Source organism: Molothrus aeneus, chromosome 14 (genome assembly GCF_037042795.1).
Source record: "Molothrus aeneus isolate 106 chromosome 14, BPBGC_Maene_1.0, whole genome shotgun sequence".
In the NCBI taxonomy this organism is placed as follows: Eukaryota; Metazoa; Chordata; class Aves; order Passeriformes; family Icteridae; genus Molothrus; species Molothrus aeneus.
The window spans coordinates 1,550,450-1,836,552 of NC_089659.1; the positions used below are offsets into that span (position 1 = coordinate 1,550,450).

Below are 286,103 nucleotides of genomic sequence, written 5' to 3' on the forward strand. Positions count from 1 at the left end.
GATCCCAGTGCTGGGGTGCTGAGATGTGGGATTTGCCTGAGCCAGGAAGGCTGTTCCTGTGAGCTGATGAGGAAAGCTGCTGAGAAATGGAATCAGGGCTCCTTCAGAGCCTGGGAGGTTACAGAGCTCCAGAAACACAGCCCAGAGCTGATGTGCACTTCAGATCTCTGGACCAGCCAGATATCTCCATATAGAATCCACATGGACATATCTCCACCTGGAATCAGTCCCCTGGGAAGGGCTCAGCCCCGCTCCCAGAGGATCCTGTGCTCAGAGGGACCCAGCTGGGGGTGGCAGGAGCTGGGACAGTGTGCTTGTCCCCAGCACTGCAGTTTCCCTCAGGCTGCCCTGTCCCTCTCAGTCAGGAGCTCTTGGCAGCGCTCACTCACTCACTCACTCACTCACCCTGTCACAGGGGGCTTTCCCATCTGGGGTCAAAGCAGCCAGCACTGCAATCCCCAGGAGATGGGGAGTGTTTGGGGCTGGTTGCACCAGTATGGAACTGGGCAGGGAGGGCTGGGAGCTCTGTGCACACCCTAGGGGCTGAGGAGGGCTGGATCCAACGTCTCCCAGGGCCCTGCAGCCCTGAGCCAGCCCTGCTGCTGCTGGCAGTGATCCCTGTGCTTGCCTCTGTCCCCAGCTATGGGTGAACCAGGAGGATGGCGTGGAGGAGGGAACCAGCGAGGTGCAGAACGGGCACCTGGACCCCAGCGCTGACTGCCTGTGCCTGGGCAGGACCGTGCAGAACCGCGACCAGATGAGAGCCAACGTCATCAACGAGATCATGAGCACCGAGCGCCACTACATCAAACACCTCAAGGACATCTGTGAGGTACCTGGGGCTGGGGAGCCTCTGGGGGCTGGCCTGGGGCTGTTCCTACTGCATCAAACACCTCAGGGACATCTGTGAGGTACCTGGGGCTGGGGCACCCCTGGGGGCTGGCCTGGGGCTGTTCCTCTGCATCAAACACTTCAGGGACATCTGTGAGGTACCTGGGGCTGGGGCACCCCTGGGGGCTGGCCTGGGGCTGTTCCTACTGCATCAAACACCTCAGGGACATCTGTGAGGTACCTGGGGCTGGGGAGCCTCTGGGGGCTGGCCTGGGGCTGTTCCTACTGCATCAAACACCTCAGGGACATCTGTGAGGTACCTGGGGCTGGGGCACCCCTGGGGGCTGGCCTGGGGCTGTTCCTCTGCATCAAACACCTCAGGGACATCTGTGAGGTACCTGGGGCTGGGGCACACCTGCCCATGGTGAGGGGCTGGCAAGGGCTGAGCCTGGGTTTGTCCCTGGGTGATTTGGGAACAAGCTGAAGTGTCTGAGGACTGTGTCTAACGGAGGAGCAGCATCTGTCAATATGTATTGACAGTTCTGAGAATTTCCTGCTGGATCTGATAATTCCTTTAGTTTGTATTAACCAAAAGTGCAATTTCCTGACCTTTATTCCATAGCTCTTTGACTAAAACATGATGAGGTTCAGATCCTTCAAGCAGCCCTCTTAATTAAAACCCAATGCCATCTACTTTTGAACTTGTGATTGAGGAAATTAGGTTGTAATTAAACCAATCAGTTACCCATGTCATCTGTGCCTTTCATGTCGGGTTCACAATTTCCCCTGGCTCAGGATGGCCCCCATTTGCCTTTTTTATGGCGAGACTGAGGGCAAAACATTTCCACCATGGGAAATGAAGAAGGGAACCAGCAAGCAATGGACTGCAGTGACTGACCCACAAATCCCCAACTTGGTTCTTGTTCATTAGGGTACAATTAACCCCTACAACCCCTTAGGTTCAGGATTAGTGCCCTGAGCTGACCCCAAGGTGCAGAGCCTGTGGTGCTGGGTGTCTGGGAAGGGGAACACGTGGCTGTGCCAGAGTTGGGCACTGTGTGTGGAGATGTCCTTATCACTGAGAGGCAGAAGTTTGTGAGCCCTGAAATCAAAGTCTGGGGATGGCTTTCAGCTCATCCCTCGCAATGTTTAGGATTTAGTGAGCCTGTGCCCAGTCAATGTGGTGAAGCCCCTTGGGGATGGTGCTTAGAGGAATGTCTTCCTCCATTCATCCTTGCTGCTTTTCTCCCAGCAAGGCAGAGCAGCCATCCAAAAAGCATCTATGACACTTTTCAAATATGGAAGAGCCTTGGGATTTCAATTTGGAAACAAATGAGCTTAATTTCAATGTGCTATTTCAGTCAGAGAGCTTTGCATTGGAGAAGGGAAGACTGCAGACACTTCTCCACATTTTGTTTCTTTTCCTGCATTTGCACTTTTCTGTTGGAAACGAAAACAAAAGAAACAAAAATAAACCTTAACTTGCATCTCCAGCCATGTCACCATGTTTCTGCCAATTGGGATTCTCAGGAGGTGCAGACAGGTTCAGCTGCAGTGGGGGAACACTGATTTACTGCCCCTAATGATGTATCCCAGACAGGAGAGATCCAGAAAGCTCTGCTCTCTCTTTGCTCTGTGTGATGCAGACTGGGATTGAGGGGATAAATCTTACCTGCAGGTAGAGCATCAGGAAATGATTCAGCTAAGCAGGGAGGAGGGCTGAAATGGGCATTCTCATCTGTGCAACGATGGGCTGTGCCTTGCTGGAGAGAGGCTCATGATGCTCACTTTAATCCCAGCAATCCCTCTGCTGGGGAAGGCTCCCTGAGCTCTGTCAGCTGGGGGCTGGAACAGCAGGGTGTGAGCAGGGCTGGGCTGGGAGAGCTGGGCTGGGAGAGATGGGCTGGGCTGACTGGGAGAGATGGGCTGGATGATGGATGGATGGATGATGGATGGATGGATGGATGGATGATGGATGGATGGATGGATGGATGGATGGATGGATGGATGGATGGATGGATGGATGGATGGATGGATGGATGGAGGGATGGATGGATGGATGGATGGATGGATGGATGGATGGATGGATGGATGGATGGATGGATGGATGGATGGATGGATGGATGGATGGAGGGATGGACGATGGATGGATGGATGGATGGATGATGGATGGATGGATGGAGGGATGGATGGATGGATGGATGGATGGATGGATGGATGGATGGATGGATGGATGGTTAAACAGACTGACCACCTCTCCTGGCTGTCTCTAAGCCCACTGTGGGGTGAAGAATACTTAGCACTTAACCTCCTGCAAGTCCTGCCCAACTTTGGCCTATACTTCAGGGACTACATGGAAAAGTACTTTAAAGAGAGACAGTTTGGCAGCTATTTTTAGATATTCATTGAGCAAAACACTCTCCAACATCTGCTCATCAGTCAGCTCTCCCTTCTCTGAGCAAACCTGACAGGATGAGCAGGAGGAAGGATGACATTGTTTTATGTAACAGAAGTAAATTTACTGGAAAAACTCTGCAGCAGCCTCCTCTGCTGAGTGTTATGGATGAATCTTGAGTCTCCTTTTCCTGTCTTGTCCTGGAAACCACCTTCAAACGCACAGAGAGGATGAGGCTTGGGAACTCCTCACATTCCTTTATTCTCCTTGTGCTTTCAGAGGTGCCTGCACAGAAATGTGCTGCTTCAGCTCCTCCAGACATGTGATTCCAGAGAAATGATGAAGCAGCACAGGGAGGATGGGAATAGTGAGGATGGGAATTGCAGCCAGTGGCAGCCCTGAGGCTGGGAGACATTCCTGTGTCCAGGAGGGGAGGGATGTCACAGAGCACAGGGAGGGGACACTGCCCCATGGCCGCAGGGAGAGCTTTTTCCTGGCTTTTTCCTGGCTTATTCCTTGGGTTTTTTCCCAAGCTATTCTGAGATCATCAGCTAAACAGGAAAATCTGCCTGGAGAGATGCTCTGTGTCATTTCTCCCCAGTCTGGATTTTGGTTTGCCCTGTGACCATCCTGCAGTGTGGGAAGCAGCCTGCTCCCATTCCTCGTGGCCTTGGAAAATCAGAGGGGGAAACCCAGGGAAATGAGTCATCAAGGAGCTCCTGGGGGAAGAGAGGCCTAGATTAGGAAGTGTAGAAGGTGTTCCATAACCCAAACTTCTCTGCTGAAAAGCCAGGAAACTCAGGGTGACGGCATCTTCCGAGCTGAGCTGCACATGGCAGAGGTTGGGTCCAGGCCAGGTCGGCCAGAGTTGCATTTCTCATTCATGTTTGAAGTTGTCCCTGCCAGGAGCCACATGGTGAGTCTGAAGGACAGTTCATTGCAGGGTTCCAGTGTTCATTGTGGCCCCGCAGCTGCATGTCACCAGCTGGCAGTGTGACTAAGCATCCCGAGTTCCCAAATTTAGCCATTCCACTGGAGCTGCTGGCGTTTTCTTCCCCTCGTTTTTTCTCCTTCCTGTGTAATAAAGGCAAGCAAAGTGAGCACAGTCATCTCCTGATGACCCCTGTCTTGTTTCTTTCCAGTCAGGATGCTGCTAAAGAGACCAGGCCAGTTGCAACATCTGAGATGTGGCCTTGCAAAGTTTCTAGCCTAAATCATTCTGGTTGGACTTGATAATCCTAAAGGTCTTTTCCAATGTTAAAAATTCTGTGATTCAGTGATGATCATCCTGACAGGTGAAGTGTGGGAGGATGAGGGGATTTGCTCAGAATCTTCCCACCCTCCAGCACATCAGCTGCAAACTTGTTGGGGATGCACTCCATCCCCTCATCCAGGTGGTTGATAAAGATACTAAACAGAACTTGCTGATGGTACCAAACAGCTTCCTTGTCCTGATTACTGATCTGAAAGGAGAAATCAGAGCAGGCTCAAACAGCCCCTCACAGCTTTCTGTGGAGGCTGAGCCACTGGAAGGATGGGGAAGCAGCAGTGCTTGTAGGAGACCTGGGTAGGAGGTGTTGGGGCAGTGGGGTTTGCAGGAGCACTGAGCTCCCCTCCTTGGGGCTGTCCCCTGGCTGTGGCTGCTCTCTGCAAATCTTCTTTTCTCACTCTCACAGGGTTACTTAAAGCAGTGCCGGAAGAGGAGGGACATGTTCAGTGATGAGCAGCTGAAAATCATCTTTGGGAACATTGAAGACATCTACAGATTTCAGATGGGCTTCGTGCGGGACCTGGAGAAGCAGTACAACAACGAGGACCCCCACCTCAGTGAGATTGGGCCCTGCTTCCTGGAACACGTGAGTGCACTGCCACTGTCCCTCAGGCCTGGGCTGGGAGGGAGGGAGGGAAAACCCCAAAGGCAGGAACCTCTTCTGGTAACAGATCAGGGGCTGCTCCATGTGCTGTGGGAGATACAGAGGAGGGAGAGCTTGGATATGCAGTTGGATAACCCCCAGTACATCTGAGTCACATGGATGAGAAGATACTGGAGGATTTTGCCTGGCCCATCCTACTGTTCCATAAACCACCTCCTGCAAGAGCTGATAAATTGGCCAATGTTGCAAATATGGCAGGAAATGTCAAACAAATGCCAGCCCTGGAGCTGGAGGCTTTCCTGGAGGGAGAGGGGAGCAGCTCCTGTGCCGTGTCAGGACAACAGTTCACTGCTTATCAGAGAAACTCCTGATAACATTCCTGAAACTTCAGCAGGACATCCCCAAAGAGTTTCACAGCATCTTTTAAACATCCCTGGGTCTCTCACTGGGCTTTCCCCTGAGAAGGTGCATGAGGTGTTAACATGGCTGGTTCTTATCAGAGCCTGCAGAAAGCAGCATCACATTCCACCTCTGTGCTGGGGAGATGTAGGAAATCTTGATGAGAATCAGTAACTCAGATGTCATGACTTGAGGCTGTGCTGTCAATTCATTGATAGTGACAATAGCAAGAATTGCTGCTGAGATTTGGAGGAAGATCTGACACTTGCCTGTCACCAGACAGGGGCTGAGAGCTGGCTGATAAACTCCTGATAAATTGTCCCTGCTTAGCCATTTGGGAAACCGAGGGGTGAGGATGTTTAGATCCTGCTTAGAGATCTCCAAAGCATCTTGTTCCTCATTTTCTTCAGGAAGAGAGAGCTGTCAGTGCATGGCTGGGTCAGCTGTGGGGATGGGAAGGACACTGGATCCTGTTCCCAGAGAAGCAGCTTGTTTGGACCCTCAGGGATTGAGAAGTAATTGCTGGGCAGGCATTTGGCTAAATAGAATCTGTCCTTTTATCGGAAGGCATAATGGAACTGGCTGGTTTGCAGCACCTGCCTTTGACCTGGGCTGTCTCAGAGTTAATTTGTGGTGCTGGGCTGTGCCCATCTCCTTCCCAGTGAAATCCTCCTCTGCCCTTTCATTGCCTCGTCTGCATGGCCCAGATGAATCAAGCCCAAGTTAAAGGTGACACTCTGTGGTTAGTGAAGGCAGAAAAAGGACATTCCAACAAAATAGACACCAGAAGGCTTGTTGGACCAGTCCAAAAGGTGGAGGAGCACATGTGTCAGTGGGGTTTTTGTTTGTTTTCAGTGTTTTCTGGGGCTCAGTTCCTGGGGAAATCCATGCAGTGCCTTGGGTTCCCCATTGGTAAAGGCAATTTCAAACATCCCCAGCTCCCAGACACTTGCCAGGTGCTTCAGGCTCAGGGAAAGAGCTCTAGGAATAACAAGGTTGTCCTCTTGTCTTACCAAAAGCCAGAGCTCTGCTGGGTTGTGCCTTTCAACCCTCCCTGCAGGATTTGAAGCTGAGAGCAAGCACAGCTCTGTGCAGGGCTCACATTGACACACCTGTACCTGCAGAGACCTTGGGCTTGTGTCAGAGTGCAGGTCCCTCTCTGCACTCCCTCCTTTCCCAGCACCTCTTCCAAGCAGGAGGAGCACTGTAGGATCTGTCCTTCCTCCTGCTTGGGCTGTGCTTGGAAATTCAGACTGGTTTGGCTTGGAAGGGTTGGGTTGGGAAGATCATTTTGTTCCAGACCCTGCTGTGGGCAGGACACCTTTACAGACCAGAATGCTCCAAGCTCATCCTTGAACACTTTCAGGGATGGGACTGCCATAGCTTCTCTGGGAATTCCATCCCAGGGCCTCCCCACCCTCCCAGGAGGAGTTTCTCCCAGTATCCCTGTCATGGTGGGCATTGTTCAGAGTGCTGTGACCTTCCTGAAGAAGGGTCTTGAAAAAGACACCTGGGGGGCACAGGCATGTCTGTGCTCACACTGGGTGATTTCAGCTCTTCTGGGATCCAGGAGACACAGAAGGAGAGTTGGGGTCTTTGTGTGGGGCTCCAAGGAGAGCCTTTATTGAGCTTCTTCCTTGAAGGGTTCAGAGTCACTGAGGCAGGGAAAGCAAGGGTTTATATAGGGATCTTGAGGGGCAGGACAGAACACCAGGGCCAATGGGATACATTGAATCTGCATGTCACAGCAAGGGAAAAGGCTGGGAGAAGCCTTTTTCTCACCCTAGTGGCCTGAAGGGTTCTCCCTCCAGGGGAGAGTTGTGGTTCCTTTCCCTGTTGGCCCACCAGCCCCACAGGTCCCACAGAACCCTGCCCTTCCCAGCCCTGGTGTGGCATTGATCAGCCAGGTCTCTGCCTGACCCATCCTCCTCCTCCTGCCCTCACAGCAAGACGGCTTCTGGATCTACTCTGAGTACTGTAACAACCACCTGGACGCGTGCATGGAGCTCTCCAAGCTGATGAAGGACAGCAGGTACCAGCACTTCTTCGAGGCGTGCCGCCTGCTGCAGCAGATGATCGACATCGCCATCGACGGCTTCCTGCTCACCCCCGTGCAGAAGATCTGCAAGTACCCCCTGCAGCTGGCAGAGCTGCTCAAGTACACGGCCCAGGAGCACAGGTACCTGCAGCACGGGGCCAGGGCTGTGCCCTGCAGGGAGGGCTGGGGGTCTGTCCAGGGCTGGGGATCTGTGCAGGGCTGGGGATCTGTCCAGAGCTGGGCATCTGTCCAGGGCTGTGCCCTGCAGGGAGGGCTGGGGGATCTGTCCAGGGCTGGGGATCTGTGCAGGGCTGGGGATCTGTCCAGAGCTGGGCATCTGTCCAGGGCTGTGCCCTGCAGGGAGGGCTGGGGGATCTGTCCAGGGCTGGGGATCTGTCTAGGGCTGTGCCCTGCAGGGAGGGCTGGGGGTCTGTCCAGGGCTGGGGGATCTGCCCAGGGCTGGGGGATCTGTCCAGGGCTGGGGATCTGTCTAGGGCTGTGCCCTGCAGGGAGAGCTGGGGGATCTGTCCAGGGCTGGGGATCTGTCTAGGGCTGTGCCCTGCAGGGAGAGCTGGGGGATCTGTCCAGGGCTGGGGATCTGTCTAGGGCTGTGCCCTGCAGGGAGAGCTGGGGGATCTGTCCAGGGCTGGGGATCTGTCTAGGGCTGTGCCCTGCAGGGAGAGCTGGGGGATCTGTCCAGGGCTGGGGATCTGTCTAGGGCTGTGCCCTGCAGGGAGAGCTGGGGGATCTGTCCAGGGCTGGGGATCTGTCTAGGGCTGTGCCCTGCAGGGAGAGCTGGGGGATCTGTCCAGGGCTGGGGATCTGTCTAGGGCTGTGCCCTGCAGGGAGAGCTGGGGGATCTGTCCAGGGCTGCTGCCCTGCAGGGCTGGGGATCTGTCCAGGGCTGGGGGATCTGTCCAGGGCTGCTGCCCTGCAGGGCTGGGGGATCTGTCCAGGGCTGGGGATCTGTCCAGGGCTCCTTCCTTACACAGGGATTGGGGTTTCTGTCCAGGGCTGCTGCCCTGCAGGGAGGGCTGGGGGATCTGTCCAGGGCTGGGGATCTGTCCAGAGCTGGGGATCTGTCCAGGGCTGGGGATCTGTCCAGAGCTGGGGATCTGTCCAGGGCTGTGCCCTGCAGGGAGGGCTGGGGATCTGTCCTGGGCTGGGGGATCTGCCCAGGGCTGGGGGATCTGTCCAGGGCTGGGGATCTGTCTAGGGCTGTGCCCTGCAGGGCTGGGGATCTGTCCAGAGCTGGGGGATCTGTCCAGGGCTGGGGGATCTGTCCAGGGCTCCTTCCTTACACAGGGATTGGGGTTTCTGTCCAGGGCTGGGGGACGGACCTGTCCAGGGCTGCTTCCCTACACAGGGCTGGGGGTTTCTCTCCAGAGCTGCTGCCCTGCAGGGCTTGGGGTTTCTGTCCAGGGCTCCTTCCCACCCACAGGTTGGAGTTTTCTGCCCAGTGCTCCTTCCCTACACAGAGCTTGGGGTTTCTTTCCTAAAAGGGGTTGGGTTTTTCTGTCCAGTGCTCCTTCCCTACCCAGGGGTTGGAGTTTTCTGCCCAGTGCTCCTTCCCCACAAAGGGCTTGGGGTTTTCTGTCCAGTGCTCCTTTCCTACACAGGGGCTGTGGTTTCTGTCCAGGGCTCCTGGCCACCCAAGGGTTGGGGTTTTCTCCCCAGTGCTCCTTCCCAACAGAGCTTGGGGTTTTCTGTCCACTGCTCTGTCCATCCCAGGGCTTGGGGTCCAGCTCTCGTCCCTGTGACATCCTGGATAAACAGGAGCAGGACAAAGGGTTAGCAGACAGTTCAGTCTTCTCCAAGCAGCAATTCTCGATGGAGACACACTCAGCCCTGTTCTAATCAGACATGTGAACTAATTACCCTTGGATGTACTTTCTGATGCTACCAGTTACACTGGAAACATTACCTAATTAGCATTCAGTGGTCTGAGAGGATCCTTCCCTGCTCCCAGGGAGACCCTGGGCATACAGTGAGTACAGGGCCAGGGTCTGCAGCTGGAGCCTGATGTGGGGAGAGCTCCAAACCTGCTCAGCTTTTCAGCCCAGTCTCATCTCTGGTTTTGCTGTGGAGTTTAGGTTCAGAGGAGCACCCGCAGTTTGATTGCTTCCCAAAATTTCCAGCATCTCTTTTGCTGCTGCTGAGGACAATCAGCCTTGGCTGCCTGACAGTGTGAATCAGGAGCAGTGCCTGTGATACCACTTGGGATTTACTGCTGTGAAAATAAGGTGAAAGAAAAATCAGGCCCTGTGAGAGCAGATTTGTTCCTGCCCTGCCAATTTTCTTACTTTTTCCAAAACCCATTTAAAAGCAAGTGAGAACAGAAAAGACCAGTGATGTTTCAGAAACTTTTACAAGTGTTTGATGGCTTGTTTTTCCCAGGCCCAGAGCAGGAGTGGGATGGGAGCAGAGATGCATTGATCTGCTTTAACCTGACCCACAAGTCTGAGTGACTCAGGGAAGCCAAATGCCCCTAATCACCAATTTGGACAAGCCTTTGGCTTCAGATCCAATTCCTGCTTTTCCAAAGACCAAATCAAACTTGGAAAGGACTGGTGGGAACCTCAGGCTATCAGAAGGCAGCTCTGGGATCCCACAGGTTGTGGGTTTCCCCTTCAGCAGCCACAGGAGGACCCACAGCACTGGCTGGGGGCTCAGATGTGGCTTCCCACCAAGAGGGTGTTTAAAATGACCCTCTGTGAGTTATTTGGGAGCCACAGCAAAGGGGATGTGGGCAGTGTGATAACACCAGGGTTGGGTTATTTTGGGAGCACATTTCTGTTCCCTTAGGGATGTTCTAAACTCACCATGTCGTTAAGGAATCACACAGAGTCGTGTTCTGAGGAGCCCTGGGAGCTCTCCTGTGGTCAGCAGCTCTTGGGTGACTCAGCCTGAGGGCTCTGTGGCACTGGATTGCCATGGACACTCCATTTCTCCTGTTCCTCTGTGCTCTGGGAAGGGAGGGCAGGGGGAGGTTTGCTCACCTTGCATTAGGAGGAGTAACCCCTGAAGCTCTGACAGCACAGGGAGGAGCCCTGTGGCTGCACAGTGGTGCCAAATCCCAGCCCTGGAGTGAGGCAAAACATGGGAAAACATAGGATCCCAGGGAAAGCAGGGATGTGAGCTTCATCTAACAGAGGAACGTGTCCTCTTTTTCTTTGTTTCCTTCCTTTTCACTGCCACCACACCTACAGAGCTGTGGATTTTCCCTGCAGCAGGTCAGGACAATGCTGAAACCAGCATCCAGGCCAGGCTCCCCAGAGACAGCACGTGATGCTTGGCAAGGATCTAGACTTGGATTCTGATGGAGCACTGGGAAGTGGCCACTGCAGCCCCAACAGAATTGACAAACCATTTATTTGCCTTCATCTCATGGTTAATGGGATCCTATTATTGCCTCATGGCCAAATGCTCTGCTCCTGTTGTTTTTTTCTTCTAAGTTTTTGCCAGCTCTGCCACAGACATGGGCTGGGAGCCCAAAAAGTTCAGTCCTGAGCCTTTTCTTCATTACAGCATGACAGGAAAACATTGCTGGGGTTTTCTGCCTGGAATCGGGGAATTAGCATTCCCAAGATGAGCGGCTGGCACCGTCCCACTCTGCATGGAGGCAGGATGGGGCTGAGCTCAGAGCCTCCCTCCCTGCCTCCCTGCCTGTCTGCAGCCTGGTTCCTTTGAATTTTTCACAAAGCCACATCTGTTCACCTCTTGAAGATCCACTCCAGCTTAATATTAATTAAATATAGGAAGGTCCTAAGTGCAGCTTGCTGGAATCCTGAGCATTCCCAGAGCAGAAGGGAGCTGGAGTTGGGAATGTAGGAACACGTAAGGTGAGGAGACTCTGCCAGGGAGTGCCCTCCCTTCTGAGCATGAGCATCACTGCTGGGAGATCATTGGTGACTGTCTGCAGACCCTGCACCTCTCCCTGCCTCTCCAGGTCCTTCCTGGCTGTAGGGACCTCCCTGTTTCCCTAAAGAGCTCACGGATGTTCTCCAGGCCACCCTGTGTCCCCCTGGCACAGCTCCTTTCCTGCCTGACACAAGCAACACTCCCTTCACACAGATGCTCACACAAAGGGAGGCACAAGAAGTTCTTCATTGTGTAGCACGATCCCTTCCATCCCTGGCAGTGTCCAAGGCTGGGTTGGATGGGACTTGGAACACCCTGGGACAGTGGAAGGTGTCCCTGCCCATGGCAGGGGGTGGAGCTGGATGGGCTTTGAGGTCCCTCCTCACCCAGCCCTCTCTGTGATGGATAGGATATACCATCCTCTGTTTTCCTTTATTTTGCTGATGGCCCAGTCCTGCTGTCCTGGAATTTGTGGGATTGCTTTTAACCACACCTAGGATTTTGACATAAGAATTTAAGAAAAAATGAAAACTCAGCTCAAGATTTCACCTGAGCAAGGATAAATAATATTTTACTTATCCTTGAGCAAATCATATTTTTTGTGTATCACAGTGTATTTGTTTCTTAGTATTTATCCTGTTGGGAACACATGGAGGGGGGGATCTAATTCCCAGTATTCACCCCTCTTTTAGCTGTCACCAGCACAATCCTTAGCAATAATCAATGAAGCCATTCCCCCTGCAGCTGCCCAAGATGGCAGTTTTTCTCATTAGTCAGCAATCAATAGCAGCCCTTAAGTTAATAATACATTGTGGTGGTGTTGTGGCAGCTGGCCTTGCCTGTCTTCCCAGTGGAAATGAACGTTGCAGCTCCTTGGAATGGAAGAGCAGGCACAGGGCAGGAATCAATGGCATTGATTTCAGCATCACTTTTTGAAAAGACTGATCATCATCCTCAGTGGCCCTGGCAGGAGCCTGTTCTCACTCTGTGTTACTGCACTCACAGGGCCATGCAGGGTAAAAAAAAAAAAAAAGAGTTGCTTGATTTGCTCACCTGAAATCTGCAGTGAGAGTGAATTCCATGGGGTGGCTGCTCTGGGAGTGGCTTGGAAGGTGCTCTGGTCTTTGTCTAAATGGACCCTTTGCTAAATGTTCATTTTAAAACCAGAAAAATCCAGGCCCAAAGACAGAGGCTGTAAAAGTGTTCAGCCTGTCTTTAGAATGCTCTTCAGCTGGGCTCCTTGTGGCTGCAGAGGGCTCACCCAAAGTGCTGGGTTGGTTGAGGCCAGACTGGGCTCCCAGCTCCAGTTTCCATCGCGCTGCTCCGTCGTGACAATCCAGGTGGAAAAATCCCATTGTAGCAGTGAGGGGTCACCCCTGCCCGTGTCCCTTTGGGCTGGTGAGCTTGTGGCAGACTCCTGGGCGTGTCCTGCTGCCTGCCTTTGATGGCCTTTCCCTGTGTGTGCAGTGACTACAGGTACGTGGCCGCTGCCCTCGCCGTCATGAGGAACGTCACCCTCCAGATCAACGAGCGCAAGCGGAGGCTGGAGAACATCGACAAGATCGCTCAGTGGCAGGCCTCTGTCCTGGACTGGGAGGTACAGTAACCCTGCCCTGGCAGCCTCCAGGCTGTTCTAGGGTTATCTAAGACCCTGTAGTTCATTGCCCAGGGTTTGGGATGAAGCCTGGGGTGGAGAAGGCGCAGTCGTGACTTTGAGGTGGTGCTTAAACATTAACGGTGCCCTAAAGAAAATCCAGTTCCAATTTCATCACTAGCAACCTGGAGTGACTTTTGTGATTGCAGTGCTGGTAGTAGGTGAGACTTGGAGCAAACCCCATGTGCATTCTGCCTCTGTGCTGTGTCACTGGGGAGGAGGGAGGGAAAGACGTAGCAAAAAGCCCTGGAAATTGCAAGAGGTTAAGAAAATGAAGAAAATCCTTCTGGTGATTGCTTTATGACTGGAAGCCAAACTGTTAAACTGGAGTTAGAGATGTTATTTGCATTTTATAAATGACATCCCACTTAAAGATATTTCTGAACCAGCCCTGTGTGTAGTGATGGTGTAATTAAGGAGCTGAGAGGCACAGGGAAGGCAGAGTCAGCAGAAGGATTCCTCACCAGCAGGCCTTCAGTCTCTACATTTGTGCCATGTGTTTGGAAGAAAAGCCATACTAAAATTATGTTCTCCCTTTCTTTTCGTCCCTGATTTTTAAAAATCATTGTATGGAAGTAATCCATAAATAGGGTTTTGCAGCAGATTGAGGACAAACGTTTTTGTAAATCCTCTCGCTGTTGTCATCAGCCCATGTGTTCAGCAAGGAGATAATCAGAGTGATGGAGCAGCCTTTCTGCTTCCTCACTTGTGAAGTCTGAAATAACTCCACATTCCAGTCATGGGGATCATACTGTGGAAATGAGTGTGTGGGAAAGAGGCATTCATCCTTTAATTAATTTATTTCTGGCAAAGATCTGCGAAGGCTGGGAGGAGAGGGAGAGAAATACAGGTGCATCACCTGTGTCCTCCTTGGCTGAGCTAGTTTCATTGCTGTGAGGATGGAGGTTTATCACCCTGGATCTGGTGATAAAACACACAATAAAACGCATAAATGCAGCAATCAGAGCTGGGATTGTGGCTGGCTGGGAGAGCAGAGAGCACAGACAATGTGTCTGATTGTTTTACTGCTCAGGAACATCTCTCACTGCCAGGCAGACTCATTTCCAGAATGAGGAAAGTGCTCTGCAGGAGGCACAGGACCATCAGCTCCATGCTCAGCCCTGGAGTGTGCCATGGGATGAGCTAATGGGGGTCATTTGTGAGGAGCTCCCAGCCCCTCGCTGGAAATAAATCTCCATTAAGGACAGATCCATTCCAAGCCAGTGAATATTCATGTGTGAGAGGGAAGCCAAGGTGACCTCCACACAGGATCTATGGAATAGCAGTTGCTTTTTCTCTTCCATTAGCTCAGTTGATAATTCATTTTTATTTAGCCCTGTCCTTGATAATTCATTCCTGCTTAGCAGTACCCATTCTTTATCTCCATCCCATCCTCAGGCACTTGCCAAATTATTCTTCCAGGCTTTTTTCAGCTATTCCAGATTTTGAGCACATTATTGCAGCAGCATCCTTCAGCTTCTCATAACATAGCACAGCCTGCTGCTGGTATGCTCAGAAATCCCATGGGAACACAGCTCCTGGTCAAAGAAAAACACCTTCTTTGCCCTTTTTATTCTGGATTTTGGATCAAGAAGAGTCACAGAGTTTTGATGAGAAAGTAGAGGATGAGAGCTGGATCCAGCAGAGGAATTCACTGCTTGATTCTTTCCTCTAAAGCAGCTCTGAATCACCAGATCCAGCCCCCACTGCACAGCTGTCCATGGAGCAGCCAGAAGGATGCACAGAAACCCAAAATACCCAGGAGTGAGCCACAGTGTAATGCAGGAAGAGAGTGGGAGAAATGAAAGGATTGGATCTTTGGGACGTGCTTGGATGTGCTGAGATGTGTGCAGGTGTTCCTTTGGCACTGCAGACCCCAAACCCCACTTGGAGGCTGCAGGGGTGTCCCCAGGACATGGAGCAGTGGGGTTGGCTCCTCACCCAGCCCTGAGGGCTCAGAGCTTTGTCTCCTGTGCAGTTTTGGGGTACAGCAGGGACCTCCTGGTGTGTGTCCCAGCCTCTCCAGGCTCTGGGGAAGGGACAGCTCTGGTTTGAGGAGAAGATCAGCTCCCAGTTGGTGTTTGCTGTCAGTTGCTGTCAGGCCTGTCCAGTCTTGTGGAGTTCCCTGAGCAGAGAGGGATCCCAGCTGTAATTCCCAGTTTTCCTGGCCCTGGTCCTGCTCTAATCTGACCTTTCTGTACCTGTTCTGTCCATCCCAGTGGCTCTGGAGCACAGGCACAGCCCAACCTTCCTGAGACCCCCTGGAAACAGCACTGACCCCAAGAAAACGGGGGCCAGCCCTAAAAAATTACCAGTGCAGTCTTTTTCCACCCAAAATGCAGGCAGGGCACAAGATAGAGCTAATCCCAAATTCCCACCACGTTGGCACTTCACAACTGATTTCAGTGGCTGAATGTTGCAGCATGTGGAGATATTTCATTTGGAGGAATGTCTGTTTTTCCTCAGCATCTTGAGACTGATGATGCTGATTCTCTGCTCTGAAGTTTTCATTTCTAAATTTACCCGTGTTTTGTCAGGAGATGGTGGAAAAAGATTCTTTAAAGAAGAAGGAAAAATTCCCAACCAAACAAAAAATACTTTGTGAGGGAATATCTGAAATGTTCTGGTATATAAAACGTGTGCACAGTTCCTTGCAGGGAGAGGTGGTGTTGGGAATGCTGATCCTAAAACAAATAGGAAAAGTAAGGGTATGTCCAAGCTGCTTTAAGCAGAGGGATTTTACTGAATCCCATTTTTTAGGAATCATTTTTATACCTCCATGGGATAAAAATTTATCACATATTCACCACCATGGTGGTGAATTTCAGGGTGAGTACTTGAAAACCACAAATATCCTTGAGTTAAGCAAAGTCAGAGGTTTTCCCCAAGAAATCCTGCAAGCAGGATCTCATTGTTTAAATTGCCAGTGGGACCAGGAAAGGGTGGCCTGGCACAGGGGACAGCCAGGCCTGAAGTCTTAAGGAATTATTGGCAGCTTTGGCATCTTTAGACAAGAAATGACTGAGCAGAATTGTAAGGGAAGATTCTGATCTCCCTGGCTGCTGTAAATCAGGAATAATCCCAGTCACTCTGAGTTCCTGTGTAATTTGTGGCAATGTGGGCTTGCCTGAGAAGCCTGCCTTGGTCTGCTGCCACGTGTGACTCACTTCTTTATTTTGTAACCTGAATTCCCAGCATATAAACAGACCCAGAAAGGTGCTGCCCACACCAGTGGTCCAGTGCTTTGAGCTGGTAATGGCTCAGAATTTGGGGCTTCCACCACCTCCCACCGAGCCCTTTCAGTGCCTTTCAGTTCTGAAGTGTTCCCTGATGTTCCAGCTCCATTTCCCCGCTCAGCATTGTCCCCCTGCTCAGGGTGACACACCCTCAGATCAGAGCAGTGACATTTAAAGGCAGCAAGGCAAACCTCCACACAGAGCTGCCTTCAAAGGGGCAGCCAGAGCCTCCTGGGCAGCCTTTGCTGCTCTCTCCCTTCCCTGTTCCTGCCCTGTGAGGGAGCTGCAGCCCTCAAAGCTTGGTGGGAATAGCTCCACACGTCACTGTCAAGTTTTCTGAAAAATCCCTTCACCAAAATTTTCTCCTAGGAAGCTGAGAAGCCTCAGAGAAAAAAAAAAGAAAAACAAAACAAATTCTTATCTCATTTGCTTCTCCTGTGTTGTGCTCACATGTGGAATGTGTTTGGAGATTGTTTATCCAACTTGTAATTGTTTCATTAATTTCATGTAAATTGTTTTAACTTAATGACCAATTACAGTCAAACTGTGTCAGGACTCTGGAAGGAGTCACAAGTTTTCATTATTATCTTTCTAACCTTCTTCAAGTATCCTTTCTCTATTCTTTAGTATAGTTTAGTATAGTACTCTTTAATATAACATAGTATAAAATAATAAATTAACCTTCAAAAACATAAAATCAAATACATCATTCCTTCCTTTGTCTGAAAACTCCACAAATACAAGACCACACGTACACAGAGCAGGATTTAAAGAGACTTCCACAAAGCCCATCACCATTTCCAAGTCCTTACCAGCCCCAGGGCTGTATTTGCACCCCTCAGAGGCACCTCCCTGCCTTTCTCTCTGCTCCTGGTCCCTCTCTCCTGCCCCCCAGATGGATCCTGTGAGCCCATGGAGCCCTGTGCCACTGTGCCCATCTCACTGGGCTCTGCTTCTAGGCAGGATCTGGGCTCTGTTCCCCTGGGCAGGGCTCAGCACAGCCTCCCTGAGTGCCTGTATGGATGATGTGGGGATGGAAAACAGGTCTGTGCCTCAGCACACCTGGAATTGCTCAATTTTATGCCTTTCCACACAGCTCTTGAACTGCATCAAAACAAAATGAAGCAGCAATCACTGCAGCAGTTCAGGCTCCATCTCCGTCTCTCCAGCAGCACTTCCCTCCCTTTCAGCCCAGTTTTTTCTCACAGGAGGGAGAAAAATTGGCTCCCATTCCCTGGGAGATCTATGCAGGTCCCTGATCCAGCAGGGGACAGTTAACCAGGTTTGGCAGAGGACAGAGCCTTGCTCATCAGCCTGGATAGGTTTGAACTTGCTATTTAAACAGATCACTTTGGTTTGTGAAGATATTTAGATATTTCTACCAAAGATTCTTATGGGTTGCCCATAGGGCAGCTTCCAAGAGCATTAAATTTCCATGAAGGGAGAAATAGATATATTTTTGAGAAACTAAATGAGCATTGTCCTTTTAAATTTCTTCTCATTCCTGTTATTTACGGGTCCTTTAAATCAAGACTTGCTGCCCTTAATTATGTAATCTATAATCACTGGCCTCAGCCTGATACTGCATCAGTGAATCCAAGAGAGCCACAAAGAGAAGCTGCCTGGAACCACCAAAGTGAGGGCAGCCTGATGAGAAACCCTCCTGGGAAAAAAACACCATGGCAGGGACTGAAATGAAGCCTTCTTTTTTCTCCTTCTTTTATTTTGTTCCCCCCAGCAACAGAAGGTATCAAAACTGAGCTTGTTGAAAAGGACAACATTTCACTGCCGTTCCTTTGTGTGATCTCAGTGTAGCCCCGGGTGCTAATCAGCCTGTCAGTCTCTAATTGCAGAACAGCAGTGTCAGGCACGAGAGAGCCCTGCGAGCTGGAGAGGGCACAAATCCCCTCCTGGTGCCCAGCAGGGCCGGCACAGGGCACAGGGCTGGGCTGGGCTGGGCAGGGGGCAGCTCTGGGGGGCATTCCTGGGCCCAGGGAGGTGTCTGGGAGGGGGAGCAGCTCTCAGTGCCAGCCCTGCCTTGCTACCCTGCTGCTCCCATTTGTTTCATGGCTCTCTTCAAGCTCTGTGGCTGCTGCCAGCTGCCCATCACAGAGCATGGCCAGGGCAGCAGCGCTGGGGAGCTGGGATCCACATCTTCCCAGGCAGCAGCAGCAGCAGAGCTGACCCTGAGCTGTCACAGTCAGGAGTGGCCTGGGCCTCAGTGTGGCACTGAGGGCACTGAGGGCTGACATCCAGCCCAGAGCTGGGGCCTTTGCTCCCACTGCTGCACACAGGGACCGGGGCTCTGCCTGACTCTGGGAGTCAGCTCTCCTTGGCTCCCTCTGGATGCTGCAGGACGTGCACTGAAAACCCTGGATGTGTCTGGGGAGGGCTGAGGGGTTTTTTGGAGGCTTTTGTGACAAAACTCAGGTTGGAAAAGGTGTCAGGAGTCAGGGCTTCTCTGGCCACTCTGCTGCTGTGCTCTGCTGAACGTCTGCCAGGTCAGAGCAACTAAAAGTTCAGCCTCTTCCTTTTTCAGCAGGGACTTACAGAAGGATACAGATGATCCAGCCTCTGTGGGAGTTGGAAAAAAATGGAGAAGAAAAAGGAAATTTTTTCCTGGTTCTGTACAGATTTGGAGGCGTGGGACTGGGACAGACATTTGGGGAAGTCTGTCTGGAGCAGGGCTGGAGGTGTGCTGGGGGTGCCAGTGTCCCTCTTTGCCCCCACTCTGCAGCTGCCCCCTGAGCCCCTCAGTGGGGATCAGGAGAAGACAATTTGTGCTCTTCAGAGAGGTACAACTGTGTCAGGACAAGAAAAGCCTTTGTAGGCTCAGAGGTTGTGCCCTCAGGCTCCTCTGTGGGAATTGGCACAGCAGCCAGGCTGGAGGAGCAGGGCAGGACCTTGGACACGCTGCTCCTGACAGCCACGTGCCAGTCCCAAACTCTGTGCAATCTGTGTTTCCCAATTTGCTCACCCCAAGTGAGAAATCAGCTATTTCTGGCCTAGAGACTGGATATAGAAATTGTTTTCCCCGCCTAAGAAATGCAATACAAATCCCATCATTTCGGATCTGGATGTTTTTGGGTTATGTTGCTTGCAGGGACTACAGAGTTTGGATTCAGCTAATCAAGTAGAAGTGTTTACAGAGCCCTCTGTGTGTCCTCAGGCTTCAGATGCTACCACAGGAGTAAAAGACAAAGCTGGCTTTCTATTTTTAGCAGCCAGCCTCTCCTAAGCTCGCCCCCTCTCCTAAAGCTCCCATCCATAGGCTTGTGGGAAACTTCTTCATGTAAGCTCATGTGCAGCCAGGAAATCTCACAGTTTCAGGGCCTGGTGTGTTTTCTGCAGAGGTTTCTTGTTCTGGGGCTCATGTCCCCTGAGCTGTGGCAGCAGCACTCACTCCCTGGGCTCTGGCCAGGCTGAAGTGGGACCCCCCTGAGGCACTGGGTGCTCACAGCCCATCCCTGGGGGCACTGACCCTCAGTGTCCATGGGAAGCCATCCCTCCTTAGCCCCTGGGGCGGCACAGGCACAGGAGGGAGGCAGGGGGGTGGATAAAGCCCTGGCTAAGGCGATTTGGAAGTCTGTGCTGCAGCTTGGTGATGCAGTGACTTAATGAAGCTGCTGCTGTCACAGGGCCCGGGGACACAGGCGGTCGCTCCCAATCAATGCTGAGAGGTTAATTACACATTTACCTGAGCAGCAGTTTGAAATCCTCACCACAAAACCAGCAAGGGGGGAGACTCCTGGCTGCCTTGGCACCTGCAAGTGTGAGCAGCACCAGAAGTGTGTGTCTAGCTAGATGCCCCCCATAGCTGGCTGAACCTCGACAAGCTGTTTGCTGGGATTTTTGGGATGCTCTCGGCCCAGAAATCAGTTCCAGCTTGGCATCAAAGGCAGAACTGCAGTAGTTCACAGCCAAAAAGAAAAAAAAAAAAAGAGTTCTTCTCTGTCTTGCTCCTGAGTGCTGCTCCTGAGTGCTGCTCCTGAGTGCTGCTCCTGAATGCTGCCTCACCTTTCAGCTGGAGCCACCCCGCCTCCTTCCTCGGTGCTCTGCTGAGATGCCCACAGGGCAGGTGGTGGTGAATTCACCCATTTTTAATAAATAGATTTTAATTAACTTTTTAAAAAGTCCAGCTCATTCCAATTAGTGGAGGGTGACTGCATTTGTTCTCTCAGAGAGTGGGAGAGAGAGCACTGTGTTTTCAAGACCATCTGCTCATGAATCCTTAAAAAAAACTCAGGAGAGGAAAACAAGCGTTAGCCGGAGGCAGGGAAGGGTGAGGGCACTCTGGCAGCCAGCAGGGAGGCCTGGCCAGCCAGGGGGCTGGGGCTGCTACAGGAGCCAGGGTGGTCCTGACAGGATTTTGGAGGTGGGGAGCTCTAATGAGCTGTGGGAGAAGGGACTGGCAGTGCCTGGATGAGTGAGAAGAGAGGCAGCAATCCAGAAGGCTGAGTTCTGGCAGCCTCTGAGGTGGGGAACTGCTGCCCCAGTGTGTCCCAGGCTTTTGTAGCTGGCTGGAGATTTCAGGAGGGGAAGTGCTTTGGGATGCTCCTCTAAAGGGAGGGCTTGCAGGGAATTTGGTTCCCTGAATTCAAAGTGCCTCTGGGGTGGGCTTTGAGGAGGAAAGGGCTTTGTTTTCCTGATGCCACCAGCACCTGCAGCAAGATCCAAGGGTCTGGGGGTACCTGGAGAGGGGAGTGGGGGCAGTGTCTGGGGCAGCCCTTTCCCCATTGCAGTGGGAGCTGCAGTGACCACGTTTCATCCACACCTCCTTCATTTATTCCCCTTCCTTCAGAATTATCCCCCAGTCCCAGTTTCTGGTCTGAAATCAGATGGGGTGGCTTTGAGAGCTGCAGAAGGGCCAAAATCTTACAAAATTGCTGTTTCTGCCCATCGTGCATAGACAGACTTGTCAGGGCAGTTGACTCAGGCTCGTTCCCTGTGCCCTCCAGGGAGACGATATCTTGGACCGCAGCTCGGAGCTGATCTACACGGGAGAGATGTCCTGGATTTACCAGCCTTATGGACGGAACCAGCAGCGAGTTTTCTTTCTCTTTGATCACCAGATGGTTCTCTGCAAGAAGGTAAGGACACAGCTAAGGGCGTGCTGTGGGCAGGCTTGCCCAGTGCAAAGCGGTTTTCAGGGCACGGTGGCTGTTGGCTGCACGTGCAGAGGAGGATGTGGAGAGCCCTGAGGAAGGACAATCTGCATGCTCAGGGTGTGGAGTTCTCTGTGATAGAGGGATTTTTGTGCTCATAGCAAATCCAGCCTCCACTTGCTCTTTTCATGCCTTTATCTCATGTGCCCCTGGTTTGGCTCGTTGCCTCCCTTCTCGTTTTAGGTTTTGGCTGCAGTGTATGATCTGGGATTAGATAGCCCTGCAATTCCTGTATGAACTACAAAACCTGGCACTGGGGCTGACAGCCCAATTGCTGCATTGAGATGGTGATGAGCAGCAGCCAGGCTGTGCTGGGTGTCTGTGCTGGTGCTTGGGGAGAGGCTTTTCAAGCCTCATTCTCCTGTCTCTGCCGTGCTGGGTTTTATGGGGCCCCTCCCTGGAGGGAACCCATGGGGGAGGAAGGAGGGCAATGCAGGATGCTGTGCTGCTGTGCTGTGGTGTTAATAGCAGCAGCTGGCCTGTGATCCACAGAAACTGTGTCCAGCAGCAGCTCTGGTGTCCCATTGAGGTGACCCCAGCTCACTGCCACCACACCTGTGTGACAGGAAGGGACAGAGCTCCTCAGTGCTGGCTGTGACAGGTCAGGATGTGCTGTCACTCCCTGCAGCCACACACAACTGTGCAGGAGGGTGTCCCTGGGGCAGCACAGGGCTGTGTTCCTGTCCCAGCCCTGGGAACACAAGACAGGCTGAGCCTGGCACCCTCTGAGGAGGCCCTGGCACCGTGGGAAGGGTGTGGGTGGGGATGTGGGTGGCTCCTGACTCAGCACAGCATCACTGCCCCCTCCACAGCCCGGGCACTGCAGTGGGTGGCACTGGCTTCTCCTGAGTCATGGCTGACTGAAGTTCTGGAATGCCTGTGCTTGTTTCCCCCCCCCCATTGCTGTGCCTTTCCCTCGTGGGCCAGCCCTGTACAGGAACAGGCACAGAGCAGCAGTGGGAGCTGCAGTGAGCCTGGAGGGCACAGCTGCTTCCCTTCCTAATGCTGACCTCCTGCTCTTTGGCTGTGACCCTGAATTTCCCATTCAGAAGGCAGCATCCAGTCTGGCTTGCACTGGGTCTGGTCCAGAGAGGTATTAAGCATCCCCTTAGCTCTGGGAAAATCAGGGCTGGGATTCCTGTGGCCATCAGCAGGAGTGGGGAGTGGTCAGCAGTTCACAGCTGGGGGCCTGCAGGGTTCATCAGAGTCCAGCCAGTGCCAGTGGTTCACTGTCCTCCTCCCTTCTGCATGGAAAAGGCATTTTGGGGGGTGGGGAGGTGCTGCCTGGAACCCCCTGTGGGCAGTGAGGGGGTCTGGCCCTTCTGGCAGCACCACTGGCTCCGTGTCAGGACCTGCCAGGGCCTCGTGCTGAGTGTGCCCAGGCAGCTCTGGGGTGACAGGGCACAGGGGGCAGCCCCTCTGGGGACCCCTGGGCACAGGGCTCAGACCCCACTGCAGTTCTCCCTCTGTGTCTGTTCCCAGCATCAAACTGCAGCTGCTGCTCTCCAGCCTTGGGCTAGGAGGGGAGATGAGGTTCCAGCTGGGCTGTCCCATCCTGATCACACTTTCCTTTATTCAGAAGAGTGTCCAAGTCTGGAATTCAGAGGAGTTTTAGCTCCATTTTGGGACCACACACCCCATATATAAAATGAATGTGAGTGGTGTGTAGTCTGTGCTGTCCTGACCCCCCTGACAGCTCCCAAGAGGCAGGATCAGCTCTGCTTCAGGGCTGGGGCCCCTCAGGGAGGCACCATTTACCTCGAGCTTTGGGAAGGCAGGGCCAGCCTTCCTTATCCCCTACTCTAAAACTGATGGGTGGAATATGATCCACACACCCCTGAGAGCAGCTTTGGAACCACTTAGGATGGCAAATCTCAGTGAATCTTCAGAAAATCTACATTTGTGGGTTTTCTTCAGGTGTAATAATAGGTGTGATACATCCCTCATCATGACACAATCTATATGAAAATACTTTTTAAAAAATTATTATGGTGATTTTTATCTCTTTGTTGGCCCAAAGAGATTTTTAATAGAAATAAGGAGCTAATTCCTTATTTAAATATGCCACAGATGCTTCAGTTGGATGAAGGCATGGGAATATCCTGAGTGGCTTTAGAAGGCAAATACACATTTCAGACAGGATCTCTCTCCTCCAGATCTTCACTGCAGTTACCTGCACATCCTCCTCTCCTTCCTCACCTCTGCAGGTGTTTGCATCCCCTGGTAATTCAGATGGATCCTGTGGGTGGGGAGGGTGATACAGGAGTTCTGGTGGGACAGAGTTTGATACCAAACTGTGACAATTGATACCAATCTGTGACAAATCTGCTGCTGGCACTCCCTGTGAGCTCCATTGTCCCCAAACCTTTTCCCCATGGGCTCACCCTGCAGGTTCCTGCTCACAGTTGATGCAGTGGGGGATGAGGGGTCTCCCTGCTGGCCCATCCAGTGTTCCCTGGCTGAGGAACACTGTTGGCTCTGCAGTATTCCCAGTGTCCAGCTGCCTGCTCTCAGCAGTGGGTAACACATTTCCAACAAATCCCATCTGCTCTGCTTGGGCCCTGCTCTCCAGAGGCTTTGCCACCCCTTTCTCTCGATTTCTGAAAATGTTTCAAGGTTTCAGGGCCTTTTTTTGTTGGACACCTGGCCAAGGCATTTCTGTGAGGGAGAATAACTCTCAGGATGATTGTTTCTGACATTATCACCTGGTTGTTGCCTGCTTTTCCCACCTGCTGCAAGACTGGGAATTCCTGGATGCATTTCCATGACCAGCACGCCTTCAGACAAAGACCTGGCTTGGGAAATGAGTGATCACCCAGGGCTGAGCTCAGATGTGCTTGGCAGATGTTATTTCCACCACTGTGGGTGTACTGAAGTCTTTCTTCCAAGCAGGAAAGCTGCACTAAGGTTTCCAAGGGCTGCAGCAAGTGGAGGAGCTGAGAGTGTGGCAGGCACCTCTCCCTGCTGGCAAACACCTTGCAGAGCAACTTGTGTGGGATCATTTTCACAAAAATAGTTTCCAAGCTTTACAGATAAGTCTCTTTGGCTTAGATTTTGCCACTGGTCACTTCCTAACATCACCACTGAATGCTCACCTGGTGCCAGGCCGTGAGGAGATTGATCAGATGAAATGGCCTTGTCAGCTATTCCAGGTTCCACAGACTCAGTGCTGAAACACCAGTCTGGGTGCAGCAGTTCCTGATCCAGAGCCACTGGCAGAGCTCAGGATCCAGGTTTTCCTTGCAAAGCCAGGTAACTTTCAGCTGTTGGATCAATGTGAAACTCTCCCATGGATGTTTCCTGAACACAGGCTGGGACACTGCCGTGGGCAGGAGGACAAGGTGGTGCCTTTCCCAAGGAGCTGGTTGGAGACCCTAATTCAGAGCTGCCTGTTGGGAAGGCAGAAGGGAACAGGCTGGGCAGGAACAAGCAGTGCCTCAGTGTGCCTTGCCATATGTGTATAATCAGGACAAAAAAGCCTATTCTGGGATGCTGGCCGTAATTACCAAGCAATGAAGGCAATCCTGGATGATGGTAACACTCAAAGATGTTGCCTTAAAGGCACAGGGTCCACTTTCCTTATCACCCTGAAGTTGAGAGAGTTTGACACGGAGATGCTTTAGATTTGCAAATCATGGTACTTAATATCCAGGCCTGTGACACACAGCATTAATTATGATCACTTTGGGGATGCTTGAGGTTCTTAGCAGATGAGGATCTTCTTTTTTCTGTTCTGGGTAATAATTTGAATTCCCCCAATGGGCTCCAGGGCACTGTGGCATGAGGCTGGGAATGACAGTGTGAAGTAGGAAGGGTTAACAGAGTTACTGCTCTAAATTCCACTTTTATTTCACCAATATCTGAGCAGTCCTTGATGGGGCCCCTTTAGTGTTTTCTGACAGTGCAGAAAGATCAGTGACTGCATGAAACACATTTAGTTTTCATTTGTGCTTTTTATGTGTCTCTTGTAATCAGGAGGCAATGCAAGCTCCAGCTTGTGGTTTATTGCTGTTGCTGTCTTCCCTTGAGCTGCCTGAGCCGAGCAGGTTGGATGGGAAGCAAAATGAGACCAGTTTAATAGCAGCAGCCAGACAGGCAGCCAGAAATAGCGGTGCTACAGGAGATGGAGTAAATAAAATAATCCTGTCAGAGTCCATTGCAGTCCAGGTTTCCAAATGGGAAGATAAAAGAGACATTTCTGAGTCCTTTCAGTGGCAGAAGGTTTAGCTCCCCTGTAGCTTCTGTTGGAAACACCAAGGTGATCTTTGCACCAAAACAACGGCCCTGCTTTTTTATTGCAGGCTAAAGAGGGCCTGTGGGAGCAGCCAAAACCTTGTTTGCAAACACACAGCAGCCCTGGGACAGTTCTTATTACTTTAAGTGGGTTTTTGACTTCATCAGCACCTCCAAGCTCTTCTCTTTTTCTCCCAGTAACACAGATCTCCACAGAATGCCAGGTTTTGGGTCAGGGCTGGGCCCAGCCTGCAGCAGTGGGGAAATGGGTCAGGCTGGGTTTCAGCAGCTCAGGAGAGACTCAGTGCTGGCCTGACAGGCAGAGCCTGCTGCTGCAGCTGGGGGGATTCCTGGGGTGTCCTGTGCAGGGCCAGGAGTTGGGCTCTGAGGATCCTTGTGGGTTCCTTCCAACCCAGGACATTCCATGATTCCATGAGGTGGGCATGGAGACAACCAAAGAGAACACAGTGGCTTGGTCACAAAGTGTGAAATGAAGTTTTCAGAGAGCAGGGCTGCCCCAGCCCTGCTGACAGACCCCTGTGCTCTTGCCCAGCTGGGGCTGCCTGCAGGCAGGAGGTTTCTGTGGGACCACAGGGCATGGAAGGGAATTTGGATGCTTCACCCGTCCCTTGGCCAGCAGGTAGCCAAGGAAGGCAAGTCCAGCAATTAAAACCAATTATGAAACAGCACTGCAGCTTTCAGGCAGGGGTACTCAGGGGAGAAAACATTGCTGTGAATGGTCCCACAGGCTGGAATGTTGGGTGAGCCTTTGCAGGGCCGTGCAGGTGACGTGCCCTGAGCACTGCCACAGGGGCCCATGACACAGTGCCACAGGGGCTCATGACACAATGTCCCAGGGCCTCATGTCACAGTGCCACAGGGGCTCATGACACAATGTCCCAGGGCCTCATGTCACAGTGCCACAGGGGCTCATGACACAATGTCCCACAATGTCACAGTGTCACAGGGGCCCATGACACAGTGCCACAGGGGCTCATGACACAATGTCCCACAATGTCACAGTGCCACAGGGGCTCATGACACAATGTCCCAGGGCCTCATGTCACAGTGCCACAGGGGCTCATGACACAATGTCCCACAATGTCACAGTGCCACAGGGGCTCATGTAACAGTGTCACAGGGGCCCATGACACAGTGCCACAGGGGCTCATGACACAATGTCCCACAATGTCACAGTGCCACAGGGGCTCATGACACAATGTCCCAGGGCCTCATGTCACAGTGCCACAGGGGCTCATGACACAATGTCCCACAATGTCACAGTGTCACAGGGGCCCATGACACAGTGCCACAGGGGCTCATGACACAATGTCCCACAATGTCACAGTGCCACAGGGGCTCATGTAACAGTGTCACAGGGGCCCATGACACAGTGCCACAGGGGCCCATGACACAGTGTCCCACAATGTCACAGTGCCACAGGGGCTCATGACACAATGTCCCAGGGCCTCATGTCACAGTGCCACAGGGGCTCATGACACAATGTCCCACAATGTCACAGTGCCACAGGGGCTCATGACACAATGTCCCAGGGCCTCATGTCACAGTGCCACAGGGGCTCGTGACACAATGTCCCACAATGTCACAGTGTCCTAGGGGCTCATGACACCGTGTCCCACAATGTCACAGTGCCACAGGGGCCCATGACACAGTGTCCCACAATGTCACAGTGCCACAGGGCCTCATGTCACAATGCCACAGGGGCCCATGTCACAGTGCCACAGGGGCTCATGTCACAGGCCACAGGGGTTCATGACACAAATGTCCCAGGGGCTCATGTCACAGTGTCCCACAATGTCACAGTGCCACAGGGGCCCATAACACAATGTCCCACAATGTCACAGTGCCACAGGGGCCCATGCTGACCTGGAACCTGCTGCCCTTCCACTGCCTGGGGGGAGCAGAGAGGGAAGAGCAGGATCCAAAGGGACTGCAGGAGGCAGCAGGAGGAGTGCTAAAAGGCAAAAAGGGCTGAATTTGGAGTTCTCCACCTCTGTGTGGTTGTCTGGGCAGGGATCAGGTTCACAGAATTCTTAGAATTCTCGGAATGATGTGTTGGAAGAAACCTTAAAGATCATCTAGTCCAGCCCATGCCCTAACACCTCCACTAAACCATGGCACTGAGTGCCACATCCACATCCAGTCCTTGTTTTTGGCCTCCTGTGACCATACAGATTGTCAGGATGTTCTGCAAAACGCTCTGTGCCTCACTTACCCCTCCTGGAATGGCACTGGGTGTAAATTTGGCCCACAGGCAAACTGCAGAGCTGAAAACTTACCCCTGCTGCTGTGGCCTTTCACCAGCAGCATGTGGAGCCCCTGGGGAGCCAGCAGAGCAGTGACCTGGCTGCACAAGGGTTTCCCATCTCTGATATAGGGGTCTCCTCCAGCCAGGTCTCATCAGCTCCTGGAGATCTGTATCATACCTGTGATAGCTCAGATGGCATAAAATCAGCAGGATGGCTTCTGTGGTACTGTTGGAAACAGAAAAGTTTTAATAAAAGGCAAAATAACAAAGCTCTTTACAGAGAAAACCCAAGCCAGGTGCAAGAGGTTCTTGCTCCTGGTAAAACACCTCACAAAAGCCATTAGTTCCTTTGTTCTCTTCTCTTTCTAGTAAATTGCCCAGGTGGGACTTTTTGGCTTCTGTCCAGCTGGCTGTCCTTAAGTTTGAGGTGAATTCCCCCAGGTCCTATGAGTTGTCTTTTACCTAATTGAGGAGAGAAATTTCTGGGCTTTTTTCCTTTTTAAGGAGACAGAGGATAGTTTGGTCACTCCATCAAGAGGGGGCACATTCCTACACATCTCCTCCTGCCATCAGTCCTTTGGAAAGGCACTCACCCTCACCTGGCTGCTCTGCAGCCAGAGGGATTGAACAAGGGTGGAAGAAGGCACCAGAATGCCAGTGGTGCTCCACTGAATCCATGGAGTGAGAACAGCACTGCCACAAACGCTGTGAGCCCCAGCCCTCCCCTCTGGGATCCCACAGTGCAGCTCCACGGAGCTGCTGAGGATGAGTCCAACATCTCCTCCCTGCTCAGGAGCCAGACAGTGCTGAAGAGCTGGGCAGGGATGTGCTGAATAACTGGGCAGGGATGTGCTGAAGAGTTGGTCAGGGATGTGCTGAACTGGGCAGGGATGTGCTGAACTGGGCAGGGATGTGCTGAAGAACTGGGCAGGGATGTGCTGAAGAACTGGTCAGGGATGTGCTGAACTGGGCAGGGATGTGCTGAAGAGTTGGTCAGGGATGTGCTGAACTGGGCAGGGATGTGCTGAACTGGGCAGGGATGTGCTGAAGAGTTGGGCAGGGATGTGCTGAACTGGTCAAGGATGTGCTGAAGAGCTGGGCAGGGATGTGCTGAACTGGGCAGAGATGTGCTGACCTCCCTCCCCTGGCCTTGTGCAGTTGGAGTCACTGAGAGCCAGCAGTTCAGCTCCCCAGGGATGCTCCTGGCAGGTTTGGGGTGGGAGGTGAGTGGCTGAGAGGGCTTTGGGGAGGTGGTGGTGACATCCCCCTGTCCCTGATAGGATCCATCCTTTAGCTCATTCCTGGCTGGGCTGAGCAGACCCCATTTCCCTCAGCCCAGCCCACACAGCTTTGAGCTGTTAGAGATCCACCATCAGAGCCTTCCAGGGTGTGTCTCATGAATGCTGCACACATGGGATGGAGCTCTGGGACCAGGCCAGGTCCCCTCAGGAGCTCATTTCCTCCTTGGGTGTCCTGTGCTGCTGAAACCCCTGCATGGCTTTTGGTGATGCCATTAGATGCTGTGTCCAAGGGCTCAGAGCAAAGCTCACAAGCTCTGGCATCCAAACTCTTAGCAGGGCTTGGGTTTATTTCCTGATATCAAGAATATTTAGGACAAAAACACTCCAAAGGGTTCATTGAGCTTTAGGGTCTCATTTGGACTGAGAGGCCCAATGTGGTGCTGCACTGAGCTCCACCATGTGTCACTGTTACTGTCCCACCTGAGCACTCAGCCACTGTAGGGTTAAATTAAATGTACAAATGCTACAGAAAACTGTCCCCTTGGTGTTCATGGAGAGCAGGCTGGGCTGCTTTCGTCAAAGGCTCTCTGTAAGGTAAATTAGACTTTAAAAATGTAGGCTCAGAATCTTTTTTTTAAAAGTCAAAGGACGTTGAAAGCCTTCATGACTAAAGCTACCCAAAGACATGGCAAAGTGGCAGCGTGCCATGCTCTCATTGCTCACGGCAGCCTGGGCAGAGGGGAGGGACAGAGCAGGCCAGCAGGAAAATCAGGACAAATTTCAGGAGTACATTGGATAACTCTGCTCCTCTGCTCTGCAGTCAGTGCCCAGAGCAGTGGGAAATCACACAGAGGGGTCTGAGACTCACCCACAACTCAGTGCAAATGGCAACTCAGCCTCTTCCCAAGCTCTGCCTTTCCCAAAGCATGAGCTGGTGTTTGGGTGCAGTTGCTGGGAGCCCTGGCTTAGTCTTTGCCTAATTCCAGCACCAACTGTTCACTGGTCATCACCCTTCCATGGCAGCTGCTCCCCAGGCAGGGCTGGCTCTGTGCCAGCCTCATCCTGGGCTGGCTCTGCTCCCCTGGGCACTGGGGGCACTCATCTCTGCTGAGGTGATCTGCAGGGATTGCTGCTTTTCATCCCTGCCCAGACCCCCAACAGCCCCACCCTGGGCATCCCTGGCAGTGCTGCCCAACCCCTCCTGCAGCTCTGGCAGCCTCGGGGCTGTGCCCATTCCCTGGGGAGCCTGGGCAGTGCCAGCACCCTCTGGGGGCAGAACCTTGCCCTAAAATCCAACCTAAACCTGCCCTGGCCCAGCTCCAGCCCTTCCCTGGGCGCTGTCCTGGTCACCAGTGAAGAGATCAGAGCTGTCCCTCTGCTGCCCCTTGGGAGGATGTCAGAGACCTCACTGAGGTCTCCCCTCACTCTCCTCCAGCTGAACAAGCCAAGGGCCCTCAGCTGCTCCTCCAGGTCCCTCCAGAGCCTTCCCCATCCTTGTGGCTTCCTCTGGATGCTCTCCAATGGCTAAATGTCCTTTTTCTATTGTTGTGCCCAAAACTGCCCCAGCACTGGAGGTGAGGCCACCCCAGGCCAGGGCAGAGCAGGACAATGCCCTCCCTGGCCAGGACAGGGATGTCCCTCATGGCTCCAATGCCCTCCCTGGCCAGGACAGGGATGTCCCTCATGGCTCCAATGCCCTCCCTGGCCCAGGACAGGGATGTCCCTCATGGCTCCAATGCCCTCCCTGCCCAGGACAGGGATGTCCCTCATGGCTCCAATGCCCTCCCTGGCCAGGACAGGGATGTCCCTCATGGCTCCAATGCCCTCCCTGGCCAGGACAGGGATGTCCCTCATGGCTCCAATGCCCTCCTGGCCCAGGACAGGGATGTCCCTCATGGCTCTGGGGCACTGCTGATGTTCTGTAAAGCTGGTGGGGATGGAGTGATGATCCCTGTTGGAATTGCCACCGTGTTTCCTCTTCCTCCTCCTCCCTGTGCCTCTCAGGGCTGGAGGGGCTGTGCTGTGCTGCCTTCTCTGCTTCCCTGGGCTCTGCCAGCTCTGATCCCAAGGCATGGGAAATGCTGAGCTGTTCCCACACAGCTCTGAGCTGTTAGAGATCCACCATCAGAGCCCTCCAGTGTGTGCCTCACTGATTATTTAGAGCTCCCCATTGATCTATACAAGAAATAAGTATCATTATCCCATGGTAGAGATGGGGGAGGGCTGAGGGAGGAATGTCATTTCACTGGAGCCCCAGGAGCTGCCCTCCCAGGGCCTGGCTGCATCCATGCCCTCAGAACACATAATTCCTCCTCGATTCATTCTGAGACTCCTTTGCCACTGGAATATGCAGGGTTTGATAAACAGGAGCACCAATAACCCACATATGCAGAGAGGAGCTTGTAATGGATGATTCTGTGGCTGGCATCTCCTGTCAGCTCCTGAGAGGGATCTGATGACTCAGGCTGGAAATGGCTCTTTCCCTATTTGTGCCTCACGGGTGATTTCTGTGCATGAGAAGTGGAGTGTGACCCAGCACAGGGTAAACCACAGCTCCTGAGAAAAGGCACCATCCTAAACCCAAACCCTTGCCTGAGGCCTCCCCATGCACCCCTGTACACCCCACACTCAGGAGTTAATGGGGGAATATGGAACTCCTGGAATGCTGCACACGTGGGATGGAGCTCTGGGACCAGGCCAGGTCCCCTCAGGAGCTCGTTTCCTCCTTGGGTGCCCTGTGCTGCTGGAGGGATCATCACTCCTTCCCCACCAGCTTTACAGAACATCAGCAGTGCCCCAGAGCCATGAGGGACATCCCTGTCCTGGCCAGGGAGGGCATTGGAGCCATGAGGGACATCCCTGTCCTGGGCAGGGAGGGCATTGGAGCCATGAGGGACATCCCTGTCCTGGCCAGGGAGGGCATTGGAGCCATGAGGGACATCCCTGTCCTGGGCCAGGGAGGGCATTGGAGCCATGAGGGACATCCCTGTCCTGGGCAGGGAGGGCATTGGAGCCATGAGGGACATCCCTGTCCTGGCCAGGGAGGGCATTGTCCTGCTCTGCCCTGGCCTGGGGTGGCCTCACCTCCAGTGCTGGGGCAGTTTTGGGCACAACAATAGAAAAAAGACATTTAGCCATTGGAGAGCATCCAGAGGAAGCCACGAGGATGGGGAAGGCTCTGGAGGGCTCATTTCCTCCTTGGGTGCTGCTGAAACCCCTGAATGGCTTTTGGTGATGCCATTTTGCACTGGTGACTGCAGATTGCCCTCCTTGTCATTATTGTTCTTTTCCCCCTCGAGTGTCCCAGGGGGGTTTGAGCTTTCCTCTCCCCAGGCACAAGGAGCTGTGCTCTGCACTAGTGGGGCAGAATAAAGAGATGAAAGCTGGAGAGCAGGAGAAGCAGTAGAGAAGACAAGTAGGACTCAAAGAGCGACTGACCAGTGATTTACAGGTGCAATCCTTCCTGCAGGTGTCTAAATCCACTCCAAGAGGAGCATAATTCGTTGTGGGAGCCATTCCCAGTGTCCAGGTTTTCCAATAAAGCTCAGCCTTGCTTTCCTCATGATGGCCACAAAGGAGACTCCTTTCCTTCCAAGCACAGTTACATGAAGTCACCTTCTCCCTTCCAGGAGGGGACAGTGCTGGGGGCAGAGGGGGTGGCACAGGCAGGTCCCAAGGCAGGGCCAGCCCCGAGCATGGCCACAAAACCCAGCACCCGGAGAGCAGAGCTGTGGGGGGCTTATGTAACATGTCAGAACTTTGCTTTGTGCTCCTGTCAAACCACTTTTTTTGGCTTCATCTTTTCCCTGTGAATCCTCAGTACAGATTACGTGAACAGACTGCAGAGCATTATTCAGAAGAGCTTAATTAACCTCAGCGAGGGGAAGAAAAGGAAATCGTAGAAGCTGTAGGGTAAAAAAAGATCATATTTAGACAAATAAGTGCAAATGACCCAGATGCATCAATTTCCTTTCGAGGCAGGCAGGCAGGCTGGGTGCTCTGCAGAGGCTGCAGGTCTGTGCTCCTGCTGCTCCTGCTCTGGCCCCACAGTGCCCCAGGTCCTGCTCATCCCACTGCTCCCAGCCCTGCTCCATCCGGCTCCTCCTCTCACTCCATGCAGCTGCAGGAGCCCAGGAGAGCAGCTATTCCCTTGGCAGGATTCAGCACACTCAGATCATCTCTGATGGATGTTTGTCTAATCTTCTTTTGAAAATCCCCCAGGAATGCCGTCCCAAAACTTCCCTATTTTGTCTGTCCTAGGGTTTAACTACTCTTCTAGATAAAAACATTTTTTTTTTCTCAAGTTTCTAATCCTGTTCTCCCTTGTGGTAAATTAAGCCAAGCCACAATCAAAATGGAGAATAACTGATCACCAGCCTCCTTAAAAGAGGAGTAGCTGGAATACCAACAGCACATTCCTCTTTAGTTATGGCCTTTCTACATTAAACAGCTCCATTTCTTTGGCCTTTCCCCACTGATAAGGTTTTGAGAGTCTTTTTTGGGGTTTCTGTATTTTCTTGGTCTTGCCTGATTTAACTACAAGAAATAATCTTGTATGAAATTCAGAACTGGCCAGGGCAGAGCAGCCCATGGTCACCCTGGCTGAGCCATGGGCAGGATAATACACAGGACCAAAGGAACAGAGCCAGTCTGTGAACAAAGCTATATCCTAGAGATGAATAATGTCTTCATTCCTCACATTCTAACTCTCTCATTTATCCCTGGATAACTGTTGGAGCCCTGGATGCTGAGAATTTTAAACTTTCTGGGCTGAAAGGCACAGACCCCCAAGAGAACACTGCATTTGACCTGAGGCTGTGGAGAAGGCTTCCAAAATTGATTGATAGCACTGGGATTGTGGGTGTGGACTTTGAATAGAAGCATGTAATGTCACAGGGTAGAAAACTTAAGAGTTGAAGGGTTTAGAATATAGCAATATATATAAGGCAAGATGGAGGTTTTAGGGTGGTGGCTAGTTGTTCTTCTCCACCTTCTTCTTCACCTTCTTCTCCATGGGTTTGGGTGGTTTGTGCAATTGGATCAAAAAGTCTGCACTGCAGGACATGAGTGATTAGTTATTGGGTTAAAAGTGAAAATAATTTAGGTGTCATTTCTTAATTGGATAGTTTAGCCTTAAAAGAGAGAAAGACAGCAATTTTGTAGCTTGTTAGTAGAATGCTGTAGAACTCAGAGTTGTAGGATGTGATATAGTTAAGAAATAATAAACATCTGAGTCTGAACACCAAACACCAACCTTGACAGAGGCAGAAGAGTTAAAGAATTGACGTTTGGTGGTGCCCTGTGTGAGGATTGAAGTGAGGACCTTCAGAGATAAGCAGGAGCAGGAGCAGCATTCCTGTCCTCTCAAAGCCAGAGCTCCTCTCAGCTTCTGCAGCAGATAAATCTCCATTTTTGTGCACGGATCTGCTTTGTCCTCCTGCCATGCAGTACTTACACCAGGCTGGTGGAACAATCCATTTCCCTCCTCAGCCTCACAGTGCTTTCCTTAATCTCATCTTTTCTTTGGCTCCATGGAGATGCTGGGAAAAGGACAGAACTGTGCTGGGCAGAGTGGTGTGAGGAGCAGCAGGTTGAGCACTGCACCTGGCAGAGCACACCAGCAGCATCCCTTCATGGCCTCTGTGCTCTCTCCATTCCCTCTTGTCCATGTGCATAAAAAGTTCCTCAAAACAAGGGTTTGGCCTTGTTTGCTGTCTGCTGTTGGCTGATGAGTACCTGCATTTTCTGGAGCTCAGTTACACTGCAAGGTGTTTGGAGAGGGCCATGCGTCACTAAGGAGCTGAGTAGTGTCTTTTATTGTTTAAAAGCTGTGATAAAATAGCCATGGATCAAGTAATTATTGTGCTTCCCATATTATGGGTGTTAAAATTTAGTCAGTTGAAAAATAATACCCATTCACTGAGTGTTGGCAAGAAGAAGGGAGAATGATAATAGGAAATGCCGAGCACATTAGAAATGAAAATATCCAGTTACAGTTTTTAATCTGTGGACTGAACTTTCTGGAACCAGCTGTGGACAAAGTCCTCCATGAGCAGGCATGTGCTGCTCATGAGATGTTTGTGTGGGGAATAAAGTCTCTTATAAATTCAGGGTACCAGTGTGGAGTTTGTGGCCACAAGTGAGGAATGGTTCTTCTTCTAGGAAGGCATTGGGAGAAAAGATAATTAATTTCTTCTGGAGTCATTATTGAATTCCTTCTCCAATGACAGTGGAAGTGGCAGACAGGAGCTTTGTGCTGTTGTTGTCTCCTTTGCTCAGCTCAAGGCCAGACCTCAGTGTTTCCTCCTCTGCAGCTGAGCTGCTGCTTCCCCCCTCCTGCATTTCCCCAGCAAAAACCTGTGGGGCCATTTCATCTCCAGAGGCACTTGGAGGATTCCATTATCTCCTCACTGCTCCTTCAGGAACTCCTGGGCAGCACCTTTATCTTCACATCCGGTGCTCAGCAGCTCAGGAGCCTCCCTGGAAACAGGGCAGCTCCTGCTGCATCCCAGGAGGAGAAATGTGTGGACCAGCTCAGTCAGACATGTCCAAACCTATGGACTGTGTCCTCTGGAAGCACAAAGCTGGTAAAGCATTCCCTTGGCAGTAGCTGTTAAAAATAGCTCATAATGTTTTCTGAGTCAAAATTGGGGAGATAAGAGGGGGGAAAATGTGTTTAGTGTGTGTATAAGGAAAGAATGCACTTTATTTATTTATTTATTTATTTATTTATTTATTATTTATATTCAAAAACCTTAAACTCTAAGGTTTCCATCCTGTGATATAACACACTTCTATTCAAACTCCACACCCACAATCCCAGTGCTGTCAATCAATTTTGGAAGCCTTGCCCACAGCCTCAGGTCAAATGTAATATTCTCTTGTGGGTCTGTGCGTTTCAGCCCAGAAAGTTTAAAATTCTCAGCATTCAGGGTTCCAACAGTTTCAATTTATCCAGGGATAAATGAGAGAGTTAGAATGAGAGAAATGAAGAAATTATTGATCTCTAGGATTAAAGATTTGTTCACAAGTTTGTTCACAGGCTGGCTCTGTTCCTTTGGTCCTGTTGGTTATCCTGCCCAGGCAGTGCACAGAGCCTGAGATTTTCAGAGCTTGTGATTGGTGATTCTTGAATACTTTATGAACAAATCTGTCCACAATCATGAAGATTGCCTGGGAAGGTGCACTGGATCCATCCTCACAGGAGTGTGGTCTGTTGGGGCTGGTTCTGGAAGTTCCCAGCAGCACTGGGAAGGGGAGCAGCTGCTGTGCAGCTGATGTAAGGAGCTCATCCTTGCTGCTGAGAGCTTTGCCATCAGGTGTTTTTGAGAAGGTGGTGCAGATAAATGCTGTCTGTGAGAACAAGCCCTGTTAGACACTGTGTGGCATTGACTGATTGATCAGCTCCCTGTGCCTCTTGCAGCCTTTCCACAGCACCGAGGGAAAGAAACAATTGCCTAAGTTAGGACGAGACTGAAAAGATTTTCTGTTGCCTATTCAGCCTGAAATACGTTTTTCTTATGTTTTGGACTATCACTATTTCAGGCCTATAACAGAGGAAGGTTTTTGTACAAGATATTTGTTAATGGAATTCCTCCCCCCCTGCCCAGAGCATTCCAGAAGAAGGAGTCAGGATTTAAAGCCTGTGAGCTTCTGGCCATTCTTGTGATAGTTAATACTGTCTGGCAGATTCATGAGAAGTTTGCTAAATCATTATGATGTGGAGTTTATTTTCCAAGATTAATTTGTTTAAAATAATACCTACTGCTTATCTTGAAAAAGCCTCACTGCTAAATATTATTTCAATAAATAAATGTTGTATATTGCCTTCATTTTTCCTCTCAAATGAATCCTTTGACATAACATTTATCTTTAGGGCACTCTGAAAAATCCAAAGCTGTTTAGGTTAAATTGATTTAATATACCTAAATATTAAGATACTTTTGAGAGTGGTTAGAGGAAGTAAATCTTAATTGTTTTGCTGAATTTGGTTTTAAATAAATTGAATCACCTTGTGTGGCCATGACTAGAGAATTAACATTCTGTTTTCCGATGATCATCTTCTGTTATCTGAGATAACAGGGACAGAGCTGTGTGGGGCCAATGGGGAATTTGCTTTTCCCTTCCCAGTGCAGAGAAATGAGCTGTTGCTGAAAAACAGGGAATACCCAACTGAGAAAGGAGGTGAGTGTGAACAGGTTTGGTTGAAAAGGTTATAACTACCAAGGAGAGAAAAAGAAAAAAAAAAACCTAAGCTGGATCAAGAGGTTACATCCAGGGTGGGATGAGACCAGAGGTAGGTTGGGAGTGCTTTGAGCTGGGAATCAGGGTGGGTTCTCAGCAGTGAGCTGGGTGTGAATGGGAGGTGGGCCCCAAGGAGAAGGGGCAGAGAGCAGTCCCAAATGGGAGAGGGAATGTGTGTGGAAAACAGATCTGGACTGTGCTGCCAGAGCAGTGATGGCTCCAGGTGTGTGTGCACAGCCTGCTGGGCCCCTGCCAGGCCTGGGCCTCACATTTCTCACCCTGTGGAGCAGAACTTCCCATGTGGAAATGCTGGAACATGGCACCTACTCAGAGACATTTCTTTGTGCCTACAAACTGAATTTTGGAGCTCAGGGATGTGTGTTTTGTTCCTCTCTGCCTATGGTCTGCCCTCTTTGGCCAACAAGAGATGTGTTCACAGAGGTGAGGCTGGAAGGACCTGACCAGGTTTCACCATCCCTTCTTTCTTTCCCTCAGCTTTTCTAGGAATTGAAGAATCTGACCAGGTTTCACCATCCCTTCTTTCTCTCCCTCAGCTTTTCCAGGAACTGAAGGACCTGACCAGGTTTCACCATCCCTTCTTTCTCTCCCTCAGCTTTTCCAGGAACTGAAGGACCTGACCAGGTTTCACCATCCCTTCTTTCTCTCCCTCAGCTTTTCCAGGAACTGAAGGACCTGACCAGGTTTCACCCCATCATTTCTTTCTTTTCCTCAGCTTTTCCAGGAACTGAAGGACCTGACCAGGTTTCACCCCATCATTTCTTTCTTTTCCTCAGTTCTTCAAGGAACTAAAGGATCTGACCAGGTTTCACCATCACTTCTTTCTCTCCCTCAGCTCTCCCAGGAATTCCCTGCTGAGCTCAGGCTCTCCATGAGGTCTCACCACGATCCCTGTCTCCTTTTCCCTGCGCAGGATCTGATCCGAAGGGATATCCTGTATTACAAAGGGCGCATAGACATGGATAAATATGAAGTGGTGGATATAGAAGATGGGAGAGATGATGACTTCAATGTCAGCATGAAGAATGCCTTCAAACTGCATAACAAGGAAACTGAGGAAATGCACTTATTCTTTGCCAAGAAACTGGAGGAGAAGTTACGATGGCTTAGAGCTTTCAGAGAAGAAAGGAAGATGGTAAAAGAAGATGAAAAGATAGGTGAGAAATGTGGAAATGAATCTGGAAGGAGGTTGTTGGTAGTGTTTAATTCAGCCCCAATGTGTGGAGGAGCCCATATTTTCTTTGTGGTAGAATTACAGTTTAACCTTGTTGAAATGTCTTTGGTTGCTCTCCTAGTCACAAATAGGTCTCTTTCCAGCTCAGTTACTGTTCTTTTTGGCCCTCAATAAACAAATTCTGCCCATAGGTCAAGCCTGGAACTCTGTGGGTGTGTGGGAGAGGGAAGTCTCTGGCCATCCACCTCAGGGTGTCCTGGCTGCATCCTCCTGCTCTGGTTGGGGATGTTTCATGCAGAGGGAGGCAGCAAAATCAGTGACAGCCCTTCTCTTGCACCAGCCCCTAAACTGACTGTGAGCAGTGTCAGTCCAGGCTCAGTTTGTTGCTCAGCTCTAAAGCACTGGGCATATTTATGACACTATATAAATAAAAATGTCTCTAATCTTACTTTTCATCCAGCCCCTGCACAAGTGAGATTAGAAGGAGGCCAAGGAAGAGTTGATTTTCAGTAGAACACCCAGAGCATTCTGTGTTTGCAAACAGGGCAGAGCATCCCCCTCCCCAAAAGGAAGTGAGGCTTTGTGAGCAACCTTCTGAATTGTGTTTGCCGTGTTCCCTTTTCCAGGCTTTGAAATTTCTGAGAATCAAAAGCGGCAAGCGGCAATGACAGTAAAGAAAGTCAGTAAGCAAAAAGGTAACCGGCAACACGCTCTGTGCCTGGTGATGTGAGGGTGGAGCGGGCTGGGCTGAATCCTGCTGGGCTGGGATCCAGCGTCCCCTCAACTTCCCCTCCCTTCTCTTTTTATATCAAATACCGTTTGTGCTTTGTATCCTTCCTTAATGTATCTGTGGGCCAAATTAATCTCTGGTCGAAGGTGGTTGAAAGCCAGTGGAACTGCACCAGAGATGAATTTGATCTCGTGTCTCCAGTCTGATGTCCAGAAGCTGTCCTTGGGGGCAGAAATCTATCTCAGTTGTTTATCTCAGGCTGAAATGGGAGTGAGTGCGGAGGTGTGTAGAGGTTCTGCTAATTCCCAAAGTCTCCCATTAGCAAAAAAAAAAAAAAAAAGAAAAAAAATTGCTAAAATGCTGGAACTGGGGAGGGAGTACCCCTTTCCTGCTGCTGGAAAGGAAAGGGACACTCTTGTTTCCTGGGGCTGCCTGTAACTTTTTTAAGACAGCACAGTAGCATCAACTCTAGGAAATAAAGAATTTTAGTAAAGACACTGTACCTCTGGAATGTCAGATTCATTTCCCCAGCCAGGCAGGCTGCAGCCAGCTGAGCAGTGCCCTGCCTGGTGTTAGGCAGAGCCTCAACTGGCCAAAGCCAGCTTGATTCTCTCTTGCAATAACTCTTGCAGCTACAGGTTTTGAAATACTCAACACAGAGGGAAGGTCAGAGAGTTCATTGCTCAAGTTCTCCAAAGCTTCACACAGTCTTGGATGTATTGATTTGTTACCAAAGTACCATAGCACAAGTAGGCCTACAAGTGGGTTTTGAGAGAGCTCCTCAAGGCTTGGCTCAGGTCAGGTGCAGGCAGGTTGGTCCCCGCTCTGTGCAGATGTTTTGGGGGGTTCTGCAGAAGCTGAAGGAGCTCTTTGCTTTCTGCCTCACCTGTGTGTTGTCTACTGGCTTTGCTGGTCCAGGAGTGGTTTGCAAGGCCAGCTGTGAACTCCTTGGTTTGCTGTGTCTCTCCATTGTCATCAGTCTTCTCCTCTCTACTAACTTCTTCTGTTGTCTCCTGAGATGTTCTCTAAAAACTCTCCTGGCCAGATGTTCTAAGCTCAGAGTGTGCACACCCAGAGCAGGCCCAGGTGCCTCACAGTGTCCCTGTGCCCCTGCCACAGCCCCTCAGCACCTGCATGTCTGTCCCTCAGCACGGGAGCATCCACAGGGCTCGTGGAGCTGCACCATGAGAGAGCCTGACTTGCATGACTGCCATGACAAAACCAGGTTCAATTATTGCTGCTGTTCAGTTCATTATATTATTAATTAATAGAGGTATTAATTAATAATTGTACTGCTCAGCCAGTAAGTGACAGAGTTGGGAGGTGCCTGAGCATGCCTGCCAGTATTCCCACGTAAATTACTGGACTTGCATCCTGACAAATACAATCTGCCTGACAGGACTTGTGTCTTACACAGCAATTGCTCTCTGTCTGCTCTCTTTGTCTTTCTCTCTCTTTCTCTCTGAGATGGAAAAGGAGGGGTTGTTATCTTGGGCTTCTCGGACTATGAAATTCATTAGCTCCTAAAACAGCAGTCAGCATTTCTGTAGTGAAGAATGGGCTTAGGCTGTGGCACTTGCAGTTCTGTTTATGGGATTAAGTCCTCGAGCCAGACAGTTCAGTCCTACCCCAGCCCTGAGTTAAGCACAGCCTGGTTGGTTTTAGGATGTGAAATCTGAAAAGCAACAAATAGGTAATTAGAAATGTAGCTCTGTATGCTTTGCCCTACACTGTGGTGATCATAGCCCAGTCTCAGGTTGATTAAATTAAATATTGACACTGAGAACTCTTAGTTTTGTTACTCTGTGGTTTGTCCTGTGCCCAAGACCCAACAAAAGGCACAAGGCTGCCAGAGCAGGGAGCTGCTGGCACTGCTCAGAAGAGGGAGGTAGGAGGAAACTCCTGAGAGGTGGCTTTTGGTGACTGATTTTTTAAATCTTGCCCCGTGCATTTTACAGATGTTGACAATGTTTTATTGCGCCAAGACCTTGGCAGCACTTGGGGCTGCAGGTGTGCCTGTGCCAGGGGCTGCTGCTGCTGCCTCTGCCCTCCTGCAGCACCTTGGGAGGGGCTTGGAGCTGCTTTTGGAGCATCAGATATACCTGAAAAGCAAGGAAGCCCTTCAGAAGGAGAATAGGTCACTGAATTCAACTGAAGTATTTATTTATTTAAATGCAGGATGGTCTCAGTGGCTGCAGCAGGGCTTGACAGCTGGAGGTGCTGCCAGCCCAGCTCCTGTGTCACAGGATGACTATTACAGACTTGTTCCTAGATTATCTCACTTGTTCCCTGCACCTCTTAAATGGGAAACTATGGTAATTCCCCTGTCACAGAACACTTAAGGAAGAGAGAAAAGCCGTGAAGGAGGTGAAATGGAAAATGCAATCAACTTTGTTAGAGGTGAAGCAGAAAAACATTTTTCAAATAGTATAAACTGCTGCTTATTTCATGCACTGTTGTACCACACCTCCCAGAAGTATTGCTCTGGAGATGGCTGGCATGTGTTTGAGAAGGAGGCATTTAAACCTCTGCTGGCTGCAGCAGGAGAGGGGGAGAGCAGCTGAGAGCAGCAGAAGAAACCTTAAAACTCTGCTTTTTAAACTACCAGGACCTTTATCCAGGTGATTAAGTGAGAGCACTCTCTGAGTATTTTCAGAAGTGGTTGATGCCCAGCTGAGGGTGCTGTGTGGGGCAGCAGCCCCCTCGTGGCTCCCAGGTGTGCCCAGCAATGTGTGCAGGGCCAGGCTCCCTGCCAGACCCACTTAAGGATGGGCAGAATGCCAGGATTTGCACTCCTTATTGGATTGGGCAGGACATAACAATATTAGACCAGGTGCCTTAAGACAGCATTAAACCAATTTTTGGCCTTTTTGAAGTCCATTAGACATCCGGGGGATGGGTGGTGCTGGCCCTGCACCCAGTGACAGAGAAAAGGGCTGGTTGCTGCTGTTTGCCTTTTGCATTGATTGTTCAGGGTTTTGCCTCTTGGTTCTGCCCTTCAGTGGCAGTGTGGGAGCTGGCCACAGAATTCAGTCTGGTGTCTCCTAGAAATAGTGAAGCAATGGGAGAAATTGATTTGTTTTATCTTAGAAAAACCACCAAAGGCCCTCCCTGGAGCCCTTGGCAGGCAGCAGCCAGGCAGGAGGGCAGGTTCTGTGCAGAGCCTGGCTCCCACTGAGGGACAGGGCAGTACAAGGGTGGCACTGGCCTCTTCTGCCAGCACCATGCTTGTGGAAGGAGCAGAAACTGCCTGGAGAATGGTTCCCTTGTGGATCTCCAGTCCTTTCTTAACGTTACAAAGCTTAATCCAGGGTCATTTTTCCATTTCTGAGCATTTGAAGCTCGTGGAGTGCCTCTCTCCATGAGGGGCCTCTGTTCCCTGGCCACTTGTGATCCCTCCTCCAAGGGTTGGTGTTTGCAGCCTGCAGGAACACTCAGTCCCTCTCTGATCCCCAGCTCTGTCCACACCTGGCCCCTTTCAGGACAGCCTGTCCACAGAAGGGATGATGGTTCATATTCCCAGCAGCTGCCAGCCAGTGGTGTCAGGGAATTAGAGATCCTTCCAGGAAGGAGACTCCATTCTTAAAGCACCATTGCCCACCTCTGGAAAAGGAAATGTCTGTTGAGATTTAAATAAGTGACCTTAATGTGAGCTGGGGGTGTTTCCCACCTCAGGAGAGCTCTTGAGTACACCCAGCTCCTCTCCCTGCCCTGTGCACCCTTCCCCCAGGAGATGCCTTCAGCCCTGACAGGTCTTTGGGATGAGGGAGGCAGAGATTCAGTCAGCATCACCTGAGATGCTGCCCCTAAACCTGCCCGTGAACACTCAGCCCTGCAAACCCAGCAGGGGTTAAATCGTCAGCCAGCATGAGCTGCCTTGGCCTGTCACCAGGCACCTCTGAATCACTGGATTTTCCTGTTAATTTATTCCTTTCTGATCACTAGAGCTCACAGCCAACTCTGTCAGAAAAACCCTGACCCAGACATGCAACAGCTCCTCTGACTTCCCGCACTTCTGCTCCCCTGGCAGGACTGACCAGGGTCCCTCCCGTGCTTCTCTCGGCTGTTTAATCCCATTTTATTGCATCTCCCTTGCTGAGGAGATTGACGTGGCCCTGCCTTGTTTCCCCATCGATTCACACGTGTAGGCACAGCCTCGGGGGATTGCAAGAGCCTGAGCAACCCAGCCCAACTGCTTGAAAACAAAGAGGGGCATTTGCATTTTCGGATAATCAGGGTCACTTCCCTATTTTCGCAGCACAGGAGGTGAAGGAATGGAGCTGATCGTGTTGTCAGTGGTATTTCCCCACAGATTCAGGGCAATCTCAGAGTTTACCCTATTTCTTGTAAAATCCAGACCCTACCAGTGGGTCCACGAGCACCGTCCCACTGATGGCATCTGGAATCCAGCTGGAGTGCTCAGCCTCCCCCAGGAAGCAGTCAGATCTACCAGCAAAGGCAAATGAGGAATAAATCCTTGTCTGGGGGGCCTCTGAGGATGGTACTGGTGACATTTGCTGAGCAGGGCAGTTTTTGGTGAGATGTTAATGACCCTCGTGGGAAGAGCCAAAGTGTTGACATCAATGACATGTTGAAATTCCCACTGAAATAAGTCTGGGAGCCCAGATCCTCCTGCACCTTGAGTTTGGTGAGGGGTTTTAGGAAGGAGCTGCTCCCCAGAAGCTGCAGCAGCATTCCAGGTGTGAACTGCTCCTTTCCTGTCAGGAAACTCAGGGAGTGAGCTGTGTGATCAGCCTGGAGGAGAGGCAGGCTGGACAAACACAGGATGGCAGGAATTGGTTTTCACCCAGCTCTGATGGATAAAGCCCCAGTATCATTTATTCCATCTTGCCTCGATTAGCTTTTCTTATCACACGAGGAATCATTATCTTAATGGTGCTATAATGACATCAGGCTGCAGGAGCAGACTTGATAAATAGACTCCAGAAGGTCGGGTTAGCTCAGTGTGTGTAGGTAGATGTTGTGGTTGTCTGGGGAACATCAGGACATGAGATGACTGTTTCCTCCTGCATTTCTCAAACTGCAGCCAGCCCTCTCCCTCCTGAGCAGAGAAGGGAGGTTCATGGTTAGAAAAGGGAGCTAAGGCATGTTCACCATCCCTGGGAATAGCAGGGCCTGGAGAGAAATCCTGGCTGTATGAAGAGCTGTGCCTGAGGCACCACTGAAATTCCTCTGGAGTTGGGCAAGTACAGCAAAGTGAGAGTTGTGTGATTCAGCAGGGAGGTGTAAAAGGAGGAAATCCAGCTGGTCAGGAGTGCCTGGGGAGGCAGAGGGTTCCTGTTCCAAGCTCCATCCTCACCTTGGGGACAGCCAGCTCCAGACACATCGTCCTTTGTCAGCCCTGCACGGGGCCCAGGCAGTGGTGGGGCAGTGCTTTGAGATCCTCTGTTGAAATGTGCTGAAGAGGGCAAAGGGCTGGACCCACCCAGCCAGTTCTGCTCTTTTCTTTAACTTAAACTCGTTGCTGTGACAGGAGTAATTAACCATAGAACAATTAGTGCTGGAGGTGTCTCCATGGCTTCCCTGTGTGTGGGGTATGGTATTCAGGAGGAAACTGAAATTGTGGGGTTTTTGAACGTTTCCTGAAAGATGCAAGTTGCTGTTGAGCTCTGAGGGAGCTGGAAGGGTCCTTAGGCAGCACTGCCAGCAGGGGTGGCGATGTCACTGTCCCCTCCCCAGCTCTGGCTCATGAGCACCAGGGGACTGCGCAGCAGGGTGGGGGCAAAGCCTGGGAAACAGCTGCTGATCAAAGGATGAGCTGCAATCTCCTAGGTGGAGGATGGAGTAAGCAGCTTGTAAGGCAGTTCCCATGGTTGTGTGGAGGAGATGTGCGTGTTCTCCGTGTCTGTGTCGTGTGGGCCCGGGGAGGGGCATTGTCCTGCTGGATGATCTGTCTGCACGAGTCCCTGTGATTGCCTGTGGGTTACCAGCATGCTTCACGTGCTGCTCAAATCGTGTTGGAACCTCAAAGAGAAAAGACACTTGGGGAAAAAACCCAAAAAACATAACACAAAAAAATGCCCCCAACCTAGAAGGGAAAAACGAGACAGTTTTAAATCTTTTTAATTGTTTCCTTCTGAGCCGAGAAATCCAAAAGGCTCCGAGTGACGTTGCCTGGTGCTATAAAAAGACATGATTTCAAGTGACAGCGCAGCATCTCTCACCAGTTTTGTCTAGCCAAATTATGAATCTGGGAATTTTCTTGTTCTCCTCGTGAGCAGCTCTCCCAGCCCCGCCCTGTGAGCGATCCCTCCGTGCAGCTGCAGCCGCGCTGCAGAATGAGGCACAAACCAGCAGAAGGAGCTCCAGCTCTGCCCGTGGGGTGGAGTTGGCTGCTGTGCTTGGAAATCGTTCCTTATCCATTGATTCTTCCCTTTGAATTCCGCTCGCCACGCTGCCCAAAATTGCCTTGGAAAAAGAGCTTTGCCCATCTCTTTCTGGTGAATTGCAGCGGAGTTATGGCTTTGCATATTAAAAAAATATCCCTCAAGAGACAATTTTGCACAATGGCCCCGAGTTCTGATGAGGGAACAAACCACTTCAGAGCAGAACAGAAAAATACCTGCCTGCCAGACCTTTCCCAGAATTGCTCTTTCTTAGGATTAGAAGATGTGCAGATTAGGCGAACCTTGCCCTCCCAGTTTCTGTTCTCCAGAACATGGGCGTGTCCAAAGAAACCAGAGGAGTCATTCTTGGGGCACCTGAGGCTATGGCAAAGTGCTGTCTCACAGTTCCACAAGGAAATGCATTCTGGAATGACCAGAGCACAGTGGTTGTATTTGCATGTCCCACACATGGTGAGGGTGCATGTCCTTGAGATCCACGGGTTTGATCCTTCAGGCCACTGGATGAACAAGAGAAATGCGAAACCTTCAGCTGCTTATGCCAGGAGAACCAGCCAGGAGCTTTTGGCATTCCTCCAGCCCAGATGTTGATGCCAATAGCCCAGATCACAGGGCCACACATACACCTGTGGGAAGAGCTGCTTTCCTGAGGGAGGGGGCAGGCTCTGCATGGGTGTGTTTCAAGCAAGGACAGACATTTTTCAGGAGTTTTGGGAAAGAACTGAGTGGGGTTTAGAAGTGATCTGGCCAGGGGAGTCTGCCCTTTTCCCTTTTGGAGAAGACAGACTATGGGTTCCATTCCTTGCAGTGACTCCATCACTGTCAGCAGACATCAGCCAGACTGTCCTTTCTCTACTTCTTCAGCTTTCCAAGTGCACAGCATTTTGCTGATCCAGGAGACTTCCTAGCATTTTGTATCATCATTAAAATACATTAGTTCACCATCCTCAAACTGGTTTAGAGGCAGTAAAGAGCCCAGCCACAGGATGCCAAAGCCATGGAACCATGTCACTGAAGCAAGGTGGCTTCAGGGACTTCCAAAGCTAAAAACAATTTATGTGTTCCCCCCAGTAGCAGCTTTAGATTCACAGCTCTGCTGTTGCAGAACATGAGTAATTTTAGTGGCACAAAGGCTGTTTAAGGTAATTTGTGGTCAGTCTGAGAGCCAAAGCAGATTTATTTCCCAACTCTAGCCATGTAAGGGACCTGTAACAGATCCTAACAGTCCCACAGATCCTAAAATCCTTCACCAGTCTTTGCTGGAAAAATTGGCCTCCAGGAGAAGGTTGACACTCCTGGATGGGCTCAGGGCTGGCGTTTGTCCTCTGCAGTTGGTCTCACTGGCCACACATTGGCCAGCCTGGAGATGGGCACCTCGGAGCAGGACAGTGCCAGGAGAAGGGATGGGAGAGGTGGGCAGAGAGGAGCTCAGTGCCCTGCCCTTGTGGGTTTCAGTCACACAGTGATTGAAATTCAAACTGTTCCTTGGAGTTCTGTACCAAGGAGGGTGGTGCAGAATTTGTGTCAGGTTTCCTGCAGCTGCCCCTGCCCAGGTGTGACCCCAGCACAGCTCTGGGGCTGCCCTCAGCTCTGCAGCTGGCAGACAGGACTTGGAGAGACAGAGTAGAGAAGTCCTTGATGAGTCACTATTCCAGCATGCAGATACAAATGCAGAACATCTCCAGGTCGGTCTTCCCAAGTAAGTTTGAACTGCTAATTGTGATGAATTCATTAAAGGTTAATGAGCGTGAATCACAGAGCAGTTTTTGCCCACTGTGAGGAATGATATTGGTTATTCTCTACAGTGGACAGAGAGCTGCACAAAAGACAGTAAAGAAGGAGAAATCAGTTAGACATACTCACGACATCTCCATCTGGTCTGAACCCTTTGAGCATTTTCACCCTCCATCGGTAAATTCCGTAGCAGGGAGAAGCGAATCAATTCTCTTCCCTAAAGTCACGCCTTAGCTCCTACCCCAAAGAGGCCCTGCCTGCCCAAGCAGCACCTGGCCCAGCTGTGTGGTGGGTGAGCTCTGTGGGTGCCCTCGTGAGGCTTTCCCTGTGTGTCAGTGCCCGTCGTGTGCCGCCGTCCTGCCCGGCCAGCGCTGGTGTGTCTGTGTGTGGTAGGAGCCGCATTGCTGTGCACACCTTGCTCTGGTTCCTGGGCGCTAATCACCGTATTTTGCCTTCTCCAGCACCTTCCCAGCCGAGGATCTCAAAGTGTTTTACAAACATTAATTAATTTAGCTTCACAACCCTCCTGTGAGGTAGGTGGGGGATGCCATCCCGCTGTCCAGATGAGGACACTGAGCTGCTTGGGGACAGTGGCCTCGCTGCTGTGGTTAAAGCCCGGGGAGGCGACAGCCCCCTCCTGCAGAAGGAAGAGCAGTTCTGCATGATCCAGAGATGGCCAGAGCTTACAGCAAGCTGCTCCACAGCCCTGCTCCTCTCTCCTTCCTGGAGTCATGGTTTCCAGCTGGCCCCGCTGCCCCGAGGCTGAAGGAGGGGTTGTCTTTGTGGGGAAGGACATCCAGACTGTGTCACTGTGCCCCGTAGGCTGCGCTTTGGTGGTGACACACATCCCTTCTGTTCCACTTCAGTCACCCTTTACTCACCATCCTCTACAACAGGATGCTGAAGCCCCCTCATTCTGTGGGAAAGCTGTAAGGGCAGCATCCCCTCTCCCCGTTCCTGCACAGGAGCTGTGCCTCACCTGTGTGGGAATTGAACATCTCAACCCTAAAAGCGTAGCCTTGCCAGTCCATCCATTGCTTCCAGTTTGGATTGAACAGAATCAGCCTTTTCTGCGTTGGCGTGCAGCCGCTTTTGGGCTGAAACCAGACTGGTGAATTGAGAACAAACCCTATGGAAAAGTCCTAAACTGTTCTAAAGAACGAGCTGCCCTCTGTGTAGGTGCATCCCTGCAGGGTAGGGCTTCTTCCACAGCAGCTCTGCTCCGTTCTGTGCGGGAACCGGAGCGGGGTGCTGCTCGGGGTCGTGCTTGGGGCTGGTCAGTGGGGCATGTTGGGGCAAGGCCGTTCTCCAGGGAGAGCTGGGAGGGAGGGTGAGCAGGAGCTTGGAACAGGAGTTGTTAAATGGGAGCAGGATGAGTTGGCCTCACGGGGCAGGGCCTGTCCCGGCTCTCCTGCCTCACACAGGACTTTTCCATGAGGGCGGGCAGAGCTCTGCCCAACAAAAGTAATGGATCCTGTCCCAGCCTTGGAGCTTTGGCTTAGGGAGGCAGCCTCAGAGCCGAGAGGTCAGGCAGGCACTGAGATTGGAGACTGGCCAGCCCTGGCATGTCCTGGCGTGTGGGACCGGTTAAGGAGCGATAAGGAGCGATAAGGAGCGATAAGGAGTGATAAGGAGCGATAAGGAGCAGTAGCATGACGAAGAACGACTATTGACCCGATTGCTCTTTGACTGATCTGTTTCTTTTTCCCCCCAATCATCGATGCAGGTGTGAGCTACTCCAAGTCGGTTCCTCCAGCCTACCCACCACCCCAGGATCCATTAAATCAGGGACAATACATGGTGACAGATGGCATATCCCAGTCCCAGGTCTTCGAGTTCACCGAACCCAGACGCAGCCAGGCACCATTCTGGCAAAACTTCAGCAGGTTAACACCATTCAAAAAATAATACCTAGAGAGATGGAGAATTTTAACTTAAAAGAACTAAAATTTAAAAAATAAAAATAAATAAAATTATATTTATAGATGGACCTTTTTTCGGAGAAGCACTGTTGCAACTAAATATATATACATATATATATGTATACACACATTTTAAAAATAATAATATATATACATATATGTATATATATAGAAGGACCAAAAACTTTTTTTGTTGTTTTTGGGAAGTAATCTGCTACTAGATACTAGGAAGCACCAATGATTTCTAACCATGTGACCTGTTTTATTTTATTTTACTCCATTGGTTGGACATCTCTTTTTGTTGGGTTTTTTTTTTCCTGTTTTCCTTCATTCCCATCCGAGTCGTCATTGGCATCCCAGAATGCTTTCTCGCTTGTGTGATTCCGTCATGGAACTTCCTCATGGACTACATTGGTGTATATTTCCTTTGATTTTATTTATGGGGGGGTGTTGTTTGTTTTTTGGAGTGCTGGGAGGTCTCTGCTCCCTGTCCCTCCCTCTCTGTCCCTCCCTGGCTGTCCCTGGTCCCCAGCCCGGGCACTGTCCCCGTCCTGCATCCCCCGTCTGACTCGTGCCTGTCTGGATGTGCTCCCTGTGCTCCCGCTCCGCTGCGCAGTATTTCTCTGGCTTTAACTGTTCTCTCGTGGGCAGGTGAAACCCAGCAGAAGGGCAAGCAGCTATTTAGGAAGTGAGGGATGGGTTTTCCTCAGTTCATCTTTTGCATTTTTTTAAGCACGTGTCTTTTTCTCAATTCGGTGTGATTTGTTCACACTCGGAGTAAGACGGAGAAAAGAGAATCAGGGGCTTTTCTTCTTTTTGCTTTGTTTCTGTGGGCTTAACTTTGATTTGTTTTCTTTTCAAGCTGAGACACTTGAAAAGCCCACTCCTATCTTTGTTTTCCATGCAAAGATAAAAGCTTAAAAACCAATGGCTTCATGCCTCCATTGCAGAGAGGAAAATTGGCTCCGAGGCTCCGACAAGCGGCCAGTTTTCTGTCTTCAGGAACTAAGGTCCCATCCTTTGGCCACACTCAGCCTGCACAGCAGCACCTAAAGGAGCACTAATTGCCATTTGCAGGAGCAGTGACCCCAAAAGTGAGCCCCAAGAGTGGCTGGCTGCTCTCAGTGCCCTCCCCACGCTGGGTCCCCCCAAGCTCTGCCCCGTTAGCGGAAGGATCCTCGCCCCAGCCCTGGGAGTGCCCACCTGAGGTTGAGCCCGAGCTGCAGAGGAGCTGAGAGCTCCTTGCAGCAGCTGTGGGTGTGACTGGGCAGCGTGGCCGTGCTTCTGTGCCCAGTCCCAGCTGGTGCTGGTCCAGTCCAGGCCCCTCCATGTCCCCTGGAGGGGTCAGTGCAGTGGGCCTGGGCTGATGGACCAGCCCAACCCTCCAGGTCTCTTTCTCTCTCTTTTTCTCCCTCTGGAGATTCACAGCTCTATTTTTAAAGACCCTTCCTACAATTTCAGCCTTAAGTACATTTGTTTGCAAGTGCAGGAGCTTATGGTTAAGCTTGTAAAACAGACCATTGTCAGGAGGAGGATTTTTTTTTTCCTAGGGCAAATGAGACTGTTTAACCAGATTTAGAAGATGAACTTGAAATCTTTGCAGAGCTATTCTGCAAGCTCCTTTGAAAATGTGGGATGAAGTGATTGATGAGGGTATTTGTCATTTTCTTTGGAATCTGATCCACCACATAAGCACCCCAGGACAAAGAGCATGGAGTTACTTTTTTTTTTTTTTTTTTTTTTTTTTTTTGTTGGCTATTTTTTTTTTGCCCCCAAGAAATCCAAGTTAATGGGAAGATCAGAGAGTGTGATTTCATTGTTTCCATGGAGCCTGTTTTATTTCAGGGCATGTCACAAGGGCGGCATTATTTTTATTTAAATCCCAAAATAATCTCTCTTATACTTTTGAATAATCTAGAAACTATCAATAACCAGCAAAGCCAGATTAGTGTTTTGGAGAGGAGGAGCGGCCCCTCTGTGACAGGCAGCGAGCAAACACCAGGAATGCCAAATAGGAAGCAACCCCATTTTATATCTGAAATTATTTTTATGCTCTTTTGTATCTTTGCATTTTTATGGCTAGATTTTAATGTGGGATCAATAGCAAATATTGTTTTGTTTCTTTAACAGAGTGGGTATTTAAAGCAGTGCATGAGATGGGTTCTCGTCAGTTAACTGAAATGTTTTACTATTTCTGAATGGCTGGAGAGAGGCAGAGAGAGAGAGAGAAAGAGAGAGATTCCAAAATGTTGTCAACTTGATGAAAATTTCACTTATTCCTTTTGCCTTTTTAATTGCTTAGGGAAAAAAAAAAACCAACCAAGTAACAAGCACATTAGTTAAGCCTGTTCATTTACTGTTTTGTGCCTCAGAGAGTGAGAATGAGACATCCATAATTTTTATGAGAAGATGCTTCCTAAATATTCAGCACTAGGAAAAAAGAAACACCACCGCCACACCATTATTTGCATCATAAATCAAGATCTGACAAGGCCACTTGTTGGACTCGCAGCTTCTTTGTTAAGTGGGAAGCCCGCCCGGGCAGCGCCGCTCGCGCTGGCGCTGGCACAGCGGCTGCAGGGACGAGGGGCTTGGCTCTCGGGCCTTCAAGAAAGCTCTTCCCCTCCATAAATTGCCAAGGTGCTGCAGGAGATGGAGCATTGGCACAAAGAAGAACCAGCACTGGGTCCCACTTGAGCACCTGCTGTGGCTGTCCCAGCAGGGAGCAGGGCTGGAGCGTGAGTGTGACAGCGCTGGGAGCAGCGCCCATGCAGACGGGGGTGACTTGACTGAGCATCTGGTACAGACTTTTCATTCCAATGCCAGACAGGAGGAACCCACTTCCCATTCCATATGCAGAAACAAGAGAGTTGTAACAAACTTACATGTTTACGGTATTTCTCTGGCTGAATCTATATATATATATATATAAAAAATAAAAAGAAACCCTCTTCCCTAGGTAAATGACATGCATTACCCTTAACCTAGACACTAGAACAGAGGATCTAAATTCAAGACTTTCGCCTCCCCACCCTCTCCAAAAAGTCAAACAAGAACCAACCTAGGTGCATCTAACAGTTGTAAATAGAAAATATTACATAGAGAAATATATTTGAAATTTGTTTCAGTTTCTGGATGGGCACCAGCCATCCATTGCAATGTTATTGATAGTACACTGTGGTGCTTTGGGTTTCTGGTTTTGTTCTCTTTATGCTCTGTCATCTTTTCATTGCAGCTACATTTCAGGGAACATGTATATTTAGTAGCTATTGTAAGTTCTGCATGGCATCACCAAGCTTATTTTTCCTTAAGAAGAAAAGAAGAGTCTGTAGGAGCTTAAAGGCACTATGACGACAGGGACTTGTAGCAGAGAATTTAAAAAAAAAAAAAAAAGGTTTTTAAAATTCTAGTTTGAAGCCAAATACTGATATTTTAGTGCTTTTGGGGTTTTAACAGTAAGAGCAAAAAAAGAAAAAAAAAAAAGAAAAAAAGGATTTTGGTAACCCAGCTGATCCGCACTTGCCAGTTTTATTATTTTGTTTATATTGGACTGTTTGACCCTGTCAAACAAGTGTCAAAGTTGTGTGTATAAAACAAAAAAAGTGTTTAAAAAAGTGTTGTAAAGACACTGAGCCTTATGAAAATATTTATGGAATTAAATAAAAAGAAGTGAAAAGGCATCTGAAGGCATTTTAAATCATTTTCCTCAGAGCGGGGTCACCCTTCTCCCAAGGCTGAGCACGGGTGGGCTGAGCTCCAGTGGCAACCGAGACAGCCTGTGCCACCAAAAAGTAGCATTGTCCTGGAAAAATCCCCCTGCCCTTGCTTTGTGCCCTCCCTCTGAACCGAGGGAATTGATGAGGACAGAACCCCTGGCAGGGCTGCTCCGAGTGCAGCTCAGATCAAATACAGGGTTAAATCCATTCTGTCCCTGCTTTGCCCGGCTCCCAGCCCACGGGGGACAGCCAGACAGACATCCCAGGTGTGCTGTGAGCAGCTGTCAGCAGCCCAGGTGTGCTGTGAGCTGCCCAGGTGTGCTGTGAGCTGCCCAGGTGTGCTGTCAGCAGCTGTCAGCATCCCAGGTGTGCTGTGTCCATACCAGGTGTGCTGTCAGCAGCTGTCAGCAGCCCAGGGGTGCTGTGACCATCCCAGGTGTGCTGTGAGCTGCCCAGGTGTGCTGTCAGCAGCCCAGGTGTGCTGTCAGCATCCCAGGTGTGCTGTGACCATACCAGGTGTGCTGTCAGCACCCCAGGTGTGCCGTGTCCATACCAGGTGTGCTGTCAGCAGCCCAGGGGTGCTGTGACCATCCCAGGTGTGCTGTGAGCAGCTGTGAACATCCCAGGTGTGCTGTGAGCTGCCCAGGTGTGCTGTCAGCAGCCCAGGTGTGCTGTCAGCATCCCAGGTGTGCTGTGAGCTGCCCAGGTGTGCTGTCAGCAGCCCAGGTGTGCTGTGACCATACCAGGTGTGCTGTGAGCAGCTGTGAGCATCCCAGGTGTGCTGTCAGCATCCCAGGTGTGCTGTGACCATACCAGGTGTGCTGTCAGCAGCCCAGGTGTGCTGTCAGCATCCCAGGTGTGCTGTGACCATACCAGGTGTGCTGTCAGCACCCCAGGTGTGCTGTGACCATACCAGGTGTGCTGTAAACAGCCTAGGTGTGCTGTGAGCAGCCCAGGAGCAGCTCAGAGCCTGTGGAGCAGAGCAGGGTGGGTTCTGAGGGGAGGGAGCCCGGCCACACCCGGCCCTGCTGCAGGGGGTCCTGTCCTGGGACAAGGAATGGGTTTTATCCCTGGAAAGCCAGGTGCTCTCTCCAACCCCAGTGACATTTCCCAGGTAAGGCAGGTGAGCTGTGTATTTCTAGACAGCCTAAAAATGCGATTATTACCAGGAGAAGGGGGTTGGGAGCGGTGCTCGTTGTCCCTCAGGCACAGGGGCCGGGTGATGGCAATAATCCCGGCCAGGACTGCTCCTTCTTCAGGGAGGGCTTTCCTCTCGTCCCCCTCTGCCCCGGGCTCCCTGTCGGGGTACGAGTGACCAGGGTTCTATCACACATCCCGCACAGGTGAGGGGACCAGTTCAGGGCAGTAAAAACCCACAAAGGTCAAGGAACTCAGAGGATGAGGGAGGAGAGAGGCAAAGCGGCGCCGAGGCTCTTGCGGGGCCGCGCCTTGAGCAGCTTCAGGAGCAGCCTCGCCCAGGCCTCAAACATCCCAGCTTCACATCTGCCTCCTGCTTCAGCAACGCCCCCAGCCCAGCTTTTATCTCTTGCTTGCCTTGCTTGCAGTGGAGAGGACGCTGGGGCTGTGCCGGGGTCTCCTCTCCCAGTGATGCTGTTTCCCTCCGGGTGTACCTGAGGGGAGCAGGGAACAGCAGGGACTGCGCACCCGAACTGCATCTCAGTGCAAACCTGCCCTTGGAGAGCTCCTCTGCTGCCACCCCGCTGTCTGTGCAGGCCAGCAGAGCCTTCCAGCGTTCTGCTCTCCCCAGGTTTGCAGAAGGAGCTGTGGGGAAGGATGGGAGAGCACAGGACCCGCTGGGGATGGATGGGCAGGGCACCCAGAGCAGGAGCGCGGGCACCCAGCTCCGGGTGTGCTCTGGGACAGCAGCACCACCGAGACTCCCGAGGCTCCAGAGGAGCCCTTCCCAGCCCTGCAGCCCTTCCCAGCCCTGCAGCCTTTCCAGCCCTGCAGCCCTTCCCTGCCCTTCAGCCTTTCCAGCCCTGCAGCCCTTCCCAGCCCTGCAGCCTCTCCAGCCCTGCAGCCCTTCCCTGCCCTTCAGCCTTTCCAGCCCTGCAGCCCTTCCCTGCCCTTCAGCCCTTCCCAGCCCTGCAGCCCTTCCCAACCCTGCAGCCTTTCCAGCCCTGCAGCCTTTCCAGCCCTGCAGCCCTTCCCAGCCCTGCAGCCCTTCCCAGCCCTACAGCCCTTCCCAGCCTTGCTGCCCTTCCCAGCCCTTCCCTGCCCTTCCCAGCCCTTCCCTGCCCTGCAGCCCTTCCATGGCCGGGAGCGCTGCTGCCGCCTGGAGCTGATGGCCAAATTCCGTCTCCCGTGTGATCTGTTTGGTTTCAGCTTTTCCAGCCAGCCAGCATTCAGCTACTCCGAACTTTGCTTGCATAAAACAAAAAGCAAAACCAAAGAAACCCATTTCAACCCCCCTCTCTTGTAGGGAGGCTGGGGTTGTTCCAGGGTGACAGCCCCGGGTGTGTCTGTGCCTCACCTGGAGCACAGGAATTTGTGTAGAGCTGGGAACAGCCAGGGTGGGCCTGGCTCCTCCTGGAGTGGGAGAGGTGTTTGTGAATGGCAGGAGTGTTTGGGAAGGGCTCTATGGCAAAGCTGGCTCTGGGTTATCCCTCTGTGTATCCATGGTGTTACAGAGCAGCTTTTGCTTTTTAAGGAATGAGATTTTCAGTCTGAGTGATGCTGCAGGGATTACACATCCCAATCCATCCCAAACAATCCATTTTCTTCTTACTCTGGGTTCTGCACTAAGTGCAGCAGCAGGGCAGCATCCCAAAGCATGTAATGCACCATCTGTGCTGGTTTATAAGGAATGACTGAAATTGCATGTGCTGGGAGATGGAATAGGAATAAGTGGCATTTTCAGAGTGTTTCCAAGCCCTGTCCACCAAGGGTTCCACAGTCAGTGGCTAAGGAAGGACAGGAGCTGTTAAACTACAAATATAATCCCAAAAGCTGTAGGTACAAATTGTAAAACTGTCTTTATTTGTCTGCACCTCCCACCTTTGCTACGGGAAAGAGACAGAAGGTATTTCTGAAATGCTTTTAATGTTCACATCCTTTTTTCTTCCAGCTCTCTCCAGGCAAAATTCATCCTGGTGAAGATTTGCACCTTCTCCTGTCAGAGCCACAGGAGTTTGTCACCTCTTGGGGGTTTGACAGATCTCTGTGCTCAGCCCTTTCCCAGGCTGGAAATGCTTCAGAAGTTTTCCCTGTTTCAAAAGCCCCTCAAGGCACATCCCCAAATTTCCTTCCAGCCCCTCCCTGTCCAAAACCAGGGTGGCCTGTGTGTTGTCTGAGGGACACAGAGCACTTTCCTTCTCTCCTGATACCAACAAAACAAGACAGGGAACACTGGGGAAGATTTATTTTCCATTCAGGAGAGCATGTTAAAGGTGCCACCCTTGCAGGAACACGTGTCTCATAAAGAAATCACCAGTGCTGCAAGCAGTGCCTGGTCTGGGGCACCTGTCAGATGTGACACTGCTGGGGGAGCTGGGAATGACTCTGGGGGGACAGGAGGGGGAACACAGGAATGACACACATGGGGCTGGACACAGAGCTGGGGACAGACACACAAGGGGATGGACACAGAGCTGGGACACACAGGACTGGACACAGGTCCAGGACAATCAGAGCTCTGGACACACAAAACTCTGCACACCCAGAGCTCTGTTCACAAGCAGATCCTGCTCACACCCACAGAGCTCTGCACACACACAGACCCATAGCACACACCTAGAGCCCCTCTGGCCTTGTTCTGTTTCACAGCTGGAACAGAGACACATTTTTGCCAGGATCTGGTTTTCCCACCACAAATCCTGGCACTAAATTCACTTATAAATAACCTCTGAGAATCAGCTCCAAGACACTCAGGGCTGCCTTCATGGCCAGCCCTGGAGCCAGTGGAATTAACTTCAGAAGAGAAGTTTCCTTCTCTGTTTTTCATCTGGAGAAGCGATTACAGGTTCTATTGGTGTATTTGCTTCTCTTCTTAGCTCACCTTTACAAAAGCTGTTCAGCTTTTATTCAGTAAATCCTCAGAGGGTGTGGATGTGCATTCAAACCTCTGCAAGGTCATAGCAGATCAAAAAGCAGCTGGCCCTTGCCCACAGTGTGGTCTGCCCTGGGTGGAAATGGTTTGGGACTTAAGAGGTGCCTCATCCTCAAGACAGCAGTCTTTAAGTCTGGTTTGACAGAGGCTGGGTTGACACCCTGAGCACTGCAGAAATGTGAGGGGAGCAGCAGGTTTGAACAAAGAAGTCATTTACAGGAGTCAGTCCCTGCTGCTGTGTCACAATGTCCTCTGTCACTGCTGTTCCTGCAGATGAATGGTCTGGGCAGAGCTCTGCTGAGCTGCACTGCCCAGCCTGGTTTAATTTCAATCTGGTGCTGCTGACCTGGACATTTGATAGCTTTTCCTTCATCAGTCACTCCTGTGCAGGGAGATTTGAGTCTGAGGAATGGCAGCACGTCTTGGAGTGGAATTGCTTTCCACACATTTGAGCCATCACACAAGTCCTCCGTGCTCTGTTTGGAAGCTGGATAAAGCAAAGTGCCATTTGCTCTGGTTTAACTCCTCAGCAGCCAAACTGTGCTTTTTCTGTGGCAAAAAAAGAGAGCAGCCTGACAGCACAGAGCTCAGGTGACAGAAAGTGGGTGCTTTTTACAGAGCCTGGTTTTTACACGGCCCTAAATCAGCAAAGGACAAGACAAGCAAATTGCACTGATAGTGCAATTGTCAAAATCTCTGTCACTCGCTGCCTTATCTGTCCTAAACCAGACTGTTTGTGTTTTGTGATTTATTTTAGTTGTTTGTGATTTATTTTTCGGCCTGGCTGGAGCCCAGCTCTGCTGTGCTGGTGTCCAAGGCCGGCTGCAGAGGGCTCTGGCATTCCCAGGGGACACCCAGGGCACACAAACGCCTGGGACAGTGCCCAGGAGCCCTCCCACCCCCACGGGGGGCTCATTACTGGGATGGGGCTGTGGGCACAGGGAACAGGGAGGGTTTTTCACTGGGCTTTGTCCTGACTCTGTGATTCTTCTGGCTTTACATAAAAAGGCACATTGGTGACAGGAAAAGGGGGGTGAAGGCCACACTCCCCCTGCAGCTCCAAGGGGAGCTGTCCCCACTGCCTTAACCAAGCCTTGTCCCACAGCTTTTTCAGGGAATATGTGACCATCACTCTGCTTTCCTCAAAGTTTCACTCCCCCACAGATCCAGGGCAGCACGAGAGGAGTGCCTGGCCAGCCCTGCTGCTGCGGTGGTTTCACGCAATTCAGAGGAAATCCCGAATCTTTGGACCAGGAAAGGAGAATAGGAGCTCATACAATAAATACCCATAACTGCTGGGAGCCAGGGGGGCCATGGGCTCTGGCTGTGCCCAGCAGGGATTGCTGCCCTTGCCCAAGGACTGAGCAGCTCCCCGAGCCCCAGCTCTGCTGCATCTCCTGCTGGAGGCCCCTGCTGCTGCTGGGACAGGACTGTGGCACCCCAGCTTTGTGTCCTGGTGACTGTGGCACCCCAGGTTTGTATCCCAGCCCCTCCCTGGCTGTGCCATGCCCAGCCTGCTGGGCAGCTGGGGCAGAAGGAGAAGGATGGAGAGGAGCAGAAATGTTGGCCCAGGCTGGTGTTCCCTTGTTCCTCCTGTCTGGATGCACCATTAAAGAGTTGGATTGTGCTGCCTGCTCCCAGCTGAGTGCTTTCAGCCTCCACAGGGCTCCATTAAAGACATCCCTGGCTGTGTGGGGGTCCCAGGTGGGTTTGTGGAGCAGGGGGGTAACAACACTTCCCTGGCAAAGGGAAATGGGTGCTTGGATTCTGCCATCTGGGATGTGCTGACTGTGGATTCCCAGCACAGGGAAGCCAGGCTGGGCTGGCAGGGGCTGAGTTCTGGGATCTCCTGCAGGGTGCAGCAGAAAGCAGAGCCCATTCCCAGAGGCTGCTCCAGCAGAGCCCACGTGCACCCCAGGGCTCATCCCACTCCCCACACAGAGCCCCTGGAGGGAGGGGTGGAAGCAGGGTCACAGGGGGTGCCTGGCATGCCCAAAAATCCAGAGAAAACAGCTCTGAGAGGGGGGAAACCTGCTCAGCACTGGGCTTTGTCCTGACTCTGTGATTCTCCTGGCTTTTCATAAAAAGCACATTGGTGACAGGCAAGGTGGGGTAAAGGCCACACTCCTCCTGCAGCAAACACAAACAAAGGCTGATCCAAACTGCAGCAGAAATGCCAGTTTGAATGTCTGAATTCCATCCTCCACCCCAGTTATAACTCCTCTGCCATTCTCAGGAGAAATTCCAAGAGGGCAGCAGGGAAAGGGCACTGCCCTCAGTGCCAGGATTATTCACCCCTGCACCAAACCACACCATGGGAACACAGGGGCTGCTCACTGGGGTCTGCCAGGGGTGCAAAGAGTCTGAAAATCAACAGAAATGCTGTGCTGGGCTCCCCCTGTGCAGGGCAAACAGATGGTTCCAATAAATAACCATGGCTGGGAGGGTTTCTATCCAAACCCTGTGGAGGGATCCTTCAGGTGGAACTGAGCATGGAGAAGCTGCCAGCAGAGCCACCAGCAGCTCTGTCCAGCTGTGCTTGGAGTGAGGGGCTGGGAAAAGCCTTAGCAGCAAAGGCAGAATGAATGGCATGGGAACACTTGTCTAGGTAAAAGAGATGGAATTTTTAAAAAATTGTTCCTCTTGACTTGTGGCTCGTAATGAATTAAAGCTGCTCTGGAAAATGCTCATTTCTGTTTGGCTGCAGTGCTGGAGCTGGGGAGGGCTGGGCTGGGGTGGCCTCAGGGACATCACTGCAGGGGCTGGGGCCAGCAGCAGAGGGCTGAGGGCTGCCAGCACCAGCTGTGACCAAAGGCAGCGTGTGCAGAGATCCCAGCGCTGCTGCAGGGCACACCTGGGACACAGCACAGCTGAGAGCCCCCTGGGGCCTCCTGCCCACCCCAAGCTGGGCATTTGTGCCAGCCCAGCCCCTCTGAGGCGTTTCTGGCCCCCTGTTCCTGCAGGGATGGACACAGAGCTGGCTCCCCAGCCCTCTGCAGCCTCTCCCAGCCCCTGGAAAGGCACCCTGGGCATGCAGGGGCTGGAGCAGCTCCCACCCCTGGGTGCACCCAGAGCTGAGCAGAGGGGCAGGAGCAGGGGGGCTTTGGTTGGGCCTCTGAGAGCTGAGGAGCTGGGTCAGGCTTTGCTCCTGCTGGACACCCACAGGTCCCCAGTTCTAATCCTGGTTTTGTTGGCTGCTCCCCCTTTATCCTCACCTCTCCAGAGCCAGTCAGGGTTTCACTCTGGGCTTCCAGGATTTCAGCCTTTCCCAGGAAACAAAGCTCAGCCTCAAATCCCCCCTCCCCTAAATGCTGCAGGAAGAACAAGGCTGCCAGGGAAGGAGGGGATCTCAAGTGCACTTTATTGAGCTAAAAACAAATTTATTCAAGGAAAACAAAGTCCACATCCAACAAAGATGCAAGGGGATGATGGCAAAGAGATGATGGCACAAGTCAGGAGAAAGTCCCTATTCCCTTTTCCTTTTTCCTTCTTCCCTCTTCCCTTTTCCTTTTTCCCTTTTCCCTTTCCCTTTTCCCAGACTTTGTGCTGAAACCACAGGAGGAGTGAGCTTCTGCTGCTGAGAAAGGGAAGGTTGTTGGGAGGCAAGTGTGTTATAAATGATGTCCTGAGGAAAGCTGGAGTGCAGCAGAGCTCACATTAACAAGGCAGAATTAAAGAAAGGCTCCATCCTATGAGCCTTACCCATGGTTCTGCTGGCTCCTTACACAATTAAACTCGGAGCTGGGGGCTGCTCCTGTGGCCTGTTCTTTACCAAGGCTGTCCCACTCTCACCCTGCGAGGCACAGCTAAAATTAGCTGGGCAAGAATTGCACAACCCAGCCACAAATTAGCAGATCCAGAGCGTGATGCTTGACATTGTCCCAAAGTCCTCAGTTCCCACTGAAAAATAAAGCTGGTCTGGAGACTTGGACTTGGCAGGAGAAGGGAAAGCTCAAAATAGACGTGGCTGCCTGCTCTGGTACGGAGAGTGCTGGCTGGATGGTTTAATTAGCTCCTGTTAATGAAAAGTAAATTTTGAATACTCTCTCCTGCAGATTTTCATCTTGCCAAATGTTCAGATGATGCACTTTCAGATGGTTGAACTTCTCCTAAACCCCAAACATTTGGAAGCTCCACAGTGGCCACAACCCCAAGGTTCAGCTCCACATTCCCAGCAAGGCAGGTTAATCCCAGGCTGGAAAACCATGGGAGCAAACCCTCCTTGGGCCAAGGGCCAGGATTGCCTTTTCCTCTGTGCTCAGCTACAGAGATCCCTAATGCAGCCCCATGGCAGCCCAAACTACCTCCCAAAATCAAAGGTGACATGGAGATGACCCAGACTGGTTGGATAGTTGAAAAATGTCCAGCAAAAAATACCTGAGAAGAGCCATGAAAGGCAAATTGAGATTTATTTCAGTGAGGGCAACACCCATTGCCTGGCAGTGCCTGCCCAGCCAGCTCTGCTTCCATCAGAAATGGGAGGACAAATCCCTTCCCTTCCTTTTTACTAAAGCCCATCTTCACCTAAAACAGGAGAAAAAATAAAATGTTTTCTTCAAAAATGAGCAATCTGCACTTTTATTTTCCTCTTTCTAAGGGCACCATTTTTACCCTCTGGCTGTGGGTCAGAGGGAGAGGAGGGGAGGAAGGCTCTTCTGGCTCTTCTGGCTCTTCTCCCCAGGAGCAGCAGAGCCTTTGGCTTCAGAAATCCAAGCAAAGCTGCTGAGAAAGTGATGGCAAACCCCAACCATTCCAGGGTAACTCTGAAACCACTGCCTCTGCTGCTGCATGGCTGGTTTGATTTCTCCACCGTCCATCTGTGCTCAAAAAAACCCCTGGAGAAAGTTCCCCAGGGAAGCATCCAGGCCAGAGAGGACCTGTGCTGGAAATCAACCCCGAAAATCAACACCACTGCAAGGGCTTGTGAGAGGAGACAGCAACTCCATTTCATTTCCTTGTCCCCTTTCTCTCTCTAGCTGGGATCTCTGATAAAACAGTGCTGAGGGGGTTTCTGACAATAAAATAAATCCAGGCAGTTGGGCTGCTCCCTGTCCCTGGGTTCTGAGTGCCCCTTAAGTGCTTGTTGTTAATGGGGGGGTAAAAGATTGGCCCTTTTGTTCTCCAGAGTGCTGGAAATGCAGAAAATTTGTATTTTTGATGCATGCCAAATTCAGCAGAAAGGGAAGAATTTGATTTTTGCTTTCAGGCAACGTTTGCTGTATCACTATTTCCATTTATTTGTGCAAGTGTCTTCCCTACTTCTGCTTCTGCTTTGTACTGGCAGCTCAGGAAAAGCAGATAAGAGAAACTGCTTTTAGTGCCTGCAAACTAATTTTGTGAAATCAATTAGCACGTTAATGAATTACAGAGTGTTACCATTTTCACATTTCTTCTCCCTGATAATGCCAAACAGTGGAATTGGAGGGCAAAGATTTGCACAGTTTGTTATTGCTGGGAGCTTTGCTAATTATTTTTTCCTGCATTTCTGTCCCAGGAAATGCCATCAAACCCTGGTGAGGAGGAAAGTTCCAGGCAGGGTTTATTCTCCATGTGAAAAACACTTGAGAAAATCCAGGGAAAAGGAATCCCAGAGGGAAATCAATAAACCACAGCCCTTCAGGGCCTTGGTACTCCCAAAATGTGAGAGCAGAGATGGTGCTGGAGAAAGCAGCTGAGGAGCAGGAGGGGAGGAAAGGAAAACATCCCCCAATCCATCACTGGCACGGTGGTGAGCCCTCCTCTGGTCAGTCAGAGGGGAGAAGGGAGCTCAGCACAGCTGAGGAACTCGACCCAAACCCAGCTCTCTGCTCAGTTTTCTCATGGCAAAGCTGGAAGTGAATTGTATTTCCCTTCACGTCCCACCTGGCTCCACAGCCTCTCTGCAGGTATTTCCCTGTCTGGGGGGAGCAGGGAGCCAAATTCACACATAAAATTATTTCTTTGTGCTTCTTACAGACCTGGGGGCTCGAGGTTGCTGAGGGAGAAGGGGGATTTGCCTTCCCATATTTTTAATTTGAAATAATTGAATAAAACCTCTTGATTTTATTCAATTAAGAGAGTTGTTTCCATCTGCTACCCCAATCAAACCCACCCAGCAGAGCATCCACAAATGTCACTCAGCTGGAAGGAAGATGCAGAGAATCCAGAGGGAATTCACAGGGCAGCATTATTTTCCTTTCAGTGGGCACACACAGAGAGGGACCATCCCCTCCTGGCTGGGAGGAGACAATTCCAAGAGTTGAGGACAAACAAACACCTGTACAGCAACACAGCACACCTGTGTCCATCCCAGGGCAGTGGATCAGAGCAGGCACAAGCAGAGAAGGGTCTGAATTCCCTTCTCCATCCAGGATTCCCCTTTTGCCCAGTGCCAGGCTCAGGGGGAGCCAGGAGCTGATGTGGGAGAGCTGGAGCAGAAAAATGTGTGGGGTGAGTGCAGTTCAGTGGTGCTTCATTCCTTCAGCTCTGATTTGGACTCTCCCAGTTTTGGCTGCACTTCTTTGGAATGGTTTGGGAGCTGGGAATGGGGCAGATGAGACTTCAGGAGCTGCTTCCTAAAAATCACTGGCTCAGAAGAACTGCCACAGGGGAATCTGGATTGGAAAATCTGCATGACATCACAGCTTTCACCCAAAATAACAGGAAGAAAACCAAATTTGCAGCAGGCTCAAAGCAGACCATTGATACTGCAGCCTGTGAGCCAAGGCCAGATGCTGCCCCTCACTCCCAGGGGGAGAATGGGGCAGGAATTGGGCAGGAATTCCTTCCCCACATAGGCACAGCAGGAGTGGGAGCAGCAATGCAGAGCCCAGCAGGGTTTGGGGTCCCCAGCCCTGTCAGGCAGCAGGAGCAGCTGGGAATGCTCCCCTGGGCTGAGCTTTGGCAGGACACCCCCAAAAAGGAAATCTCGTGCTGGAGTTCAGAATAATTCAGTTAAACATTTAGCAAATCTCCCAGAGAGGGGGGCCCTGCTGGGAAGGGCCACAAAGGCTCCAGGTACTGCTCCCTGAAGGTGCAGGGGATTCTCTGCGAGGAGGCTGCAGGGCCAGCTCTGAGGTTTTTTCATTTATCTCTCTTTTTTTTTGCCTTGCATTTTTTGCCTTTGTCTCTCAGAGGCTCCTATGCTGGGTGTCAGCCCAGCTCCTACACAGGGGAACAAGGGCAGATCACAGGCCCAAGAGAAGAATCTTAAACGCCAATCCAGAGTCCTCCAAACAAGATGAACACTTTGATCTCACCTTTGGAGAGGTTTAATTTCTCTTTCCAACCCCAACCCAACAACCTGGCTTTGCATCTTCCACTACAGACACCTCAAATCTTGTTTTTTAGCAGGTGAAATCCGCCTTTAGAGGAGGAGGGCTCTAACCCCATCCACAGGCTCCTGCTCCACGATTTCCTCCCAGCTGCCTGTACGGTGCCACATCCCTGTCCAGGCTCTCAGCCCTAATCCAGCACTGCTCCAGGGCTGCTCCTTCCCAGCTTTTGGTACCTCCCAGGGCTCATTAAGGGCTGAATTAGGCTGTCCATGGGCCTAATTAATCCTTCAGCTCTCTGGGAAGCAGCCAGGGCTTTTTTACCCAGAGCTCCTTCCCCGTGGCCTTCCCTCCCTGCTGGGATCCGGGGCTGCAATTGCAAGGGCTGGGAGAGAAATCGAGACAGGCACCTCCCCCCCGCTGCTCTTAATTGCTGTTAATTGCACTGGGAGTGCCCGGAGGTGAGGGGATGCTGCAGGACATGCTGGAGATGCAGCTTGGACTTGGCTTGGAGGTTTTACCCAAGAGCACAGGGGGGTTTAGGTACAACCCCCACGTGTGGGGATTTCTGAAGGACAGGAAAGCTCCACACAAGGGCAGAGCCAGGGGTAAGACCTGGAAGAGCAAGATCAGGAACATCCCATGCTGAGAGCTCTCAGGGATGCACAGGGTGGGATTTTGGGGGTGTTTGTGCAGTGACAGATTAAGCCCTTTGCTGACCCAGAGTTGGGGCAGCTGAGAGGATTTTAAAAACTTCTGTTCCATTTCCAGTCTCGTGAAAGGGTGAGACAACACAGATGTTATAATTCACACCATCACAATCAGAAGCCAACTATTTCCTAATTACAATACACTGTAAGTGCTTCTTGGCCTATCAGCTTTTGCCACACCATGCTGTAAATGCCTTAAAACCAAAAATCTAAAATTACCCCTCGTGGGTCCTACTACAATGCACCTTTCACAGTCCTGTTTCTCTGAAGGATCTACTCTTCTTTACAAGGCCATCCTTTGTGTCCTGGACTGTAAAATAATGTGTGTGTTCTGTCCCCATCTGTCAGAGCTGGGGCAGTTCTCTGCTGTTCTTGGGCAGTTTTTTCTTTATCTCTCCCCCAGCCAATCCTCCCTGCAGGAGATCTCTGCTGTCCATGGCCACTGAGTGTCCCTGCAGGGCTGATCCAATTCCAGCATCCCATGGGGAGATGCTGCGCCCAGGGGAGGAGCCAAGCATTCCTACCTGGATCCAATCTGAGCTTTGGGACAGCACAGCAGCCTTTGCCCAGTGCATTGCCAGAGGAGCAGCTTCTGCTGCCCTGCATGGCCAGAGGGAGCCCAGGCCCATCTCCAGCAGCCCTGGAGCTGCAGAGGAAAACTCCCCCCTTGTGCAGGATCCCTGCTCCAGCAGAGCCACAGCTGGCACTGCAGGAGGGCTGAGCCCCCATGGGATGGGGCTGTGCCACCCCCTGACACACAGGGGACAGGGCACGGTCTGACTCTGGCAGTGGGGCTTTTTATTTATTTTTTGGTTTGTACTATTGCTAGTACTCAGGCAATGTCAGGGAAGGGATAGGTTAGACATTAGGAAGAAATCTTTCACCAAAAGAATAATAAAGTGCTGGAATGCTCTTCCCAGGGAGGTGGCAGAGTCACCATCTCTGGATGGGTTTAGAAAAAGACTGGACATGGCACTGGGTGCTGCAGTCTGGGTGAGGTGTTAGGGCACAGGTTGGACTCGATGATCTCAGAGGTCTCTGCCAACCTCATCATTCCGTGATTCTCTGTGATTTGTATTTTTAATTTCCCTAATAAAGAACTGTTATTCCTACTCCCATATCTTTTCCTGAGAGCCCCTTAATTTCAAAATTATAATAAAGGGAGGGGGTTTACATTTTCCATTTCCCATTTCAGGGGAGGCTCCTGCCCTCCTCAGCAGACACCTGGCTTTTCAAACCAGGACACTTTGAAACTTGTTTCTAGCTCCATTCCTCTCTCAGCAATGTCTGCCCTATTCCATGGCATTTCTAAGTCAGCATTTCTTATCTCAAAGTTTCCATACAGGTGCACACTGTGTGAGCCTTCTGTCAGGCTTGGAGAATTCCCTTCAAATTCATTTCCCCCATTGCAGGGCCAGGAGCTGGACTGGGTGATCCTGATGGGAGCACATTCTGTGATTCCATGACAGAGCATCTCTGCCCCTGATGGGAAAATGAGGGCAGCACCTCCATTGGGATGGAGTTTGGGATCCCAAACTGCTCCTGGCAGCTGCTCTGAGTGTGTGGGATGGCTGGGGCAGAGAAATCCTGCAAATAAAATCTGTCCATGCTCTCAGTGTGCTCTTCTCTGGGAACATGCTGATTTCCTCACAAACACATGGCAATGCAGAGAATTAGAGAGAGAAAGCTCTGCTGGAGGTGTTCAGGAGCTCAGGGCACTCATCAAACCCCAAGGGATGGGGTGGCTGGGCCTCACACTGAGCTGGGCCCCAAAGCTGCCACAGGGCTTTGGGAAACCATGCTGAGAGAAGGGAACAGGCTGGGGGTGTCACAACATCTGGACACAGCAGCAGCAGCTGTGCAGGCTCCCTGCAGGACAGATCTGATGGAGCCACCACAGGAACAGCAGAATTCCCCTTGCAATGGCCTGGCCTGGGAGCTGAGCTGTGGGGCCACCTGAGACAAGGGGTCACCTGAGTTATGGGGTTACCTGAGCTGTAGGGTCACCTGAGCTATGGGGCCACCTGAGTTATGGGGCCACCTGAGCTATGGGGCCACCTGAGTTATGGGATCACCTGAGACATGGGGCCACCTGAGCCATGGGGTCACCTGAGCTGTGGGGCCACCTGAGCCATGGGGTCTCCTGAGCTGTGGGGCCACCTGAGCTGTGGGGTCACCTGCATGGCAGGAGGCAGGGGCTGGCTCAGCAGCTGAGGGTGGGAGCTGTGGGATCCCCTGGGGTCACTTTGGGTGGCTGCCACCCCTCACTGTGACACCTCCCATCCCACCAGGGCAGTGGGGACACAGCCAGGCCAGGCTGCCCTGAGGGCATTGATTGATTTGGCCACAATCCCTTCACAGCTCAGCACTGCTGCAGGCAGGGACCTCCCAGAACACTCCAACCCCACAGAGGGCACTTCCAGGGGAAGGCTGAATCCCAGGGGAAGGATGGGCTCAAGAGCTCCAGGAGCCACCCTGTGTCCCCAGCCCTCAGCAATCTCAAGGAAACCAACAGAGCTTTACAAAGCTTTTTCTTAGGAAAAGTCTTCTCATTCCTCTGGAGTGACAAAATCAGGAAGTGATCCCATTCCACAGCTGCACAGAAAATCAGCTGTGGGCTCTTATTGCTGCAGTGGGAAACCTTGCTGAGCACTGCCAGACAGCTCAGAAACCAGGCAAATATTCCATATTTCCACCATCAATTTGAGAAAAGCCCTGCTGCACATACTGATCAGGGGGAATAAGGCTGCTCCAGACTTCCCTCTTCTTTTTTCTTCTTGACACAAGAGCAGAAAAGTTGAATTGTCTGAAGTGTGGTGCAACTTTGGCACTGCTTACCCACTCAAGAGGCTGTTCAGACCCTGATGGTTCACCAAGAAGTCTCAGGAGATTTTCTAATACCAGAAACAAGTAATGACAGAGACCTGCAAGTGCAGCACCAGTTGCTAAAGCAGCATTGAGAAAAGTTAGGAAATGATCCCAGACCAGAACTTGGCTTCCCTTGGCTCTATCACCAGGGTGAAGAAAGCCAAAAAACCCAGAGGTGCAGACCTTGTCCTGCCAGTGCTGATATTCCTGCTGGCAGGTGCAGGACAGGGTCCCTGCAGATCTGTCTGCAAAAGGAAATACCCACTTTGATTTTTGAAAATAGCCTTGGAGTCAAAGCTTTGTGTCCTGCCGAGGACACATCCAAGGAGCTCTGGATTCTCCAAGCAGAACAGCAGATCCCTTTCCTGTGGATCTTATGGCACCTGTCCCATTTGCCCAGCCATCCCTCTTGGGTTTTGACCCCCTGGCAGTGCCCAGCTGCAGGTGGGGCACTGCTAAGTAAAGCAAATTATCTGTGTCCTTTAACCCTCACTTTGGCTCACAAACTCAGTGTCTCTCACTGTAACTCTCCAAGACAAGGAGGAATTTTTGGGCAGTGCTTGCAGACTCCAGGAGGTTAAGAAGGGATTTTTGGGCAGTGCTTGCAGGACTCCAGGAGCTCAGGCCCCACCTGCAGCATCCCCAGGTTTGAGGTGGGGGGGGCCAGGGCAGGTTTGGGATGCAGCTCTCAGTGTTGGGTCAGCAGCCAGGGCTCTCATTATGCAAACAGCTCTGATTAGCACCACAGCCAAGGCCTTCTACAATCAGGCCAGCTCATGGCTTTAGGCTTCCCACTTGAAGTTAAAAATAGTTGGCCTTTGTTTCACTGCCAGCCTGAGCAGTGCTGACCTTTTGTGTGTGCCCAACCTCTCCCTTAACATTTAGAGATGCACCCAGCCCTGGAGCTGCTGCTCTGCTCCTTCCCTCTGCCTCCTTTAGCTCCTGCTGCTCTCCTCAGCACCAGCCCTGTGTTGAAGATTGCAATGCCAGATGTTTTCAATTGCCATCTGTATGGCAGATCACCTTTGTCAAGTGGGCAGTTTGCCTTATCTCTCTCTCTGAGTGACCACAATCACTCCTCCCTCGGGAGGGGACACCTGCTGATAACAGCCATTGAATGTCACTGCATGGCTGATAAGAACTGCAGCATCCCATTGGGAGATGTGAGCCCAGGGGGAGGAGCCAAGCATTCCTACCTGGATATAATCTGGAGATTCTGGAACACCAGCAGGGCTTCTGCACTGGATTCCCCAGAGGAGCAGCAGCTGCCTCTTCCACTGGATCTTCAGAGGCAGAATCCATCCTTCTCTACAGGATCCCTGCTCCAACAGAACCAGCCCTGACACTGCAGGAGGGCTGAGCCACAATTCCAGTGGGACTGTGCCAACACCCTGACCCACAGGGTGTCAGGTTCTGTTCTGACTCTGGCAGTGTTGTTCTAGTGTACTGCATTGTTTATTTTATCCTTTTATTTTTTCTTCCCTACTAAAGAACTGTTATTTCCTGCTCCCATATTTTTGCCTGAGAGCCCCTTAATTTAAAATTTATAGCAGTTCAGAGGGGTGGGGAGGGTTTACATTCTCCATTTCAGGGGAGGCTCCTGCCTTCCTTAGCAGACTCCTGTCTTTCCAAACCAACACACCCTGCTGGGCAGCACCAGGGAGCTCAGATTTGGAGATATCAAACCCCACAGCAACTGGGAAATCCTCCTCCGGCCCTGGAGCACACACAGGTCTGGGCACAGCACCCCTGCTGTCCCTGTGCTGCTCAAGCTCAGTTTGGCTCCCACTTTCTTCTTAGAAACTTGACTTTGCACCCTCTGAAATGCAGAATTTCCACAGATCCTTGCAGCTCCCCGAGGAAGGATCACTGTGTTGGAAGAACCCAATACCCACCCCTCAACCTCCCCACTGGGAATTTCCAAGCCTTTAAGGGGTGAGCTGCCATGCAGAGGATATTCCTTTATGCAGGCTGGGAACGTTCAAGGTTTGGCCAAAAAGGAGCATTGTAGCACATCAGATTTTGTAAGCAAACCCCAAAATTTTGCTGCCAGCACCAAAACCAGGTGAGTTATCCCTCAGGCAGGAAAAGCCTCACATTTTGTAGGGATCCACTGAGGGGGCTGATGGGGAACATGGACAGGAAGAAGTTGAACCAAAATCTAATAATCTGGTATTTTTACAGACCACAGGAAGTAAATTACTGTTGCAGACATCTTTTCATTAAAAATTCTTTCTTAGGATTTTTCCTTCTGAGAAGCTGAGAGGCCTCAGGAACAAAATGTAACCAATGGTTATCTGCTGCTGTGGGATGCAACAGGTGCATCTGGGATTGGGCTCATGGGGTTGTTTCTAATTAATGGCCAATCACAGTCAGCGGGCTCAGACAGAGAGTCTGAGGCAGCTGCCTTTGTTATCATTCTTTCCTTTCTATTCTTAGCTTAGCCAGCCTTCTGAGATTAAACTTTTCCTTCTATTCTTTTAGTGTAGTTTTAATATAATATATATCATAAAATAATAAATCAAGCCTTCTGAAACATGGAGTCAGATCCTCATCTCTTCCCTCATCCTCGGACCCCTGTGAACACGGTCACAAATTACAAAATACAAAGGCATAGCAGACAGTGCAGACAGCAGCAGATGCCTTAATTTTGTCACTTTAAAATGTGTCCACAGGAAGAATTTCCTCAAAGAACCCAAGTGAGAGAAGCATTTATGAGGCAATTCATCCTCAACTCATCCACCTACAATTTCCCACCAGCAGGGACCATGACACGTGGTGGCTCCGTGCCCCAGTCCATGGCTGAAGTTGGTCCTGCTTTGAGCAGGTGAAGCTTCAGGGGCCCCTACCAACCTGAGAGCCCTCAGTTGCCTGGAGAGAAACTTCTTACAAACTCCATCTTTTGCTATTTCAGAATGTGGGAAATGAGTTTGTAGGGAATTCTCAAAGCCTGACAGAAGGCTCATAGAGTGTGAATCTGTAAACTTTGAGATAAGAAATGCTGACTTAGAAATGCCATGGAACAGGACAGACATTGCTGAGAGAGAAATGGAGCTAGAAACAGTTTCAAAGGATGGCCTTGTAAATAAGCCTGGGTACTTTGGAGAAATAGAACTATGGAAGGTGCATTGTAGTAGGACCCACGAGGGGTAATTTTAGATTTTTGGTTTTAAGGCATTTACAGCATGGTGTGGCAAAAGCTGATAGGCCAAGAAATACAGTGATTGTAATTAGGAAATAGTTGGCTTCTGATTGTGATGGTGTGAATTGTAACATCTGTATTGTCTCACCCTTCTCATGAGACTGAAAATGGAATAAAAGTTTTTAAAACTCCTCCCAGTTGCCTCATCCCTGGGTCAGAAAATCCAACATCAGAATGCTGTGCTTTCCCCACATTCATCTGATTTTCCTGCTCTGCCCTAATGGTCACACCAGGAATTCTGGAATGCTGTTTCCAAGCAGTTTGTCTGCTCCTCCTGCCCTCTGTGGGACGAGGTGTTCCCACCATCAGAGGGAGATGGAAGGGCTGCACCCCTGTCCTTTGGAGATGTAACAACTGAATGTCTGGGAAATGAGGGGTGCAGTGCTCCAAGCCTGGCTCTGGGGCTGCATCCCTGTCCTTTGGAGAAGCTGTAACAAAATTCCTGGGAAATGAGGGATGCAGCCCCAGAGCCAGGCTTGGAGCACTGCATCCCTGTCCTTTGGAGAAGCTGTAACAAAATTCCTGGGAAATGAGGGATGCAGCCCCAGAGCCAGGCTTGGAGCACTGCATCCCTGTCCTTTGGAGAAGCTGTAACAAAATTCCTGGGAAATGAGGGATGCAGCCCCAGAGCCAGGCTCCTGAACCCCCTGTCCCACCCAGCCCCAGCAGCACCTCAGTGTCCCCATCTGCTCGAGGCAGCTCTCAGCCCTGGGTCTGGGGCTGAGATTTCCCTTAAATAAAGATTTAAGGATTTAAGGGAAGGATCCCCTGGGCAGGGCAGTGGGGAGCTGGGATGGAGACTGAGCCCACACAACATCCTGACACAGGATGAGCCTGTGAGTCAAAGGAAGTGGGAATGACTGGGAGAAGGATTAGGAGTGGCTGTAAATGAAGTAAATTTGCTGAAGACCATTGAGTTTCCCTGAGCCATCTTATTTGGGATCAAGTGTGAAGCAGAGCAGTTCACACAATTCTTATTGCAGATCAAAGCCAAACAATTCTGTGTTATTAAATTTTTTTTTTAAATCCCCATATCCTGTCCTTGAATGTAATTCTGACAACAGCAGTGGTGGAAATATATCAGCCATTTAATATAATTCCTTTCAAGGAAACAAGAGTCACTTCAGTTTCTGAAACAAGCCCGGGAATAATTTTCTGTGGGAGAAAACAGACACTGATTATTTACTGCCATTGACGCAGAAAAATTTCCTCAATTACTCCTGGTGCATGTCAGGCATCAGACAGAGCAGGATGGATCTCAAGAGCATCTCTAGCAGAACTTCTCTGAAGAAAGATCTTCAATTTTTTCCACTCTTAAGTACTGAGAAAATATAAAACCAGGCAATGTATCCACTAGAGAAAAGAAGCAGAACATCATACAAGGAAAAGACACTCGATGATGAAAACAGGAGATGCTGAATTAATTCTGTAATGTACCAGTGCTGTTTTCCAGGAATCAGGGACAGCTCCAGAGATTCCCATTACTGGGACAAAGGTTAATGCATTGCAGAGTTTGCTCACTTTTCCTTCAGCACAAGGAGCAGTTGCAGATGTGGCAGAAAGGATTTGTGGCCACTGCTGCCCTGACCCATGGAAGCGGCCAAGGGGTTCCCAAAAGTGTCTGGGAGAGGAGCAGTGTGTGACCCCATGGGATCCCTGAGCATGGGAGCTGCAGGGATCTGCCCCTGCCAGGGCTGGGATCACCCAGGGCATCCCCAGCCTTGCTTTGGGGACAGCCAGGTGCCACCTGAGCCACCCCTGTGCCCCTCTTTGGGAAAACCCTCCCAGCAGGTTCCCCACCCGCCTGGGTGGCTTTCCTGGGGCAATGAGGATGCTCCAATCCTCCCCAGTCAGCCCAAAAATCTTCCAAACCTTGAAAGGAGAGCTGTGCCACACAGTTTATGGCAAAGTGGAGAACAGCACAGGGATTGCAAGAGGAATCACAAAAGGAAGCAACAGGTGACAAGAGTTTGATCACTTGTGTAAAGCACTGAAAAGCCCTCGTGGCAAAGGAGAAAAAATATCAGGGCTTCAGTTTGGTTTCTGCCATCTGCCACAAATCTGAAAATCAGATTCAATCACTGATTCAATTGAATCTGAAAATCAGATTCAATCACTTCCACAGGCAGGAAAAGGGAAAAAATAAAAAGAGAGGGGGAAAAGTAAATAAAGAAGGAGGGAAAAGGAAAAAAAAATTATTGTGAATTAGACTGAAATGCTGAGCCTTGTCTGGAGACTGGCCCCAGAGAATTTCTGAGGGAAGCTGAGCTAACTTCTGGAACACAGAATGCCTGAGCAGCCACAATCCACCTGGCAGGATCCACCCAGCAAGCTGCACCTGGGCACAACCCAGTCTGGGGGCCAGAGCATGAAGTTTTCTAAAGCAGCTGGCCCATGAAGTTTTCTAAAGCAGCTGGCCCATGGAGTTTGCTAAAGCAGCTGCAGAGAGCCAGCCCTGGTGGGTCCCTTCAGTGGGGCTCAGCCTGGCAGCAGAGGGGGCTCAGGGGTCCCCCTGTCCTGGCCCTGCAGGGATGAGCTCTGTAGGAATAAGGCTGTGGAGCCAGGTTTTGGGGCAGCCCTTCACTCATTGCCCTGTCACTGAGGAGCTCTGTGGTTTTTATAATCCATTTTAAAATGCATTTTTAGCATTGTTTTGGAGAGGAGCAAGCAGTGAACAGCTGGGCTGGGGAAGCTCTGGGTGGACAGCACTGCATTAAAACCCCAAATCCTCAGGCTCTGCTCTCCAAACTCCACTCTCCATTAAAATTGCACTTTTAACTATTTCCTTCATCCTTGGCTGCCATCCAGAACAGCTGATTCTATAAAACAGCTGAACAATGAACCACAATGAACTTCCTGCAGCAAACACAAATGTAGGGCTCAAAAGCAGTGAGGGGGAAAAAAGAAAAATCAAAGCTTTTTATTCTGCAAAGTTTTAAGGTCAGTTTTCCCTACAATTCCTAAAGGGAGCAGCCCCAAAGAGAAATATATCACTGTGCTCCTAACAACCCCCTTCTTTCCACCTAAACATTTTTGTTCTATCCACATCAACTCTCATCTTACAAAGGTTTCCTCAGCTTATTCCAGTTCCTTCCTTTCCATAGCCATGTCTTGCCTGTTGCCTTGGGAATTCTTGAGTTCTCATCTCACTTTATTTCCCAGAACAGGGCATGAGGACTTTGGGAAACTCACTCATAGGCTGGTAAACAGAATAACTTTTCTTTTATTTCCAAAGTGACTGATAAACACCCAAATTGCTGAAAGAATTTCTTAACTCTGATCTGAAAATCTGAAACCACTGCTGGCTGAAAGCAACTCTTGGAATTTTGTCTGCCAGTGGTCATTTTGCAGGATAAAAAGCTGAGCTCCCTCCTGTCCCTCCATGAAATTCTGTGCTGAGCTAAGCAAGCAGAGAGCACCCACCATGCTGCAAGGTGATTTCTGGCTTACAGCATTTTAATTATGGGCAGAAACTGGTGGATTTAAAATGGCAATGTTGCATTCTTCCAGGAACACCTGGGTGAGGAAATCTCGTCTTGAATTAATAATATTCTTGGGTCACATGCTGCTTATGTATGTTTATCCAAGGTCCACTCTGCACTTTATTTAGAGCAACAGACTGATTTTTTTTTTACCATTGTCCCCATTTTTTTAAAAAAAAATCCTTCTTATGTGGATTAGCTTAAAATATAACTCAGAATCACGGCAGATCTTTCCATTTTCATCATGGCCTCCCCTTCCCTCTCAATTTTCCCTGTAAAACAGGAACAAAGCTGTCCTGATGCTGTGGGAGAGGCTGGGTTGTTTTGCTCAGGGTGGGGTGACAGTCACTGCACTGGCATCAGCAGGGATGGCCTCACCCATCACATGCCCTGCTCCTCAGTGGGGCAGCCCTGGTGCCAGCTGCAGGGCAATGGGCACTGCAGGGGAATGGGCACTGCAGGGGAATGGGCATTGCAGGGAATGGGCACTGCAGGGAAATGGGCATTACAGGGAAATGGGCACTGCAGGGGAATGGGCATTGCAGGGGAATGGGCATTGCAGGGGAATGGGCACTGCAGGGGAATGGGCACTGCAGGGGAATGGGCATTGCAGGGGAATGGGCACTGCAGGGGAATGGGCACTGCAGGGGAATGGGCATTGCAGGGAAATGGGCACTGCAGGGCAATGGGCATCACAGGGAATGGGCATTGCAGGGGAATGGGCACTGCAGGGGAATGGGCACTGCAGGGCAATGGGCACTGCAGGGAAATGGGCACTGCAGGGCAATGGGCATTGCAGGGGAATGGGCACTGCAGGGCAATGGGCATCACAGGGAATGGGCATTGCAGGAAAATGGGCATTACATGGAAATGGGCATTGCAGGAAAATGGGCACTGCAGGGGAATGGGCACTGCAGGGCAATGGGCATTGCAGGGGAATGGGCACTGCAGGGAAATGGGCACTGCAGGGGAATGGGCATTACAGGGAATGGGCATTACAGGGAATGGGCACTGCAGGGCAATGGGCACTGCAGGGGAATGGGCATTGCAGGGCAATGGGCATTGCAGGGAATGGGCATTGCAGGGAATGGGCATTGCAGGGCAATGGGCATTACAGGGAATGGGCACTGCAGGGCAATGGGCACTGCAGGGAATGGGCACTGCAGGGAAATGGGCACTGCAGGGAAATGGGCACTGCAGGGCAATGGGCATCCAGAGCAATGGGCATTGCAGGGCAATGGGTGTGGTGGTGTTTGCAGGATGCCCAGGATGAGGGAAGAGATGAGGATCTGACTCCATGTTTCAGAAGGCTGATTTATTATTTTATGATATATATTATATTAAAACTATGCTAAAAGAACAGAAGAAAGGGTTTCATCAGAAGGCTGGCTAAGAATAGAAAAGGAATGGAATGATAACAAAATCTTGTCACTGACCTGACAGTCTGAGCCAGCTGACTGTGATTGGCCATTAATTAGAAACAACCACATGAGCCCAATCCCAGATGCACCTGTTGCATCCCACAGCAGCAGATAACCATTGGTTACATTTTGTTCCTGAGGCCTCTCAGCTTCTCAGCAGAAAAAAATCTAAGGAAAGGATTTTTCATATAACATGTCTGTGACAAATGGGCATTTCGGGGCAATGGGCATTCAGGGCAGGGCTGCAGCTCCCTCCCTCCAAACCACCACAGCTTCCCCACCTGCCCTGCCTCAGCTGTTTAAGGATAGACAGGGCAGAGGAAAGAAAGGATTTGGGGTTTTGTCTCCTTGCCCTCTGCTCTGATTCACCCCTGAGAAGCAGCACCTCGGTCTGTGCTGTGCCATTTGTCAACATCAATTGGTTTTTTCCCAAAAAGCTTGGAAACCACCATGGGCCAGGCTCTGGGTTTGCCCCTGGGTTGTGCAGCCAGGTTCAGCTGTGCTGAGCTCCCTGTGGGACCCTGAGCTGGCTGCACTGGGCAGAGGGCACAGCTGGGTACCAACCCCCTTCCTTTTGCACATCTTGGCTTTGGAAGTTCTCTGAAAACAGGCCTGGCCAGTGAGTCACAGCCACCAGTTCTCCTGCTCACCCTCTAAACAAATCCATTCATCTGAGAGCTGCTGGCTCTGTGCTGAACTCACCTCGCCCCATCTTTACCAAAGGAGATTTCTTGGAAAAAAATCTCCAGCTCATCACCGTGGTTTGGGCTGCAATTTCCAGCATATAAGCACAATAAAAATAGATGGTTCAGAGCATTTCAACCTACAGAGCACTACACTCTGATATTGGTTTACAATTCCATGTCCTTTTCTAGCAGGGATTCCAGAAACTTCCTTGAACACAGAAAAAAAAAAAACAAACCAAAAAAAACCCTAAAGCCCAAACTGAGCAGCCAGGTAGCCCCTCAAGCTGAACCCACTGTTTTACAGGGATACTTGCACAGGTTTTTTTTACTTAGACACAGCTGAGCCATCTCTTAACAGTTTTTGCATAAATCTGATCTTGTCTGCTGGACGAAACCACAGACAAAAAGAGGAAAGACAGACAAACAGGGGCACAGCAAGGGCAGTGCAGCTGAAGAGCTCAGCACAAACCCTCCAGCAGGGTCTTGAGCAAACTGCCCCAGCACAGAGCTGACCACGAGTCTCAAATCCTGTAAGATTTTAGAAAAATGTGTCAGAGCCCAGAAAAAACCACACACTGCAGGTGAGTAAAACCCTCAGCAAAGGAGGAATGCACCCTGAGCTGCCAGTGAGGAGAATTCCTGGTCCCTCAAGGAATTCCATCATGATTTGCATGGGCACAGCTCCCTCAGGTGCCTGAGTGCTTTATGTGAACAGTGGGAGGATGGGACTCTCAGTAAAACAACCAGAACCACGTGTCTGCTCACAGCCAGTGCAGAAAAACAGCCAAAGGCTCTGGGAGCTGTCCCTGCAGGAATTGCAGCATCCCTGCACACTCTGGCCCATGGCAGGGCACAGATCACCAGCAGCACTGCAGTTATTTGGATCCCCAGCCTGGGTTTGTGTCACCCCACTGTCACACACATCCCCCAGTCCATCACCCCCAAGGGTGGGCTGTTCTGCCCGGGGCTGTTCTGGAGGTGAGGCTTGGAAGGAGAACCCTTGGGACCCCAGGATGGCTGTGGCTCCTCCCATGGGCCTCCAAAGCCATTTCCTCTTGACCCCTTCAGTTTTAGTTTTCATGTTTTCCAGACTCTGTACTGCATTGGTGTATAACTCTGAACTCCATATAAAGTGTCAGCAGCTCTCCTCACAGCTCAGTCACACAGAACAATCCTTTTCCAGCCCCAGAACCAAGGACACCTCTGCAGCTTCAGGCCCAGAAAGTGCAAACAACAGAGAATTGAGGAGAGCAGACTGGGAGGATGGGACTGCATCACCTGGAGCTGGAATTGGACAATTAACCCCAAAATGGAAATGGACCAAAACTGATAAAACTTATAGTGAGAACTTGTGATCCTCATCCAGCTTGGGTGTAGCCCTGGCTGGGCTCCTGTGCTGCCCAAGGTGAATCCTGTGAAGGCCTTTTAATAAATCCCTGCTTTATTCCTTTAACTCTGTCCAGCCTCTGCTCCAGGAGCTCCCAAGGCACCACTCTGGCCCCCAGATCCCCTCCAAGGTGTGCTCTGACCCCTCAGGGCAGGTCCCAGCCCCTGGTGCTGCTCAGCAGCTCCTGCAGCCCCAGCCCAGCTCCTTCCCAAACCTCCCCTCAGGGGTGGAATTCAAGCTAAAATTGTCCAACACTTTGTTTTTCACAGCTCAAAGGACAATTTCTCTCCTAAAGCAGTGTGGAGCAGCACCCTAAATGCTGGATATTTGTTGACTTTTGAGTCAAATGCTGCAGCCTGAAATGTTCAGCATCTAAACTGGGGAGCAGGGAGTGAGGATTTGGGGAGCCCCTGACATTTCCAGGCAGTGGGAATGCAGCTGGCATTCCATGAGGAGCCCTGAATACCAGCAGGGAAACCTCCTGAGCTGCAATGTCTCCATTTCAGGTGGAGTTTATCCCCTAAAATCTGGCTGATCCAGCAGTGGGGCTCTTCAGGAGCCACAGAGGGTCTGGGATCTGGGATCATTGGGATGTAAATGGATTTTTGTGCCTGGCAGTGTGATCCATGCTGAAGGAGAAGGAATGGGAGCAAATCTAAGCAAAATTGTAGAGCTGAGCCCAGACAAAATATAGAGGGTTAGGATGTATTTGCAGCGATGCAAAAATAGATTCCAGAGGCTGAAATGTGTCTGCTAAAATTATAATTTTTTCTTATAGGAAACTTCCTTCAACAAAATGCTGTCTGAGATTTTTGGGGGATTTTTACTACTTCAAACAAGACTCATTTCATGCAGATATGGATGTCTAAAAAGAAAATACTTTCAATCTAAGCTGGACATCTAAGCTTGCTCTCCAAAGGCAAAGCAAAGCTCTAAGTTGAGAGGCAGTTTCCAACCACCCCCTGTAAATGCCACTTCAGCTTTTTGTATCCTCTGGTTTGAAAATCAGCACTGGGAGTGTAGTACATCAAATATCTGCCCCAGCAGCCCAGAATGGTGCTGAGGTCAATTAATATTTGTACACTTTCCTTTTCAATTCCTTTCTGCCCAGTGCTGAAGAGGACGAGGAGATGAGCAGGAATTAGAGGGCGCTTGAAGTGGAGTCTGAGCTCAGAATTGTGTATTTGCACTCAGCCAGAGAATGGAAATAGTAATGGGTGACCTAAGCCTCCCCTCAAGATTAGCCACTGCAGCAGAAACTCTAAAAATAGAACTGAGCAAGGAAAGACTGAGAATTACTCATAAAACTTATCTGATGCATACCTGGTACCTCCCAGGAAAGAATGGGGGTGTTGCACAAAATTGGCAGCTGTTTGGAAGCTGCTCAGAAAACTTTTGTGAGCAGAAATGAAGTGGCAAAGTCAGTGAGCAAATTATTCCTTTGACTGAGGTTCCATTGTTTGAATCCCTGCAACACTGGAGCCAGGTTTTAAGGAAATGTTAATTGTGGCCAATTTTGTAGCTTCGCTCTGCAGCTTGCTAAGAAATTAAATGTCACCGTGTGCCTGAATGTGCTTTCTGAGAAATGAAGCTCTCTTGAAGTCATTTAAATTCCTAATCTTACTGAGTTGAAATGTTGTTCCTTGAAGTGAAGGAATAATTTAATGAAGTGCAGAGTATTTCTGCATGGCACATCAGAAATGTCCATCTCACCAATCTTTTATCACATCAATTTTCTATTCCCACTCTGCTTTGCAGTGCAGTGACCAGGAAATGGTGGAGCTGAGGTCCTTGGGGCAGTGAGCAGTTTATCCTGGATTTCAGGAGAGCAGATCTGGCCCCTCTGGGGCTCTGCTGGCACAGTCCCATGGACAAAGCCCTGGGGGAAAAGGGGCTGGGATGGTCTCCAAGGATCAGCTGCTCCAGGAGTGGCACATCCCAGCACAGGGACACACAGTGCCCCAGGCACACCCTGCAGGCAATCAGGGCTGGGCACAGGAAGGAAAATCTGAGGCTGGAACGTCCAAGGAAGCTGAAGGTCACAAATCCACGGGGCTGGTGAGAGGCACTTGTGGCTCCTGGGAGAGTGGAGCAGCTGAGCCACCTCCCATCACAGCCAGGAATTTGTGGCAATCCAGTGAAACCCCACTGCCTGGAAAAGGGCAACAGGAGCCCCTGGTTAAAGACGGGAGAAGAGGAGGAGCTGGGAACTCCAGGCCAGTCAGGCTCACCTGTGTCTTCCTCCTGGAAACTCTGCCAAGGCCAGGGCACCTTCCCTGGACTGAGCTGCTCAGAGCCCACCCTGCTCTGCAACACATCCAGGGATAAGGCAAATATAAAATATTAAATATATTAAATATAATTAATTATATAATATTTTTCCTATTATAGATTGATATTAAATATATATTTTGTATAATAGTAAATATTAAATGTAATATTAAATAGTACAAGCAATTAAATATTTAAATATAATGTAATATAATCATTATATTAATTTCAATAATTAAAAAATTAAATATTAACTGATATATTATAAGCATATATTAATATACAGCAGTATATGTTAAATATGTATATTAATATATAGACGAATATTAAAAATATTAGTATGTATATCATATGCTAAAATCCCTATGCCATTTAAAACCTTCCCTGTAACCTGCCCACCTGGTTACTGGGGATATTTCTGTGTCATTTGTTCAGTGTCACATGGCTCATGATCAAGCTTGATTTGATTAATCGGGTAAGCACTTGGAATTTTAATAAAACCAAACATTTCCCCTATTAATCTCATTTTTTACATGTTTCTTTAAGTTGGAAAAATGAACCCAAGAAGAATGCTGGGGACTTGCCTGCAGCAGCTCATTTTTAAAGTGCAGTTTTCCCTCCCCCTCTCCCTGTGCTGCTCAGGAGGGATCGTTGGCCTGCAGTGCCCATTTCTCACCCTGAGAGAGCCATTCCCCAGCCTGCTGGGCTCCTCTCAAGCTCTGCAGGTGGGACCAGCTGCTTTGGGGACCCACCTGGCACTGGGAGCTCCTGGCATTTATTCAGCAGCTGCTCCAGGTGCTCAGCAAAGCTCGGATTCCCTGCAGCAACTCCAGGGGTTCTGCCCTGGGGGTGGCACTTCTGAGGCACAGAAGGCTCCAGGTCTGTGGGGTGTCCCAGCTGATCCCAGCTGGGATGCACCTTGTCCTGCTGGCTGGGGCACTTCTGGGCATCCTGATGGACTCTCAATCCCAGCATCACTCAGGAGGAAGCAGGGAAGGTGCTGAGGAATCACAGAATTCACAGAATTCACAGAATCACAGGGTTGAGACCTTCAAGATCATGGGGTCCAGCCCAGCCCCAAGAGCTCAGCTAAACCCTGGCACCCAGTGCCACATCCAGGCTTTGTTAAACACACCCAGGCATGGGGACTCCACCACCTCCCTGGGCAGCCATTCCAGAACTTTCTCACCCTTTCTGTAAAAAACTTTTTCCTAATACTCAACCTGTATTTCCCTTGGTTCAGCTCGAGGCTGTGTGCTCTGGTTGTGTCAGTGCTGCTGGAGACAGAGCCCAGCCCCAGCTGAGCACAGGCACCTTTCAGGAGCTGTGAGAGTGATGGGGGCACCCCTGAGTCTCCTTTTCTCCAGGCTGAGCACCCCCAGCTCCCTCAGGGGTTCCTCACAGGGTTTGTGTTCCCAGCCCCTCTCCAGCCTGCGAGGAGTAAAAGAGGAGTAAAAGCTCAGAGCAGTTTGCCAATGATGTGTGTCCTCCCCAGCAGAGAATTTCTGTGTCAGGTAGAGGGAAGTGATCAATCCCTGGCACTGATGCCTCAGGATTTGAGCTTTTATATCTTCCATATATTTGTAATCCTGCAATTCCTTAGTGTATAGCTCTAAACTCCATGTACAGTGTGAGCTGCTGTCTTCACATTTTGGGCAGACACAACAATTCCTCTCAAGGCCTGGGAATCAAGGACACCTCACTGTCACAGACCCCGAGAGATGGAAACAAAAGTGAGCTGGGGGGAGAAAACTTGGGGTAAATTATTTCATTAGCTGAAGCTGGAATTGGAAAATTAACCCAAATATGCAAATGGACCAAAAAAAAGTGTGAAAATCTGTGACCTGTGGTCCAGTTTGGGTGTAGCCTGTGGGGGACTTTGGCCTATATGTACCTGAAGGCCCCTCAATAAATATAATCACTTTTTTAATCCTTAATGTGGTCTGGCCTCTGTTTTTAGGTAGTCCCAACAAGGCACCAGGGGAACAGGGACCATCCTGCAAGTGCAGGGAGTCACTTGGGCTGGGAACCACTCTGGCTGGAGAGCTGGGGTGAACAATTTACCCTGAGAATTACTCACTGGGGCTGTCTCGCTCCCAGCCCCCACATTATTGTCACCATTTGCTGGGTGGAAACGGTGGGTACTCTTCAAACTGGAGAAAATCATTAATAAATGTATGGAAAAAATGCCAAAGCTGCATGGAGGCCTCTGGTGCTGCCTGAGTGTGTTAGCAGTGGAAATGTGACTGTGCTGTCGGTCCTCAGCCCTCAGGATCCCCTCTGGTGGCTCTGGCCAGGGGAGGAGATGCTGCTGGGGAGAGTGGTGGTGGTGCCAGGGCAGGGGGGCACATGTGCTGTTCACATCCTCTGAACAGAGCCAGGCAGAATTCCCTCTCCTGGGATTGCTCCTGGGGAAGGCAGTGAGAACCTCAGAGAGAGAAGAAGGAAAACAATTCTTATCTCTGCTTGCTGCCCCTGTTGTTGGGCACATGTGGAATGTGTTCTGGAGATTGTTCACCCAGAGTGATTTGGTAATTGGACTCTGGTGATGGTTGTTTGGATTGATTGGACAATTAGCTCAAAGCTGTGTCGTGATTGTCTGAGACAGCCACAGGTTTTTCTGTAGTATCTCTTTAATACAGCATAGTATTAGTATAATATAGTATAGCTTAATAAAGCATTGGTTCAGCCTTCTGGAATCAGGGATCCAGAGCACATCACATTATTCCCTGGCTGGGGGCTCCCTGCATGGATAGGCGCAGCCAGCAGGGCATGGGGGAGGGCAGTGATCACCTTTCTGCTCCTATTTCGGAGTCAGGAAACTCCTTTACAGCTGATCTCAGCCCCCACTCCCTGCCCAGTTACCCCAGCACTGCCCTTCCCACCCTGCTTCCCCATGGATTCTCCTCAGCTCATCTGTCAAATATTCCATGGATGCTTTGGGCAGTCCCCACCCCGTCCCCGTTTCCTGCCGTGCTGGAGCCGTGCTGGCAGCCCTGGAAGGAAACTGGCAGCGTCACAATGGAGCTTTATCAGCCCCAAACCTGGAAATATTTCCTTTCTAACGTGACCCCAAGGCAGTTCCCACACCAGGCTGCTCAGGACCGTCCTCTCCTCCTCCAAGTCAGCCCCGAGGTGTTTTGGGACTGACAGCCACCAAAAAGGGGCATTTTCCATAACAAGGCAAAGATGAGTCTTCAGCACAAGCCTAACAAAAAATCCCTGCCCAGGGACTTATCCAGCCAGGAAGGAACAGGGGAATGTTGGGTGGTGAAACAAAGGGGAGGTAGATCTTCAATTCATCCCTAGACCTTAAATTCATCCCTAAATCTTCAATTCATCCCTAGATCCTAAATTCATCCCTACATCTTCAATTTATCCCTAGATCCTAAATTCATCCCTACATCTTCAATTTACCCCTAGATCCTAAATTCATCCCTAGGATCTTCAATTCATCCCTAGATCCTAAAGTCATCCCTAGATCCTAAATTCACCCCTGTCCCCACAGGCCCCCAGCTGGGTAATAATTAGCCCCATGCAAGAATGGTAATAATTGACCCCATGCTTTTCAGGAGGCTGATCAATCACTTTATTTTCTTATACTATACTTAATAAGAAACCCATTGGTTGCTGACAGTCACAATACAGGTGGACCCAATTGGTCCTTGAATCTAAACACCAATTAGGTGGCCAATTAAGAAACCACCCTTTGGTAAACAAATCTCTGTTACACATTCCACATGTTCACAACATCAGGTGCAGCAAGTGAAGGTAAGAATTGTTTCTCATTCTTTTCCCTGACCTCACAGCCTTCCCCAGGACAATGCCTGGGAAAGTTGTGCCTTGCTCTCTGTGGCCAGAGAGCTGCTGCCACCCATGCCTAGATCCTAAATCCATCCCTAGATCCTAAATCCCTGCCCAGATCCTGTGCACAGTGGGGAGGGCAGTGCCTTGCTGGCAGCTCTTGGCTGTACCCCCACCACATCCCTGCCAGGAGCAAGGCTGCAGAAAGCCCACACCAGGCTCCTGTTTGTGCCCTCACCCCTCCTCTCTCTCAGCTGCAGCCAAATCCCAGTTTTAATGCAGTTTTCCCCTCTGAAAGCAGCACAGATGTGGTAATTTATCCCCAGCTCATTCTTCAGATGATTTTCTCCCCTGTAAATGAAACCCTTGAGTGCCCAATTCCCTCAGACAAGGCTGGCCCTGGTGGGCAGGGATGGAAATTGCCACACAAGTGGGAACAGCTCTCATCCTTTCAATAATCTACCAGCAGCACAGGCAGAGATATTCCTAAACTCTGATTTTATCATGATGGCATCAGCATCAGATGTGTTTTTCCTGAGGCTAGACAGGAGAGAAGGGAAGATATTGTGTTTCCTTGACTACCTTTCATCTGCCTTTAAAACATAATTTTCCTTTATTAGCTGGTTTCTTTGGTTATTGCAAGTAAAATAACACATCCTGAGCCCTGGTAATAACTTGTGTGCTGGTGGCCTTCCCCTTCTCTCTCTGCTCTGCACAGATTTCCTGGTGTCCTCCTCCTCTCCCTCCACATTTTGAACCAGGAAAAAGTTTTTTTGTTTGTTCACAGATAGAAGGGAGAAAATATTTAACAGGTGATGTGCAGGGACAGATTTTGACTAATTGCCAAGTTTCTATAAAAGCAATGATTTTTCAGCTGGAGCTGGGCTGGTCCTGAGGAGAGGTTGAACCTTCCAGGCCTAAATTGCTGCTCATTGACCATCCCACCCCAAAAATCCCCTCTGTCTCCTCTGTCCCGTGCCTGGGAACGGGAAAAGCATGGAAGAATCAATGAGCTCTGTCTTGTTGACACATATTGAGCTAATTCAAATTCAATAATTTTGTCCAGGTTGGAATTTAAAGATATAATCTATTTTCTTTTTTGCTGCTGTTTGAGACATGGTAGTTTGAAATAAACACAATTATTGCCTTAAATGATCATCTGGCACAGGGCACAGCTCCAAGGGGGCATTTAGGGAGTGAAAATTGGGAAGTGAATCCACCTGGAGCTGCTGGGCAGGCCCTGATCCTCTCCAGGCCCAGCCCAGGTGTGCTGGCACCACAGCAGGGACAGCAGGTAAACTGTCACAGGGGAAAGAATCCTTGGTTTTATTTTATTTTTGTCCTTCAGCCTGCAGGAAGACAACATGCAGGTTCACTGAAAATCTCTTTTCAGGCAGTCAGGTCCTTCAGTGTCAAAATTCTCAATATTTTGTCCACTTGGAGAGAGGGGAGCAAACCCTGGGTTTTGTCTGTGCTCTGTTCATCCCAGGCACTCTTCTTCACTCCTGACAATCCAGGGAAAATCAGTTTCTGTCTGGATAGATCCTTCCTGCAGCTCCTGCCTTATTCCAGGTGGATCAGAGGGGGCTCTCCATGTTTTCCATGCTGGCTCTCCCAGCTCTGTGCACCTCATGGCCCTGCTCAAACTGGAACTGCTCTAAAAAACTCCTGATCCTTCATCTCTCGGGCTCCAGGGACTCCCACACCCTCTGGATTTCTGGAGAGAACTAAAAGAAAGGTGCTGGTTTTTACACAATGCCTCCAGACTGAGCAGGATCCCACCAGTGAATCCCAGCTGATTCTGTGACTGATCACTGGGGTTCTGAAGGGCATCCCAGTTTGCCTCAGCCTTGGACAGGAAATAAATAAATGCAGATTATTCTTGTTTTAATTCTAAGACCTTGTAGCAAAATCATTTTTCCCTTTTTAAGCTTCCTGAGATATTGGTGAGGTATTTAAAAGTACAATTATTTATAAACAACATGCAAATGGTGACATTTGTTCAACATTTGTTCCACAGTAGTCCCAGATGAATTTGCCACCATTCCCCTTCCAGTGTCTAGATAAGAACATGCGGCTGTTCAGGCTGGATGGAATGTCCTTCCTTGGACATTCTCAATTTTAGGGTGAGAAATCCCACTTTTGGGTTTGGACAATCTCAATTTTAGGATGTGTGAGAAATCCCACTTTTGGGACTGGACATTCTCAATTTTAGGATGAGTGAGAAATCCCACTTTTGGGACTGGACATTATCAATTTTAGGGTGAGAAATCCCACTTTTGGCTCTGGGTGGCTGGCTGGGAAAGATGGATTTTTCCAAAGGAAGGAAAACCTGTCATGTCTTTGGATCCCTCATCTTCTTCCTTATTCTGCAAGGACCCACCCAGAGGGTGGGAAAATTGTTAGGATAATAAAACTGGGGTTTGCTCACGTGAGTGTTGCTCTTTAAATTTCAGTAAGAGCCTTGAGCTGGTTCTGCAGAGGTTTCTGTGCCCTGCTGGAGAACACAGACCATCATCTGGTGGATGTTTGCCACCAGAAGGAGCAGTGGCTGCACTTTGAGCAGCACCAGGGGCACACAGCCCAGCTGGGATGTGTTGGATTAAGCCCTTTTCTGACTTAGAGATGAACAACTGAGAGGTGTTTTAGAAACTTTTATTTTATTCTTACTCTCATGTGAAGGGTGAGACACTACAGATATTATAATTTATGTTATTACAATTAGAAATTAGCAATTTCTTAATTACTATACACTATAAGTGTTTCTTGGCCTATCAGCTTTTGCTATGCTATTCTGCAAATGCCTTAAAGCCAATCATCTATCAAAATTAAATATTAAAAAAAAACTTAGTACCTTATAGTTAACCAATCCCTAAACAGACACTAAAAAAATTACTTAAAAACTAAAATATAGAAAAAAAAACTGTTCTAAACTTTTTCTACAAATTCATTTGCACAGGGGTGTGGGGATGCAGTCACAGCAGGGAGGTCCCACCTGGGCCAGGTTTGGGGTCCCCAGGACCAGCAATGGTGCCTGCACCCTTTATTCCTGTTCCTCTCTCCTTTACACCACCCAGCCCAGCCCATACCATCCCACTGCTCAGATATGCAAGAAGAAACCCTGCAGGAACAAACCCCACCCAAAATTCGGGGTGTGCATTTGCCCATCCTCAGCCTAAGAACCCTTTTCTGCCAGAGGAGCCTCCTCCAGGGCTTTGTCCTGCTGTCCAAAGCACTGGATGCTGCTTGGGGTGGCACCGAGAGGATCCCACAGGAGCCACTGGATTGGGGAATTTTCCTTCATAATTCAAGACCTGATCACTGAGAGCAGACGTGATGCAGACGCAACTGGAAATAAACAGAAGCAGAGGTCAAGCCCAAGGTGAAGGCCAAATACAGGCAGATGTCAAGGAACTGTCATGGGGTTCTGTTTAATGAGTAACTTTTCTTCTCAGGTGCTCCTCAGGTATTCTGTGACTCAGCACTGGGGTTGTGAAGGGCATCTCAGTGGGCATCAGCCTTGGACAGGAAGTAAATAAATGCAGATTTTTTTTTTTTTTAATTCTAAGATCTTTTAGCAAAACCACACATTTGTTTTTCTCTCTTTTAAGCTTCCTGAGAGATTTGCTGAGGCTTTATTGAAATGTTGTTGAGCTACACCTGACCTGCTGTCAGTGCACTGCCAGAGGAGCTGGGGGTGAGTCTGACACACGGTGCTGTGGAGCTGCTCCTGCTTCCCCAGCCTGTGACTCCTTTGTGAGGGAAAACCAACACAGGGAATTTGGGAGCTCTCACCTGGGCTTTCCCCTCAGCTATGATGGCTGCAAACTTCCCTGTCCCATGGAAAGTGAGCCTGTGGCTCACACTCCTGTCTGCAGGACCCAGCCCCAGGCAAACAGGAATGATCATGAGACCCTGCACTAAGAGATGCCCAATGTTCTTCCCATGAGTTCCACGCTCAGGGTGTGATGAGCCATTGTCTTGAAAAGCCAGGTGTCTGCTGAGGAAGGCAGGAGCTTCTCCTGAAATGGGAAATGTAATTTTGAATTATTGTAATTTTGAACTTAAGGGGCTCTCAGGAAAAGATATGGGAATAGGAATAACAGTTCTTTATTAGGGAAAAGAAAATTAAAAATGCAATAATACAAAACAACAATAGGAGCTGTCCCCCTGTGTGTCAGGGGGTGGCACAGCCCCATCCCATGGGGGCTCAGCCCTCCTGCAGTGCCAGCTGTGGCTCTGCTGGAGCAGGGATCCTGCACAAGGGGGGAGTTTTCCTCTGCAGCTCCAGGGCTGCTGGAGATGGGCCTGGGCTCCCCCTGGCAATGCAGGGCAGCAGAAGCTGCTCCTCTGGCAATGCACTGGGCAAAGGCTGCTGTGCTGTGCCAGGCTCAGATTGGATCCAGGTAGGAATGCTTGGCTCCTCCCCTGGGCGCAGCATCTCCCCATGGGATGCTGGAATTGGATCAGCCCTGCAGGGACACTCAGTGGCCATGGACAGCAGAGATCTCCTGCAGGGAGGATTGGCTGGGGGAGAGATAAAGAAAAAACTGCCCCAAGAACAGCAGAGAACTGCCCAGCTCTGACAGATGGGAATTGAACACACACCCCCTAACTGTATTTTGCAACCCAGGACAGCCATGAAAAAAAGCAGAAATGGAGAAGAGAGACCCCTATGAGGTGTGGTGGCCAGCCAGGTTCATCCCTGGCTCTGCAGTTTCCTACAAGCATTTGTAGGGATGGGGTAAATCCCCTCTAGTCTGGGGAGCAGCTCTGCCCTGGGCTGTTGGCAGCAGGGCCAAGGTTGCTTTGGGAGGCCCTGACACCTTTTGAAGTTTATCAGTGAACCCATTCTCTTCTAAAAGAATCCCCATTCATCCCCATTCTCTTCTAAAAGAATCCCCATTCATCCCCATTCTCTTCCCAAAGCTCCCCTAAATCACCCTTCCCGTGTGTTGTAGAGATACTCAGCTTTGCAATGTTGATCTTCTTTGGGATCCCTTTAATTGCAATTTTCTGGCTGGCAGCCTCCCTGCCAGTAACCACAGAGGAAAGAATGGTCACAGAAGGAGGAAATTCATTCCTGTGGTGAGTACAGAGGCAACAGAGCCAAAAGTTTTAAGCCCTCCTCCAAAGTGTGCTACACATACATTTCCTTTTTGCAGGGCAAACCATTTAACCTCTTTACCTGTTTGTCCTCATCTCCAAAATGAGGAAGGCAGAACTGACCCAGTTCTTATTATAAAGTCAAATGGTTTCAAAGCACTTTGAAGTCATTAAATAAAAGGCCTTGCAGAAGGACGATGTGTTGCTCCTGCTGGAACACATAACAAGAGGTAAAATAGGAAACCAAGGGAAAGCTGAAATCCCTCCTGAAGCTTTGAAAGGCTCAAGCTCAGCCTTCAGATTGCAGTGTGAGAAGTGTCCTGAACATGCTACACCTATTTAGGATGAAGAAGTAATCGAGCTGACAGAAAAGCAGCTGCCTGTCTCTGCTGGGAGAGGCTTTCACACCTTGCCAGCAGCTCTTGCCTTGGTGAGAGGCACTCACAGCTCCGGGGCAGCTCTGGCTCCTCTCTCAAGGCTGCCTCAGGTGAGGGTCTGACTCGAGGTTTTGTTTTGCTTTCTCTTTTTCCTTGTAGAGCTGAAATTGTGACACCATAAAGCTGTTCAGGAGGAAGGGTGATGCTGAGAAAGGAGTCTGGAGGTACAGGGGGTGGAATTCAGCTCTTGGACACCAGAGCAGAGCTCACAGGAACAACTTGCACAGGGTGCTTGGCTGCTCCACCGTGCCCAGCCTTGCTGGAAAAGGAGCATTGAATGCTCCCCTTCAGCCTCAGCTACACCTGCCTGCATTTGTCTTAGAACAAGGCATTGCTGCTGCTGTTAGAAATTCATTTAGGGATGTGTGGGTGCTTTGAGGTTAAGATCTGGAGACCTTGACTTCCAAGGGTGCACAAAACACCCTTGGAAGAGCTGGTAGGAATTTCTAACTGGAGGAAGCTGGAAGAGCTGGTAGGAACTGGAGAAAGCTGAGATAGGCAACCCCAAAATCCAGATTTTAACCTCAGTATGAAATGAAATGAAATCTTGTATGATCAAATCAAGACCCTGACACTCAAGAGCAAGGGCCACACAGATATTCATTGCCCTCAGCACAGAGACTTGGTGAAGCTGCTCTGGAGGCATTTGACAAGGGGAAAAGATGATCCTAAGATATGGAAAAAGAACCCAACCTCTTCTGAATGTCCCAGAGATAACTTGAGCACAATTTCCACATGGACATGAGCCCCAGATCTCCCCCTCTGATCTCTGTAGAGCTGACCTGGTGTTTCTCAGTGCATTTATTTCAGTGGGATTTACATTTTTAATGCAGTTCATTGTTCTCCTGGTGGGATTTCCAGCATTAAAGTGTTTATTGATCCTAAGGAAAACAACTGCCCATGACAGAGGAAAGAAAATTAAATGCAACATCGATGCTGCTCATCTACAATCCTCCTGGAGGGGTTGTGGCTGTTTTTCTGTGAGCAGGAGGTGTGCTCTGTATTAATGTCCTCCATCCCAGCCCAGGATTTCATTCTTCCACAAGGTGCTGCCTCCTCTCTCACTTCCCCTCTCCCATTATCAGACAGCATCTTGGGCAGGAAGATGTTTTATAGGATTCTGCTTTTTCCTCAGAGGGAGGAAGACAATTATGACTGTCTCTCCAAGATTAAAAGCTTTTCCTGTGTATCCCTGTATTTAGCTCGCTGGAGGCTGCTTTGTTTAGGCTTTGGGGTTTTTTTCCAGGATGTTCTGTCTGCCACCAGAGAATCTTGCAGCCCATGGATCACACAGCTTGGGTGCTCTCAAAGCTGACCTGGAGCCACTTGGTTCAGAGCAGGGGAGTTGCTTTATCTGTGGCTGGAAGGATGTGGAATGTATTTATAATCCCAGCAGCATCTCCACCCTGTTCCCATCAGTAAACACAGAACCCGGGGCAGTTCACCAAACAGGCCCTGCCAAAAAGCAGCCACAGCCAGGAGTGACCTCAAACCAGGCTTTTCATGGGAATTCTGCACAGGGCTGGGGGCCAGGCTCTGGTGTCACCCCTCTGTTACAAGCTCTGCAGAGCCCCCAGAGGCAGGGCAGCGTTTGGAGCAGGATGGAGAAGGTGCTGGAGTGAGGGGATCCCACAGCAAGGAACAGAAACCAGGCTGGGCTGCAGCCTTGGAGGATTGTTCTGCACAATCCTAACCCATCCTCAAAATCACTTTGATGGACAGCACTCTGGGGCTTTTTCAGCCCAAATGATTTTTAAATTGTTGAGATGAAGTGAGCCAAATACCTCAGATGACATTCCTGGGCAGCTGGAAATTTGGCTTCTTCCAGTTGGTGTCAAAGCCTAATATTTATTTAATGCCAGGCTTTATAGTGCTCGTTATTACATTCAAATATTTTCTTTCCATCTCGGGGAAGCTGCCAGCTCATCTTAGCCAAACGTGACTCCTGCAGCCTGCAGTGATTGCCTGGCCACATGGAGCCCATTTCTGGGGACACAGTGAGGAGCACTGAGTGATTTCTGCTCTGCAGAGGCAGCCAAGGCTGAGGAGCTGCTCAGGGCAGCAGGTGCTAACAGGATCATCTGTTCCCCAGCCCAAATCGGGCACCCAGGGAGCAGCAGTGGCTTCATCAGCGCCGTGGAGCTGAGGGCTGGCCTGGCTGACACACAGGGGACGCCCACCCGGGGCTGGGGGCTTGTCCCAGGAACCCCCACCCAGGGAAAGGGAAGGGAGAGATCCAAGTCCCACAGTTCTGCAGAGGGGCTGGGTTGTTCCAGCTCTGCTCACCTGTCTGAACGTGCTTTAGTGCACCTGAGCCATGGTTAATCCCAGGAACTGATCTACTAATCAATACACAGCACCTGGGATGGTGAGCACCTGCTCTTGGGGCTGCTGGGGAACCACACTGGGGGAGAGACAGTGCCAATGGACAGGAGGAAACAGCTCTCCATGAGGGATTGTGGGAACTCAGCACATCGCTCCCGATGTCCACAGTTGCCAGGAGAACCCTTGGGGGTCTTGGAATCCTGGAATGTTGCCAAGAGTGCTTGGTGGCTTGATTTTGATCCATCCACAGAAGTGACAGCAGTTTGAGGACATGAGAATCACTTTGGAGTGAAGGGTGTAAAAGGGACACATTTATAGGGTGAAATATAAACTTTAAGGTTTTTGGTACAGGGGGGTTATGGAGACAAGGTGGAGGGATCAGGGCGTGTCTCGTCCTTCTTCTTTCTTCTTCTTGTCCTCCATCTCCTGTGGTGATGTTGGCACTTGGGGATTGGTTCATGGTGATGTGCACTTGCTAACATGGGTGAAAAGCATTGGGAAATAAAGGTAAATATCATGTACATAGATTTTAGTATAAAAAGACATGACCGCCCCGTGGGTGGTCAGAGTGCCCTTAGCTGCCTTGCAGATCAGACCTCTGTTGGGCAGACAGAAAATTTTGTAGATAAGAAACAATAAACAATCTGAAGATCGAAAAGCTGAAGAGTCCAGACTCATCCTTTGAAACGCGTGCCACCCAAGAACCACCCTACCCGTGTCAGGGCAGAGACAGACAGACAGACCCGACAAGGGATCAGACAGCTCTCTGTGAGGGATTAATGAGACCTCCATGAGGATCAAAGAGCTCTCCATGAGGGATTAAAGACATTTCCATAAGGGATCAGACAGCCCTTCATGTAGAATCAAATATCTCTCCGTGAGGGATTAAAGATGACTCTGAGAGGGATCAAAGATATCTCCATGAGGGATCACACAGCTCTCCATGAAGGATTAAGGAGATCTCCATGAGGGATTAAGGACATTTCCATGAGGGATCAGACAGCTCTCCATGAGGGTTTAAAGAGAACTCCATAAGGTTCAAACAGCTCTTCATGAGGGATCAGACAGCTCTCCATGAGGGTTTAAAGTGATCTCCATGAGGATCACACAGCTCTCCATGAGGATCACACAGCTCTCCATGAGGGTTTAAAGTGATCTCCATGAGGATCACACAGCTCTCCATGAGGGTTTAAAGTGATCTCCATGAGGATCACACAGCTCTCCATGAGGGTTTAAAGTGATCTCCATGAAGGATCACACAGCTCTCCATGAGGGATCAGACAGCAGCAGAGGTCGGTGGGTGAGCTGTAATGTGGGGGACACCCCAGAACAGGCCATTCCTGACAGCTGTCAATGAACCTGCAGATCCTGCCCTGGAACCAGTGATGAGCTCTTGGATAATTGTTTTATGGTTAATATGGAATGCCAGGAAAAGTCACCATGGGGCAGGAAGGGGAGGATGGAACGTGTGAGTGGAAATAAATCCTGTGCTGTTTTTAGCTCAATACAGGCCTTGGAAGTCCTGTGAGCATTACAGACACATTCCATGTTTAGGAACAAACAAACAAAAAGGATGTACTCCAGAAATGTCATGGAAACATGATACAGAAATATATAAAATTACTAAATATTAAATAGATAAAGTGCATCCCGGGCCTCGAGAGATGTTCTGCAGTTTGCAGGCCCAGCCCTAAGGCTGGTACAGCCCTAAGGGGTCTCAGCCAGCTCCAGACCCTGCCCAGGGGCCAGGCTTTGGAGAAGCCCCTCTTGAACCAGGAGACAGAGCACTGTGCACAGCAGCCCAAAGCCTCCTCACTGGGAGGGAGGCCAGAAGGTCCATGGCTGCTGTCCCAGCTTGAAGAATTCAGTGTTTATTCTGTTTCCTTCTTCCACGGCAGTGATAAAGTTCTGGTACATCTTGGAAGGAAAAATGATCCCATTTCCCAGATCAGCCAGACACACAGACATGCAAAAGCTGGAATCTACCTTGAAACAAACCCCAAAGCCTGACACCAGCCCCTGGCACCTCCATGAATTCCAGGAGCCAGAGCCACCAGCAGACAGGTCAGCTCCGCTCTCACACTCTGGTGGGAGCTCTCCACAAAAATCTGGGAGATTCCAGCTCTGGGAACACAAACCCAGCCCTGTCCTTCCCCTCATCCTGGGGGGCAGCACAAAGGGAAAGGAAAGGGGAAAGGAAAGAGGAAAGGAAAAGGGAAAGGGAAAGGGAAAGGAAAGGAAAGGAAAGGAAAGGAAAGGAAAGGAAAGGAAAGGAAAGGAAAGGAAAGGAAAGGAAAGGAAAGGAAAGGAAAGGAAAGGAAAGGAAAGGAAAGGAAAGGAAAGAGGAAAGGAAAGGAAAGGAAAGGAAAGGAAAGGAAAGGAAAGGAAAGGAAAGGAAAGGAAAGGAAAGGAAAGAGGAAAGGAAAGGAAAGGAAAGGAAAGGAAAGGAAAGGAAAGGAAAGGAAAGGAAAGGAAAAAGGAAAGGAAAAAGGAAAGGAAAGGAGCACCTTTATGCCAGCTGATCTGTGGAACAATGTTACCCCAAAATCTCATCCCAGTCAGGAGCTTGGCAGGGCTGTTCACACCAGAAGAGGGCCCAGGGTTGCACAGAACTCCATAAAAACCTGGGAATGTTCTGCTCCAAGGTGTCCATCCCTTGGGGATGGACATCACATCACTTCTGCCCCAGTGTGTCCCTGGGCACCAACAAAGGCAGAACACTGGGTTTGATCCTGATCTCAGCCCCTGCAAGAATTCCTTTGTTTCTGTGTCTCCACAAGAAGGGCTCTGTGTGTCATTTGAAGAAGATCTGGTTTATTTATTTCCCATCTTTTCATCCCTGCTCTCCATTTTTATAGATCTATTGGCATGGGAGCTGGATACTTCAGCAAATGAGGTTAACCTCTGACCATAAATTACTGCTCCCTCAGGAGGAAGTGGCCATAAAAAAGGAAACAGCCACAACTCCAGTGGAGAGCAGCAAAGGCAGAGAGAGCAAGGGCTGTACAAATTACAAAACCACCAGCCCCTGAAACCCTTACCAGGGCTGGCCATGCAAATAATAAAGTGTGACATAAACACACACAGAACTGGACTCAGCCTGGCCAGAACAATCATTCAGATGCCAAGAAAAATAAGCAGCTTTCCCATTTTCCCTGGAGTTTCCTATATAATGGCTCCTGGGGACAGCACATGGCCAAAGACCACAGGCAGCTGAGGAGAGAAATGATCTAATCATCTGTAGCACTGCTTTTCACTGTCCTAGCATGCAGGAACAGAGGGCAAGGCAGCCCTTGGTAACAGTGGCCAGGATAAAACCTGAGGGGTTTTTTCCACTCTGATGAGAGTGAAAGCCCAGCATGTAAATGCTCAGGGGTAAATCCCAGGCACAGGCTGTGGGATGAGCTCACAGTTCTGTCATGGGAATCATGAAAAGGTGTCCATTGTGATTTCCATGACAGAATTGTGAGCTCATCCCACAGCCTGTGCCTGGGATTTACCTCTGAGCATTTACATGCTCATCTTGGGAGTGTTTAAAAGAATGAGAAGGAGATAAACAAATTCTTTCTATTTAACTGATCTCTGAGGCACCTCAGGCTGAGCTTCAGAGCATGGAGGGACCCTAAAATTGCTGCCACTCGGGTGAGAAGTTGCACAGCTCAGTTGATGGAAGGGAAAGGAGAGAGAATGGAATTCTGCAGGGCTGTGGAGATGGAGTTTCTGGATGAGGGGTTCAGGTCTCTGCTTGGGGCTGTCCTGCACAGGTGGCTTCCTCAAGCACAAAGTGTGAGCCTGGGTGAAAACAGAGCTCAGCATGGGAATAAACACACCCAGGCACGGGGGAAATTTGTCTCAGAACCCTCCCAGACAGCTTCAAGAGTCCTTTCTTATGTGCTTCTCATTTTCTTGGCTGATGGGAAGCTCCCTGCAGTTCTCTTAGAATATACTATGGGTTTATGGGGGCTAAAACATTTTCCACATCAACATCCTGGCCACTCCATCACTCCTTGGGTTTTTTGTTCCACAGGTGCAGAGGAAGGAATTGCTTCTTTTATCAGCATCAAGTTAGAAACTCCATTGGAAAAATATTAAAAAAAAAAAGTAATAAGGTGAGATGGAACAGCTTCAATACCAGCAATGGCTAAAAAAACTGTGAGTTTCCAGCCTGAGGATGGGAATGATGTATGTCTTTAAATTCAAGGAGGGTGAAGAGGCAGCAAGAGCTGCATGGAGAGCCTTGAGGAGCAGCAGATGAAAGCAGCAGGTGATGTGCTGGAAGAAGGCAAAGGGGAGGCTCCTGTGTGCACCTTGCTCTGGAAAACTTTGCTGTGGGTGTTAAAAGCATCACGTGCCCTCCAGAGGAGCATGGGGAAGGTCACAGCAAAGAAATCAGGATTATTAAGCCAAAAGGCAGCATTTCTCTGGGAGCTTGGCTGGGAAACCAACCCTGGAAAAGACAATTTCCTCACTGCCCTCTCAAAGGCTCCAGCCTGAGCCCCTGGCAGCAGGGTGCTGGGTGAATCTCTGACAGGATCCACTGTGGGTGATCTTATGTTCTGAAATGTTTCTGTGCTGAATGGGGACATCACTGGAAGCTGCCTCTCCCTCTCCCATTCCTGGGTTCCTTTCCCAGCTGAGCCTTTATTTCCTGCTATCCTTAAATATTCCCTGCTACCCTTAAATATTCCCTGCTACCCTCAGATATTTCCTGCTATCCTCAGATGTTTCCTGTTTCTCCACAAGCATCCAAAGGCAAAGTTTTAAACCTGCCTGTGCAGAAAGCAGGGGGAAGGTGGGAGCCGAAGGGAGGATTTGGTGCCTTTCTGCTGGGAGCAGCTCCATCCCTGCAGCCAGGGCTGTGCAGGCACACTGGATCTGGCTGCTCCTGGTTCTCCTCCTGATTTCCAGCTGCTAAACTGCATTAAAAAAAGGTAGGAGTGCAGCTGAATAACAGGACTTTTCAGTGAGCAACTGCTACAGGTGCCAGAGGGATGTGGCCCTTGGAAAGGAGCCTCATCCAGGCTAGGGTGTCACACACATCTTTTATGAAAAATCTTTTCTTTAAGATTTTTCTTCCTGAGAAGCTGAGAGGCTTCAAGAACAACCTGTAACCAATGGTTATCTGCTGCTGTGGAATGCAACAGGTGCATCTGGGATTGGGCTCATGTGGTTGTTTCTAATTAATGGCCAATCACAGTCAGCTGGCTCGGACTCTCTGTCCCAGACACAAACCTTTGTTATCATTCTTTCCTATTCTATTCTTAGCCAGCCTTCTGATCAAATCCTTTCTTCTATTGTTTTAGTATAGTTTTAATATAATATATGTCATAAAATAATAAATCAGCCTTCTGAAACATGGAGTCAGATCCTCATCTCTTCCCTCATCCTCAGACCCCTGTGAACACGGTCACACTAGGGAATGTTCAGTCACTATAAAGTGAGATCCATGCTTTTCCTCCTTCTCCAAACCATTTTCCATACCTTGTTTTTGTGTTTGGTGGGGATGGAGGAGTCACATCAGCACTGCTGTGAGATTGAAGCAGTAAATAATTCTTTATCACCACAACATTGCAGACCATTGCAAAATCTCTGCAATTGCTGTGCAGGCCAACACTTGTAAAAAGCTACTGCCAAATTGGATGGCAAAAAGTAAAAATTAGCAGCTGACTCTGGAATATTTCCCTTGTCATCCAGAGGCTTTGCTTTCTTGATTCAAAGAGGATAAAGAGCAGACAAATCACACAGAACTGAGCTGATACTATGTAAGGATGCCATGATGTCACTTGTCAAAGGGGCCTCTAAAATCCAGCCTGGGTTTTCAGGGTGAGGAAAAGGGGTCTGAAGGATGCTATTATTTTGTTAAGGATGCTATCATTTTATTACATGATTTTGTCTCAGCAACAGTGTGGCCAGCAGGGAAGTGATCAATGCCACACATCCAGTGCTGGGGGGAGTTCAGGAGTGGCATTTTGGGGCTGGAGTGAAGGGAAGGGAACAGAGCTGGGAAGGGGCTGGAGCCCCAGGAGAGGCTGAGGGAGCTGGGAAGGGGCTGAGCCTGGAGCAAAGGAGACAGCAGTGGCTGTCACCAGGCAGGGGGACACCATCCCTGCCCCACTGCTCTCTGTGAGTGTGCAGGACCTGGACAACAACAATCCCACCCCATGGAATGCCCCACCGTGCCACAGCTCTGCAGGAACCCCCAGCACCAGCGTCCCTCCCACAGGGACACATGGGGACCTTTTGTTTGTGGAACCACCTGGAAAACTCTGCCCGGCCGGGTGCTGGTACCTCCCACCCCAAAGCACTTCCCAGGCAGGGCCCCAGCCCAGGGCAGGGGCTGAGGGAGCTGGGATGGGGCTGAGCCTGGAGAGGAGCTGGGATGGGGCTGAGGCTGGAGAGGAGCTGGGATGGGGCTGAGGCTGGAGAGGAGCTGGAAAGGGGCTGAGCCTGGAGTAAAGGAGACTCAGGGGGCCCTTGTGGCTCTGCACAGCTCCTGCCAGGAGGGGACAGCCGGGGAGGTCGGGCTGTGCTCCAGGGAACAGGGACAGGAGTAGAGGGAACGGCCTCAGATTGTTCCAGAAGAGGCTCAGGTTGGATATTTGGGGAAATTCCTTCCTGGACAGGGCTGCCCAGAGCAGTGGTGGAGTGCCCATCCCTGGAGGGATTTGGAGTCACAGGGATGTGGCACTTGGGGACACGGGGCAGGGGTGACCTGGCAGTGCTGGGGAATGTTGGACTCCGTGGTCTTTGAGGGCTTTTCCAACCACAATCACTCAGTGAATCTCTGATTCTGTGATTATTCAGCCATCAAGCTCTAACACTTTGACGTTCCTGGAGCAAACAGAAAAACTCTTCTAGGAGAATTCTCAGTGTTTTAGCACAGGCTGATAACTTCACTCCACAATTTGGGACCAGCAGCCCACGACAGACAACTCCTCTGTCCCTCAATTTTATGGCACAGACATGTACAGCAGAACAACTTCTGATTGTGCCAATCTGCACTAATAGCAACCACAGAAAATGCTTCATTTTTAAAACCATTTTTGTAGAACAGTGTTAGATTTTTCTACAGCACCTGGGTGCTTTCATGCCTATTAAACTTTAATACAGCAGATAAAATTGGCAGAAATTACCTTGTGAAATGCTCCTTATTACATCTCAGTGTCAGTCTCTGTCTGCCACATTCTGCTACCTTGAAGAGGTATTATCTGCTACCTTCTGCATTTTGCAGAGTCCCTGACTCCTGAAATAGTCCCATGAAAGTGGTGGGAGCACTTTTGTGTGCCTCTAACAGAGCACCAAACCCTGCAGAGCTGGAGCAATAAACCCAGCCCAGGTGGGGAACAGAGATGTGCTAAATTGCACCCCAGCATTGCACACCTCCAGCAATCATCTTTCTCCTTGGAAAGGACACACGTGGCAATTTTCAGATCCTGCACCTTGCCTTTTCCACAGGAATTATCCTTCATCACACCTTCACCAAGGAGAGGGGAGGGATGCTGCTGTCCCAACAGACCAGTCCAATCCTCCTGCAGAGGCTCTGGCAGTGCTGGTGTTACCAGCTGTTGGCTCCAGCAAGTGGAAATGGGAAACTTTCCTGAAGGAAAGGCTCAAAGGGCAGCTGATTTCCTCAGGGCTCTGGGATAATGCTGGGAAGGAAGAGGCAGCTCTTGGCCTTGGAACACCCCTCATCCCACGGCTGCTGGCAGCAACCCTCGGTGGCTCTGCAGCCAGGGCTGCCTCAGGAGAAGCTGCCAGCTCCATCCTCTCCATCCTTCTGCAGGCTGAGGGTGTCCCCAGGGAAATCTCACCTGCTCAGTGCCAGTTCGTGGGCTGGGAGCAAACCAGGGCAGTTTGCTCCTCTGAAAGCCACCCCGCTCCTGTGGGGATGGTAAAGGAGAGCACTGCGGATAGAGTAAGGGTGACACACTGTGTGGACACAGAGAAGTGCAAGTCCTCCCCTCCCCAACTTTTTTTCAGAGGTTTGGTCCTTTTTTTCGAAATCTGAGTGAGGACTGAGGCAAACCCAGAGCAGTCCCCGTGGAGATCCCCTCTGGGCCCCTCCTGAAGAAAGGCTGAGGCTGCACTTCCACACCAAGCACTTCCACCTTGGATAAAGCCAGAGCACGGGGCAATAAATCAGAGGATGTCCCTGGATTCTGGAGAAGAAGAGAAAGCTTTCTGTGACCTACTAATTGCTGCCACAAACCTCTGAGTAACACACAGCACCCGAGCAAATGTGCCTTTAGCTGCAGAAAATCCCTCCAGAAAATCCCTCCAGCAGCCAGTGTGGGCTCAGCACTGCCTGGAGAAATGCAGCAAGTCTAAAGCTCAGAGAAAAAAAGATGAAGCAGCAGTTTCATGGTGTGGTTTCATTTTTAAACCAGGCTGTGAATGTAACCCTTATTTGAAAAAAGTACAAGCTCAAAAGGTGGATCTCAACCCTCCCTGCCAAACACAGCAGCAGAGACTGAGACAAATGCTTGGACAAGGAGATGATAAGAGAAGGAAGCAGAGATGAGAAATGCACAAGCCGGTCCTCAGAGCCCACCTTGCTGATTTTTCAATCCTTGTTTTCCTACTGAAAGCCCTTGTTATTCCACCTCTGTCATTTAGAGTAGGAAATCCCTGCAGGATTTTCCTTCTTCCTGGTGCCCAGAAGACAAAGAAGTGCAGAAGAGCCTTGTGGCATTATTAGGGACATCAGGGCTTTTATAAAATCACTGTTTGTTCCTTAAAGGCTGGGAGATGGCAGGTGCCTGGCCTGCAGAGAACACAGAGTTTGGGGGCTTTGAGAGAGGAGGAGCAGCATTTTTTATTTTTACCTGTGAGCTTCACCTGTCACTGAACATCCTGGGCAGGGAGAAGCAGGAATCCCAGCCATGGGTTTTACTGGACTGCAGCTCCAGTTCAGCCTGCCAGGGCTCAGCCCCATGCCAGGGTGCCATGGCAGGCTGCAGTGCCACCCTTCTCCTCTTTCATCCCAAAGCACATTCCCTCCTTGCTGGCAAATGTGGGACCCTGCCAGGCTGAGGCTCCCTGTTCAGGATGACCCCAGCCCCTGTGTCACAGCTCTGATGGGAAAAAGGGTAAATCCTTACCCAGCTGTGCAGAGGAGGAACAGGACATGGAGACCCAGTGGCTCTCCCAGGAGCACAGGTGAGCTTTGGAGCAGGAGCAGTTTGGATCCCACCACTGAATCAGAATGACCTGACAGGGATGGTTCCTCCCATCCCACCCGTCCTGGATTGTCAAGCAAATTTTATTCCATTTGCCATCTGTATGGCAGTTGGCTTCTGTCAAGTGGGCAGTTTTCCTTATCTCTCCCACACCCACTCCTCCCTCTGGGGGACACCTGCTGATAACAGCCATTGAATGTCACTGCATGGCTGATAAGAGCTACAGCATCCCATTGGGAGATGTGAGCCCAGGGGGAGGAGCCAAGCATTCCTACCTGGATATAATCTGAGATTCTGGAACACCAGCACAGCTTCTGCACTGGATTCCCCAGAGGAACAGCAGCTGCCTCTTGCCCTGGATCTTCAGAGGAAGAGACTGCACCTTTCTACAGGATCCCTGCTCCAGAACCAGCCCTGACACTGCAGGAGGGCTGAGCCACAATTCCAATGGGACTGTGCTAACAGCCTGACCCACAGGGTGTCAGGTTGGGTTCTGACTCTGTCAGTGTTGGTTTAGTGTATTGCATTGTTTTATTGTATCCTTTTATTTTTCTTCCCTAGTAAAGAACTGTTATTTCCTGCTCCCATATTTTTTGCCTGAGAGCCCCTTAATTTAAAATTTACAGCAATTTGGAGGGGTGGGGAGGGTTTACATTCTCCATTTCAGGGGAGGCTCCTGCCTTCCTTAGCAGACTCCTGTCTCTCCAAATTAAGACACCCCCTCTGAAATCCCACTGAGTCTGAGTCTGCTGAGGGAGAAACCTGGGGAAAGGGAAGAAATGGGAAGAACATATCTGATTTATTTACAGCCCCAGCAGCAGAATGCACTCACTGAGAACAGCAAGGTCTCACCAGCTTTTTTCTTGGGAAGGAACATCCAATAAGTGTGTGCTTTATCTCTGGAATTCATGGGCTGAAGCAAGGGCCTGAGCAGGGCTGGGGACTCCTGGGGACAAAGGAGGGCCTGTTGTCTCCAGCTCCAGACCAGGCTGCTCCTGAGCACTATTCCTGGCCTTGCACTGACTCATTGCTGACCTTGCTGGGAAAGGCTCTCCCACCCAGCCCTGCCTGCCTGCAAAAGCCATCATGGTCTCCTCAGATTGGATTCCCCTCAAAGCATGGATGATGAACAAAGATGGAATATTTTTGCTTTCCTTCAACACCCAAAGCCTGGGATGAGTAGGAACTGGACATTCCTGCTGTCCTCCTATAAGCTCTCCTTGTATTTCCTCCTTAATTTGCCAATTAACTGTGTCAATGTCTTTTTTTTGCTGTGCCCCAGGGCTGCACCAAGTCCTTCCCGCAAGAGGAATCACCACAGCCTGGAGAGAGGTGCCCATTTTCCTGAAGAACTTTCTGTTTCTATCCAGAGCTGCTCACAGCTGCTCTTCCCAATGTGACACCTGCACTCCAGGTGACAGGGCTGCCTTGGTGGGAGGGGGACAGAGGAGGCTGGCAGAGGTGGTGGAGCCAGGACACGTTTGGGATTCCTGCTTTGAGGTTCCAGCCTGGTGGCTGCAGCTGCTGACCCATGCAAGGACAACACTCCCAGCTCAGCCTTTCTATTGCAGTGGCACACAGCATCTTTGGGGAAAACTGCACCATAAACAGATTCCCTCTGGCACTTCACTAATTCCAGCCTGTTCTGTCAAAGGTGAAAGGATTTTTAGAATTCAGTGCTAGTGATGTTTCTTCATGTAGGTTCAGAGCCAAAACTCATTAAGGGCAGTGGGAATCTCCCCATTCCCTTCTATTCACTCCCACTGGCTCCAGTTCAAGTTTTTATTCAGTCTCTCTTGGTGAGGACAATGCAGATCAGTGATGGCAGCTCCACTATCAGGGTCTTTGTGCCACCATGTCTCATTTCTCAAACCTTCAGCACAATGTCCACTTGTCCTCAGCAACTGCTTCCTTTCAGATCTCAAAAATAAATAAGTCCATGGAAGAAACATTTCTTTTGGCCCTGTGCTGGCTGAGAGCTCATTTGCAGACATTTTAGTTTTGGGAGACAGTGTCCCTTTGATTCTCCCCATCATCTCAGCACACCAACCTGCTATTTTTGCCTCATGGCTGCACTGAGTCATGGAGCTCGTGCTGCTTTACTTTGGGGGCAGAGCATAAAGCAGGGATGATCCCAGTGCTCACCCCATGGAGACAAGGAGCATTGCCTTGTGGAATCTGACAGAGCTGTGGCAGCCCAGGCACAGGAGGGCTGGGCATGTTCCTGGGGCACCTGCAGCAGGGAGAAAGAGCAGTGCCATGATTAATGAGCAGTGCCATGATTAATGACACCCACACCACTGCTGGATGGCCACTGGGACTGCTGGGGCTGAGCTGGGACTGAACTGGGACTACTGGGGGTGAACTGGGACATTTGGGGCTGAACTGGGACTGCAGGGGCTGGATGGGGGCTGGGACTGCTGGGGCTGAACTGGGACTGCTGGGGCTGGACAGGACTGGGACATTTGGGGCTGAACTGGGACATTTGGGGCTTAATTGGGACATTTGGGGCTGGATGGGGACTGGGACTGCTGGGGCTGAACTGGGAGCTCTGGGGCTGAGCTGCCTCTCCCCACTGGCCTGGCAGGGCAGTGCTGGGGCACATCTCACCCTGCTCCAGATGCTCCCTGTGGCTCCTGCAGTCACCAAGGCTGAGGGAACAGCCAGGAAAGCTGATCCAAACCTCCCCCAGTTTGGATTAGGCAGCAGGAGGAGGGGCAGCATTTATAACATTGGTTTTAAACCCTTCAGAGCCAGCACTGGTACGTGGTAAGAGCTGAGTGATAAACTGGTGCCATTCTGGTGCCAAATTAAAGAGTTCACAGCACACAGCCTTGAGCTGTTGGCTGAATTAACCCCAACACTTCTGGGATTGACATGGATGGGGTTGGATTAATGCAAACCACTCGTGGTTTTCCTGCCTTGCCACTGTCCAGGCCCACCTGTGCTGTTCCTCCCTCCCTGCACTCCTGTTATTGGAATCATTTGAATCATCTCACTGGAGACGTGAGCAGGAGCCTCCAGTGGGAAGGGAATGTCTGCAGAGCACCAGGACACAAACCATGCTTCTCATTCCCAGTCTGAGTGGTATGAAAATCCTGCTTTATCCCCACAGAGAGAGAAAGCGTAAGAAGGGAATTAGAATCCAAACTAAAACAAATAAAACAAGCATTCTTGGTCGCTGGCTGAAACCCATTTTTTCTCACACTTTGAAGTTCATACTCTGGCAAAGGAAAACCCTGCACAGAAAATCTGGCCTCTGACTGAGGTCAGTGCTGGGAGAAGATCTGCAGGAAGGTACCTCAAAGGGCTGGAATATTTTCCTTACCTGAAATGCTGTGTGGGGATGAAACCTGGCTCAGGAATTTCTTCCCCATTAGGTGGATATCTTTGTCTTCCTGCCACAGACTCTGGCAGAACAAAGCAGATCAAACCCTATGCCTGTCTCCTTTTGTTGATGGCTATTTATTTTCCTTACCATTGCTCTTGTTTTGTTCTCTTGGCTCAGGAGTCTGGCTGCTGCTCCAAACCAGTTAATTCTCTGTAAGAGCTCTATGGGCCCAAGGCCTACATTATATTTATAAGCTGTAAGGATCTCCCCAGGCAGACTCAGAAATAAAGGATTTGAGTCAAACAGCTACAAGGAGATGCTCCAAAACAACCTCAGAGAGGGAACACAAGAGATGGAACATCAGCCATTCCCCCATGCTGAATTTTAAAGGAACACTCCATCTCCTGCAGCCATGGGAGGGGAGGTGAGTGCTCCTCATCCTTTCACCTCCCATGTTTGCAGCACTGGGAGGAAATGTCCTGCTCTCCTCTGCCCTCTGCACGTGTGTTTGAGGAGCTTTTCACTCCGGCTGGTGGAGGGAAGGGCAGCAGGACAGGCTGGGGCTGGGGCAGGATGGCCACAGATGCAGGGGGGACAAACCTCAGCTGGACAGGGAGGGAAAGACCTGTCAGGATGGCAGCAGGGATGGAGAAAGGGTGACACCAGAGGAAAACTCCTCATTCTCAACAGTTTTTATACAAAAATAAAATTTCTTGCAGTATATTACTTTATCTATACTTGGCTGTTGTTAGAAGTGACCGACAGGCCTCTTCCACCTTTGAAATATTCATAAAAACCTTTTTTTTTTTTCCTTCTTGCAGAAAGCAGAAGGCTGCAGGGGGGCTCTGCCAGTGGCTGTGAGTGCTTCCTGTCCCTCCCTGTGACACTGCCACCCCACAGAGGCCACCAGGACGTGCCCATGGCCCTGCTGCTCCCACAGCTCCCAGGCCTGAGTGCTGCTGGGAGCCTGAACAAAGCTGCCCAGGAAATGTTTTTCCCAGCTAGAGAAACATTCTGTTCCCATTCTGTGCTTGAGCCAAATGGGGTTTTCTTGAGGCCTTTTTTTCTTTTTCTAAACAAAGGGATAAGTAAGCAAACACGTCTGCAAGGAGCTGATTGCAATGGCCAAAGCTCAGCCAGTGGACTTGCTGAGGAGCTTGGCAAGAGGTGAAAATTCAGTTTTCTGACCCAAACCAGGCTCATGACTCAAAACCAGGCCTGGCACCAGGACATCACCAAGCTGCAGGCAAGGCTGGGATGGTGCTTCCTTTCCCTGGAAAGTCCATCCCTAGCTGAAGTCACTCCAGCCAGAGCACTCCCACAGAAGGTTTCTGTTTTGATTACATGCCATTTTCCAGGGAAAAATATTTTTATCTGCAAGCTCTCCACCCTGTTTGCCCACAGAGTGACGATGTGAACTTGGATTTCCCTCCCCAGGGACTGGAGGATTGTGCAGGGCGCTCAGCCTGGGCTGTGGGCAGAGGCACACCCAGCCCTGCAGCTTTCCTGGGAATTTGGGAGCACTGCTGGCCCTGCTGCTGTCCTGGGAGGGATGTGGGGTTGGGCTGGGCTCTGTGCCCTGGCTGCTGATGGCTTTGCTCCTGTTTGTGGAGCACATCCCCTGTGCATCAGCACCTTGCCTGTCCCGGAGGGCAGGAATGCCCCAAGGCAGCCTGGACATCAAATAAACAACAGCTGATTCCAGGGGCAGGCAGGGTTTGTCACAGAGAGCTGCAAGGCACCTTGGCAATGTCCTCTCCTCTTCCAGCCCCTCTGCCAGGGGCTCAGTCTGCAGGACATGGGACACTGTCCCTCCAGGAAGGGGACAAGGATGAGCAGCACAGGCCACAGTGGCAGCCTGGCTGTGCCAACTCCCTGGCCCCAAAGGCTGCCACAGGCACTGGAACCAAGATCACCAACATGGAGAAATGACCTTCAATGCCTTGTTTTGTCCTCCTTGCTTCTCACTCTGTAGGCAGAGCTCTGCTCTGGGAGGCCACCCCAGCTCAGCCATGGCTGGGGTCCCAGCTCTCTCCAACTGCTTTGGAGCCCCTTTGGAGAACAATTCCACCCTAAAGGCTGTCACAGGCATTGGAACCAAGATCACCAACATGGAGAAATGACTTTCAATCCCTTATTTTGTCCTCCTTGCTTCTCACTCCATAGGCAAAGCTCAGCTCAGGGATGCCACCCCAGCTCAGCCCAGCTCATCTTGGTCCCAGCTCTCTCCAATTGCTTTGGAGCCCCTTTGGAGAACAATTCCACCCTGCAGAACAGAATCTGCCAGGGTTCTCTGTGTGCAGCTGACAGCAAAGGCACCCCAGTGCACCCAGCCCAACACACAAGGCTGGAATTCAGGATTAGGGGCCAAACCCCTCTCTGCCCTCTGTGGCTGAGGGAATTTGTGAGACAGGGGCTGAGTCAGGGGAGCCTGGCTGGAGCTGGGCCTGGGAGCCAGCCCAGAGCTGGACAACTCCACTGGGATGGAGATGCTTTACCTTTACAGCTAAAAGCAGCACAGGATGCAATTCCAGACCCAACCCACAGCCACTCCCTCTGTCCCCTTCCATGGATGAGCACCAAGAGAGGAGAGAGATGGAGGGAAGGGGTTCCAGCTCTGGAATTGCTCCTTGCCAAGCTGGCAGAAGGCACCAACATGGCACAGGTAATCCTCTGCCAGGAAGGATGGGAGGCACCACAAAGGGTGACCAAGCATCTCCTGGGGTCAGCCAGCTCCCACAAAGAGCAGATTCCATACCCTGGAATTCCAGCCAAACTCCTGCAGGAATTCCCACCCCAGTGGTCTGGGACACAGACACAGCAACCTTCACTCCCCCATTTTTTAATTTTTATTATTATTTAGTTATGGTCACACTGCTGCAACTGCTGGATGCCTTGCAAAGCTCAAAGCACCTCATGAGGAAGGGAAATGACCTTTTCTAGCCCTGCTTCTGCTCCCCTGAGCGTGGCAAGGCTGGTATTTGTTAATATTGGTAAAGAGCTCTGAGCTCCTGGGATGGAATATCTGTCATGGAAAATGAGCTGGGTTATTATGAAGAGTTCTAACCCAGTTAGCAAATGGCTTTTCCCATCTATGAGCAGAACAGGCTGCTGTGCCAGGGAAGTCTGCTTGCCTTTGGAAAAGCTCTAACAGGTTGCTCCAGGCACTGGAAGGTGCTCAGGAACAAATGGTGTCCTTCTTATAACTTTAATTTTGCATATTATGAGGGGAAAATAAAGTATTATAAACTCAGGGCTGCTTGACCAGGTTCTAATCCTGAATTCCTTGTGAAACAACACATTAGAGGCATTTAATCTCAATTAAAGGATCAATTACATTTATCAACAGATAAAAGATTATCTGGGGCATTACACAAATACAATACAATTTATTACCAGCTGGTAAGTAACCTCTAATGCATTTTTAAACACTTCCCCATAAATTACAAATAAACTACAGTCCTATAATTATGTTAGAGTTTTGATTCTCCAGTGAAGCTCCTATGGGATCAGTCTTTACCATTATCCATAGTTATTTAGGATTCCTTTACTGTAACCCATATCTGAGGAAAGTTGTACATCCTAAGAATTAATTTTAGGCATAGAAAAATGCAATTTTTCATCTTGACAACAATCTGGGCATTTATATGAAGATCATGTTGAGAAAAGCATTCATGATTCAACACTGTGCATGAGAAATGAGGCTTCTTCTTCATAAACCTGGGAATATCTGAGGCCTGGGTTCAATTTTTTGCTGAATTTGGGACACTTCTACAGCAGGTATCAATCCTGACCTTCTGAAGTGCCCATTTGCCTTTGGAATTGTAACTCTCAGAACTGAACCTGTGTCTCCCTCTGCTCCAGTGCATGGCAGTGAAGAGCTCAGAGCTGTTATGGGCATTAAGGATTTAGATTTTGGACTAAACTGAGGTGTGAAAAGGCTCTGTCACCAACCCCCTGATCTCCATCCTGTAAAAGTCTGGTGCACCTGCTGGCTCTGGCTTTTCTTTTGCAAACAAACTGAGCAAGAGGAGCAAAAAATGCAAACCAACCCCATCACTGAGCCACAGGGACTGGCTGTGCTCTCCTGTAAGGCTCTGCAGGTCCTGCAACACCAGTGTCCCCAGGGGCTCACCTGCTGGGATTGGGATTGTTTGGGTTATTGGGATTATTGGGACTGTTGGGGTTATTGGGACTATTGGGATTATTGGAATTATTTGTGTTATTGGGATTATTGGGACTGTTGGGGTTATTGGGACTATTTGGATTATTGGGATTATTGGGACTGTTGGGGTTATTGGGACTATTTGGATTATTTGGATTGTTGGGGTTATTTGGATTATTGGGATTATTGGGAAGGACCATGTGTGGGGGCAGCTGTGGAGTTTCCAGCACTCTCTCATTATCAGTGTTTTTACATTACAAGCCACACATCTGATATGTGCACTGGAATTGCACAGAAGAGCTCCCTCCTGGTCACCTCAGTGCTGGCTGCATTCAGAAGTGTCCCTTGCATGCCCTGGGACATCTCCTGAAGGTTTGCGGCACTCAGAGCTGAGGCTGTGGCTGGAGGAGCAGCCCTGAGCCAGGACTGGGCAGTGATTTCCAGGGTGGAGGGAAAAGGAGGGAAATCCCTGGGGCTGGAGTGCCCATCCCTGCTGAAATCCTGCCTGGCACGGCAAGGGCAAAGGCACAGGGCAGGCTGGAGCCTGGATGTGTGGGTGGAACTGGAGATAATGCCCAGGTGAGAAACCCTTGAGGGGTCAGGTGTAGTACAGATGATATCACTGGGATTCCCTGAAACACCTGATGCAAACAAGGGATTCTCTCCATGCCCCAAGAGCAAGGGAGGGTGGGTGTTTTCCATCCCAGCAGGGCACAGGGAGCAGCACAAAGAGCCCAAAATTGCTGAACACAGGGTGAGGGGGCCCAGAGAGCGGCTCCTGCAGGAGACAGCCCATCCTCAGGTGGTGTGTGTGGGACACAGCCCATCCTCAGGTGGTGTGTGTGGGACACAGCCCATCCTCAGGGGGTGTGTGTGGGACACAGCCCATCCTCAGGTGGTGTGTGTGGGACACAGCCCATCCTCAGGGGGTGTCTAAAGGACACAGCCCATCCTCAGGGGGTGTCTAAAGGACACAGCCCATCCTCAGGGGGTGTCTGTGGGACACAGCCCATCCTCAGGGGGTGTGTGTGGGACACAGCCCATCCTCAGGGGGTGTCTGTGGGACACAGCCCATCCTCAGGTGGTGTGTGTGGGACACAGCCCATCCTCAGGGGGTGTCTGTAGGACACAGCCCATCCTCAGGGGGTGTGTGTGGGACACAGCCCATCCTCAGGGAGTGTCTGTGGGACACAGCCCATCCTCAGGGGGTGTCTAAAGGACACAGCCCATCCTCAGGTGGTGTCTAAAGGACACAGCCCATCCTCAGGTGGTGTGTGTGGGACACAGCCCATCCTCAGGGGGTGTCTGTGGGACACAGCCCATCCTCAGGGGGTGTCTGTGGGACACAGCCCATCCTCAGGGGGTGTCTGCGGGACACAGCCCATCCTCAGGGGGTGTCTGCGGGACACAGCCCATCCTCAGGGGGTGTGTGTGGGACACAGCCCATCCTCAGGGGGTGTGTGTGGGACACAGCCCATCCTCAGGGGGTGTCTAAAGGACACAGCCCATCCTCAGGTGGTGTCTGCAGGACACAGCCCATCCTCAGGGGGTGTGTGTGGGACACAGCCCATCCTCAGGGGGTGTCTGTGGGACACAGCCCATCCTCAGGGGGTGTCTGTGGGACACAGCCCATCCTCAGGTGGTGTCTGCAGGACACAGCCCATCCTCAGGTGGTGTCTAAAGGACACAGCCCATCCTCAGGGGGTGTCTGCAGGACACAGCCCGTTCGTTCCTCGGGTGGTGTGTGTCCCCTCCCCGGTGTCCCGCAGCCTGAGGGCTCCGCGGCCGGGCACTGCCACCTCTGTGCCCTGGGGGAAGGCGGTGCCACCTGAATCCCCGAGCTCCGGCTTTGCAGGGACGGGCGAGGCCGGCAAGCAGCTGGAATTCCCTTCTTTGCCCCATCTCAGGCAGCAGCCACAGGAAACCCAGGAGCTCTGTGAAATGACAGGGAGGGAGAGAGAGAGAGAGTGAAGTCCCCTCGCCTCGGCTGGTGACGTCTCTCCTTCCTCCTTTTTTTTTTTTTTTTTTTTTTTTCCTGTCCCTATAAAGAATCTCGGGCTCGCATCAAACTTCCCTGCGAAAGCCCCGGCGAGGCGAGGGGAGGGGGACAGGCAGAGCCCGAGCCCGGCCATGCCCCGGCCCCGCTGCCCCGGGCAGGTGCCCCCGGGCAGGTAGAGCCAGCCGGGCTGCGGGCAGCTCCCCGTGCTCCTGTCCTGCCGGCGGGTCTGTCCTTCCATCCTTCCCTCGGCACCTGCGCCTCCCTGCCGGAGCCCATCTCACAGCAGCCTCTGCCACCTCAGCCAAGCTCCGCGCTGTGCGAGCGGCCGCCAGCAGCGAGTGCGGGAAAGTTTTTGCCAAACTTTTTTTTTCCTGGTGTTTTTGCTTTGGTTTTTTTCCCACCCCTCGAGTGACTCTGCGCCAGCCGGGAGGGCTGGGGAGGCTTCTGAGGCAGAGCAAGGTTCCCCCCGGACACCGCAGGGATTGGAGAAACGGGGGAAAAGAAGGAATAAGGTGATTGCGGAAAGGGGGTGAAGGAAAAAAAACCGAGAACCTCGGGAAGAAGGGAAGGCAAGCACAGCCCGCAGCCCCAGGATGAAGCGGTGAATGGCAAGAACAATTTAACTGGGATCAACAAGTGGGAAACCCTGCGCGCCTCGTCCTTGCCCGTCCCTTCCCCAGACTCCTCGCAGCGAAGGAAAGAAAACTCCAGCGGGCTCGGCTGCCTCGGGACCGGCCCCGGGATGCTGCCCCGGGCCCTCCTGGCCGTGTGTGCCCTGCAGGGGCTGCTGCTGCTGCACGGTAAGAGCCGGGGCTGCGGGGCAAGGATGGCCCCGAGCGCTGCCATCCCTGCGGGAGCGCTCCGTGATGCTTTACTGAGCTTTTCCCCGCTTTTTGTGCTCCCGGAGGTGTCACCCAGCTGAGAGCCCCGGTGCCAGCGGGCAGGTGTCACCGCTCTGTCCCCAAAGCCTCAGGGTTCACACCTCCGTTAAAACTGACCTTTGGAAACAGAGGTAAAACAACGAAACCTCCTTGAAGGTGTCGCGCACCAAGGTCAGATTTTAATGGGTGTTCCCCCTCGAGGTTTGGCCGCTTGATTAGAAATAGCAACTGTGAGTGTTCACCGATTTGTGGCTTTTTTCCCTCGTTGTGGGAGGGCTCCTGGTTGTGTTGGATCACTCGAGGCAGAGCTGAGGCTTTCACAGGAGGAGCTGTCTGGGAGCACCTGGGCTATCCCGCTGTCCTGGGGCTCATGGGCACAGACATCACGGGCATTCTCTCTGACAGTCCAGTTCTGATTCTTTGAGATTTCAATTTCTGAATATCGGTTCTTTGAGATTTCAATTTTTGAATATCGGTTCTTTGAGATTTCAATTTTTGTGCACGTGGTGCTTCTTCACTGCCTTCCCCTCCTCAGCCCAGGTGCCAGGTTAGATCCCCTGCTCCCCAAAACTCATTTTCCTTTCCCTGTCCCCCCAGATTTATTCCCAATTTTTGCTGCTATCAGAAAAGCCAAGAGGCAGGTTAATGAGATTTGGGAGAGCTTTTCCATCTGCCGTGTGACTTTTCATTATCTCATTAAGCATGAGGATTTTGCTGGATTACTGAGCTATTCATTCATGACGCTGCAAATTGTGTAAGGGAGACAGGCTCTTGTTTATTGGGGAATTCCTTTCTGACAGAAAGGACTTTTTCATTTTTTTGGGTAGTGGATGTATTGCACAGCACGAGGCTGTTGTTCTTCAGCATATTATATTTTCATAGTTAAGTGGATAGCTTCTGGAAACACTGTGGAGCATCACTGTCCTTGATTTTCTTGGATTCGTTCAGGGATTTAATGTATTCCTCCTGCAGAAAGGGACTGACTGGCAGGCACAAACCCTGGGGAATCTCCCATCTTCCCCACAGTTACCTGCAGAATAAATAACTGAGCCTGAGGTTATGCTCCAAAGGGCTTGTCCAGCTTTCCAGGAAAAGCTGAAGCAGCAAACCTGGCAGGTGGCAAGGAGCCCCTGCAGCAGGAATCCTCATGATTCGTGCCATCCCCAGGGAATGTGTCCTGTGCCAGGTCAGCCAGCAGTGCCCACACCTTGGGCAGCACCTGGAGCAGCCCTGGGAGGATTCCTGGGATGTGCTCCAGCTGGCTGACACGTGCAGCAGCAGCAGCTGCCTGCTTTGGGAGCTCCAACCTCTGCACAGTCTGGAAAAGCTGCCTAAAATCCAGTGTGGATTTCAGAGGCATAAATCACCACAGGATTTGGGGGATCAGAGAGGAATAATAAAAAGGGATTGGGATATGGGAGAAAACGTGGTGTGCCCAAGTGTTCCTGAGGCTAAGGGTGAAGTGGAGCACAGGGAGTCCAGGGGGAAATCCTGGCTGGAGATGCTGCCCACATTTCAGGGCTGCTCAGGTCCTTCCTCACCAGGTTCCTTTCCTAATCATTTCAGCCCCAATAACCTTGGAATTTGGTCCAGATACCTTCTGCCATCAGTGCCAGGCACAGAGGAGGCCATGAGAAGGCAAAATCTGCATCCTGTGGCAGAGGGAGGGAGGCAGGAACACCCCTGTGCCCAGGGTGCAGGCTGGGGAGGGACCTGGAGCAGCCCTGTGCATGTCAGGAGCTTGGCTCATCTTCAGGGAGAGAGAAAACACCAGCACAGCCTCTGGGGGCCCTCCTTGGGCTGGAAGCCAGGGGGGACAGGGCCAGGAGGGCTGAGGATTTGGGATGGCACTGGTGTTACTGGGGAGTCAGCTCCTCACCACCTTGGCCTCAGGGTTCCTGAGCTCAGTGCAGCTCTGCTCCACCTCCCAAAGCCTGGATTTACCCCTCAGTGTAGTTAAACCTTCCCTGGGATCTCTGTGGCCAAAGTTAGGCAGGGCTGTGCTGAGGAGGCTGACTCTGAATCCACCCCAAACAATTCCATCAGCAATGCAGAGAGAAGGGAAGCCCTGGAAGTGTGAAAGCTGCTCAGCACCAAGGCATTGACTCCTCAGCACTTTTCCCTCCAAGTTCATCCCCAGCAATGAAATTGATGAAATTCTGGCCACTACATTTATCCAGGTCTCCTTTGGGGAATTCCTGACTGATTTGTTGCTTTCACCAGGGGGAAGAGACCATACAAGCATCATCCCAGTGATTTCCCTCCTTATTCTAAAATACAGTTCTAAATACACCTTTAAGTTGCCTCATTTAGTTCCCTGAGTATCATTAAATTTCCACTTTCCTCTTGCTCGTTGCTCAGCTTCTTCTCAACTCCTCAGAGCACTGGTTGGGGTCTTGCTCTCAGAAATGGCCACTGATTTAATGAAGGTGCAGGTGCCAACAGCTGGCACAGCTCTGAGCTCTGGGGTGGGGTGGTTCATAACCAGCCCTTGCAAAAACAACCTGCAAAGAAATTCTTACACCTTAAATTGTGCATGAAAAATTCAGTGCCTTTTACCTGCTGACTTGATCACCAGAAGGTTTTTAATATCTGAGCAATCCAAGGCACTTTTTGGGTATTGGAATAAAGTCAGCCATTTCAGTCATTTAACACTGGAAATTATTAAAGATTGAAGAATAAAAATCAGGTCCTGCCCGATGGCTTTGAAATGAAGCACGTTAGAAATTGATTTTTTTGTTGTTGTTTAATTTTGCAATGTCTTCTACAAATTGATTGTAGTGGATGGGCAATGAAGCTTGTTAACACAGAGATTTCAATTAAGCCATGGATCAGGAGATGAAAGCTTCAGGAGCTCGGATTCCTCCTGGTTTTCCAGCCAGGATGGTCACAGAGTGCAGCAGGATGAGTGTGGCTGTGCCAGGGCAGAGGCACCGAGGGGTTGTTTTCCCAAAAAATGTGTGCCCTAACTGGTGTTATTCCCAAACATTAGCTTTACTGTGGGAAAATGTTATAAAAAGCAGAGGAGCCTTTTTTAGGCTGGTGATATATGAGCCTCCTGCTGAAGCTGCCACATTCGAAACCAACTGGAAATCTCTTTATACCAATTCAGCCATTTAAGGCAGGGGAAAAAAATGTCAAGTATTTCTGAATACTCCCTGAACTTCTAAAAAACAGTATTGTACCCAAAAGAACACTGAGGAAATGAACCAGATTGTTTGTTGAAGGTTTCTGCTGTAAGAACTTGCAGAATTTTCTTTAAAACTTGTACAAAGTATTTATCTGTGGGCATTGGTCTGCTCTGTGTAAGAAAAATGGGGTTCCTTTGGGTCATTTCTGCCCTTTCACCCATTCCCTGGATTGTTCATTTTATGATAAATTATTTGTACAAAGTGAGAGCTCAATTTACTGCACTTCGAATTAATAGCTCAGATTGGGCTGAATACTTTTGTTGTTCATAATATAATAGAATAGTAATGTATAATATATAACATATATATAATATATAACATGTAATATATAATATATAACATAACATATTTTCCATATATATAACATATATCTAATATTTATATTTTACAATAGTAATATAGACTATAGAATATATAACATTATAGAAATATATTATATATTATATGTAATATGTTATTATATTAATTTATTATTATTATTATTATTATTATTATTATTATTATTATTATTATTATTATTATTATTATTATATTATTATATTATATTATTATTATTACTATTGTATTTATATTTATGTTGTAAATAAGTTTATGCACACAAGTAAAAACTTTCCAAGCCCCACAGGAGATCCCTCAGGTCCAGCAGGAAAAGGTGATCTGGGTTTTTGGGGGTTTGTCTCCCAGATCAGCAGTGCAGTTTGGAGCAGGGTGCAAACCTGGTCTGTCCCCTTTCTATGGAGGGATGATTCACATCTGGTCCTTGCAGAGACATTTGCAGGGTGACTTGGGCACCAGAAAAGGGACAGGGGGCACAAAGAAGATGCTCTCAGGAGAGTTTTGGGGGCAGCAGCAGCAGCCACCTGGATTTTTTAAAGGTACCCAGGAGGTTTCCAGGAGGCAGCGTTGGATTTTCAGAGTGAGCACAAGGAGCACCCTGGAGCACAGCCCCACTGAGCTTCACCTGCTCACTCCGGTACTTCCTCTGATCCCCCTTTCCTTTTCCCTCCAAACCAGCCTGATGGCACTGGAATGGGAATTAGGGGTGGGAGTAATGAAGGGATATTGGAGTATCTAAACAACAGCTAGGATTGAAATAAATGTGTCCTGGAGCTTTCCTTCAGAAAGCAGCTCTGATGGCTCTGAGTGCCCACCAGGACATTCCCATCCAACCACTCCCAGTCACAGCCCCCAGCACAACTGGCTGCCCAAAAACAGCTGGGTGAGATGTGTGTAATAGAGAACTGAGCTCCCCATTAGGCACTCGTTAATTTTTCTTTGTAAGGCTACAGAGAAAATCCAAAATCCACCAGTCAAGGTTTTTATCTGGAAATGGCATTTAATAGAAGGCTTGCCCCAGGGAGCAGAGCTGGCACTCATCAGGAGCAGGGCAGGATCAGCACAAATCACAGGAATCAGGGTTTCTGCAGGAGCTGCTTCCTCCAGTGGGGAAGGAGGAAGGATCAGGATCAGCCTGATCCCCTGAGGCTGTGAGGAGCAAAACTGATGGGTGCCCATGTTGTGGAAATCCCTCCCTGCCAGTGCTGGACACGCTTCCAAAGGCTGTGGGAATGGGAGCAGGGACTGGCACAGAGCTGCTGCCCTGTGCCACTGCTGCCTTCTGTGCCTTACCAACACTGGAACACAGCTTTGCTCTCTGCTGGACAGGGAGCAATACAGGAACTGTTTTATGATGGAGAGTGAGTGAGTCTGTGGAAATCTTCATGAGTCATTCCAATACCCTGTCCCCAAGCCCTTGGATTAGTCTGACTTTGCAGCACATACTTTTTGTCCCCACTACATCCTACATCCCTCTCCTGCTCTCCCCCCCTTTCCTGGATGTCTCCTAAACTCCCCTCAGGGCTCAGGATTCCTCAAATTTTTACATTAGGAGAAGCCAAGAGGAAATTCCCAGCCCTTCCACACCAGGGGTCTGCACAGTCTCTCTTCTCTGTCCCAAAATGAATTTTGCCTTTACAATTCTTTCTGGTGCAGAGATTTCTGAACAAAACAAAGTGGGACTGCTGGAGTCCTGCAGTTAATCTCTTGTTTTCTGCCAGCTCTTTGTGTTCCTGCTGCACTGAAGTTTTACAAGAAATAATTTTTGCAAGTCCCCCCAGTACCTGGAAAAGCAGGAGGGGCCACATCTCAAATAGGAGGTGTGCGTGACCAGGGCTTTTGTTTTGGCTCTGAGCAGGAAAGTTTTAGCACTGAGTCTTTGAGCAACAAGGAAAGAACCTCATCTAACCCTGCAAATGATGGAAGTCTGAAAAAGTCACTTTTCCTTTGTGCCCTGCAGGGAATGGCACCAGCACGTGGCCCTCAAAGTTTCAAAATTCAGCCAAAACCCAAACTGAGGCCCAGAATGTAAAGGAAATATATGGACCAGCCTTCTATTTTCAGATCTCTTGCCTTTGTCTTCTTCCTTTCCACATAGGTTTCCTTAGATCTTCCTGTGTTTTTCTGAACTGTGGGAACGTGATTGCCAAGGAAGTGGAGAGGGGAGTTTTCAGCCCTGCTGGGATTGTTCTTGATTTGAGGGTCAAGGAAGCCTGACCCTGTCATTACCTGTTCCATTTTTACAAAATCACCAGGAATCCAAACCACCTCAGCCAAAATGTTTGCTTCCTTAGAGCCCCCAGCTCAGGAATTGCTCACCTGGAATTCTTCCTCACGGATGCAGCGGGGTCAGCTTGCAGGAAAAGCAGGAACCACCACGGGGCTGCTTTGGCCATTCCCCTCCAGCCCTGAGGAAAATGGGATTGCTCACAGGGGCACCCCACACACACACACACAGCTGAGCTGGGAGCTGTTCATCCTGTTTGCTGCTCATGCAGAGCTCATTAGCTGAGATCAGGGCTGAATAAACTCATTTAGGACTCCAAGCAATTTCCTCCCGGTGCCCAGAAGCTGCAGTGGGGATGGGAGTGTGGGGCTGCCCAGAATTTCCTCCTCAATTCCCTCACTAATGAAAAGGGCTCTGCAGCAATAGGGATCATCCTGAGCCTGCATTTCCCTGATTTTAGGGCTGGGTAGTGCCGGGGTCGGTGTTTCAGACCTTTAATTTGCAGACACCTCCTACAGAGAGCCCCCCAAGAGCTGTAAAATGTGATTTTCCCCTCTGCTTCTCCTCTCCCTGATGCAGCTGCCAGGAGCAGCTCCCCCAGGAGCCATCACACACATCCCACAGCAGCACTTGGGAGCCCTTGGTGTGGGCACTCCTGATCCCAGGAGCAGGGAGAGCTTGGAGGAGCTTGCCCAGAGCCCTTTGGAGCAGGGAGGTGCTGGAAGGAGGGAAGTGAAGCTCTGGGGAGTTCCTGCTGCAGAGCTCCAGGTCCCTCTGCCTTTCCTTGCAGGACCAAGTGCCACAGGTGCCCCACTGGGTCCCTGGGACACCCCCTCCCCTGGGGAAGGGCACCCACGGCTGCTTCACTCCTCAGTTCATGGTGATTTACAGACAGAAGGGAAAGGATTCCTGAGCTTCCACTGCTTTGATTCCTCACCCAGGAGAAAGAATGATGCAGAACACAGGGGTGGGGGGAAATGCTTTGCCCAGCTCTTTCTGAGGCAAGATCTCTTTCCCCAACTTCTTTCTGACCCAAGATCTCTATTCCCAGCTCTTTCTGACCCAAGATCTCTTTCCCCAGCTCTGTTTCTGACCCAAGATCTCTTTCCCCAGCTCTGTTTCTGACCCAAGATCTCTTTCCCCAGCTCTGTTTCTGACCCAAGATCTCTTTCCCCAGCTCTGTTTCTGACCCAAGATCTCTTTCCCCAGCTCTTTCTGACCCAAGATCTCTTTCCCCAGCTCTGTTTCTGACCCAAGATCTCTTTCCCCAGCTCTTTCTGACCCAAGATCTCTTTTCCCAGCTCTTTCTGGATGTGGATGAGGCAGGCAGTGGTGTCAGCTCTCTCTGCATGACACAGCAGCACTGAGCCTGCTTGGAAGGGGTTTGTTACAATTAAAGAATGAGTCAAGTCAATGTAAACAATGATGTCAGCCTGAGGACCTTTAAAACACAATTTAAGCTGTTACACAGTGTAAAGCAGAGAGAATCAGGTAACCTTTTGGCCTGCCACATTTTTTCTCTGGAAATGGATCATGTCTGAGTTATTTTCATGTTTACACACTCGGGACAAGCTTTGCCTCTCGCTCACACAGGTTTAAGGCTGTGCTTGGCTGAAGACAATAGCCTGTCTTTGAATTGTCCATTGTATGGCTCAGAACATTTATTTTCTTCTGGCTGTTTACACATTTTATGGTGGAATCTGAGGGGAAAAATGGCAGACTGAAAGCTGCATGTTTTATAAAGGTAGAGATCTTACTGATCTTTCTGGAAAAGTCTTGATTTGCTTCACTGTGAGAAAGCAAAATAACCTGCTTCTTTTCCAGTGGTGAAGGAAAGCCAGAGTGTGCCTGAGCCTGCAGCAGCCCCCAGTTGTGTGAGGCAGCACAAGAACCCTTCCTGCTATTCCTCACATTTATTTTGGCTGCACAGATCATGGAGACTCCCATGCTTTAAACAACTTCCCTTTAGTCTGGGCAGATTTTCTGTGGAGTAAGGATAGAGCAAAAGGTTTGGCTCAATAGGAATTCCCAGAGAGAGGGATGAATCCCTAAAATCCTGTGTCAGCATGAAGGGAGCAGAGTGTGGCAGGAAGGACTGGCAGCTCCCTGCTCTTGGCCCGTCTCATTTTGGGATTGTCCCAGCTCATCCCACCCAGTGGGGCTTTTTCCAAGGATCAGGGCACCTCTGGGAAGGCAAGGCCAGGTGTGAGGATTCTGTGAACAGTTTTATTGCTTCATCCCCTGCTCCATCAGCAAGGAGATAAACCAAGCCTGCAGAGTGATGGGTTTACAGCTTTGGAATGCCTGTGGTGTTCCCACGTTTGGAATGTTTTCTCCTGGCTCTCCCAAGCAGGCAAACAGACATGAGCTCAGTTCTCTGGGTCAGCCTGGGCAAGAGCAGCCCTGCTCTGATGAGAGAAGTGCAGGGTGAAAGGAAAGACCCAGCTAGGACATTACTGGGATGGAGGGATTCCTTGGGAAGGGGAATTCAGGAAAACAGGAGCTGCTGAGCGGGGCTTGTCAAAGGTTCCCCATCCAGCTCCAAACAGTTCCATCAGGAATTCTGCCATTGTTTACAAGGCTGATTTCTCCTTATTATTCCTATGGGATTGTTCTGATCTGTTTTTTCTATTCTGATCTCTGGTATAAATCAGCCATTTTGCCTTTTTTATTGTTGTCACCTTCATATTTGAAAAGTAATGAGTGGGTGAGTCTGTAATACTCAGACCCACTTGGTGAAATGCCATTATTAATTTAATTTGATAAGTCATGAAATCATGATGCCTTCTTCTAGTGATGCCTCAGGTTTTTGCTTTTCTATTTTTCAGGTTCTGTGCTGCTTTAGTGTGTGGGTCTGGCTGCATATGAGGGGATGCTGAGCTCTGTGCACAGAGCAGGGAGACAAAACAATTCCTGCTCCAGCTGGGCACCAAGGACAAATGATCCAAATCTCAGCCCAAGAGCACAAACCCTGTGGGCTGAGAGAGAAAAACAAGCAGGGTGGGACTGCATGGGCTAAAGCTGGAATGGGACAATGAACTGCAAGATGCAAATGGAGCAGAACTGATCCCAGGGACAGACCCCGTGACCAGTCAGGGATTTTTGTGACATTTTGGTTCATCTTGGGTGCAGCCCTGGCTGGGCTCTTGTGCTGCCCAAGGTGCATCCATTGAGGAGATCCTTTTAATAACTCCCTGCTTTATTCTGTATCTCTGTCCAGCCTCTGCTCTAGGTCAGCCTCCACAAGGCATCACTGGTTACTGAGGTTGGTCTCTCTGGAACTTTGTGCACAACCATGGTGGTTATATTGCTATTAAAAATAAACCACCAGCCTTATTTCCTAATGTTCTGTGTGGGTGTCAGGGCTGGTGCACAATATCAGCCAGGGCAGGCTCCCCAGACAGGCACATCCCACAGGTCTACAAGCACAGGCAGATGCTCCCTAGAGAAGCATTTTCCTTCTCCCATCCCAGCAATATTTGCCCAATTTGTTGTAACTTCTCTTTGGCTTTCTGGTGGGCTTCTGGCAGAAGGACAAAGGAAGAGGACAGGAGTTTTGTCTGGGTATAAATCTCACTTTTCATTTGCCAAACCTGTCCAGCACTCAGGAGAAAATCAGGGCAGTAGAGATGAAAATTCTGTGCTCAAAGTGAGATTAGTGGAGAAGCTGAAGCTGAGCTGGTTTTGATTTCCATGGAGGATTGCTGGCACAGCTGCTGTTCAAGGCCATTTGCCCTTCCACTCTGCAATATCTTTGTACTTTAAAATTAATGTAGGCTTTGAAATACTACCTGGATTTGTGCTGTGGCACTGAGCAGTGCATCTTTGAGCTTCTCCCTCTCTGCCTACCTGTGCCAAGTAAAATCTGTAATCCAGGCTCCAGCACTGCACACTCTGCTTGAGGCAAACACCAAAGCCTTTGTGCATGACTCTGGGATTGCTGTTGCAGGATCTGGACATTTCTGATAGAGTGTGAACTCTTCCATTTTGCATCCCTGGAATAGCAATGATAGACAATATTGATATATCATTGATGGCATCACTGGTGTGGCTCAGGATAAACTTCACCTGAATCAATCACGAGCCTAAAGCCTTGCAGAGCCTTTTCTTTGGGCTGCTGATTCTTTCATTCCAGGCTGACCAATGCATCTGGTGTCACCAGAAGTCTCCTTCAATTCAGAGCTAAGCTAACCAGACTTAAAGAGAGAGAGGAGAGCCCAGAGCAGCCCAATTCAGTCATCTTTCCTGTTTTTAATTCTTTTGCTTATCTCAGTTGTGCCCTTGCCATCTGCTGGTAGTGAAAGCAGGGTAGTGACTCTTGGGCGTGGTGGGATGTAAGGAGAGTATCTCAAACTCTGATCTTCTGCACTGGAGATGATAAAGGAATTCTCAGGATAAAGGAACTGAGAGGAATTCTCAGCATCCACAGGGCAAAGGTCTCCCTCGTGCTCTTCAGTTTAATGGTTGGTGTCCTATAGGGTGCATTGTACTGCCAGCCTTTGAAAGGCTGCCTTGTTGTTTTGGTTCCATATTGTTCTGAGTTAAATGGTAGGAAAAGAGAAAATGCTGCCACCACAACATTCCCTTATAGGTCTATTCATTATTGATCCCCAGAGGAAGTGGAGAGTTCCCCTGGACAATGGGCAGATATACAAACGAGCATACATTAACTTTCTGTGCTTGTACAGCTCACTGGGGCTGCACTTCCTCTGCATTCTCAGGAGCACAAATTCAGGCATCAATTGGTTTGATGTCTTCCTCTGCCTTGAGCTGCTGCCTCGTTAGACATTCTGGGTGACAGGCAGCCCCTCTGAACCACAGAACACACAGTCAGAGAATCACAGAACCACAGAACTGCAAAATCACAGAACCACAGAACTGCAGTCACAGAGTCACAGAATCACAGTCACAGAATCAGAGAATCACACTCACAGAATCACAGAACTACAGAACTGCAGAATCACAGAATGACAGAACCAATCACAGAGTCACAGAATCACAGAATCAATGACAGAATTACAGAACTGCAGAATCACAGAATCACTGAACCACAGAGTCACAGAACCCCAGAACCGCAGAATCAATGACAGAACCACAGAACCCCAGAATTACAGAACTGCAGAATCACAGAACCACAGTCACAGACACAGAATCACAGAACCATAGAATCAATGACAGAATTATAGAATCACAGAACCACAGAATCAATGACAGAACTACAGAATCACAGAACCACAGAGTCACAGAATCAATGACAGAATTACAGAACTGCAGAATCACAGAACCGCAGAATCTCCCAGGTTGGAAGGGACCCACAGGGACCATCCAGCACAGCTCCTGTCCCTGCACAGGACACCCCACCAATCCCAGCCTGTGCCTGAGGGCTTTGTCCAAGCACTTCTTGAAGAGAGAGGCAGAGGCCTGGTGCAGAAATGCTTTGGGCAGCTGTGAGGAGCACTGAGGATGCTCTGGACTGGGAGCACTGGGAGCAGAGGGACCAGGCCAGGTCTGAGGGTTTGGCTCTGTGCTGGGGTTGTGCTCCAGAGCAGAGCAGGGAGCTCAGGTGAGGCTGGAGTGACTCAGCTCTGTCCCTGCCCTTTGGCAAACACCCCAGGGCAGCGGTGACTCCAGCTCAGGGGCTGTAGCAGGGTGGGATGAGGAACACCCAGAATCTCTGCAAGGAGAGGCTGGGGTGACTCCAGCCCTGCTCCTGCAGTGTGGGTGCTTTGCTCAGGCCCTGCACTGATGTTTGCAGGTGCCCCCTCAGTCTCCAGTGCATTTTGGCCTTGCATTCCTCCCTGCAGCACAGGTTTTTCCTGCCTTTGTGCCTCTGCCCTTCTGTAAATCAGGGAGGTTGGTCCTTCCCTTCCTCCCTGGAGGGATGGAGTGATCAGTGCTTGGAACAGAAAAAGCAGCTCAGGAGCTGCAGATTTGCTTCATCTTTCACTCCCAGCACCAGAGAAAAGCCCACCTGAAGCTGCAGGGACAGGGAGGCATTTCAGGCTCTGGGGATCAGGACTGGGGACTGTGCTGGGCTTGGCGTGAACTGGCAGAAATCCCTGGCAGGGGTGCTCAGGCCTTACAAAGCTGCATTTTTTTCTGGAATTTCTTCTGCTGTGGAACCTCCCTCAGCCTCCTGAATGGTGAAATATCCACAGCATCCACACCCACACCTGCACTGCTGCAGAGCCACTCCAGCTGCAACCACATCCCAAGAAACATTTTGGTTTTCATTCTTCTGGCACAGAGGAATTTGCAAAGCTAATTTCCAGCCCTGATCTGATGGATTCCCCCACTGAGAGGCTCTCAGAGTGAGAGGATTCCAGGCTGAGGGTTTGTTCTCATCCCCCCATGCTGGAGGTGCCTCTTGGAGAGCCTGGAGTGCACCTGGGCTGGTCAGGAGCTCAGGAGGAGTTTCCCCTCCTCCTTGGAGCCCTCCAACAGCCCCTTGCTGCTTCCAGCAGTAAAAAGAAGGTGATTACAGGCATCACACTGCTCAAGGGAATATTGGGTTATTGGAGTTATTGAGAATCCAAAGGAGAAATCCCCCTTCTAGGAGCTCACTTGCTCTGGAATCTGCACACTTTTGAGGAGAAGCAGAAAATTTCAGTTGAGCAGCATCCAGCCAGGGCTCAAAACCCAGCCTGAGCTCCTCCTTGCCCCTTGCAGTCTGTTGTTGTTGTTATTACTGTTATTGTTACTATTATTATTTCCATTTTGGCACTGTCCTTTCTCAGCCATGGATGTCTCCCTACAAAAGCTGCACCGACCCAAACCTACAGCCAAGCCTTGAGTACCTTTAGCCCCAGCTCATTTTTGGGCCCAGCCTTTTGGATTTGCACCCTCAGAGGATGGGCACAGCCACGCAGAAAACAAAAGATAAATAACACACAGATACAAACAAGACACCCATTTACAGATCCTCTCAAAGCTCAGTATCAAAGTTTTAGTGCTTATATCAATATTTGTTAATGTTTTGTCATGAGGAAGGGTGGGAAGAAAGAAAACAAGAGACATTGTTCCTCCTTGGATGTGTTTTGTTTTTCCCAGGCAGCAGAACTTTAGGTATTTACTTTAGGAACACATTTCTGTGTCCAGTTGGTCTGAAAAACCCTTGGGAGGACAGGACAAAGGGAGGCCAGGAGGGGTCAGTGCTGGAGCTGGGACTGAGGAGGGTCAGGCTGGGATTAGGGGCAGGCCAGGGGTGGATGGGGTTATCCACAATGATTGTCAGAACTCCTCACCCATCCTGTAGCAAAGTCCGTGAAACCAGCCCAGCAAAGCTTCTGAACCCTCAGCACCCCTTCAGCTTTGCTTATGCATGACCAATACTCTGTCTCTTTTCTCTTTTCACGCGAAAATGATCAAATTAATGCAGAGTCCCCTGTGCATCCATTGATAGAATTGCAACTGCTTCATCTCCTACCAAGCAAATCCTCTCACTGAAAAGGGAGCACCAAACACGAGTGTTCACTGGAAAATGGCACCCTGGTCTTTTAATGAAGATGGAAATACACAGGAAAAGCAAAATTCCTGGGCATTATCAGCTTCCATGGCTGTTATTCTCTTTGTCACTGGGGCAATCCATGTGCTGGGTGGGCTGCAGTGCTGAGGGACAATATCTTTGTGCTCAGGAGCAGCAAATTCCCAAGCATGTTGTCTTTGGCATGGCCAGTATTTTATCTGCCAGAGCCAATGTTAATGAAAAATTCCTGAAAAATTCCACATTTCAACACAGCCCCACTCTGCTGGGAATAACAATCTCTTGTGACCTGGTTCAAAAGCAGATATCAGGCAGGATACAAAACAGGGAGGTGTTTCTGACCCCCCTGCCCCAAGTTTGGGGATTTGGGGCTGAGTTTGTGGTGCTTGCCTGCCTTTAGGAGTGATCTCAGCACTGTCAGGTTGTGAGCTCCCTGTGGAATGTGCACCCAAAATCAGGATTGTGCTGTCAGAGCCACAGGGCTGGTGACACTGAGAACTCCTTGTGTGGCACAGCAGCCCCAGCTCTCCAAAACACAGAATTTATGGCAATTTGCAGAGAAATGTCTGCACAGGAGGGGTGTGTCCTTCTGGGACAGCTCTGGCATTGTCCCGGCTGGGATCCCAGGAAAATCTGTGACCCATCCCAGCAAACATCAGCCTGGATGGTTTGTCACACATGGCTTCATCTCCTCATTGCAGCAGACTGGAACACCAAGGTCAGGCAAATAAAGCTGGGGGGAAAAACCTCCAGTTCTGAGTAAAGTGGCCTTAAATCACTGCCACCAAGTGCAAAGTGACAGAGCAGGGAAATGGAAGGGACTAATTCACCTTGATTTGCATGAATTGGGTTCTCACAGGTGGATTGGATGTCTGAGCCAGCCCATCCTCCCCCCTGGCAGAAATCCCAATCCACCTGGCCCAGGTGTGACTGGGACATCCCAGCAGAGCACAGAGACAGGTGTCCTCTGCTCAGGACACCCTGCAGCCAAGCCAGGGGCCTGTGGGTCTGTTCAGGGAGTGTGGGTCACTCAGCAAGTGGAGAAAGAAATGAGTGAGCTTGTCCAGAAGCAAGGAGAGCCCAGGGATCCAGCCTCTCCAGACCCTGCCTGACCATGGGTCCTTTCTGCTCCACACACACTTTGTGCCCCTAATGCAGAGGGCAAAGGCAAGTCAAGGCTTACAGCTGCCAGGCCTCCCAGTGCAGGGTATTCCAGAGCATCCAGCCCTGCAGGAGGCCCGGGAGCAGTGGATTTGTGCCCTGCAGGCAGGGTGGCAGGTGTTTGCTGTGCCTGCCTGGTGCAGGTAAGAGCAGCTGTAATTCCTGCTGTGCTCCAGCACACAGACACATCCCTGGGTGAACACTCAGCTCCCAGCCCCTGCAAGGTCCCTCCTGCCAAAATCGCCCTCCTTGGGAGCTTTGTTTCAGTGGCAGCAGCTCGGTGAGAGCACAGGCTGCTCCTCCTGTACTCAGCACTGGTGAGGCCACACCTTGAGTGCTGTGCCCAGTTCTGGGCCCCTCAGTTCAGGAGGGACATTGAGAGGCTTGAGCATGTCCAGAGGAGAGCAACGAGGCTGGTGAGGGGCTTGGAACACAAACCCTGTGAAGAACAACTGAGGGAGCTGGGGTTGTTCAGCCTGGAGAAAAGGAGACTCAGAGGTGACCTTATCACTCTCTTCAGCATCCTGAAGGGTGACTGTGCTGAGCTGGGGGTCGGTCTCTTTCTCTGGGCAACAACAGACAGAACAAGAGGACACAGTCTCAAGCTGTGCCAAGGGAGATACAGGCTGGAATTAAGGAGGAAGTTTTTCACAGAAAGAGTGGTCAAATACTGGAATCATCTACCCAGGGAGGTGGTGGAGTCACCATCCCTCGATGTGTTTACAAAAAGACTGGATGTGGACTTGGTGCCATGATCTAGTTGAGGTGTTAGAACATGGCTTGGACTCAATGATCCTAGAGGTCTCTTCCAACCTAGAAATTCTGTGATTCTGTGAAAACATCTGTGCCTGCTCTGAGCTGCTGCCTGCTCTTCAGCTGGGAAGGATGCTGAGGGAGGGACAGGTTCCTGCCAGGCACAGACTCACCCAAATATTTATCTCTGCTAAAACCAGTCTGGATGCAGCCCAAGGCTGGTTCTGGTGGGAGACATCAAACACAATGCACATGAGTCAGGGACAGCACATCTGGCACTGCCTGTGTGCTGCAGGAATAGCAATAAAGAGCCAGCAGACTCCAGCTGCTGAGTTATTTGTCCTGCAACAAGGCTGCAGCTTCCTGCCATCACCAGAGTGCCAGGAGGGTGCCAGGGATCACCTGGGGCTGCTCTGTGGTCCCTGTTGGCACTTGCACTCCTTTGTGCATCAGGGGCTCCAGACTGAAGGATCACCACTTTCTAGAGAAGGATTTAAAAGAGTGATGGAAAGAGTGCTGGGGCAAAGCAGGGCAGAGCTGCCAGTATTCAGAACATTTCTCTGATATTTTATTTCTGGAAGTATCTGATGCAAATGTTCTTTTCCTGGAAAGATTCCTCCCCTGCCTGCTCCCCCCTCCTCCCTCAGAATGCTGGTGCCAATATTTCTGCTGTGACTTCCTTGCTCCCAGGGGTTTCCTGCTGGAGACTTCCCTCCCCTCTGGCCTGGAGCTGGTGGTCCCTGCACTGTTCTGGGGCAGGAGGGAATGGCCCCAGCAGTGCCTGGGATGCTGGCAGGTATCCCTGAAGGATTCCAGCTGGTCCTGCCAGCACAGAGGGGCTCTGGGAGGATGGCTCAGCCATTCCTGGGAGTCTCTGATCCTCTTTTCCCAAGTGTGAGCCTGGCAGGTGCAGGGAATGATGGATCCATGTGCAGGGAATGATGGATCCATGAGCAGGGAATGCTGGATCCATGTGCAGGGAATGCTGGATCCATGAGCAGGGAATGATGGATCCATATGCAGGGAATGCTGGATCCATGAGCAGGGAATGATGGATCCATGTGCAGGGAATGCTGGATCCATGTACAGGGAATGCTGGATCCATGAGCAGGGAATGATGGATCCATATGCAGGGAATGCTGGATCCATGTGCAGGAAATGCTGGATCCATGTACAGGGAATGGCTGGATCCATGTGCAGGGAATGATGGATCCATGTGCAGGGAAGGGCTGGATCCATGTGCAGGAAATGCTGGATCCATGAGCAGGGAATGATGGATCCATGTGCAGGGAAGGGCTGGATCCATGTGCAGGGAATGGCTGGATCCATGTGCAGGGAATGCTGGATCCATGTACAGGGAATGCTGGATCCATGTACAGGGAATGGCTGGATCCATGTGCAGGGAATGCTGGATCCATGTACAGGGAATGCTGGATCCATGAGCAGGGAATGCTGGATCCATGAGCAGGGAAGGGCTGGATCCATGAGCAGGGAATGATGGATCCATGAGCAGGGAAGGGCTGGATCCATGAGCAGGGAATGCTGGATCCATGTGCAGGGAATGCTGGATCCATGTACAGGGAATGCTGGATCCATGAGCAGGGAATGTTGGATCCATGTGCAGGGAATGCTGGATCCATGAGCAGGGAATGCTGGATCCATGAGAAGGGAATGCTGGATCCATGAGCAGGGAGACATACCAGCACATGCTGCATCCCACTCCTCCCCATCCTCTCAGGAAGGAGCCCTGCCCCCAGGACTGTGTCCAGCAGTGCCTCTCTCTCCATCCCTCTGATAAAAGCACAGGCACATCCTTCAGCCAGGCAGAGTTTGGCATGAAGGTGTGGACAGGACCTTGGAGCTGAGGGTGCAAATCTGCAGTGCTCAAAGGGTCATTTTGATCACTGCAGAAAATACCATCTTGCAGAGCAGCCCTGGAGAGAGCTTATCCCTTTAACTTCCCTGATTAGCCCAGGACACCAATTTTAGGCACTGTAAAAACAGTGGAGGTCAAATTTACTACGGAGGGCAAGGACCAGTGACTCAATTTTCCTTATTCTTTATAGTCACTTTTCACCTTGAAGAACAAAAGGTCCCAAAGTCAGAGAACGTTTGTTCTTGAGTCTTGCCAAAGCCTTTTCTTTTTTAATAAACCATCATTAAAATCTGGGCCCTTTGCCTTGACAAAAGAAAAGAATATCTTTGTGTACACTTAAGTGACAGGAAAGAGCCTGTGAGGCAGGCCTGGTCACAGATAAAGGAATTCCGGACATTATTCCTTGTGTTCCGAGGGGTTGTGACATGGGATTTCCTCTGCAAGTGGTAAATAGCCCTGCAGTTGTACAGCAGGGTGGGGCCAGCCCTGGTTTCTTTCAAACCAGGAGAGATGAAAGCACTTGAGGAGAAGAAAGAGGGGCTGGGTGCATGTGCACAATGAATCCCTGGGAATGGCTGGGGGGATCCACCTGCTCCAAGCTTTGCCCCCAAAAACTTCCCAGGGGTTTGAGGTGCTGCCAGCTGGGCTCTGCTTTGGGAAGAACAGCTCATGGCACAGCAAAGTAGATTTAACTCCAAGGGGTGGCCCCAAATCTCAGCACCTTGGTGCTCTCCCTGGACCTGTGCGGGACAGGTGGAATCTGTGGGAAATGGGTTTGCTTTGGGATGACTCTGGACCCTTCCTGCCTTCTCTGAAAGCTCCCTCTGCACGCTGTGGGACTCTGAGTGTCCATTCCAGGCTGGAATGGGATCAGAGAGGGCAGTGAGGGCAGGATCCCACAGCTGTGAGCTCCTCCAGGAGCCTCACTGGGATTTGGAACCTGGACGAGGGCTCTGTAACTGAAGGCTCCTTTCTGCCCCGTGCTGAGTCATGCCCAGCAGTGGGGTCAGCATTTTTGCAAGCAAACAGAAGAGCTGGAGCTGCAGATTTTATCCTCTTCTCATTTTAAATCAAAAACCATTCAACTTTGGATTAATCCTTTGCATGGAGGGCTCACCAAAGTGCCCTGAATTGGGTGAAGACAGAGGGAGAGGAACACAACTCCTATGGAGAGGGAGACAAGAACATTGAGTTGATTTTATATTTGGATTTCCTTTCCTCCCTATTCCTGTGGCTGCCCTGGAGGGTCAGCAGAGCCTGCAGATCCCAAACCTCCCAGCTACAGCCAGGCTTAATGAGAAAGGGAAAGATTTGCACATTACAGCTCTCCAAATCCTCAGCATTCAGGTCTTCAACAATAAACATTCATTTAGGGGATCAGCAGTGGAACAGAGAAATTAGCATTTTGCAGGAGTTTGCAAAGGCCAGGTTCCTACATGAGCTTTGCACTGCCTTCTGCTTGAGTGTAGATATCTGAATTATTTTCCCTTTCATCTACAATGGGACCTCGTGTCAATACAGGGAGGCGCAGGATCAGAGTGGAGAATCCCACCTGGAAAATGGGCATGTCAGTGAGGTCACACTGCTGCTTCCAGCTCAAGATGCAGTTTGGGTGAGCTGTGAGGATCTGTTTCCACTGGTGAATAAAACCCCAGGGCGGGGCTGGAGAGGTTGAAATCGTGGCTGTGTTCTGCCCCCCCTGCATCTCACTGGCTTGAGAGAGTGTGTCAAGGGGGTTGGAGTCCCTACAGAGCACAAGGAGGCCTCTGATCAAGCTCAGAACTGGAGAATTCCAAGGAAAAATGCCAAATTTTCCTTCTTTCTCTGTGCCTCCTTACCAACCAGCCACATTCTTCTGGAAACCGGGGAAAAGAGAAAGTTGCCCTGTTGGCTGCAGGAATCAAATACCACAGCTAAAATTCCTCTATGGCTGCTCTGAGGAACAACAAAGACAGAGAGAGATGAATCATGCAGAGAATTACTCATTTCCAAACAGTAAACAGGTCATGCTCAGCATTGTTAACTCAGGGTTGTCACTGCTGTGGGAGTTTGGGGAGGGCAGGGGAAAATCTGTCCTTGCTCAGGAGTGAAATGATGGGGACCAGGCTGGAATTGCACCCAAATATTGGCACTTCTGCCACAGGGTGTGGGGCACTCACACTTCAGGATCACTATGAATTCCTGCTTTTCTGATCTCCTGGTACAATCCATGAAATCTCACCAGATAAACTGTATTTTCATGGCCAAAGGCCAAACAACACTGAAAAATGAACAAACAACCGTTTTTAGAAAGATTTATAAGAAACTTAACAGGTCCAATACTGAGGTTATGGACTCATAGTTTTAAAATAGCTCAACTGAATTAAGAATACAAAAAGTGATCGGCCGTCCTTCCTCCCGTGGTGATGTGAGCAGGGGAGAGTTTCTGCTTCATCACAGGAGAAACTGTTCTTTAGCTTCATTGCCATTGTTAGAGAAACATCCTTTAATTTCAGTGCCACCATGGAGCAAACTGTCCCTTAATTTCAGTGCCATTGCAAGGGAAACTTTTCTTAATTTCAATACCATTGCAAGGGAAACTTCCCTTCATTTCAGTGCCACCATGAGGGAAACTTCCCTTCATTTCAGTGCCATTGTGGGGGAAACGTCCCTCAATTTCAGAGCCTTTGCCCCATGCCAGGATCTCTTCCTGCTGCTCTGCCTGACCTCAGAGGGCTCTTCCCTCTGCACAGATGTTCATGGCAGCACAGCAGCTCCTGTGGACAAGCTTTGCAGGACTGGGGCTTGATCCACAGCTCTTTTTACTCTCCAGCAGTGTTTTTCTCCTCCCAAAGCTGCTTCCATGCTTTGACCTTGCTCTAGAGCCCAGAAGAAGTGCCTCACAATTTTCCTCAAGGCTCTCTTTATTCTGATGGCTCCTGTTTGAACCACTGCTATGCAGTTAATGCTGTGCAGTCCTTTCTACCCTGAGACCTTCCAGCCAAGGGTTTTACAATTTGGCAGCTGAGGTTTCAGCCTGAAAATTCATCCCTGTTTTTTCACTCTCCCCCAAGAGCCTGTTTTCAATTGATATAAACATTTTGATAGCTTGAGTGCAACAAAATGCTGAGCCTCCCTTTCCAGCTGGAACCCAAGAGTTGTTCCTGTGGCTCCAAGTGTTGCTTGTTGTTGGCTGTGCCAGTGGCTGGGCTTGGCTTGGCCTGGCCATGCAGATCCAGGCACCTCTGGAACCTCCTGGCACATCCAGGGAAAATTCAAACCCATTTTTATCTGCTTTTCTAGCAATTCTATCTGCCTGCAGGGTGATCTTCCCCCTCCTGCCCTGCCACACCTCACAAACACCCCTGTGCTCAGCAAGGGCACCAGGAACCTGTTGGTTTCCTTCAGCACATGCAGAAACCCCTGAGAGCCACAGTTCACCTCTGCCCTGCCAAAATTCATGTGCAGCACCAAAAGTTATAGTGATTAATCAAGACAAGAGGGAGCAGAACTCTGAAAGAGGAACCCCAGCAAAGGCTGGCTGTAGCTTGATAAGCTGTATGTTTATTCTGCAGGGTCTCAGATCTGGATTTTATTTCTGGGATTAGTTCTCTGAATTCTGAGTGCAGCAAATCAAGGCTGTATGTGTGGAATCAGGATGGAAGGAACCTTTTTAATTTAATTGCCTGCATGGATTTGCATAATTCTTTCATCTCTCACCTTGGTGCTTTTCTCCTCCTGAATTCAAATGGTGACATTTTTCTTTCTTGGTGACATCCAGTTTTCATTTTGCTTTCATTCAGTGCTCACTGAACTTTCATCCTCTTTTTTCTTAGTCATTTCCATATAGTTCTGTATTCCTTATCAGGGTGTTGGATCCTCTGCAAGAGACAGGCAGGACAGAGCTCCAAACTCTCCTCATTTAATTACTTTTAGAGTCATATTTGTTGATTTTGTTAACTACCCAGCATCCAAATGAATTTTACTGTTCAAAGGGCAACTGTGAATTTTGTCTGTCTATAGGAACTGCAAGAAACTTTTGGGATGAAGAGGTGAGATTTTTAGGAAAAGCAAACAGTGGCATGGTTGTTTCTGCTCTGAAATCAGTATTAAAAACAGAACCAGTTTGGGGTTTCATAAGAAAAAAAAGAAAAAAACCCTTTTAATTAGGAAATTACGCTGTGGCAAAATCTTACATGGAAAAGTGGCTGGATTAGAAGCAGTTTTCCAGGAAAGCTTTTCCAGCCAGGATGGTGTTTCTGCTCCCATCCCAACGATGCCATGACCTTGTTGTTGGGATGGAAGTGTAGGATGCTGGGGACACCACGTTCCTTGGTGGAATCTGGGCCCTGGATCTGTCTCCCACTCCCGGGGGCTGCCCTAAATATCCGGCTATTTTTAGACGAGTCTTTTTCTGTTGCTGCTTTCCATAATAAGAAAAACCTTTGAAGGATTTGTGTTTTTATCCCTATGCACAAGAGGAATTAAAATAAATAAATAGGCCTTAAATATTTAGACATGAAGAGAGAAGAATTTCCTGCCCAGCTTTGGCCGAGTGGCGTAGGTGGCTTTAATGTGACCCCGGGCTGCTCCCGGTACCTGGCAATGTTTGCTTTTCTTGGAAGCAGCTGCAGTAAAGCACCTTTAAAATCAGGATCCCACAAAGCAAATCTGCTGTTTCCAGGTCACTGTGAAACCCCCCTCCCTGAGCCACAGTTTTTCCAGATGAGGAACTGATGTGCTGCAACTCAACCAACCTGTTAGAGAGGGAATGGCTCCAGGCACGGCAGAGGAGTCCTGGAAGTGTCTGGGCAATCCCAAATCTACCCAAAAGGCAGGATCTGGCACTAAAAACACAGCCTGGCTCTGGGCATCACACCTGGACTATCACCCACCTGCTGCCCCTTCTCTGGGCTGCTCCCAGGTACCAAAAACTGCTTTAGCTCCAAACCTTTGTGAGTCAAGTGAGCTCATGTGGGAACCTGCGGGGGACAGGAGAAGGGATTTTTGTCAACAGGCAGCCATGCTCTGCAGACTTGATAAATATGTGCAGTGCTAATTCGAAGCAGATTCCTCCTTTGCCATGAGCAGAATTCCTCCAAAGCCTGCCATCAAAAACATTATGTCACAGCTGTGGAGAAGCCTCACAAACAGGGGAGAAGCTGGGGTCACATCAGGGTAAGAGTGCGGTGGAGGCTGAGGAAGTGATTGAAGCCCTGCTCCTCGGCCTGATGGAGTTTGTCATTAAGAAGGATTTCACCAAATGATTTGCAGCCAGTTCCCTGGGCCCAATTGGTACTTTCCAGCTTAATGCAAACCAGTGAGGAAACCAGACCTAGTTAGGTCCAGCTGGCCAGGGAGGCTGCAGGCACAGGACAACAAAACCTCGCCCGGGGCTGTGGAAATGTAACTGAAACTGGGCTTGGTTTTAAGGAGATGGTTAGGTTCCCTCTCCCCATCTCAGCAAACAGCTTTTATCTTGTCTCCCAAAATAGCAACCTGCTATCCTTCAAAACAAACCAGAAAAAAAGGGAAAACCTCCTGAGACAGGCACACAAAGCAGACAGAAGTGGAACACGGAGCTGATCGAAAACAGATTCTGGCGTCAAGTCCAAAGTCAGCTTCAGCCCATTGCTTCTTAATGGGTAGAGCTCAGAAACTAAGAAAACAAAGTAATTACCCACCGAGCAGCTTTTACTGACACTGAGCATTCACATGTTCCTGACACGTCCAACCCCTGTATTTGCTCAAATCCATCTCTGTTTAGTGTGGCACATCAATTGACTTGACCTCAGGAGGCTCTGGCTCATTTGCTTCTGGATTTATAGCTCAAGGAGAAATGGTCCAACAATGCTAACAGGGGTGGGCTTTTGTTCTGCTTCACCCTGCCCATCCACCTTCCCTGCTCTGATTTCAGCTCCATCCCTCTCGTGGCCTTCCCCTGGCCTGCTCCTTCTGCAGGTCAGTGATTCATCACACAGGAGGACACAGATGTTCTTTACAAAGAAGCCTTTCCATGCAGGCTCATTTTTTTTCTTAGAAAAGAGGGCTTGGGATGAGGGAAAAGAGGGAGAGCAGAATAAAGGCCTGAGAATGGGGACTGCCCAAGTTCCACCAGGGTTAGTGTGGTGCTGCCTATGGGACACAGCAGCATCTCTAGGGAGCAGAGATCAGTGCTGGACTCACACCAGCAAGGCTCCAAGCAGGAAACCTCGGGGAATGTGGCCTGAGGAAAGCTGGGATCTCTCTGAGCAGCTTTCCCATAATTATTTGGTGTTCCCTGGGCAGTCATGCTCCTTGATGGCAAGTTGGATTTAGCCCTGGAGCACAGTCAGAGGTTGCTTTGCAATCCACCCTCTCGTCATTCAGCAAAACTTCACCCAAATTCCTCTGTCAGCTCTTGCCTTTCTTGGAAAACATCCCCAGTCCTCTCTGAGGTCTGCTCTGGGGACACTTCAGAGACCAAAGCTGAGATATCCACTCTGCCTTTGAGGGATCACCAAAGAAGTTTGGAAAGGGAAGGGTCCTGTACCTGCCTCCTTGGCCACTCAGCAGGAGAGCAGAGAATTCCCAAATGTGGCAGCTGGAGCTCTCAGAGATTGCTTGTGGAGCACCAGCAAATGTTTTCTGAAGGACATCTCCCAGCACTTTATCTCTTCTAATTCTAAATACTCCTAAAGATAGGGCTGGCACCTCTGCTTCCTTTGGGAGGTGAATTACACAGGCTGATGGAACAGCCTTGGGAAGGTTTTCTTTCCTCTCCCCAGACTCTTGCCAACAGAAGCAGATAAATGATTGCCCTTGGTATCAGACCTGCCATGATTCCTGCCTCTCCTAATAACCACTCCAATTTCCAACAGTTTTATTATTGCAGGACCTACAGGCCCACTTATGAGCCATTCCTGATGATTCCCATCTGTTGGGCTTAAATTTTATTTTTCCAGATCTTATAAAGCTCATTCTGTCCAGGGTTTGAGGATAAGGTACAGGTAGTTACAGGGTTTCCAACATTCTCATGATGGAACAAGAAGAAAATTTGGGAATCATGGATTTAGTCTGCAGATGGTGGAGGAGGATGAGTGAGCATCCTTCTCATCTGATACATCCAGGCAGAGGCTGAGTGCTGGCAAAAAAGACCAAAAAATGCTTTCAAAGAAACACACATTTGCTGAACCACGGTGTCAGGGATTTTGTAACTTCTCTCTCTTCTTCTCTGGCCATTTTAATGCCTCTCCAGGGGGTCCATGTTACAGTTTCCCAAAGCCTTGGTCTTAGGATGAATTACCATCGTATTTTATTATCAAAGGAGAAGCTGACACACAGGATAATGATTTAGTTGACTGGGTATTTGGAAATACTGTTTCACTTGCTGCTATTGCCTCATGTTTCATGGAAAATTGCTCTGGAAATGAATGTCCTAAGAACTGAAATAGCCAGGCCAGGTGATGTTCAAAGTTAGCACTCAAGTGGGACTTCATTTGGAGTTCATGCTGGGCAGTGCTTTAATTTGTGTGCTGTGGCCCAGTGAAACTTCATTTACCAACCTCTTTAACCCGAGAAAAGTTCATTTGCATCTATTTGCTGTGAATTTATAGGAGTGTTACTTTTCAAGCCCCAAAGCTGTGGTTCTAAACCGAGTCTGAATGCCTTAAATTACTGTTGGAAGTTGTGTCCTGATTGAAGATGTCAGGGACTGAGTCAGCTCTCTACAGCCAGGGCAGAATTTCCACACGTGGGAAACCAACTGTTGCATTGAACTCTGGCAAAAATTTCAGTTCCCCACTGACAGCTGCCTGCATGGAAACCTCAGGGAAATCCCTCCTTAACATTTTCTGGTGCCAGTTTCAATCCTGACCTCTGCTGGCAGCCGGGCTCAGTTAGGAGCTGATGCCTGCCTGGGTTATTGCATTGCCCCTGAACACTGAAATAAGGCAGTTTCTTATCCACAGAGAGATAAAACCTGCCTCAAATCTCTCTGTGTCCCACCTGCAGTTCATCACTCCTGGTGCACCTTGTCCCTTCTTTGGGAAGTGCCACCACAGTAAAGGAAGCACCACAGACATTTCCAGTCTGCTAATACCTGGGCAGTGGTGTGATTAACAAGGAAAAAATTGTTATTAACTTATCACAGCCACACAGAAAAGAAAGGGTTGGTGGTTTTTTTAAATCTGATTTCTTGTCACTTCAAAACGAAATTATGAAGAAGGTATAAAAGTGTATAGAAAACCTGTTGAAAACTTCTCTACTACTGCTCTAACTTTAAAGAAGTCTACTCTCCTCAACAAAACATCCCCCCTGGAGTGTAGGCATCTTACCAAGGTGTAGGCAAGCCCTTTATTCCAAGCTAAAAAGTCCAGTGTAAAGAGTGAAGCTGGGTAGGACCAGGAGGGAAATCACTGGTGAATCAATAGAGATTTACTGCTTGTTTTTGCATGGGAGGAGCTGGCTCATCTCAGGATGGATTTCAAGAGTGACTGATCCTCTCTGTGTACATGAGTAGGTTGGGGAATAGTTCTTGGAACTGAGTCAGCCCAACAATTGCTTTCATTATTTGCAGCTGTACAAAACAAATAAGTTGGAGAGAAATTTCGAGAGGTGCCAAATCCGATCCCATTGATGTGAGTGAGCACAGTGTTTAGTGCTGCACACATGAAGCCCGTGAATTACAGCTGATGACTCCTCAGCCTCACCTGTCACCTTTGCTAAGTGAGCAGATCTGATGATACTCCTCAAAATAACAAAGTTATTAAACTAGAAGTGTTTTAAAGTGTTCCTTCCTTAGCATGCACAGTAACTACTCACCACATACAAATTGCCTGCAGAGAGGGGTTCTGATTAGATTAAAGGCAGCTCAGTGCAGGGTTTGGACAAGCTGGAACCACAGCTTGGCCCAGGTCTGGTGTCTGTAGCTGTGAGGAACAGCTGGGCTGACAAGCCATAAAAACCATAAAAACCATAAAAACCATAAAAACCATAAAAACCTCCAGCTCTCTCCATCCATACTCACATAAACCACCAGGACCTCACCTGGGGGGACAAATCTGAGTTGGCACAGGGACACAGAGAAGCCTGGAAGGAGCCCAGAGGAGGCAGAGATAGATCACAGAATATCCTGGGATGGAAGGGGCCCACAAGGATCATCCAGTTTGAGCCACAGACCCCCCAACAATCCCACCCGGACTGACCAAACTCTCCTGGAGCTCTGGCAGCCTCGGGGCTGTGCCCATTCCCTGGGCAGTGCCCAGCACCTTCTGGGGAAGAACTTTCCTGATCTCCAACCTAAACCTGCCCTGGCACAGCTCCAGCCCTTCCCTGGGTGCTGTCCCTGTCACAGGGAGCAGAAGTTGGTGCTGTCCCTCCACTCCCCCTTCTGAGCAAGCCCTCCACCTTCCTGTTTTCCTACCCAGTGCTCTGGAGAAAGGGAAGAAATCCTGGCTGCGTTCACTTCCAGAGAAATGCTGGAAGAGCTCTGGAGTGCAGGAAGTGCTCCCTGAGTCCCCTGGGAGGAGGTGCAGGGCTGGGGTGGGCAGGGGGAGCACGGGGTGACCCCAAGGCAGCGCAGAGCCAGTCCCCAGCTCTGGCCAGGGCTGCTCCCCAGGAGGGGCCATCCCACAGCCCCCTGGGTGCCCTCGCTCCTCCTGACTCCCAGCTTTGCCTGAGGAATGTGCCCTGTCCTGGAGATGGCCAGAGGAGGAAGGAAAGCTATGTCTGGAGCGCTGATGAAGTAATCCTGTCTGGGAATCATTGGAAACACTGATCTGCAGCCCTCCAGCTTTTCTCAGGAGACCATGCTGGGGGGAGAGGCAAAGACAGCTTCATACCTCACATTTTTGGATTTTTTTTTGTTTCCCCCTAGAGTCTTTAGGGCTCCTTTTTTGTGCATCTTGTTCCCACTGGGTCTGCATATTTCCTAATCATGGAGATGTGCCAGGTCTTCTCTTTCCCAGAGGAATTGCCATAATTTGGATCAAGAAATAACAACATTCCCAGCCTTTTTTCCATCAACATGAGATTACCACATTTCCTAAATACTTCAAATTGTGCTTGAGTGCCTGGCAGATGATTGCAGATGTTGCCACCTCCTTTCCCAGATTTCATGTTTATTTTCCATGTAGATCTGAGTTCCTGGCTTATCAGCCAGTCCTAAAGTGAGGACATGTCCCCTCAGTCCCCAGCTCACCAGCAGCAGGGGCTGGTGACATCCCTGGCACTCCTTGGGACTCTCTGTGGTGTCAGAGGGAAAACAATGGCCCTGATTAATGAGCTGCCACTGCCCAAGACCAAACAATTTTGACCTGGAGCTGCTTTCTGTGACCTCTTCCCATAAATCTGCAGCTGATCCAGCGATCCAGATCACAGACAGCCAGGAAAGGCCATGGCATGGTAACTCCAGGGGCTGCCTTGCAGCAGGTGCAGGTGAGCCCCAGAGGTGATGTTTGGGTTGCAGAAAAGCCAAGGAAAGGTCACAGGGTTTGTGTGTCAGCACCCAGAGCAATCAGGTGGCCTTGCTGATTGCAGGAGGAAACCAGGGTGACCCTGTGCCACCTCAGCAGGAAATGCTGATGCATCTGTGGCTGAGGAAAAGCCTTGTAGGAACAAATCCCAAAAGCTGGGCCAAAGCCTTATCTTATCTCCAAACACTTTCTCCACTTAGCAGTTGGTTTTACTGTGCTGTTGTTGACGTCTCCCCGCTCCAGATGAATGCTTTAATTTTTCGTTGTTGTCACTTTGGATCATTTACACCCCAACTGCTGCCTCTGGCTGAGCCACACACAACTTCCATTTGCAGCAGGCACAGAGGAATGGCTGGGAACTGCTCCCCTCTCTTGTGACTCAGCTGAGCAAATCCTGCTTCCCTGGCTGGGAAAATCAATGGAAACAGGAATCCTGTTGCTTTGCAAGAGGTACTTTTGGGTTAACACTTGCATTTGAATATCCTGAAGGAACCTTTGCCATGTCTCCTGATGAGTTTGTGATTGTTAATTTAATTTTGGATGAACTTCTTCAGCTTCTGTAGGAAGGGAAGCTTTGGCTCTGGCCTGGAAGTTCTCAGCTCTGTGCCCACCCACAGCAGAGCCACCCTGGGGGATTCCTGGTTATTTTGACATGGAAAACCACAGGAAGAGAGGCTTCTAGTAACCATTCCCCTCAAACAAACAAAGGAAATAGAAAATCTTTAAAAGCTGATGAACCGTTTTCCTTATAAGTAGTTCAGCTGGAATAGCAGGCAAGGGAGAGAGTCCTGGCCAGAGGTGGTGAGAGGCTGAACCCCCTTCTCACCTCCTCCTCCTCTAGGAAAAGTGGTTTAGCACAGTGGAGATGCACAGGAAAAGATGAAGGGTTTAAAACTTCACTGACAAATGATTATCCTCAAAAGACACATGGAGAATTGAGAGAGCAAATAACCTGACCCAAAGCAGCCCCCTGAGCACAGGAAATGGGAGAGAGGCACTCAAACCACATTAGGTCTAGAGGGGAAGTCTTCCCCAAGCAGTTCTGACCCACACATTCCCCACCTGCAGCTCATCATGGGGGCCTTTGCCCTCTGCATTGACTCAGTTCCCATCAGTGCCTCGATACAGAACTCAGCAGCCAGCAGAAAAGACAAAAATTGGGATTTTTTTCGCTGACTTACAGCCAAGACCTTCCCCACAAGAGCCTCCCTTCCCCTCTGCTGGGAAAGTCAATGGCAGCAATAACATTTCATTTAGAAGATCTTGCATTGTGCATAGAGAGCACAAAACATTTCATTAAAGTCGAGGAGAATCAAAAATCCTCTGTCCAAATTCACAACAAAAAGAGGGGTGGAGATGAGTCTCTTTAGTTATTTGCTACTGTCTTTTTAAACCTTTAAAAATAATAGAAAACCACTTGAGTGTAACAAGTGAAAGCTGATTCCAGGAGCTGAAGACTTAATAAAAACACCAAATATTGCAAGGCTTGTGATCCAATAATGCTGGCAGTGCTGTGGTGCCTTCTCTTTTCATGGGGGTAACCTTGAAATAAATCCTAAGATGATTACAGGCCATTGGTTTAAGGACACATGGCTTTTCAGTGAATCCCTGAGCTCTCCAATTCCAGCAAAAATAGATTTCCTTGGGGATAGAAGCATGAAAATGCCCTTTGAAAGGGGCACCTGCTCATTTCCAGGTGTGCTCACGCTGTGCTGGTGATGAGGGGCCCTGGCAGCTCAGAGGGGAGAGCATTGTCCTATCCTGGCAGTCATTCCTGCAGCAGGGACTGAGCTCTTTGGAGGCTCTGCCTTGCCCAGGTTTTCCTCTGCCTCTGCACCCCCCAGTCACTGGTGCTCACCTCTCACTGTCTCCAGGGCAGGGTGTGGTGTGTGGACAGCCCCCACTGTTCCAGAGGCTTCCTGCAGCTTCTGCTCCAGGCTCAGGACTTGTGGTTGCTGCCTTTTCTTTCCAGGCAAGCACAGCTCACAGGAGCATCCTCAGCAATGACAAAACAGATTTTAAATGCTGAGTCAATGCAGAGGGCAAAGGCCCCCATGATGGGCTGCAGGTGGGGAATGTGTGGGTCAGAACTGCTTGGGGAAGACTTCCCCTCTAGACCTAATGTGGTTTGAGTGCCTCTCTCCCATTTCCTGTGCTCAGGGGGCTGCTTTGGGTCAGGTTATTTGCTCTCTCAATTCTCCATGTGTCTTTTGAGGATAATCATTTGTCAGTGAAGTTTTAAACCCTTCATCTTTTCCTGTACTATCACCCTCCTTCCCTGACTCAAATCAGCTCCAAACTCTGACTTCCAGTCCCTTCCAAGGGGCCCTGAGGTGCCCTGGGCCCAGCTCTCTGCACAGGAGTGACTTTACACACGGGAATAGTCCACGGACCTCACCCATGTGCACAAAGCTGTTTGTGTGCCCAGACCCTCATGCCATCCCTGCTCTAACCTGCCTCGTTTTGCTGCCAGCACAGCCCTCTCTGTTCTGCCCAGCAGTGATTTCCCCTGAAGCAGAGGCTCTTGGGTTCTGCTCCCCCAGCTCTCCCTGTGGCCAGAAGGGATCCCCAGATCCTTAATCAGGGATCACATTGCCTGAGCTGTCACTGAGCCACACCCAGGCACAGCCAGGCTCACAACCATCTGTGAGGGCTCTGCCAGGGAGAGCTGCAGTGCCCAGAGGTGCCTGGAGGAAGGCTGTTACAATTAAAAACAGAGATTAAAAATACTTTTTATCCACACTCACTGCTGGGCCCAGTATGGAGCATCAGGCTGTGCGTGGGAGGGATCTCCCTGTGCCAAGTGAGATGGAGTTGGAAACCATCTGACAGAGAGGTGAGGGAGGTCACCCATTACCCTCTGCCTGGGGAGCCTCCCATGTTTAATGTTGGCCGTGCTGCAAAATCAGATTATCCCAGGAAAAGAAGTTTTCAATATATTTTTCTCCCCTGGATAATGTATCAGTCAACCTTTCACATTTGGCTCCCGAGGATTTGTGGTTGTGCTGTGTTTGCGGTTTTCACCGCCGAGAGCAGAATGTTAAAGCCTGAACTGGAGGCAGGAATGAACTCCCAGAGTCAGAAATGGTGCAGTGAGGCTCTGGGCAGAGGCTCTGTCCTCACCTGTGTTGGCGTCTCTGCTGCTCACAGTGACCCTGAGAAGAGTTAGAAAGTCTCTTTTCCCAGCCTGGTGCTTGAAGAAGGAGTCAGGGCTCTTCATTTCTCGGTCTCAACGTTGTTTATTGTGTCTTATCTATAAAATTCTTTCTCCTGCCCTGCTGAGGTCCGCTCAGCATGACAGTCAGAGGCACTCTGCCTGCCCCCAGGGAAGGGTTATGTCTTTATACTAAAAACTACCTATACAATGTTTACAATTACTTCCCAATATCTATCACCTGTGTTAGACAGTGAGCTTCTACTCTAAACCAGTCTGTGAGTGCCACCATCACAGCAGGAGATGGAGGCCAAGAAGAAGGAGAAAGGCTGGACAGGCCCAGTTCCCTCCATCTTGCCCCCTGAACCCCCATTCTAAAAACCCCAAAATCTACTTTTTCACCTTGTGATAAATTTACCATCATTCTACTTAATTTGTCATGGCTTGCTGATCTTCATCTAAGGTTGGTAACTTGCTCTATGGGTCATAATCAAAACCACAGGCATTTTGGGCTCTGAGACCCCTGGCAGGGTCTTGGCTGCTCAGGACAGCCAGAGGGATGTCCTGGGTCCTGACAACCTGAGCTCTTTCCAGGGGCATCTCCAGGCTGGATGTGCTGCTCTTGTCTTGCTGGAGCCAATGTGTGCTGGCAACAGCCAAGGCAGGGCAGGGAGTGAGGAGCCTGAGCAGAGGTGTCCCTCCCCTGAGCAGCCTGTCCTTCCCCCTGGCTCACACAGGGGATGTGCTGCTGAGACCCCTTTGTTCTGCTGAGACCCCTTTGTGCTGCTGAGACCCCTTTGTGCTGCTGAGACCTCTTTGTGCTGCTGAGACCCCTTTGTGATGCTGAGACCCCTTTGTGATGCTGAGACCCCTTTGTGGCTCTGCAGGAGGCAGAGCCTCTGCCAGACCTGCAGGATTGTCACTCCAACACCTCATCCCAAACCATGCCAGGGCATCTAGGGAAGGATGTGCACCAGGAGCACACCCAGAGCAGGGTCAGCTCCACAGGGGATGGCAGGGACAGCTGTGGCACCCAGGACTCTTCTTGTGGCTCTCACAAGGAGCTTTGCCATGGTCATGACACAGTAATGACACATGGCTTGCTTTTAATTTTATGTCCCTTGTGGCCCTAGAGCAGGACCAAAATTATTTAACAGGGAGGAGAGGACAATGCTCTCTTAGGCCTGGGCATTGGAATTTGAGCAGTGCAATCAGAGCACTTCAGCTGCAGCAGGACCCAGCCCAGCAGGTCTCCCACACCACCCTGGGCCCTGGCTTTAGGGACAAAGGCTGGGTAGCAGGGCTGTGGAAAAGAGGGGCTGCACTGCCAGGAATGTGCTTGATTCTCCCTTGCAGCATCCTAACACCTTCATAAAGGCGTGAATCTCCTCAAACACAGACAGCAAATATGAAAGTGGAGCAGATCCTTCCTCCTCATCCAACACACCCAAAGCTGGCTGTCCCCAGCTTTGCCTCCTAAAAGTCAAGTCTAGCTCTAAAGGGGCCAGGGGAGGTTAGGAATATTGTGAGGTCTCACTCTGCCAGTTTGGCATTAGGTGTTCTGCCCTAGCACAGCCTGACCTTGTCCCCATGACTCTCTCTGTTTTGCCCTCAAAATGTTCTTTTCCCAGCCCACTCAGCAGTGGTGTGGCAGAAGGGGCACAGGCTGTGTTTGTATAAACCCTCTGTCACCTGCCAGCAGAGACCAGATGTGTGTGGCACAGGAATTCTCCTCCTGTCCTCTGTGGAGTAGAAAAGCACTGAAATTCCACTTTGCTTATTCTGTTCTTCAGCTCCCAAAGCCAAAATAAACTTTGGGCAAGAAGTAACTCAGAAGCAAAACCAGAATAATTGAAAAATACTTTTCTTTCTCTTAGCAAGAATGGTGTCAAATGTTGTGAAAGCCCAAAGACTCTGCAGTCAGAGCAGAGCTCAGGCTCTGACTCCAGACCCTCTGACAGTGCCACACTTGCTCATGAGAGCTACAATCCAGAGGCACCAGCTGAGCCCCCCCTAAGCCCTAAGAACAACTGAAGGCACAAGAGGAGAGATAATAATTTTGTTTCAAACCCCAGGATTTTCTAAGCCCTGGCTGAAGTCACAGCATCAACAGCCCAGAGCAGATCCTGGGAGGAGCAGCATCCTGGGAGAGCTACAGGGACCCCAACCCCCTCAGCTGGCAAATTCATGGCATTTGACAGACAAATTGGAAGCTGTTGGCCATATCCTGGAGCATTTTTGCAAAGCTCAGCACAGTCAGTCTGAGGGGGCTGTGAAATGCCTCAGCACCATGAAAGAACCTGTGCCAAGCTCAGCCCATTGCCAGTGGGAACTGGCTCTGCCTGGAAACCAGAGGGGTCTTGGAGCCAAGAGCAAGGATGGGCTTTCCTGGCAGTGGCTCCTCCTGCAGAGTTTGGGGCTTTTTCTGTTGATTCTCAGCTCAATGTGATGCTGCTCCCTGTGTGTGCCATCCTGAGGGTGTTGAGGAATGGCAGTGCTTCCCAAAAAAATGGGAACTGCAGGGCTGGAGCCCCCAGCTGCTCTGCTTGCCCAGCATGCCATGGAATGGCAGTTTGGAGGTGCTAAATAATGTCCCACAGAGCCACTGGAGGGAGATGGGGTTGGCCAGACCCCAAGGACCTTGGAGATGGAGCAGCAGTGGCAGAGCAGGGGGACTGGGCTGGATCTGTGTCTGGTGGCCAGCACTGGGTCAAAGCCTCAGCCAGGGTCTGTAGGGAGGGTCAGGGGCTCCAAGGGCAGTCCAGCACCGTGGTGTCTGGGCAGGATCCCCTCTGAAGGACTCTGTGGTGCCATGAGGTTACTTGGCATCTGCTGAGTTCCTGATGGGAGCTGCAAGAGCTCCTGGAAGAAGCCAGAGACTCCAAAGTGGGAGCGAGTCACTGCCCACACTGATGCCAGGCAGAGAGCAATTTACTGAAATCAAGCAGCTCAGAGATGAGAGTAGAGAGGTGGGGGGAGGAAAATCACTGCTTCGTGCAGTTGAAAAGTTACAGCCTAGTGTTTCTCTTTCTGCCAGATCCGTTATCTCCCTGTCTGCTGCAAATAATGCCCGTGCTGGGAGCCCAGGGAGGATTTCTGCCTTATCGAGTTCGAGGCACAGGAGAAGAGAGAAATCTGAAGAGCAGGAGGGGAAAGAAAACACAGCTTTAATGTCAGAGCTTTGGAAGTGGAGATCCTTATCAGAGCCTGGTTTCTCCTCTCCTTGATTATGTTACTTTGAATTTGGACAAAGCAACCAGCCTGGCCAACCTCCACTTCTGGTTCTTCTCAGTTTCACTTTCTGAACATTGTCTCATTGTAGATGAACACTCAGATTGTCCTTGGGGACAGTTCCACAGGCAGGAGACATTTCCTGGGCCAGGAGATGATGAGAGAGACCTTTGTCACTGCTGTCATGAATGCCCCTGGTCATCAGAGACCCAACAAAATCACAGATTCCCTGGGGAGCATTACCCCAACCACAGTGCCCACAGAGCCTGGGGTTCAGCTCAGATGCAGGATTTGGGAATGGTCATTTGGAAATGGTCATTTGGGAAACATCAGTCTTCCAATTTGCCTTTAATATCACAGAGCTATTGTTTTCTCTTCTCCCATTAATTAAAATGTAACATATGAGCTCACCCATCAAATTATTTCCCAAGGACCTGACTCCTTCCATTTTTATATGTGTGCAAAATCCTTTTGACACAGATCTGTTCTCCTAAATCTGCAATAATTCAGTAATAAAGCTGGCTCAAAACACTACTGGCAGAAATGCAGGTGCTTGGTGTCAGAAAAGAAAGAGAGGAATAAAGGAAATAAAAAAAACGGAGGGCATCTCCTGGCCAAGGATAAATGCAGCACTGTGCGGGCCCCCAAATTAGGAACTATTTACAAAACAAAGAGTTTGTCTCGAGTGCATTGTGCTGCTTTGACACCACTGAATAGCCGTCTAAACTAATGATGGTTTCTTCCCTTTTTTGGGTCAGGTCTCGCTGAGGAAGAGCTTCTTCAAAAACCAAGGCTGAGCATTTCCAAGGACCAAATCGTCATCTCACCAGGAGACACCTTAAAAATAAAATGCTGGTAAGGATTGCTCTAAAAAAATGCTGGTTTTTGTCCTTGTGTTGATTGGTTTGGCCCAGCAGAGCTCCAGGACAGAGCAGAGCCTGATGCTCGGCCAGCTGGGAGCTGGGGCTGTGTGGAGGGAGTTGGATGGGCTGTGACAGAGCAGGGAGGAGAGTGTGGGGTCAGCTTGGCCAAGTTCTTTGTGTTGTGTTGTGTTGTTCAGGCACCCAAGCAAAGCCCTGAGTCAGCACAGGGGAGAGCTCATGGGAGCGGGATGTGCCATGCTTGAGGACATGGCTGGAAATCCTCTCTGAAATAGGGGCAGATTCAGCTCCTCTGCAGCTAAAATCACTCCTTTGCTCCCTGTCCATGAGAAAACAACAAAGATCACCAGGAACTGCCACCTAGCCCATCACAGACACTTAAATAAGCAGCAGTCACTGTGTGTACATTCAAAGACCCAGCCAGTTTAAACATAACATGTTCTTTAAATCAAATTTAACCAGGACTTGTGAAAAACCAAAGTGCTGCTGCTGTGAATCACAGCAGTGCCTCAGTCCTGGCACAATGTGTGCCACCAGCCATGCAAGGAGCAGCAGGATTTTGGTGTTGACAGGGAGAGGATGCTCTGGGAACAGGGATACAGCTGACACACGAGGAAGGAGCAAACCCAGAGCACTCTGCTGTGCCAGAACATGCAGCAGCTGCTGGGTCCCACAAAAGGCCCCAGACTGAGATGGATGGAGGTGTTACTTGTTCTGAGTGGGATTTTTACACTTCACTACTGCCAGAGGACGTTTCTCAGGTTTTTCTCTGAGAGTGTTGTAGGAAAAAAGCCCAAGGTAACACAAACTCTCACAATTTCTCTCTCTCTCACACACACACATGGATTTTACACCTTCTTGCAAGGTTCCCTTGGCTGGCGCCACTACCTGGATGGTTTCCTGCAACAGAAGTTACTAAAAACAGGAAAAAAAAGCAGTGAGAAGATGAATCTAAGCTTTAGGTTTTGCTGACACATCCCTTCTGATTTTTGTCCCAGACTATTTAATTCTTTGTTATAGTGAAAGGTGAATGCGCTCAGACTGTGTAAATTTGGGATGTCTTCTGGAGTGTGAGGCAGCTTTTTTCCAAATCCCTCCAGCTTGCCATGTGGCTTACGAGGTCACAATAACCTTCCAGTGGTATTTTTAGCTTGGCAAACAGCAAACATGATGGCAATAAAGTCTGAGCAGTCCTTTAACATCTCAGTGGTGCTCTCCATAAAACCTGTGTGGACTCAAAGTCCCTGGGGTGCCCCAGGCCAGTTAAATCAACATTTCCCAGCAGTTCTCCATCCCCCACCTGTTTAATCTGGAGGAGCACCCTACTTTTCTCGTATCACCAAATCAATAAATAATTGAAGGAGTTACAAGCACTTCAGTCCCACATTGCTTTATGGATGCAAATCCCCATGACAGGTCTGAGAAACACAAGAGGGTGTAAGCATGTGGTGTAACACGGGACCAGGGCCTGGAGCACTTCAGCTCTTTGACTCACATGATTCAAAACCTGGGAAGAGAAGGAAACTGTGGTTTCTGAATGCAAGATTCCCTGGATCAGCCCCTCTGGGGATGTCTGCCCTCCTGTCTCCTCCGCCACACCCACAGGTTAGCTCCTGGCCCAGGGGAGCTCTGGAATTCTTTGTGCTGCCAGGGGCATTTGGGCTGTGTGGGGCACAGCACGGGGCACAGCCCCAGCAGGTCTGTGGCAATGTCCATCCTCCCTTCAGCTCCGGGCTTTTGAGGTTCTTGGCCAAGATTTCCTGGTTTGTGGTAGTGGGGCCAAAGCTGCTGCTGCCACTCCCTTCTGGCAGATGTGTGGAAATCCCAAAGCAAGAGCCAAAGGCTTCACCTTCCACCAGGATAATGGATGTAGGGGGAGAAAAATTTAAGGAAGCACAGGTGTGAAATCCCAGTGCTGCCCTGCAGAGCCACCAGAGCTTGGATGGACACCAGAGGAGTGTGGGTGACGAGGGCAGGGACACAGTGACGTGCTGGGAGCTGTGTCTGTGTGAACTGGCTCTGTTCCCTATTCTGGGCCAGCAATCCCAGTCCTGGAGTCACCAGTGACGTTGGTAGGGTGGGCCAGAGCTCTGGGTGCTCGGAAGGACAATGGGAAGCTGCTCTGACGTGGGGTGGGGCTGTCCAAGCCACCAGAACATCCAAGAACAAGGGCGAGGCTGCTCAGCAGAGAGGATATTCCCCCTTTTGCCAGTGCTCCCGTCAGCCTGGTGCTGGGAATAGCCTCAAGAGCTCCACGTCCGCCTCCTCTCCAGGAAGGCGACAGAGGGACGGGCAGGAACGAGGGCCAAGAGGATGTTTGTGGAAATGTCACTGCATGTCCTGGCAAACGTGCTCTGACTGCACCTATTGCATCCCTGCAGGCCACTGGAACTCTGAGTCCTTGGCTAACTGGGAATTTCACACAGATACTTTGGGCATTGCCATCTCAGTCCTGGGTCAGCGTGTCTGGGCTGGATTTCTCCCTGGCAGCACCGAGCTGAGGAAGTCCAGGGGCTCTCACTCCTTCCTCAGCCCAGCAAACGCCAGTGGGAATTCTCTGAGTGAGAAGGGAGAGCCAACCCCCCTGTTCTCAGGAAGAGTGCAAACACACAACTTCCAACTCCCTCTCTCCAGCACCAACTTCTTCCCCAGGAAAATCCACAGGAGATTAACCCCCAACCCACCAGTTTCCGCACTAAAAACCAGTTTGTTACAAAAAACACCATCATCTTCATCTCCGAGGCCTGTGTGGTAGCTCTGGTCCATCCCCAGAGCCCTCAGAGGGAGCCCCAGGAGCTCCTGCTGCCATGGCCTGTGGCTTCCAGCACATCCAGCTGTGACTTAGATCAGCTGGGAGCTCTGGGTCCTGCAGCAGATGACACCCAGGCCCTGCTTTTTGTCCTGAACTCCATGGAATTGTATTTTTCATGAGCTGTGCTTGGAGATCCAGCAGCAAAGGGGTCAGGTGGGGCGAATGTCTCATCCTCTGCCCTCCTGGCTTGATGTTCTGCCTGCTGCCACAAGGGGAATTGGAAAAAATGTGTCCTGAGCAGATATTCTCAGATTTGTAACCTGATTAGTTTCAGGCCCTTCACAAAAATCAAGACTGAGTCACTGCTGATTAAGCAAGAAAGGTGATGAAAAATCACATAAATATCCTCCTCTCTCCATGCAGCCTCGGTGCAAGAAAATACACATTAATTTAGCAGTTAAAATATGCAAAATCCTCCTCCTTGAACAAACATATAATTTTATCTGATGCTTTGTAATGTTTGAAGTGGCTAAAATACAGTGTTATAAAAACAAACTTGTATTCAGGCAGTGTGTTAGAAGAGAAATGAAACTTTTCTCCAGGAGCTTGCTGCAGTTCCCAGGGAGTATTTCAGTAATGTCTGGGGAACAGTGCGAGGTGATCCAGCTTAATTTCTGATGGGTGGAAGTGCAAACAGGAAGTATCATTCAGGTTTGATGTGTGGAGGGGTGACTAATGGGTTAGCTGGTGTAAAGTTTTCTGGGTCTCCTAGGAGGTTGGGGAAGAATAAGGCCAGGGAGATGAGTAGGGAAAGTATTAGTACAAATCCTAGAACGTCTTTAATAGTGTAGTATGGGTGGAAGGAGATTTTGCCGCAGTCTCGGCCACCTTTACAATATTTTTGGGAATGACAAGGGTAGGAGCACTGGGAACAACTGGCCAGACAGAATCCCCAGTTCTGCCTGAATGCAGTGTAATTTGGATGTGTTGTGCTGGCAGGGGAGCCCCGTCTGTGAGCTGGCAGCTGAGGGAGGACAACCCGCGGGTGCACGTGAGCAGCTGCCGCGATGTCGCCGGGCTGGGCTGCAGCCAGCTCGTCCTCAGGAGAGCCACGACCAATGACACTGGCTACCTCAGCTGTGCCCTCAGCAGCACCCCCGAGCACCAGGGCCCCATGGCCAGGGTCTATGTCTTTGTCCAAGGTAAGAATTCCGCTTTAGAAATGGTGTCGGGCTCTGGGGGCTGCGTGAGGCAGAACCAGCAGTGCAGGGGCTTCCACCTCTCTGCTGGCTCAGGAGGAAGCAGAAGCTCTGACACCCTGAACAGACCAAATGAATCTGGGTTTTCATGGCAGCTGAACTCTCAGGGAATGGATGTGAGAACCAGAGATTACCCATCCTGTTCAGTTCCAGGACTGGAAAGCTGGATTGTCCCATCAGTTTAGTGGCCCAAGTAACAGATACTTCCTTAAACATCCTTTCATTTTAAGACTAAATTCTTCAATCCTGAAGGACTTTGCTGTCACAGTGCTTTTCCAAAGATTCATCCTGAATGCTCAAGCCCTCTCTCTTTCCCTTCCTCCCCAGGCATGGACCTTCCCAGCAGAATGCTTTGTAATTCCTCCCCTCCTACACATTTGTCCTTACATCTGTGAGACATTCCTAGCAGAGCTGGGTGACTGCATTGGATATATTTTACTATAAAAAGTGTCCCACTGCTCATTTTTGTTCCCTTTGAGCTGCCTCTCCCCCACATTTCAGAGTCATTGAGTTCAGATCCCGGAATTAATGGAAGCAGGAACTTCAGAGTAGCATGGTCCTCTGTGATTAAGTGAATGCAACCTATTGAACCACCATTTCAATAATGGGAATTTTTGTTAGAATATTCCTCCCAAATGCTGAGTTTTTTTCAAATCTACTTGACAAATGCATTACTAAACATTGAATCATCTTGGATCTTCCAAGCTGAGATTGTGACTCCTCAGATGAAGGAGATGACTTTTAGTGCCTTGAATAGGAGATGACACGAACTCCTCTGGTGCTGGATGGGCTCAGCCTTTGCTTCCCCACAAATAATCATGCGAATGAATTAATATCATTTTCCTGGTAAAACCTAATTTGTGGTTCTTTGAATCCTCTTACACAAATGCTGCAGAGGCAGTGAGTTTGTCTAATGGTATTTGAAGAGAGCTGCAAACCTATAGCTCCAGAAAACAAAAATCTTTGCTGTCAGCTCTGACTCAGGGTCTCGGGGTGTTGCCAATGATGGTGAAGCAACACAAGAAGTGATTTCCATCTCCCAGGGGACTCTGATATGCCCACACAGCTAAATTCAGCTTTTGCACCTCCAGGTGAACACACCTGCTCGATTCATGTGGGTGACACTTTCCTGCCTGTTGAAAAGAGTCCCATTTTACCCTTATCCTGCTTTCCCAGCAAGTTTTCCTCTAATTGGAAAGTGGTTTTTTGGTGTTATTTCTTAGTTCCTGAAGTAATTTTTTTTCTCCCTTTCTATTTCCTTTCTCTGTTTTTTTCTTGGTGCTCTGGTTGCTTTATCCACCCTGGTTCTTGTGCTGAGCCGTTTCCTTTTCCCATTACACCCAGCTCAGATGCCCCAGGTCCAACATTGTTAACCCAGCCTGTGCCTCGCTCCAGGAAACTCAATTCTCTGTCCAGATTCAGTGCCCTGGCTGCCTACCCAGCCCCTCATTACTCTGTGGCAGGAGCACGTGCAGGAAACATTGTGGACCTTTTGGGACTGCCTGAGCACTTTCCTGAAGAAAATATCCCAAGTTATGAAATGCCTCGCCAGGGATGCTCTTGGAACAGAGCTGATCTAAAAAAAAGGCAGGATGTCCTCCAGCTTGCCAAGGTTCTCCTGACAAACAGCACAAAATCACCCTCTCAGGTGCATTTAATTGTGTCCCACGTCCTCCCTGCTCTAAAAGCTCTTACTCAGACTCCTATGCTTGAAAAGCCATGGAAGGAAAAGTGGGTGGAAAATCCTCTGGCTTGTCCTGTGCACCCCAAAGCAGGGCTCTGCCCCAGGAGCTGCAGGTTCCTGCTGGGATCTGCCCTGCCAGGCTGAGGAAGCTGCTTGGCCCTGTGAAATTCAGCTATTTATACCTCAGCATGGATCTGTCCTCAGGGCATGCTCTTCCTGCCATTCAGTTCCTGTGGATATTTGTTGGAAGGACTGTCCTGGGGACCAGGAAACTGCTCTGGACTTAACCAAGGAGTTTAGAGCACACCTATGGCTTTCTTCAATATCTAAACATGCCTTTTGAAGGAAATTGCTGTGGCAGTGTCTGGGCAGCACTGAGAAACTCATCAGCTGTCTCCAAGTGAGGGAACTCACAGATCCCTGGCAGTGCCAGACAGGGGGTGAGGCCCAAAGCTCATTTCTGTGGATGTTTTGTGGAGTGAGAAGTGCTCAGCAGGGTGTTTGTGAGGCTGAGCCAGGTGCACGCAGAAAATGTGGAGAGCCAGCCCCTGAAGGCTGGAGATTCCTCTGAGGTTACAAGCCATTATTGCCAAAAAAGGAAGGGCAATGGTATTTTTCCCTTCATTCCTGGCCGGCTGCTTGACCCCGAAATGAGAACATGATTGTATCGGAAGCCCTGTTATTGGCCATTATTTCCTGTGCTGCTCCTGTTTTCCCAGCCTCCCTGGAGGGCTTTGGGAGCTCTGGCAGGACCTGGCACTCACAGCTCTCCCTGTGGGGTGGTGGAGCTGTGACCCTGCTCATCCCTGGGGTCAGGACGGGCAGCTGCCACTCCTCAGCTGCGCTTGGGCACTGAGGGAGGCACAGCTCAGGAGCTTCATCCTGAATTAATTGTTCCTGAGGCCTTTTCTGCCTCCTGCTGCAGCTGCAAGTCCCAAGGATCATCATTAAAAAGGAAGACAATCCCTTCTCCAGTTGCCCTTCTCCCTGTTGGAAATACAGAGTAGCCCAGGGCTGGAACAGAAATAGTTGGGAGTTCTCAACTGAGTTAATTCCATGTCAGCTCTGAGGGATAATCTCTGCAGGGAAAAGCAGGGTCTGGTCCCACACTGCAGTGGCAGCTCCATGGGAAATGCTGCCACAGCCACCCAGACACAGCATCTGCTTCCATCTGCCTTCTGCAGTTACCCCTCCTGAGCAAGGGACACCTCCCTGTGAGGAATATCCCCATTTATTGCAGCCTTTGGGATCCCTGTGCCAAGGTACAGGGCAGGTGTGTGAAAATACAGACAGTCCTCTTGTCAATGGTCCCCTCAGTGTGTTATCCTCTCTATTCTTATATTGAATCAAAAACACAGCACTGTTCCAGCTAGGAAAAAAAATATCTCTATCCCAGACAATACCAGGTCAGCATCCACCCCTTATTCCATATCTTTTCCATCATGCCAGGTCCCACATCCCACATTTTCCAATACCCCATTGCCTTTCCTGTCTCACATATACACACAGATATTCCCAGCACATAGAAAATGTAACATGGCTTAGAGAAGGAGGAAGAAAAGGGCAAATCAAGCAAAAATTCATTCCACCCTCCCAAAGGGCTACCCCAGGCTCCAGTCTAGACAGGAGTCAGGACTTGCAGCTCTCAGCTATTTGAAATACTGTCAGTGTCAGCAAAGTCAGAGTCCTGGGGGGGTCAGCTGGAAGAGCTCCTGGCTCGCATCCTGCCTCAGCTCCATGTTCCCCCAGCAGCCTCTGTGTCACAGTCAAGGATCTGCTGCACATTTTGTACCCCTGAGTCAGTGATCAGAGCAAGGAACGAGCCCACCCAGTCCTGCTGCCTCCACCTTGTGTGAATTTAGTGCTGAGGTCACTGGAGTTGGGCACATCTTGCCAAAGAGTGTCTGGAAAAGTTCCTCCAGGTTTCCAGGCAGGGATTCCTGCCCACCCCCAATGGCATTTGTTGTGCCACAGCTGCAGGGCTGTGAGAGAGAGGCACCTCCTCAATGCATGGGGCCAGCAACATCCTTCATTTTTTATGCAAAGCAGGGCTGTTGTTCTATTTCTTGAAATAATTATGGCCATGATAGAGCTGCTTCTCAAGTAACTGCTTCAGAAACACCAGTCCCACTTCCTCTGAGTGCAACAGGCACAAAATGTGTGTGAGCCCAGTGCTGGCTGCCACCAGGGGCTGAGCAGAATAGGATGGATTCCCCAATTCCTGCTCATTCCAGGGGGGCTCACTTTGAACACACAACATTTTAACAGTGGACAATTAATCAGTGAACATTTGAACAGCGTGTCCCCACCCAGAGCCATCAGCTGCTGGTGTTTCACCACCTCAGTAGTGCTGTGAGAGAGGAACACAGGACTGAGGGAGTGATTTGTCTCCACCTCTTTGGTTCTCAGCACTGGTGTTCATGAGAGCACAGGAAATCCAGATGTCCCCAAAGAATATTTGAGTTCTGGTTCCTTTTAAAACTCATGTGGGAACCATGAAGGCACTAGCCACAGTGCAGCCCTGCCAGGAGTCCAGAGCACAAGGACTGGAAATCAAATTTGAAGCAAGACAGACATTTTTATGGGAGCATGAGTCCTGCTGAGACCCTTCTAGAGGGAAAAGGGGGATGCATCCAAGCATGTGTCCTGCTGGAGCATCTCCATGCTGGTCAGCTCCAGGGAAGGGCAGGAGTGAAGGGTATGGTCCAAGAGAGTGAGGAGAGGTGGTCCAAGTGCTGCACCAGGGTGGAGCTCACATCAGCCACAGCCCAGGGATGAGCAGCCCCATTGGCCTCATCTCTTTCCCACCATGAGATATCTAAAGAGGCTGGAAGTGCATGAAGTGCCCCTCAGATGAGATCATATTTTGCTTCTGATGTTCTTTGAAGCTGATTCCTGCCTCCTTAATCCTCTTGACAGTTCACAGAGATAATCAGAAAGTGAGAAGCAGAACTGCAGGGCCGGGGTGACAGCTTTGGGCTTTGGCTCACTTTTCCCAAGATTTTACCAGTGGGAACAGGGCTGGAGCTGCATTTCTTCTTTCTTTGAGGCTGCAGACTTGCTGCCAGACCTGGGCCAGCTGAAATAGGCAGCTGCTGAGCTGTGTGCCCTGCAGATAAAGTGGCTGTCCCTGCCCACAGCAGTGCTGGGAGGGTTGGCTGCAGATCCCAGCTCAGTGTCAGAGCACACGGAACACAGGCTGTGCCCTGAGCAGGACCCTCCAGCACTGAGGGCTGCATCCAAGGGAAAAGCAAGATGCTTTTAGCTCTGAATCAAGGCATTCAATGTCTTCAAATCATATCCTGAAGGGTCTCACTTTAAAGCAGAGGAGACTTGGAGGATGCGATGAGTGAGCGGCGCCAGTTCCTGGCACGGGCAGTGACAGCTCCTGACAGCCCAGCAGGGAGAGAGGATCCCTCCCCATGGATCAAAAATTTCTAAATGAAAGCCCAAAGGCCAGAGTCACACACACTTCCTCCACTGCTTCCTTCCTGGTTTTTATCCACTCAGTAGCTGCTAATTGCTGAGCCTTCCCCAAGGTGGGAGACCTGTTCTTAATGGGGCTTCAGGTAAAGCTGGGGAGTATTTTCCACAAAGTCCAACCTGCCTAAAATCTGGTGGGGGTCAGAATTTATGAATTCTTCTGCGGTTTGAAACATAATTCCAGACAAAGCATGGAGAGTTCTTTTTCTGTGATGTTTTGTTGGGATTTTTTAAAATAAATCTTTCCATTTTGCCTGTATTTGCTTGGCAGCAAGAAGCATTTTGCTTCTAGAATTTTTGAAGGTAACACTTTTTAGAGTAATATTTTTTTCTCTACAAATATTCCTGTGTTTATAACAGAAATCTCCAGGGGAAGAATGCATTTCATTTGACCAAAACAGAATGCTTCATGTTGACTCAGAATGGCTTCTGGGGGTTTTGCAGTCACTTTTGTTTTGCCTAAAGAGAAAATATTCTGCTTTCTGTTTAATCTAAACATTCCACCACCAATTCTTTTCATTGGCCTGCCAAACTGAAAGGTCTTTTATTTTCAAAGATCCAGTTTCAAAACAAGTGCCTTTACAGGAGTTACTCCTGTACCTGGAGGCAGCTTTGATGGGTCACTGGGGGGAATCCAGCAGGCCAGGCTGTTTCCTTGTGAAGCTTTCCAAAATGCTCTGCCCAAAGTGTCACCGCACTGCTAATGCTGCTATTACTGTAAAGAACAGGTTATAAACCTCCTCTCGATGCTTTTTGACCTTGATGAAGACAAACTTCATGGGGATTATATCAAAACATGAACTTAAAGAACCTGTGAAACTCTGCCCAGGCTCCCCAACTTAGGTATGGCTGAGTGAAGAAAATAAATGGAGGGCGAGGGAATTATCTTTATCTGGAACAAAGCGAGAGGCAAAATGAGAATGTTGAGGAATTTCACGGACACGAGCAGCAGTGAATGGCTGTCCTCAGAGGCCATTTCGTGCTCATCATCCTCGCAGGGCTGGCAGCACCTGAAGGGAGAGGCGATGTCAGCTCTGGGGCTCGGGCTGTGAGACAAATACCACCAGACAAATCGCTGTCACGGTGCAGGAATGAAAAAAAAACCCAGATCCTGAATAAAATTCTGTGCGTCTGTGTGTGTGTGTGTGTCAGGAGGAGGTTTCAGAGGCACAGACACGGAAATAAAAAGCTGTAGGAGAGATTGAATCTACAACCAGCCCAGTGCAGCGCTGAGGGGTTTAAACCCCTCGGCTCCGGGCTGAGGAGGTGTGAGGGGATTGCTGAGGCTGCCCAGCTGAGCTGGAACACCTCCCAAATCTCATCTCCAGCAGCAATTCATCTCCTCCTGGTCACTACGAGCATCTCAACATGAAGGGCTTCAGTGCCTGAAGGAAAACATTTGACCTTAGAGCTGCTTTTGTGCGCTCCTCGCTCGCCGCCTGTCTGTCTGTCTGTCCGTCCCCGGGGCCGGGCAGGCCCTTCCCGCCCCATCCCGCTGGTGGGACAGGCCCTTCCCGCCCCATCCCGCTGCCACGGCTTCCTCGGCTGCGTGTTTGTGTTCCGTGCCGAGCCCTGCTGGGGAAACAGCAACACCCTGGCGTGCCTGGGCTTCCTGCAAACTTGCACTGACCTGGGCAGCCAGACATCCAGTCTGAGAGCCATGGAAGGGCCTTTCCCTCGGCTCCGAGCTGCGGCTGCAGCTGATAAGTCCCCACCGTGCTTCAGCTCTTGTCTGTCTTCACGTGTAACGAGCTTTGCAGCCCGCGGTAAATCATTCTTTTAAATTTTCCCTTGGGAATTGCTGGGTGTTTCTTTCTGGGTGAAATTCATAGGGCGTTTCACCTTCCCAGCTCGGGAGGAGCAGATGTGCCAAGCTACAGGGAAATGCTCTGTTTTCACAAAGGGTTTCTTTGCTGAGGAATTTCCCCTCAGACTTCAGTGCCGGTGACTGTGGCAAGGACAACACCTGCATTTCCCATGCCACAGCTCTCCAGATTGCAACACTTGAGTGCAATTGATTTACACCACCTGGAACTGGAGATCTTCCTCCAGGCCGAGGTTATCATTTTAAAGGAAAAGTGACCCTGTCCCTTTTGTTTCAAGAAGTTCTGTCTCTGAGAGACTTTTTAACAAGGAGTTAACTGATTGCTGGTGGACTGGAGGTGGTGAGCGTGGTTGGAAAGCTGGCAGTGACACTCCTGATGTTCCAGCAGATCATTTTTCCACGCCACCGTCAGTCTGAACTACTGAGGGGTTTCAAGAAGGATCTGGTTTTTTGTCTGCACAAACCATAACAAAGGTATCAGCTGGCAGTTGATTAGCTCAGAATTTATCCTTCGCCATTCTGTTAAGCCCCAAAGCCGAGCCACTTCATATTTGCTTATCTGCTAAGTGAGCAGCCCAGCTGCCTGGAAAGTGCTGGAAAGCCTCTCCTTCCCAATAGGATTGCCTTGCTCCTGCTTAGGAGGGGGTTTGGAGCAGCTGGAGCAGGACACACAAGGTTTGAGCTCTTCTTTGTGTCCTGGGGCTCTTTAGTGCTCGATGACTGAGATAGCTGAGGCTGTCCCATTCCTGGAAGTGTCCAAGGCCAGGCTGGATGGAGCTGGATGGCGCAAGCTGGGATGGTTGGAGATGTCTCTGCCCATGGCAGGGATGGAACTGGATGGGCTTTAAGGTTCCAACCCAAACCATTCTGGGATTCTGTGACATTGTTTTCTTCCTTCTGCACAGAGTTCCACAGTTAGGGAGGGAAACAAAGCCTCCCTGGCCTCAGGGACAGACCCAGGTGCTTGACCTTCCCCTGCAGCTGCCTGGCCCTGTCACTGTCCCCTGACGGCCAAAGTGCAGCCCTCACCTCCTGCATGGGCTCTCATCTCAAAGCTGCAGCAGGGCAGCCCCACAAGCTGCTGCCACAGCAGAACCCCCACTCCAGGAGCTGAAATCACAGAATATTCCAGGTTGGAAGGGACCCTAAGGATCATGGAGTCCTCTTAAGTGAATGGCCAAACAGGGCTCAAAATCACAATCTTGGCTTTATTAGCACCCTGCTCTGACCAACTGGGCCAATCCCAGTGGCTCCCACAGTATCCACCCACAGGTATCCCCACCTGTTCAGGAGCTCTGATATTGCCAATGGAAACAGAGAAGGAAAAGCCCTTTCATAGGCAGACAACTCTCCAGGCTTGGGTATAAACTGGATAAAGCAGTGAGATAACACGAGTCACTGAGATAACACAAATCACTGAGATAATACAAATCACAGCCATCTGCTCTAGGACACTCCACTGGCTTAGCAAAGAGGAGAACCCATAAAATAAAAAACCTTTTCCTCTTTTTATGTTTTTTAAACACAGTGAGATTGATGCCCAGGAGACCCTACAACCCTGAGTGATTAACAGTCACCACAGCTGAAGCCATCCTTTCCTTTTCCCAATCTTTATCACCCAGAAACTGCCTCTTGCTGCTGCTAAGTGCACGGTGATTTTAAGATACCATCAAGATTTCAAAGAGTGATGGTAGAAAGCCAGATTTATCTAGTTTGGCTTCCAATTCAGATTGTAGCTTATCTGGGATAGTTTATCTGCAGCCCCTGGTTGGACATGTGGCAATTCAGGAGCAGGCTGCTATTAAAAATCAGTCAGGACTGAAATGCAGCTTCTGTCACATGCCCTGTAAATCCCTGCTTCCCTTCCCATCAGGGGGATCAGTAACACCATACCTGTCCTGTTGTCAGCTGGAAAAAGGTAGATTAATTTTAGGTCCCTTGGGAATCAGAAAATTTGGTAGAGATGAGTCTTGGAGTTTTGAAAAGATGGTGGGGAATGGGTTAAATAATCATATTTTTTTTCCTGAACAGGAAATATTTTTGAGACATTTTATTCTGTTTTGACTAAGATGCATCAATCATTTCACAGTTCAATATTTTCCTGCCTTTTAGGATTATTTCATATTTGCTTAGCTGCCTTCTTTTGATTTATGTTACTTCTTAAACAAACACTGCTATTCTGAAATTCTTTCTAAAAATACTGGCAGAAATAATTTTAAATTCCGTGCTTCCATCTTCTCAGTCAAAATTTGATCCTGAATTGTGGATAGTTTGGTATCAGGAAGCTAATTTTTTCCCCAGCAAATTTCCTCTTGGCCTGTATCTTTATCCTATACCCTTTTCCATCCATTGTATACCCTCGTCCATCCCCTGTCATGTGGCACATTCCTTGACCTTCCTTTTCTCCACAGGACAAGAAATAATTGTGATTACAGTTCCCCTGACACCTTTTTGCGCTTTGTTGCCAGTAGACAAAAATCTACTTTCTCTGCTTTTTCCTATCACAAATAGCCCAATGGTCTCCTTTTAATTATCCAGTGTCTTCTTTTAAGTAGAATAAAAATATTGTCACTTTTGATACCTCCCAGTGTGGCTCAACTGGAGAGCAAGACTGCAGAGGGATTAAGCTGCAGGGATAAACACTAAACACATTTTCATAATGTGACTCAACAGGAGAATTTTGCATTTTTGGGAAAGTGCATGAGACACTGGAATGAGTATAAATATTTCCTATTTATTTTGGGGCTTGGACCAAACTACAAAGTTATGGTTCAAAGATCAGGTTTCTGAGCTCAAGGCTTGATTAGAACCAGGGCCTGCCTGACCAGAAAGTTCAGATGTGTATCTGAAACTTCCTAAATGTGGGGAGATTAGAGATCTAATGTTTTAATTCTAATTAATCTCTCTCACATAACGTTTCCTGCAATGCCCTTACACCAAAGCACAGCCAGAATAAACCAATGGTGGGGAAGAAAAGCTGGCATAAAAATCCAGCACTAAAAATTAGAGAAATCAGCCAGATTTTGGGTCTTTATCTGCCTTGGGCCCAGTGCTCATGCTCAGCCCCTTGTCCCAGGTCCACACACGACTCCCACATCTCTTACACAGTGCCCCAAGTGCCTTTTGTAAAACACCATCACCAGCTCACACATGGCCTGTCACACACACAGCTCCAACCAACACTTGCTCTCCTCCTGATGAAGCTCATGGTTCCTTTTGTCTGCCAAGGACAAAATTCCCAGTTCTCAGGGCTAAATGAAGCTTCAAACCCCACAAGAAGCAGCATGGCCACTCTGCTGTGTCCATCCCTGCCTTGGTGTGGTGGGAGTGAAACTGGGGTGGGTTGTGGAGCTCCAGCTCTGCACCAAGCTGATTCTCTGAGGGTTAATTCCAGCTGACAACCCTTGGGCATTTCCATGACATTCCTTAAGCAAAGGTTGTCATCAGTCAAGAAATGCATGTTGATATCCCCAGGTGAAGGACAGGAGGGCTCCCAAAGCCCAGAAGTATCTTGGCCTCCTGAGCTGGCAGTCCATGCAGTTTTCATGTGTCTGCACAGAAATGTGCCATTCTGGGCAATTTCTGGATGAACATGGAGCTAATGCAAGGAATTGGTCATTGGCTCTAACCCCTGTGTGACAGTGGCAGGATGTCACTGCATGTCCTCACCCCAGGGGAGCCTTTCTGGGCAGCTCAGTGCTCACATTGCTGTGCCCTTCCAGTGACTGAGCAGTTTTCCAAATCCATGTTCTGTTCCCTGCAGACTACAGGAATCCATTTGTGGAGATGCACCCAGAACACCCTGACATCATCTACATCACGGATGATAAGAAAACAGTGGTGATCCCCTGCCGGGTCACCTCGCCAGACATCAGACCCAGGCTCATCCAGGTAAGAGGTGGCTTCAGGGAAGCTCAGTTCAAGCTCTGGGCTGCCAATAAAATGGGGAAAACCAAAAAAAATAGGTGTATGAAGCTGAGTAAATTACATAAATAATAGCAAAGACCCTGAAAATCCACAAACATTAACCGGTTCTTGCAGTGTGTGTTACTGTTGAACTGGGTAAAAGGATTTTTTTGGGGATTAGGCTGAGTTTAGCACATTTTTTTTACATTGTGGCTTGGTGTTCCTCCATAAATTGGCAGAAGTAGATGACAAAGCACTATTTTCCTTCAGAATTCTTTGCATAACACCTGGCTCTCTCTGAAAGCTTCTCTCTTTATACCTTGAACCTCCTTAGAACAATTGCCCATTTTTGCTTCATTTCATCAATTCAAACCAAGTTTCAGCCTTGGGAATAGATGGCTCCAGCATCCATTCTTTTGGCAGCAGTTCCACCTGAATGTCAAGGTTACAGCACAGTCTGTGCAGGCCAAGGCTGTTTGGGATAATAAAAATGGAAATTTAAGGTCTGGGCCCTGATCAGTCGATGGAGTCACTCATTTAAAGGGCTTCAGAACTTCACTCCAGAGTAGCCTGTCATGGAGTGAGGAACAGGACAGAAGTCTCCTGGCTCCAGTCCTGCATTTTACATCAGGAACTCCGTGCCCTTCCCTTCCCCTGCCAGCCTGACAGCTCAGGAAATCCTGGAGGGAACAGGAGCTCATCCTGTGCCCCTTTTCCAGCCTGTTCTGGAGGGACTGTGAGGGATGAGGCTGTTCTGGATATGGCAGAGAGGGGTCTAAGCACCTCTGCTCCTCGTGGCAGTTCCATGCCTCAGATGTCCCCTTCTCCTGGGAGGCAGCACATGGAATCATGGGGGACTGGGACCTGCTGGGACCCATGGCACGTTCCCAGTAGAGGTGCAGAGGGACAGCAGGGGCCTTATTGCTTTGGAGATCTCTATTTTTAATTTCATCAGCAGGGATTAAAGTAGGGAAAGAGGCTCCTCTCCAGTTATCATTTTAGGCTGGATAAGTGTTGCCACCCTACCTCCATGACTACAAAAATGAAACATCCCTCTCTGATTTGAGCCTGCTTCACCAAACTCATGGCTGGAGCAGTGCTGCAGACCCTGGCAGCATCAGGGTGGCCTTGGAATTCCCATTTCCACGTTTATTATTGATGAGCAGCCCTGCTCTTCCTGCTTCCCAGCTAAATTCCCAGTCATTTCTCCAAACACAAACTGCAGCCTGGCTGCTGGAATGAAACCTCCACCAAAATCTCTCCCACAAAAAGCTGTCCCCAGAAGATTTCCCCCTCCAAGGCTGAGCAGCTGGGGCTCAGGGCAGGGAGGCAGAGGTTGGGCACAGCTCCCAAAGGAGCTGGGAGCTGCTGGGATGTGGCACCTCAGGAAGCTCTGGGATCCAGCTGTGGATGGCACTGCTGGCTTGGCCCTGGCTGGGAATCCCACTGATGCCTTCAGTGGCTGCCTGGAACAGAGGTAGACAGGATTAAGAGAATAAAGTGGGAATTTATTAAAAGCCTTCAATAGGTTCACCTTGGGCAGTCAGAAGCCTCCGAGGACACACCCAAGATGGACGATGGTCACGAGTTTTTCAGACAATTTCAAGTTTGGTCCATTTACATTTCAGGGGTTAATCCTCCAATTCCAGCTTCAGGCAGTGAGGTCATATTCCCCCAGTTTGCTCCCCTCCCAATTCACTTTTCTTGATACTTTTCAGGGCCTGAGGCAGTAGAGTGTCTGAATCTCAGGCCTAGAGGAACTGTTTTGTCTGACCAAAATGTGAAGACAGTTACTGACACTCTGGATGGAGTTTAGAGTTAGACACTGATGCAGGGTTTGAAGAATACAAAAGCTGAAGTCCTAAGGCAGCACCACAGCGCTGGGAGGAAGCAGGGCAGGACAGGGGAGGAGGTGAGCATGGGGGAGGAGAGGTGAGCCAGGCCATCAGACAAATTTAGAACATCCTCTCCTTCCAAATTTAATCTCCAGGAGACAACTGGGCAGGGAGGACAACACTTCAAAGGGAGGAAAGCCGCTGTGATTTCCTTCGAGCAGCATTGACGCTTTTTTGTTTGATTGTTTAAATAGGTATTTGTGAATATTTTATGAAGATGTTTAATCTGTGTGTGGTGTTGAAAAGGGCCTCCTGAGTAAGGTTATTTTTCCTTCCCCCTTCCCCCAGGCATTGGGGAGCAGAGCTGCCAAACCCTGAAGTTCAGCTTTATCACGTTTTATTATTCTTGTGGAAAATGGACTCTTTGCCACTGTAAATTAAGTTCCTTATGTTACCATTATACTTTTAAATCATTGTACTCTCTTTAAACATGCTCAGAGAAAGGTACCTCTTGCTTATACTAAGCAGATCCTAGCTACCTCAATATATCACCTTTATTATTAACAAACTCATGTTTAAGACACACAGCTCAGGCTTTTAATTTTGCTTAATGTGATTTTAATTCGGGGCAAAAAGAGCTTTTTCAGTCATGTCAGATCTGTTTAGTCACTGATCTGGTTCAGTGTGCATTTGCCACTTCCAGCTTTGACCTTCATGAGTGCTAAAGCAGGATTATGCCTCAGGTTTCAGATCTCTTTCTGTAATTTTTCCTATTTTTCCTCATGGTTCTAAACAGAGATGCCACAGCTTGATAACTTCAAAAGCATTTACAAGAGATCCTTGATTCCTACTGCTGTCAGAACAAATGCTGCTCCAAAAGACAGCGACTGCCTGGCTGTCCCCCCTTCCCCATGCAGCATCACCAGTTCCTCAGCCAGAATTCCTCTGGGTTTGGTCCATGCTGGAATTGTAACAATTGACCCAAACCAAGGCCAGCCTTGTCACTTGTGTGTCCAGAGCCCCAAGCTGCAAGCTGTGTGGAACAGGAGGATTGTTTAAACTGAATCCAATTTTAGCTGCCCTGCCAAACCAGAGTCCTGGCTGCTGGCAGACAAACAGGAGCTGCCCACAACAGGAATAGGAGCAAAACTGTTCCATCAGGGGTGAAATTCCTGCTTTCAGTCCCTTGGTTAGCTCCCAAAGCTGAAGCAAGGTCTCTCTGAAAAGGAAAACCTCCTCTTGCCTCACCTTTGAGCAGCCAGGATATGAGGAGGAGGAGGGAGAAGCAAATAAAGATAATTATCATGAGGTAACTGCAGGCACACTGAGGTTTGCCCAAACTTTTCATTTTTGGGGCAGAAGTGATCTCAACTCTCCCAAAGAGCATCCTCAGTCCTAAAGAGCCTCCCTGTGTCCTGCCGGGAAAGCCAGAGCTTCCTGTGCTTCCATTCCCGCACCTGCAAACCCCTGAAACTCTCTGAGCATTTCAGGGACCTCTTTTAATTTCAAGTAGTTCTTTTGTACATTATAATCCAGGATTTTCAAAATTTTTGGAAAGTAAATTACATTCCCTCTAGCAAATACAGGATTTCCCTGTGTGTTAATAATAACAATAAACTGATTATTCCCCCCAACAAAAGCCAAGCTGCTCAACACTGGTGTTGTCCAAGGGTAGACAGAGGGGAGTTCATTCCCATTAAATGAATTTTTGCTCCAGTTTGTTTTCCACATTTGCCTTTTCTATTTTCACTTCTTCCTCATAAACAGAATTGAGAGGTTTTTTCAAGAATCTCACAACATTACAAGTATATATGAATTTAGACCCCAAATGCTTTAGTCCCTTTATTTCTGTGATTTACACTCCTAAGTCACCCAGGCTGCTTCCATGGCAATCCTTGGGGTGCTCTGAGAGTGTCTCCCCCCATTCTGTGGGACAATCTGGGGAGTGCCCACAGACCAGAGCTCATAGATAAGCACAGTCAGGTGAGTTAGTGAGCAATTCTGATTTTGGGAGAGTCTAACTTCATACATGTTTTAAAGTACAATGAGGAAAATGTGTGATAGCTCCACGTGGCACTGGGAGGATACACCTGTGAAAAGATCACCCCACAAAATTCTTATAAGATGGGCATAAGGATTTCCAAAGAAGGGATGAGGGAAATGAGTCCCACACATGAGATCTGGGAGCACTGGGACTCCTGAACTGGCTGCCCAAGTGTTGAGTTTCAGAGACACTCCTGCCTTAGGGAGGGCTTTCCTGTTTGCTCAGGCTGCTGCTGCTGCAGACCTGTGTGGACAGAGACCCCAAAGCCCTGGGGAAGGTCAAAGCCCTGCCCTGCCCCTAGGACAGAGCAATCCAAGGGGAATGGGATTCTTACTCCTTGTCTGTTCCCTTGCAGTACCCTTCTTCTGCAGAGATCAACTTCAAGAAGATGGTGTGGGACCCCAGGAGAGGCTTTGTCATCCCCTCCCACTCCTTCGTGCCCTCTGGGATCCTCACGTGCTCAGCCCACGTCAATGGCAGCGTCTTCAACTCCTACTACATGGCCCAGAGACTGGGTGAGTGCCTCAGTGCCACTGGCACCTCCTGGGTGTCCCTCCTTGCTCAGCCTCAGCTCTGTCTGATACATCTCCCTGGGCTGCATCTGTGGCAAGTCCAAGCTGGAATGCTAAAAGTAAACTCCTTCTTCCTTTTTTTTCTCCCTATTCAAGAGAACTTGGATTGGAGCCACTCCGGTTTTGAAAAATGACCAAGTGCTGAGGTGGTACAAAACAGGAGTGTTTTATTCAAACCCCACCAAGGCTTTGTTTGCTTGGATTGAGCTGTATTTACATTAAAACAACTGCTGGCTCAGGACAAAGCAAACAGCAGCTTTCTTTTTGCTTCTGGTCATTAACCACGTGTGATCATCGTATAAAAACCTCACTACACTGCTAATTCACATCTTTGCTTTTTATAGATTTTCTCTGGGTGATTTACTACACCATTTCCCTTGGATTTACAGCTGAGCTTCATCTCATCATTAAAATCTGAATTTGAAGCAACTAAACATTAAATTTTTGAGTGCTGGGCATTTATATGAAACCAATTAGAATTTATTTTTCTTTTGTTTTCCATGTATGTTCTTTATCTCCTCATATATCTTCTATTTACTTGGACTTCATTCCCATTAGCTCATGGCATCTTTCTACACAATCAGCACTCAGCTTTGAACAACAGGCTTGTAAATTTGTGTGGCAGCCAAATAAAAGTCCTGTAAATCTCTCTCTTTCTCCTTATTACTCCTTGTTGGAGTAATTTTTTATTAGAATCATGAATGCAAACCTACAAAATCTCTTAGGCCATCCCTCTGCACCTTAGTTAGGACCCAGGAAATCCCTTTCTGTCGTGTGTTACTGTCAGTGGCCAGGAGTGGTTTTGGTATTTGCACCAAAAACTGATGGAAGTTCAGAGCTGATGTATTTAAGGCACTGACAAATGTGTAAGAGCAAGACTTGGGGATCCCACTGGGGGATTTGAGGATCCCATTCAAGGATTTGGGGATCCCATTCAGGAAGGAAAGGGAGCTGGGCAGGAGAGGGCAGGAGAAACACATCTCATGTCCAGCAAAAGAGGATCCTCTCATTTTGAGTCCTTTGTCACCTTTGGAAACTCTTTTCTGTGGAGCTGATGAGAGGGTTGGAGCATGGCACATGCAAGGGCAGCCATTCCTGACTGTGTCCATGGGAGCAGGGATCCAGTGGTGGATCCCAAAGTGATGCAGGGAGTGCTGCTGCTCACAGCTTTGCCTCTTCCATTGCAGAGGGCAGAATACAGAACCTGGCTCTGAAGGCAAGTGCCAGAAAGCTGCTGGTTGGAGACACTCTCAAGCTGGAGTGCAAAGCAGAGACCTTCATCAACGGGCGCATTGAGTTCATCTGGACGTGTCCCCGTGGCACAGTGAGTGCATGGAATCCCTGTACTCCCCCTCCTCCCAAAATTCACAGGGCTGAGAAAACCTAATTATTACTTATGCTGAAATTATCCAATCATTTATAAGCCTGTCATTGATTGAACTTTGTGTTTGGATGAATCTAAAACTTCTCAGCCCTACTTGAACCTGCAGATTAAACTGCAAACCTCACTAAATAAACCCTGGCAAGAAAAGCCAGGCATGTTTCCTTCTTTTTGGGAAGAAAAACTCCTTCATTCCTTCTGTCCTGGCTGTCTCACAGTGACAAGTCTCAAATGCAGGTTGTAAGCTGTCAGTCTCCTCATCTATTTTGGTATTTATGAAGTAGGAAAAAGCAAAGGAAAACACAGCTGAACCTGTGGAAATCATCCCCAAAGAATGAAATGTAAATTCTGAGTCATGAGCTTTCTGTGGATACAATACAAAAAGTGCCAAATTTGAAGTAGAAATAAGTAAGAGACTTAACATTTGAGGTACCAAACCCTCTCACTTCTTCTAAAAAAAACTCAAAAAACAGAGGGAGATCATTTCCCAAATCAGTTCATTTGTCTGAGATTCTATTCCTGGGTCTGTTTGGTGCTGATAATTAAAATAATTGGATTTCTTTTCTTTTTAGTTCAGCAAAATACGCATTGTGAAGAAGCATCTAAGCTTTTTGGGAAGGTGTAAAATGTGATTCCTAAAAACTGATTAATTTTGATTTGTTTCCTTAAAAAAGAATGTCTGAGTTTGTTTCAGTGAGGAAACTACAGAAAATATAACATAGAATTTATAGAGGTCCAGGCACTACAGTGTTACTGAATGAATTTGGTTTCTTGAACCCCATATGGTGGAAAAGATTAGTTTTCCTATGAACTCTCCTTATATTTCTAACATTATAAATGTAAAACTTCTTGGCCAAATCTCTGGGATCAAAAATCCTATCGAAAGCGATAATGCTTTCTAAAATTCCCCAGGAATTTGCATTGGCACTTGGCTGTCATAATATATTATATTTCTGTCATAATAGATTTCTTTTAGAAAGCAGGAGGTTTTTAATACAGAAAAAATACTGACTGTGACCAACATAAATTTAAAAACCCTCAAAACCAAACCCTCGGAGCAGGGCTCTGACCCTGCAGCAGTTTTACCCTGAGATTCTTGGGATTCAGTCCTGGAGAAGGACTGGGATGCATCCCCTTGTTTACCTGCCCAGAATTCAGTACAAAGTGCCACATTTCCACTCTGCTTCTCTCTCTTATTAGACTTGATAATGAAACTTCACACAAGAGCTCTTCCTGCTGATCTGCCTTTTATATTATTTATTTCAGTGATGGGGAGATGTGATGGTTTTGATACGAATCACTGCTTTCCTTTACTGGCAGCCTTGGAAAGGGTGATCACAATAATCCAGTTTACTCTGCTTTCTGACCCTGTTTTTTGTGACTCCCAGCACCCCCACCCCAGGAGAACAATGGACCAGAGTGATGTGGTGTACAAAGCTGGCAGCAGCCTGATAATTGAAAATGTCACCATGGAAGATGGGGGCCTATACATCTGCAGGACATTCAATGCCACCAGGCTGGAGGCCAATGTCACTGTCACCGTGTATGGTGAGTGCTGCAGCCAAACCAGGATGGACCAGGAACCAGCAGTGCTCAGCTTAGAGGATGATGCCAGGCTGGAAAATCTGTTGATTGAAATGGCACTAGGGAGAAAGTCAACCATTAATCATCTAAAACCTCTAATTAGTCAATGAGAGTCAGCTCCCATGTCTTCAAACAAATTCAAGAGATACATTTAGATGGGACATTGGGAAGGAATCCCTCCCTGGGAGGGTGGGCAGGCCCTGGCACAGGGTGCCCAGGGCAGCTGTGGCTGCCCCTGGATCCCTGGAAGTGTCCCAGGCCAGGTTGGAGCAGCCTGGGACAGTGGCAGGTGTCCCTGCCATGGCAGGAGTGGCACTGGATGGGCTTTAAGGCCCCTCCCAACCCAAACCATTCTGGGATTCTGTGATGTCTGAGGGAGCTGAACTGTTTGAAAAAGCTGGCACCAAGTGTGCTTGCTGAGGCTCTGGAAAATCCATCCTGTGGGCTCCACATGGGCAAGAGATGCCCCAGGCACTCCCCACAGCAATCCAGGGGCAATGCAAGTGCATATCCTCTGCTTTCCATGTGAATTCCTTCATGTGGGAGCAGCCCTTCCTGGCTGAGGCTGGGCTGCACAGGGGAGCTGAGGGAACAGCCAGATCCATTTGGTTCTGTGCAGGTCTGTATTGGAAAAAATCCCACGTGAGAACAGAGCAATCCCAGGTGTGAGCTCTGTGCTGTGGCAGAGCTGCCATTCCAAGTCTCCCTGCTCATTTCTCTCCCCAGAAAAACCCTACATCACGGTCTCACACAAGAAAGGGCCTTACTACGAGATTACGTCAGGACACAAGTCCCTGAAGCTGGCTGCCAAGGTGGACGCCTTTCCTCGGCCCACTGTCACCTGGTGAGTGCCCCAGCAACAGCAGGAATGCCTGGGCTCCTTGAGGAATCCCGTCTGGAACAGATCACCACCATTCCTCACCCACCACACAGGTCAGGGATGGGAGCTGGGAGTGCTCAGAGAGCTCAGCTGAGGAGCTGTGGCTCTGCTCTGGGCTCCTGAGCTCTGGGAGGCTGGGCCAGCCACCCCTCATTCCCAGGAATTATTATCACTGCTTTAATTGAAGGGATGGGACCACAGTTGGGCTAAGAACAATTTATTGCTCAGATAAACATCAGTCTCAAAGGCCATGAGATTTAAAAGAGCAAACAGCCGGCCATGGCTCCAAGTAGTCACAAGTTCTTTGTTACAAGACAATATAGAACTTTCTGATCCAATGGGCAGTTGTCACAAAGTTTATTTTGCTTTTCTAACCTATCACCTTTACTCACTTCTGCTGCACTGCAGATACTTTTATCCAGTGGGCTACTACCACACATGCACACATATGCTTCTGTGGTAACATCTAAACTCTCAGCTTACTCTGTACAATTACACCCCTACACTACAAACCCTTCACCATCTTACCAATACAGTTTCTTACTTAAGGCATATTCTTACTTACAACTATAGAAACCTAAGTTTATCGTTTTTCTGCTTAATGTCTGTGTACTTTATTTTTACATCAATCCAAGCTTCTCCCAAGGCTGCAGATCAAACCCTTCAGTGTCTCTGAAAGTTTCTTTCTTTCCATTTCCCACACCCAGGCTGTGTTCTTCTCCTAGCCATGAAAGAAAGGTCACTGGAGGAAAAAAAGTGTGTTTCACTTTCCCTGGACACAGAATGATTTGGGAGATCCAAGGAGAAAGCTCTTGGGGAAGGGTTTCCTGCTTACCCCCAGCAGTGGTGGTCCGTCTGCAAGGGGCAGGGGATAACACCAAAAGGACATACTTTTAACATAAGAAATTGTTTCTCTCCAGAACTTTTAAATAATGTCCTCCAGACCTGTGCCAACAGATCCTTGCAGTGAATCCTCCTGAGCAAACTAAAGGCTTCACCAGGAGTGCAATGGATCTGCTAAACAGGAGGGGCAACCAGCAGCAACTCCACGAGATACTCAAGTCTCTCTTTACCCTTTCATCACTTGTCCTCTCTCCTGCTCTGTCTTTAACGACCCCATCCAGTGGCTTTTACATCTTTAACCCATGAAATCCCATGGGACAGCTGGCAGGGGCGTGCCTGTCCTGGCAGAGAAGATGGCATTTCCCTGGAGCACCTGTCCTCAGCCAGCTGAGAGCCTGGCAGGCAGCAAAAGGATGCTCAGGGCTGGCCTTGCTGCTTATTAGCACTGAAATAACATGAAATTCTCTAATTTTAGTGGAACCAGTGCCAGGAGGTGTTTTTAATTGCTGCTGTTATTTAGGGATGGGGGTGTTTTGGGAGCTGAAGTGGGACCGACCCCTTCTCCCTGCCAAGCCTTTGTTCCTGGGCTCAGTGTGGAGCTCTTTGGTGGCTGCCTGGGACCACCAGAGCTGCCTTCCCTTGGAGCCCCAGCTGTTGATGTTGGAGGCCTCTCAGGATGGTTGTTTTTATGACTGCAAAGGAAGTTTCCAGCATCCTCAGGCAGTGGGAGATGCCCCAGCATCCTTCCACCAGGCCCAAAGCTCTGTGTGTGGCAAAGCCTGGACTATTTCCTACCCATGAACCCACGTGTAGGGTGGGCAGTGGAGAGGAGCCTCTCCTGCAGATGCTGCTCTATTCCAGGCTGGGAATTCCTCACTGACCTCCCTATGGACCAACCTTCTCCAGGTCACAGAGTTTAACTTTTTCAGACACAGTAAAGGCTCACAGAGACATCCTGAGAGACAATTCTGCTGAAATCATCTCTTCCTTTAAAACTGCTGACACACATTTTGCTATTCCATGATTTCCTACACTTGGTGTTGCCCATCCAGCTTCATTTGAGGGCATTTAGATCATAGTTGAGCATGTGAGAGGCACTGTTCATTCAGATAAAATAAACCACCTTTTTCCTGTGTGGAATGAATCCATCCCACAGCATTGGAGATGAGAATCAGTTCTGGTGGGGAAGGCTAACAGGAATAAATATCCAATCCAAGCAGTGATTCTAGACCTGCATTTCCCTTGCTGGGATGACCCTTTAGCCGCCTAATGTGGGTGACAGGGTTTCTGAGGGTTCACAGGGACATGACAAGCCTTCATGGAACTTCCCAAACAGGTACAAGGATGGCAAACTGATCAAGGACAACCACACCTGCTATGAGCCAGATCCACTGAAATACAGACTGGGAATACGAGATGTGAGACCAAAACATGCTGGGAACTACACCATGGTCCTGAGCAACCCCAAATACGGCCTCTACAAGAACCTCACCATGCAGCTGGTGGTGACAGGTAAGGACTTGTTGTGTCTAATTCCTTCTGCTGGGTCACTTATCCTATTTTGTGTGATCCTACTGTGCCAGTCAGCAGGAATGGGTGGCACTTCCCAGGGTTTAGCACTGCCCAGAGATCACCACCCCCCTCAGGAACCACTGAACCCCTCATTTCAGCTGCTCTGAGGAGTTGGTGTGACCCTGGGTCATGCAAGTCCCTTCCCCTGGGACACTGCACCTCCCACAGCACTGAGTGCTGGGACAGTGGCTCCACACAGGGAGGTGGAAATGCCTGAAAAGGCCACAAACATCACATTTTTATAGGAGCTTGGGAGGATATTGAGTAGAGAGGTCTTAGAACTGGGGGCAGAGTTTCCCAAGAGAAGAGCTGGAAGTTTTATCCCTTGAGATTTAAAAGCAGCTTGGGCAAAGCACTGGAGAACATCTGCTGGGACAGGAAGGGTCCCAGTGGGGCTGACGGAAGGAACTGGAGGAGCTGCCCTGGCTTTTATGTCTGTCCATCATCCTGCTCCAGATCCATTTTCTAAATCTGTCTTTTCTGTTCTGTCACTTCTCTGCTGGCAGCATTTGAGGGACAGGTTCTTTTTCAGGGGAATTTGGAGGAAACTGTGGTGTGTGCTGAAGCAGGTTCACTCGCCATAGAGGGAAATAGATATTGGAATGCTATTTATTGGCCTCCCTGGGTGGATAATGCAGGGCAGAGCCACATTGTCTCTTTGCACATCCACTGCCTCTTTTAATCCATTGAATTTGGCAACAGAGATTGAATTATGAGGCCAAGTAGGAGTTCAACAAAAGTTAGCTCTGCTTTCCCTTTGTATTCTCCACTTGGGCAGTGAGTAGTTGCTGAGACAGGTTTGCTCTCTTTTCTGGAGTGAATTCTTCTCTCTTTACCCTCTTTACACCTAAAACTATTCTCAATTGTCCAATTTTTATATACTTATGTATTGTTGCTTCCAGCAGTTGTGTTTTTCTCATTTCACCTTTCAGAAAGGAATAATACCTGAAAAATAGAAAACTTGTCACTTAGGTACATCTGACCTATTAAAAATGTTAAATGAGATATGATAGCTTAAAAACCTGAAATAAGACATTAATTAATGCGTGATTTAGGAGGGGAGGGAGCCAAAAACATGCTCATGGTCAGGTCCTGCAGCTCAGCTGAGCAGGAGGAACGTGTTAAGCTGCATCATTTGTCCACTTGAGATTGTTTTTCCACACAATGGTTTTGCCTCTTCAGAGAACGGAAACGTTTAAAGGAAGAGAAATGAAGAATGATAATAAACTATCTTGTCAAGGTAAATATTGGTGTTTGCATGCACAAGGGAGCGTTTCCTCGAGGAGCTGCTGTTCCCCAAACAGGCAACAAAAAACAAACAGAGCCTTTTTCTGTCAGCAAGAGGCTATTTCAGGATCAAACCACTCCTGCACAAGCTTTTCATGTCCATGGTTTGTCCAAGCTTGGGGCATCCCACCCCTCACACAGTGCAGCTCATCCTCAGCCTTTCCAGGGGTCAGCCCAGCAAGGGCTTCATCAGCAATAATTATTTAATTGCAACCCCCCCATTTCTCAAAGTCCAGCAGCTGCAGGGGTGTCCCCAACTGTCCTGTGGTGATGCACAGGAAAACCACAGAGCAAGTGTCCCTTTTTTTGTGACAGGAAGTCAGGGAATGAGAGGAGAACAAGGAAAGACCTGCCTGGGGTGCCATGGGTGAACACTGAGGCTGCAGACAGGGAGGGTTTGCTTGGCTGCAGCAGGACTGGCACCCAGCACCAGGGAATTCTGCCATCCCTGCAGCACCAGGGAATCCTGCCATCCCTGAAGCACCAGGGAATCCTGCCACCCCTGCCAGGCTCTCCCCTGCAGCACCACCCTGATGTGCTCTGTGTGAAGCACTCAGCCCAGGAGAGACTGGTTGCACTGAGATTCATGTGGGTAGAGCCCAAAAAGGGCAAAATGGGCTCTTGAAGCTGCTTCAAACTGCTCTTTCTCTTGTGCTTCCCATCAGAGGGCAGGGACAGCTTTTTCAGGAGCTGCTTTTTCAGATCTGGGATTTCCTTTCAAGTGCACTCTGAAGCTCCAAACTGAAAGCAGATTGGAATTTTTCCCTTAACTGTCCACAAATAACCTGGCACTTTATCTCCAGCCATCATGACTGATACCTGGGTATCACACCTGAATAGATTAAATTGCTTGGAGTTTCAGCAGACTCTGAAACAAGAGAAGGAGACCAAAACACACTTTGTAGCCCCTTTCTGCAGGGATTATCTGAAAGAAAGCACCTCTGAGCTGGAGGTGTGATTAATGTCTCTGCTCAGAACCAGAGGCAGCCTGCAATTACTGAAGCTGGGATTTGAACACAGGGATTAGTGGAACTGATGGAAAAATCCTCTTGGGCTTCAAGTGGACACAGTGGGTGGAGTATCAGTTTTGCATGGTGTCTAAAAGGTGGAGCCTGCACCTGATAAACCTCCTGCTGAGTAACAGCCACCTACCCTGAGAGTGAAGAACAATTTCTGTTTGAATAACAGCATTGCTCCCCAAATCCAGGGCCAGCCTTTCACTTCAGAGGTGAAGCTAAGGAAGGGAGTGAGTTCTGATCCACCCTGTTGAAGAGAAGAGGGAAATTACCTAAGCAGACTTTGGTATGAGGAGAGAAATGCCATTTGAATGGTTTCTGTTGCTGCCTGGGGACACTGCAGTGCAGAAATGATCAGTAATCCACAGCCCCCTCTTCTGAGAGTCTCTCCACAACAATCCATCGTTAATGTGTCCCAGGTACTCAGCTGGCACTCAGTGTGCTGTGACAAAGCCATCAGCTGCATTTTTGGGCTGGGTGCAGAGGAAGTTTGAAGTTAAAATTGTTGTGAATTGTTTTGCACAAACAAAGTACAAACAGCAGCAGGGCTCGACCCTCAGATTGCTCTGTATGAATTTTGGCAGTGTGTTTTAGTCACTAATAATGGCAGCAGAGGAGAACCCTTTCAGCAGGATGAGAACAGGATCAGAAGAGCCCTGCCTGAGCCCTGTGGGCAGTGTCTCTCCTGACCTGCTCTGCTGCAGCTTTCCTTGGAGTCACCTCCTGGGTGTTTAACTGGGAGAAATCCCAGAGTTCTGCCCCACTGTGGGCACAGGGTGTTGCACTCCATGGGAATCAGTCAAACATTAGCAGCTATTTCCCCCCAGGCTTGATTTGGTCACCAAACTGAGGAGTACCTACAGAGGGATCAAGTGGAGAGGGAGCAAAATGGGCAAATAACTCCAGAGCTGCAGGGTGGGAGCTGAGAGAAAAAGATCCAGCAAGGAACTGCCTGGCCTGGAGGAGAATCATGCAGCTATTCCAAAAATGCCTCTATAAGAAGGGCTTAGCTGTGCCTCTGGTCACCCCTGCTCCCTCTGCAGCTGGAATTTATTCTTGCAGGAGCACATATCTCCATGTGGAGTCACCTTGGCTCCTTGTAGGACTCAGGTCCCCAGGAGGTAGCTGATTGCATTTTCAAAACACTCCTTCTTTACATATTTACACATCAAACACTGTCCAAGAAGCGGTGGGTTGCTGTGGCTTTCTTTTGTTTGATTAAATTCTTACTGAGAAAAGCTTCAAGAAAATAATGTCCTGAAGAATTTGGAAGGGAGGGAGCAAGGAGAAGGAACAATCCTAGCAAACAGCTGGTGGCTGAAAATCTGAGCCAGCCAAGGAGGAGAAATGTGGGAGAAAAGAGTTATTCCAGGCTGGAGTGCAAAACAGTCTCAGAACAAAACATAAACAACGCCCTCAAATCTATTTCTGGGCAAGCAGACTGTGTTTCATCCTCAGCCTTGTCCAACTCCTTTGTGTCCTTCAGGGCTCCTGCTGAGCCCTTTTGGAGCAGCCAGCGGGCTCTGGCCACCACCTAGGGAGTGAGGAGAGTACTGAAGCACGAGTTAATTCAGAAATGGGATGAATAAGCTCCTTCACCACTTTGCCTTTCTTCTTTGTCCCAAAGTTTCTCTCCTGTGCTCCCTCAAGGCTCTTCCAGCAAATACTGCTTTGGGTTCCAGCTGCTCCAGCCAACTGAAGTTGCATTCCCTCCTAGAGCCCTTGATCCCCCAAGCTTGTGTTTTATCTGTAAGAAAAGCAGGATTAAGGGCTGGAAATAACCTCCACAGCAGGCAGCAGAAACTCAGGCTGCTGTGAATTCCCCCTCTCCAGGGAAGGACTGGAAGGAAAGGGGTGCAGGGGACTGGTCACACCTCGATTTGTTACCAGGCAGGAGCAGCTCCACAGCCCTGAATGATGCACATTGCCCTACTCTGTAGTCAGGCCAGCTCTTCATATTGTGGTTTAAAATTCAAAGGCGATTTTGTGCCTGACCTTCCTTGGCTTGTAGGGGATGAGTGGACATCAAAGGAGTCCCCAGTGATCTCCACAAAAGCCAGGAAATGTGTGGTGGAGAACAAAACCCCATCACCTCCCCCAGAGCCAGAGAAGGGAGAGGGGAAGAGCCTTGGGGATGAGGTGAATGCATCTGGGCTATGCCAGGGCAGAGGAAAATTACTTTTAGGGTGGGGGATCTCAGCTACAGCCAGTGCAGGACACAGGGGACATCCCACAGTCCCTTGTGTTGTGGAAGGGTCACTAACATCCCTGAGCTGAACACTGAGGAAGAATTTTGTTTGGATTTTAAATCCAGCTGATGTTCAGCTGAAGGACTGAGCCACAGCAATGCTGTCCCTTCCCCAGAGTCCTGCCAGGGCTGGGTTTCCTTTGTGGAGCACATCCAGCTCCTGCCCAGCTCCTCAGAGGATGAGCCACTCAGGAGAAGTCAAAACAGAAAATTGAATTTTCCACCTCCTGGGCCAACTGAGCTAAACTAGAAATCCCCAAATAAAACCCATCCAGCCACTGTTCCAAGATGTTTCCAAGTGCAAGGCTTTGCTTTTCTCCTGGGTTCTGGGAGCAGTGTCTGTATGGATGCAGGACACAGTGCTCCAGTCATGCTTCCAGCCTCAGCCATCAGGCACAGTCAGGAGAGAAACAACTTTATCTGGGGGATTGATGAAAGAAAAAGCACAAGGAGGCTGCAGCAGCCCTTTCCTGCACATTTAGGAACAAATCCTGAAGAGTTTTCTCCCTGATATCATCCAAACCCTGCACACTTGCAGCTCCCAGGAGAGCCCCTGATGAAGAAGTCAAATGAGCTATTTTCATTTTGCTGGAAGTGGCCAAAGCAATTTTAGGAAGAGGAACGTGGGGGCCTGCTGGAGCTTGCCAGAAGGATCTGAAGCATTCAAGTCACATCTTTGCAGCAGCAATCTTGGTCTGACAGCTCCTAAAACCCACAGTGAGGGGGGAAATGGCAGCTGGGGCTTCCCATGCTGTCCCTCAGCCAACCTGCAGGTACATTAACTGATTTTTGGAAAGCAGGCAACGGGGACAGAGAGAAAAATCCTGGAAAACTGCCTGCTCTGCCTAAAATGAGCAGCTCTTCATTACCCATTTCCTTCTGAACTCTGTAAGAAATAAGATGGGGAGAGACAGATGAGAGAAGCCCCTTTTTTTGCCCCAGAGCTGCACTGGGGGTGAATGACAGCTCTGGGAGAGCACTGAAAAACAGATTTCTTCCTGCACTGAGAAGAGAGAGATCCAGAAGTGACACAGGTCAGAAAAACCCACTCTAAGTACAGGTCACCAGCCATCCATTCCCCACTACCACTGGATTTCTGATATTATTTGTGTAATTCAGATGCCCCCTTCTTCCAGGAAGACCACAAACTTCCCTGAGTTACTCCTACCTTAGCTCTAGGCCAGACATTAACCTGAGACCTGATCTCAGTTGGCTGATCCTTCTCAGTCAATCCTGATTTTTCTTTTTAAGTGGCATTTTTGAAATGTCTGTAACTAAAGTCAGAATATGGATGCATTTTGTTGCCATACCTCTAGGTGCTATTTTATTTCAATTATTATGGCACTGCAAACCAAGCTGCACTGCCATTTTAACACCAAAATTCCCTGGGGGGAAGGTCAAATTCCCTGTGATTTTTTCTTGTTATCTGTTCCTCCAGGATCCAAGGGCCTGCTTCTGTCCCAGCCCTGGCATTCCCAGCCCATTCCAGAGGGTCACAGGGGAGCAGCTGGAGATGAGGCAGGGGCACAATCCTGTCCCTAATTCTATTCCTGGCTGAGGTGTCTCACAGAGAGATTCTGGGCACAGTTTTCAGCTGTTTCCTCTCAGATACTGTGGGGACAGGGCTGTGCACCCACCTGAGAGCAGCTCTGGGTGCAGGGCATGGGGAAAACAACAAACCAGCAACTACAGCCCCAGAAAAACTCCCAGCCAAAATCAGCCAGGCTCAAACACAGTGCAGTGGTCAATCTGAAACCAAAGTTGTGTTTTCAGGTCATTTCACCCTTTTCCTTTTAAAAAAAGGAAAGGAAAGAAATGTGAAATGAACCCAGACAATTTTGTCATTTTGGTTTTTACTTCAGGGGAAATTTCACCCTTTCTCGGTCCAAGCCTGCACTATCAAGTTCCCTCTCGACCTTACAGAATATTCACTTGTATTTCCATTAAGTACTGTGCAAACATCAGATAGAAGGCTCCCAAGTGCAAATATTTTTTGGGAAACAGAAAAGATAAATGGAAAACAAGTTGCAGCTCCATCAAGGGTTTTAATGAAGCCCCCTGTCCAGCAAAGTACCTAAGGTTGAGATTAATGCTTCAGTGGCCTCTCTATGTTATTTTAATGATGTGCTTAATGTGAAAAGATTTTCTGGTGCAGTTTAAATGGTAGTGGGGAAGGTGCATAAACAGCAGTTCAGTCAGAGGGCACTGAAAGGGATGCAAAGTTTCTCTAGAAAATGCAGAGAAACTTTCTCTGTGCTGTCCTCTATATTTGGATGCTCCTTAGGGTGACAGGTGTAGAACCCCTCATGGCACCTGCAAGGAATTCAGGGAGAGCAGAGTCTTGCAGAAGGGTTCATGTCCTAATCCTTGTTCATATTATCTGCTCCTAATGCCACAAACTGGAGATAACAGCAGCGAGGAAGGTGAGATTTGCATAATGCTGATCAGTTGGAAACCTGCAGTAAGCAGAAGTGCTTTTTGATTGCATTTCCCAGTGCAGCAGCAGCCAAATCTTTAGTTATTCAGGTCATCTCTCACAGCAGCAATTGCACCTCTGCAAGGCCAGCTGGGGATACAATCACACTTGGAGCCAGAGAGGATGAAAAGCCATTTCTTTGGATACATTTAAAGGCATCTGCACAGCCCTCCTTCCCCACACAGCCAGGGACCAAAAGCTTTTAAGGTTTGTTTGGCTTCTGCTTGAGAGTGCTCAGCCTGGGGAGGGCCATGGCCAAGGGCTGGGAGGGGCTGGGGCAGCAGGTCCAGGGAGCCAGGGTGGGATAGAGAGGGAAGGAAGGGATGGAAAGAGCTGCTCTGGCAGTGCTGGCAGAGGGATTTGTACCCCCAGCCTGACCCACACTGGGCATGAGCAGGGGTAAGGGTTTGAGCATAGCCCCTGTGCTGCCCAGTGAGCAAATGTGAGAGACAGCAGCTCTGCCAGGTGCACCCTCAGGGATGCCAGGCTTTGGGCTCTAAGCCCCTCTGCAGGCTGAAGTGAGAGCCTGTCCACAGGGGACACTGAGCAGGTGCCAGCCCTGAGGAACCAGCCAGTCTGAGCCAATCCAAAAGGTCAGGCCCACCACAGAACCAGTTCTGTTCACAGCTGTTAGCACAGATTAGATCATGGCTGTAGAATTCTGAAAATATGGGATGAGATTGGCAAGAATGCATGTACATCACAACAGGGATTTTAACATTCCTTTTATACACTCTACATTACTACAAACCTCCAGAAACAATGAAAAATTTCATTTAAAAACTTTTAAACTATTAAAATCAGGTTTCCATCACCTATGGAGGCAACTGCTGTAAATAGGATTTGGCCCAGCAAGGGGAAAGGCAAAGCTCAGCTGCCAGCAGGGCCATGGTCAGAGGTGAAATGGCCATGGCAGTGGGCAGGGGGTTGGAAAGGTTTCACCCCAGGAAATGTCCCCCACAGGAGGACCCCACTTTCACCCCCTAAACCCTCAGTGCTCCAGGGCCAGCACCCTGCAGGGACAGGGGAGCCCTGGGGCATGGGGATCCTGCTCCCTGTCCTGTACAGGTGAGCAGGGGCACCTGCAGGGCTGTCACCATCCTGTACAGGTGGGTCACCTGCAGGGCCCTGTCCCTGTCCTGTACAGGTGAGCAGGGGCACCTGCAGGGCTGTCCCCATCCTGTACAGGTGGGTCCCCTGCAGGGTCTGTCCTCATCCTGTACAGGTGAGCAGGGTCACCTGCAGGGCTGTCACCATCCTGTACAGGTGGGTCACCTGCAGGGTCTGTCCCTGTCCTGTACAGGTGAGCAGGGTCACCTGAAGGGCCCTGTCCCTGTCCTGTACAGGTGAGCAGGGTCACCTGCAGGGTGACACCACCTCCACCACCCCCTCTGCAGGGGAAGGGCACAGACACTTGGAAAAGTTCTTCAGTCTCTGAATTTGTGCCCACAATCAGCCACCACCCCACCTGTGTTATGTGAAAGAACAGATGGGGAGGCGTTTCCCCTCACACTTGAAAAAATAATTGCTTGATCATAAATAATGATTATTTCAATTGATGAATCATTTGGAATCATTTTAGGTCTCAAGTCATATTTAATAGTGCTATAATTGTGGCATGAAGAATTCACTCCTCAGTCATGTATGTGCTTGTTAGAGTTGGAGTAAGTTTAGTTATTATTTCTTTTTTAGAAGGACAATTTAGATGACAGTCAACCAAGAAGATAGAAAGAAATGTCCTGATATTAAATGTCTGTGATCAGTCCTTGTCTCCCCATGCTCTTTCACACACACAAACAACAGTCCCCCTGCCCAAGTGTGTGAAGCTTTGCTTTTACAGCCCAAACAACAACACTTGAGTAACCTTTCACACACCACGTGTGTAACCTTTCACACTGAACTTGGAGTCTTTCTCCAAGTGCAATCACACTTGGGAGGTCAGGCCACACATGTCGAGCACAGGATTTGAGATGAAAGGAGAAATGTACAAGGTAATAAAAAATGTGCTTCCCCTCCTGGGAGAATTTACAGAATTATTTTGATGATCAGAAGTAATTTATTGATGGGAAATGAGATGCTAGGTAAGGAAATTCACTGTTGGTCCCAATAGTTTGTCCTGTGAGTTGCTCAGGAATCTCCAAGCATGTGGAATCCTATGGCTCAGCTCAAGGAGAGCCACACCAAGCAGGGGCCAGCATTTGGGTTTCTCAGGGGAAATGTTAATCAGGACCTCCTGAAGGTCCTTTAAACAGCCAGTGTTTTATGACAGGATGGGATATGAGTGAACCTACTCCAGTCAATGCTTCCATGGGGTGGAGAAGGAAATACTGATGTGTTTTCAGGCACTGGTGAGGTCAGAAGATCTTTCAGAGCTTGACCACGAGAAATGCCAAGCGAGAGTCCCAACAAGACACAGGATTCAGCCTGGTCAGTCCTCTCCTAAAAGGGCTGGAAGGCAAAAAAAAATTTTAAAAAAAGAGGGAAAGGGCTCAAGATTGATGAGGTGGGCAATAGCTCATATTTACATATCTGGGGCCCTTCTGACAGCAGAAAAAATAAGTTAGCCCAAAAATTAGAAATCTAATCTCCATTCACTTCCCAGCTTGTCAGAAGGCCTCGGTGCAGAGCAGCCCCTCTTGGCTGCACAGGGGTGTCCCACAGAGGGACCCCACCAATAAATCTGTTTGATTTCCTGTTATGAGAAGCAGACAAAGAGATATGGCCAGGGATGGGCAGAGCTGTCTGCACAAGGGAAGAGCCTGTGCTTTCACCCCAGACTCCAAGCCACCCTGTGTGAGGTTAGTGAAAGTTCAGTTCACTCTGGGGTTTTTTTCCCGTTCTTTCTCCTTTCCGTGCCTTCCCGTGGGAGCTGCAAGGAGACAGGACAAAGCAGTTCTTTCCTGCTGGCAACGAGCAGCCCTGAAAGTGTCACAAAAAGTTTGCTCTTGAGAGATTTCCAGTCTGAGGGTGTGATCCTGTGGCCCCTCCAGATGTGAGTAATGCTGTGACATTTTTAATGGCATTCACCGTGCTTGGTGAGAATTTCTTGGCATTTCTCTCCAAGTGTTTTCCCCACACCACTCTTTCCTCACTCTCCTCTCCCCTCCATCCAGTGCACATTACACACACACACACACACAGAAAAGGAAAGATTCCAGGTGAAAAAGATGGTTTTTACCAAAGCCCTAAGGACCTGGTGACTTTCAAGCAGCTACTTGAAAAGGTTCCTCTCAGGAAGGGACATCACCCCTCCAATTCCATTTTGCCCACAGTCCAGGACTGATCCTGATCCTGCAGCCAAGATGTGACTAAGAGATGTTCCATGGCATGAATTCTCCAGAATTTCAGCAGGTCCTCAACAACACTTGAAAGGGATTAGGATGAATGTGGTAGCATTGCAATGTGTTTTGTGAAATACCACAACCAACACCCTTGTTTCTGTGAAGGAATATTTTCAGAACTGCTGGGAATTCCCCAGAACATCAGGAGCCTCGCTGGATCATCACTTCTCCCAGCAAAATGTTTCAAAGCCTTTTATGGATGTAAATTTGCTCATTTGAATTTTGTGGGGTTTTTTGTCTTTAGAGAGACCCAAGATCTATGAAAAGGAAACAGATTTTCATAAGGTTGTGAAGGTGGAATTGAGAAGCAAACATGAAATCCAGTGCACAGCAAGTGGGAATCCTGAGCCAAGGATTGAGTGGAAGTGGCAGCCCTGCAGCCTCACAGACACCCTGTAAGTGACTTCCCTGTGGATGAACATGTTCCTGAATTGTTGGCTATTTCCAGTCTGGTTTTCTTTCCACTCCATCCAAATTATCTGAGCTAAAATCACAAGCAGAGTGAAGATCTCCAGGGTTCTGAGCCCAGCTGGCATCTGGTTGTGTTTGTGCACCTTGTGTATTACCTGAATTGTGTTAAATAAGTTTAAAGTGACTAAAGATCATTGAATTTTCCTTTACCTTGACCAGCCCCTCTGACTTTCCTTAGCCCTGTTGAATGCTGTGAATATTTGACAAAGGAAAACCAGCAGAACGTGTGGGCAGAGCTAACACACCTTTTTCCCTGCAAGAGCTTTTTCCAGACAAACCTGCTGAAGGCTTGGCTTCCTTAAATCCATATGGGATTCATGGCACTTCCCAAGGGCTGTCTTCACTCTGCCCTCTGGGCTCAGCCTCCTGTGGTGAGAGGGAATTGGGTCTTACTGGGGACCCTTCTGTGCTGCAGGCTGAGGTGTGAACACGCAGCAAAGTCACTGGGTCAAAGCTGCCAGAGAGGAAGGAGGCCAGGGAAAACCAGGATGCTTTGGAGATTTGCCTATGGAGACATTTCCTTTGCTCCTGCAGCTCCCTGAGCAGAGGGGTCTGCAGAGAGAGGCCTGGGCTGATGCCCATTGCTTCCCTGGTAGCCCCTGGGCACGTGCAGGAGCCAGGTCCTGCACAATTCTGACCACTTCAGCTCCTCTCTGCAGTGAGAGGGATGAAATCAGGTTTTCCACCCATTATAAAAATGAAGACAGATCTAGAAAGCAAGGGAGAAAATTACTGGATAGTGGATTGCTTATTTTCTCACTCATTTGTTGCTGTGAATGGCAAGCCATGAGACAGGAAAATCAGAGAGAATCCTTCCCCAGGTGTTCTGTACAGCACAGGGATGGTGGGTGGGTGATGCAGCCTCAGCTTGGGAGTGCCCCAGGGAGGCATCCCCAGTGACTCTGCTCCTGGGGGAGTCACCTCAGGGATCTCATGGCTTTGTGGCATGCAGGGCAGCAGGGGGCACAGGGCTCTTCTTGGGAGGAGTTCAGTGAGACCAGGGTGGAAACACCACATGGAAACAGGTTCTGCATCCTCTAGGAAAACCACAGAGGTGACCTGAAATCTTTTCCAGACCTCTCTGTCTAGGAGGAGAGAATTGGCCACGAGTGCTGAATTCAGCCAGATCCAAACCAGTGACCTGGTGGCAAAGGACCTCACATAACCCTTGTTGCAGCTTTCTGGCTCTCTGATCTTATCAATTTAAATACAATTGCAGAGTGGCTCTACCTCTGCTGGCCCCAGGGGCAGCCTTATCTTGCTGCAGCAGAAGCTGGAGGAGGATTCCTGTGGGAAATGACACAGCCCCCATTTCCTTCTGTTGTCTGACTTCCTCTCTCTCTCTCTTTCTCTCCCCCCACTCTGCCTCAGCAGTGCCCTTTGAATCCCTGAGCACCAGCATTGTTCCTCAGAGCTGGGATGTGATTTTACTTCCTCTGGGCTTTTCCCCTTCATCCTCAGGACAGGATTGTGCCTTGCAGGAAGTCCCTCAAGATCTTCTAATTAGGCTCCTCTGAGAGCCTCAAACCCTCCCCTGGCCCAGGGTGTTGCCCCTGTGCTTTGTGTGGCTTTGGCAAGGGCATGGCTGATTTATGGAGGGATTTTCTGCAGCATCAGCCCTTGATCAGTGCCTGTAAAAGTCCATTTTACCTCCTGAGACCCCGTGGTGGGCTCAAAGCCTTTGAATTTCTAGGAATGAGAAGAGCTATGTCTCTGCTTAGTCTTACCAAGCTGAGGAAGATGGGAAAATGTTTAGCCCTGGATGGTGCAGCTGGGCCTTCCCACATGAGATGTTCCACACTCTGCTCCTTGCCCATCTTCCAAAATGAAGATTGAAAAGTGTCTTCTGTGGAATGTGCAGCATTAAAGGGGCCTTCTTTATTTATTTATGAAGTATTTATCCATTCTACTCCCTCAGCCCACACTTCCTGTTGGAAGCTGAGCACAGCAGACACTCAGCAACATCCACCTCCCCACAGTTTGAAGTGACTGGCATTTTGAATTTGGAAATATAACTTATATTAGCCAGATAAAACTCACGTGATTTAATTAATTGTCCAGTATTTTCCATTTCTAATCTTTGCAAAGATTGGGGGGTTCATTGCTGGTCGTGCACTGATTTTGTTTGCCTCTGTCAAGGTGCCTTGTAAATAATTTGGAAATGTTGCAAAGAAGGAATGGAGGAATTTCACAAAGATGTAACAGACTCCAGCAGCAACAATTCTTAGGAATATTTAAGATGATTTTCTAAGATTGACATTTTCTCACTCCAATACACCTCCCTGCTTACCTTGAACACCATCTCTGCTTTTCCACCTCCAGGTGCAATCCTGAGGGGCCAAAAGTTGTGGTTTCGGAGAACACAGTCACAGGAAACAAGATCAGGAGCATTGAGAACAGCCCCATGAGGCAAGGGGATAAACCAAAGGTATGTGTGGGGTGGGATGGCCTGGGATGATGTCAGGGCATGCTCACCCCCAGCTCGTGGTTCCCAAGCTGCTGAGGGCTCTTTGCATGCTTGGAATTCCCCAGTGCTGGGATCATCCCAGATCTCTGCTGTTCACAAGTGCTGGGCTTTGGAATGATGTCACCCACCCTATTTAAACTCTCCCAAGACTTCTGGGTCAAAACCTTCTGTGTCTCCCTCAGTCTTGAGAAAGTGTGGGAGTGGTTCAGTTCGAGGGGTGCCGCCATGTGAACGCTGATAAGGACTCTGAGTTCATGAAACACTTGGAGAGTTGTTGGTCCTGCCCCTCTTGGTCCTGCCCTGTTTCCTCCACTCCCAGCAGCAGGAGCTGACCAGGTGTGGGCACAGTGCCACAGGTGCCTGCTCTGATTTCCAGTGTGCAGCTCTCAGCTTGAAGCCACTTCCCTGGAACAGTGAAGGAGGGAGAACCTTCCTTGGACACTTCCCTGCCTGCTCCCCCTTCCAACAGCCCTGGGATCACCCTGCCTGTGGGAACTGCAGAGATCCCAGCAGGATTCCCTGTTCAGTGTCCCCAGGTGCCTGTGGTGACACTGGCTGATGTTCCACACCTCCAGGCTGGCAATGTGCAGTGGATTTGGGGCCTCCTGGCTCTGCTGGGCTCTGGCTGGGATCACCTGCTGGACTTGCAGTGGGTTTGCAGCTCCAGCTTTGGAGGTGGATGTTCCAGATGGTTCAGTGTCTGATCCTGCAGGGTGCTGGATCCAATCCTGGCTTACCTTTGAGCATGGGAGAATCCTTGAGTTAGTCCCATGCTTAAAGTTAAGCACAAAGCTAAAGTGCTCTCCTGGACTGGCTCCAGACTAAATCAGCATCTGGCAGGATCAGTGCCTCAGCCATCTGCTCTTTCTCAGGAGACTTTCCAGTTCTAAACATAATCCAAACCAGAGCTCTGGAAACATGGAGCTTGGGCTGGGAAGGAGAAAATCAGTGTTTGCCTCTCATTCCTGAGTTTTTCCATTGCTGGGAGATATTTATAAATTGGATTTATTTAGATGGCATAGTGCCCCTTAAGCTCTGGCTTTAATGTATTCTTTAAGAATTTTACATCTTAGGTAAAAGCAACCCCCTAAAAGTGCTAATTATTTATAAAAATGGAGGTTTGTGATATTTACCTTCAAAGTTTCTTATTTTTGTAAAACTTTTTGATTGCTGCATGGGCTGACAAGAGCTTTGAGACTCTCAGAGCTACTGTTTCTCTCCATATATATTATATGTATGTAATCAGCTTTTACATATTTCATTATTAAAGTTAGGAGCTACATAATTTTACAATTTATAGTACACTCATTCTTTTTCTGCCTGGCTGAAAACACAGTCTGAGGTGTTTCCTATTAATTCTTATGTCCTGATTAAGATTTATTCAAATTAATATAACTAAATTATAGGAATCTCAGGTTTCACTCCCTGCTTATATTGCAGACAGTTCCTCTCCTTCCCCCTTTCTGAAGTTCAAGACTGTGTTAATTGGAGTCTTTGTATTATAGAATATAATTTTTTAAAGAGTCTGAGGGAAAAGGAATGGGACAGACAGGAACCAGCCCAATCCATTCCCACCATGTCCCAGCAAGTAATTCCCCTATACTGACCAAGGAGATGAAAAAATAAAGATGCTGGAGTCTGAGCTTTCAGGAACTGTGTTAGGAACCTGGGATTAGCTGAGGTTGGGGATTTTCCTGTGGGATTTGAGCTGTCCCATGAGCACTGGAGTTCCAGAAGGTGGAATTCATCTGGGCTCTAGGATTTGTCAGCACCCAAGAGTTCACCCTTGGGAGCTGAGGCACTAAAAGCTGGTCCAGCCACATGTGGAAACTTGCATTAACTGTTTAGAGCTGCTAAAAACATGGAATAACTCCCCTGGAATCACCAGATCCAGAAATTTGCCCAAAGCAAGCTGGCAGGGCAGCAAGCAGTGTTTTTTCCTGCAAACCCCTGGTGCTCTTTGATCACATGAAACTCTTCAGACATCTCCTGACAGAAGTGCCATGTAAAATTGAGCTCTCCTGTCATCATCCTCATCATGATTATTCCATGAGTATTCCACAGATAGAGAAGTGAATTTCACCTCCTCCTGCTTTCCTAAGCCTGAGTCTCACTCCTGAGGAGAGGCACGAGGTTATGTCTCAGGTATTGATGCACTTTGGTGAAGTTTTGGTCAAACAGTGCCCAATGAAATGGTCACACAGCTGAGGCAGCTGCACTGTGATCGTTTCATCTTCCCTGGGGTTTGGAGTCCACCTGAACCTCTCACTTTGGGAGTTAAAGCACTGCAGGGCTCCTCTGAATCTGCTTTTTCACACCAGGTGTGACACCCGTGACTGCAGGAATTGCCTGACTTTTCAAGTACAAGGAGCTAGGTTGCTATTTTATTTTCTTTCCTGTTAGCAAAATAACAAACTGGCCTGAGCTTGGGACCAGCAGAAGGGAATAGCAAGACTCATGCATAATTCAGCTCTCTCTGGGGGGTTCTTTTCATCTCTTTTCTCCCTTTCATGTCTATATGAGAGTGGCCAGGCCACGTGGGTGTTTCTGCTGGTGAAATTCACAACCACTCAAGAAAACTGACCCAAAAATGCCAAGTTTAGACCTCCTGAAGGAACAAAAAGTCTCCATTAGAGCAGTGGGATGTGTGTGGTGAGAAGTGTGTGAGCAGCTCAGGCAGGCTGTTCAAATCTGTCACTTCCAGGAACTTCTCCAGCCCTGTCACCCCAGGCTGCCAGGAAGGGGACAGCACAGGGAGGGGTTTGGGACACAGCAGCCATCCCTGGGGATCAGCCCAGCTGTGTCAGGCACTGCCCAGGCACAGGAGCTGTCCTTGGTGGGTCTGGTGAGAGCCTGGCCAGCAGCAGGGACATCAGAACTGCCCCTTTGTCAAATTCCCTGACCTTCTAAATTCACAACCACTCAAGAAAAGTGACCCCAAAATGCCAAGTTTTGACCTCCTGAAGGAATAAAAAGAACAAAAAATCTGCAGTCACTGGAGGAAGGAGCAGGGGGTGGTGATTGCTCAGGACCAGCCAGGATTTACCCACCTGCTCCAGGGGCTGGAAGGTGATCAGTCCCTCCATGGCACAGTTAACCTGCAGCTAGCCCAGTCCCCAGCAGCTTTCCTGACCTCCCAGTGCTGCCAGCAGCTCTGCTCACCCTGAGGAAGGCACTGGCTGCTCCCCTTTCCCAGGGACAGAACCCCCCCTGGCAGAGATGGGAGCAAAGCTGGCAACTCTCAGGCAGCTGCCAGCTTCTCTCCTCACTCATGCTCAGTCCATCCTTTAGCATGTTTTGAGTGAATGAACTCCAGCCCTGGCTCAGGACTGTCAGGCTGTGCAAACAAGTGCTGTGCTGTGCCACTCAAGTGGATGGATTAGCAGTGAGCTGAATGCTTTCTGTGCAGGGTTCCTGCTCAAGTTCTGTAATTCCATCCCCCTGTAGCCACCTCCAGCCCTGCTCTGCCAGAGTCAGACAGCTGAGAAGTTTTCCACCCACATTTTGCACTCCTCATCCTGCCCACGGAGAGCTAACGAAGTGAAAGAAGAAGGATTGTTAACTACAGCTCTGGGGTGGGGAGGGGCAGACAAAGGAAAGAGAAAGGATATTAATTCAGGCTGGCTCCAGCTTAAGAAAGGCCTCGTTGCTCTGTCCTCACTACAAGATGTCTTAAAACACTCACAGTGCATGGCTGGGGAATGTTATTTGGCTGCTTCTAAAATAACTTATTTTTATCAGTTTGAGAACATTACATATGGACTTAATTGAACTACTCCATCAGGAGTTTTCCCAGCAGCAAGTTCTATTTACTTGTCAGAGCTGTTCTTCAGAAATCATTCATTTTATTCCTTGGCTTATTGAGCTTCAAACTGAGTTTATTCTTTCCTAGTAATTATTTATTAGCTAATAATCCCTTCCTTGGGCTCACAGTATTGGGTGGCCTTTAGGTTAAGTAATAGGAAATGGAGTCCTTAATTCCAAATCCAACCCAGGCAATGCAGCCTGGGATGTGTTTGGTTTGCAGTGAACTCCCAGGATCCCATCCAGCTCCCACTAGGAGGATGTCTAGACACAGCATACCAATAATTTGTTATTAATTAGCCCTGTGCCAGCACTGCCTGCACAGGAGCTGAGGGTGAGACATCCTTGTGGCACTGCTGCTCATAGGGCCAGGGAAGCTGGAAACTGCACCTTTCCAGGCTGTAAATAGTTCATTGATGGCATTTTCAGTGCAGAGGCACAAAATTTTAAGGCAGATGCAGGTTTCACATCAATCATTATCCAGCTCAGCAGAGAGTGCTGTGCTCTGGGTTTTCTGAGAAGCAGCTGTGGAGTGAGCCCTGCCTTGATCATGGAATCAATCCCAGAGGGGTTTGGGGTGTGAGGGACTCAGAGACCCTCCAGTGCCACCCCTGCCATGGCAGGGACACCTCCCACTGTCCCAGGTTCTCTTGGGCACTGCCAGGGATCCAGGGGCAGCCCCAGCTGCTCTGGGCACCTGTGCCAGGGCCTGCCCACCCTGCCAGGGAACAATTCCCAATTCCCAATATCCCATCCATCCCTGCCCTATGGCAGTGGGAGCCATTCCCTGTGTGCTGTCCCTCCATCCCTTGTCCCCAGTCCCTCTGCAGCTCTCCTGGAGCCCCTTCAGGCCCTGCCAGGGGCTCTGAGCTCTCCCTGGAGCTTCTCCTGTCCAGGTGAGCACCCCCAGCTCTCCCAGCCCGGCTCCGGCCCTGGAGCAGCTCTGTGGCCTCCTCTGAACTCACTCCAACATGTCTCAAGCTTTTCTACCCTGGCTATGATTCCAGGAGTGGAAAATACTTCTCCAGGTGCAGGGACTAAGCACACACAGGGATTATCCCCTCAGAATTTTTCCACTGTCTGCTAAAGGTCCCCAGATTCTGGGACTGTGCCCCTGCAGAGTCCAACAGTTTGCACTGTTAATAATGGAGGAAGATCCCTGAGTTTGGGTGCTCAGTTAAAACCATTTTTTCATTAGGGATGGCATTTAGAAGAACAAAATCCTTATCCCAACCTGCCACTGTGACCAAACACACACAGACTTCAAATTTCAGCTACCAAACCAACCAGGATTAAATTAGTTTGACCACTGAGAACTTTATTTCAGATGTTGGAAAGATAACTGAGCTCCCAGGCTCAGGGATTTACCCAGGACCACACAACTGGAGTGAAAGGTTGATACAGAATGATTTCAAGGGATTCATCTTACAAGAAAATCACTCAAAATCCTGAATTGCCAGCTCTGGGATCACATGCAGGTCTCCACTGGGTGCTGTTGGTTTAAAAGTCTCAGTCTGGAGGGCTCTGGGAGGTGCCAGTTGTGGGCCCAGGCAGGGAAGTCCCTGACCTCTGGTGCCCAGGTGTGTAAGGATTTGGGATCCAAGTGCACAACAATGACCAGAGCATCCAAATAAGAAAATGACTTTCTCTCTATTCCTCAATAGTTTGGTTTGTTTTGTTTTGTTTTCCTCTATTCCTCAGTAGTTTTGTTCCCCCAAGAATTTGTCCCCAGATTGTTTCCCACTGTCATTTACCATCTTTTTCACCTTCATATCTAGACACAACTGAGATTAGCTCCAATGAGGTCTCAGGATAGCTATTTGCTCTTTTTTTCTTTTTTTTTTTTTTTTCTGTTTTCCCACTGTCCTGCCAGACTTTTCCTGAGTTATGGAGTTGGAGATATCAGCATCTGTCTGTGTGTGTGCTCATGAGCATTTACCTCTGGGCCACCAAGCAGCTTGAGGCATTGCATCAGTGTTTAGAAGAGCCATAGTGTCACCCCTAACACTTTGGACATGTCCCAAAATGGATATTTTATGATTTTGCCTGGCTCTGCAGTGTTATCCTCCACTTCCCAGCTAGAGCTGTCACATGGGAAGACTAATTGCTGTTAAAAAGCTGTCCAAATGTACCCCCTCCTGCCCTCAGCACGTACATTTACATTGCCTTGTGCTCTTCCCAAACATGAAATGCTCAGCTCCAGCAGCCATGAGGAGGAAGATGCTGGTCCTGATTCAGCAGGAATTCCAGAGTGCTGCTCAGGGCTCTGCATGTGCTCCTTCCCAGCCCATGGCCCTGGGCCACTGCTCCAGGAGCAGCAGCAGGAGGAGGAGCAGGCTGCTCTTATGGCCAGGCTGGTTTTATAGCCAAGGCAGAGCTCTTTTCACAGCAGAAATCGCTCAGGACTGCACAGCTCTTTCTGTGCTGGACACCAGAGGGAGTTGGGTGTGCTGCTCTCCTTTTTCACCCCTAAATTTGGGGGTTCCCCATTCTTACCATGAAAAGTAAAGACTTTTCCACTTAGCCCTTATTCTACTGCAAATGCTCACCATCAGAATGGCAAATGCACATGGGATCAAAACCTTTGGAACTCATTTCCCTGCAGGATTTAAAGTGCCAGATCTCAGCAAATCTTAAATAACTCAGAAAATTCATCCCACACAGCTCTAGACACACTCATAGGGCAGCTTTAGGAGGGGTAAAGGAATGTCTTGTGCGAGTTTAGTTTAGGATATTAAAAAGAAAGTCCAGAGATGCTTCTGTGCACTTCAAAGAGCTCTCTGGAGATAAGGACAAAGGGCCAGAGGGTGTTATAAGTTTTGATTCTCAAAGGCCTTAGAGAGGATGGCAAAGAAAGTGATATTTGTTCCAAATGTGAGGGCTCAGAGCTCCTCAGGTGAATGGCTGCAGGGGAAGCAGAGGAATCCTGCAAGAACATCTCTGTCTTGGTGGCTCAGGCCCTGTTTTCCTGCTCACACTCCAAAGGAATACAAGGAATAAATAAAGGCTTGGTCTGTGGATGTTCCTGTATGATCCTGAGAGGCTGCACTGACAGGGACAGGGCAGTGCCACATGCCTGGGCCTTGGGAGGTATAAGGGGCACAGGTTCTTAAGGACATGTTTGAGCTCAGTCCCAGAAATAACAGAACCCCCTCCTTTTCTGATGTGGTGAAGCTCAGGACAATGCTCCTTCCTTCCCCATGCTCCTCCCTGTCTGCATTTGCTGAGTGTTACAGCACTGGCAGCTTCTCCAGGGCTCCCTTCCTCACTGAACCAGTCCTGTGCAGCCCCAGGGAAGGGGTTTGGACTCAAGGGGCTCCCAGCACAAAGGGGCCACATCATTCCCTCCCTTCTCTGAGGGGAAAAACAAAATGCTGCAATACTCTTTGTACCACATCCATAGGAATTACCTGCTTCCCATGCAAATGTGGGCATTCCCCACAGAACCCAGAGCTGAAAAGCAGCAAAGGGAATAGTTGGTGGTTGTGGGACTGTGTTTGGATGGATCCTCCAGGCCCTTCCCTTCAGTTTTTTCCTTGATGTTGTCACACAAAGACCTTGGCAGGTCCCTGTTTTTCATGGGTAAGACAGGGGGGAAAAGGAAGGGGAAGGTTTAGGAATGAGGAGAGAAGAGAACTAGCTGGGCTGAGATGACAAGAGACAAAAACCAAGTAGCAGCACTTGTCGGGGACTTTCGCCTGTTATTAACTAGAAACAATTTTCTACCCTCACACACCCTCAGAGCCATTCCCTGTGTTCTCTTTGTGGGCAGATTGTGAGCACCCTCAGCATGGAGGACAGCAGTGCCTCAGGGATCTATTACTGCGTGGCTGCCAACAAGGTGGGCGAGGAGGAGCGGAGCATCGCCTTCTACGTGTCAGGTGAGCACCAACACCGCCCCACAGGCACGGCTGCTGCTGCTCTGACTTCCCTGGGAGCCTGCTGAGCGCTGCTTCAGACTCCTGGCCATCCCTGTGTGTTGTTTTTTTGGAGCATTCCCAGGCTCCTCACCCCACCCAAGGCAGGTTGGACATGTCCAGCCCCAAAGGCTCTTTGCCCTTTGCAGCTGCAGCCCCAAGTCCCTCTCTGTGCCTTAAAGCAGCACTGGTGACATTTGAGAGCTGTCCTTAGGAAACCTCTGGCAAAGCTGAAGCTTTTGTGGTGTTGCAGAGGCCTGGAGCCTCTCCCTGAGCCAGGAGAAAGGTTGGTCCCCAAGGAAATCAGCAGGCACACAAAGGTGAGCGAGGCCAGGATGCAGCCCAGTCCAGGCTGGTGGCACTGTGACATTGGAGCCCTGCCTGGGCCTCTGCAGTGCCCTTTGTGCAGGGAGGAGGTTCTCCAAAGAACACAAATCCAAACAAATATCCACTTAACCTTTCAGCACAGGGATTCTTTAGGAGTGAGATCAACATCTACATCATGCTTTCAGGAGAGATGGCAGCTCAAAAAGAGAGGAGAGTCTAAGGACAGTCTCATTCAAGTGCTCATCCAGAACAAACTGAAACGTTTCTGTGCTCACTTTCTGGATGAGTGGATGCTGGCTGCCAGGATTTGCATCAAAATATCGATTTTTAGAACAAAGAGTGCAGAAATGTCCTGGAAAGTAAATGTCTGATTCTCACTGCTTGGGTCTTTGCCCATGAACAAGCTGGGAGGGCAGAGCTCGCTCGTGGCAGGGATCTGCACTCCTGTGCCTCTCCTCCCTCCTGGCTGGTTTGACTCCATTGCTCCAAAGGAATCCAGCACCTTTCAAACCCTTCCAGCCAAAAAAGGACTCACCAAACACTGTTCCCATTGGTGTTACACAATGTGCCAAGAGAAAAATGCCATCCAACAATAATGAAGCAGGAGCCATGGAGGGCAAAGATTTCGCCTCCGTTAGAGGTGACAGGAGACAGGAGAGGCTTTCAGCCTCCAAAAGATATTTCCCAAAGTCCCAACTCTCATTTCCTCAGGGAAATGCCCTTCAAGGTGCATTTTTGGGAGACACAGCTCAGGTATAAGAGATCCCCAAGATGTCCAAGGCAGGCTGAAGACCAGCTATTAATTTTCCACCTCACCCCTTCCAAGTGTTGAGTGTCCTGCTGGTAATTCTGCCAGCTGCTATGTCTGGGTGGGTTATCCAACTGAACACAGAACTGCCACACTTGGTGACTAAACCCAAAGAAATAAGCCAGGAGCATAAGGTCAGATCCAAAGGGTTAGATCATCCCATGCACCTTGCACAACTCTGGTTTATTTTAATTATAAAGTTATGTAGGGGGTTTTTTTTCCACCCACGGTGAGGCAATATTTCAAATTTTTTATTTGAAGATCCATCTAGTGATGTTTTGAGACACAAGTGGTTTAATCATGCAGTTTGAATGATGAAGGAAATGAATCACTGGGTGAAATTACTGACAGTGGTTATGGTGGGAATGTCTCCATTCACCCAAGCAGAGCAGGAGGTGAACAGGCCTTGGCCAGGCAGATGTGTTCCAGCCTGGGAAGGAAAACTGGGAGTCTGCACCATTCTGGGGAAGAGGCAAATGCTGACCAAGCATGACTGGCTTTTGGAAGTGCTGTATTTAAAAATAGTGGTGTTTATGGATTAGAAAGGAATGAAAACTTTCTAAATGCGGCTGTCCTGGTGCTAAACTAGGTCATGCTGCAGCAGTGAGCAGCAGCAGTGCCTGCTGTGGGCTCCCTCTGAGTGCTGCTGCAGCAGGGCCAGGCTGTGGGGAGAGCTCTGCAGGTCATCCTCACACCTGGAACAGCTGGAGCAGCTCCAGGTTCCTCTGCCCAGGAGTCTTCTCCTGTCTCAGTGTTGAGGGACATCCAGGGATGGCCTGAGAGGTTCCAGGCAGAGGAGGCCCAACAGCACAAGGCTCTGAGTTGGTCACTTTATGGGTTTGAGGGGTTCATTCTGTGCAGGCCAAACCTCAGGGCTGAGCTGAAGGCTGGGGTAGAGCTTGAGAGCACATGAGCAACATGTGGGACTTTGGGGCATCTGGGAAATGTTTGTAGCATGTCACAGATCTCTGCAAAGCAGCTCCAAGTGTGGCACCCCTCAGTTCATTCAGCAATTTGCTGATTTTAAAGAGCTGCTCTCCCATTATCTCCTACCAACAAATGAGCTGCTGCTCCCTGAGCTGCTTTCAGACCTTCTGGCTGAGCTGGGCTTAACTCACTTCTTCCTAGTAAGAGATCTGAGGATCACACAGAGGCTGAACTCCCTCAAATCCCTGTTCCACCGGGGCAGGGTTGAGATCTTTTCCCAGGACATGGCAAAACGTTCCAGGGACATTTCCTCAGGTGTTGTCCAGGCTGCTTTCTGGGGATGTGCTCACTTCAGTCTGATGTTTTCACCACCACCACCACCACCACCGCTTTAGTTTCAGAAAAATTAATTTATCCCTGTGGAATAATTGTCAGCAACCATTTTGTTCTTCCACTGCAGAACCCCCACAAAAACTCCCACGGACACCAGAATTAGCACTGGGCTCTATTTTTAAATCATTTCTCTGCCAGCAGAGTTCATTTCATGAGGGGTCAGCAGGGTTTGGAGATCACTCAGAATCCAAACCTTATAAGGGGTCCAGAGTGATGAGAAATCTCACGGTGCAGTGGCAGCCCCTCCTGCAGATGTCCTGGCTGTCACTGTCCCTCTGCAGTGTCTCCTAAAGGCATTTATCCATCGTGTCCTGGCCCAACTCCTAATCCAGGAGTTTTGTTTTGTGTCAATCCAATCAAGATCTGACCCCTGCCTGCCTTTCCCACCCCTGCTCTGACTCCAGAGTTCCCATTTAAGCCTTGGGTGAGCCACCAGATGCTCAGAGATGTCATTGTCCAGCTCCAAAGGACATTCCAAGCAGGCTGCAAACTCCTCAGTGCAGGGAAAAGCTGCCCTGGTGTCTCCTGCAGGGATTCTCTGCCATGGACAAGTGTCATTTAATGTCATTTAATGTCATTTAATGTCTAATCTCTGCTCTGCACCTTGGAAAGGGCAGCTCCACAGAGCAGCAGGTCCAGAGTAAATCAAATTCCAGCCTTTGTCTGACTGCACTACATTCAGCAAAGTGGGATCCCACCCATCTGAAAACTCAGAATGTTCTGGGAATAGAAATGAATTATGATAAGAATAACAAATAATAACCATAGCCCTTTTTTCAAGGGTTTATCTGATTGCCAAAACAACTGAGAAAAATGGAGTTAAAGATTTCTGCCCGAAAGAAAATATTGCATTTCCAGCAGGAGATAAAAATCTGCTCTCAGATAGCAGAACAATGGATGAGCTGGGCTGTTCTAGGAGTTTGTGCCACTCCAAAGTGCTCCTTCCCGAGGTGTTGACAGGATTCCTGACAAGCACCACTGCTCCAGATAGAGGGGCTCCCCTTCCCTCCATCCCTGTTCCTGGTGCAACCCCCCCTGCCAGGCCCAGCGCTGGAATTTGGGTAAGAGCAGAAGTTTTGAATTACACAGATTATTGTGCAAAGCACAGGAAATTAAAAACAATTAATTCCTTGTAAATACAAATGGAGCCAGCCTTGCCTTTGATTTATGCTGCCTTTTTACCTCCCCCCAATGGCTCCTTTCCCTCTTTTGCCACGGAATCCCACACGGTGGAGAGGGAAATTCGCAGCTACTATGCTGTAACCCAACACCTGAGACAAATGTTTGGTGACTGCAGATAAAAGGGAAAAGGCCCTGTGGTGCATTCTTTCAGCCAACTTATTAGGAGCCTTCTAAAACACAGTATCTGTTCAGAGAAAGGAAGTTAATCACTGCTCAGGTTCAGGATTATGTAAGCAAAGCTGTCTGAGAGATGAACTGACTTGAAATGTGCTCTCCAAGCTGCACTCACTCCCCTGATAATCCAGGTAGGAGGAGAAAAGAGAGAGAGGAGAGCATGAAAAGATAGAGCAGAGCAACTTCTTTTTTCCTCTCTTTTTCCTTCCACTGCAATGAAAATTAATGAATATTCTATTGGAGCTGAAAGAGCTGCTTGAAAGGCAAACAAGATGGGAGAGAATAGCACAGGTTCCAGCTAAAAATATTCAAAATGCTAAATAAAAAATGTCAGGAGAAGGAATGATAAGAAAAACAAGCCAGGCCTCTGCTCCCAGAATGTTAAGTTGGTAGAAAAAAAAAACCCTGGCAACTTTCAAGTCCAGCAACAAAGCAAAACTAGGGAGCATCCTTCAAAACTCAGGGCTTGGGAATGGACACATCCCATTTATTGGGAATTTGCACCAAAGTGCTGCAGCCCAAGCTGTGCCATGCCCAAGGCAGGCTCATTCCAAGGGATGCTGCACTTGTTCCATGTTTTGGCTGGAGAGATTCAGGAGATGTGAAATGCTGCTCATGCCACAGCCCAGTGTCTCACTGGCTCTCAGTCTGCCCTTTTGGAGAGCCCTGGCTGGCCTCAGACATTCCTCCCATGTCAATAGGAAGGATTTGGACGTGTTGGGAGCACAGGACATCAGGAGGGAGCAGTGTCACACAAGGCAGCCTGAGCACACAGCTGGCACCAAGAGAGAGCAACTGAGCCTAACAACACCCTGCAGAGAGCAAACTGCAACTCCAGCACAAGGAAAGAAGAGCAAAATAACAATTTCCACAGCTGTGGCCTGAGGGGGTCTCTTCTCTTTTTGGATCTTTTGGGAAATATTTCTGGTGCCAGTCTTTAAAAACCATGAAGCAAAAGCTCATGGGTTCTACTCCAGATGACTTGGGAAGAAGAGAGACTTTTTAATCATATCTGAAAGCTCCTCCAGGGCTCTGTATTTTATAGAATGTGTGCTTTATTATAAGGCAGATTGGTTATTTCAGCAGCCTCACTGTTTCTGCTCAGCTGCAGCTTCTGCAGAACTTTCTGCAGTGGGAGCCCCTGGCCAGATTCCAGGTGGAATTTGCAGATGGCAAATGCAGTGCACACTTGTTCTGCTTCACTCCTGGCCCTCTCTGAGTCCCACCAGCTCATCCTGGCTTCAGGAAGCATCTCACCAACAGCTTGGCACTGAATCATCTCTCAGATTTAGGGCAAACCTGTTCCTGTTCAGAAGGTGACCCAGAGTGAGCCCTCCCAAGGGCCCCATCCCTGGTAACATTGATAAGAGGTTCCTCACAACTCTCAGTTGCTTGAAAATCCTGACCTAGCAGACAGCAGAATAATTCCAGATCACTGTGGGAATCCATGAACTTTCATTCAGGTGGATAGAGCCCTAAAATTAACAAAATCCCAAGGCAATAAAGTATCCTCCAGCCCCAATTTACTTGCAGGTCTCTGGCAGCTACTGCAGGGCAGGCTCTGGCCTTCCACTCAGTTGTTCTTGTTTTCAGATGGATTCAGTTTGCCACTTCAGGAAAATTGATTTTTTAAAACTATTTTTCTGGAGTGAAAAGTTACTAAAAATATACCAAGAAACAGCTCACTCATGGCTTGGTCAGAGTCATGACTCAGAATACTTCTCTGCTAAATATAAGGCCTCAAGGATTTAGACATCATTAGATCAGCTAATCCATCAGTGATCAAGTAAATATGCAGCATTCACATGTGATGGAAATAAATATTGGCACAGTTGGAATAAGAGAGAATTGAGGAGTCTGTTCAGTGGGGAAGAAGGTGTTGCTCCTGAGGGGATGGGAATGGGTTTCTTTATTCCTCTGCAATTAATGCTTTCCAGCCCTGATTGTGGAGAGGGAAGAGCTCACATTAATCTACTTGGATAGAAACAGCTCCTGATTAAAGTCTCTCAGTCCATTAACTCCTTCTATTTATAAGCTTTCAATTCATTACCTTAAAATGCTGAGGGCTGGACTAGCACAGGGCAGTGAGAGGAACTTTCACTTCCCTAATTCCCAGCTCCAGTGCCTGTTTCCACATTTCCATGACTGAGGGAGATGGGGTTGTTTATCCTGGAGAAAAGGAGACTCAGGGATGACCTTAGCACTTTCTACAACTCCCTGAAAGGTGCCTGTGCTCAGGTGGGGCTGGGCTCTTTCTCCAGGAACTGACAGTTTCAAGGACTGCACCAAGGGAAATACAGGTTGGATATCAGGAAGAAAAAGTTTATTACAGAAAAGGTGAGAAAGTTCTGGAATGGCTGCCCGGGGAGGTGGTGGAGTCCCCATGCCTGGGTGTGTTTAACAAAGCCTGGATGTGGCACTGGGTGCCAGGGTTTGGCTGAGCTCTTGGGGCTGGGCTGGACCCCATGATCTTGAAGGTTTCTTCCAACCTGGTCATTCTGTGAATTCTGTGAATTCTGTGCCTCATTAAACCTGGTTTCTTCCATTGCTGCTAGAAATTTGACCCCCAAATAGCAGCCAGGCAGCCAAAGATTATCTCAGCTGGGATTTGATTCCTGACATGTTTTCCCTTCCTCCTAGATGTGCCCTCTGGGTTGCAAACACCCTCCCAAGTCACAGCCATCGTGGGCAATGACGTCCAGCTGACCTGCCGGGCCTCCAAGTACATCTACACCCACCTGGCCTGGTACTACCCCTCCTCAGAGGCAGCTCCCAGCCACTCTGTGGTCAGGAAAATGGACAAATATTCCATCTCCTTGACCCTGCTCATTGCCAACGTCACGAGGGAGCAGAGTGGCCTCTACAAGTGCCGAGCCCAGAACGAGCAGAACAGCACGGACACGCTGGAGCAGCACAGCCAGCTCCTGGTCAGAGGTATGTGCCAGGGGACAGTGGCACTGGGACGTGTCCTAACACACACCCTGTGTCCTGCTCTGCTTTGCTTCTGTCATTTACTCTGTGTGGATTGACAGCCTGACATGGAGAACACTCACCCAGCCACTGCTGGCTTTGGGTAAAATATTTGAGATCACATTAAGGTGATTTCAGCAGCATTTCTCTTCCCAGCTCCATGCTGGGTGCAGATTTAGAGTTGGCTGAGGACAAAAAGCATCACCCACCATTTGCTGAAAGCACAGCTGTAGCTTGGGATGCTCACCCCAGATCTGTATGACTTTGGTACCCACTCTCAGCTGCCAGGATGAGATACCTGAATAGATTTGGACTCAGCAGATCCCAAATGTCCCTGGACAAGTGTAAAATCCAGTGACATGTGCCATTTATTCTGGGTGAGAGGGATGCACTTTGTTATAACAATTATTTTCTTACTTACACCCAAGCCCCCAAATCTTTTCATTTCACTGAGATCCTCCAGCCTGGTTCTGTTGGCAGTGGGAATACAAAGGGCAGGACACTTCTGCCAGTAGGAAGTCACTGAAAATTAGTGAAGTTTCTTCTGCTTCAGAGTGAAGAAGGTGGGTGATCATCTCTAAGCCTCCTCAGAAGACAAAGGGCTGCTGGCATGGGGAATGGATAGATTTATTAACCACCTTCCAGTGGTGAAGAAAACAAAAGCACAGAACAGTAGCAGAACTGAGACATGCAGCAGCAAGTCAGGGAGCAGGAGTCAGAGTGCTTCAGAAGCTGAACCAGCCAGGGATTTTCAGACTGGCTCCTGTGGCTCAGAGGCACTGCAGAGTCCCTCAGCACAGCCCAGTGCTGCCCTCAGCCTTGGAGTGAATGGCACATTCCCTGTGCAGCCTCCCAGCCCCTTCCCTCCTCACACAGATCCTCTGGTTCTAGACTGGGAGGTTCCACATACACACAGACATCCCCCTTTGTCTGAGGCAGAGAGGAAGGGAAGGAGTCTCACTCAGCTGTTGGGCAGTGATAATGGTCTGGCTGGTCCCCACAGCACCAGGGCCACCTGTGAGCATCACCTGCAGTGAGGCACTGGCCTTGCTCTGCTCTCTGCATTCAGGCACTTCCCTTTCCTCTCCCCTGGCAGATATTTTTATTCAGTCAGTCAGATTTCCACCTACACACACACCTACACAGCACAGCTATGGGAAAAACACAGCTAGACTGTGAATACACCCATGGAGAGCTGGAATCAGGATCACGTTCTTGTGAGGATGACTGGGGTCTGTCATCTGTCTGGCACGTGTCAGACAACTCCTGTGGAGAGCACACATGGAAATGTCCCTCCAAACCAGCTTTCCTTCCCCTATTCAAACATTTCCTATGTTCTAATGCCCCTCATCTTCTGTCCTCACTGCAAGTTTGGGGTATATTGTATGCTGTGTTTGTGATTTTATTCATTGCTGTCCTGCACCTTTTATAAATGAACATAAAGTGGGTGTTACCATGGTTTGTAGTAAGGAGAAAACTGCACTCCTGATGGAGGATAAACAACCTTTAGAACTGTTTCCTCTTTTCCCCCATTTCTCTTTTTTGCCTTCACCCTGCATGTGCACCACCCACTCCCTGTCCTTTGTTCTTCAGAGGATGAGGAGCTGGAGCTGCAGCCAAACCTAAGCTTAGGCAGTGTGAAAATAAACCAAATAACCTCACCCACACCTCTCAGAACCTTTGGGGGGAGTTTTGATCAATTGATCAACCAAACCTTCACCACATCCAGCCCAGAGAGGCCGTGCAAGAAGGGGAGGTGAGGGAAGGGCCCCCCAAACCTGACTGGGGCTCTTTCCCTTTGTGGCTGCAGCGAAGGCGGCGCCGGTCGTGATCCAGAACCTCACGGACCTGGAGGTCAACATCAGCGGCAAGATCCTGCTGGAGTGCAAGGTCAGCGGGACCCCAGAGCCTCAGGTCACCTGGAGGAAGAATGGCTACCCCATCTCAGCAGCATCAGGTGAGCTCCTGCTGCCCAGAGCTGTCTGGGATGTGGGATGTGGGACTGGCAGGGTCACCACCACACAGCACCTACAACTGTGCCCATGACTCAGGCACACACACACAGATCCAAGGATGCCAGGGCACTGCAGGGCTCTCCAGCTTGGACTCTGAGGTGGGAGGAAGCTCCAGACCAGCACACATTGGGATAGCACTGGGAAATCAGGGAGTGCTGCTCAGGCTGCTTGTGTGGGACCTGAGTTTGGGCACCAAACTGAGCCACAGGGTGCACCTGGGTCTGGCAACACAGACTGAGCTCCCAGCTGTCCTGGCCATGATAAACTGCAGCAAAGTCACCTGGCAGAGGGGTTCAGGGCATCCCATGGCATATGAAATGTCCTTTATTTCCCACAGCACACTGATGGGAATGTGCTTTCAGCTCTGTGGGACAGAGCCACCATGGGCAGGAAGCCTCACCTGAGCCTGCAGCCCCTCACCTGAGCCCAGGTGCTTTCCCAGCTCTGTGCCATAGAATCCTGGGATGTGCTGAGCTGGAAGGGACCCACAGGATCATCCAGTCCAATCCTGTCCCTGCCCAGACCCCCAACAGCCCCACCCTGGGCATCCCTGGCAGTGCTGCCCAACCCCTCCTGCAGCTCTGGCAGCCTCGGGGCTGTGCCCATTCCCTGGGGAGCCTGGGCAGTGCCAGCACCCTCTGGGGGCAGAACCTTTCCCTAAAATCCAACCTAACCCTGCCCTGGCCCAGCTCCAGCCCTTGCCTGGGTGCTGTCCCTGTCACAGGGAGCAGAGATTGGAGCTGTCCCTCAGCAGGGTGTTGCAGAGTGCACTGAGGTCTCTCCTCAGCCTCCTCCAGCTGAACAAACCAAGTGCCCTCAGCCCCTCCTCATGAGACCCCTCCAGAGCCTTCCCCTTCCTCGTGGCCTCCTGTGGGTGCTCTCCAATGGCTTCAAGGCTGTTTTATATTCTGTGCTCAAAGCTGCACTGGAGATGAGGCTGCCCCAGTGCAGAGCTGAGTATGGCCTGAGTCCTCCCATAAATCATGGAGAATCCCATGTCAGTAGCTGGTCCTGTGACTTTAATTTTGCATCTTGGACTAGGTAGGAAATCTAGGATCATCCATAATTCAGGTCAGAATGTTCTGAGAGAAACTCTTTATAGCTACTGAAATTTTATAAATAATTCTAGAGGGACAAGCATGTAACTCATCCAACCAATGGAAACATAAATAAAATATTTGGAAAAAACACCTCAGGGTAAATATTTTAGCACAGTGCATGGCAAGTTGTGTGCAGTACTCTTGTTAACAACAACGGGATGCACAGGCAGAACACCCAGAAATTCAAAATGTCCTTCCCTTTTGGATTGCAAGCCTGACCTGTTTCCCTATTTCTACCCCAATCATCCCTCAGTGAAACAGGAGAACTCTCAGTGCAGTACCACCAACCAGGAAAAATGAAATTGGGAAAATCAAACATAGAGAAGCCTCTCATAGGTCATTTCTAGGCAACCTCCCTATTCCCACTGCACCTGGCTGCCTGTGAATCCAGGATTGCTTCACACCATTATTTTTCCAAGAAGAGCCTAACTTGAGTTCCATGTTCCCTATGTTAGAAGTCCCATCTCTTCCCACAGCCTTCAGTATTTCCACTGAGCTCCCATTTTTCCAAGTGTATCTTCCTGCTATCAGACATCAATCCTGCATCCCTCTGCTAACTTCTGGATTAATTTCCAGGCTCTACCCCCTCTAAATCAGCAGCTACATTTGCTGTGGTTTAAATGATGCCAAATAATTTATCCAGATGTTGAAAAGGAAAAAAAAGTCAGGGAAAGGTTGCCAGACCAGGAGGAGCACAGGGTTAAAATGTGTCCTCACACCAGAGCCTGCATGGGTGGGAGCTCACCTTCAGCTCTGTCCCCTAAAAGCATTTTTGGCAGGCAGGTTATTGTGCCAGCATTAACCAAAATGCCTTGAAACAGGAATTTCCATGGAAAACAACACCCTGGTGATTGAGAGAGTGAAGAAGGACGACGAGGGGCTCTACGAGTGCCGGGCCTCCAACGAGCTGGGCCAGGACAGCACATCAGCCTTCATCAGAATCCAGGGTGAGCCTGCCTGGGGCATGCACAGTGCCACAGGGCTCCCTCAGGGAGTCTGGACACTTTTCTGACCTGGCTGTGCATTCACCTGCAGGTTCTGAGGAGAAATCCAACATTGAGGTGATCATCCTGGTGTGCACGGGGCTGGCTGCCACGCTCTTCTGGCTCCTGCTGACCCTCTTCATTCGCAAACTGAGAAAGGTGAGAGAGCTCCCCTCCTGCACAAAGGCTGGCACCTGTCCCAGCTCATGGTAACTGCAGAGTTAGGGACAAATCTTTGGGACAGATGGTAGAAACACTGGGTGAAATGTCCCTGTAAAATTCAGTCCTTGCTTTGTGTTGACTTCTCCAGAGAACCCTTGCAACTGTGAGGTTTCCTGCCACTTCTGTGGAACCATAAAATCAGGCTCCTCTCTCTCTATGAGTCAAACTGGCTTGTGAGAATAACAAAAAATACCCTAAATCCTCTAAAATGAGGGCTTGATTTCAGCACTTGACTCTAAAAGATATTAAAGAAAGATCCCAGGCTGTCTGCTCTAGAAATGAGCTCAAACCACAGAGCTGATTTGATCTCCTTGTTCTTTTTTCACCTTCCTTTTGTGACTCAAAAAGTAAACTTGCAGTAAAGTTTCAAGGAATTTAGGTCTGCTTTCCTGAAACAAACAGCAAAAAGAAAGGCAAGCACAGCTCCCTGCTCTGCTCTCACCAAATTGCAGTCCCAGTGCTGATCTCTAATATTTGAGTAAAATTTCCCCTCTTCCTGGAAACACAGGGATTAAATCCACATTTTCATCCTTGACCTCAGTTTCACAGAGCAGTGGATAACACTGAATTTCCTTTTACATTTCACTCCTGTTCAAGTCTGCTCACAGAACCCACCCAACCACAATTTCTCACTTTAGTAGCATCAGAAATGGCAATTTCTAGCAATTTTAAATTGCAATAAATTGCAGCCATGAAGTGGGAGAACTGTGGAGAATCAGCACTGCAGAACAAAACACGGTGACAATGCCAAAATATGCAGGAGAAGTGCAGCTCCTGCAGTTCCCATGGAAAATCATTGATTTCCTTTGGCTAATCCAGGTAGATTTTGTGTTTCCCTCCTCCCAAAAGCCACGAGTAGCAGCCACACACAAACATTTGTGTCTCAGCTGTAGAACAGAAGCAGGAAGCTGCAGTGATGCATTCCTGGCTCCGAATAAAAGTGCCTGCAAGGCAGGGAAGTCCCCGGGCTGCCAGACAGCTCCTCCCTTCGGAACTGCAGCGTAAATCCCCTGAATAATCTCCCTGAATAATCTCTCCCCGCCCTGTTTTTAGCCCGATGCCACAGATATTAAAACAGGATACCTGTCAATTATCATGGACCCCGAGGAGATGCCCCTGGACGAGCAGTGTGAGCGCCTGCCCTACGACAGCAGCAAATGGGAGTTCCCCAGGGACAGGCTGCGCCTGGGTGAGTGCTGGGGCTCACACAGGGGGAGGATGGTCCCAGATCCTTCCCAGGGACACTGGAGCTGTCAAAGGATGGTCCCAGTTCCTTCCCAGGGACACTGGAGCTGTCAAAGGATGGTCCCAGATCCTTCCCAGGGACACTGGAGCTGTAGAAGGATGGTCCCAGATCCATCCCAGGGACACTGGAGCTCAAAGGATGGTCCCAGATCCATCCCAGGGACAATGGAGCTGTCAAAGGATGGTCCCAGTTCCTTCCCTGGGACACTGGAGCTGTCAAAGGATGGTCCCAGATGCTTCCCAGGGAAGCTGTTGGATAACCCAGCAGGAGCCTGTCACAGTGCCACCCTTGGATCTGGGATCACAGAGGGCAGGGTCAGCCTGATGGAGGGTGAAATGAGGGATTTGGAGACTCTGTCCAAATAGCTGCCACTTCTTTTCCTTGGAAAAGGGAAGCCAAAGTCTTGACAGGGAGGAAAGGTACCTCCAGGTACTGCCTCTGCCAAAAGTGTGATTTCATTCCCATAGAGGAAAAAGGAAAGTGAGTTTTCTTTTGAAGAAAGCTATCAATTCATCAAATAATCACTTCCTTATCAACCATAAGAGCTTGGCTTTGAGCTGTAAAAAGCTCTCATGGAAAAATGAGCCACATTTCACTGAACAGCTCAGTTCGCTGGCTGATGGAGTGAGAAAATGCAAAAAGCTGGCTGTGTTTGTACAGTGAAACTGTAACATCTGTGTGCACTGAGGAGTGCAGGGAAAATACCTGTATTTGTGTGCTCCTGGTGCTGCAGCTGGAAAACATGGAAGGAGGAGAGGACAGAAAAAAATCACAAAATCTGAGATGATGGTGGGACACAGAAATTGGCAGAGCCAAAGAGCCAGACCCTGGGTCAGAGCACACCAGGTAACACAGGCAGGAAAATCCAAATGAAAGGGAAGAGAAACAAAAAGAAGAAAGCAAATCATCCTAAATCCCACTTAGTGCCACTTTTCCCTCAAATCAGTGTCAATAACTGAAGGGTTAATGTGCTGTGGCTCCCTGAGTGCCTTGCTGGCTCTCTCCATGATTCCTGAGAGATCAGGCTGCCACAATTAACCCAAACTCTGCCTTCCCTGGGCTCCAGGACAGCCCCAGGTGATGTTTGCCCCTCAATCCGTGCAGGTGTCAGCCCTGCCCTCAGTGAGTGCAGTGATTCCCCTCCTCTGTTCTCTCCCGTGCTGGATTGCATCCAGGCCATATGGATAAACCCCTTTATGTATCCATATGCTGCAGGATGTGATGGAGGCTGCTGTGCCTGTGTCTGTGCACTGTGCCTGGTTCTCCTGCACAGCTGAGGTTGCATGTCCCCTCCTGGCTGGTGCAGCTGGGCTCACTCTCAACTCTTGCTTCTCTAGGTAAAACTCTGGGTCATGGTGCTTTTGGGAAGGTGGTGGAGGCGTCTGCTTTTGGCATTGATAAATCTTCAACCTGCAAAACAGTTGCCGTAAAAATGCTGAAAGGTACAAAAATCCCTCTGAGATCCTCCCCAGGCTGCTCAGGGAGCTGGGGGCAGCGAGGGCACGGTGCCCAGCTGGCTGTGCCCTGCAGGGAGTGGGCTCCATGTGGGATCAGCCATCCTGGGGGGATGAAGGGGAGGATGACAGCAGCTCCGTGCTGCTCTGCTGCCTGAGGCTTGCATTCCTCAAGGAAGAAAAGAGCAGCTTCCAGCTCTGTGGGGTGAGGAGGGAAACAGATTACAGAGTGTAATTACAGCAGATAGCCCAAAATTGGAGCTGAGCCTTCCATCCCAGACTAGCCAGATGTAGAACAGTTCAAGAGGCTGGAAAAAAAAAACACTGCCAGGGGAGTAAATTAGAGACATCTTGCTTGCAATTATTGAAATGAAGGGCAGCTTTCCTGTTGGGTGGAGGGAAGGAGGGAAGGAGGGAACCTGGAGCCTGTTCTTGCACACAGCAAGGATTGAACCATCAGCCACAGGCTGCCTGCTTGGGCAGGGCTTGGGGCTGCTCCTCAGGGGCATCCAAAGGCTCAGCCCATGCTGCCATGGCCCTCAGGCTCCATCCTGCTGCATGACACCATTAACCCCTGCCATGCCACCAGCCAGTGACTGCTGCCATGGGACTTGGCTTCTGCTGCCAGCTGCCTCACCTGGTGCTCTGCTACTCCCATCTCTCTGAAATCACAAAAACACCCATTTGTCACCTCTCTGGACCTCCTTCAGGTCTGGTCTCCCCTCTCGATTTTCCTCCTTGCAATCATCTTCTCTCCTGCTGTTGTATCTTCTGTTCCATGCCCATTTCCAGACCCCTGAAATCCCCTAGAAGTCCCTGATCCAGACATATTCCCATCTCCATCAAAACATACTGTCCTGGACAGCTCTGGGGTTTCATTCCCTTCCATGCTGTGCTTCCCAACTGATCCTCATGTCAGCTCTGCCCTGCCAGCACATATTCAGCAATATTTGGCAGATTCTCCATCGTTTTACGCCTCCCTCCCCCATGGAGGCAGCTGCCTCCTGCTCTGGTGTGCCCCTCCCCAGCTACATGACCATAATTCATCACTTTCATTAATAAAGCAGATTCTCTAGTGTCAGTTCATCCATCCAGGGAATTTAAAAGGCTCTGGGGATGGCTGCATTTCTGCCATCTCCATGCAGTATGCTCAGCTCTGTTCTGGATTGAAGGCTAAAATTCAATGTGCAGAATTGTCTGAAACACTTCTGAGCTGGCTCTGGGGAAATCAGGAGTGATACCACCCATGGACACAGCACACACTGCTGGCTGAAGGAATCTTGGAATAGCTCCTTCTTTATGACACAGTTTGAAGAAAGATGATGGGGAATTCTACAACCAGATAAAGAGGTTACACCTGTCACACCAAATGATTTGTTATGTAACTGTTTCTTCATATTTAAATCTTACATGATGCAAAGGCAAAGGAAACAGGCCAAAGCCTCTCCTCTTAAAATACATCATGGATGTTTTGGAGGCAAGGCTGGAAAGATAAAGCAGCACCTGAACAAACTTCTGGTCTGAGGGTGCCTGCCTTAAAATGATGTCACTGGCCAGCCAGGGCCCTGTCAGGTTCAAGGCTCACACACAGATCTCAGAAGATTAATTTCTTGGGTCAGTAAGATCTGCTGAGCTTTAGTCATGCTGTGTGTTCCCTGGACCTTCTGGGACACAGCTCCCAGATCTGTGCATCCCTCCTCCCCTGCAGTGGAGCTTTCTGAGCTATTGTGACTGAGTCCTGCTGAACTGCACAGCCCAGCAGAGAGGAGGGGACACCCTCTGTGTGCTGGGGGGGCTTGCAGAGTTGGCTTTGCTAAGCTTGCAAATCTGAGTCCTGGCAAAGGCTCTGTGGGATCAGCTTTGGGGGAAGGGACCGTAACCCTCCATAAGCCACACTGCAGAAAGGAAGAGTACCAAAAGATAAAGTGTTATCCCACTTCAGAAAGGTCAGCAGACAATGAAACGGATGAGTTACTATCTGTGTGAGTCTGAAAAGCCAAGATACTGCAAGGAACCTGGGTGGGTTTTGTTTCAAAGGATAAACAGGATCTTGCTGTGTCCTGTTGAAAATATCCTGTTGTGTAAAGATGATTTTTTTTCCTGTTTATCTTAAGCAGAATGTGCAACTACTAATGAATGCAAGGCTCTAATGTCTGAGCTGAAGATCCTCATCCATATAGGACATCACCTGAATGTGGTCAACCTCCTGGGAGCCTGCACCAAAGCTGGAGGTGAGGAGTCCTCAGGAAATCAGGAGCAAAAAAGAAAACATTTTCCAGACACTTTGGGGTGTTGGGAAGTGCCTGTGGTGCAGTCAGTGCAGGTACAGCCATTGCCAGCTCCCTGCTCACAGGAGAGCTCTGCTGCTCCTGCACGATGGGGCCTCATCCCCCCAGGGCTCCTGAGCCTCTCCCACCCGTGGTGTCACCTCCCTGTTCTCTCTGGAGGCACTGAAGGGAGGAGAACACTGGATTGCAATGAGGTGCCCAATTCCTCCCCATGGGCATTTCCAGGCTTCTTCTCCTTCTCCTTCCCTGCCTTGTCAGGAGGATGCAGCAGGCTGAGCCCTTGGCTCCCTGAGCCTCCTCTCCAGGCAAACACAGCAGTTTCTGCTCTGTGCACCAAAGCCTGGCACAGCCCTGGGTGCAAAGGAGCAGGGGCTGGCACAGGGCTGAGCAGGACTGGCCCTGCCTCATAAAGTCCCATAAATGTCAGACCTTTGTCACTGAACATCCCTTCCCACACTGCCTGACAAAGCAGCCCTGCCTCTTACTGTGCTTCAGCTTCAGGGGAGCAGCTCCTGAGGATGGCTCCTCACTGCTGACCCCCAAAATCTGTAAAACCTCCCCCAAAAATCAGGTTTAGGAGACCTGAATGCAAGGGAAACCCCAGAGTGAAAGAAATGAAGGGGGGAAACAGGAGAGATGGTGCACAGATCTCTCATCATCTGAGACCCCAAACCCATCAGTTTCCAACAGTTTTTGTCCAATCATGAGGGAAAAGGAAAATTTCAGTGAGGGAGATTTGGGAGGGTGCCAGGGAAGAAATCTTTCCTCCAGCAAGGTGGTTCCAGTTCCTCAGGAAACAGCAGCCATGGATACTGCTGGGGTCTGCTGCTCCCAGGAATTCACCCCAGAGCCCAAAAGCTTGTGTGGGAACAAGGGGCTCCAGCTGAGGGATTTAGGGGGCAGAAGCAGCAGCCAGGAGCCTTTGCTGGGGCCTGAGAGCAGAGGGGATGGAAAAGGGGATGCTGGGGACTCTCCTGGGCTCACAAGTCCCTGAGGGGGCTCAGCACAAGCAGGAGCCTCAAACCAGCAGCAGGACCAGGGGTCAGTGGTTCTTACCCAAAGCAGCCCCAGAGTTCTGCTTGTTCAAGACACACCTGAGGACTGATCCAAGGCTCTGATTGTCCCATTTCTGAGAAACTTTTTCTCTCAGGAATTCCTCCATTTCCCATTCTCCATCCTGCCCTGTCCTGGGTGGGAGGTGACCCTCCCTCCTCCCTGCCAGGTGCCTGGGCAAAGCTTTGTGGGGCAGAGTGTGGGGCAGAGGGGTGCAGCAGCACCCACAGGGCACGGAGCAGCCTCGAGGCAGGCCCTGCTTTGTTCTCCTGGAGCACTGCAAGTGCAGGAGAACAGCCTGGAGCTCCAGGGGCAGACACAGATCCCAGCTCCTGTGAAATTCCAGCGCTCTCCCTCCCCTGTTAGGCTTTATGTAACCGTGTATTCCTGATGGAGACTGGTATTAAGTATGCACATACATTATTTTAACAAGGTATCAAATAACAGAATTTAACACTTTGCCGGGGTGTCTGATGTTCAGCAGTCAGAACTAATGCAGTGTGTGCTTTACAATGAGGGAACAAAATATGGGGAGGCCATGTCTAGGAAGCGTTTCAAAACCATGAATAAATCACTATGCAGAGCTTTAAAGCTGTTCTGGAATCTGCATTTCCTCAGGGCATCCATGAGGGACATTGGATTTTGGGTTCTTCAGAGCCAAATCTCTTGAGCACGGCCAGATGCCAGCACTGAGCAGAGCTCTGGGGTCAGCCCTGGAACCACTGGGATTTGGGGATTTGGTGTTTTTGCAGCCACTGCAAGGTTTTCAGCCTTGTTTCAGCTGCAGCAGAGGGACTGGGGGTCCTGGAGAGCCCCAAGTTGTGCACTCAGGTGCCCTAGGGCTGGCTGAGTGCAGAACCTGCAGGAATCCACAGGGAGCACTACGGGCTCAGTTCTGCCTGCAGTGATACCTCAGGTTTCAGCTTTTCTATTTTTCAGATTCTGTGCTGCTTTAGTGTGTGGGTCTGGGCTTCATACAAGGGGATGGTGAGCTCTGTGCACAGAGCAGGGAGACAAAACAATTCCTGCTCCAGCTGGGGACCAAGGACAAATGAGCCAAACCTCAGCCCAAGAGCACAAACACCGTGGGCTGGAGAGAGAAAAACAAGGATGGGATTGCATGGGCTAAAGCTGGAATGGGACAATGAACTGCAAGATGCAAATGGAGCAGAACTGATCACAGTGACAGACCCCGTGACCATTTTGGGACCATTTTGGTTCATCTTGGGTGTGGTCCTGGCTGGGCTCTTGTGCTGCCCAAGGTGCATCCATTGAGGCCTCCTAATAAATCCCTGCTTTATTCTTTAGCTCTGTCCAGCCCCTGCTCTAGGGCAGCCTTCACAAGGCATCAGCAGGAATTCAGCACCTCCCTTTCTGTGCTCCCAAAGGCTCCTCTGCCTGGCCCTCACTGTGCCAGGGTCACTGCTCCCTCCTGGTGCCCTTCCAGGCAATGCTGGGCCAGGAGTGACTGCAGCCCTGCCCCTGCCCTGCCCCTGCCCTGCTCCTGCCCAGGAGGATGCAGGAATTCCATCCATCAGGGACCCTGCTGAGCTCCTTCCCCAAGGCCAAGTGCAGCGCTCAGCACTTCCCCTTTGAAGTGCAAACCCCTCAGTCTGAACCAGGCACCTTCTCCAGAGAAAAGGGTTCTGGAGATGAAAGTCTCGGTGTTTGGGGTTGATAATATTCCATGTTTATCCACATCCCAGTCCCATGGATTCACCCTATCTTACATCTGATGATTGCAAAAAATAAAGGTCCAGAGTGCAGCTTTTCCCTTCCCTAACATCTCACACTGCAATATAAAACCATTTCAGGCAGCTCTTAAAAACCTGCATAATTGTGGAAAAGCAGCACTGACTCTGCAGTGCTTTGTAAGAAGAAAGTGAGAGCACTTTCCAGGCTTTCAGAAAAAGGCTTTCAGGCTTTCAGAAACTTCAAGTTTTCAGAAACTTTTTCTGTTTTTCCAGGCTTTGTCTATGGCCCTGCATACTTTCATTTCCTCTGGTGGCATCAGCTCCACCCAAAACAAACAGTTGTGAAGCCAGCAGAGAAAATGAAAACTGCTCCATGTGCAGAGCAAACCAACCTTAACAGCCTCTGGGATTGTGTTGATCATCCTGAATTGTCCTTGTTTATAAATTAGAAATAAATACCAACTGTTACCATCCAGTGGGGAAAATTAAGAATGTGTTCCCTTCTCTCTACATCCCTACTGGTTGTGTCACTCCTGTGTTTCCTTGTCTGTATAATAGAAATGCCATTTATTTTGAAGAGGATTTGGTAGGATAAATTAGAATTATGTGCTTTGCAGTCCTTCAAAACTCATTTGACTTTCACTGTCTTTTTTAGGTCCTTTAATGGTTATAGTGGAATATTGCAAATATGGAAATCTGTCCAACTATCTCAGAGGGAAAAGAGGAGATTTCATTGCATACAAGGTAAGAAAATGGGACTCTTTCTGTCATAAGGCAAGGAATCCACAACCACTGACAAAAGCTGGATTTGCTCTGCACTGGTACCAAGGCAATTGGGTATTTCTATGGGCACTTTATTTCTCTCCACATTTCAATTTGTACAAGCAAGAAGAGGGATGTATTTTCCCCTGCAGGATCTCACTGCTGTGCTCTCCTAGCATCTCCTAAAGAATGAGTTGTAAGTACACAAACACTCCTGAGCCCTTGAAAGAGAGGGAATTACTTGGGAGATACTTCCCAGCACAAGGGGGGCAACAAAACAGTTGTGAAAAACTGGCATTAAGTGAACTAGGAGAAAGTGAACCCTCCCAAAATACAAATCTGTTTTGGGGATTTTTGTTTCTAGGCCCCAGGTGAAAGCAGTTCATCCTTCCCCCATCTGCTCATTCCATCCTCTGTCCCTTGCCTGTGCCAGCCCTGAAGTCTGTGCTGTAACAACATCCTGGATCATGGATATTCTACATCAAAACCAACCAAGGGTTTGGTTCCCAAACAGCTCTGCATGCACACAACATCTGTGCCAGCACAGACTGGGCTGGGATGGGCACAGGAGCAGAAATCAGGGCTGGGGAGGGATGGGACTGACTCCTCCTTGTGAATATCCAGTGTGGAACAGGCTCTGTGACCCCAGCCCTGCCAGAAACTGCAGCCTCACCAGGGCTGTTTTCCCAGATGACTGCAGTATTATTATTATTATTATTATTATTATTATTATTATTATTATTATTATTATTATTATTATTATTAAAGCTATTGTGTGCAGGCAGCAGAGTACGTGAGGGACTTGGTGTGAGTGAAGGAGCTTTTCCTGGTGCACCCCCTCAGAATTTCTTTCTCACCATTGTTGCCATGAGTTGAGGGCTGGCTGTGCCTCACTCCCCAGCACAGTGCCCATCATGCACCCACCTGGAGGGGATTTTTAGCATCCTGAGACAGCAAGAGAATTTACAGCCTCTCTCTGCTCACCTCAGTCTCACCCAGCCAGCTTTCAGCTAACTCTGATGTGGAATATTGCTATCAGTGAAAGGGGAATAATAAGTAGGAATAAGTAGGGAACTATAATTTATAGTTAGAACTAATAAAGCCTGGTTTATAAATGGTTTCCCATTTATTCCCACTTCAGGAAACATAATGTTCAAACATGCTCATCTTCAGAGGACCCTTTCTCCTTATAACATTGTCACATATTTTGAACGCCCAAGCATTGCATCATACAAAGCTAAAAATTTGGTTTATGCCATTTCTAGTCCCAGGAAAACTCTGACCAAGCAGAGAAGAGTCTGGATGAGTCCAACAGTGATTTGACTGAACTGATCAAGAGGCGCCTCGAGAGTGTGGCCAGCACAGGCAGCTCTGCCAGCTCAGGATTCATTGAGGATAAGAGCTACAGTGACTCAGAAGATGATGAAGAAGGTAGAAGAACCCTATCTCATCCCAATCTTTTATTGGAAAGACTTCTGTCACTTGGCCAGTGCCACACACACTGTCACACACTTTACAAGCCCTTACATGGCTTGGCTTGTTCCTGAAATCCCAAATTCTCCCTCTTGCCTGTTCCCCCCTCCAACTTTCTCACAAAAAGAGAGCTCTGTATTGTGTACAAAAGCTGCTCCTGTTGTGTGAGAGGAGAAATAGGAATGTTTTACCAGACTTGTGAGGTCACTCTGTCCCTGGGCTCTTGTCTATAAAGTTTCCCTCACTCCAGCCTGAGGTGTTGTTTCCCCATAGCTAAATGAGTGACTAATGGATGAGGGAACTTTGTTAATCCTCTGATCTCTGGCCTCTGGGTCAGTGGTTGCTCTCCCAGAGCTGTAACCCTGCAGAGATCTCACACCCAGCACTGTGTGTGGGGCTGGGCCCATCAGCACACAGGTGGCACCAGTGCCACCCAGCTCTGGAGCTGTGCCACATCTCTGCCACATTTGTGCCACATTTTTGCCATGTTTCTGATCTCTCCTAGATGCTGAGGATCTGTACAAGAGGCCCTTGACTCTGGAGGATCTGATTTGCTACAGCTTCCAGGTGGCAAAAGGCATGGAGTTCCTCGCCTCCCGAAAAGTGAGCTCCTTCAGATTCTTGCAGAGTATCTGATGTGAAGAAACCCAAACACGCTCTTGACTCTGAGAAATCTGCTTTTTGCTCTTCTGTTAGAGTGTTGGAGATCAAGTTAGCTCTGGTGCTTAAGCAGTAATTAGCACTGAAGGGGTTGTGGAGGAACATTCATCATGTTCTTGGCTGCAGGGACTGGCATCTGCAGCAGGAGGGTTTAGATAGAAGGAGTGAAGTTCTCAGAAATGGTGAGACAATTTGTGGAACTGCCTCATAAATAAACACAGAAGGGGCTTGTAGAGAAAGCTCTTTTTAGTGTGGTAAACAACACCACTACTGAAAAATGAGGAGGGAGTATCCAGTTATTCCTTTAGTTTGTCAGAGGTGTTGGGGACTGGCAGCAAAGTCAGCACTGCCTGGATAAACAGGAAGCAGTTTGCAGCCTGTGGAGCAGCTTTCAGGTAAATGCAGTGTAATCCACAGGCCAAAGGGTGCACACAGCTGAGCCTCACTCACACACAGCCACCAGGGTGTTGGTTTTCCCAGCTTTTACAGAGATGGGGCAACTGAGAGGCATTTTGAAAGGTTTTATTCCATTATCAGTCTCAATGAATACTGAGACACAAGAGATGTAAAACTCAATGCCATTCCATCAGAAGCCACCCTATTTCCTGGTTACAGTACCTTATACATGTTTTTCCCAAGCCCATTAGCTTTTGCCACACAATGCTGCTATTACTCCTAACACCAATCACCTGTATTTTTACCCCATGTGGTCCTGCTACAATGCATCTTTCACAGTTCTAATTCTCTAAAATATCTGATCCTTTTGCAAGGCCATCTTTTGAAACTTGTTTAGACTTGTTTCTAGTTCAATCTCTCTCTCAATATTTTTCTATTCTATGGCTTTCCTAAGTCAGCACACCTTATCTCAGTGTTTGCATACAGATGTACGAGACTGTGTGAGTTTTCTGTCAGGTTTTGAGAATTCTTTACAAATCCATTTCCCACACCAGGGCATCCCCCAGAAACCCTGAGTGGGGTTATCCCACCTCACACCCTCCTGGAGCTGCACTGGCAAACGTAGCTGCAGCTGCTTTTTGGCCTCTCTGAAATTTCCCAAATAATGAGAAAATAGGACTCCCTTCCTTGTTGTAACTGCAAAGTTACTTCAGACAGAAAAATCAGAAAACTCTAGTGTTGGTTTGTTCCCTGAGTTATTCCCCCTTTTGCATATCCCAGTGTATTTGGAGCAGATTCCCACTCATTCTCTGAGCTGCTCCCAGCGCAGTTCATTTCTTTCCCCCTTCCCAAAGAATCTCTCCTGCCTCCAGCTGGAGCAGGGGCTCCTTGCCCAGCCCCCTGTGAGCCTGTGTCCTTCCCTGGCAGTGCATCCACCGGGATCTGGCAGCCAGGAACATCCTCCTGTCCGAGAACAACGTGGTCAAGATCTGTGACTTCGGCCTCGCCAGGGACATCTACAAAGACCCCGACTACGTACGGAAGGGAGATGTGAGTGCAAGAAGCTTCAGTTGTTACCCTCAAGCTGGGCTTGGGCACATCAGTACCTGCAGATCTGGTAACCTGTTGTGGTTCTGGCTTTTAGGCACGGCTTCCCCTCAAGTGGATGGCTCCAGAAGCTATTTTTGACAAAATTTACACCACGCAGAGCGACGTGTGGTCTTTCGGAGTGCTGCTGTGGGAAATATTTTCTCTAGGTAAGAATGGTTTCAAACCCTTTTTTCCCCCACTGATTTATGGCTTCTTAGCTAAGAAAAGCTTTTAACAAAAGGTGATCATGTGGGGCAATGCTTCTGTTTCACTGAGGATGAGTGCACAGTGCAAACCAGGTGTAAAAAAACCCAATTTCAGTGAGAATTCCACCTGACAAAGGACATGAAAACACTGGAAAGGGAGACCAAAAATCCAAAATCCTGAACCTAACATTTGTACCCACTGAAAGCAACAGAGCCCAGAGATAAAATACAAGCCTCTGCTGCTGGGAGTGGGAGATTTCTTGGAGAACAATGAAGAAGTTTCCTATCAAACCCCACCTGCTTCAGGGAACCCCACAGCTGTCACCCTGCTGTGGGCACAGTGGCTGCTGCTGGCAGCCTATGCAGCAGGAGCCCACATGATATTTTATCCCAGCTTGATCATCCACTCCACAAAATCTAAGATTTTCTAGGTAAGAAAAATCTCCTGGCAGCAGCTGCTGTTGGGTTGTGCAGGAGCAGTGCTGGGCTCAGCCTAAACCCTTTTGGCAGCAGACCAAGGGTAGAATGTGGGCTCTTGTGGCTGCATCATTTGCAAGCCACAACATTTCTAAAAGAATAATAACGATGTTCTTTATGTAGCTGAGATGTCACCCCAGGATGCTGTGAGAAATCTCAGCCTCTCTGAGCTCTGGTTTCTGTCCAGCAGATAAAGCTGTGAGACCAACACAAGCAGCCCTACAGACACTTGGACTGTGCTGCTCTCAGATTCTCCTTGCAGAGGGGCAAGATTTGTTTTCCTGGGGGAATTTAGGAATGTCAGCTCTGGCTTTTTAATCAGCATTTGCAGACAAAGGAAAACAAGAAGCATTGTCAACTTAAGCTGCTGGATTTTAGAGCAAACTCTAATCTCCTTCTATCTTTGGTTCATGGATCAGTTGAAATTAATGATTGGGCTCAAGATGCCAAGTGAAAATGCAAAGTCTGGAGCTGTTTCTATCCTAATCTTTACTTGGGGCTGGCTGCAAAATCATAACCTGCTCTCAGTCCAAGTCTTTGATTTGGACTTTCCCTGCTCCACATCTGCTCACCAAGCAGAAAGTTCACACTTGAGTGGTTGAAACAAGTGGCAGCTGCTGCTTTCCCTGGGGCTCAGCCCTGGTTTTTGGGTGTTGTCATTTTGGGGTGAGCCCTCCATGGCTCTGTAACAGCATCACCTCACCTACTGCAGGTGTAGAAGCAGCACAGAAAGGCAAAGCTCCAGAAGCACCAGGAGTGCCCTGGTTTTATCAGATCATTCAGGAAGATGCTTTAGCATCAGCATCCAGAGACACACTCAGGGACAGGGTCTCCACTGGGAACCAAAGGGCTGGAATGCTGATGAATCCAAGGGGCACTGCAGAAACAAAGTTTGCATCACTCCCAAAGGTCCTGACAGAATTTAACAGATGGCCTTTAATACTGAACACTAATACAAATTAAAATCCAGTCAGTGAAATTCACCTCTATTTTAATCTATTTTTTAAAAAAACGTGTTATCTGGGTTCTTTTAGCCCCTTTCTTGGCACTGTCCCCTTCTGAATTTGGAACCTCCCAAATGGCTCCAGGGGCTGCCACCCGTGCAGCAGCTCCTGCCCTGCCTGTGACGTAGATCACAAACTGCTTTTTCACTTGGTGGCACAGGCTCAAAACCAGTCATTTTCTCTGAGAGGGTTTTTCATCCAGCTCATCCAGGCATGCCTGTGGTTTGGCACTGCTCACATCTGCAGCTCAAATTATAAATATTTAATTAAGGATTTGTGTCACTGATTGAATTCTGTCATATAAAAGTTTTACAGATCATTGAGAGCCATGAGATGGAAGTTATTTGTCGTTGCCACAGGGTGTGTTTTGGCTCCCATTTACAGCTGCTGCTCTCACTGGGTCCCACAGGCTGAGCACCCTCTAAAAAAGGGAAAAATACTGATTGGGAAAATGCAGAGTGTAGTTTGTGTTGGGAAGGACAATAGGCTGCCTGCAGAAAGGCTGGATCTGCTTTGGTGATATACAGGGAAATACAGGACTTGAGGGAATATTAATTTCCATCTGGGGCTGAGTTTGCAATGAGGTTTAAATTGTTCCAATGGGGTCAGCACACCTCGTGTCAGGTGGTGCCAGCAGTGTTTAACACATCCTGAAATCACTCATGGTACAGAATGTCAGTGTCTCCTGGAATTTCAATGTGCACTGTTCCAAAAGCAATCAGAGATAATTATGTAAACAAGCAGTGCCTGGTAGTAACATCAGCATCTCATTATCCCACTAAAATAAAACCAAGATCAAAAGAGGGCTCCCATATCCAATGCATGCCACATCTTTGAGCATTTTGAAGGAGATTTCCCCTAAGGAAAACATCATGTGTAGGCCTTACACCATATGTTCCAGCCTACATTTCTCCCAAGCTGTCTCAGCATTCCAAATCCAAGTTATCAGACTGATCCCATAGTCCCGATAAATCAGTGCTGAGTGGAAGTGGGAAAGGGAGAGTTCCTTGCTTTTATGATCTGAGCTGCCTCCAGCTGGTAGGAGGCCAGCACTGGCCAAAATATAAATTACTAAAAGATCCTCCAGTCAAAAATGAATCATAGACTCATGGAATGTTCAGGGCTTGGAATGGATCTTCAAGATGATCTATTCCCAACCCCTCCTGCCATGGGCAGGACACCTCCTCCTAAACCAGGCTGCTCAAGGCTTCATCCAACCTGGTTTGAACACTGCCAGGGTTGGGGCATCCACAACCTCTCTGGGCAACCTGTGCCAGGGCCTCACCACCCCCCAGTAAAAGATTTCATCCCAATATTTAACCCAAATGTCCCTCCTTTCAGTTTGTCCCAGTACCCCTTGTCCTATCCCTGTTATCCTTTGCCTTCCCTGTACTTGCTCTCACCAACATCTTGAGTTGATCTGATCTGTGATGAAACCAGAGAAAGCTCAGATTGTGAGAGCAAATGGGATTCTCCATCCATGAGATGAGCAGTTAATTCCTGGAATTCTCCATCCATGAGATGAGCAGTTAATTCCCAGGTTATTCTGAGCATAATGACAGGAAGGTCTGGGTATAAAGCAGATATGCTGGTGCTGCCTCTCCCCAGCTTACATAACTCCAGGAAACACTGTCAGTCCTGTGCCCTGGTACCTGCACATCCAGAAGTGCTGTGGGTTCAGAGGCATCCCTGGGCTCTGGGTGTCCTGGGAGCCCCTTTGAGCTGAGATTCCTTCTCAGGCAGTGCTGGGCTCTCAGCTCCCCAGTGCAGGCTCTGCACACTGAGCAGTCAGGTTCACAGAGTAGAGCAATTCTGGAGCAGCCACATTTTGACCCCTTCTTCAATGCTTTATCCAAAAGATTTCTGCTGTTCTCATTGTGCCCCCAAGTGCACAGCACATGAGGGTGTTTGCAGGAATATGCAGGAATGTTATAGCCAGTAAATCATACACAGATTCTTCCAGGGCTGGATACAGATTCCATTCAATCTCCCATGTTAAGACTTGATGAAATTGTTTCCAAATTTATCATCCAGCCTCTGGGATGCCAAAATGTCCAAGACGAGGGTTGTGCTGCACAGGAAGCATTGGTTTAGGGAGGAGGAAGAGAGGGAAGTTACAAATCTTTTTGTTTCATCCACTGTAGGTTCAGTAGCATTTTAAATCTCAGCTTAGACTTCTTCTGAATTTTACCTGTGAGCTCTGGATTTACTCAGAGGCCAGAGAACTCTCCCAAACTTTTGTGGGAGTTAACACAAAGCTCCTTCACAGCATTCAACTCCACAAAACAATTCCAGTTGCCACAAGCTGTCCTGCCAGGGATCAGCCAACGCTTGAGTGGCACTCCAGGTAAACAGCAGTGAACAGAGTCAGCAAAGAAAACAAGGCTGCAAGGCTGGAAGGTCACTGCCAAGGGAGCCTTCCCTGGGGGATAATGCATATCCAGTGGCTGGTGAACCAGGAGAGGAGCAACTCCACTCATGGGATTGAACCCACTCAAGGTTCTCGTGGTCCTGGCAGGGGCCAGGTGCCCACAGCCCTCTCTGCACCTGCTCACAGGGGTTCTCAGGCAATGAAGGATGAGCAGGAAGGAATTACTCACTCTGTGTGTATCCTCCCAGTGCAGGATTCTGGCAGGGTAGCAGTTTGGAAAGCACCAAGGAACCCATTGAATGAGCTGGAACTTTTCTACCACTGACCAAGAGATACTTTAGTCTTAAACTAATCAAGTTTATTTCTCCTCTGCCCTATTTTACCTTGGAGTGGTATCACAAAAGCAGAGGAGACAGTGTGATTGGAATCTCTGAAGGGACAGAGTGAATCTGTGGGGTTTCCAAACCAAAAATGCAGATTGTGAGTGACTGCAACTCCTTCTTCACTTGAGCTCGTGTGACTGCCAGGCTCTGGGTGACATCAAATGCTCAGCAGAGACCCCCTGGGCTGAGACACAGACTGTGCCATCCTGAAGCCCTGTCATTTCTCCCCCCAGGTGCCTCTCCATACCCTGGGGTGCAGATAGATGAGGATTTCTGCCGGCGGCTCAAGGAGGGGACCCGGATGAGATCTCCAGAGTATTCCACTCCTGAAGTGTAAGAGCTGCTGGGAGCTGTACACCTCACAAAAGAGATTGTGGGGAGGGGGAGGAGACCACAGCTGGGTATTTTATGTTCAGTAAAGCTGTGATTGAGTATATTCTGGGTGTCTGACAGCACGGACTAATGCTAAGGACAGCCCAAGTCAGCCTGACCTTTGCCAACAAGAAGATGATCAGATGCCCCATGTCAGCTGCAGTTCATGGAGCTACTCATGTATTACTACATGGAGCTACTCATGTGTACATGCAACTACTCATGTGTTCTACACTACTCATGTAGTTCATGGAGCTCAGACTTCAGATTCTGTGACAGAAACCCAGTACCCATAACCAGGAGTTAGTTCAGCAGTACCAGCAGGGCCCAGCAGCCAGACTCTAAGTTAGGGGAAAACCAAAATCCTGCAGGCTCAGCTGAGGCAGGAGCATGGAAGCAAAAAGCATCCCACATGGAAACTAAACCAGAATTTCAGCATGTGGAGATCTGAACCCCTCTCAATCCAAAGACCCACCAAAGCAAGTAGCAGTGGAATGAAAGAGCTTGGAAGCAAAGCTGCCATCCTTTGCCATTCCTAATGCCTGCTTTTCCTGCAGCTACCAGACCATGCTGGACTGCTGGCATGGGGTGCCCACGGAGAGGCCGACGTTCACCGAGCTGGTGGAGCGCCTGGGGGATCTCCTGCAGGCCAACGTGCAGCAGGTACAGCAGGGCCACCCCTCTGCAAAAACGGGCATCTGGGGTGTGCAGGGGCTAAGTTATTAAACACCAACATGAGACTTCACCTCCTAGCACAGCTCAGCAGGAAAATCCCTGCTGGGATGAGTAAAGACAATGTTAACTACTCAGATGTTAACTACTCAGATGTTAACTTTATTTCTGATTTTCTTCACCTCCTGAACTTTGTCTCTCATTTCCAAGTTTATGTTCACCAGTGCTCTTCGGAGCTTTGCAATTATGCAGCTTAAAGCACAGAAAGTCAGGTATATAATGATTAATTTCATAATAGTTAAACCAGTTGTTTTCTTCTTCAGTAAAAACAACCAGATCAGTTATGCAATTGCCAATTTAATTGAAGAAGAAATCAAATACTCTCCTCCAGCTCCTTCCTGTTTGTAAACAAATTTAGTGGAGCTGAGTTGAAGAGGGCCCAGTCTGCAATAGGAAGAGCTTGTGAGTTTGATTCTATAACCAAAGTAAATTGAGGAGACATAAAAATCATGATAAGGGAATAGGGCACTTAACTGCTTCTCAAAATTAAAAACAAAAAGAAGCACAGGGAAATTTGGACAAATAGTTTCAGGAGCTGAAGGCAGAGTCATTCCTGAGGATTGCTGCAGGGGGGTAATGACAATGCAGAGCTCATTACCATGTGCAGCAGCAATTCCTGGGAAGGACAAGGAATTCAATCCTTTCAGGCTCCCATTTTAAGGCCTGGCTCTTCCCAAGCTCCTGAAGTTGAACAAAACTGAGCAGTTCATGGGCCATTGGTTCTGACCTGGACTGGAATCCCCCAGCCCATGTTCAGCCACCCCACATCACAGGGTTCCCAAAGTGCCCCAGTTCCCTCACAAAGCCTCCTGCACAGTCATTCTTGGGTGAAGTGTGCATTCCACTTCCATAACTTCCACAGGGTGTGAGGAACATGATAATCACCTTGAACAAACACCACAGTTAATTTAAAACCCAATTGAGTCCTTCCTCATCACAAAGCTCTGTAGGATACAATAACCTCTCACATCTGAGATGCAGCACAAAATGAACTTTACCAGCTTTGTGCTCTTTTCTGTTTTTAATTTCACAGGATGGCAAAGACTACATTCCACTGAACATCACCTTGTGTCCAGATGGAGAATCCAACTCTAAAACCTGCCCTGTGGAAGAAAACTTGAACAATGGAGTGAATCGCTGGAGTGCAGTAGAAACTGGGTGAGAACAGCAGATACAGGGTGGGGGAAAAGAAACATTTCACTGTCTGGTGTCCTGCCTTGGTATGGCTGGTGAAAGAAGCAGACAGGTTTGTCATGGTGTTGGTCATTAGACACAAGAGGTGACAAAAGAGAAGTGGTCCAGGAAACTGGGCTGTGTGAGCAGGAAACTGAGCTGCAATGGGTGCAGAACCTGCCTGGGCTTTGTGCTGACCCCTTGACTCTCCTGCTTTCAGAAACAACAGCAAGAAGAGACCCCTGAGTGTGAAGACATTTGATGAGGTGCCAGTGGAAAAGGAGAAAGTGATGCATGAGGTAAGAGAGGTGACTGCAGCCTTCCCCAGCAGGTTCACAGATCACTCAGCAGCAGCACCAGAAACTCTAATGAGAGCTTTTGGAATAATTTGGGAGGAGAGAACTTTAAATCAGGCAGAAGATTTGGCTCTGGCACCTTACATCCAGGGCTGTATGACAAAAAAGAGGGACCTGCATTTCTCTTAACAAATAATTTAAGGAGAAGCTCACATGTGATTACCCTGGCTTTGATCAGGCTAAGGGGTTTTATATTCAAGACATATTTCAAGATGTTTTTCCACCATAAGAAAGTGGCAGCTCATTGAAATGAAGCTCTTGGAGGGACATGTGTCCAGAACACATCCTGGCTGCCAAGACAATCACTTGGTGGGGGTGAGGGTGTTCAGTTCTGGGTGTTCTGATCCTGGTGGTGATTCACACAAAGGGCTTTAACCTTGGATTTTCCTCACTGCAAGTGAATGTATTTATTGCCAGTTTAATGCCATTGCAGGGTGGGAGAGTGTTAAAGGGTTTAATTTTGCTCCAGGGGAAAGCAAAGGTTTGTTTTGCTCCAGAATGAGGGTTCTGCTTGTTGGCTTCCTCTGAAGTTATGGGTGGGATTTTCTTATTTAAAAATTCCCCAAGAACAACTCCTGAATTCCCTCTGTGGTCCAGGCAGCCCCTGGCTGCAGCTCCATGTGCTGCCTCACTGGCACCTGCTGTGTCCCTAAGGAGGACAGGGACATTTCTGCAATGCACAGATGCTCCAGGGGGATCAAAGTTTAGGGAGAAAGCCTGGATCCCTCAGGAATCCTCCTGGCACAGGAGGAGCAGCAAAGGAAAGCTCAGCTGAGGGTCCCTCTTGGACAGAGCCATTCCTCAGAGCAGCTCCCTTGGGAAGGCTCAAGTCTGCAGCTCCAGCTTGTCCTGGAAATATTTCATGTCCTTGCCCAACACAGCCTATTTGTCATTTGTTCTCTGCTGAGCACAAACTGAGGCCCATTATTGCCTTGTATTTTCCCAGATGGAATTTCTGCCTCTTTATCAATGCATCTCAGGGATTAGCAGGCTTAGAAATTTCCCTGGCTCCTGCATCTTCCCTCTTGCAGGATAAAATCTGTCCCTGTGAATCACACAAAGACATTTGCTAGATCAATGCAGTCTCAAGAGATTATTGCTGCCAGCAGGAGCTTTACCTGCCTAAGAGCTCCCTGCTCATTTTCTAATAAACCTTTACATGAGGGTGAAAAGTTTCCAAAAAGGGTGATAAGACATCAAGAGATCAGAAATAGATGTGATGTTACAACAAGGGTCTTTTAAATCTAAATCAGTGTGTGATCTGCTTTTGGACAGTGCAAGTGTACTTTGGTTATTGAAGTTTTCCTCATTATCAACCCTGAATTGTCATTAGGTCATTATTTCAAAGAGCTGCCTGAGCTCTCCAAGTGCTCCAGCACACCTTCCTGCCATTGTGCAGTTATCTGCAATCTCTGTGGAGATTCTTTTAGCAGAGAGGTGTAAGCAAAATGCAGAGCAGCCCCCAGATGAACTGTTCCTAGACTGTTCCCTGTTTGGAGGGGAAACAGTCGAGACAAAACCCAGAGACAAGCTGGGTTTTACTGGGGGTTTGACATTAATTCAGGCTTTCACTTTATACTTCCTAAACTCACTTATAAACTGATCTTAATAACAACTGGTAGATGACCAGAGCATGTATAAAAATGCTTTTTCTTGTTATTTATGGTTTGATGAGATTATTTTTTATATCTTGATCAGTTTGATTGGCAAAATCAGACTGAAAGTTTCTCTTCTATGTTGAGAGCTTTTGCTATCTTGGTTCTGACAAATGCACAGATGTGCAACTATCCAGCATCACAAAATATTTCAAATGCAAAGAAACACCCAGAGCATTTAATGTTATTAAATAACTTAAAATGAGGACTGTGATGTCTGTGTACTTGCATAAACTTAGCACAAAGTTTAACTGCAGCCTCAAGACTCAGCTTTAGGTGCAGCAGAAGCACAACCCCAACTTGAATCGAGACAGTTTTGTTGGACAGCTCATAAAAAAATCCATAAAGGCCAGGGCCATCCATCTTTACAAAGCAATTGCATTTACAAAATGCTGCTGAACTTCCACTTCCTTCAAATCCCAGTGTTTCTAATTGTGTATTTCCAGTGGGTATTTAAGGAGCTTTTCCTTGGAGGAGCTCAGCCAGAATTATTGGATAGATTCTTTATGAATCTCAGTCTATTCATATCTCAGCTATCCTACGTACATGGTGCCCATATGTCATGCTTAATATCAGTTTCAAATTTGAAAATGTCAAATTATTTTTTGATATGTTCATTTTAAGGGTGCTCTTTGGAAATGCAGATCAAAACCTTTAATGTCATAAAAACAAGTGAAACATTCCCAGGCTCCAGAGCAGCATTATCAGGAACACTTGGATAAAAACTGATAACACAGGCCTTGATAAAAGAATATCCTGAAGGATTGTGGCTCCTGCAGCAGTCCCAGGTTCAGATGTCCCTGATGTTCCCTTCCTTTTGCTCCTCAGGAGTCTGACAGTGGGATGGTGCTGACCTCAGAGGAGATAAAAAGCCCCAAGAGGTTGGAAATCCGTTCCTGGCCCTATGGGATCATGGCTCTGGCGTGAGTACTCTGGGGGATTTCTTTTTCAGACAGTTCTTCCTTTCAGAGAAATGCTTTTGAAATGTGCAGTTTGTTTTCTGCTGCCAAAAGGAAACCTCTGGGTATCCAGGCAAGCTAAGAGGAGATGAACTCTGAATTTCAACCCCATAACCAGAAAACCTTGGTGATGTGTTTTAAGATCAAGGGGCAGCAGATTCTGCAAATGGGAGATGATAGGTGGAAAAAATGAGAATACAGAAGTGAAATTTAGCTGTTTGTTCACTTCAGTTGTTCACTGCCTCCCCAGGGTTCTCTCTTAGTGATGGAGCAGAGCTTGAAGAACTTGATTCAATAATGCAAAAGCTGACATTTGTAATTATAGCAGTGTGTAAATTGAAGCCAGACAGAAGGAGTGGCATCTTTGCAGCTCATGGGATGTGAGTAAACTTAAAATGCTTGTTCATAGCAAAGAGCAGTCCTTTACAGAGCCCTGACTGCTGTACTTGCTTCATCATCACTCTGAGAATTCCCTAAACCCACCACCTCTGTAACCCCTGGGTGGTGTTGCTCTCACCTGGTTTACAAACAGAGGCTGGGACAGAGTTTGCTGTTTGTTTATCCACTCATAGTACAATAGAGAAGATTAAAAGCAGATTTTTAGCTTTTTGCTCACAGTTCTTTGTATTTCAGTAACAAGCACACAGGCAGAAGTGGCCCAGTAGTGAAAAACTTCTCCACCTTCCTAACAACAGTTTGCCATTTTACTGATTCAAATGTCAACATGTGGAATTTCAAAGAATAGCTGCTCAAAATACTAAAAAGAGATATTATTATGTAGCAATGAATTCCTTGTCTATTCAGTTAATTAAGCTAATTACTACTTGCCTAGAGTTTTCTCTGAAATATACTGAGATTTGTATGAGTTTTCTGTGTTCTGAGGAACTCCATGACCTTTCCCAGCAGAGCAGATAAACTATCCTTGCTTGTTCTACACCAAGTCACCCCTTTTCTGCACCAAAGAGAAGTGAGGGATGAGAAGAAGCCCTGGTGCACTTCTGGATATTCTGGGAGAGTTGGCAGGAGAGGGCATGGCCAGGGTGTGGCAGTTCTGGAGGAGGTGACTCTCACTCAGAGGGAAAAGCAGATGGAAAGGGCTTGCCTTGTCTTCTGATGCTTTAGAAGCATCAATGCCCTGATCTTTGAGGGCAGGAGAGGAGGAAAAGGGAGAAGGAAAAGGGAGAAAGAGAGAAGGAAAAGGGAGAAGGAGAGGAGGAAAAGGGAGAAGGAGAGGAGGAAAAGGGAGAAGGAGAGGAGGAAAAGGGAGAAGGAGAGGAGGAAAAGGGAGAAGGAGAGGAGGAAAAGGGAGAAGGAGAGGGAAAGGGAGAAGAAGGGAAGGAAAAGGGAGAAGGAGAGGAGGAAAAGGGAGAAGGAGAGGAGGGAAAGGGAGAAGGAGAGGAGGAGAAGGGAGAAGGAGAGGAGGAAAAGGGAGAAGGTGGACAGCACCAACAGGAGCATTAGGATGCTGTGGATTGTGCTGGATGGCAGTGTGGCCTCAGGAATGTGTTTGCCCAGCAGTATTTTCCCTGAAGCAGTGTCCCAGGGCTGGACCTGGTGGGATTAGCAGAGATCCTGATCCATTTCCATGTTTTTATCCCCTGCACACACCCAGAGCATTCCTGCCAGCACAATCCATTGCTATGGAGACCAAATGGCAGCAGCTCAAAACCAGGAGCTGAAATGTCAGGAGCTGCATCCCTGTGATGCTTCACCTGGGCTGATTCACCTCTTTCCTGCATGATGTCACACTGACACAAATCCAGCAGCCTCCCTGGTGGCATTTATGCCTCTGAGGATTTCTGTCACCCCCCCCTGGCAGCTTTTCCCCGTTGCATTTCTCCTGTTTGGATAAAGACTTGGCAGAGGAAGGTTCCCCCTCTGCCCTCTCCAGGCTTTCTCCTTCAAGTCTGAGCAGTCAGCACCCAGCCAGATGTGGAAGCACAAAAACCCCCTAGGAGCCTGTTCTTTAGGGATTCCCAGGAAACCCTTCTGAGCTGCCAGCAGGGCCCCTGGGAGTGGAGGGGAGGCTCTTGGGGGCAGTGCATCCCTGCCTGGCCCCACCACCTGGGCTCTCCCACTTCACTCAACCCTGCCATGGGGATCCCACCCAGCACGAGGTTCCTGAGCCCTCCTGTGCCAGCAGACCCTGCAGACCATCCCAGCAGAGCCTGCAAGAAGCTGGGCTGTTCTCCTGCTGCCACATCCTCTCCTCTCCCTGCCACATCCTTCCCTGAGAGTCTGAGCTCCAGCTGAGAAAGGTTTTTTGTCAGCTCCCTTTTTTTATTTTTATTTTTATTTTTATTTTGAATCTTGCAGACCCTCCTTGGCACAAAGAGCAGCTCCAACAGTGCAGAGCAGCCCAAAGCCCTCTGGTTTGAGGACAGGACACCCCTGGGTGCTCCTGCACTGACAAGTGGCCAAACAAGGCTCAAAGCCTGTGGAACAATCTAGAGAGGTCAGAAGGGAGTGTGGGTTTAACAGGGGAGATAAAGTCACCCTTGTTAATGGTGTATCTCTCTCTATCAAAAACATTTACCCTGGATCCTTTTCAAAGTCTTTCTTTTCTAAAACAAAACTGTTCAAAGGCTTAGCATGTTTTCTAAACCAGGGTGGCTGCATTTATTATTTTTGCCAAAATCTCACTGTTTATTTATTCTGCATTCATTCCTCTGTTGAGTTTAAAATTTGCCAACAGCACACACCATGGAGTGTCAGTGTCAAGAGTTTAGTGAGGATGAATCTGATACTCTGGGCCTGGGCTCACTGTTAGGCTGGACTAAGCAAGTCTGAGCTTTTCCTACTGCTAAAATAGAGCAGGAAAGTTCTGAGTGTTTTATGCTGCTGAAGTAGGAAGTCACAGCAGTAGCTGCAGTGAGAGATGGAAAGATTGGCTGGGATAACAACCCTGGAATCAGCATTCAGGGAAGCACAGGGAGCACAGGGGATTTAATGATGGGCTGACTCTGGTGTCAGCTTCCAGCTCATAATATTATCAGGCTACTGCCAAGCACTGCTTTAAAACCCTCCAGAGACTCTATAATCAAGTTCTTGTTGAAGATGACAAAAGGTTTGGTATCTGCTCAGTTGTCCTCCCCCAGCTCTTCCCCTTCTCCCCAAACCCAGCATCCTGTGCTGCTCAGAAATCCCTGCTCTGGTTCTGGCCCAGGCCCACGAGCTCAGCTGAGGCTCAGCTGATCCTCTCTGGGCCCTGGATGCTGCACCCACATCCCAGATCTGCCTTTGCCAAAACAAGCTGGGCCTAGGGCAAGGCAGCAACACTGAAATGAGGGATTTTGCTCAGCAACAGCAGATATTCATGTCCAAACACACAGAACACAACAGAAATACAGCCAGGATTGGGCTGGAATCTTTTCCCACCTTCTCACAGAAACAAGGCATGGAAACATGTTTGCTCCAGGGCAGAATGGAGCTCAGAAATAATAAATACATTTCTTGTTGTGCCATGCAGCACCTTGCACTGTTACCTGACCTGAGGTCTCCAAACTAGAACCTGGAAGGAGTAGCTACTCAGGAGTTATGTAAAGCACTTTTCGCAAGGATTATTCCCTGTGCTTACAGTAGCAAGGAGTGGAAGGGGAATTGTGAGAGGCTGTGGATTTGACTGCAGGGTTTTCCATCCCACTGCTTCTGGACAGGGACAGCTGAGCAGCCTGGCCACACGTGTGAGGGGACACGAGGGTGGATTTGGCCTGGGAAGACTTTATGACCTGCACTTTGTGTTTGAAAGGGCTCCCAAACAATGAATTCCTGAGCCCAACTCCTCGAGTTCTCCTGCCAGCAGAATGCTGATGCACTGGTGCCCCAGAGGGGAACCCAGGATGAAATTCCTCCTGCACAGCACTCAGCTGAAAATGTATTAAAGCAAACTGTGAATCAGTCATAGCTACCAGAAGGAAAAAATAATCCTTTTATTTCTTTATTTGCTGAAAAATTAAAATTAAAAAAAAAACCCTCTGTGCTTTATTAAACACCTTTGAAGGCTCCTACAAAGCCTGAAGCTCCTACATGTTATTAGGAGAGGTAGACATGAGACAAACTGCTCTACTTGGCAGCAATCAGCCCAATTTCTCATCTTTCCCTAAACACAGCCTCTGAACATGGCCAGGTTTCCTACATGGACAGAAAAGTCCACTGGTTTTTCCTACTGAGAGCAAAATACTTGGGGTTTTTATGGCAGAGCAGGAGGAGCTGCTGCACTTGGGCAGGAATCCCTCCCTGGCCAGGGTGATTTTCCTGCAGCCATCCTTCTTTCTCCACAGTCCCCTTCAAGTCATTGACCCCAAAATGTAGATCAACAGAAACTGCCTCCCTCTCACATAAAATAAACAGCTCCACTAATGGTTTCCCAGCTCTTTGATGGTTTCTGTATTTTTCTATCTCCAAAATCTCTGGTTTTGTACAGTAGGAAGGAAAAGCCTCAGCAGGTCACTCAGTCCTTCAAGCTACTGCAGGATTATTCTCTGTGGTATCTTCTAAACAACTTTGGTTCCTTCAGAAAACTAAAAAGTTTGTGGAGGATTAATTAATATTCAGGCTGTGTCCCCAAACAGGACACCTTGTGCATGGAAGGTGAGTTCTGAGGGTGGTCACAGCAATTTGTGACAGGTTTGGGTCAGTGGGCAGCTGAACCCCAGCTGAATGTTGTGGTGTTCCCACTGATCCCCAGTGCTGGCCATGCTGGGGACACTGAGGGGAGCCTGGGCTGGGACAGCTCCAGCCCTGAGCAGATTGATCCAAACTGATTTATCCATTATCTCTGCTGGGCTCCTGTGACCGTGTTCACAGGGTCTGAGCATGAGGGAAGAGATGAGGATCTGACTCCATGTTTCAGGATTGAGTTATTATTTTATCATAGATATTATATTAAAACTATACTAAAAGAAGAAAGGATTTCATCAGAAGTCTAGCTAAGAATAGAAAAGGAATGAAATGATAACAAAGGCTTGTGTCTCAGAGAGTCTGAGCCAGCTGACTGTGATTGGCCATTAATTAGAAACAACCACATGAGCCCAATCCCAGCTGCACCTGTTGCATTCCACAGCAGCAGATAACCATTGGTTACATTTTGTTCCTGAGGCCTCTCAGCTTCTCAGGAGGAAAAATCCTAAGGAAAGGATTTCTCAGAAACAAGTCTGTGACAGGCTCCCACAGCACTGCAGGGTCAGGCAGAGCAGAGCAGTGAGGAAACACCTGGGGGGCAGTGCCAGCCCAGGAGAGGCCCTGAGCCAAGGACTGGCCAGCTTTTAATAAAATCAGTTTATTACATATCCATCAGTGACCTCTGGAGCTGCACAGTTGTGTGATTGCCCAATCCAGCCCCTCCAGTCAGAGGCTGCTTGCTGGGGGCTCAGGGAGAAGGTCCCTGCCTGTTGGGAAGGATGAAAGTTTGACAGGAAAGTCTCACAGATATGTGTGCTTAGCAGAAAGATTTTTAAATGTAGAGTCTGATGAAGGAATAGAGATGGAAGCAAGTTTTGATATAGAAGAAAAGAATTGCTGAGCCAGTCTCACTGGCTAACCAAGGGTGTGTTAGTTAGAGGGGTTATTATGGCTTAGAGCAAAGGATAAACCCACCCCAAACAAGAAGATGTTTTCACCAAGCAGGAAGAGAGCACAGGCAAACAAGCCAGCAAATGTGGCAAGTAGAAAAAAGGTCTCAGAATTTTCCACTGCAAGAAAACTGAAAAACAACTTCTAGCTTAAACTGTAATGTACTGACTTTTAGTGATTGGAGAACAGTAACATGAATATGGTAATTATAGTAGTTATGATAGGCTATAGATAACAGTTAAGGTATAGATTGGTTCTACTGTATGAAGATGCTCAGTAAAGAACAGTATAAAATGCATTGTAACCAAAAGAAAAGTATAAAATGCATTGTAACCAAGAGAAAAGTATAAAATGCATTGTGACCAAAAGAAAAGTATAAAATGCATTGTAACCAAGAGAAAAGTATATAATGCATTGTAACCAAGAGAAAAGTATAAAATGCATTGTAACCAAGAGAAAAGTATATAATGCATTGTGACCAAAAGAAAAGTATAGAATGCATTGTAACCTAAACCAAAGGGTGTCCAGGGCTGCCTGCAGCTGGAGCTGACAGCTGTGGGCACAGCTCTGTCACCCACCACCCTGGATGCTGTAAGCTCTTGGATGGAATAAACTGCATTTTGGAGAGCCCCTGGAGTCCCACATCCCTCATTCCCTCTCACCTGCCAAGGGGCCAGGCCAGGAAGGCACTTTTGGGGACCCTGGAGCCCCAGGCCCTGAGCACAGCCAGGCAGGGCTGGGGCAGGTCCTGAGCTGCCAAGGACAGATGGAAAGGGATGAGCAGCCTCATCCCCAGCAGCAGCATCTGTACATGCACAGCAGGCTCTGGCTGTGACAGCAGCATGAAAGGGGAAAATGCAAAGCCCCACAGAGAGCTTTAATTAGGAAATGCATTGGGATGAAAGGAATAGTATTGGAAGTTAATTGCATTTTGGTCTGCCATGAGATAGCAAGTGACACAACTTCCTTCTGACCCAGCTCAGCAGCTCTGTCTCTGGAGCAGGGAGGACATTCAGGAGTCCTCCAAAGCCCAGCCTGATCTCAGCTCCAGGCAGAGTTATTTATTCCCAGAGATCCAAACTCCTGACCCACAGGGGCAGGAATCCAACAGGAAAATTTGCTGGGAGTCTACAGGGGGCTGAAAATTCCCCTTTTAACCCTAATAACTCAGAGAGATGCAAGTTGGGGGCCAAATTAAAGTGATACATGTGGGAAATGAATTTGTAAAGAATTTTTAAAGTTTGACAGGAGGTTTATGTAGCATGTATTTGTATGTAAACTTTGAGATAAGAAATGCTGACTTAGAAATGTTATGGAATGGGATAGACATTGTTGAGAAATAGAATTAGAAGTAAGTTTTAAAGTATGGTTTTGTAACTAAGACTAGATACTTTAGAGAAATAGAACTATGAAAAATGTTTTATAGTAAGACTTATGAGGGGTAGTTTTAAATTATTAGTTTTAAAGCAGTTACAGCATCCCCACACTGTAAGTGCCTTAAAGCTAATCATTTACAATTATCCCTCTCAAGCTTCCAAATTAAACTGATGCTCTCAAGCTTCTCCCTGTCTCCAGTGACAACTTCAATACCTGGCAAATTGGAAGCCAGAGCATCCATGGAATTGTCTGACACGAGCCAATGGAGCTGAGTAACAAAAGGAGAATCCCATAAATAAACAAAGCTGTGCTTGCATGGCTGATGTCAGGGAAGTTTATCTGCAGACAAACTGTGTGTGTGGACAATGGACAGCTGCCAAATCTGTAGGATACAAAAGGAGTTTCCACTCCTGTTTCTCTCTGGACAATGAGGCAAAAGTTGTGAAAGCAGAGGGTGCTACATTTTTTGTTGAAGTTCTCAGGGTTACTGTTTATTTTAGAATTTCTGCTCTGCCACTCCACAGGTTTGGTTGCAATGCCTTGTGCAGGTCTGAAAGCACAGAAGCAGCAGCTCTGTTCTATAAAGTGCAGCAATCCTGGAAGCCAGGCTCATCCTAGGCATGCAGGACGTGGTGGGCTGGCTCCTACAGCTCAGGTTCACTTCCCAAAGCTGGAGATGCAAAGCTGCCATGGAAAGCCAGACCAGAAGACTAAAATCAGAGCCTAAATTAACCAGCCCATGTCCCACTGCAGCTGGGCAGAGCTCAGTGTGTGTTGTGACTGAATCTGGCTGCACAAGAGCTTCATGGGTGATGTACAGAACATGAGCACCCATTCTGTAGGTAATTCACAGATGGGGCCTGCAGGCTGCTCCTGTGCCTGTGCACAGAGCAGGAACCACTGCTCTACTCCAGCCAGTGCTCTGAACACCTGGGATCTTTCCAGAACCAGCAAAAATTGTAATTATTTTTTTAATATAGTGACACTGGTTCTGTCAGCCAGTGGAAATATCTGCAGCTTGTGGGAAACCTGAAACTTTTGACAGGTTCCAGATTCAGAGAGAACACAACTTGTAAAGTCCCAGCAGCAGAACCCAGCAGGGCAGATTTACCCTTTCCAGCTGAAAGGAGCTCTGTGTGGCCATTCAACCTGCTCTGTCTGCTGTACCACCCAAAAAACATCACACACACACAGTTCCTGTCCTGGATCTGCTAATTTCCTATTCATGGCTTTGCTGCCCTCCCTGCAGTTGCTGTGTCTGGCTCCTGGCTTTGGTTTGGTTCCTGGAGCAGGAACTGGCTCTGCTTTCTTCCTAAAGCACCCCAGTGAGAAAATGAGCAGCTGCTGGGGACTGCAAGCACTGCACAAGTGCCAATAAAATGAGTGTAATGAATTCTACAATTATTTGATGAACTGTTGACTGTTCAGATTTGGTTTAGGGTCATTAAAATGTAACTTGATACTACTTTAAACACATATGAAGCACACACACACAAAGTGCTTGGGCACTGCCTGATTTTTAATTCTCCCAGGCACATTCAAGTCATTCTGAGCTGAGACTTGAGCAGTGCTGTGATGAGTCTGTGGCTGAGGCTCCTTCCCCAGAGCTGCAGTCAAAGGGTCCTGAGCAAAGTGCAGCAGCTCAGAGGCCACTCTCACACTGGAACCCTTTAGAGCACCCCTCAGTTATCCAGGCCTCTTCCAAGGAGCTGCCGGTGTCCTGGTTTTGCACCATGGAAGTGCAAACCAAGATTGACAGAACATCCTTTTTAAGGCAGCCTGTGACAGAAAGAACCTTCTGAGTTCTCCACAGCCCTTGCTGTTCCTCGAGGTCACTTTGTGACACAAATCTCAGGGTTCTCCTGCTTTGAACCCTGAGGCTGCTCCATGTGATGGAAATTGCTCTGTCCCACCCTTCATCACCTGGAGCAGGGGAAGACAGGGAACAAAAGCAGCTGGGGTGCTGCAAAGCACTGCCCTTCAGCAGCCCCTGGGTCAGGAATGTTCAAGGGCTGGGGAATATAAATGGGATTTTGCCCTGCGCTGCCTGGGTATGTTCAACACACACTCCTGCTTTCGGGATTGGTTTAAATTAGAGTCTGCCAGAGATTATTCAGTATTTCATCCCTTATTATGCTTCAAGAAAAGTCATAGCCTTCAGTTCTGCTTTCAGGAAAGTCAAATTTTTACTGACCTGTGTCAGAACAATGAGGGAGGATATTACTGTGTGTACAGGACAGGTGCCTTTACAAGTAAGAGATCTCTGGTGCACTGAAATGTGGTGAGCTGAAAGGACAGGGCAGCAGAGCTGGAATTACTCCTAAATGTACTTTTAAAACACAGAGTTATTTAAAATACCTCAGTTTCCACATCCAGTCAGCAAAATTGTCCTACAGAATGCCATAGAGGTAAATGGATATATTTATATATTTACTTCAAGAAATCATTTTGACCATTGGTTATGGAGACAGGCTGGATACATGCCCATGTTTGCTCCCAACAGGAGGAGAGCTGTCAGCAGGAGCAAGGAATCCATCCTGGCTGACCACGAGACTGTCAAGTACCAGCCAGCAGTGCAGGTGGAAGAGGACACCATGGAGTTCCCCCTGGAAGACTCTGTCCTGCTCCCTATGGATCCCAGCCTGGAGTGCCACAGCCCTCCCCCAGACTACAACTCTGTCATGCACTACTCAGCCCCCCCAGTGTAAGCAGGGCCCAGGGGCTGAGCTCAGCCCTGCCAGGCTCTGCTGTGCCCCAGGGAGCCTGGTGAAACAGGAGGGAACTCTGCTGGGATCATGCTTCACATGTTTCTTCTGGCACATCTCAGATGGGATTAGAAACAATTTCAGAGCATCGTCTCTCTTCTCTTTAAAGGCCTGTTGCAAGATCTGCAGTGAATTAATGGCATTGTCTGTCAGGGTCATGGTGGGAGCTGGAACCCTGAACTGCTGCCACTCCTCCCCCTGCCTGGGGCTGTTCCTTGGCACTGCCCAGGTTCCTGCATCCCCACTTCACCCCATGAGGGTCATGCCAAGCTGGTTGGGAACACAAGATCCAAGCTGCTGGCCCTGACACATCCTGCAGGGATTGGGTAGGCCAGTGCTGGAAGGGATCTGTTGAAAACAGCAGCAGCACATGAATGTTTTGGGCTTGGAGAAAAGCTCAAACACCCTTCCTAACTTGGGATTTCACCTCCTGTAAATATTTCTGAAATCCAAGTAATATAAATATTTTGCAATCAAGCTATTCTGGTTCCAATGTGGATTTAGTAATTTCCACTGCCCAGAGGATACACTCCTAAAGATGGCATGGCCCAGAGCAGGCTGGCAGTGCTCGTGTGCCTGCTCTGGGGGGCAGCAGGGCACACAGTGGGGTTAAATCTGAGGCCCTGGGCTTTGCCCTTGTTCCTTGTTCCAAGAGCAGTTTATTCTGCAGACATGCAATAGGGAACCTTGCTGGAGATGCTCTGTAATGGTTGCAAGGCAAAATCACTGCCTTAAGGAAGAACCTTCTCAACTCAAACAGAACTTCCCAGCTCACACACACCTTTGTGTGAATGTGCAGAAAACTCTCATTACCAGCACAAGAGTTACACAAAAACTCACACACTCCCTTGAGGCACCAGCAGGGCAGCAGCATTTTTATGTTTCCTTTCTGCACACAGGCTATTTACTAAAACAACACACAAAACAGAAAATAGCATTTCCTCTGGATTCTGTGGGGGTGCTCAAGGGTTTGATCCTGGGGATACTCTCCCTGTTAAGCTGCAAGCCCATGTGACACACAATTCTCTTTGTCTTGCCAAGGTAAATACTGGTATCAAATGCAAAGCCCTTCCTGGGTCCAGGGTAATTCAAAGCTGTTGTTGCAGCAGGACTGAAAGGATCACAAATTCTCCCCTGTGAGACGCTGACAGTGGGTTTGCCCCTGCCCCAGAGCTGTGGGTGGCAGGGACTGTTACAAATGTGCCCAGGTGCCCTGTGTGCCCTGTGCATCATCACAGCAGCCTCACAAATCAGCAAATCATCCTTAGCCTTTCATGTGCTCTGTAACAATCAGAGTTGGCTTTAAAATTTAGGAAGGAAAGGTCTCCAGGTTGCAAGGAGAAAAAACCAGGATGAGTAAGATGTTCACTGACAGCGAGGGCTGTAACCTCCTGAGTTACAAACTGATCTGGAAATGGCTCCCTGTGCAGTTTCCCCTCCAAGCTCTGCACAACCCTTTCCTTTTCTCCCTCCATTTGACTTCTTCAGTGGAAAAATAATTTTTTTTCATGATTCAGACTAGAGGGGGATGAAATCCAAGCCTTGCAAAATGATGCTGTTACCTTGGCAAAGACAGCTGCACGCCCTCGCAGCAGCCAAGGAAGTTTTCTGGATGAGTGCTTGCAGTGGGCTGTGCAGAAGGAATCACAAACAAGCCTCAGGTATTATCAAAGGGGAAAACAAATCTCCAAACCCACCCCACATTAACTGTGAACTCTCAAGCATCTGAAGGATGGGCTCTGGGGAACTGCACTGCTTCTTCTCCTTGACTTCAGAGTCCCTTATAAATCACCTGCAGAGCCCCCTGCTCATAGTGCACCTGCTAGATAGGTGTGGGCTGTAGTTGCTTTATGGTCATTTTGCACTGCTTTGTATTTTAGTACCTATGTATTAAGTAGAGCTGGTCAGAGAAGAGAAGAAACTACTGGGAAAGGATTCTGATGAGCCCCAGGAAGCTCACTGGATTGGATTTTCATCAAACACTGTTAGCTATCTATAGCTCTGATCAATCAACTGACTGATCAATCAATCAGTTCTTGTGGAAATAAGTGACTGATGAGGCAAAGGAAGAGAAGGTGCAGCCTGTGTGTGGCTCTGCTGTTGATGGCCTCAGCTGGAGATGTTTGTTACTGCACCTTGGGCTGGAGGGTGAGAAAACGGCGCTGAAAAACCTTCAGTGAGGAACTGTGAAATGTAGGAACAGAACCTGCAGGTGTGCTCTGTGTTTTGAGGAACCTGGGAAGCTCTGCTGGGGGAGCTGAGCACGGGGCCTCCGCTGTCCCCCCTGTGCAGGATGAGCTGCAGGGTTTCCCCAAGGGCAGAGGCACAGGAGCACATTGGGGAGCCAGGGCCCTTCTCAGTGACAGCCACCAGCCCTTCTGTGCCACCTGAGGTGGTGGCACAGGGCACAGCTCCAGTGCTCCAGCTGGTTAAAGCCCAGCTTGCACTGACAGCCCCACTGAGGGCTCCTCTGCAGTGGCAGAATTGAGAATGTCCTGAGCACATCAGCGATGGAAGGGACTGACTGATGTTTGGGCAGCTGTTTCCAATGTTATTTCATGGAAGATTTTTTTTCCTCCTTATAGTAAATGTAACAAGCAAAAGTATTGCCTGAAAAGTATTATTGAACATATTCTATTTTATTTACTAATATTTTGTTTGTCCTTCTCTCGCCTCCCTTAATTTAATTATTGTTCTCTTCTTCCAATGATGTATATAGTGTACCTTGTAGCAACAAATATAGGATTTCATTTATATGGTAAAATTTGTAACATTTTAGTCCAAAAAGAAAGAACTACTCAGATGTAACAGAGTTAAGTATTGTACTAAACATTTCACTAATGCTTGCAGGCCAGGCTCCAGTTTACAGTGCCCCATTAGTGCCATGGCACAGCAGCTCTCTTGGCTGGGAGTGCCTCTGCCTCTCACTTCTTCTCCATTTATTTAGTTTCAGTTAGGAAACAGGAGGAATTTGGCAGGTTTATCTCATTCCTGGAAGTGTCACCATGTGCAGCATGTGTTAAAGGTGAGGGATTCCCACTGCCTGGGTTTTAATTGGAGGCTGGTGGATTGGCTAGAGGATCAGAAGGGGTAAATTGTTTAAATGATGTGATGTTTATTATTTTTTCAGACTTCTCAGGGATTCTTACTCGACTCCTGTCTGCCAGCTGCTTTCTCTACCCTGAGCTCAGTGGGATCTGCATTAACATGTACCTTTGTTTCCTTTGATGGTGCTCACTCCTCCTGCTTTTGTGCCCCTGGAAGCCCAGAGAACCAGGGCAAAGGAGCTCGGAGCTCTCCATGGAATTTTGTTGTCTCTTCTCCAACAATCACCTCCCACCAGGTGTCCAAGTGCCTTCACCTGCATGTTCTTGTTCAGGCTGGGGTTGGAACAATCTCCTGTCTCCTCTTCTCTCTACTTTTCATCTGTTTCTTGTTATTTGCTCTGCCAGTCCCTTTGGATTGCTTTGCTCTGCCTTTTCCCTAAGATCAGGTGTAGGATCATTTCACTGCTGTTTATCCTGTGCTTGCAGAGGCTGAACTAGATAATCTGAAGTGAGATTTTCACATTAAACCCTCTATATATAGCCAAGGAAAACTAGTTTGTATTAGTTTGTCTGGAAGTCTCTTTGTGTCCTTCCCTGAATAGGAGAAGCTTTTTAATCTACTGATTTTTCAATATTGGTGTCTGGAGCAAAATGAAGGCTGGTGACTGTGTGAATGTGATCTTTCCCAGAGTCCTTTCCTCAAGCAATGAGGTTTCTGTAAGGTTCTCCCAAGTTATCCCCACAAGAAGGGGATCCCCAGCAAGGTTTATCCCGAGTACCTGCTTGGGATGTCAAGGAAATCAGATAAAACTCAAAGTCTGAGTAATGGTGTCAAACAAACCCCCTGGCTGCTGCAGGTGAGCACACTCAGGGCTCCTGCTGACATCCCAGTGACACTGAGCCTCCTCCCTCGCCTGCTGGGCCAATGCCAGGAACCCCAGAGCACCCAGGTGTTCCTGACCCTGGATGTGCTCTCGTGCTCCCTGCAGGAATCTCAGCTGCCATGCAAGCCTGCAGCTGGCCAGGCTGGTTCCTGATGTTCCCCTCCCTTATCCTTCATGTCCTGCCTCACTCTGCAGATTCCATCTGGCCTCTCCCAGCTCTGGGGATGTGGGCTGGGCTCCAGGATCCCTAAATCCCACCAGCACCAAGGGGACACACCAGGAACTGCTGCAAACAGTTCCTGTAGCAAGTAGCTACAGAGCAAGATAAGCATTATCAGGTTTCCCTGAACACAGGAATTGCTCAGGATCAGAATCACACTCACAGATCAGCCTAGAGGCTTTTTCTTATCATACAGTGAATTAAAAACACAAAAGGCAGCAATAATTCTTTTTTTTCCTCCCTGGAAATGTAATGGCCAAACACTGAGATCCATTTTCCTGCGTTTTTACTACACCACAAAAGAACAAAGGATTTTGCCAAAGTCACAGCACCAGTACCAACTTACACAAGTAAAATTCAGGGAGGAGTTTGGGATTTGAGGAGTCAGGCAGTACAGGGGACTGTGGGGGTGTTGAGCCCAAGCCCTGGTGGTTTGTTTGACATTGTTATTGCCATTTTTGTGAACATAGAAAGGAAAACCTGCTGGCCTGGGTCAGTTGGGACCACAAGAGTGACAGGGAGACCAATATGGGATGCACTGAGCACTGTCTTGTTCTCCTGGTAGCACTAAATTCATTTTTCCTTAGACCTTGAGTTGTCAAAGCAGCCACTGAAAACTGGGAAAAAACAGAAACTTGGGACCTACAGAAATAAACTAAGGAAAACTGGGAAAAGCCAGGAACTTGGGACTTACAGAAATAAACCAAGTGCCATGTTCAAACCACCAAGGAGTGTTTGTCTGCCATGTTCCTGTCTGCCTGAAGAATGTATGCACTGAAAACAATGCTTTCTTATGTAGTCAAAAATTGTACTGTATCTATTAACCAAAAAAATAAAAAGATTCTATATTTATACAGCCCAGGGCTCCTCTGTGTCATCTCTTGGTTTGAAAAGCCTTGTCCTTGGAGCAGAATAAAAATAAATAATGCAGCAGTGTTGAGAGACTTTTGCAAGGCATAGATCTCATCCAAATTTCTAGAGGGGGTTCCAAAGTTAGGACAGAGGCTGCCACACTGCTCAGAGGGAGCGGCCCACTGCGTTTGCTTGAAAGATTCACAGACCTCTGAAAAAAATGGGCAATTTGCTGGAGAAATGCAGCGAAGCAGCCTCTGCCAAGAACAGCCCATGGAACACAGACATTGTGTCTGGTTACTTCCAAGATATCTCAATAAATGGGGCTGAGAGAAAAGAGAGAATCACGATTCTGCCTGCTGAGGACAGCCCTTGGTCACCAGAGCGTGTCAGTGCGGAATCTGTGCAGATAATCTGCACAACACGAGGGCATCCGGGCTTGTTCAGCCTCAAAATTCCAGAGGCTGTGTTGGATTTGGCTTGCCATAATATTCTAAAAAGAACACCATTAAATAAATACTTCCCAATACATTACTGAATTCTCTTTTGAATAAACTTTGCACTGTTGAAATACAGATTATTCCATGCTCACCATTTGTTGTGAAGGTTTAACATTCAGAATGCCAAGGGAAAAAATCTCCCAGCTCCATCCAAGTGCAGCAGACCTGCTGGCACTTTCCTCACCAGCTGGCTGCTTTTTCTGGAATACCAATCCCATTCCTCTTTCCACTTTGGTGGCACAGCAGGTACCTACCAGCAGAAAAAAAAAGAGATTTTTTTTTTTTTTTTTTTTTACATAGTGACAAATACCAGTTTCTACTCATGGCTTAAAATAAATACTGGTATTAGGAAACAAAAAAAAAAAAGTGTGTTAGAGTTTCAGAGCCATTCTTCCATTAGCAGCCTTAAAAGTTATCAGGCTGTGTATTTTGCTAGTCACATTAAAAACGATGAAGCACTCAAGTCACTTCAAACATTTTAGTTTCTCTTCATTCCCTGTTCCAAACACTCCTAGAAATAAGTGTCTAAATTATACATGTCATTTGAAATGCAGCAATCTCCTTTCATCCCCATAATGAGCAGGAACATTCTTCTCTGGGAACTGAGGGATGTTTCAGTTCCTTACGTAAGGCGTGAGTCACCTCCCGCGGAAACCCACGGATTACAGAGGGGAAGCAAAATATACAAAATTAACTCTGATTTGCTTTTAGCACCAAATGTGAATTATTAATCACACCCAGCTTGAGTTACACTTGTGGAAGGGACCTTGCTACAGCCAGGCTCAGAAAGGAATGTGGGGAAAAAGGACATTGGGAATGCAGAAATGGAAGCTTTGCTCTTGGGCCTTGGCCAGGGGATGTAACTTCTCCATCCCCTATTTTTGCTGGATGGGATGGAAAAGATTTTTGTTTTTACAGCAGCAGGAGCACGTAGAGAGGCCAGGTCAGAAAATCTCAGCCTGAAGTATCGAAGATTGGTGGCTTTGGGTGATAAGAACCCCAGGAGAAAATAGGGACTAGCAAGAGAAAGATTTAGGATTAAGATACACAGATTTGGTGGTGTGACATTAGAAAGCTGAGAAAAGAATCCAGCTGATTTCCAGTCAAGTCCTTTTTCCTTCCTCCCATAATCAGACTTAACTTGAGAGGGTTTATAAAGTGCAAGGGCTTAGAAAGAGTAGAAAATGCTGTTCATTTCCAGTGCTTTGGACACACTGAGGCCATGAGCAGTAGATGATGATGTTGTGTCAGAGCCTTCCAGTATCCCCCAGCTTCCAGAGGCTCCCAGCACATATTCCATGGCCAGTTTGAGGTGGCACACAGAATGGCCAGTGCTGGGATGAGCTGGCTCTGTGTGGAGGGTGGAAGAAGCCCAGCAAGGACCATAAAGTAATTGTTCTTCTGTCAGCACAGTCAGTGGTGAGTGGCAGTGCTCCTACAGCCTGAGGAGAGTCATTGAAACTCTGAGAGGAGAAACTGCTCTGTCTAAACTCCTGCAGGGGCTCAGGAACTAGAACTGAATCCCAGGAAACCCCAGCTATGGCAGTTCACTCCACCTCCCTCCCTCCACAAGGCACAAAGTGAGAGCTGCCTGTTCCTCTCTGCAGGCAGTGAGGACTTTACTCCACATCTGCACCAACCACAAGGGCAGAGTAACGTGGCTTCTAAATACCCGTGGTGCAATTTCCTCAGGGAGCCTTTCAGAGAGGGCTGTGGCTCCCAGGTGTGACAGGACTGAAGCTGTTGTAATACCAAATGTCAGGATCATGAAAGAAATCAGGAGAACCTCCCATATTCTCACTGTGAGTTGGTGCCTCCTGATGCTTACCCTGAGTATGTGATGCACACAGAGCCCCTGGGGCTGATTCCAGCCTCTTCCTCACTGAGCAGAAATAGCACCCAGGAAAGAAGAAATATTTCCTCTGAGCTTTAAGCTGTTCACCTTCTGGAGCCAGAGATTTTTCTTCAGAGTGTGAGCTGAGCACAGAGGAGATTAAGAGATTGAATTATTCTGTCAGACATCCCCAGGCCCGTGAGCACATGGAAGGAGCTTTGGCTGAAATGAGAAGCTACAGCACTCTGTGAAAAATGAGTGATCCTTATAACCCAGTGCAGGAAAGGGTAGGAACAAACGTCCACAGGGTGCTCTTGGCTAAATCCATGGTAGGGATGCTGCAGGATTAAGCCCATCTCTTACATATTTTAGGGCAAACTGCAACTCCACAGGTGGTTTAGTGAGTTTGGTGATGTCACTCAGAGTCATCTGAGTGACATCACCAGGCAAACAAAGGCAAAAATACTCCTTCAAATATTCAGAGTGACATCAGAAACCTTATGACATTCACTGAGGACAAATCCTGCACTTGAGAAGGACTAAACCCTCTCTGTGACACATTTTGGGGCTGACTGACCCTGCTCTGTGCAGGAGGCTCGAGTTTGGACCTCTTGAAGTCCCTTCCACCCTGAATACTCCAAGAGCCAAGTCTGAGTCATTGGTTCATCCTGGCAGGCAGTAAATCACCAGGATAACCCCGAGCCACTCAGGCCTGGCCTTTCCAAACAGGGGAGATGGGGCTGGTGACTCACCTGGAGCCTCAGCAGAGCTCTGGGAATCCTGGAAAGTGGAGTCTGCTCATAATTAATGACTTTTTTATCTGCATCCTAACAAAAGGTGTGGCAACACTGATCTCACACAGCAAAGTGAAACAAAATAAATGACATTCCTCTTGTGTAAAGAGAAGCTTAAGTTGGCTTCTCTAGGAAAACTCCCAGGCAATTTCACCTCACAGCTTCATAGATACTCCTGTGCCTTTTGCTTTTTCCTCTGCTTCACCTGTCAGTTAACAGTGCTCTCTCATGACACAACTGATGCATTTATCACCCCTAAACAGGAACATTAGACAGTAGCTACTCATGTCCATTCCATTAATTGTGAACTGTCCACTTCCCCAAGTCTCTTTCAGGGAAAAGATTCCTAATGCTATGGACCCTCTGCAAAGTCAAGTCTCCAGAATCAAATGAAATTCCTGAAATCATTATCGAAAGTTTTTAAAAACCTGAGTCTTCCCCTTTGCAGATAAAGCAGGAATTTTTCTCTCTGATGTCATGTGGGGGAAGGAGGCCCAAGCACTTGTCAATAATACACTGATCCTTGTCTGAGTCAGACATGATGAGTGTTCATCCATTTACCACGATTTTTTCTGCTCACAGTTTTTACAGGGAGAATTTTGTAATTTCTGGCTTTTCCCTCTTGTCTTTCTTTCTTCCCCTGTAACATTGTTAAAGAAAAATTCAAGCCTGACAGCAGGCAGGATCACAGAGAGCAGGAGCATAATGAAGTCCTTGTTTTCCCACTAAAGAAAACTCATCCCTGGAACTCCCATATGTAGGGCTGTGCCTTCTGCCCTTCCAGGAGGAGCAATATTAGCAGGACTTTTTAAAGCTAGGACTACACACTCAGTGATCCTCAGGGCCAACAGAGCAAACCTGGCATCTCTGGACACTCATCTTGGAGCAGCTGTTGTTATTTTTAAACTGGACCATTGTCACAGTGAATTCCTCAAAATCCCAAAGGTTAAGTTGTTTTTCATAACTATGCATTAAAAAAAAAAAACCCAAACCAAAACAACAGAAAAAAAAAAAACCCCAAAAAAACCCCAAACAACAACCAACCAAGAACTTTATTATTTTCTGGGAGAGTTTTGACCTTTTATTCATGTATATTTTTCAAAGCCAGCCCTGCACTGTTTATGCCCCAAGCTAGAATGTCACAAGCCATCTTCGCAGGGAGCAGAAGCACAGAGACAGGGGGGTAAGGCAAGGAGAGCAGGTGGAGGGGTGTGAGGAGCAGCAGTGTGGGGATTGAGGTAATGGGTTCCTGAATCTTGATGCTGAAGCACCTGGGATGGACAGAATTCATTCCTCCCTTCCCCAAGGCCCCTGGAAGAAGCCCCAAACCCCACAAGGTGACCATGGAAGGGCAGCAGGACTGTGCAGCTCCCTGAGGAAGGACAGGAGGGTGGAGGGAGCCAAACCCTCATCTCCCCAAGCACTGGGAGAGCTGCATCCAAACCTGGCTGTCACAAAGGACTCCTGGCCTGGGTGATTGGTTGTTTGTGAATCCAATTGCTCCTGCTGTCAGGATGAGTCACAGCCAGCTCAGACACTGAGACCTATTGACTCAGCAGCCTTCCTCTGCTGAATGAGATTTTCCTCCGTGCTGATGAAACACTCTTTGGCCTTGATGTTAATCTTTGGATCTGTGAGATCCCAGATGCCTTCAGGATGTTGGAATAAATGGGAAGTGCCAACAGATTGCAAAGGAAAGTGAGGTTGTCTTCTTCCTGGCATTTGGACCATCACTTTCCTTCCAGGAAGGAAAAGGCAGGAGCTGAGGAGAGCAAAGATGCTGCTCCTCAGGTGATCTTCTGGGATGGCCTTTATCCCCAGCTGGGGGCTGTGCACAAATCACCAACGGGATGGGACTGCTGGGAACCTGCCTTGAGCTGTTTCATTTTCCAGCATCTGTCTCATTCCATGGTTATGGCAATGGGAAGATGCCAGCAGCTCACATCCCAGGTAGCAGACCAATAACTCAATGTTACAACTCACTTTAACAGTTTTTTGACCAATCCCACAAAGCAAAAGCACATTGACAGTAGTTCCATGCAATCACCATAAGCACAGATACCTTTGGTTAAACAATGCTTGCTGATTTCAAATACAATACCTGCTTGTGAGCCTTCAAACACAATGCACAGAGCTCCATTATTGAGCTTAGAACTTCCTAAAATCCCACAAGATAAACTTTTCTGCAGCTTAGGGAGTTATTCCAGACAAGCATTAATACACAGACCATTGTTCTATTTGTTCTTACTTTTCTACCTCTTACATAATTTTTCTGCTGACCAATCTCACAGCTACAGCTCAGCTCCAATCCCAGTTCTGCTGTCTCTGGGGCTGCCTTTTGCAGCTTTCCCAAAACCCTCTGATTTTATGGATTCCCACAATTCCCCCTCTCGGTTCACCTAAAAAGAAACCTTCATAACTATGTTGTTTATTAACTACTTTGCATTTTGTAGCTTTACCATAATATATCTGCTTATTACTTATTTAAAGCATCTATTTGCTCCCACTAAGCATCGCTATATTACAACACAGCAATTTTAATGCTGTGAAAGTCCAGTCAGTTCAAAGGGCATTAAGTTATATCTGATAACAATTCCAAGTCATTGTTTGAAAAAGTTCAAACCAAACCAGCTCCAATCCCAGTTCTGCTGTCTCTGAGGCCTGCCTGTTGCAGCTTTCCCAAAACCCTCTGATTTTATGGATTCCCACAGCCATGGTGCATTGCTTGTCTCTGCTCTGGGAGCACAGACCTTCTTCTTACTGAGGCCAGGTCCTGCAGCAAAGCTCCTCAAAGAGCCACAGAGGAGCACTGAGCCCACAGCTCTGTGTCCCTGGGAGCCAACATTCTTCCCAGCCATGGGAAGAAAGAAAATTCCCAGCTGGCAAAGACAAAAGCAGACTCCAGATGTACTCAAGAACAAATTTTACCTATTCAAAATACAGGCAAAAATTCACTTCAGACTTCAGCAGATCACAGCTCTCTAAAGAAAAAAATGTAATGTAATGTTGCCCTAAATCATGGTCAGTAATTCCCTCCTCCTAGCATTATCCCAAGGGTGGCACAATTAACAATAATCTATATATTAGGAGTTCATTTAGTACATAGGTGCCAGGGACTTTTTTATTGCAGTAAGACTAACACCCTTCTGTTTTTCTGGTTTAACCCCATTCAGTAACGAGGAATATTTTAATGGGCTTAAACACCAACTACTCACTGAGTAATTTGTGAGTAAATACCAGTTCATGCTGCCCTACTCCAGCCTGATACAACAGGAAAAGACCTGAAAAGGGAAAGTAAGAACTCTTGGGAGCTGGAAAATCCATGCAGGGGCATCAGGATCTCGGTGCTGTGGCATGAATCAATTTTGCCATATCCAGGATTTAGTCCAGCCCCCCTGAGCCCCACCAGACAGAGCTGCACTGATATCTGGATTATTGCACAGTCACAGCACTGATTCCCTCAGATTCAGGGCACAATTTGTCCCGCAGAAAGTTCCCTCCTTTCCTGCTTCCATGCAAAGTTCCCCAAACAGTGCTGCAGAAGAGGGGTCATCACCTGAGGGAAACCCAGCAACAGCTCCCCAAAAGCAGCAAACCAAAGCAGACCATCAGAACCCAGCCTAGCTTTCTAGTTTTTCATGATTTTAGCTCCCCATTGCATTTGGGAGTTATAAAATTTAGGAAATTCAAACCAAACAACAATGTAAGGAAGCACATTCCATTTTCTCCAAAGGCAGACAAAGGCTGCCTGTGAGCACAGCATGAGTTACCTCATTAAATATGAAAAATGCCAATAAAGGACAGCATAAATCCCAAAATGGATTCATGACATTCCTTTTGTTTTTAAAGACTTGAACATAAGCTTGAAATCTGGGAGGAAGCACTGCACAGGCTGCATTTGCTGGGGTTTATATTCCCACATTTCAGAGTCCACCTCCCCATTCCCGGTTCCTCCATTTGGGCTGGGTCAGTCCTTGCTCTGCTCTGGAGGGAGCAGGAACATTTCTGGTTATTATTGACAGCAGAAGAGTCTCTCCTAAAAAAACAGACACAGAAAACTTGAGGAGATCAGACCAAGGCCAGGCACAGGTGGACTTTGGAACAGGTACAAACCCAGCTTCCAGGACTGTTGGAGCTGGTTCATTCCTGTCCCACCACCAAATGGGATTGTGAAGTTGCACCAGGAGAAAATTAGGAAAATGATCCTGCAAGGAGACAATTGGAATCAGGTTGGCAGAACCAGCTCTTATAGATAGAAAGTAAAAGCTCCAAAATTGAATTTTTGCCATAAAGGAAAATTTCTTTTTTCCATAATGATTCTATACTTCAGAGGAATAAAAGGGAGAACTAGTATTGTGCTTTTATTTTAAAATCTATGTCCTCAAAAGTGACAGGAAGCATCATCTGAAACATTTCTAGGGTGAAGTTGAAAGAAAAGCACTTCCCTGAAGTTTGTCACATATGCCTGCAAAGAATGCTTGTTAGAACTTCATTTTAATGAGGGATGAAAGGGATTGCAAAGAGAGTCAATGAAACTTTAACACAGCTCCCATATTTACATTTGCTGGTGAACATAATTTGCTCCCAGAATGATTGAAAATGTTATAATGACACTTCATATTTCAATATTTTTGTGTGCCACACAGATAGGAATGTGCATACATCTGCAAAATCATTTCAATGCATCACCACTGCTTCACGTGTCTTACAGGGCTGAGGAAATGAGTAGAAACTTAAAAACTCAGTAAAATACCAACTTGGATCAATTGAGAGCAGGCACTGCTTGTAAAGTGAGGCACTCATCTTCACAGGACAGAGAAATCACCATAGCTCTTTCCTGGAAAGTTGTGGATTATGGGCATAGATTTATGAAATTGCCCCAACTTTGGTAGTGTTTTGGATAAAAGAGCCTGTGGAGGGGCAGCTTTGGTCTATGGTAGATGATGCCTTCAGAGGAAAACTCCTTTCAGGAAGATTTGCAGAAGGCAAATAAGAATGTGCTGGATTTTTCCAGAAGAAGACATTAAAATCTCCAAGTTTTCAGGCTTGAAAATCCATCTAGATAATTGGATAATTGACTTTTTTAGGGAAGTGTAAGGTTTCACCCCAGCCCCTTCAATGCACATCTAAAGGGAGAGAATCCCTTTGTCAGCCTGCAGTAGAACTCTGACAGGACAGACTCAACCCCTGCCCCACAACAGCTGGGCCCTCAAAACAGCTGAGAAATTTCAGTGAAAGGGCTGGGAGCCCTGAGAAATGAGGGGTGTGTAGAAGGAACTGGAAGTAAAACTGTGTGAGAGTAAAAGACTGAACAAAACCCTAATTATATTACTCTAAAAGTGCCAAGTATCTTAAAAATATTAATTTTGGCAACAGGAGGAACTGGAAGCTTGCATTATTTTGTTCGGTTAATTTTGTGAATTATGTGATCATTTCTGCTGAAATGTGCATTCCTCTGCCAGGTGTGTCAGGATGTCACAGCATCTAAATATCAAACCAAAAATACTTTTCTGGACTTTGTGGCTGAGTATTCTCTGAGAAACTTTGACAAAAGCACCTGTCAGTGCCAGGCTGAGTCAGACTGGGGAAAGGGAGGGCAGGAATTTCTGCACCTCCCTTTGCACTGTCCAGCAGAGCACACAGAGCCCTGACTCTGCTGTGCCCCTGGGCTGTCCCATCCTCCCTCTGAGGACAAGGCAGCAATACAAACCCCCAGGAATGGCTGGCAGGGAGCAGGCAACAATCCTGGCCTTCCTCAGGATTCCCAAAATCCAGCAGTGCTGAGATGAGTCAGGGCATTCCTGGTTTTTCCACCAGTTTTTGTGCACAGATAAAACACCTTTAATTCATAAGCTGAGATCCTGGTGTCCACTCAGCAAGAAAGGAATGGGTGCAAGGGAATTCCAATCTTTCCCTTCACTCCCACAATGTCCTTGCTTGCAGTCTTCTTGCTGGCAATGCTTTTGTGAGGGTGCCTGGAGGCTTTTGTGCAGGCAACAGCAGTTTGTCATTTCAGTATCCAGTCCTGCCCTTGGAAATTATTAAAATCCAGGACATCTCTGCAATGGGAAATTAAATGTGTTCTCCACCAAACCCTAAAACTGCTCATGTTGCTGGCAGCTATGTTAAAACAAGGATGTTCAAATAAAATTCCTATTAAAAAAAATTGAATTGAACTTTTCAATGGAATTAGATTTTCCTGAAATTTTATTAGCTGGCAGGTTCATAAACTACAACAGAAACAAAGCAGGAAAACCAAATCATTCTTTATGAGCTATAAAAAGGTAGCAAAGGGGACCAAAAAAAGGGAATATTTTGAAATATTGAGTCTACAAAAGGGAGTTTTGTCTTTCTGACAGTAAATGGCTCCTACAGATTTGTTAAGGTTATAAGCTCATAAAAGGTAGAGTAAAATGAGGTGTCACCTAATTCTAACATTAGCACAAAGGGGGAGTTCCAGCTCCATTCCCATCCCAGTACAGGAGGGGATTAAGAAGCCCCCCAAGCCATCACACCCTGGTGGCATTGGCTTTTCCCAGGATCCCCAGGGAACAGCAGAGTGATCCCAGAAACTGCTCAGGGGACAGCAGCAAAGCTGGGATCCAGCTGTGTACAGCAAATGTTCACTGGGGAATGGCAGCCACAGCCCTGCCCAGGCATGGCTTTGTGTCCTGGCCTGTAAGATTTGTGTGTGTTCAATTCCCATCTGTCAGAGCTGGGGCAGTTCTCTGCTGTTCTTGGGGCAGTTTTTTCTTTATCTCTCCCCCAGCCACTCCTCCCTCCAGGAGATCTCTGCTGTCCGTGGCCACCGAGTGTCCCTGCAGGGCTGATCCAATTCCATCATCCCATGGGGAGATGCTGCGCCCAGGGCAGGAGCCAAGCATTCCTACCTGGATCCAATCTGAGCCTGGCACAGCACAGCAGCCTTTGCCCAGTGCATTGCCAGAGGAGCAGCTTCTGCTGCCCTGCATGGCCAGAGGGAGCCCAGGCCCATCTCCAGCAGCCCTGGGGCTGCAGAGGAAAACTCCCCCCTTGTGCAGGATCCCTGCTCCAGCAGAGCCACAGCTGGCACTGCAGGAGGGCTGAGCCCCCATGGGATGGGGCTGTGCCACCCCCTGACACACAGGGGACAGGGCACGGTCTGACTCTGGCAGGGTTGGTTTGTATCACTGCATTTGTATTTTTAATTTCCCTAATAAAGAACTGTTATTCCTATTCCCATATCTTTGCCTGAGAGCCCCTTAATTTCAAAAATATAATAATTCAGAGGAAGAGGGTTTACATTTTCCATTTCAAGGCTCCTGCCCTCCTAAGCAGACATCTGGCCTTTCAAACCAGGACACCCACCCACACATCCCAGCTGATTTGGGCCTGGATGTTCCCTGGCTGCAGCCAGGCTTGGCCAAGGAACTCCACCTGCACATCCCTGCACATCCCAAACTCTGTCACACACCAAGACATCCCCATGATCTAAAGGTCCCTCCTGGCCTAGAAGGTCACAAACAAGCAAATAAGTCTTGGCTGACTGCAAAGAATTTTCTTCTGCCCCTTGCAAGATTAAATCCTAAGGGATGATTTTGCCTTCCCTCCTCCTGCATTTTGAGTTAAAACCATGTTGTTCACCCGCTCTCCTGGAAGTGCCACTCAGTAATTGAAACCTCACTGCTCTCCACCAAGGGCTGCATTCCAGAGCAGGGAAAAATACCCAGTTTTCTGTAAGGAATTCTGTAGAGAAGAATGCTCCAGTCTGAAAAGCACTGGAAAAAGAGATTGTTTTCAAAGACTTAATTGCAACTGCTCTTGAAGGGCAATATCCAATTCTCTGTCACCCTCAGGGCACACCCTGCTCATCCCTCCAGGATCACAGCCTGGAAACTCTCTCAGCTGCTGCTCAGCAGGTGAATCCATTGCTCTGGGAGCTTATAGGAATATACTAAATATATACAGCTGCTTCTATTTATCAGCTTGGTTCTGAGGCTCTGGACTTACTCAGCAAAATACTCCAAACAATGGCTTTGCCTTTGGGAATTGGTTGCCATAAACAAACCAAAGAGAAATGAAACAGTTGAGGTCAGGCAGTCCTTTGACCAGGGCACAGCATTCAAACATGTCTAAAATAACTCCATGTCTCTAAATAACCAAGAGCATCTCTGAAGCAGTGTTTCAAGTGTTTGGAAATGAAGTGAGAGGCTTCTAGTGGAACCTATGAATTATGGAAGAGGATAAGTGGTCATTCAGCAAGGTTTACATCCTCTTATCTAGAGGACTTTATGGTAGAGATAGTGTTATAAGCTTCTTGCTGTCCCCTCATTAATAATATCATTAATGCTAATGCAGATTAATACTTTTACCAGAACAATCTTCCAGAACAGTTTGATCGTGTTTGAAGAGTAATTTCAAGCCAACCCCTCCTTTTCCCAGATCTTGTGAAAGGTTCTGACTCTGCATCAGCTCCACCTGCAGCTTTCCAGGAGCAAATCTGGGAAGAGGAAAACTGGCAGGGCATAAGAGGTCCAGACACTCCAGACACAGTGCTGGCTGCTGTTCCTGCCCAGTAAATGCATTTCTAACTCCAGATAATGACCCAATTGCATGGGGGCTGTGGTGGGAAGGGCTGCTGTGAAATAACCTCTCCAAAGAGTGCATGGAACGTTGTCGTGCTGGAGCTGAGGGTCAGGCTGCCCTAACTCCCAACATTTGTGCATGTTCAGCAGTGACTCATGAAATTATGAGCCAGGGCTGGTGACCTGCAGGAATTCAGTAAGAACCAAAAGAGAGCTGAGCATTTGTGTGGGTAATTAGAACGTCCACATTTAAAAGGGGTCAAAGAAATATAGTATTAGAGGGGAAATACAAATCTATTGGGATTTAAAGTCAGAAAACAGGAGAAAAAATTCCCAGAAGTTGCTTATTATATTTTTAGGCTATTGGCAACTTTTTGCATCTCTTCCTGAAACCTGTGGTCCTGGAAAATGCTGGGGATTAAATGTAGCAGCAGCTGGGACAAGGAGTTCTTTTGGACAGGTTTGAATCCTATGTTCTCATGTAACAAGCAACTTCAAAATCCTCATTGTGGACTGAGAACTAAAAGTTCTCACCTACATGTCCTGACAGTGAAGAAATCACTTTCTCAGAAGCATCAGTGCTTCACTGTGTACAGTGAGAGTGGGAGTGTCTGTACAACCTGGAATAACCCAGACCCATGCCAGGGCCCTGTCTGGAACACTCAAGGAGCATTTGCAGAATTCCAGCACCATGCAGGCCCTTTTCCCTGTATTCCCACATGGATGCACACAAGCTTTTCAGAACCTGACTCCTTCAAACTGGAGCCACCATTGCTCATGGAAGAACACCTGGAATAGCAGAGGCAGGAGCACTGGAATGCACCTTTCCTGACATGAATCCCACCCCTAAGGCTCCTTCTCTGATTCAATTCTTTCTTCTCTTGTGTTGAAATCAAGCAGACAAATGGAAAAGCTGCACTGAGGAGAATCTCATCTGCACAGGGAATCACTCACAAAGCTATTTAAATATCATCTGCTCTGGCATTCCCAGAGCTTGGTGCCAGCTCAGGACTGTTTCTGTGGGGCACAGCTCAGATTTGCTCTCAAAATACAGGTAAGCAATCAGGTTTGGGCTCAGAGGGGCCCCTAAAAATCATCTGGTTCCATGGGCAGGGGTGACACCCAAATCCAGACACAGTCCTGCTGTTCCAAGATTTCCCTGCCTCTCCTATGTCCTGCTGGAGAGCAGTGAGGTTTCAATTACTGAGTGGCACTTTCAGGAGAGCGGGTGAACAACATGGTTTTAACTCAAAATGCAGGAGGAGGGAAGGCAAAATCATCCCTTAGGATTTAATCTTGCAAGGGGCAGAAGAAAATTCTTTGCAGTCAGCCAAGACTTATTTGCTTGTTTGTGACCTTCAAGGCCAGGAGGGACCTTTAGATCATGGGGATGTCTTGGTGTGTGACAGAGTTTGGGATGTGCAGGGATGTGCAGGTGGAGTTCCTTGGCCAAGCCTGGTTGCAGCCAGGGAACATCCAGGCCCAAATCAGCTGGGATGTGTGGGTGGGTGTCCTGGTTTGAAAGGCCAAATGTCTGCTTAGGAGGGCAGGAGCCTTGAAATGGAAAATGTAAACCCTCTTCCTCTGAATTATTATATTTTTGAAATTAAGGGGCTCTCAGGCAAAGATATGGGAATAGGAATAACAGTTCTTTATTAGGGAAAAAAAATTAAAAATGCAATAATACAAAACAACAATAGGAGCTGACTCCCTGTGTGTCAGGGGGTGGCACAGCCCCATCCCATGGGGGCTCAGCCCTCCTGCAGTGCCAGCTGTGGCTCTGCTGGAGCAGGGATCCTGCACAAGGGGGGAGTTTTCCTCTGCAGCTCCAGGGCTGCTGGAGATGGGCCTGGGCTCCCTCTGGCCATGCAGGGCAGCAGAAAGCTGCTCCTCTGGCAATGCACTGGGCAAAGGCTGCTGTGCTGTCCCAAAGCTCAGATTGGATCCAGGTAGGAATGCTTGGCTCCTCCCCTGGGCGCAGCATCTCCCCATGGGATGCTGGGATTGGATCAGCCCTGCAGGGACACTCAGTGGCCATGGACAGCAGAGATCTCCTGCAGGGAGGAGTGGCTGGGGGAGAGATAAAGAAAAAACTGCCCCAAGAACAGAACTGCCCCAAGAACAGAATGTGGTATTTTCTGGGGTCCCCTGATGAAGGGAGGAATGATGACTCTGACTCCATGTTCTCAGAAGGCTAATTTATTATTTTATGTTACTATATTATATTATAGAATACTATACTAAACTATACTAAAGAATAGAGAAAGGATACAGACAGAAAGCTAGAAGATACTAAAGAAAAACTCGAGACTCCTTCCAGAGTCCTGACACAGCCTGACTGTGATTGGTCATTAAGTAAAAACAATTCACATGAAACCAATCAAACAACCACCTGTTGGTAAACAATGTCCAAACACATTCCAAAGCAGCAAAACACAGGAGAAGCAAATCAGATAATAATTGTTTTCATTTTTCTCTGAGGCTTCTCAGCTTCCCAGGAGCAAAATCCTTGGCAAAGAGATTTTTCAGAAAATATGATGGTGACACCAGCAGAGAACTGCCCCAGCTCTGACAGATGGCAATAGAACACACACCCCAGCCACATCTTGCATTTCCAACCTAAGACACCTGGGACCCTGGGCTTCCTCCTGAGGGATTTGCTGGTTTCCACACCCAAAGGCTGGTAGAGAAGGCAGTTCTGGAGACATTCCAGCCATTTTGTTCATTCTCCCAAGAAGCTGACTCTTCATTTGGCAGCTTCCCAGGAAGATTGATGCAGGAACTACCACAACTGCAAGTACTGTGCTCAGGAACTGCTCTACAAATCAGCTTCTTGATGGGTTTTGAGTTTTCATCTTTGCCAGGGGACAAGAAGCCATCAAGGAGATTGCTGTGATTAGTGTTTTATACACAGCATTTGAGGAAGGGGTCAATACATATCATCAACAAATCTTCATCCCATGGAATCACAGAATATCCTGGGTTGGAAGGGACCCACAGGATCATCCAGTGCAATCCTGGCCCTGCCCAGACCCCCAACAGCCCCACCCTGGGCATCCCTGGCAGTGCTGCCCAACCCCTCCTGGAGCTCTGGCAGCCTCGGGGCTGTGCCCATTCCCTGGGCAGTGCCCAGCAGGCTCTGGGGGCAGAACCTGTCCCTAAAATCCAACCTAACCCTGCCCTGGCACAGCCTGGGTAAGGGAATGGTGTGAACAGCACCCATGGGGGGTTCAGTGTTCTTTTAGGCAGCACACACACTGGTAATTCAGTCTCCAAAACTGCTCATATTGCCTTCATTAAAGAATGGTTCCTGAGGTTTTTTCTGACTTAAAATACCTTTGAAAAGAACAAATTCACTGAGCAAAACCAGACTTAATGGCCTCTGTTAAGTCTGTAAGAAGTGGAGACCTGATTTGCTCTTACATCACTATAAATCAGTATGAGCCACCAGAGTTTGCTCACACAAGAAAAGGGAACCAGACCCCCATTTTAGGTTCTCCTGACCATTTGTGACCCCTGTTTTTCAAGACCAACAATACATAGCCTGGTTTCAGGCATTCTAATCGACCAAAGCTTTTATTTTTTATGTTAATTTATTCAGCACTCATAAAGTCTTCCTGTGGTTAATTAGAGAACTCACTGGAGCCTGTCTAAAGATTTTATAAATATGAACACATTATCTCTTATTGTATCTCCTTTCCCTGCCTATTAATCTCACAACAATTAAAGTAAATGTTTCTTCAAGAAAAAAGCTTCTAGGAAACTCCATGCTAAAAGGCAACAATTATTCCCAAGTTCATTCTTAAGGGAAAGAAGAACCCAAAATGCTACAAAACCAAGGAAAAAGTGGTAGAGAGAGAACATGTTGGAGAACAAGCTGCTCATTTTATACCAGGATGTGATGTTACACCAGTATGAACATGAACTGGAACTGGAAAGAGATTAAATCCCACCTTGGATAAATGCCTTGACCCCCCCATGACACTGAGGAGCTCCTTTAACTTTGTTCCTTGAATACCCAAGGTCTAAGTAAGCAGAACAGATCCTGGAAAAACTGGAACCAAAATAATTCATGGCTTTTCCTGGAGATAAATTTGATTCTCCAGTAACTCAGCTCTAGTGAGAAAAAATTCAAGTTCAAAGAGCTTCCACACCTTGCAACAGAATAAAAAAATCAAGGGAAATTTTGGGTAGGTAAATATCTCTGCATATAAATATCTCTGCATATCCTGCACTGGCCCTGAGACCTTCAAAGGTTCATGGCTGAGGAAATGCTCTGCAAAACAAATCAATCCCTGCTGGACCAAATCAATCCTGGCTGAAGCTCCAGGAAGGATCCCATGCTATGGAGCAGCAAGAATGCTGATGAGAGGAATTGAAATATTTCTGAGACTCTCCAAATATTATTGGAGACCACATTCCAGAAACTGGCACGGGCATTCTGAGGGACGGTTCTTTACCTGCACATTCTGTTGTATACTTGAAGGAGGTGTTTGAGACAGGAACAGGGCAGGGAATATGCAGAAGAGCCATTATCAACATTTACTTGTCTTCCACAATTCAGTGGAGCAGCACAAAGTAAATTTAGCTCTGAGAAAAGGCTTCATGCAGAATCCTGCAGAACTCAGTTCCTCTCAACAATATTGAAGGTCAAACTCAGGAATCAAGAACTCTTGTCTTAGTGAGGATAAAGATCAAATGTAACTAATATTTATTCTCTGGAACATAATCACAGGCAGTGGTTGACTTCATTAAACAACTTCTCTGGTCAATTCTGATTTTGTGCATTTAAATAATTCCACAGACGAGTCAAACGGATTCAAGAGAAATGGCCCTGAAAATTGAAATTGCTCCTTGTGTAACTGAACATTGCTTTTGCAAATTCCCCTGTGGTTTTACATGGAGACAGAATCTTTCAGCACTTCCTCATCTCAGCTGCTCAATATTGGGATTTGTTCAAACACTGCTGTGCTCCAATTTATCAACACCATTGAAAGGCAGAATTCTTGCATAACCCTGTGTATCCATTGAAGACTTCATCTCACTGGGGAAGGACTTTATTCATCTAAAATCACCACATTTACAATGAGGCTGGATGAAAACACATCCAAAAAGAGAACCCCCACTTCTCTCCTTGATTTTTTGCAGTGTATTTCATTTACCTGATCAGTACAAAGCATGCAGTTGGCTGGCAACCTGCTCAAGCTCATTTTTCCCCAGTGCAGAATGAGGATTTCTACAACACAAACAGTCCTGTTAACTCTGGGAGCTGGGCTAGATTAGATTAGATTTAAAGTCTTGGAAAAGAAAATGAGCTTCAACCACAATCTTGACAGCAAAATAACAATGTCTAAGTTTATGTCGGCTGTTCAGAGCCCACAAAATAAACACTGGCCTAATAATCTCATTAGGAACTAATTCCATGAGCTGGCCATTCCAGGGATGACCTCACTGATAAACAATCCCAAGCATTTTTTGCCTGCTTGGACTGTACACTGGAGATATCAGATGAGAAAGGAAAAGGATAGGTTAGAATTACAGTGCATAAGTGAGTTCTACTGCTGTAATCCTACTTCTCTGCTATTTTTATAATCACAGGAGTGTTCTATTTCATTTTCCCCAAGGTGAATGGCACAAAGGCATATGGAATAAAATGAATTTGCCTTCTTTAGGACTATTTTATCATCTTATTTTACCAGACGAGTAATGCAAATTTCTTATCTCCTGCACGGCAAATCTTTCTAGCCTTTATTCTACATTATTGTGGATGTAGCCATGTACACAGTCTCATACATACAAATTTAAACAGTGAGAACAGTATTTGAAGACCTAAAGAGAAAAAAAAATGAGATGGGTTATGTAAAAATAGTCCTGATTACAAAGGCAAAGAGCAACATTACCATAAGGGCAACATTCACTCAGAATGTGCATTTATATTAACTCTTCTTAATAGATATTTCCTCCCATTTGCTTTCATTTCAGAAGCTGCATTTAAATTTGCTCTCTGTGTTTGCTCACAGAATAAAAGTTTGTCAGAATTGTAACTCACTCTATTACCCCTCAAGAGAAAAACTGGAGTCATTACTGAACCAAGTGCTGACCTGGAACCAATAATTCCTTTTTTTTTATTATTTATTTATCCCTACTTAGCTAATAAATCACTACAGAAACAAATCCAGATTCAGAATATCCATCTAAACAATTAAAGAGATTTGTTTCAGTGAGAAGACAGTGAATGCACTTCTGGGATGGGAAACTGTATCCCCAGATCTGGCACTGCAGCAGGAGCACTGGCAGGCCTGGGGGAGGGACTGAGGACTTTTGACAAGGCACAGTCCCAGCAGGACTGAGGGGTGAATGTTCCTGGGGTTCCATGGCCAAAGGAAAGCTCTCTGCTCCCAAAACCCTTGGCATGTGCACTTGTGCAGTCAGTGGCAAACAGCAGGAATGAGCAGAGGCAGGAATGAGCAGGAGCAGGAATGAGCAGAGGCAGGAATGAATGAGTAGAAGTGGAAATGACCAGAGGAAGGAGTGAGCAGAGGCAGGAATGACCAGGAAGGAATGACCAGGCAGGAATGAGCAGAGGTAGGAATGACCAGAAGCAGGAATGACCAAGTAGAAATGACCAGAGATAGAAATGATCAGGCAGGAATTACCAGGCAGGAATGACCAGAGATAGGAATGATCAGGAAGGAATGAGCAGGCAGGAATGAGCAGGGGTAGGAATGAGCAGAGGTAGGAATGAGCAGGGGTAGGAATGAGCAGTGGTAGGAATGAGCAGGGGCAGGAATGAGCAGGGGCAGGAATGAGCAGGGGCAGGAATGAGCAGAGGCAGGAATGAGCAGTGGTAGGAATGATCAGGGGCAGGAATGAGCAGGGGCAGGAATGAGTAGGGGCAGGAATGAGCAGGAATGAGCAGGAATGGGCAGGAATGAACAGGAATGGGTAGGAATGGGCAGGAATGAGCAGGAATGGGCAGGAATGAGCAGGAAGGCTGCATGATGGGTGCAGGAACGCTGGGTGCAGGAAGGCTGCGTGCAGGAAGGCTGGATGAAATAACGGCGGATGCAGGAAGGCTGGATGGTCTCCCAGGGACATCCAGCGGTGGCACTGGGGAAGTCAGAGCGATCCCGGATCCCTGGTCCTGCAGGGCTCTCGCTGCCACACAGAGCCCGCAGAGCTCCCGCGGGATCCGGGACTCCCTTCGCTAGTGCCATGTGACAGGCAGAGCTCTGCAAACTGCAGCGTGGATGGATTAAAAATAAAAATAAAAAATAAAATAAAAATAAAAATAAAAATAAAAATAAAAATAAAAATAAAAATAAAAATAAATATAAAAATAAATATAAAAATAAAATAAAATAAAAATTAAAATAAAAATAAAAAAATAAAATAAAATAAAAATAAAATAAATAAATCCAAGTCAAAAGCCCAGGAGCAGCTTTGAGAAGAGGCTTGCAGGGGCTCTGGGCACCCAGGAATGTCCAGCACACAGCACAGTGAAAGCTGCCCAAATTCCAGGCTAGATTTTCATGTTAGATTTAATTCATGCTGTTTACATCAGCCCATGGAGGCTTCCCGAGGAGTGTCAGGGCACCCTTTGGAGTTGTGTCCCTCCTCCTGGGTCCCCACTGGGCAGAGATTCAGAGGGGACAATGTGGCCTCTCCCTGGGTCAATGAGATCCAGAGTCCAGATTTTGTCTGGCAGGTCCAAGGCAGGGGCTGACAGCTCCTCCTGACACACAGGGAGGTTTGAAACAAGCACAGAGAAAAGGATGGCAAAGCAGGGAAAGACAAGAAACCTACAGGTTATCCACCCTCCTTCCCTGACAGTTCAAGGTACTGTTTCTAAATGGAAATGATTTGTTCAAGATACTATTTCTAAATGGAAAAGGTCAAAGTTAATTATTATTAATAATCATGTTTTTAAAGATAGAATTAAGAATTTTAGCCTGATATGAAGAAGCCCAAGCTCAAGCCCTGTCCATCCTGTTCCTCAGTGCTCATTCCCACAAATTCTACCCCCTGGTACTGCAGCTGTGCAGCCTCAGCTCCCACAGCCTGGCACACTGGGCTGGACATTGCATTCCCAAAGGAGATTTGGGCTCTTTCTTTTAGAACTTTTGTGCAAATAAGTGGGAATTAATTCAAAGATTTATCAATACCTGATTTGCCATTTTTTGGCTGAATCATTTCGGAAGTCCAGCTCCCTTCCTTCAGAAAAACCCAGTTTTCCCAGGCTTTGCTCTGCCTTTCTCCTACAGAGCCAGGGTGGGTGCAATGTTCTCAATGTTCTATTACCCAGGTCAGCAGCTTTAAAAGGCCCTTTGTATCTATGATTAAATGTCCCTCTTCAAGATTGCAGGTGCTTATGTCACTGTGGACAGGATATTTTAAAAGTTTCTTCCTCATCTCTCAACTTTTGTTAACCTCTAGGAGAAGTTATGGAGGGGGAGAGAGGCAGGAAAGGTTTGAGCTTGTAGGAATTAATTTTATCATTCAGATATTTATGCTTAAGAGACTGGGCATTTTTTTGTCATTAAGTGTTCCAAAATGGCAAACTCTCAAAACAGTGATTATATTTTAAAAGCAGGCTACTGTGATCTGGGACCTACCTCAATATCTAATAATTGAGTTAATTTTAAAACTTGGCTCAAGATAAACTTGTAACTTCAAAGAGACTTCTCATTAGAAGTCAATGAGAAAAGCTCTTGGAGCAGCATCACCACTGTAAACAGTAAGGTCCAAAATGGACTGAATGCAAAAATTCACATGGAATGGCACAAATCCATTTCTGAGGCCCTGAATTCACAGGGGACTTTAATTTGTTTGGTTTGGGTTGGTGATATTTTTTTTTTTCAAAATTGTCTTCTAAATTGCAGAGAACTGATGAGTAATATTTAATCTTCATGTTTTGGGGATGGGATTTAAAAGTGCCCTCTGGACTGTAAGTAATTCAGTGTAACACAAGCACAGTAAAGCAATGAAAGTTCTGTCCTGACACTGCCAAACTGGCTGGGGGAGAGTTCAGGTGCAAACTGCACCTTCTGTGCTTTACAATGGGCTTTTTATTTCAGTTTCTAAACTCTTCTGTCCCGGTCTTTGAAGACAAAGGCTGTTAACTGAGTTCTAGGGGTATTAAAAAAAAAAAACAACATAAAGAAGACTCCAAATTTACTTTATCAAAATGTTAAGGAATAAAATGAAATGCAATTAAAGTAAAATGGCCTGAAGGATATTGCTAATAGTCAATGCCTTTCTTTATATAACAGCTGGGGCTTTCTTCTAGCAATTATTCTACTATTTACTGTACTCATAATCATCTATCTCAGGTAAGTCCTCCACTGGTGGGATGTGTGATACCTCTTTGTATTTTGGATCCTTATAATAAGTTAAAAGGTTTTAAAACCCAAAGGAATTCACTCATGCCACAGGTAAAGTTGTTCTAATGGGAGTTCTTTGTGTTTAAACTCTGTGAAACTCCAAATTTCTCCTCAAAGGTGAACTGACTTCAAAGAGACCTTGAGCAAAGCAGACAAACTGAAGTTTCCTCAGGTAAATATGGCCCATCTGGAATTTGAGCTATAATGGGGCCTCAGAGGCTGGAAATGAAATTCCTCCCTCTGGAGGGGACAGTTTGAGCTGGAGCCTCATCCACTCCCAGCTGGAATGTCAAAAGGATCCTCTGGGGGCTCCTGCCTGATCCCAGGGACAAACCCAGCCCAGGCTGGGCTGTTAAACTCCCTCTGCCAACAGCAGCTGCCCCATTCCCCCCTGGAGCAGCCACTTCCATGCAGATCCCTGGATCCCTGGCAGCTGAGGGGAGCTGGATCCCCTGGGGTGGGTTTGATCCCCACGGTTTGAGCCTGTTCTTTGGGCACAGCTGCTGAGCACTGAGCCAGGCTTTATCCTGGACTGAGCACGGCAGCTCCCACCCAAGCCTTGCTCTGCCAACAGCTGCAGCACCCAGGAGCTGCTCCAGAGCTGAGTGAACCCTTGTGACCCCAGATCTGAGGCTCCTCAAGTACAAGATTCCAATAAAGCACCACGAGCCATTAGAAAAGGAGCCTTTAAAGCTTTGGGAGAAGCTGGAATTGTTAAAGGCACCTGTCTGAGCTCTTGGGGAGTGCACAGGGCCAACTCAGCCTTTGCCTCCACCCCTCTGCAGTCAAAGAACTTTAATCTGGCCAGGTGGAAATATTCCTGACTCTGCCATTTAGCTGTGCTGGTGACAAACCAGAGAGTGCTTGTCAAGCTCAGCCCTAATCTACTGAGAAAAGCTGCCATGGTCACCTCAGAGGAACTTCTGTCAGTGTGATGTGGAGCTACATCTGAGCAGAGGCAACAAAAGCCAGCTGGGTTCATTGTGCTACCCAGGCTGTTAAATAAATCCCTGGTCAGCTTTCATCTCTAACTTTGCAATTACACTGCACATCATCTGTCCCTGAGGAGCAGCCACAGGGGTTGGATGTGGCAGAGGCACTGCTGCCCCTGCCCTGCTGTCCTGTGGGGCTGACACTCCTCTGACAGCTTTGGGTGAAGTGATCCCCCCGTGGTGAAGGCACATGATGCCAAACTCACAAATATTCTGTTCTGCACAGTCCAAGTGGGCACTGCTCACTTTGTCACCTCTCAGTACTTGTCTCTATTTTTTAAAAAATAATCTGGTTTATAATACATTGTGTAATTAATATAATTAATATATTATGTATATTTTATATATTAATGATTATATATATTAATATATGTTATTTAATATAATCTTTGCTTTAATTTGCCTTACAGGGGAAATGTGGCTTTCCAGCCTTAGTGCCAAACTGGGATGTCAGGGTTGTCCTTGCTCCATGCTGCACCCTCACAGGCCTTGATACACTCTCATTCCAAACAGTTCAGGTAATCAGTGTTTTCAGATTCTACAAGTTCACAAAAAATCTTGTCTCTGAACTCTTCTGGTGAACTGCAAAGTGCATTTACAAATGCACACAAACCAGTTCACAAAATATTTTTTTGCTACCTGGTGGTTCATGAAAAGTTCTAACTTGGCTGTGATAATTCCAATTGTATCATTAGCTATCAAAAAATGAAAAATAAGATTATCCACTGCATCTTTCAGTATTGAATAACTTTAAAAGTGTTTGGAAGGTGTTTTGTCTATAGTTTGTTCTGGTATTATAGTAATTACATTCTTCCAACAAAGCAGGCATGAAAACAAGAAATGCCTCCTCTCATCACAGTCCCTCAGACTCCATCAATGCCTTTTGGTGACAGCAGAAAATGATTACCTGTGCTGAAACCCTTGGTGGCTCTGAACAAATTTCATGAAAACTTGGAGCTGTTGAAGATTTTCTGTCTGAAATTGGCCTCCTGTCATTTAAAAAGTAACAAAACTAAGGCTAGCTTAAAACCACGTTGAGGAGAAAGACAAGGTTTCCTGTGCAGGAACTGAAGGTATTTGGAGGATCTGTGGATTAGAGGGGAAGATGCCTTGTCTCTTCCAGGTGAATATTCCAGATGTGGCAGCACAATTGCATAGGCAAAGCAGTTTCCTGTGATTAATGCTTTGTCCTTGGGCACCACGGCTGCACTTCAGCTCTCTGAGTTCCCCATTTAAATGCAAATGCCCTCAGAGAAAAGGCAGCTCCACGGCAGTGCCGTAAGTTTAGCAGGAGTTCCCATTGTGATGCCTCTTAATCAGGGCAACTCCTGCACAAAGGTGACTGACAAGGCAGTTCCTTCATCCCCTGGTGAAATCAAAATAGCTCACTCCATAATTCCAGAATGGTCCCGGGCACCAGGTTCAACAAGGTATTTGTGAAAGAGATAATTCAGCCACTTCTGCAGCTTCCCTAGTTCAAGATAAATGTGCTCCTTTATCTGCAGGTTTTTTACTATTACTCTTCTTAATGACCTGAATTGCTTCTCCAGTTTTAAAGATGAACATTTTAAGTGACCTGGCAGATTTGACATCCTCCCACTTCATCCTTTGGATCGTTTTTGCCTCAGCAGTGATTCTGTGCTGGGCACAGGCTCTGCTCTTGGTTCTGTCCACAGAGAAAGAATGGGGAGATAGAAGGGAGTTGTTTCTGGATAACACATTGAAATTCCTTTTACATTAGCTATTTGTGTGTTCATCAAACATTTATTCAAAGTAATCAGGAGAAACAATTTCCTTATCCCTGGAAGCACCACAAGCAGAGTTAAATCTTTGAGGAACAAGCTGCTGCTGCCACTGAATCACTCCCTAGCTGCTGGTATTCAAGCCCTCCCAGAAGCAAACTAAACCAATTCCCAGATGCTCCCAGATTCCAGCTCCTGAATGAACTTCATTCCAAGATGCAGTTTATTTCCCATGGTTAGGATGAGGCCCTGATATAATAGAGATTTTAGCAATGCACTGAGTCATGCTGGGCTCCAAAACCCCTCTGGGCTGCTCTGCTGGTCACTAAACTGATAAACCAGGGTGACTTTATCATCTCTGAATCCCACTGCAGGAGTTTGGGATCCAAGTCTCACAGAGACAGAAGCAAGGAGAAAACCAATCTTCTCAAGTGCAGGCACAGAAAGGTTGAAGGAGATCCTAAAGCAGAGGACACAGGGGTAATTTCATCCAAACCAGAGATTTCAATCATTTCAATTTGGCCCCACTAATTACTCCAGTACAAGGTTTGTTTTGAAATACAGGATGAAGGGATGCCCCATGAAAATAAGAGGCTTTGTAGATAATACTGACCAAAGAGATGTGACAGAGCTGCTGGAACATTAACATCATTCACAAATTACTTTTGAGGCTTGGAAATAATATTTGTTTTCTATTGGGATGTAAGAAACTCTGTGACTGTAACTGTGTTAACCTTCCTACTGCTCCAAATGCAGTCTCCTAAAAGGGACAGCTCCCCCTCAAGTGAGGGAAAACGTGGGTTCAAATATTTATCATGGAATGAACTGCCTCAGTCTGAACTTAGAGGAGGTGGGACAGATGGACACTGCATCCCTGGAGGTGGGACAGGATGGACACTGCATCCCTGGAGATGGGACAGGATGGACACTGCAGAACTGGACATGGGACAGGATGGACACTGCATCCCTGGAGGTGGGACAGGGTGGACACTGCATCCCTGGAGATGGGACAGGATGGACACTGCATGCCTGGAGATGGGACAGGATGGACACTGCAGAACTGGAGATGGGACAGGATGGACACTGCAGCCCAGGATGGACACTGCAGAACTGGAGGTGGGACAGAATGGACACTGCAGAACTGGAGATGGACAGGATGGACACTGCAGCCCAGGATGGACACTGCAGAACTGGAGGTGGGACAGGATGGACACTGCATGCCTGGAGATGGGACAGGATGGACACTGCATCCCTGGAGATGGGACAGGATGGACACTGCATGCCTGGAGATGGGACAGGATGGACACTGCAGAACTGGAGGTGGGACAGGATGGACACTGCAGAACTGGACATGGGACAGGATGGACACTGCATGCCTGGAGATGGGACAGGATGGACACTGCATCCCTGGAGATGGGACAGGATGGACACTGCATCCCTGGAGATGGGACAGGATGGACACTGCATGCCTGGAGATGGGACAGGATGGACACTGCATCCCTGGAGATGGGACAGGATGGACACTGCAGAACTGGACATGGGACAGGATGGACACTGCATCCCTGGAGATGGGACAGGATGGACACTGCATCCCTGGAGATGGGACAGGATGGACACTGCAGAACTGGAGGTGGGACAGGATGGACACTGCATCCCTGGAGATGGGACAGGATGGACACTGCATCCCTGGAGGTGGGACAGGATGGACACTGCAGAACTGGACATGGGACAGGATGGACACTGCATGCCTGGAGATGGGACAGGATGGACATGGGACAGGATGGACACTGCAGAACTGGACATGGGACAGGATGGACACTGCAGAACTGGAGGTGGGACAGGATGGACACTGCATGCCTGGAGATGGGACAGGATGGACACAGGCTCCTCTGGCTGACCATCCAAGACGGGAACTGCTCCACCCAGTACAGCACTGCTGCCTTTTGCTAACAACCTCCAGAGACCCAGGAGGCCAAAATCAGGCAGAGCAGCTCAGCTGACCCTGGGAGATATCATCAGTGAGCAGCAGGCAGCTCTATATTTAGCTCCAGCTAACGTCACTTGTCACACATGGGGATGCACTTTACCTCCCTGGTGTGTTTGAGAGGCAGATAAGCTCTGCCTCCACACCCCTCCTTTTGTATTTGTGAATAGTTCTCTGGGCTCAGCTGCATTCCTCATTCAGCAGCAGAGGAATGGTGGAGGATTTCATGTTGGAGAGTGAAACAGGACTTTGCAAAAATCCAGCAGCCCCTTATTTCTTCCTCCCTCATCCAGGAGCCCTAAGTCCCCTTGGCAGCTGTTTGGCCAGGGACTCATTTCCCTGGAGCAGGGCAGTTGCAGCCCAGTGTGACTAAGTCAGAAGCACAGACTGTGTTTAGCCTGTGTAAAATAAGCCAGTGGTCCTGAAGTTAGGCCTTCACACCCCAGGAACACATCTGGCAGGTCCTCTGGGCCAGGAGAGGCTGGCTGTGATCCTTTAACCCCAGTGCTGCATTTCTTACTTCAACAGAAATGATAAACAAGTGATGCTCATTCCCAATAACCTCCTCTCCTAACCTGGCTTGTCAGGTCTGTGCTTGCTGCAGGGCCCACTGTGGGAAGCACTTGGTTCAAATCCTTTCATTTAGAGTTTTCCTGGAGCTCCTTCAATCAGAGCAGTCCTGCCTGACCAGTCCCTGCTCCCCCCTGAAACCAGCATCAAACCACCCAGGGCTGAGCACTGTGGCACAGTAAAACGGATGGGTTTGCACCCAAGCAGCATCCAGGCACCAGGCTGCCAATTGCTCAAAAGGAAAAACCTAATTTTCAATATGGAAAAAGATGTTGGCATTCCCCAGCAATTAAAGAGAGTGGGACACACGAGGGAGGGAGGGAGTCAGATCAGCAGGCACAAATTTGACCCAGGCAAGGTTGTTAAATGAAATGTGAGAATTGAGGATGGAAAAGATGGAGAAATGTCAGAATTTGACAGAATTTACTCAGACACAGTCAGGAAGCAGATAAAAAAATAATGCAAATGCTCAATCCTCTCACCTATAAAGTGATCCAATGCACTGCCTGGTGTTTATGTTTACTCTTCCACTGAGAGGACTAATCACTGTTCCAAACCTCTGGAATCTCTGCTCTTTTAAGGGGATTTACTGGCTGGGCCAATGGCTTAGGATTTAGTGTTCTGGGAATTCTGTTCTTTGTGGTATCCTTGTTTTTGCTCTGTAGTTTCTAAATGAAGGTCACCAATACAGCTCTTACTCTGGAGAAGTACAAAACTTATTTTCTCTAGAAAGGATGGCAAACACTGCAAATAACTCCACCTACAACATAGCTGGCAGTTGCTATTGTCAGCCTTAACAAATGTTTCTCCAAAAGACATTATGTAGATTTCATTATGTATAGAGATGCATAAATTAGTGACCAAAATTAGCTCAAGTAGCTAATAGAGAAAAATATTTCTTGCAGGCAGGGTCAGCATTTGACTGGGCCAAGCTCCAACTAAGTTTAAGCAACTCATTTAATAGGGATAAGCAAACACTGGCAAACAAACCAGCTGAGAGCTTTGGTTGTGTAGCAGACACATCCAGCAATATTTTTATCCTGCATTCCCCACTGTGGATCTGCTGTTCCTCCCACTGTGATTGTGTCCCTGTGCCAGGTGCATTCAGCTCAGGACAACAGGCAGGGACAGATCTGAGCTGACTGAACTGTTAGGCCCTGTAAGAAAAACTTCTCCAGATCTCAGCTGTCTCAGATGTACCCAGTGTTCCAGGCATAAGTGCTGCTGGTTTTCAGCTAAAAACAAAGATGAAATTTGGGGTTTGCTTTAAAAATCGATTGAAAGTACTGAAATAAAACACCTTCTTGTTGTCTCAAAGTTGTGACTTTGAGAGTTGTGGCTCTCTGGGACCTCTTCAGAATTCAGTGTTTAAGTCTGGTTCTGGCTGTGGGTGAGTTCTGAACTCTGTAATGCCCAAACAATTTAGTGACTGGAATTTCTAAAGCCAGACTTTGAAGAGGAGACAGAAAATCAGGTGTTTTGAATGCAGGGACTTATCACCATCAGTCACTGGGGTCCCTCATGTGCCAAAACCAAACACTGAGCACAGGTGGGTGAATGTTTTCTGTGCTGGGCATGAAGAGCAGCTCTGTCTGTTGGATGGTCAAGAAAAACTGTGAAATGAGGACTATGCAAAAGGAGGAACACAGTGTCTCAAATCTGGGATGCTGCTCACCCCTGCAGCAGCACAGCTACAGATTGCAAAAAGCACAAGATGTTGGCCAAGATGGCTTAGAGCAGGCAAATTCCATGGAAGCAGAAGTTCAGAGGGAATATGACTCAGGTTCTGCAGAGAACAGCATGAAAGGAAGATTATGTGGAACAAAAGGATGCTGGGAATGTGGAGTGGGTGATCAGGATGAAGGGGAACACAAGAGTCATCTGAACAAGCACTCATTCAGGACAAACAATGAACCAAAAAAATGGTACAAATATCAGAAATCTCTCTCCACTACAGTTTAATTTCTTCAGTTTGGTGGGGGTTCAACCCAAAACACGAGTGAGTGAATGCTGCTCACCGTGTGCTTGTGTCAGGCTGACCATGAGCTGCAGACACAAGGTCTAAAATCTGTGATTTGAATCTGCTGTCTCCCTCCATCAACAGGTGCTGACAGAGTGAAGCAAGCCAGAAGCTGAATAATGAAAAGCAGTGTAATTTCAAAATCTGTAACTTATTTTCTCCCTTCTCCTTAATATTGACCTAAAATAGAGGCAATTTTCTCAAAATGTACTCTGATGTATTGTCACGATCCCAGAAGTTAGTTGGCTCTGTGGTTTTGCTTTTTTTGGATGTTTTTTATTTGGGTAGTTTGTGGGGTGGTATTTTGTTTTGTTTGAGGGGGTTTTTTGTTTATTCTGGATTTTTTTGTTGTCGTTTGTTGGGGCTTTTCTTACCGAGGAACTATAAAGAAGTTTCTTCCACAAAGATATTGGAATTTCTTCTAAAGTCCAGTTCTCCTGCCACAAAATTTGACATTCACAACCCACAGTAACATCCCACAGATCCACTGTGGTCATGGCTCCAAATAAATGCTTTATGAGGGTACCTCTATGTACCCCTGCTGAAACCAGATTTTGCTGGTCAGACTTCTCCACTCAGCTGAGTTACTCAGCCATGTGTAAGTGGTGCCAGCACAGGGTTACCTGATTTAAATGCAGCTACTCTGATTTGTTTATCCTAATCTTGATCTTGAGAAGCTGTGAGTCAAGTGGGTTTGCACCACTTGTAGCATTTGCCTGGAAAGTGTGAGGAAATGCAGCCATTTCTGGAGAGTTTGTGGACTCAAGAAGACTGAATCCCTGTTGGAGACTTTAGTTTTGTTTCCTAAAACCCTTCATTTCCTTTCAGAGGAATCAAAATTAACTAAATATCACTGTCTGAACCAAGTTTTCCCACCGAGCAGTCTTCTGGGCAGAGGAGCACTGAGTTTGTGGCTCATCCATCTGCATCCTGGAGGAACAACCAGAGGAAAATGACACCTCCTGCAAGTGCCAGCTGTACCAGAGGCTCTCCTGTGTCCCTGGCTGCAGTGATCCTGGCACTCTGCAGGACTGGGACCAATCCAGGTGTGAATTCCTGCTCTGTTCTCCATGGATGCCCTGCCCTGGGCATGTCCCTGCAGTCTGGGGTATCAGTGTGACACATACCCACTGCCATGTCCCTCCAGGCACAGAATTCCTCCTGGGAGCCCCTCAGCCGCTTGGCTGCCACACCAGGTCAGCTCCAGTGGCAGGAAGGAGCTGCAGCACAGCCAGAACCTCCCCACTGGCTCCTCTCAGAACCCTCCCAGGGCTGTGATGGAGAACTTGGTGAATTTGGTGAGTGGCTGTGGGAGTCAGGTGCTCACTTCCAGAGCTACCCAAACCCCCCAAAAAGGGAGTCTGAGCCCTGTCAGACTGTGTGAAGTACAAAGGGTGAGCTCCTCAGGCACAAGGCTCCTGGCAATTCCCACTGCCTGTCTCCCAGAGCTTCCCTCAGTGCTGCTCTGTGCTGTGACATCTGACTGTGAAGCAGCAGAGGCATGAGTGACACGGGTCCTTACAGCCCCTGACATGGACATTGCCATTATGTAATCTGTGTGCCAGCCCAAGTTGATTTTTACAAGCATTTCTGTGCCCTCCATAAGCACTTGGCAATTACTGTGACACATGCTCCATGGTCTGGGGACATGGGATTGAAAAGGACATCACTGGTTCACAGAGTGCAGCCTCCTGTGTATAATCCTGTTAATGAGTTAATCAAGCTTTAATTTGGGACTAGGTACAGAGTCTGCCTGTGTTGCTCCTGCTGGATTCCATTCTGGAGCCCATTCCTGAGTCAACAGGAGAGGTGTGGAGCTGAGGGGATGCACACTGAGGATGTTCTGCACAGGAGACAGCCAGGGAAATGCTGCTGTGTCACTGACACATTTTCTGAAAAATACCTTGGCCAGGATTTTTTCTCCTGAGAACCTGAGAAGCCTCAGAAAAGAAATGTCAACAATAATTATCTGCTGCTGTGGAATGTGGCAGGTGCATCTTTGATTAGTCTCATGTGAATTGTTTTTCCTCAATGACCAATCCCAGTCCAGCTGTGTCAGACTCTGGTCAGTCACAAGATTTTATTATTCATTCCTTCTTAGCCTTCTGATATCTCCTTTCTCTTTCTTTAGTATAGTTCTAATATATAATTTTCTTTTAACATAATATATATTGTAAAATAATAAATCAGCCTTCTGAAACATGGAGTCAAGATTCTCACCTCTTCCCTCGTTCTGGGGACCCTCAAACACCACCACACTGCTGCCTCCCAAGAAAATTGCCAAAATGGGAAAACCCTGCAGGTGCTGTTCCCTGATCCTCTGTTACTGGAATATGATCCCAATATTTCCGGGTGGGACGTGCCTGGGCTCATCTGGCCCTTGCTGCTTGGCCACAGGCAGCAACTGAGATGGTTTTCACCTCAGAGACACCTTTGGCTGGCTGGATGCTGCAGCTGGCACCTGGAACAGGTCCAGGCATGCAGGAACTCAGTTTTACCTCTGGTGGAAAGGCTTTAGGTGATGGTGAAGGGAAAAGGAGACGGATTCTACCGGAGGGTTTAACCCAGAGCTTTATTCCAGGGTCACAGATCTCTGACTCTTGTAACAGCTCCTACAGAACCCTGAACCGTGGGGTCCTGTGTCTTTTAACCCCGGGGACAGGGGGAGGGAAGGGGCAGGTGTGCCACCAACCAGGTAGGAGGGGGGAAGGCTCAGGGGACAAGTGACACCTGGGCAGCCCAATGGCCCCAGGGCTGAGAGCATCTTTTGAACTTTTGCCAACCACAGGACTCCTTGCTGGAATGCAAAGACTGATGGACAGCACTCAGCAAGAGGCAAAGGGAGGGGAAGGGAGAAGGTACTGGCCCACCTGGGAAAGGACTGGGATAGCTAAAACAGGATATTGCTAAAACAGCTAAAACAGGATATTGCATCACACTGCAACACTCTGTGTCTGAGCAGATCTCCAGCCTGAGGAGCCAGAGTGTGTCTGAGCTGAGGAGAAAGCAGGTTCCACAGACAAAGCAGGTTCCACAGACAAAGCAGGTTCCACAGACAAAGCAGGTTCCACAGAGTAAAGCAGGTTCCACAGAGTAAAGCAGGTTCCACAGACAAAGCAGGTTCCACACAGTAAAGCAGGTTCCACAGACAAAGCAGGTTCCACAGAGTAAAGCAGGTTCCACAGAGTAAAGCAGGTTCCACACAGTAAAGCAGGTTCCACAGAATAAAGCAGGTTCCACAGAGTAAAGCAGGCTCCACAGAATAAAGCAGGTTCCACAGAGTAAAGCAGGCTCCACAGAGAAATCAGGTTCCACACAGTAAAGCAGGTTCCACACAGTAAAGCAGGTTCCACAGACAAAGCAGGTTCCACAGACAAAGCAGGTTCCACACAGTAAAGCAGGTTCCACAGACAATGCAGGCTCCACAGACAAAGCAGGTTCCACAGACAAAGCAGGTTCCAAAGACCAAGCAGGTTCCACAGACAAAGCAGGTTCCATAGACAAAGCAGGTTCCACAGACAAAGCAGGTTCCACAGACAAAGCAGGTTCCACAGACAAAGCAGGTTCCAAAGACAAAGCAGGTTCCACACAGTAAAGCAGGTTCCACAGACAAAGCAGGTTCCACAGACAATGCAGGCTCCACAGACAAAGCAGGTTCCACAGACAAAGCAGGCTCCACAGACAAGGCAGGTTCCACAGACAAAGCAGGTTCCACAGAGCTCACTGCCCAGCTCCCTGCTGCTCTCCCTGCAGAGCTCTGCAGGCTGCCCAGGAGATGTGGGAGAGGAGAGGATTTTAGGGAATGCTTTGTGTTTGTTACAAAAGGTAACAAACACAAAGCATCCACTTCATAACTGTTCTTTGTTCTCTTCAGACTCAGAATTGATCAGAACAATTTTGCATCAAAATTTGATTTTCATGGATTATATTTCACTTTATATCAATTTAATTAAATACTTAAAAATTTTAAAACATTAATTTTGAATCATTTCAAGTCTGAAAATCGAGGGGCTTTTTTTACTCTTATGTTTATTTTTATGTTATTTTTTCTATCAACAGGACTGGTGCTAAGAATAACAGATGCAAAGTGGGAAGGTGTTTCAATATGCAAGAAGAAGGCATCTTGCTCTAGAAAAAAAGAAAATATTCATGAAAATAAGCAGCAGGCTTTGCTTAATCATTGTTTCTTTGTTAGAGATCAGCTCAATTTTAGTGTTATTCAAAAAGTAGAATTCAAAAATACCCAGCCAGGCCTTCAGCTTATACATCTCCAGGTAAACTTATTTTGTGGTTGCAGTCAGTGCTCAGGGACAGTCCTTAGTGCTGTTTGATTCCTCCTCAGCCCACCCCCAGGACAGCCTGGTGCAGGCAAGCATCAGTCTAAGGACAGTTTACAGACAGTGACGACTCCTCCTGGTGACAGAATTCTGGGGTCAGTGTTTGCTCATGTCCACCCAGCCCAGACCCCAGGAAGAACCAGGCTGTGCACAACACCAGGAATCTTGGTGTGCACTGAGACCAGAATGGGATTTTCTAGAAACCAAAAGTATTTCATGACCACATGTAGAAAGAAGATGATGCAGCTGCTCCCTTGCTATAATAAAACTTGCTCTTTCTCATGTAGATGAACTCTCATCTCATCCCATGCAAATTTAGAAATGATACTCTCTGCAAACACAACCTTTAATCCAAAGGAAGGTTAGAAATAACCATTTCTAGGAGAGGTACCAGTATTTCCCAAGGTTTGTACACAGTGTAAGGAGCTCACAGCTCTCAGTGACCATGTGGGAATAACTTTCCCTCTGGAGATGGAATATAGGTGAATAAAAGCCTGGCCCAGGACTTTCCATGGCACTGAGATAACAAGCTGCACTCACAGAATAAAATCCCTCTCTGACCTGAGGAGTTCAGAGACTCAGCAGTGCATCCCACTCCTAAGGGAGGCTGCTGCTATTGGATTGTCTGTGGAAAAGGCTGAGTATCCTTAACCTTAAACAAATAATTGCTTTCTGTTTGATTTTCCTTGGTGGTATAAGAGGATTTGATTTGAAAGCTTTGAAGGCCTGAGCTCTGCCCTGGGCTGGCACTTTCCCTGGACCCCCTCAAGCTGGTGATGTCCTCCCCATCCAGCTCTTAGGTGATGTTTCTGTTCTGTGAGAAGTGATACTCAATCAATTTTGTTCTCTCCCTTTTTTCCCTCCCACTTTTTGGCTGCTCTATCTATGAGACTGTGAGCTCTTTGGCAGGAGGAATGAGAGTTACCATCTGCCTGTGCAGTGAGGAGCACTCTTAGATGCAAAACAAGAGAAATGCTTCTGATAGCTCATCAAAAGATCAATTGATGTTAAGGCAGAAAACATTGAAGTCAGGAATTCCCAACTTGTCCCAGCTTTGAATTCCACTTTTATCAGACAAATACTATCAAAAACTCCTCTGAATTACTGGGGACCCTTCTTGAAACTGCCAAATGTTTGAGCTGCAAGTGCAAATCTGGTAAAGCTCTCTGTGGAAAGGCTGAGCACTGAGAGAAGCTGGTTCCTCTGTGGAAAGGCTGAGGGAGACACAACGGTACAACTGAGAAATCCCTTCAATCTTTGTAGCCAATTAGCTCAGGAATTACCTGGTAAATGTTTAGCAGAACCTCTGCTTCCTACAACAAAAGCTACAAATGCTTCTCAGCGCTCTACAGAAAGCTTAAGCCATAAAATTTGCAACTCCAAAGCCACAAATCAACGGCTGTAAAAGTTGCAGTTACACAAGAGGACTGGATAAAATATTAAAGGCTATAATCTATAACACAAGCTGTGTCTCCTGCTGTCTGTCAGTGAGAGGGTGTCACCAAGCACTTCTGCACACCCCTGGTACAGAATGAGCCATCTGACTCCCCTGCAAGGGCTGCACACAATCAGGTTTCTTCATTTTTGCATGTCCCAAACTGCCAAGTCTTTGGAACAAAAGATGATGATAATAACAGATTAACTCTTCTTTGCTGAGCTCAGGCCAGGGAGCCATCACAACATGGTTTGTGCAATATTCTTGAACAATCTGCAGTTAGACAGAAAAGATGTTTTTGAAATAACAATGGTAGTTGTTCAAAGGTAAATCTCTAGGTTTTGATAAAATAGCAATCCCCTTCAGCTAAGTCCATAAAGGTGAAAGGAGAAAGAGAAGGAACAGCAGCATCTCATTGCTTCCTTTCACAGCAGCCTCAGCCAGCTTAGCACTGATCCCATGTCTCTGTGTACCAGGCAATGAGATCCTGGAGACTCAAACATGGAGCCCTGACGTTCTGACAGAGGCAATTAGCCCTTCTGTGCTTCCTACATTTCTGCTCCTTGAAGAAGGGGAATGAAACCAAATTGATGAGGGACATGTGGAGATGGGAAAAGCTGACTTGCTGTAAAGAGTGGAAAACAACTCCTCAGTACATAAAAAACAGGCTGGATTTATGGACTTGCTCTCTAGGCAAGTGTCTGAAAACTGCTCCTGCAAGTCAAAGATCACAGCACAGGTTCTCCTTTAAAAGTGAACACACTTCCTGTGCTCATGGCTATGGAGACACAGCTGGTAAATAAAGACCAAGCAGTCCCAGACCTCGAGAACCTGCTGCATCCATTAACTCATCAGGACAGCTCCAGGTACCCCTATTTCCTAGCAGAGGGGGATCTGATAGTGACATGGTATTATCCAGATGTGAGGGAAGTATTGCTGCCACTTCTGTCTCTGATGATCAGCAGGATCCCTGCTGGCTTCTCTTTACCCTTAAGGACAAGACTGGGAGACCATGGGGGAAGGAGGCCCAGGACTTGCCCAGTTCTGGCAATTCCCCCTGGCAAGCAACAAAGGTGACACTGCAGAGGATCTGAATCACAGTGCCTGGGGGTCTGCAGTGATTTTATTTTCCATTAAATTGGCACTGCTGTGGGATTCTGCTGTGAAATGTTCCACTCTGGGGCTGAAGGCAGCCCCTGGCCAGCACTGCTGCCTGTTTTCAGGGCATTCCTCAGCAGGGGAATCACCCCGGGGTGGGGAACCCACCCCTCAGGCACAGAGCAGCAGAGAAGCCTCCAGGCCCTCCTCCCCTGTGCTGAGAGAAGCACTCAGGCCCTGCAGCAGGGGGAACAGTGCCTGCCTGCTCCCAGCAGCCCAGCAACACGAGGGGGTGGATGTGGAGGTGACTCAGCTCAGAGGAGCATGTAGCCCAGCTGGAGATGAAATCCTGCTGAGCCTGGAGCACTCTCATTATGGTTTTTAAAGGGCTTTTTCCATGATGTGAAGATACAGCCTTAGAAACTGCTTTGGCCAGTGTTTGTTACAGGTCACACCAGCCCTCAGCCCCATTCCTTGGGCTTTGCTGGTTCCTCTTTTCACTCAAGCTCTCCTGAGCACTGCTGTGGTCTCCAGCCCTCATTATTCACCTGGAAGATGTCATGGCTCAAAGCTCAAATCAAGCATGACTTCCTCTGCCCTGGACAGGTACCAGTGTCCTTGTCACCCCCAACAAGAAGGAAGCAGCCTGTTCCCTCCCCTCACACAGATCTGGAGCTCCTCCCAACAGCACCTCAACAGAGCTGCAGCAACCTGAGGCTCACACTGACACTACAAACTTCTCAGAACTACCTAATTGTGAGCAGAGTGACCCAAAAAAACCACCCCCCACATAAACACAGCATGACAGGAAATGTAATAGCAAATGGGTTTTTGCCAGTGCAGCAGAACTATTTTGAGCACTTGGTGTGGACTCCAGCAATCTTGACAAACCTTTTAAGGATTACCAAGCTCTGAAGTAGAAGTTTATTTTCTAAATACTGTGATGCAAGAACAGACCTGCAAGAGCAACTCTGCTCCTGCTACTTTCCTAACAGTATCACCAGAAGGGAGCAAAAATATCTCCTATCTCTTCTATGATACAGCAAATGTGCAAGGAAGGCAGTTCTGTTCTCTTCATCCTCCTGTTGGGCTTCTCTAAGCAAACAGAATGGAATGGAAAAGGTTTTTCCTAAAGGCCATTAGAGTTTGCTAATTATTGTGAAATGAAGATCAGTTCAAAATAATGTGCTTTTTTTAATTTGCTAATATTTATACCATCCCTGAGAGGGGGAAATAAGGACTGCGTGGAAGAATAAGAAAAAAGCAGCCTGCAAATGTTTCATTTTCTCTCTCCTATTCCCTGAAGCAGCATTAGTACCAGGTGAAATTAGAAAGGAATATATTGAAATAGTTCTTGCCCTGCCAATGTGTTTCTGAGGAGTGGCACAGTGCAGGTGAGCTTGGGTGGAGTTACCCAGAGAGGACAACACTCAGACCTTTGGCAGGACCTCTCCTTGTCAGAGACCTGTCCATCTCTCCTGTGGCTGAATTCCAAACTGCCTCTAAACAGAGACGCTCAGGGAAGCCATTTCCAGAGCTGTGCACCCCAGCTGTGTTTCAAAGCCATGCAATACCTTGATTTGACAAAGAAACCAGCCAGTACCTGATTGTGCAGAATACCTTTTTCCTCACACTTAGACACAACATTATTTAGGATTTCAGCAGCCAAAATCGCAGCCAAAAAAGTGCATGAAGCAGCTCAGGCTGATTATTCTCAGACAAAGGTGTAACAGTTCTAAAATTCACTTTACAACTTCAAAGACCTTATTGCAAAACAGTGTTTGCTTAAACCTTCAATTGATGGAGCTGGAAATAGCAGGAAGAAACACTCTGTTCTATTGACACTAACAAACCCAGAGCTCATTCTTGACTTTCTCATTCAAACACGTCATGGCTTCACTGCTGGTTTCATAATTACCTTCAAACCACGTAGTGTTAACCAGAGAATCACAGATCCATGGGGTTCAGAGACCCTACACCTCTTACAGAATCCTCTGGTCTAGCACTTCTGCTCTAACACCCTCCTCTGCTTTACAGTCTCCTAGTGCCATTTTACAGAATCATTTCTAAAGAAATCCTCTCCCTCTGCTTTGTCACCAGATCCCCAAGCAGACCTGCAGCTCTTTGGGCCTCACTCTCTGATCCCTGAGGCCTGCAGGACATGCAAAGCTCCAGGGATCCTCTCCCCTCTGGAATCTCATTTTAAAGCCAACCCTTCATTTGCCATTTTCCTTTCAAAATCTACATCACAAATGTGGTTCTTTCTATTTCTGGTGACATCCCAATAGAAGAAATATTTTATTAACAAGACTCCAGCAGGTCCTGTAAATACTGAAATCACTGAGGCTGCATCATCTGGCAAGAACAACCTTCTGGATGGGGTTTGGATCAAACCAGCCACTGCAGCCAGCCCAGAGTCCCTGTTGTCTCATAGCAACAGGATCATTTGCTGAGGAAGCAGCACTGATCACCAGCTGGAGCACTTTTTGTTGTGGCTTATTCATGAGGCAAAGTCAGATGCATCCGTGGCTCTGAAATATCACTGGGACATGCCTTGAAACCCAATTTCATCCCCTGTGGCTGATGCTCACAACCCAGCAGCCACAAACAGGAGAAGGGTGCCCCTCTCTTCTTCTTTCCAGCAGCAATATTAAAAATATATTCAGGAATATTAAGACACTGAGCCACAAGGAGAAGCTGCAGCTCTTCATTCTTTCTCAGGGCTACCTGAACCTCTCAGAGCTTCTTTAGTGCTCCCTTCCCAACAATTTCTGGAGCAAGGAAGATCTCACCATAGTGGATTTGTGTTGTGCTCTGTCCAGCAAGCAAAACCAAGTTTTTCCTTTAACAACTACTTAGATCTAAAAGTAACAAAAACCCCCAAGGAACCCAAAAGGGTAATCACAAGCACAGTCAGGCTTACAGAGGTGTTTCTGTACCAGACTGTTTGTTTGGTTTTGTGTGGAATTTTTTGTAATATTTAAGCCCAGATTTTACAAAAGGAAACTTCTTGGATGAGACAGGAGAAAATCTGTGTTGCAGCAACCTTTTGAAAAATTTCTACATGTGAGATTTGCAATTACAAACCATAACCCAATGAGAGGCAAGTGGTAATATTCTTCATCATAAACTCCTGAGAAGAAAGGCAAGAAACCCCCCCAGAGGTGGAGTTTAGTGAGATCCATGGAGCTGTGCTGAGATGTATTTGTATGCAGCCTGCAAGAGAAGGATGTTTTCATCTCAGGCTGCAGGTATGACATGAGCATAGCATAACTGAGCATAGCATAACAGAACTGTGCTAATGGAAAAGCAGCTAATATATCAAATGTGATGTTTTGCCTCTGATTTTATGAGCCTGGAAATATTTGATAATGAAGGAATTTCTGTGGTTTAATGAAAACCTGGACAATCTGTCCCTGTAACACCACATCCAGTATCCTGTGACTCCAAACAACCAAACAAGAGCTAAACCTCGGCTGAGATTTCCAATTGCTTTAAATGTTAAAATTGTTGCTGTATTATGAAAAGTGATAGCACTTTGATAAAAAAGATGCCACTTTGAACATATTTAAAGAATAGTTCTGCTAAGGAAGAGGCTGCTATTTCCCCCTGTTGATTTACAGAGTAAAACTCTGTTTCAGCAGATGGCTCATTAAATTTTTGCACTGTGACTGTAGTAGGAGAAGGAAAAAAGGAACAAAAAAGAACAAAACCAAACCTCCTCACCATGATTACAGGAATAAGATGCACTGGCTGCTTACTGTGCAATAAAAACTTATTTTAGCTTTTATTCATGCACTGAGCAGCAGACAATATCTAAACCTACTTTACAAGTGAATTCTCTTCATGTTTACAAGCCAGTGCCTGTCTCAAGTGGCTTTGTTTGTGGATAAGACATCTCTTTAGAGGAAAGACTGAAAATTCCATCTAGCATTTCCTGCTGTAATTTCTTTCCCTCAGAAGCCTTTAAAAGGGAAGATTCCTGTTCATGATCTATACACCTTCTGCTAAAATCTGAGTTCCAAGTTTGGACCTCAGCAACAATCTTTATTGCCATCTATTCCATGGCCTCCCCTTCCTGTTTTCCAAAAACAAAATGCTGTATTTATTTTGAAAATGGGATATCCTGTTGGAAGGCTTTGAGAAAAAAAAGAACATACTGAGCCTGGGACCTCAAGGATTCCTTCCGGTGCCTTAAGAGAAATAAAGAAATAGTTCTAGTCAAGAAAAGGAAATATGGCAGGAAAAAACACTTGGGAGTTACAATCAGAGCAATCCTAGAGAAATAAATAGTACAGAAATAATTAGAATTACATAAATGGTTCTTTTTCCATGTACACCCACAGTCCCATTCAGGAACTTCAAGGAAAGGGGACATGACAGGACACTGGGAAGGGATGTCCACACAGCAAAGATCACACACAGAATTACTGCCATTGAAACAACCAACATTATTAGAGAATTCTATCAACTGGAGCTTCTAATAATATATTGAATTCAATGTAGGATCCTACGCTCAACAAACGTTCAAATAAACGTTTTTAACCATGACTCTCTATTCTCAGAATGTCCAAACTCCATATAATTATGCCAAGTGAGTTCTAATTACTTCCTAGAAGTATCTATGCAGATAATCACCTACCCCCAGACTATCTCATGCTCAGCTGAGCAGCCATAGAAGTCCCAGTGTAACAGATTAGATTTGAGCAGAAATATTTATCCCACTGCTAGAAGTACAGAGATAGAAAATATCTGCTAGATACTTTGATCTCCTTCAATATCAGGCACTGTAAAAAGTATGAAATACCATTATACAGCTGTAAAAGTGGAAACAAGGAGTGTTATGCAAAACGAATGCAATGATGTGTTTATTCAAGCATGCTGTCTTCCAAATAATCAGAATTTAAATTCAGACACTTTAGAGAAAACTTCAGTAAATCACACTCTGCACAATCCTGGAAAACTACACCGACAATGTAGCTCGAAGCACAAGGATTGAGAATCTTTAAACACTGTATTACCTGTGACTCATGCAATTATCACATCTTTACCCAGCTCCTCCTGAGCTCCTTGTTCAGAACCATATTTTGCAGCAGTAAATTGCACATGCCGTTTGTTCTGGGCTAAAACCAACTGCCCCTCCCCTCAGCACCTCGGCAAGAAGAGCAAACACAGGAGCATCTCTGCCTTCCCCCTTTTGGAAAGCTGCCCCTGGATCTGTTTGCTTTGAGTATCTTCGTGGTCACCAATTGTTGTGGTGTTTTGAGGGTCCTCAGGACGAGGGGAGAGATGAGAATTGACTCCAAGTTCTCAGAAGGCTGATATTATATTATATTATATTATATTATATTATATTATATTATATTATATTATATTATATTATATTATATTATATTATATTATATTATATTATATTATATTATAATCATATCATATCAATATTATATGAAAATTATATACTAAAACTATACTAAAGAAAGAGAAAGGAGACATCAGAAGGTTAGACAAGAAAGAATGATAAAAACTTGTGACTGACCAGTGAGTCTGACACAGCTGGACTGGGATTGGTCATTAATTAACAACAATTCACATGGAACCAATCAATTGTGGTCAGCAACCGCCAAACCACACTCCAAGCAATCAGATAATTATTGTTTACATTTCTTTTCTGAGGCTTCTCAGCATGTCAGGAGAAGAATCCTGGTGAAGGGATTTTTCAGCAAATATGACAGTGACATTGATAAACCTTCACTCAGGTTCTGAGGACAGACCAGCACAGTGAGCTCCCATGAAGGGGCACTCGCAGGTACTGTCACTGCCCAAATAAACAGATTAAATGCCCACACATTGCTATTTTGAGTCCCTCTCTTGCTGCAGCATTGCAGGTGCTGTGCACTTAAACTGTACAGCCACAAACCTCCCACAAAGAGACTTCAGAGCTTCTCTCAGGGTGAGGTTGGAAGTTTTGCTTTTAACACCAAACTTCAATGTTTCCAACTCATGAGTTTTTCTACCAGGATTTGCAGAAATACATTCAGCTAACCAGTACAAGTGAACCCAAAGTATTTGATTTATTTTTAATAATCTCATTTGGTTCATAATGAATTTTTAACAATGGCAATTGCAAGCCTACTACTTAGAGTAGATTCCCTCAAAAGGGCAGAGCCAACAGAAATAGCTGAAAGGCTCTTTTTGAGCTTACTGAGTACTTTTTGAACCCTAGAAACCACTCAGAGAGCCATATGCAAGCTTACTGCTCACAAACCCACATTTCAGCTGCTGAGCATGAACTTGTGTCCTTAACAGGATGTTGGAAGAGACTCAGTCCAGTTCTCTCATTGACTTGAGCTCCTCTGTTCCAAAACCATGGCGAGGAACAAGATTTTGCATTGTACCCCTGAACAGCTTCAGATCCATTGCCATAAATTAAAGATTAAATAACGTGGCAACAGCAAAACACAACTCGAGCTGTGCTAAAACCTGGCTCTAGGTTTCCTCAGCTGCTGTCCTGTATCTTTTATTTCTGCTCTCAAACACTCAAAGGTTTGGGCTGAGAAGCATCAGCAGTAGCAGTGAGCAGGGAACTGGTTATGAGGTGCTGTGTGATGCCCCCTAAGCCCATGTCAGACAATACAGACCCAAATACTCCCAATGCACTTCTCCCTTTGCAACTCCCATTTTTCTCCACCTAATTTATTTCTTTGCCTGTTACTCCAGCAGTCACTTCTGTCCTTGTTTATGGCCTATTTTATTCGTGCAAACTCCAAATTCCTGCAGCACTCTGAGGAGAGCCTTGAATATCAATGAGAAGGGAGCTTGGGGAGTTGACACTTATCTGGACACTTCAAATAAAACCATAAAATTTGGGTTTCTAAACAAGAGCATGAAGTTTAATTTCCAGGGACATAAACGATTACTTGGTTGGGGGGTTGTTTTTGTTTTGGAGTTTTTGAGGTTTTTTTGTTTGTTTCTTTTGGGTTTAGTCTTTTGGGGGTTTTTGGAGGGTTTGGGGGAGTTTTTTGGAGGTGGGAAATTGGTGGGGTAGTGGAGGAAGCTGGATGCAGGGCTTTGGAGAGGGGAAAATTTCTGTGCTAATGCTCTTTCACACGGGGCTGGGGGTGGGGATTTAATCAATGCTGGTATTAAACGGAGCTGTGAAACTTGCTGCAGGCAGCTCTATATTGATCCTTTTTTAGCCTGGTCAATCACTAAGTACAAATGCAAGTGGCAGCTCCCAGGTACTCCATCAGCCGGGGCTCTGCCCGTGCCGTGGATTCAAAGTGCCACCTAGTGGGGATTGTCACTGCGGTGACTTTCATTCAGGAGTGACTACACAGCTGTAGGAAATGTACCTGTGGATCCCTCACCTGTGCTGAGACACTCTTGTGTTCAGGGATATTTTCCATACTAAAGGAGGGGGGAAAAACACACTCCCGAAAAGAAAAAAATAAAAATTTTTGATGTTAGTTAAGAATTCAATGAAGATAATCCACATACAGTCTGTGCTCAGCAAGCAAGTGCCCAAATCCAGAATGTGCTCCTAGAGCCAGGTGTTCACAGAGCTCTCAAAGCCATCACCTAAAGTAAAGAATTTCCCCAGACAGGATTTAGCAGCCCTGATATTAAAATATAACACAGCTTCCTTCTAAATGCCAAGGAGGGGTTTCCAGCAGCAGAGAAGGGATAAGCACAAACACACCAAGACAAAACCCCGTGGATGGGAATGCTGGATCCCATTGTGCTGGACTCATCTGCTCAGTGAGCTGAGCAGGAATTCCCTCAGCCTGGGGCTGGAACCTTGTGCTGTGCACCAGGTGTGAGGTGAGCAAAGGGAGCTCTTGGTGGGTGGGTTTTTGTCCTGCTCCTGTGCAGGGCAGCAGGAGAGGCAGCAGGCAGGACAGAGGCTGTGATCTGTTTGCTCTTCTGGGAAGGTTATGCAGCAGTGAATTATCAGGCTAAGGCTGCCACCACTTGCAACCCCATTGCAGCAGGGCCTGACTCACACAGCCCAAGGAGATCCAGAGCATTGCAAAGTGCTAAAATTCAAAGCACAGAGAACAACAGTGAGCAAAGGAGATTCTTTTTTTCAGAACTAGGAGTGCTCTCAGAGTTCTGGTGAGACAGCTGGTTACTGTAGCCACCCTAAAGGCTACACTTATGTCAGTTACCTGGAAGTTGGGGTCATTATTTGAAGAGCATACACACTGATTAACAAAGAGGATACATTTGAAGCACAGCTACTCCTTAGAGAATACAAGATTAAAACCTCACAGTCCTGCTCTTGGCTCCTCACTGCCATCACCTCCTGAGACCATGCCCTGGTGTGCAGTGGATGTGACATTCCAGCCCTGTGGCTCAGTGCCACGTTGGATGGCAGGAGTGTCCCACCCCAGCTCTGTCACTGCTCAGCAATCCCACTCTGCATTGCAGCACCTTTCAGACCTGTTTAGCCCAGAAAATTCCTTGTAAAAGTGAATTTTTAAAAGCCTGGCATGTTCCAAAGTAGTCCACTCCAGGTTTCAAAGGAGAGATGTTACCATTAATCAAACGACAGAGCAAAAATCCCTGCAACATCTCCAGAACTCCAAGCCAGGATTCTTCAGGAGCTTTGCTGCTTCCTGCAGCTGAACATGTGACAGACACGAGTCCTGCTCCCAACAGACCTGAGCAGGCTGAGAACTCTGAAATCTGAATAAGGTCACAGTCCCTGCAAGCCCGGAGAGGTCTCCTTGCCATGCAGGCAGCTGACCAGCAGCTGTCCCCATTGCTTCACTGGAGTCAGAGATCAGGCTTGGAACGGCAACACGCCTCCAAAAATGCTTGCTGCTACTCTTGGCAGACCAAAAGGAAAAATAAAAGCTCAGAAAAATAAAACAGAGCTACTGGAGCTTCTTAGATAAGAAGATGGGATGTGTAGGAGAAATGGGATGTGGTTAAAATGTGAGACAGATCAGCTTGGAAACACAAGGATGGGGCCTTAGCAGATCCATGGCTTTGTGACATGACAAAGGAAAGCTCTGGAGACTCATTCATGCAGCAGAAGAGGAATAATCAAAGTGGACTGGAGGATCCCAGTGTTGCTGCTTGGTCTCTGCCCACATCAGCATCACCTGATAAAGCCTCTTTCAGAGATGTTTTCCCATCCAGGATCTCTGGTGGACACCAACTCCCAGCTTCAGAGGATGGAAACTATTCAAATTTAGAACTAGAAAAATGCATCTTAGAGAGGCCCGAGGGTGAAGGTGTTTTAGGGTGAAGGTGTTTTAGGGTGAAGGTGTTTTAGGATCATCTCAATAAAGTTATTTTCCCTCTTGAGAACTCAGGGCAATTTCTCATTTCCATTCACTTTGCATTTGAGAACTTTTGAAAATATTTAGTTTTAAATTAACTATATTAACATATATGTGATTATTCCATAGCTCTAGCAATTACAGTCAAATGACTGTAGTTTGACTAATAGGTAAGATTGAAATGATATAAATTGTAAAAGCTTGGCCTAACCAAAGCTAAAGTAGAGCTGGCTGGAGCCAGACCAACTTAGGGTACTCAGGAATCCAAAGGAAACAGTTTCCTGCTTTGTGGGCACAGCATGAGGCCAGAGGAGCAAAAGCATTGTCAGTTCAACCATCCCAGATTGTAAAGCCCTTTCTTTAGGCTGTATGGAAGAGGAAAAATCTCCTTCCATGTCATTATATCCACGTATTATTGGAAGCATCAAAAGGTATTTTATGTGATTTTTCTAATACAAGGACTAATCACCATTGTACTGCTTTCAGTAGCTCCATGAGACAAATTGAACCATTGTGAAATACAGAGCAAAATGTTCCTCATGGAACAATGCTGCAGTGGGAGAGAATGAATCCATGGCTGGAGCCTGGTGTATCCAACATTCCTGAACACTGAACAAGGGCAGATCCAACTCAGCCCTTCTGCAGAGCTCTGTGCTGGGCTCTACCAGGTACACAAAGCCTGCAGGAAAAGTTGCCTTGAATGAACATAATTAGAACATTTTGCAGACAGCTGGAGGGCTCCAGTAAAGCAGCAAATGCTGCTTCTTCCTCTGGCTGATTTATTGCTACACCTGCACTCAGGAGAGGCACTGAAATTCCTACAAAGATGAGGCTTCAACAGTTTTGAAGAGGAAGAAAGGAAATGAAATCAACCTACAACAGAAAGATGTAA

At 48.5% G+C, this 286,103-nt stretch overlaps 2 protein-coding genes across 12 annotated transcripts in view; both read left to right on the top strand.

Moving 5' to 3' along the window:
• ARHGEF9 (Cdc42 guanine nucleotide exchange factor 9) overlaps positions 1-59,858 on the top strand; it is a 179,380-nt gene extending 119,522 nt beyond the window's left edge. For 7 of the 11 annotated variants that reach the window (XM_066559268.1, XM_066559266.1, XM_066559262.1 and 4 more), the window contains exons 3-10: positions 641-832; positions 4,903-5,082; positions 7,446-7,678; positions 12,866-12,995; positions 21,247-21,378; positions 38,372-38,615; positions 39,259-39,327; positions 49,188-53,063. In XM_066559268.1, coding sequence (XP_066415365.1) covers positions 641-832; positions 4,903-5,082; positions 7,446-7,678; positions 12,866-12,995; positions 21,247-21,378; positions 38,372-38,615; positions 39,259-39,327; positions 49,188-49,369 — 1,362 coding nt within the window. In that variant the 3' untranslated portion in view covers positions 49,370-53,063. Of the gene's footprint in view, positions 1-640; positions 833-4,902; positions 5,083-7,445; positions 7,679-12,865; positions 12,996-21,246; positions 21,379-38,371; positions 38,616-39,258; positions 39,328-47,922; positions 47,995-49,187; positions 53,064-58,332 lie in introns of those variants that run through there. The other 4 variants (XM_066559257.1, XM_066559260.1, XM_066559258.1 and 1 more) reach the window with 4 other exon arrangements.
• Positions 59,859-111,075: 51,217 nt separating this feature from the next.
• Positions 111,076-240,672, top strand: LOC136562532 (vascular endothelial growth factor receptor kdr-like). The gene is made up of 30 exons (XM_066559421.1): positions 111,076-111,594; positions 146,279-146,375; positions 150,153-150,355; positions 161,168-161,295; positions 165,545-165,704; positions 166,949-167,085; positions 168,531-168,690; positions 169,453-169,570; positions 171,786-171,961; positions 182,634-182,784; positions 185,183-185,288; positions 192,904-193,012; positions 199,500-199,793; positions 201,640-201,786; positions 203,766-203,891; positions 203,980-204,086; positions 205,203-205,338; positions 206,733-206,837; positions 208,967-209,080; positions 212,540-212,628; positions 213,912-214,077; positions 214,625-214,722; positions 216,103-216,225; positions 216,320-216,431; positions 220,939-221,038; positions 221,635-221,740; positions 222,843-222,967; positions 223,203-223,281; positions 225,822-225,916; positions 235,404-240,672. Exons 1-30 carry the CDS (start codon positions 111,537-111,539, stop codon positions 235,606-235,608), a joined length of 3,930 nt encoding a protein of 1,309 aa, XP_066415518.1. The 5' UTR covers positions 111,076-111,536; the 3' UTR covers positions 235,609-240,672.
• Positions 240,673-286,103: the final 45,431 nt, after the last annotated feature.

What these genes read in the sequence shown, in the direction of transcription:
- LOC136562532 (XM_066559421.1), top strand. Translation starts at nt 111,537, where the DNA reads ATGCTGCCCCGGGCCCTCCTGGCCGTGTGTGCCCTGCAGGGGCTGCTG. An exon ending in ACCTTAAAAATAAAATGCTG is followed by an intron (nt 146,376 to 150,152) that starts GTAAGGATTGCT and finishes TTGTGCTGGCAG; the next exon opens with GGGAGCCCCGTCTGTGAGCT. An exon ending in TGGAGTGCAGTAGAAACTGG is followed by an intron (nt 222,968 to 223,202) that starts GTGAGAACAGCA and finishes TCCTGCTTTCAG; the next exon opens with AAACAACAGCAAGAAGAGAC.